At 60.0% G+C, this 278,667-nt stretch overlaps 5 protein-coding genes and 1 pseudogene across 23 annotated transcripts; 4 read left to right on the top strand and 2 right to left on the bottom strand.

Annotated features, from left to right (window-relative positions):
* Positions 1-22,634: 22,634 nt before the first annotated feature.
* C1QTNF8 (C1q and TNF related 8) lies at positions 22,635-26,180 on the top strand. The gene is made up of 4 exons (XM_016928945.3): positions 22,635-23,546; positions 23,893-24,066; positions 24,748-24,966; positions 25,630-26,180. Exons 3-4 carry the CDS (start codon positions 24,759-24,761, stop codon positions 26,178-26,180), a joined length of 759 nt encoding a protein of 252 aa, XP_016784434.2. The 5' UTR covers positions 22,635-23,546; positions 23,893-24,066; positions 24,748-24,758.
* An 11,497-nt stretch (positions 26,181-37,677) lies between these two features.
* SSTR5 (somatostatin receptor 5) lies at positions 37,678-40,347 on the bottom strand. The gene has a single exon (XM_003314898.5). The coding sequence runs from the start codon at positions 40,302-40,304 to the stop codon at positions 39,210-39,212; it is 1,095 nt and encodes a 364-aa protein (XP_003314946.3). The 5' UTR covers positions 40,305-40,347; the 3' UTR covers positions 37,678-39,209.
* A 12,913-nt stretch (positions 40,348-53,260) lies between these two features.
* On the top strand, positions 53,261-54,803 carry LOC100613068 (nascent polypeptide-associated complex subunit alpha, muscle-specific form-like; annotated as a pseudogene).
* A 78,980-nt stretch (positions 54,804-133,783) lies between these two features.
* On the bottom strand, positions 133,784-139,080 carry SOX8 (SRY-box transcription factor 8). Its single transcript, XM_009430044.5, has 3 exons — positions 138,415-139,080; positions 136,799-137,031; positions 133,784-136,058 (listed from the first exon to the last, which is right to left on the bottom strand). The coding sequence occupies exons 1-3, from the start codon at positions 139,056-139,058 to the stop codon at positions 135,373-135,375; spliced, it is 1,563 nt and encodes a 520-aa protein (XP_009428319.2). The 5' UTR covers positions 139,059-139,080; the 3' UTR covers positions 133,784-135,372.
* A 366-nt stretch (positions 139,081-139,446) lies between these two features.
* LMF1 (lipase maturation factor 1) lies at positions 139,447-271,960 on the top strand. 12 transcript variants are annotated; one of them, XR_010152526.1, is made up of 12 exons: positions 149,662-149,896; positions 166,509-166,818; positions 193,271-193,281; positions 217,385-217,533; positions 234,260-234,325; positions 247,749-247,916; positions 256,517-256,697; positions 256,984-257,137; positions 257,799-257,982; positions 258,818-258,930; positions 269,549-270,474; positions 270,876-271,960. XR_010152526.1 is itself a non-coding variant. In XM_024349687.3 (11 exons), the coding sequence occupies exons 2-11, from the start codon at positions 166,643-166,645 to the stop codon at positions 271,048-271,050; spliced, it is 1,377 nt and encodes a 458-aa protein (XP_024205455.2). In that variant the 5' UTR covers positions 139,447-139,566; positions 166,509-166,642; the 3' UTR covers positions 271,051-271,960. The 12 variants fall into 12 exon arrangements, 9 of the variants coding, with proteins under 9 accessions (XP_024205455.2, XP_024205450.3, XP_024205452.3 ...); XM_024349687.3 differs by lacking the exons at positions 149,662-149,896; positions 269,549-270,474 and adding an exon at positions 139,447-139,566; XR_010152527.1 differs by lacking the exon at positions 269,549-270,474 and having other exon boundaries at positions 258,316-258,930.
* Positions 139,573-144,943, top strand: LOC100612831 (collagen alpha-1(VII) chain-like). Of its 8 annotated transcripts, XM_054668617.1 has the most exons (4): positions 139,573-141,109; positions 141,600-141,685; positions 143,582-143,897; positions 144,709-144,943. In XM_054668617.1, the coding sequence occupies exon 1, from the start codon at positions 139,751-139,753 to the stop codon at positions 140,843-140,845; it is 1,095 nt and encodes a 364-aa protein (XP_054524592.1). In that variant the 5' UTR covers positions 139,573-139,750; the 3' UTR covers positions 140,846-141,109; positions 141,600-141,685; positions 143,582-143,897; positions 144,709-144,943. The 8 variants fall into 8 exon arrangements, with proteins under 8 accessions (XP_054524592.1, XP_016784604.1, XP_054524588.1 ...); XM_016929115.3 differs by lacking the exon at positions 141,600-141,685 and having other exon boundaries at positions 143,582-144,943; XM_054668613.1 differs by having other exon boundaries at positions 141,600-144,943.
* Positions 271,961-278,667: the final 6,707 nt, after the last annotated feature.

Raw genomic sequence — 278,667 nt, 5'->3', positions numbered from 1 at the left:
GAGGGTCAACGCCAGCCAGGCATCGGGTCAGCAGCACCCAGAGACACTCTCGAGGGCCCAGCGGTTTCAGAGAATTGGCTGCAATCACTGTCGTTGGTGTCTGTGACGGGTGGGGGTCCCCACCTCAACTCCGTCTTCACACCTGCTCGGGGCTCACAGGCCAAGAGGCTGGGCAGCTGCTCACAGGGCTGGTGCTGGAGCCTGTCCATAGGCCTTGGCCCTGCCCACTGTCTGCCAGCGCCCACTCGCTCTCCTTCCTGGCCTCCTGGGCCCCAGGCCACGATGGAGCAGAGGCCGCACCTCCAGGACCCGGGTAGAGCTTACCTTCCGCGGAGGCTGCTCCACGCTCAGCAGGCAGGGCTGGCGAAGGTGCCAGGCTGGGCAGAGGGGCCTGGGGACCCTGGGGCCAGGGCTGAGAGCGCCCCTCTCGCCTCCTCACTGCCCTTTTGGCCTCCAGAGGGCTCAGGACCCAAGACTGGGCCTCCCTGTGCTTCTCTGGAGGCTCTGCTCCGGGCCCCAGTGTCTGGAAGCCTTCTCGGTCCTTTTCCGAGCCAGGCTGGGTCCACCACCCAGCCTGGGGGAGGTGGAGGCTCACCAGGACTCGTGCCGGGAGAGGCATCCACGCACAGGGGCTGCGTTCACACCTGAGCCCACGTCAGAGGATCTGACGCAGGGGCCGGCACAGCAGCTGGAGATAGCTGACTCTTACGGATGGGAAACAAGGCCAGGCTGGGATAGGAGTGGAGCCTTCATCTTTCCTCCTCCTCCTCCGGTTAGGCTCCAGGCCCCCCAGCCAGCCACGCCTTCCCAGGCCTCCCCTGGGACCCCAGGAGGTGGGGGCACCGCAGTGACCTGAACTCCTGGCCCCCCCACAGGTGGGCAGGAGCCCGTCTGACCCCTCCTGGTCCCTTCCTGATGGACCCACATGGGCCTGTGGAGCCGGGCACGTGGCCTGGCCAGCTCTGGAGGTCTGGGCACAGGTGGGGGAGCCTGGGGGGGTGCAGGCGGTGGGGGTGGCTGAAGGTGGGCGCAGCCGGGTCTACAGCCCTGGCCGGAGGCCCTCCTGACCCTGTAGCCCCAGCCCCCGGGGTCTCGGGGACACCCTTCCGTGCCTTTGCACCTGGCCCCTCTCCCAGCTGGAAGACCCCGCCCAGCCCCTGCTTCCCTGTGTGGCCGCGGTGTCCAGCCGTGTCCGGGGCTCCTCCTGCCAGGTCGTCTGAGCGGCCCCGGGCTCCCTTCCTCCCTTGCTCTTGGCCTTGGGAACAATCTGACCTGATTCTCAAAAGGAGTCGTCAGACTGTGTTCCGCTTGTGTTTTTATTACCAAGGAATGTATGAGCGAGGGAAATATTGTCGCCGACACCCCCAGCTCCGTCCTGAGCCTCGTGCAGCTGGGACCCCAGGACGCGTCGTCCTCAGGATGTCTGCGGCTGCCGTGCGGATCTGCAGGGGCTGGAGGCTGAGCTTCCTGTGAGACCTTGGCCTCGGTGGTCCAGGGCCAGGTGGCACCGCCTCCCTGTCCTGCGGTGGGGAGTGGGGGTCCGCCCGGGCCCCCAGAAGCCACACTCGGAGGCACAGGGGCTCCTCCCTGGCGTCCCTCCCTGCTTTCCCCTCTGTCCCTCTCCCGTCCGACCAACTCCCTGGCTCAGGCTGGTGAAGACGAGGCCTCGGGAAGTCCGCAGCCTCCAGCAGATCCCGTGACAGGGACGTCCCCAGCATTCAGGGAGGGGAGGGGCTCCCTCCTGGCCCTGGCTCAGAGTCAGGAACACCAGGCACAGGGGGCAGCTGTCCTCCTTGAGGGAACCTTCCAGAAGCATCTGTCCAGGGAAGCAGGGATTGGACACTGACTCCGTCTGCAGGGTCAGACAGGGCCTTGGGGGAAGGCGGGGGCGCAGGATGGCTGGGCTCGGCCTGGGATCTCGTCCCCGCCCCTCCCTCCTGGCAGCTCCTGCAGGTGGAGGCTCCGCAGCTGGGGGGGCCCTTCCCCGTACTCCAGCTTCAATTTCGTCTGTGGGGTCGATGGTGACCACATGGAGCTGTGGGAGGCTGGGGGGACCCACCTCGGCAGGGGTAGGGGCAGGGCCTCAGCCGTCCTGGGCCTGTGGGGGCAGGGTGAGGGGTGATCCAGCACCCAGGCAGGGGAGAGGGGAGGGTGGGGGCTCCAGGGCAAGGCCGCCCCTGTGGAAAGGAAGGTGGGGGCGGGGAGGGCCCCCTGGACCACAGATCATGGGCTGGAGGTTGTCGGGGGGCGTCCTGGGGGTTGAGGACCCTGAGTTGGGAAGGGTAGGCGGGGGGAGCGAACGGGGGAGGCCGGGGGAGCAGAGGGGGGCGGGGAAGGGGCCAGGCGCGGTGACCTTGCTACCCCCCACACCCCAGACTGTTTGCTTCCTCGGTAGAGAGGTGGAGACCACAGCACAGCTCTGAATGCCCCATTCCATCAGCTAAGTGGCTCCAGGCCACGTCCTGCTCCCGGGAGGACCTCTGGGGCCTGGGAGCCGCGGCCGATTTTCTCTGCGTCTATTTTCAGGGCTCTTTGGTCTAAGTGCCGGGTGGAGCCCGGCCCCTCCAGGTCCATTTCCAGGCTGGTGCTGGCGGTGGGCACGTGAGGGCCTGGCCAGGCTCTCCGCCTGCCGCCCGCAGACCTGGCGTCCCTCCGATGCACTGGAGTTGCCCTCGGGCCTGCTGAGCCCAGGGAGTGCTCCAGTTCTAGGGAGCACACGCCCCTTTCCCACCGTTTCCTCACAACCTCCAGCAGGAAAGGGGGCTGTCCCCGGAGCGGCCTCCCCACCTGGGCACTGCCGGGATTCCGGCTGCTCACCCCCGTGGTGGGGCCGTCCTAGGCCCTGTGGCAGGCAGCTAAGCCGCATCCCTGACTTCTACCCACCAGGTACCAGGAGTGCCTCTTCCCCCGCCCCCCCGTCATGACAGCTGAGATCCTCTGCAGACACCTCCACATGTCCCTTGTGGGGGCAGAGTCACCCCAGTTGGCAGTCACTGCTCTAGGGAGTAGGACATGGTGTGGGGGGCTCCCTGGGGCTTGGGAAGCCACCGGAAGGTGATTGAGGGGACCCCGTGTGGGGGTGTGTTTGGGGCGTAGGGACCCCCTGCCTGGTCACACTGCACATGGACGACAGTTCTTCCATTTTTTTTTTTTTTTGAGACAGAGTCTCGCTCTGTGGCCCAGGCTGGAGTGCAGTGGTGCCATCTCGGCTCACTGCCAGCTCCGCCTCCCGGGCTCAAGCCATCCTCCTGCCTCAGCCTCCCGAGTAGCTGGGACCCTGGGCGTGCACCACCAGGTCAGGCTAAAGTTTTTAATTTTAGAAATTTTCTGTAGAGACGGGGTCTCCCTATGTTGCCCAGGCAGGTCTCAAAGTCCTGGGCTCAAACCGTCCTCTGGCCTTGGGCTCTCACCCTCTTGCCCAGCCATATGCCTTGGTATAGCCCAGCTCTGGTGGGCGTCAGGCCCCCCAACACCCCAAGAAAAGGACTCCTCATCCCAGGTCCCCCAGGGGCCCCGACCCCACCACCAGCCTGTGGGGGAGTGTGGGTCTCCTCCATGGTTCTGCTGAGCAAGCCTCAGGCGGCCCTAGAACGAGAGACCGGCGGCAGGAGGACAGAAGCCACAGAGGCTCGGCGCTGCCCACAGCCTGAGATGAGGCATGGGGCTCCAAGCTTGAGGTCCAGGCACAGAGGGCAGCATCTGTTAGCAGTCACACACCGTGTGCAGGGGGCAGGGCTCACCCAGGTACGGGCTCCAGGGCAGCTCTGTGCCCTTGACCGGTGGCCTCCCGGGGGGCAGGGCTCACCCAGGTACGGGCCCCAGGGCAGCTCTGTACCCTTGACCGGTGGCCTCCCGGGGGGCAGGGCCAGGGGGTGCGGGGTGGGTGGGGGTGTGGCGGTCGGGTGGGGAGGACACGCACTCTCTTGGTCCTCGGCACCTGCTCTGCAAACCCCTCCCCGGGCCTTATGTGATGGCAGCAGCTGACGGGCTCCGCCTGCCCGGAGCATCTTCAGAAGCCAGACTGGAGCCTCTTAACCCTAGATGCACTAGAGCTCCAAGGTGGCCCCTCCCTGACGCCTTCACCGACAGGGCCCACAGGTGCCCCGGCCACCCACACACCAGGCAGTGCCAGAGAACAGAGATCAGGGAATGTGGCCACACCCAGAGGCCAGCCAGGAGGGGCCGGGGAAGGAGGCCGCCCAGCCTCACCCTCCAGCACTCCAGGGCCTGGTGCCCCCTCAGCAGACCCCAGGACTCTGGCCTTCAGGGTGCACCTGAGGCCCCCCGAGGTCATGCTGCTTGGAGCAAGTGAGACGGAGACGGAGGCCGACAGAAACCCACCCTGTACCCGGGGCCTCTGTGGGGCTCCACGGGGGGGGGGGCATCCCTGCTTCTCCCCGATTGCGCCCGCGGCTCTGCCAGCAAGAGACAGGGCGATGGGCACCCCATCCTGGGATCCTGGAGGCTGCGCCACTGGCTCTGCCCGATGACAGGGTGTGGGGTGGGCAAGACAGTGGTGCTGGGACCTGCCTGTCTCTGTTCCCACCAGAAACCACATCCCATGCGTGGTGGGTGGCTGGCCTGAGGCCCCGGGTGTGGAGTGGAGGTGGACCAGAGGTGGACACAGATCCACGGGCCGCCACTGCCCACCCAGGATCCCCTGGGGGCCATCCACATCTGGTAAAGCCGAGGTGTGGGCGGACCCCAGGAAGCAGCCCCCACCCCTGCCCCCAGTGGCTCAGGCCTGGGCAGAGAAAACAGGCCCAGCAGGGCGGCAGGGTGGGGTCCCCACGATTCACCGAGGATGCGTCTTCCACAGGGAGAGTTTGGGGGAGCTGTGTGTGAAAATGTGAGTAACATACATAAATCAGTATCACAGGAATCCAGGCGGGCGGAGGATGCAGGACTGAACTTGGAGGAGGCTCATCAGGGAGGTCAGTGCTCCCCTCCGGGGACAGGATCCTGCCTTCGCCTGGCCTGCGGGACAGGGCTCCCCTTGCCGGCCAGGGGCTACTGGCCACTGATGCTCACTTTGGGCTTCTGCCCCCCAGGGGAAGGGGTGCTGAGAGCCCCGTGTCTGGAGGGCTGGTGAGTGGGGGTGAGGCTGGTGAGTGGGGGTGAGGCTGGTGAGTAGGGGTGAGGCTGGTGAGTGGGGGTGAAGGTGGTGAGTGGGGGTGAGGGTGGTGAATGGGGTGAGGGTGGTGAGTGGGGGTGAGGCTGGTGAGTAGGGGTGAGGCTGATGGAGTGGGGTGAGGGTGGTGAGTGTGGGTGAGGGTGGTGAATGGGGTGAGGGTGGTGAGTGGGGTAAGGGTGGTGAGTGGGGGTGAGGCTGGTGAGTGGGGGTGAGGCTGATGGAGTGGGGTGAGGGTGGTGAGTGTGGGTGAGTGGTGAGTGGAGTGAGGGTGGTGAGTGGGGGTGAGGGTGGTGAGTGGGGGTGAGGGTGGTGAGTGGGGGTGAGGCTGGTGAGTGGGGTGAGGGTGGTGAATGGGGTGAGGGTGGTGAGTGGGGGTGAGGCTGGTGAGTGGGGTGAGGGTAGTGGGTGGGGCTGAGGTTATTCCAGCCTCGGGCACTGGATCTTCTCGGGTGGGGGGTTTGTGAGCGTTGACCCCCTGGGCTGCCTCCACCTTGTCCTGGGGCTGGGTCCCCGGACGATGCGGCCACAGCTCCTGGGAGAGTGGCCAGCCCTCGGACAGCTGTGAGCCCCCACGGGGGTGTCTGGGTTCGAGGCCACGTTGCAGACCCGCTGGCTGCTGGGGCTCAGGGAGGAAATGACTTGGCCTCCTGGAGCTTCAGCTTCCTCATCTGTGTGCTGAGGGAAGGGGCACATCTCGGAGCCTGGGGACTCCCGGCGTGTGGGCTGCTTGCCTGGCACCCGCTCACCTAGGAGTTGTCCTTGCTGTGGGCTCTGAGCCTCCGGGATGGAGTGGGGCTGAGAGCGTGTCCACCACCTCCACCACATCAGCCTGTCCCTGGTCCTGCTCCGGCAGATGACAAATCTCTGCGAAATCTTCTTTAATTTTGTTCTCTGGGAAGTGGTAGGTTTTGGAGATAAAGCTGAGTTGATACATTGGGGATTTGACCATTCTCCCAGAAACTCCTCAACCAGGAGGGAGGTGGTGGGCCCTGGACACTTCAAGTCGGCCAGGCCGGGCTTCAGAGCCCCCAAAACAGTGCACTGCCTCCTCACCTGCCATGAGGGCCGGTGTCCCCTAGCCGGCCTGGAGAGCATCTGCCACTATGGCTGGGACATATGGTCTCCTGGCCACCAGCAGCACCACGGAAGGGAAAGTGAGATGCTCCCACGGGGACTGGGACCCCACGGGCGCCCCGGGCCCCATCAGAAGGCAGGTCCAAGGCACAGCATGTGCTTGCAGGGCTGGACGGCATGGGGTGATGGCTGAGGCTCAGCCACCCTGGACCCCCTTCCTGAGGCCTCTCCAGGCCGCTCCCCAAGGATGGTGCGTCCCTGCCCTTCTAGGAGGCTCCGCCCTGGTGCGACCCACTCATCAACACGCACCTCTGCGGCATCCTCCTCCTGTACCCCGGGGTCTCTGGGCACAGGCCGGTGGAGTGGAGCCGTACGTCTCAGCCAGCTCGGGGAGACGTAACAAGAATCACACCCAGGGCAGCTCCAGCGTTCTCCGCAGGTTCTCGAGGCTGCGGGTCTCAGATCAAGGTCCGGCCAATTCCGTTTGCGTCTCCTCCCTCCTGACCCCGTCTAACCCTCACCACCCCTGAGGCCCCACCTCCACGTCCCCTCACACCGGGGTTAGGGCTGCAACAGACGCATCTGAGGGATGCAGCTCAGTCCACAGCGTGGGACCGGCCTCCACCCGGAGGCAGAGACCCTCTTTCACACCCGGGACAGCCTCGTCTGTGGTTCAGGACCTGCTGGCTGACGCCACGGTCCGAGGACGGCCCGTGGGAGGGAGTTCTCTCCTGACCTGCTCGTGGCGCCGCGTTTGTCTCCTCAGCAGTGGTTCGCATTCAGCCCGGCCTCCCTGACCCGAGCTGCTCCCACTGTGGCCCGGTGGGCGGTGGGCACCTGGGGCCTGCCGGGGGTGACACTGTCCCAGGAATCCCCCACCAGCTCGGGGTGTCTCTGATGAAGACCCAGGCGGGGCCTCTGCTGGTGCTGCTCCCTCCCCAGGACGACCGAGCCTTTCCCGACTGCCAGGCCTCTGGCCAGCTTCTGGGGGTCCATTCCAGGCCCGGCCTCTCTGCTGCTGGATGCCGGCAGCCTCTGGCTCTCTCAGGCATCGGCTGCAATGGTGCCCCTCCTGTCCCTGCATCCTGACAAGCAGCTACTTGAACTCCTCCAGGGTCGGAGGGCTCACTCCCTGCGGGATGCACAGCCTTCAGCCCATCGCTGTGTAACTAGAGTGCCTGGTGGCCGCGTACCCCACCTCCTGGCACAAGCCGTGTCTCCCGTAGGCCTCTCTGCTCTTGGGGTCTAGACCTCCCTGGGACTGCGCCTGACCCGTGGGGGGACACCCGGCCTCTTTCCACTGTTTTCCAATGATAATTTCACTGCGATGTAGCTTGGTACAAATGCCTTTTTCCTTGTATTTAAAAAGCTTCCCCCTCGTTTGCAGTCATTTCCTAGGGCTGTGTTCAAAGGCTAGAGTTGCCCACTCAGGTGTGGGAACGGGTTAGGTCTCTGGAGCGCGCACTACAGTTTTTTCTAGAAAGCAGGACCGGCCGGGCGCGGTGGCTCACGCCTGTCATCCCAGCACTTTGTGAGGCCAAGGTGGGTGGATCATGAGGTCTGGAGTCCAAGATCAACCTGGCCAAGATGGTGAAACCCCGTCTCTACTAAAAATACAAAAGAATTAGCCAGGTGTGGTGGTGGGTGCCTGTAATCTCAGCTACTCAGGAGACTGAAACAGAGAATTGCTTGAACCTGGGAGGTGGAGGCTGAAGTGAGCCGAGATCATGTCACTGCACTCTAGCCTGGGTGACAGAGCAAGACTCCGTCTCAAAAAAAAAAAAAAGACACCAGGAAGGCGGAGCTTGCCCTCTCACGTTGCCAGGGGTCCGTTTCCATGTTTTGAAAGTCACGGTCTTTAAGGCTTTTCAGGTGGGTTTTAGCAGGATTTTAAAAATAATTGGCCCAGTGTAGTGGCTCATGACTGTAATCCCAGAACTTCGGGAGGCCAAGGTGGGTGGATCTCTTGAGCTCAGAAGTCTGAGACCAGCCTGGGCAACCCTGTCTCTGCAAAATATATAAAAATTAGCTGAGTGCGGTGGCAGGCGCCTGTAGTTCCAGCTACTTGGGAGGCTGAGATGGGAGACTCGCCTGAGACTATGAGTTTGAGGCTGCAGTGAGCCGCCATTGCACCAGTGTGCTCCAGTCTGGGCCACAGAGTGAGACCCTGTCTCAAAAAAATAATAATGATATACCCAAATGGGTTGAAAACGGGTCTTCAGACAAAAACGTGCATAGACATGATTACCAGAGCGCAGCTCACAGTCTCCACAGTGCAAACACAACTCAGCCAGGAGAGGGGACCGGCCTCAAGTCACCACATCAGGGCGGAGCGGGACACAGAGGACCACATGCTTGAGACTGCGCTTCCACACTGTGCTCAGAGCAGTGAGTTGCGGTTCCCAGCATCTGGGGAGATGGGAGTAACCACGCATGGGCTGAGGGCTTCCTTTTGGGGATGACAATGAAAGATTCTGGAACCAGATGGCAGCGATGGCTGCACAGTGCTACGAATGTGCCAGACGCCACCACACTGCACGCTTTACGGCAGTTAAAACGGTGAGGTTTCTGTTACGTGATTTACACCAGAATAAAAACATAGCAGTGGCCGCGAGCGGGGGCTCACACCTGGAATCCCAGCATTCTGGGAGGCTGAACGGGTGGATCATGAGATCCAGAGATCAAGACTAGCCTGGCCAACATGGTGAAACCCTGTCTCTACTAAAAATACAAAAATTAGCCAGGCGTGATGGTGGGCGCCTATAGTCCCAGCTACTCAGGAGGCTGAGGCAGGAGAATTGTTTGAACCCAGGAAGCGGAGATTGAAGTGAGCTGAGATCACACCACTACACTCCAGCCTGGGCGACAGCACAAGACTCCATCTCAGAAAAAAACAAAACCAAAAAACAAAAAAACAGTGATGATAGTGACGATGATAACAAATGCTTCTCAGGCACCTGCCGCCTGTCGGGCACTGTTCTGTGTCTACCTTCACTCCCAGGCCATGCCCTCACTGTCACTCACTTATGGATGGAAGGCCCAGGCACTGCAGGCAGCTGGCACAGCTGAGGTAGGAAAGTCGAGCTTCCCTGCGTGCTGGCGGGTGGGCGTGGGCTGCAGCCGAACCTGCCTGGGCCTCAGCCCCCTGCCCCTGTTCCCCTGCCCTTTCCTCTCTGTCCCACTCCGTTCCACCAGGCAGAAGTTTCTTCGTGAAGTCACTTTCATATCTATGAGACCATCCATCTTGCTTCCAACGATTCCTCCAACATTTATCTTCCCACTGCAGTCGGGATCTGCAGTCAGGATCAGCGTGTGATCTCATCTCATCCTGGAGTTTTATGGCTCCCTCTGAACGTGGTTTAACTCGGCCGTATCTGGAAGGCCGGTTCCGGGTGGGTGGTGAAGGTGAATGGGACGGCGTCGGGCTTGTCCCCGCGGCCTGGGACTTCCCCAGGTAGGGAGCCAGCATGGCCCGGGGGGACCTCCGATGGGGAGCCTGTGGGACCGTCACCCTACCTGGCCCTGCGTGCCCAGCCTCCTCTCCCTCCACCAAGCACGCCCAGGACTTTCCCTGGAGGAAACTGCACACCTTCCTGCTTCACCCGCAAACACCCAGGAGGGAGGAACTGTCCTGGTCTCCATTCTGCAGCGGGCAGCTCAGGGCACAGTCTGTGACAGCTCTGGGCCCTGCATGCAGCCTCAGAGGCTGGGGTCTGGACCCCGCCCATACCATGGACCTCAGAGACTCCACTTAGCATCTCCAGACCATGGTGGGTGGGGGCATCTTGGGTGCTGGGCCAGGATGCCAACTGCTGTTGAAGGCCAGCAAAGGGCCCTGAGTCCTGGAGAGGCACACAGCTGCCTGCACCGCCCCCCAGCCCCCGGCCTTCAGGCAGGTAAACTGAGTCACACGTGCAGTGTCAGAGCCTTGCCTCCCTAGGCCAAGGGTAGACGGAAAAGCGTCCGTGGTCGTGGGTCCCTAGCTCTGCCCACTGCCTGGGAGGACAGGATGAGAGCTGAGCAGGAGTGAGCCGTCAGCCTCTGTCGGCCGCCCCGCCCTCCGCCCAGTTTGCCAAGCGCAGAGAACTGGGCTCGGTGCCCACCTCGACAGCAGGCCAGGACTTCGAGCTGCAGCCTCACTGCCTGCCCGCCTGACCACACTCACGTCCTCACCTCCTCGTCCATGCCCCTGTGTCCCTGTCTCTGTGGGGCCCCACACTTCCCAAGGGAAGGTGAGTTTCAGCTGTCTGGGGCCGCCAGGGAGATGCCGCCTCTACGGTCCCTCACCCCCTCCCACAGCCTCGGGGGGCCGTGTTCATGGAGGCTCAGCCTGGCCGACTCTTCCTCCAAGAAGTCCTCCGGAGCCTCCTCCCAGAGCCTGCCCTCTCAGCCTCTTGTCCATGTGCTGGGCTGTTGGTGTCCCTCATCTTCCCCCTAGCCCTCCCGCCCAGGGCACTGCCACCCTGTGCACCCAGTCCTCTTGCTCCGCCGTGACCAGCCCCTACTCACCCCCGGGGGAAGCCTCAGGGCTGTCTGAGGTGCCTCAAATCCCCGTCATTAAAATGTTCCGTTGGCCCCGGGAGAAAGCGCAGGACCAGGCCACCTGTTGAGCCGGCAAGGGCACCTGCTCTGAGGCCGGGAGGGCTCCTCGAGCTGTCATTCCAGGCGGGAGCGAGCGAGGGGGTGTGGCCGGGGGTCGGAGGAAGCCAGATGGTCTGAGTCTCTGCTCTCCCTTCCCCCATGGCGTCCCGGTGACCTTGGCCCATCTAGGCTGCTTTGGGTGTGCTTGGCGGTGGCTGGAGGGGTGAGGCTGCACAGAAGTGATGGGTGCCCACCTCCCCACTGGCCACTCTGAGGAAGGGGCCTCAGGCCACTGAGGTGGGCGAGGCTGGACCCAGCAGGAGGGGCTTCTCACCGGGCCCGCCCTATTCATGCTGCCTGGCGTGGGTCCTGGGGGAGGCGATGCGGTGTGGGTCACAGCCATTCCAGGGTGACCACTGCACCAGCCCTGCGTGGGAAGGCCCAGGGTGGCCACACCATTTCCAGGGAGGAGCCTGAGGCCCCAGGCTGGGCCAGGCTCACTGCCCCGCAAATCAGGATGGGGTTCAGGGGACTCCCAGGGGCCACCCCATGTCCAAGGTGTCTTCTGTGGCCTCCAGCTCGTCCGCCAGCCCAGCCCCAACCGTCCCTGTCACAGGGATGCTAGTCACACAGCTGTCCCGCCTCCTGGGCTGGCGACTGCCCGGGTGGCCTCGGCCCTGCCCTCCCCACCTCTAGTACCCAACCAAGGTGCTCTAATGGACACCGTGACGCTGGGGTCTGTGAGGTGGAGGGTCCCACTCTCTGGCTGGTGGACCAGAGAGGTGAGTGCTGGGGGCTGCCCTGAGGTGGGGGCACCCGTTCCTGGGGCTGTCCTGGCCCCGGCCCTGTGTCTGCCCAAGGGGATGTGTGCAGAGGCCCACGAGGTAGGGCGGGGGACTGTGGGGGGCTTCGGCCACTCTCTGTCCTTCCCTCAGGCTGTGCCCCCGAGGCCGGTGCTGCCCCACTCCCAGGTAGAGAAACGGTCTGGGAGGGGCCGCCTGCCTGGCCACACAGTGGACACGGCGGGCGGCTCTGACCCAGGAGCTCTTCCTGGGGTGTCTTCACCCCCTGAGCCGGCTGACGGCTGCGGGGCTCTGTGGCTGCAGGGGTCAAGGGCCCAGTCCCCTGTCTCAGACAGGCACTCAGTCAAGTCCTGTCTGTCAGCCTGCAGGGCCGACTGTGGTCACGGGTGAGTCTGTGTCCCGTCAGCCTGGGAGCTCGACGCGGCAGTGCCCCCGCCGCACCCCAGGGCACCTGGAGGCAGAGGCTGAGAGGTCGCAGAGCATAGAATCCACCTCCTCGGCCCGGGTGGTCCTGCTGGTTCCCCGGGTCTGCAGGTCAGGGGACAAACAGGGGCAGTGCCGCTTGGCTCAGCCCACAGGGAGATGCCAAGTGAAAGCAGGTTCAAGACAAAATGTGGAGCTGGGCGCCCCCCCCCCCAACACCGTGTGGCTCGAGCCTGCAGCCATCTGGGGAAACCGAGTCACAGCGAGACTCTAGGACGGTCCTCAGGCCACATCAGTCCCGGAAGGTTCCCTGACATCCCACCTTTGAAGGGCGGTGAGAAGAGGCCCAGGCCACTGCCGCCGGTTCTGGGTCAGCCTGCAGTCCTGGCGCTGCTGTCCCCAAAGCCCACATTTCATGAGGAGCCTCCTGTGTGCCCGGGAGTGTGGCGCACGCCTCCACGTCCGCCATCGGGAGGCTGTCAGGCCGGGCTCACTGTGGTCATAGCAGTGTGTGTGTGGGGGTCCGGCCACCCATCAGTCAGGGCCAGGGGTCAGAGGTCAGTCAGGGCCGGGAGAAGGCATGGCAGGGACGCAGTGGGGGCATGGGCAGGGGGAGGGCATGGTGGGGGCACCGTGGGGGCATGGGCCAGGGAGGGCATGGTGGGGGCACCGTGGGGGCATGGGCAGGGAAGGGCATGGGGCCGGGGAGGGCATGGCGGGGGCACCGTGGGGGCATGGGCAGGGAGGGCATGGCGGGGGCACCGTGGGGGCATGGGCAGGGAAGGGCATGGGGCCGGGGAGGGCATGGCGGGGGCACCGTGGGGGCATGGGCAGGGAGGGCATGGCGGGGGCACAGTGGGGGCATGGGCGGGGAGGGCATGGCGGGGACACAGTGGGGGCATGGGTGGGGATGCCAGAGGAAGATGGCCAGGGAGGGAGGTGGCCCAGGAAAAGCCTGGGCTCCTGTGGCCGGAGCAAGGATTGGAGGTGGAGGTGGAGGGGGTGGGGGTGGGGACCCAGGGGCCTGTGCTGGGGAGGACCTGGGCCTGGGGTGGGGGGGTCCCCAGAACAGGATGGGCCAGGCTGGCTGAGCGGAGCCTGGGAGCCGCTGGCATCTCACGGCCAACACCGCACTCTGCTGGCCACAGGCGGCATCGCGCCTGGGCTGGGACTCCCCTGGCCCAGGACGGGGTCACGTGGTGCGCGGGGCACTCCTTGCCCATCCAGACTCTGCCAGGCAGCTTGGCCCAGGGGTTGGGGGACCATGGGGGCGGCCTCCACAGCACAGGACCATGGGGGACCCTGGCTGGGACACGGAATGGGGGCAGCCTCCACAGCACAGGACTGGGGGGGACCCTGGCTGGGACACGGAAGGAGGAGGGAAGCGGGGGCCCAGCTCTCAGGTAGCGGTCCCAGGAGCCGAGTGCGCAGAGTCTCCACAGGAACTGCCTCAGGCTTGGGTCCCCTGGGACTGTGCGTGGGGCTCAGGCTGCCCCTCAGGGCCTGGCCTGGGGGTCCTGGTGTGGTATCGGGCTGGTGTTGGGGCCCCGGGGGACAGGGAGGGAAGCCACTCGCAGGGTGGCAGATACTGGGAATCACCATCACTGTCAGGGGTCCCAACACCCACCCGAGGCCCCCCACGGCCCCAGCCTTCTGCCCCGTGGGGACTGCAGGTGGGCAGAGCCTTCCGTTCACACTGTCTGGAGCTCAGCATGGAAAGGGATCAGAGAACAAAACAGGAACAACAGGGGGTAAACCAAGGAAGGGGCACAGGTGTCAGGGCAGCAGGCCACCTCCCACCCACGGCCTGTCCCCCAAGCATGGAACACAGAAGCCGGGCACCGGCCAGCCCCAGGATCCTCTAGGTGACAGGAATCTTTGGCCACTGCTGCTTGGGCCATGGCGGTGACAGGGGTCATAGGGCTGGGCCTGCCTGGTCCTTTAAGAGGGACCCCCACCCCCAGCAGCCCATACCCCCTGCCTCTGGGGGGCAGCTCTGCCCACCCTGAATGCCGCCTCCCTCAGCCACTTCGGGGGGATCCCTGGTGCCCAGTAATGGAGGCCCTGGGTGTGTACCAGGCAACTGGGAGCCGCATCCTGCTCTGGGACTGAGTAGCTGGAGCTTCCCCACTGACCTGGCTGGGCTGACCCCACCCCTCACTCCTCCGGCCCTGGTGGACACCCTGGCACAGATGGACACGCTCCTGACCAAGCAGCCGGCCCCACAGACCATTCCAGTTGTCCCCCAAAGCTGTGCGACGTGGCCTGAAACACAGGTGCCTGCACGTCCTCCAGCCTGGCCACCGCTGGCTCCCAGTGGCCTAGCACCTGCCGGACAAGTGGCTCCAGAACCATGACGCCGGCCACCATCACCTTCGAACCGTTGGCATAGCAGCAGCATGAGAGCCAGCAGCGGGCAGCGGAGACCGAGGCTGCGGCACAGTGCACACAAAGGGACTCCACACACACAGGGTGGGCGGCAGCCGTAGGACACACGCGGCTGGAAGTTGGAGCCTGAGTGGGAGGTGGTAGCACCGCCGCTGAGACCCGCCTGCTGCTGGCCCCGGAGCCGCAGCTGTGTCATGCCTCGGACACCATGACCGCGCCCTTCTCCATCGCCACCAACAACCTGCAGTACCACGAGCAATGCTAGCACCCTTACCTCGTGGGCGACCACATGGAGACGGAGCTGCTGAAAGTGCTGCGGCCTCGGGGTGGCCAGGACGTGCAGCCACAGAGAGGAGCAGCCTGGCCGTTCATGTGGACAAGCTACGTGGCTGCTACAGGCACACAAGACCCTTGAGTCCCGAAATCTGGCCCCTTAACCACAGAAGCTGGTTTTGCCCCAAGGGGCACCTGGCTTGCAAGCAGCTGTGTCTCCTCTGGGCCCCTCCCCTCCTCCTGCCCCCTTGAGTCCAGGCACATTCAGCCCTGAGCTCCCGGGGCTGAGCCACAGGGCACCTCCCCAAAGGCATCTCTTGCTGGGACAACTGCTCCCGAGCTGGGAACCCAGGTCAGTGCTGCAGGTGTGGATGGGAAGAGTGCACTGGGGGCCACTGGTACCCGTTCATCCTGTATGGAGCCCTGACCTCACAGATTTGCACCCCCAGTGCCCTCTCCTCCGAACGCTCTGTCCCTTCCGAATCCAGCACGACCTGTCCGTGAAGCAGCCCCGTAGGGTGAGGGGGTTACCAATCCTGGCCCCAGTGCTCGCTCTGGAGAATTCTGCCACCTCTCAGAGCCTGAGGCCTCCCTGTGAACGCACTGTTAGGTCTATGAGCAAAATATGTGGGTGGGGGCAGCTGGTGCAGGGGCCTCAGGGTTCCCTTGCTGCACCCCTGAGCTCAGGACCTCGTATCCCTCCTTCCTCCCCAGGCCTTCCCTTCCCCTCCCCAGGCCCCTCCTCTGCACCCCCTCAGTGGTTCAAGAACTCCTGTGGCTCCCGTGCTAACCCCTCCGCCCTGAGCCCAGAGACCCCGGGCCCAGCCCTCGCTCGCCCTGCCTGCCCAGTGCAGGAACAGGGAGGTGAACCACGGGGAACTGCAGGGATGACCCCCAAAGCCTGGGGCGTGGGAACTACCATGAGGGGACCCTCCCAGCAGCCCGGAGAGGCCCCTGGAGGAAAGCACCCCACTTCCAACCCACCAAGAACATCCAAAAGCCTGGAATAAACCGAGGAGGGAGCTGGGCTTGTGTGCCACTTTCCAGGGGAAAGGCCTGAGGGCGAGCAAGTGGGGCCTGGCCCGGACACCCAGCCAGGACTCAGGCCCCACACTCTGTTCCTCCTGAGTAAGCTAGTGCTGACCAAGGCCTGCAGCCTCCGGGCCTCCTGGGACCCTTGGCAGGTACCAGGCTCTGGTGCTCAGGGGCGCCTCCTCATCCGGGAAGCTGAGCTCATCGGGAGCATTCCGGAGCTGCTGGAAAGGCCCACCGTGCAAGCCGGAAACAGATCCAGAGGGTCCTGCAATCTGAGGGCTGCCCATGCAAGCCGGAAACAGATCCAGAGGGTCCTGCAACCTGAGGGCTGCCCAGGGGATGGCCCCTGACCCTCACCCCCGGCTGGCCCTGAGGCAGGACATGGACAACAGCTGGGGCTGCCCCAGGTCACAGCAGAGCGCAGGGCTGGGTGGCGCAGGTTCTGAAGGCCCAGCCTGGGGGCCTGAGGGGCTAGAGCCCAGCCCCGCCCCTGTCCTGCAGCCTCCCAGCCTGGCCGTGGTCCTGGGCTCTGCTAACAGGGGCATCCCGGGACAGGCTCGGAGCTGCCTCCTGAAGCAGGACTCGGGTCCAGCCCGCGGTGGGGAGGGGACCCCACCACTGCCCCCCAACGCCAGGCTGAGCCTGCAGAAGAAGACCTGAAGTCGGGGCTGGTCGGACAAGGTGGCGCCCACAGCATGGAGGAGCTCTGCGCGCTCCCAGCCAGAGCACGAGGCGCAGGGCCCCCGTCCACCGCCTGCCAGGAGAGGTGGCCCCCGCCTGCCTGCCCCGCCCCGGCCCTGGCTGTGGTCTCACCTTACCCGCCGGGCGTGCTCCGCGAAGCGGCTTTCCCCGGCCCAGCCGGAGGCCATGGACCACGAGGCCACCCGTGCAGCTGTCTGCCCGGGGATGGGAGAGCGAGCCAGACCCCAAGCACCCAGCGCGCACCCAGCTCACCCGCGGGGCTGCCCGGAGCAGGACGGGGCGGGGCGGGGTCAGCCCCAGGCAACGGCGAGACCGCATTTCCGCGCGCGGCCGGCAGAGGGCGAGCGCCCACCGCCCACGGCAGCGTCGCCAACTCGCGGCCGGGGAGGGAGCCGGGAGGGGGGCCGGGGCGGGGGGTGCGGAGACTAGGAGGGTCTGTAGGGGGGCGGCAGGGGCTGGGGGAGGGCGTCTGGGGGGCGGTGAGTGCTGCGGGGGGTCTGTGGAGGGAGGTGGGGGGCTGTGGGAGGTGAGGGGGGCTGGGGGAAGGCGGGGAGCTGGGGGCGGCTGGAGCGTGGGGACCGTGGGGGGTTTGGATACCACAGGGAGGCAGGGCATGAGGGCGCGAGGGTGGGCAGTGGGGGGCTATGGGAGGCAAAGGACCACCGGGGCCACGGAGTCAAGGAAGGCACAAGGGGTGCGTGGGTCTGCGAGGGGCGCAGGGCGGGGTCGTGGGCGGGGCGTGGGGTTTCGAGGCCTGGGGGTGCCGGGGGCCAGGAGCCAGCTTCTGGCAGGAGGACCTGGGCGCTGCCGTGACTGCGTCCTGTGCGACAGTGTCTGGGCCTGCGGCTTCACCTAGAGGTCGTGTGGCACCAGGTGCAGCATTGCCTGCTCCAGGTGGGGCGCCCTAAACTCCCAGACCCCTGAGGCCGGCCGCCACTCTGCCCCCTCACAACCTGGCCTGGGCCCCCAGCACCTCCCGTCCCCTGGCTGCCCACCCGGAGGGACTCCAGAAGCAGAGGCCCCACCTCTCTGGGCTCCCCTTCCAAGGATGTGAAACCAGGTGACATTGGGCATGGCTGGCTGGTGTTCCACCCTCGACTGAGCAGCCGGGCATGGGGTGTGGAGGAGGATGGAGCAGGAGGAGGTTTAGGGAGCATGGGCCACCCACCGTGGTTGTCCCCAGCCATCCTGGCCCAGCCACAGGGCTCTGACTCGGGTCTCAGCGTGGCCTTGGCTACCTGAGTCCCCTGAGTCTTTGAGCAGGGCTGGGGTCTTGGGGGCTGGGGGCTCTGGGGCTGGAGCTTGGGGGGCAACAGGCTGTGCTGACTCTCCAGACCCCTCTGGGTGCCCCGGGAAGGCTGGGTGGCCATGAACGACGGTCCTTCATCTGCACCTCCCCTGGGCCCTGGACAGAGCCGCCCTCGACACAGCCCCAGGGGCTGGGTGCCTCTGGCTGGGGTTCCGGTGACCGAGCTGGTGAAGGAGAACAGCGCTGGCCTGGCCCGGCCCACACGCCGGGGCACGGGGACGCCGGCACCCTGCTTGCCCCAGGTGTAGGCCCACAGGCGCTGTGCTGCCTGCAGACGCTGCGGAAAATCACAGACCAGGGGCTTTTTTTGGTGGACTTCCCTTAGGGACCCTTCACGGGGTCTTGCCAGGACCTCCTGCTGCCCCGGTCCCAGCCTGTGAGCCTTGGGTCCTGTCCCTCCCAGACTGGAAGGTGCCTGCTGCTCCCCTCTGCAGCCCCACTCATGCCCCGCACCCTCAGGCTGGGGAACGAGGTGGAGGGGCTGCATGCGTCCCTGGTGGCGCTGCGGGAGAAGCTTCTAGAAGTGGAGCAGTCGCTGGGCAACCTGGAGTACGTGCAGGAGCCTGGAGAAAGACATCGCCGTCAAGACCAACAGCCTCTATGTCGACCGCCAGGCGTGCACGGCCACGACGCCGCTACCCCACCGTCCTGCAGCTGCCTGGCTGCCAGTGAGCGTCTGGCACCGTGCAGGCGCCGTCCTGCGTTTTCTGTCCCGTCTCCCAAATAAAGAGCACGTTAGCTTTCCACACGGGGCGTGTGCGCCAGGGCGGGGCTTCCCCTCACTGTCCGTCTGGGCTGGAGTCTCGGTCCCCCGTGTGGCAGCTCTACCCACGGACTCATCCGTGGGATGACAGGGTTGGTGTCAGAGCCCAGGAGCAGGAGCCCCCGGGCCTCAGAGGGCAGGACAAGAGCAGGTGAGGGCTGGGGCTCCACAGCACGGCCCAGCCACAGCCACGGACGGCGTGTCCAGCCCAGAGCCCGGCCATCCGGCTCCCCTCCCTGCTCGCCTCCCCGCTCCCCCACCAGTGCTGGCTCCTCTGTCCTTTCACCAGAGCCTTGGGGCATCTTTTGGGACCCCTGCACCTCCCCGCCCCCTCCCCCCGCACCTCCCCGCCCCCTCCCCCCGCGCCTCCCCACCTCCTCCCCCTGCACCTCTAGGCCCCCAGCCTCAACTTCATATCCTTTGAGACTGGGCACTCGCTCTGCCCGGAGCTCCTCCCACTGCTGGTGCACCGGCTGGGAGGATCCTCCAGGTGGGTCCCACCCAGACTGCCCCCTTCCACAGCCCCACTGTCCCCAGGACTCCCAGACTTAGACAGGCAGATCTGCAGGGGGTCCCTCCCGCACCCCCCAGGATGGGGCCCACCCGGAGAGCATGTAGGTGGGGGTGCCGTCTCCAAGACCCAGGCCCATAGGGCTCCTATACCAGCCTGGAGGGGACGGGGAGGTAACAGGTACAAGCCCCTCTGCCCCAACCACCCACTGGGACACCTGTGAGCTGGGTGGGATCAGCAGGTGGAAGATGCTGCGGAGGGCGCTGGGAGGAGAGTGGGGCGCCTTTCACGTGGGGCTACCGGACCTCTCTCCCCCACCTGCTGACACCCCCTGCAGAGGCCACTGCTGGAGAGGAAAAATGCCACCCCAAGTCTCCTGCTGTTTGCTGTGGGGAGGGGATGGTGCTGACTGCCAGCACGGTCACCTGGCGGGCGGAGCCTGCATGGGGAGAAGTCTGGGCGAGGCTGTGTGTGTGCAGGTGGGGCAGGGAGGGCTTCCTGGAGGAGGGGGCCTGACTTCCACAGCACAGGCCAAGGTACAAGGGCTGGGACCAGGGACGGAGATGTCTGGGCTGGGCCTCTCGCCTCATCTGGAGCTCACTGAGGCCAAGCCCTTCAGGTCTCTGGGCTCTCTCACCAGGGTGCCTGCCCAGGCAGCCCCTCTCCCTCAGCCCTGGGCCCTGTGGGAGGAAGAGGTGGGTGTGGCGGGGGCGTGCCAGGGCACCCCCAGCAGGTGGGATGGACTCAGGCGGTCCCCCCTGCTGTCTGGTGGTGGGGGGAGCTGCATGTAGGCAGTGGCCAGGCCCCAGCCCGTGCTGGTGACCCCGGAGAGAGGGTACTTATCCCCGTTTTGCAGACAGGACGCCGAGGCCCGGGAAAGCCCAGGCCCTGCCACGTGATTCAGCTCCAAGCCTTAGCACGGATGGGTCCTCCTGCCCTTTCTCCTGCAGCCCCGGGACCGCCCAGGGAGCAGGGCAGCTGCTGTGATTTGGGAGAGGCCGTGCTGCGATAGGCTCACTGCTGACCGGACCGGGCCCCCCACCAGCTCGGAGCCCCACTGCCGGGCAGCAACGATTCCTCTGCCCACCTGGCCCCTCCCAGAGGGGCAGACCCTGACCCTGAAAGGTGGGCCCGAGAGCTTCCAGAACCTTCTCTCCAGCACAGGATGTTCCAGAGAAAACGTCACCTCCTGTCACCACGGAAGCCATGTCGTTCGTTAGGAGCCTCCGGTCACCACGGCGACAACCAGGGCCCGACTCTCATTCTTTGGGGCCATTAAAATTCACCCTGGGTGCTGTTGCCACTGGGTCTGGGCAGCCAGGAACAGAGAAGAGGACCCAGCGTGGAGCCTCACCCGGGGGCTGCAGGCAGCTCACGTCCTGTGCACGCAGCCCCTCAAAGCTGCTCAAGAGCACCAGACGGTCTGGGGCAGTGACCTGCCGGGGGAACGAGGAACCGCCTCTCTGCAGTCCCCCTGGCATGGGGGGGCCTGGAGCCAGGCAGAAGCTGGTGAACTCAAAGGCCCCTGAGCCACGGGAGGCTCCTGGGTGGGGGCTTCACTCCCTGCCACCTGGGACACCACGGCCAGGGAGGGGTAGGGTGTGGGTGGGTGGCGGCTGCAGGAGGGGTGGCCCGGCACTGCCCCATCCCGCATCCAGGGCTCTGGGTGGAACTCAGACCCTGTGCCAGCCTCCGTGGGTGTGGGTGGGGGTGAGGTCCCCGTGCCGTGCCTGCCCCAGCCCCACAGGGAGCTGCCGGCTGCTGTCACCTCCTGCGGCGGCTCATCACATGTACTCTCGGCCAGTGGCCATTAAGAGGCTTGGGAGATAATGGTCCCTCCGCGCCGACCGCGCACTCAGGCCTCATTATTGCCCGGGCCCAGGCATCGCTCTGGCATGTCCCCTCGGTGAGGGGGTGGCTGATGAGGAGCCGAGGGTTGGGGCACGGGGGAGGGGGCCTGGAAGGAGTCTCTGAGGCTGGCTGGTGGCACCAGCCTGGGAACACGGAGCCAGGCGCTGTTTCGAGCACAAGGCAGGTTCCAACGTCAGGCTTCACGTGCACTTTACAGCTGGGGACACTAAGCCCAGGGGTCCCTGCACCCACTGTGCTCCCACGTCAGGGCCAGGCTGATGGCTGCAGCAATGGGGGCGACTCCCCGGCTGGAGAGGGGCCAACCCCCCCACCCCCAATTTCCTGACCTCCCCACTCCCCCACGTGCAGGCAGACCACTGGACTAGGGCACGCGGGGGCCGCCCGCCTTGTGCTGAAAAAGGAGGCCCAGACTTTCGCAGTCTAGTAGTAAAATCCTGAAACCCAGGGATGGAGCCCTCCCCACTTTCTGGGTGGACCCCAAATGCCTTCCTTTAGAAAGATCATCCACTCCTCTCGGGGGGCCGAGTGAGCCCAGGCATCCAGGAGTCCCCAGTCTGTACAGCAGGGAGCTGAAGGCTGGGAGAGAGGGGTGGAGTCGGGGGTCTTGCTGAGGCCCCCTCCCCCAGTGCCTGGCACCTCCACCTGCTCCTCACTGGCACAAGCGCCCCGCAGCACGGAGAGGGGGCGGCCCTCCCGGGGCCCGCCTGGGACGCTGCTGGGTGTCTGTGGGGGGCGGGCCCCAGGGCACCCGGCAGCAGCCGCTCCCCCGTCGCCACGGCAATGCCGCGGTCGTGCCTGGCCAGGGCTATTTCTGTCCAGGAGACATGCTGTCCTGCCCCACTGAGTCACCCCCCGCGCTCCCTGCCCACCCCACTCAGGCCCGGCCTGCAGCTTCTGTGCCACATAGTTCAGGCATCGGCCCCGCCAGCCGCCTGCCCAGACGGACTCTCCCCAGGACGGGTCATCCCGGGCCACCCGAACCCGAGGGACCCAAAGGCACCCTTCCCGGGCTGTTCACCCACCCCTCAGCCTCCCTCCACCCTGCCGCGTGCATGAGGAGGCTCTGGGACCAGCCCTCAAGGGGGACTGTCAGGAACACGCCTCTCTTTTTAGGGGGCAGTTCTGCTGGCGTCGGCGGGCACTGAGGGGCACAGGGTTCCCTGTGTCTGGGCCTCAGGGACGCTCTGGACACTTCTGAGCTCCACGGGTGCCCATTTCACGGGCATGAGAGGCTGAGGCTCAGACCCAGGGCACAGCAGAGTGTGGGTGTCTGCTCGTCTTTCTCTGCAAGTCCCAGGAGCCCCCGCTCTGTCCCACTGGGACGCATCTGCAGAGCTGTGTTCTCGCCGCCCAGGGCACAGCCACGCTGAGCCGGCTCGGTCGGGTGCAGGTGCCATAGTCACGGGCGCTCAGGTCTTCACACCCCATCTGTGCCGCCACAGCCAACAGGGTGAAGATGGCTGTCCCCAGAGGGGGCCGCTGGGCCTAGTGGGTGCCGCTGCCAAGGGTGAGCTGTCACCGCCCAGGGCCAGCTGGAGGGGGGAGCCTGGAACCGGCTACAGCTGGTGCGGTCCCCACCACAGCCCTCCCCAGCCCCTGTTGCCCGCAGCCTGACACACCAAGCTCCCACGGGGGGACCCCTTGGTCTCCCCTCGCCTCCTGTCCTCCTTTCCTCCTCGGTCTTTAGCATGGGGGTGCTGAGGGCCAGGCCAAGCTGAGGGGCTGCGGGGAGAGCGGGACCCCAGGCCGCACACGAATCTGCCGAGGGGACTGAGCCAGCTCGGGGCCCCTCCCCGCCCACAGCCTGCTTTCAGGCAAGGCCGCCACAATTCTCCTGCCACGTCCAGCACCTCCCACAACAGGGGCCGGCTTGTAGAGGAAGGACCTGTGGGGAATGGCCGCGTGTCCGTGTCCAGAGGCCCAGGGTCGGAGCGGGACAAGGCCACGGTGCTGTGTGGGCTTGGCCTGGGGCCCACAGAGAATGGAGCCCCCGCCCGCTGAGGCCTGGGAGGCCTAGAAGTCATTCCCGCAAGCCGTCCGGCGCAGTCCTTATCCGCTGAGAGGCAGGGCTGGTGCGGGGCCTCCCCCAGGGCTGTCATGAGGGAATGAAGAGTCCCCACGGAGCCTGGGGAGGCTGCGCTCCTGGGCTCCATCCAGCCTGGCTTCCCCGCCAGCAGCATGAGGGCTGTGCATCACCCGGTGGCTTGGTGGCCAAGGGGGCCCCATGCAGCATGGAGGCCCTGGTCTGGGCCCCGAACACGGGCCCTGGCCTACAGCCCCCTCGCCGGGCCCGCCCAGCCACCGCTTCCATCTCCCTGCTTCTCCTCAGGGCGCCGCACCCCAGGCGGGCAGCAGGCTTGGTTTCCCGATGGAGGAGAGCTGCGTGCCCACGGCACCATCCCCCAACCCAGCCGGCCAAGACGCCGGGCCCCAGCCCCACTCATGGGCATGGGGCTGGCAGGAGGACCCTGGGGCCGCGAGGCAGGCTTCGCAGTGGACACAGGGGCCCTGCCAGGATCCTATCCAGAGCTCGGCGGAGCTGGCCTCTCGGCCTGTTGGTCTTGGACAGCCCAGAGGAAGCCACAGGCGCCCAGGCGGGCATGAAAGGGCTCTTTGACGGCTGGGTTGCTGGGACATTAACACAGACGGCCGGCCAGGCAGGGAGCATCCCTGAGACGGTAACAGGGAGCACAGGGCCTGGGGGTGGTTGTGGGGGTCTTCACAGCCACCCTGGGCAGGTCGGGCTCCCCCTGAACCCCAGCGGAGCATGATCCAGCCCTGATTGTCTGCCAGGCAGGGCCAGGGGCTGGGATGGCCGGGAACTCCGTGGGGGCTCCTGCAGGCCTCCGTGCATGCACACACCCACTCCTGCCAGGCTCCCTCTGCCGGAGGAGTCCAGGGGGGGTCTTGTGGTGTCCAGTGGGGCCAGGGGGTGAGTCAGGGTCTGCTGAGCTCATGGGGAGGCAGGCAGAGGGTGTCTCAACTGCCAGAGACATTCCACCCACCTGGAATGACCCACTGCAGGAGGAAGGACCTTGCCCTGTGCTACAATCCCAGAGGGCTTCCTGAAGAAGGCAGCCTAGATCTTTGTCCAGCAGAGCCCATCTTCAGGGAATATTGAGGATCCCGACCCGTGCACCTGCCCTAGCAGAAGACACTCCAGGCCAAGCCTCCAGATGTGGCTGTGAGGGGAGTGGGGTAGGCAAGGCCCACCTGGCAGGGGGGCCAGGCTTGTTGGGGCAGCTGCTGTTGGGAGGGGGCCTACCTTGCTCAGGGGGACCCAGGTTGGCTCTGGCTTCCCCTCGGCACCAAGGTGGGACCATCCTTCCCTAGTCTGGGGGAGGCAGAGGAGTGGCCTCCCAAGGCCCCTGCAGGCCCTGCCCTGGGGGCTCCGGACGAGAGGCTCTCTGGGCCTGGCTGAGACTGTGCCTCTGTGCACTGTGCAGGGCCCCCCACCCCAGGCCAGCCTTGGGGGGCCTTTCCCTGGAGCAGGCCAGCCACCACGCCCCAGGGCTCTGCCCAGCCACAGCGGGTGGGGCCTTGGGCGGCCACCTGCTCCTGAGTTTAGAGGGCTGTCTCAGAGACCTCTGTGTCCCACAACGGCTTCCCCCCCATCTGCTGGGTGTGGGGGCCCCAGCTTTGGGGACCAGGACTCCCCGACTCCAGGTGTGCAGGGTGCCTGGTGCGGCCCAGAGTGTAGCAGCCCCTGAGCCTCGGCCTTGGCCTCACCCACTGGGCCAGGAGCGTCCGTGCCCAGGCAGAAGCTACCACCTCCACCGGCTGTATTCCCAACGGGGGCAGGGCCGGGCTGCTGTAGGGTCTGGGGGCTCCAGCTGGGGCACCTCCTTCTCAGTCCCTCCCCTCTTTCCTCTCCCCCAGCCCTGGCCAAGATGGCAGCCCCCGCCCTGCTGCTCCTGGCACTGCTGCTGCCCGCGGGGGCCTGGCCCGGGCTGCCCAGGAGGCCCTGTGTGCACTGCTGCCGCCCGGCGTGGCCCCCTGGACCCTATGCCCGGGTGAGTGACAGGGACCTGTGGAGGGGGCACCTGTGGAGGGGGCTGCCTCGAGTACGGCCCACTATAGACATCGAAATCCTCAAAGGTGAGGCCCGTGGGTGCTGCCTGCATGCTCCCCCACCAGGACCCAACAGCCCACAGGGAGTGGGGGGCACCTGGGGCTTGGGAGGAGGGGCGGGAGGGGCACATTGAGCACCAGTGTCTGCCCTGGCAGCGCTCCCTGCACAGGGACCCCTGGGCTCCCCCCGCAAGCAGGAAGAAGCCTGGCTTGGGGAGGGACCCATGAACCAAAGTGGGGTGCTGAGGACCCTGGGGAAGGGGGCCAGGGTTCCTGAGATCCCCAAAGTAGCAGCCCCTTGGGAAGGGAGGCTGGGCAGCCCGCTTGCTGTGAGACCCCTTGACACGGCTGCGCTGTCCCGAAGGCTGTACTAAGGTTAGGCTTGGGTAGGACCTTCCCAGCCTTCTCATTCTTTAACACCCAACGCAGACCGTAGCTGGCCCTGACCGCCCATGTCCCCACCCTCTCAGTGGGGACGGCCTTGCCACAGGCCTTGGTCTAGCCACACCTTTGGAGAACGGCCTCTCCCCATCTTACAGACGTGGACGTGGAGGCTGGGAGAGGGGCCGTCACTTGCAAAGACTGTGTCCTTACAGTGACCCTTGAGCCCCAGCCCCTGGCCTGGGTGCTGGAATGGGGGAGGCCTGCCCAGCCCGGCCCCGACCCGTGGCTTTCGTTTGTCCCCTGCAGGTGAGAAGGGTGAGGCCGGCGTCCGAGGTCGGGCCGGCAGGAGCGGGAAAGAGGGGCTGCCAGGCGCCCGGGGCCTGCAGGGCCGCAAAGGCCAGAAGGGGCAGGTGGGGCCGCCAGGCGCCGCGTGCCAACGTGCCTATGCCGCCTTCTCCGTGGGCCGGCGCGAGGGCCTGCACAGCTCCGACCACTTCCAGGCAGTGCCCTTCGACACGGAGCTGGTGAACCTGGACGGCGCCTTCGACCTGGCCGGGGGCCGCTTCCTCTGCACGGTGCCCGGCGTCTACTTCCTCAGCCTCAACGTGCACACCTGGAACTACAAGGAGACCTACCTGCACGTCATGCTGAACCGGCGGCCCGCGGCCGTGCTCTACGCGCAGCCCAGCGAGCGCAGCGTCATGCAGGCCCAGAGCCTGATGCTGCTGCTGGCCGCGGGCGACGCCGTCTGGGTGCGCATGTTCCAGCGAGATCGGGACAACGCCATCTACGGCGAGCACGGAGACCTCTACATCACCTTCAGCGGCCACCTGGTCAAGCCGGCCGCCGAGCTGTAGCCGGGTGAGGGGCCCCGCGGCTGAGCACAAAGCGCGCGCGCGCGTGTGTGTGTGTGTGTGTGTGTGTGTGTGTGGTGGGGTGGGCGGGCAGCGGAGCTTCAGCGCCGACTGTGTGCAGTGATTTGTTGAGCGCCGACTGTGTGCAGGGATTGGTTGAGCGCCGACTGTGTGCAGGGATTGATTGAGCGCCGACTGTGTGCTGTGATTGGTTGAGCGCCGACTGTGTGCAGGAATTGATTGAGGGCCGACTGTGTGCTGTGATTGAGCGCCGACTGTGTGCTGTGATTGGTTGAGCGCCGACTGTGTGCTGTGATTGGTTGAGCGCCGACTGTGTGCAGGAATTGGTTGAGCGCCGACTGTGTGCATGGATTGGTTGAGCGCCGACTGTGTGCTGTGATTGGTTGAGCGCCCACTGTGTGCAGTGATTGGTTGAGCGCCGACTGTGTGCAGGGATTGGTTGAGCGCCGACTGTGTGCTGTGATTGGTTGAGCGCCGACTGTGTGCTGTGATTGGTTGAGCGCCGACTGTGTGCAGGGATTGGTTGAGCGCCGACTGTGTGCAGTGATTGAGTGCCGACTGTGTGCAGGGATTGATTGAGCGCCGACTGTGTGCAGGGATTGATTGAGCGCCGACTGTGTGCAGGGACTGATTGAGTGCCGACTGTGTGCAGGGATTGATTGAGCGCCGACTGTGTGCAGGGACTGGGCCATGTGGAGTGCTGGGTGTGTTGGGAGCAAGTCTGACCCGCACCTGCCCTCACAGGGGCTGGCGCACAGGAAAGGACCACACGAAGCCACATGGATGGAGGCCTGTGGTGCTGGGTGTGCGGTGGGCGTGGCCAGGTGGTGGAGTGAGCCGGGTGCCTCCTCATGGGGTGGTCGGAGCCCGGTTGCTCACCCAGGTACTCGCCCTCACGGCCGAGGAGCCATTCTGCTTATAAAAGCTGTGCCAGGCACCCTTGCTGAGGAGACATTCATTCGACATTGCGTATTTGCCAAGCACCTGCCCGGTGTGTATGGACCCGGGGGAGGCCCAAAGGGTCGAAGGAAGACGGTAACTTCCAGGCGGTGTTAGGGGCACCCAGCACTCACAGTGGCCCGGAGGGTGGGGCTGGCCTAGTGGAGGCTTGTCCTTGGCAGGAAACACGCGGCTGAGCGCAGGGGGCCAGTTTTGGGGGCTCACGGGTCCTCAGTCTGTCTGAATGGGTGGGGGCTGGAGGAAGATTGGACCCTGATGGGCACCAGAGCCGGGGGGAGCCTCAGACCCCCACGGAGTCGCCTCATGCTTAGACAGGGATGAAAGTCAGGTCCACATGGCCTGGCTGCAGTTGTGGGGGCAGAGAGGGCCCCATTTGGGAGTGTGGGTGGGTCGGTCCCTCTAGGCAAGAGGCTGGCCCAGCTCTGGTCACTGGAAGCCTCTGTTACCCTCCCCGGCTGGAGCAGCTGTGGCCCCTCCCGGAAGCTCTCCCAGCCACGTGCTCACTTGTCTCTGGAACCACCTCCACCTGACCTGGGCCTCCCTCCCCATCTTCCAGCCCCTCCGGCCCAGCCTCCCACGCACCGCCTCCTCCTCCTTGGTGTGCTATCTGTGGCAGCACGGCCACTGGGCCCGGGCAGGAGCAGCATCAGGAGCAGCTCAGCCATGCTGCCTGGAACCCTCACAAGGCCCTCCATAAAGCATCCCTGGGTGGGGGCAGGAGAGCCCCCACAGGTGCACCCAGCGTGGGCTCATGGGGGCCCGTGGGGGCCAAACAGATGCAGGGATGCGGGGTCCCAGGTGCTCTCACGGCCCCTAGATCCTTGTCCACCCTGGGACGTCCCGGCCCATGGAGTGCCCGGCTCGCCCATCCCCCTCTTCAGGGCCTGCCCTGCCCCCACTCCCTCCCCACAGGGGCCCCCACCAGTACTGACCAATCTCTGAGCAGCTGGGCCCACAGCCTGCCCCAGGAGGGTCTGTGAGGGGACAGCCCCCAACATCAGGGTGCACCCTGCAGGGTGGGGCCAGCCGAGGAAGGAGGTAGGAGGGCAGGGGCTGCAGCCCCCAGGGCAGGGGAACCTTGTCTGTCCATCTGGCAGCACACACTGGCTGGGAGGAAGCAGCTGGGAACAGTGACCCTCCCTGTTGCTGCGGGGCCCCAGCCTGAGGGGCTGCTCAGTCATCCCCACCACCCACCACTGGGCCAGGCCTGGGGGCAACCGGCAGTGGGCGTCGGGCAAAGGAACCGGGGCAGGAGGGGGCAGGGTGGCAGGAGATGAGGGTCAGGGGCCATCTCCCAACACAGCCGCCGTTTTTGTGTGAAGACTCCGGACCTCCCAGCCCCACCCTCAGGAAGTGCCGTCCCCTCCTTACAGACAGACGTCCGCCTGTGGGGACTCTGGGAGCCCCGGCTGGCTCGCCCGCCTCTCCACTTCGCCTCACTCCTGTCCTGGGACAGAGGGTGCCCTGCCCTTGGGAGGTGGTGCTCCGAGGCCCGGCCAGAGTCTGCAGAACCCGCGTGTGTGTGCTGGGAGCCACTCCCCAGGCAGGCGGGGGAACAAGCGTGGCCCCCAACAGCGCAGGACAGGAGGAGGGGCGGCTATGGGGGCCCGCCATTTGCTGTGCACACATGGCCCCTCTGCAGGGAGAGGGGCTCTGTCCCGGCCGTGCCACCCCCACCCACTGCCCAAGCCTGCTGCCTCCCAAGTCCCCCAGCATCCACCTCTTTCCCTGAGGCTGTCCCTGGGTCCAGGCTGCCCCTCAGCACCCCCAAGTGGCCCCGTACTCAAGTCCCACCTTGTGTGTCTGTGGGGGGGCGGTAGCAGGGCTTCTGGGAGTGTGGTGACAACCAAGGACAGGAGGGGCTGGGAACGGTGGCCGGGGCTGGTGAACCCTGGCCCTGCTAGAGACGGGAGGGGCACTGGCGCTGGGGCTGGACCGGGAACCTTCCCTCTCCTTGGCCCCACACTGAGGTGGGCGGGGCCTCAGGCTGCACTTTGGCCCAGGGCCTGAGTCTCCTCCTGGCTGGGATAACGGGACACACCCAGGGCGCCCGGCAACCGGCAGGGGTCGGAGCCATCTCCGGGCACTCACGGGGCCTTGGCACAGAGGCTTCCGCCTTAGAGATAAAGGCGCCCGAACAGGAAGGGGTGGGCCGAGGGGAGATTGGCAGACCCCAGGCTTCCCACCCCGACCGGGACACCCCCAGCCCTACCCCGTGTGCTGACGGCCGGTGGCGCTAAGAGGTGCCAGGAGAGAAGCCCACAGCCTGGTCCTGGCTGCAGCAGCAGGGCGCCTGGTCAGCGCTCTGGGGAGCCTTGTGCTCACTCAGCCCATTCCCAAGTGAGGACACCCAGTGCCACGCAGGCAGAGCCAGGCTGCAGCCACGTCCCGCCCACCCCACACAGAGCCCGTGTCCCTGCCAGCTCTGCCTGTCGCCTCAGCTTCCCGTGCAGCAGGGGGTGCGCAAAGGCCTCTGTCGGGGACCCCAGAGCAGCTGTGAGGGGCCCTGGGCTTGCAGGTCCAAAGTGGGCACTGCCCAGAGCCGAGCCCTTGGTGTCTGGGCCCCGGAGGACAGCTGCACGGCTCCAGGGGTTCCTGCTTGGGGGGATCCCCAGGAGGAGCCTGTTGGGGTCAAGTGTGGCAGGTGCTTGAAGAACCAGAGGTGGGGGGTATGGGCTGCTGGGGGTGGGGGTCCCGGCTGGCCATGCAGAGGTTCTTGGCGCCGGTGAGAGAGCAGGGCTGGATGGGAGATGGGAGCCAGGGGTCCGGACCACCCCAGGGCCAGGGAGGACATCTACTCTCGCAGGCTGCCTGTTCTGTGCCGGGGAAGCACCCCAGAATCCCAGACAACCGTTCCTTTCCCTGGCCCTGGCCCGGCTGCCCTGGGGTCTCCAGCCTCTGTGATTCCAGTGAGCCTGTGCTGCCAGGGTGGCAGGTGGTCCTGAGGAAGAGAGTCCCGGGAAGACGCCAGCCCCTGCACCAGGGGGCTCAGAAAGTGCCCATCACCAGGCCCAGCCAAGGACCCAGACGTGACCACAGCAGCCCCGAGGCCAGGCGCTCATTCCGAGGGACAGGCTGGACCTCCCCGCACAGACGTTGCCGTGGCCTATAGGTAGTTGCAGCTGCTGATACTAAGAAGCAGCAGGGGTCAGGCGGGCAGGGGTCAGCCTGCAGCAGGGGTCAGGCGGGCAGGGGTCAGGCTGCAGCAGGGGTCAGGCGGGCAGGGGTCAGCCTGCAGCAGGGGTCAGGCGGGCAGGGGTGCAAGGTCTCTTGGAAGCTGGCGGGGGTGTCTAATGAATGCCAGTGGCGACCCTGGTTCTCAGAGAACCGGGGTGGGGAGATGCCCGTGAGAGCCTCAGACAGCAGGACCTGCATCCCGCCAACCTTCCAGGTTTATTTGTTTAAAAAACAATGACTGAGAACTGAAAGTGAGATAAGATACCGTCACGATTCTCTGCCAAGTGATAAACGCCTGAGGGACGCTGCCAGCGCCAGGTGGGAGCGGAAAGAGGGATGCTTGGTAGAGGCCAGAGACACGAAAAGCAGCGACAGCCTCGTGCTGCCCTGGCTACTTAGGAGACAAGGGGGAGCCACCCCATCAGAACCGCGCCGGGCACCCCCGTGGTCGGCCCGTGCTGGCTTTAATCATGAGTCAACCACACAGGAAGGGACTGGGGAACGCGGCTTCCCGCGGGGACATCCCTGTGACATTCCAGGCGAGCATCGGGCTGGGGAGGCAGCTTATCCCATGTGACTTTATCCGTTTAGTGGAATTCCAGTAAAAATCCAATTTTAAATGTTTAGGTGAAATTCATATTACCTAGAATTGAGCATTCGAGAGTGAACAGTTGCGTGGCACTGCACACTCAGCCGTCACCTCTGTCTAGTTCCCAAATGGTTCCGTCCCCTCGAAAGAAACGGACACCCCTCAGCAGTCACTCCCCGCTCCCCATCCACCCCTGGCAGCCACTGTTCCTCTCTGTGTCTGTGAACGGCCCGTTCTGGGCATTTCATGGAAATGGAGTCACACAAGTAATATTCTGTCCTGTGGATGGACCACATTTGTTTGTCCATTGTTTATTGATGGACACCTGGGTTGTTTCTACCTTTTGGCTATTATGGGTTATAGATAATGCTACTATGAACATTTCTGTAAACACTCCATTTTTTTTTTTTTTGACAAGGTCTTGTTCTGTCACCCAGGCTGATGTGCGGTGACACAGTCACTCACTGCAGCTTTGAACTCCCGGGCTCAAGCCGTCCTCCCTCCTCAGCCTCTCACGTCACTGGGACTGCAGGCACATGCCACCATGCTCAACTAATTTAAAATTTTTTTCTTGTAGAGATGGGGTTTCACCATGTTGCCCAAGCTGGTCTTGAACTCCTGGGCTCAACTGATCCTCCAGCCTCGGCCTCCCAAAGTGCTGGGATTGTAGGCATGAGCCACCACGCTGGCCCAAATTCCATTTTTTAAATTTTTGTAAAAGCAGTGTTGAAGAGAACCTGAAAGAATGGATAGGATTCTAAACAATTTTAGCTCAGCTCAGTGTTGGGTGGAGACTTTCCCTATTAGATATCATAACACAGTGGCCACCAAGCAGACACCAGACTGCCAGAGCTCCTCGCCCCCAAAGAACAAGAGGGCGCCCCATATACCAGGAAGGCAGAGGCAGCCACAAGGAGGGGTATTTTTCATTTGAAATTCATGTCGCCTGTAATCCCAGCACTTTGGGAAACCGAGGCGGGCGGATCACCTGAGGTTGGGAGTTCAAGACCAGCCTGACCAACATGGAGAAACCCCATCTCTACTAAAATTACAAAATTAGCCGGGTGTGGTGGCACATGCCTGTAATCCCAGCTACTCGGGAGGCTGAGGCAGGTAAATTGCTTGAACCTGCGAGGCAGAGGTTGCGGCAAGCCGAGATCGCACCATTGCACTCCAGCCTAGGCAAGAAGAGCAAAACTCTCTCTCAAAAAAAAAGAAAAAAAATTCATGTCATGTGATAATACAAATTTCAGTTGAATGAAATAATTTTCAGCCATATAATCTTTAGAAACATGTGGGACCAGCTGGGCATAGTGGCTCACACCTGTAATCCCAGCACTTTGGGAAACTGAGGCAGGTGCATCATCTGAGATCAGGAGATTGAGACCAGCCTGGCCAACATAGTGAAACCCCGTCTCTACCAAAAACACACAAATTAGCTGGGTGTGGTGGGGGGCGCCTGTAATCCCAGCTACTGGGGAGGCTGAGGCAGGAGAATTGCCTGAACACGGGAGGCAGAGGTTGCAGTGAGCTGAGATTGCGCCACTGCATTCCAGCCTGGGTGACAGAGCGAGACTCTGCCCCTCACCCCTCCACACACACAAAACCGCCACCAAAAGCCATGTGGGATTGTGGGATGTACGCCCATGTTCACAGCAGCATTACTCACTGTAGCCAGAAGGTAGCTGCTGTGGTCACAATGTGTCCCCAGAATTCCTATGCTGAAGCTGATGGTCACTGTGATGGTATTAAGAGGTGGGGTAGGCCGGGTGCAGTGACTCACGCCTGTAGTCCCTGCATTTTCGGAGGCCGAGGTGGGCAGATCACCTGAGGTCAGGAGTTCGAGACCAGCCTGGCCAACATGGCGAAACCCTGTCTCTACCAAAAATACAAAAATTAGCCTAGGGTGAGGCGGTGGGTGCCTATAATCCCAGCTACTCAGGAGGCTGAGGCAGAAGAATCACTTGAACCCAGGAGGCACAGGTTGCAGTGAGCCAAGATTGCACCATTGCACTTCAGCCTGGGCAACAAGCAAGATCCTGCCACACACACACACACACAACCACCACCACCAAAACCCATGTGGGATTGTGAGATGTACACCCATGTTCACAGCAGCGTTACTCACTGTAGCCATAAGGTAGGTGCTGTGGTCGGAATGTGCCCCCAGAATTCCTATGCTGAAGCTGATGGTCACTGTGATGGTATTAAGAGGTGGGGTATTCTATGACAGCAGCAGGAGTGGACTCAGACTGTGGACACCGCCCAGGTGTCTGCTGATGATGAATGGAAAAACCAAATGTGGTCCACGCATGCACGGGGACAGTGGTCAACCTCAGACAGGGAGGAAATTCTGGCATGTGCTCTGTGGATGAGCCTCAAAGGCAGTGCGCTGAGTGAAATAATCAGTCACAAAAGGACAAATGCTGTCTGATTCGAATTGCACGAGGCACCTAGAGGACTCAAATTCATAGAGACAGGAAGTAGAAGGGCAGGTGCCGGGGCTGGGGGTGGGAATAGGGAGTCGTTTAATGGGGACAGAGTTTCAGTTTGTGGTTTTGAGAAGAGTTCTGGAGATAAATGGGGGTGATGGTTGCACCACAGTGTAAGTGTCCTTAATGCCACAGGACCATCCACAAAAATGGTTATGGTGGTAAAATTCTGTCATACGTATTTTACCAAAATTTTAAAAAATACGTGGGGACATTTGGCTAATCTGTGAATGGGGAAAAACCTCCCACTGATAAAAAGCAGAATAATTTTCCAAGTAGATACATGATAGGTTGGACTTCATGAAAGTAAAACATTCTACTTTGTGTCAATCCTGAAACTAAAACATGGGACCCTAGGAAGGGCTGTCCCATAGACAGCAAAGGACGGCCTTCCTGCCCTGCAAGGGTCTTGCACAGATGGAGGAGGAAAACTTGAGAGGAAATAGAGAATTTGGAAGATACAGGAAGGAATGAAAAATCATCATGGATTCACACCATCATGAGTGCCAGTGTCTAGATATTCTCGTGTGGCTTACAGGCAACTCCAAGCTGCCTGGTCACTACCATCGTCTGTGTCCCTCAGGAAACACATGGGCAGGGCCTGGCAGGGGATCAGAGTAGGCAGACCCAGTGTACAGAGAGCTGGGCAAAGCCATAGCCAGGTGGACAGGAACAGCAGCCAGACCTCCCTCTCCTGTGAACCTCTCCCCACTGCACTGGCAGCCATGGAATCCTTGCCTTGCTCTAGGGAACTGCCCCCACCATGATTCCTGGAGGCAGAGTTAGGAGTGAGAGGACATGTCTGAGGGCACAGGCATGGCCAGCACTGCCTTCCTGAAGCTCCAAGCCCCCATGGAGGGAGGCACCCATGGGCAGGACCTGGGCACCAGAGTGTGGTGAGAGGCAGGAGCTCCGACTGGGACAAAGGCAGCTCCTGGGCATCCCCTCACTCTCCGGCCACCCTCTCTGGGGCGATGAACATCAGAACAGGGACTCCGGTGGAGGGGCCAGTGTCTTCTGTTCCACAGCCCCATCTCACCCATCCCACTGCTCTACATGAGTTGCCGACCACTATAGACAAAACCAAGAGCTTCCAGCTGCGTTCGGCCACTGGAGAGCCCAGCAGGCCCCAGGAGGGAGAACTGGGGAGTCCAGCAGGCCCTGGGAGGGAGAAGTGGGGAGTCCAGCAGGCCCTGGCTGTCTCTGCTCCACAGGTAGCCTCTCCTCTCCCAGCCGTCTCATCTCCGGGTTCTGAGGACCCTGCCCCAAACCTTGAACCTCCAGGCTTATAAAGCCAAGGTGTCAGCCAGGGCACTGTACTCCTCACTTCACAAAGGGCCATTTTTTCCTTTGAGACGGGGTCTTGCTGCAGTGCAGTGGCATGATCAGAGCTCACTGAAGCCTCCGCCTCCCAGGCTCAAGCAGTCCTCCTGTCTCAGCCTCCCCAGTATGTGAGACGACAGGCATGCACCAGCACCACTGGATAATTTTTGTAGATTGTGTAGAGACAGGGTCTTACTATGTTGCCCAGGCTGGCCTCAAACCCCCGAGCTCAAGCTCTCTGCCCGCCTCAGCCTCAGCAGTTGCTGGGATTATAGGTATGAACCATTGCACCTGGCACCTGGCCCTGACGGTATCCTTGTGAGCCCTCCTCAAACCACACTACGTGATCACACCCGTTTCCCAGGATGGGGACAGAGCCCTGGGAAGCATGGGTTGAGGAGTGGGAACCACAGAAGGCTGGTGAGCAGCAGAGGGACATGAACAGATTTGTGTTTGGGATAAAATGGGGCTGGAAGTGGAGGTGGGGTTGGGAGTATGGAGGGAGACGTAGCCAGAGGCGGGGGCTGCTGTGGCCGAGCCAGGGTGGGGACAGAAGAGAATGAACCCAGGAGGTTGACTCCACCTAACAGCCTGCCAGGGGCCCTGGGTGGCTCCTGCCACCCACAGGAGTGCAGAGCCCGAGGTGGCTCCAGGCCTCCACGGGGCAGCGTGGCCAGCGCCCGCCTCTGCTGCACCCACAGGGGTTGCTCGTGCTGCCAAGACCCAGCCTTGGGAGGGCAGAGGGGCCCGTCCTAGGGGCAGTGTTCCCCCAGACTGCCTCCCTGAGACCCCACAGCTGGTCCCACTCCCCGTCCCCACCCCACCCACTCTCTTGGGGTCTCGTCTGGTGGGAAGAAACGGCTTCCCCGGGGCCCTGGGCCAGTGGCTGCTTCTGGGGGCCCCATGGCTGCCGGTCGCCTCTGCCCCCTTCCCTCCCCAGGAGGCCTTCCGGGTCCCTCCACAGACCCCCACATCCCGTCCCAGGGCACCCCTGCTGATGGGGCTGGGCTGGGATGAGGGTCGGCCTGCCGGGGTCTGTCAGCATCCACGACGGCCCGGCCGCAGTTTCCCTCACTGTGGAGCTAACGACACCTCCTCCTGCCTGTGGGGGCCGCTTCTCCTTGGCCCCGTCTTCCCCACACCCGCTCTGCCAGGCAAACAGATCCCTCCCGCCCTCCTCATCCTGCCCGGGCCTGTTTCCTGAGCAAGGTCACTGGAGTTGCTGGAGCCCAGAGCCAATAAAACCCAGTGATGCGCGCGGGCCGGGAAGCCACCCCGCCCAGGATGTTTGCTCCGCGCCGCACCCCCCACCCCCACCGGGTTCTCCGGTGGCCTGCAAGGGGTCTCGGCATTGCGGCCCCTGCCACCCACAGGCCCCCACTGCCCCAGGAGGTGAGGATGTAGGGGTCCAGGGCCCATGCTCCTTCCAGACACTCACCTGACCCCACCCGGCCTTTCATGCTGGTGCCCTGGGGGCATCCAGGCCTTGTCCTCTTCCCCCTGGCTCTGCCCAGCCTGGTCCATGGGCTGCCTGGGACCTCCCCAGACATCTTCAGCCCTCTCAGCCCACTGAGGCCATCAGACCCCGGGGCCTTGTCCTCCCACATGCTCCAAGCAGGAACCAGCCAGGTGCCACTGCCCCCTTCTCCAGGCCTGGACAGGGGCTGCCTCTGCCTCGTGAGCACCCCTGGGGCCCCGGCCCCGGGCCAGGCCGCTGCGTGTTCTCCTGAATGACTCACAGCCTCCGCACACTCCCTGTGTATGCCTCTTCCCGCCTCTCATCCAGTCTCCTCTCTCAAGCTGGAGTGAGCGCAGCTTCGTCCTTCCCTGGGGCAGCATGGGGGCAGAACTTGAGGGGCCGGGATCTGCTCCTCTCTCTGAATTGACCCCCACAGCTAACCCCCCTGTGCCCCTTTGCCTCTGAGCCCTCCCATAGGCTGTTCCCTCTGCCTGGAATGCTCTTCCAGTTCAACCTTGATCCCACGACCCAGCCCCATGCTGGTGCCCTGCAGGTGTGTTTGTCCGATGGAGATACATGTTCAGGGCTCAGCCAGCCCACGGGGTCAAGGGCAGTAAGTCGCAGGCCCAGCTGTGGGGCTGCCGTCATAAGCCCACCGTCCCCAGAAGGTCAGCATGACAGGGTCCTGGGGGGGTCAGGGGAAGAGGAGGCCGTGCGTGGCAGGTCTGGTTTGTGGGGAGGGTGTGCACCTGATGGGGACGAGGCTATGACCAAAGGCACAGATGTGGGCTGTGGGTGGCCGGGACCAGACTGGGGAGCTCGGCAGGGCCATGAGGCTGGGGCCTGGGATGGACAGGGACCGGAGTCCTGGGGGCTTCAGGCTGGACGAGGCGGGGAGCAGGGTGGCCCGAGGCTTGTGGCCGGGTTGAATGGGCTGGGGGTCAAGGGCGTCTTCACCCGAGAGTGAGGGCGCTGGCGCCTCTGTCTGCCCCTCATGGCTGCCGGCCCTGCAGGGAAAGCGCCTGGTGTCAAATCAATTGGAGAAATTGATCTTGGCAGGGATTTCCGAGCCATCCGCTCGGTCCCCAAAGCCTTCTGGGAGGATGAACATGGCACCCAAATCCCTGGGGAGGCAGGTCGAGGGGGGTGCTGCGGTGTGAACGGGCCTCGGTTTCCCCCAGTGCACCCTGGATGCACCCCTCTTTGGTGACTCAAGAGGCAGAGATTTGTGGACCCCCTGCAGAAGCCCACCCTGCCCCACCCAGAGCTGTCAAGAAGCCGTGAGGGGCAGCTCCAGCCTAAGACCCCAGGCAGCTTCCATCATTTTTCACCCTGTTCACGAATTCCACGCCTCCCGCTTCCTGCTGGGCGTTTGGCCGCCTCCGTCCCGGCCTTGTCTGGCTCAGCGGGGCTGGGGCCGGGGGCGGGCCCTGTGTCGGGCCTCGGGGGAGCCCAGGCTCCGCTCACTCTGCGCTGGCTGCACTCGGCTCCAGGGACAATATTTGCTCGGGGAAAGAATCAAACATTTATCCTCGCATTTATTCAGGGGAGCAGTTGTCAAACACGCGTGCCCTCACTGCTCGGATGTGTCCCAGGCCTGGCCTCAGCCTGGGCCTTTCTCCTGCCAGGATCTGTGCCCACTCAGCCGCTCCCTGTGCCCTCCGGGAGGTTGAGGTCCTGCTCTGGGCAGACGGCGGGAGCACGGGTCGGGGCCAGTGCTGGGCAGGGCAGAGGGGTCCCTGGGGCCGAGTGATGCCACACCCTGGTCCTTCTCCTTCCAGCCTCAGAGCAAGGCCAAGGTGCCCCAGAGACCCCAGCAAGGCTCTCTGGGCCCACGTTCTGGGCCTGGGGTGCCAGGAAAAGCTGGTGTTTGGGGTGGGGGAGGTGGGACAATTCTAGGTGGGGGGCGGCGGGATTCCCAGGGCCTGCCATTTGCGTCACCCGCGCGGCCGCCGCCTCTCAGCAGTGCTGTCTGCTGTGGCCTGGGGAGCAGCTCCCCGCTGCGCCTGGATGACCGTCCTCTGCTCCTGTCCCCGTTCCCTGTCCCGGGCCAGAGCCCCTGCCCCAAAGCAGAAGAGACGGCCGCAGGTTCCCTGTCCTCTCCAAGCCCCGACCCTCAGGTCCTCCTGCAGCAGGAGCACCTCTCCCTAGTGCCCTCAGGCACCCCACACTGGACCCCTCCCGACAGAGCCAATCTCAGCACGGCACAGCCATCTGCACCCCCAGCAGCCTGGAGGGCTGCAGCCTCCACCCCAACCTCAGACCCCGGCTCTCCTCTGCACCAGCCGCCTCCCCACCTCACCCCTGGCTAGGCCAGCGCCCAAGCCCCCACACTCCCCTCTCTGAGACAGCAACTGTCGCCCGCAGCCTCCCATGGGGGGTGTCGGACAGCAGCATGGGGCCCCCAGGACAGGCGTGACCCTGGCTGACCAGGGGCTGCCCAGCCACACTCCCCTTACACCTGCATCCCCAGAGTCCACACAGTGCAGGGCAAGCGAGGGGCTGAGGCCCTGGCCAGGGACTCCGGGGACCTGAGTCAAGTGCTTTCGGGTGTCTGTAACTTAGCGGAGCAGCCTTGGACGGGGACCCGGTGGCTCGGAGCTGACATGCAGCTGGTGGGCCGGGCAGGTCAGCTCCGCAGTCAGGAAGACCCTCTTGCCTGGCCGGCCTTCTGGAAAAGTCGCTCCCCAGAGGGAAGGCCGGCATGGGCTGGGGCCGGATGGAGGGTGAGGCGGCCCTGAGCACTTGCACGGCACGGCGGAGCCCCCCACCGGTCTGGCCACCTCCCCTACCTCCCGGGATCCCCCGCCGTGTGGCAGACGGCTAGAAGGGGCGGTCGGTCACAGTGGGGAACCTACTGCCCTGTGTCCACCCCAGCCTGGCTTCAGCCAGCTCTGTCCTCACACCACCGCCGGGGAGCATCCTGACTGGCAGGTCATGGGTGGGGGTCACCGCAGTGCAACCTCCGCTCCTGAGGGTGACACGGGGCCGCCCACCCACCGCCTGCAGTCTCACAGCTTGCTGGTCTGCATAAGCCCGTTGGCTTCGGCGCGGTGCGCGGGCGGCGTGGCCTCCTGCTGCTGCCGGCTCCTGTCTGGTCGCGGCTCCGTGGCATCAGCGTCCTTGGCACCAGAGCCCTTGCGGAGGCACAGAACCTTCTGGAAGCTCTGGCGGAAGTTGTCAGAGAGGAAGCCGTAGAGGACGGGGTTGGCGCAGCTGTTGGCGTAGGAGAGGATGACCACGAAGAAGTAGAGGCCGGCGGAGGCGGGCTCCTGGGGCAGCGCCACGGCCAGGTTGACGATGTTGACGGTGAAGAAGGGCAGCCAACATCCCGCAAACACCAGCACCACCACCAACACCATGCGCGTCACCTTCCGCTCCGAGCGCCGCCGCACGCAGCCCACGCGCACGCCCGCCGCCCTCACCTTCACCACAATGAGCAGGTAGCACAGGCAGATGACCAGCAGCGGTGCGAAGAAGCCCAGCACGGCCGTGTAGATGATGAAGACGGCGCCCCACAGCCCCACGGGCTCCGGCCAGCTGGCGTTGCAGGTACCGCCCTCCTGCACGTCCGCGAACACCAGGAGCGGCAGCGACATGCACAGAGACAGGACCCAGGCTGCGGCGCTCGCCAGCTTGGCCACACGCGGGCGGCGCCAGCGGGCGGAGCTCAGCGGGTGCACCACCGCCAGGTAGCGGTCCACGCTCATGACTGTCAGGCAGAAGACACTGGTGAACTGGTTGACGCCGTCCAGCGTCATGACCAGGCGGCACAGGACGGGGCCGAAGGGCCAGAAGGACGCGGCGTTCTGCGTGGCCAGGAAAGGCAGCCCCAGCATGTACAGGACGTCGGCCACTGCCAGGTTGAGAATGTAGATGTTGGTGACGGTCTTCATCTTGGCGAAGCGCAGCACCACGTAGATGACCAGCGTGTTCCCGCCCAGCCCGGCCGCACACACCAGCAGGTACAGCACGGGCACCAGCACCGCCCAGGCCCCCGCCGAGGGCGCCGGCCCCACCAGCGTCCTGTTGTCACCGCCTCCAGAGGCAGCCCCCGGGGAGGAGGCGTTCCAGCTGGGCGTGGAGGCTGGGAACAGGGGCTCCATGGCGGCAGCCCCGGGGTGCGTCGGGCTCTGCAAGAGAAGAAGGGAGGACGCCAGGGTGGTGAGTCCCTGAACCGGCACATGCAGGCATTCCTTCCTCCTGGGCCCCAGCCCCGCCTGCCAGGAGGCGCGGGATCACCGGGTAAACACGATTAGTCATGTTTAGCTTGGCCGGGAATCACATTAAGCAAATTGTTTGGAAAATAAGCCAGGAGAGGAAGGAGCGGCGGGCAGGTGGCCCCGGGAGCCCAGACGGACGGCTGCTGTCGATATGGCGACAGCTGCCCTGTGGCCGCCCCTGCACCCAGATGGCGCCTGGCCTGGCTGCAGCATCCTGGAGTCTGAGGCCAGCACCTGCGTCTCCCTGAAGCCCCTCAGAGCCTGCACTGCAGTGCTGCTGCCCTCGTCTACCAGGTAAGGGGCTGAGGCCCAGCGGGCGGCCCCTCCCGGGACACACAGGGAGAGGTGGCAGTGGAGAGAAATGGGGCCGGTGGTCGGCCCCCTGTCCGCCTGGGATGAATGGCACCTGGCTAGGACGACCAGAGAAGTGGCTGGACGTGGTGTCACCACCGCAGCCTCGAGGGACTTTCACCGGGGTGCCCGCTGCCCGTCGGCCCCGAACCTCTCTCCAGGCCAGCGCAGGGACCGTCACCCCCACAGCAATGACAGACATCTGTAAACCCAGGCGGGGGCACAGCACAGGGCCAGAGAGACACCACCCACCCCACGGGGCGGCTGCAGAGAAGCAAACACACAAACCACACAGAGTGGTCACACGGAGCCCCAGGAGTCACACAGGGCGAAGGAGGGGGGACTGCGGGTGGGGGCTGCACACCCTGCAGCCCGGAGGAGAAGCCGCGGTGGGGGGTGTGGGCAGGTCAGAGGCATAGCGTGTGGGGGCTGCAGCCACCTGACACTGCCCAGTCCCATCGGAGCTTTGAGCCCCCTCCCAGGCCCTGGAACCCCCCACTGTGGCCCAGAGAGAGAACAGGGGAGACTTGGGGGAGGGGAGGGAGGGGTGTCCATGGAGAAGGGTGGGCTGGGAATGGTGACGTCTGTGGGTTCAAGGCCATGGGCACGTGTGTACCTCGTATATTGTTTTTGTATTTTTCTGCGTGTTTGAAATCATTCATAAAAATGATACTCCGGCTGGGTGCAGTGGCTCAAGCCCGTCATCCCAGCACTGTGGGAGGCCGAGGCGGGTGGATCACCTGAGGACAGGAGTTCAAGACCAGCCTGGGCAACATGGTGAGACCCCGTCTCTACAAAAAATACAAAAATTAGCCAAGTGTGGTGGCGGGCGCCTGTAGTCCCAGCCACTGAGGAGGCTCAGTCAGGAGGATCATTTGAGCCCAGGAGGTTGAGGCTGCAGTGAGCTGTGATTGCACCACTGCACGCCAGCCTGGGTGACTGAGCAAGACCCTGTCTCAAAAAGAAGATCAATGCCTCCCCTGACGAGTGGGGCGGAGGAAGTCCGGATGTTTGGGTTGACCCTGGAGCTGTGTGACTCTGGGGGTGGCCAGCAGAGAATCAAAGTGCCCCCTAGGATCCAGACCAGGGACAAGCCCCTCCCTGGGGGACCTCGGCCTGAGCAGGGGTGGAGCCGGCTGTGGTGACCTCAGCATGTGCCGTCTGGAGCCCTGGGGCTGCTCAGCTGACCGGCCCTGACCCCGGAGGCACCTCAGAGCACAGGACCACCCCAGCAGCTGCCAGGAAAGGCCACAGTCCTGGCTGGGGGCTGTGGGGCTGGGCCAAGGCCACTGAAATCTGGTAGACAAGGAAAGGAGAGCTGGGGACGGGGGAGCCCAGAACACAAGGCTGACAGCACAAAGAGAAAGCCCTCTGTCCCCAACAAACCTAGAAATCAACATCCCCAAGCTCGCGTGGCCCAAACACACTAAGAAATACGACTCAGAAAATCAACAGGGCCAGTGGACCCGTGGATCCATCTCAGGGAGATAAAAATAACGAGCAAACAGGTACGCTTAGGCTATGTTTAAATATGTGCAAGATCCACAGAGACAGCATGGATAAAATGTTAGGAAATACATTTGGCTTCTGTCTAAGGAGTAAAATGAACAGGCATCTATTTTTAAAAATTACAAATCCTGGATGTAAAAAATACAATCATTTAAGTGGAAAAAAAACACTACAAAAGTGGTCAGAACCAACTCCAGTGTGGACAGCACTGAAGAGAGAATTGGTGAATGGGAAGAGGGTTGAAAGAGTCACTGGAGCAGGGTGCTGGCACAAGGTCCAGAGAGGGCTCTGTGGGGTGGGCAGGGGGAGAGCATGGCTGGGCTCCCCCAGAACTGGCGACAGGATCCCGTCTAGGAGCGCACCTGTCCCAAGCAGCATAAAGGAATGAAAGAGCATCCCCATCAAGCTGCGGCATCTGGGCAGGGACGCCAGCCAGAGAGACACCAGCCAGAGAGACAGGATGGATTCCCACAGGCAGGAGCCAGAGTGCAGCAGAATCCTCAGCAGGGACGGAGCAGTGGCCTCCACGCAGACCCCGGGGGTGGGAGAAGAGGGGAGGTGGGGAGGGAGAGAGAAAGACAGGGTGTGGGGAGAGAGGGAGGGAGAGGGAGAGGGAGGGGGTGGCAGGGAGGGAGAGAGAAAGATAGAGTATGGGGGAGAGGGAGGGGGAGGCGGGGAGGGAGAGAGAAAGACAGGGTAGGGGGAGAGAGAGAGAAGGGAGAAGGAGAGGGATGGGGAGGCGGGGAGGAGAGAGGGAGGGAGAGGGAGGGGGAGGGGAGGAGAGAGGGAGAGAGGGAGGGAAAGGGAGGGGGAGGTGAGGGGGGAGGGAGAGGGAGGGGGAGGTGGGGAGGGAGAGAGAAAGGGTGGGGGGAGAGGGAGGGGGAGGCAGGGAGGGAGAGAGAAAGGGTATGGGGGAGAGGGAGGGGGAGGCGGGGAGGGAGAGAGAAAGACAGGGTATGGGGGAGAGGGAGGGGGAGGCGGGGAGGGAGAGAGAAAGACAGGGTATGGGGGGAGAGGGAGGGGGAGGCAGGGAGGGAGAGAGAAAGACAGGGTATGGGGGAGAGGGAGGGGGAGGCGGGGAGGGAGAGAGAAAGGGTGTGGGGAGAGAGAGAGGGAGAGGGAGGGGGAGGCGGGGAGGGAGAGAGAAAGGGTGTGGGGAGAGAGAGAGGGAGAGGGAGGGGGAGGCGGGGAGGGAGAGAGAAAGACAGGGTAGGGGGAGAGAGAGAGGAGGGAGAGGGAGAGGGATGGGGAGGCAGGGAGGAGAGACGAGGGAAAGGGAGGGGGAGGGGAGGGGGGAGGGAGGGGGAGGGGAGGGGGGAGAAAGGGAGGGGGAGGTGGGGAGGGAGAGAGAAAGACAGGGTGGGGGGAGAGAGGGAGGGAGGGAGAGGGAGAGGGAGGGGAAGAGGCCTGTGGCTCTCCGCTCCCCAGGGACCAGCACGGAAATCCAACACGCCATGTTTGCGGCTCCCTCTGGCTGCCTGTGGAGCATGCATTCTGGAAGGACAGTGGTCTGGAGACAGCCCGCGGGCTGTGTGGGAGTCCAGGTGGATGGGATGGCGGCCCAGGTGCAGAGGCCTCTGAGCGGCAGCCCTCCCTGGGGAGGCACTTTCGGCCCATTCCTCCATACCATTGGTAGCAAGGAGGCCAGGTGGAGGGGACAGAGGAGCCACCGATGGTGGGACAGGGAGAGGGCGGCTGTCGGGCTCCGGTCCATCTCCAACACAGGCCCTGGGTCCCCAGCACATGTGGTTCCCAAATGCCTGTTTGATTTTTTGTTTTCGAGATGGGGTCTTGCTCTGTTGCCCGAGCTGGATTGCAGTGGTGCTGTGATCACAGCTCACTGCAGCCTCGACCTGTGCTCAAGCGATCCTCCTGCCTCAGCCTCCCTGTCTTTGTAGATTCTTAGCTTCAGAGGAGCCTCAGGGTTCCTCCAAGGCCACTCCCATGCCCAGAGCCCAGCAAGGGGCTCCACAGGCTGCCAGGTCCCCGGCTCTGCGGCCCCCAGTGCTCCACCTCCGGAGTTAGACTTCAGAGCAGCAAAGGACACAAATAGACCATTATTGCTGTACCTGACTCTTGGAACATAATTCTGCAAGAGCCGTTATTTGGAAGCAGTCATTCTCTGAATCATAAAATTACACACTCACGGGGAATTGTCCCGGTGGCCCTGTCCCTTGTGGGTGGGGGATTCACTGGAGGGGGGAGCCAGCAGTAGGAGCTTTCTGATCCCGAGCCCTCGGCCACGAAGGGATCTGCTCAGCCTGACATGGCACTGGGAGCGACCCCGGCCCCTGCCCACTCCCCACACGGGCTGCGTGGTCTGGGGTAAGTCACAGGCTTCTCTGAGCCCAGCTTCTGGGATAGGCAACTCCTGCAAACTGTAGGGTTGCTGAGCAGATGAAACTGAGTGAGCTTCTGTGTGCAGGGTGCTGTGTGCATCCACTCCCAGCAGCATCCATCCCTCCCATCTCCTGCCCCCACCCCACAACTCACCATCTGCAGGTGCCCGGTGTGCCAGGGTCAGCCCAGAAGCCACAGGGGACCCAGATGGCCCCAGTCTGCCCACTGCACCGCTCCCGGCCTCACCTCCCCACGACGGGGACCACAGCGGGGCTGGCATACACTGGGTGCTCAACGATTGCTCCCACAAGCTGCCCTAAGCAGCCCAGCATTTCCCCAGCATCCAGGAGGCCGCTGGGCTCCTCGGAGAAGGGGGCAGTCTTCACAGGGGCCTGGGACCAGAGGCGGGGCCTCAGCACCAAGTCCTGCATGACTGGGTGGAGGTCTAGCCTGCACCCTGCCAACCCCTTCCAGGCTAGCCCAGCACGAGGTCGGGGAGCCGGCTCCTTCACGGGGGGCAGCGATGCGGCTGCAGCTTGGAGGGGCCGCGGAACCTGCTGCTCGGGGAGGCAGCGGCTCACACGGCCGGGGCCCACGCCGCACCCTGGAGAGGCTGCAGACCCACCCGGGCTCCTCCAGTGTGTGCTGGGCAGGGGCAAACGTGGGGGGACACCCTAGCTAAGACTACAGGCCCCAGCCCCTCCAAAGGCCCTGGAGCCAGGCCTGTGCTCCCAGGACAAGCGTTCTGACCTGTTTCCTCTGTCGTAAGGGTGGGCTGGTGGCAGGCCACTGCCCCCTTGGGGTCCAGCTCTGTGAGTGCAGCCAATGGCACCCCTGCCTGTCCCCCACATACACGCCACCTGTCCCTGTGGCAGCCTGTGGCCAGGGGCACATACCCTCCCCAGGAGAGGGAAACTGAGGCAGGTGTGGGCCAGCCTGGAGCAGCAGCAGCAGGGGTCCCGCGTGCTCCGCGAACGCTTCTCGGGGCACCCTCCACACCAGGCACCTCCTGACAGCCCCGCTGGGTCTCGCTCTGGAAATCAATGCCAGGCGCCTGTCCTTGGTGCTATCGACCAGTTTCTGCCCAGGAGGCTCTGGCAGTCCCCACCTACATAGGCCAGAATCACTCCCTTCAGAAAGGGCTCAGCCTCGCTGGAACCATCCCCAACTTCTGTCACCATGCACTCCGCTCTCTCGCCCTTGAGGGGGCCCCAGGCAGGCTGGCAGGCTGGGGACAGCGGGTTGGGCACGTGGGTGGGTCTGGGGTGGGGGAGGAGGGCCAAAGGCACACACCCCAGTGGCGTGTTCTCTATTCTGGGGAGGGCGAAGACGCCAGGAGGATTCCAGGTACACGCGGTGCCTTGGACAGGAGGGGGCTCTGTTCGCAGCGGGCGGGGTGGCACCCCAGCCTCCCCAGTCTTGGGTTTCAGGGAACCCATCTGTGAGTGCCAGGTCACAGGGCCCGTGGGTGCTGGCCTCTGCCTGCTGCCTTCCAGGAGCTCACCGACCCAGCTGGGCGCAGGCACCAGTTGCCTCCCCCCCGTACCCAAATTGCAGATCCTCCCCTTGCTGGGTGCCACGGGCACCCTGGGACCCTCCTTCCGTGGTCCAGTGGTTTCCTGTGGCCTGAGTGCCACTTCCAGCCCCCAGCCCCAGGCTCCGAGCCCTCCCCAGCCCTACCCACCCTCCTCCAGCTCCAGGAGCCAGCCGCCCTGTGGCCCCCGTCGTGGGGAGGAGAGGCCGGGAGCGGCGCGGTGGGCAGAGTGGGGCCATCTGGGTCCCCTGTGGCTGCTGGGCTGACCCTGGCACACGGGGTGCCTGCAGATGGTGAGTTGTGGGGTGGGGGCAGGAGATGGGAGGGATGGAGCTGCTGGGAGTGGATGGAACGGGATGGGAGGGACCCCCGGCGGCGGCAGGAGAGCCCCGCGGGTGTGCGGAGGGCGCGTGGGGGACAGTGCGTGCAGCGGGCTGGGGGCGCACGGCGGGACCCCGGGCCGGGGCTGCGCACACAGGGTGAAACCCCCAGTGGGGATAACAGCCGAGGGCAGGGGGTGCCCGCGCGGGAGGGGGACAGGGGCGGGCGGCACTCACCTGGGCGGCGGCGCCCTCTGAACGGGGGAGCCCCGATGTCCGCGCGGCACTGGCTCCGGGCTCTCGGGCGCCGGCTGGGAGGGGGCGGGGCGGGGCGGGGGCGGGGCCAGTGTCTGGTAGGGGCGGGGCAGGGCCGCTTCACCTGCTCGACTCCCGGGTCCCACGTCTGGCCTCCGGGAACCCTGGCGCACTCGCCCACAGCCCTGGTCCCACTGGCAGTGACCCCATCATCGCCTGCGCCCCCACCCTATTTTCTTGCTGTCCGCTCTGTGGTAGACCCCAGCTGGGGGTGGGGGTCCTGCCGCCAGCAGGAGTCCAGGGGGTCCCTCGTCGAGAGTCTGAAGAGGGTGGAGGGTCCTTGTTCAAGGGGAGAGGGTCAGGGGCTCTGCAGACGTCTCTGAGGGGTGGGCTGGGGTTGTGGAGAGAAGTGGGTGTGTGGAGGCTGGCGGGGGCGGCAGGCAGCCCCAGCGAGAGGGGGTCCGTGGTCGTGGGATTTCCAGGACACTCCACTCGGGTTTTATCCATGCCTTATTTGTGGATCCTACACATATTTAAGCATAGACTACCTGCTAAGTTGTTCTTTTTATTTCCCCTGAAATGAATCCATGGGTACACCTTAGTCCCTCACCTAAGGTGGCGTTCTCAGGCAGGCAGCAGAGTCACCTGGGTCCTCAAAGCAGATTCCTGGGCCTCGAGCTGGGCCCCCGACTCCCCAGGCAGTGAGGGCCTGGGAATCTGCATTCCTGAGAAGCTCCCGGGATGCTGATCCCCGGGCCCGCCGTGAGCGCCGCTGGTTGTAAGAAGCGGGATTGAATGCCTCCTCCCGCTGAGCACGGAGGCTGGGGATCACCGGACATTTTCCCACCAGGAGGTCCCCCAGCCCCCTCCCCTGCCCCTGTGCCGACCCAGGGAGCCCCGCCACTGGCCGAAGTGAGGCGCCCCCAGGTGACAGCAGAACTCGGAGGGCCCCTCTCTGAGGGGACATGGGAGCAGCCGCCTGCCGTCTGTTCACAGGTGGGGTCGGCTCCTGTTGAACAGGCGCCAGCAGCTCCCTTGAAGGCCGGGTACCGGGACCATGTTCTCTCCTTTAACTGTTTCCGTGTTTCCACATGTTCTACAAGCAGCACGTATTATGTTTATCATCGAGCAAGAGTGCTTAAAGGACCATGGCACCCGGCCCCAAGGTCCCCTCCCCTCCTGCCCAGCCTGCGGCCATGGCCAGGCCCTCAGGGAAGGCTGCAGGCTGGTCCCAGGGCCCCTGCCCAGAATCCGCCCCATAAGCTTTTCCATCCTCTCTGGAGGTACCTGGGCTGTATCCCTCCCACCCTCCCACAGCAGTGGCTTCCCAAGGTAGATCCTCTGAGAACCCCTTTGTGACCATTAACTCCTCCCCCATCTCCATCTGCTGCCCCTCCCCTCAGCCTCTGCCCGCCATCCTCGTGGTTCTCGCCTCAGCCCCTGGCTGTGTTCCTCCAGCTCCCACTGCCTCGCACCTGGGCCCCCATCTGTCATGTTCTGGGGCTCCCTGAGAAGCCTCTGGGGTCCCACTGTTCTGGAATCGCTGGGTGCCCCAGGGGTGCAGGGTCCGGTGTGAGAGTCAGGGCCCAGCGCCCAGTGGGAGCTCAGCCCTGCAGGTGGGTGGGCGCTGGATATACTCACATCCCCAACATCAAGCTGGGACACCCCCCACCTCCAAGCACCTGGGCCCTCCTGGGGACCTGATGGCCAGAGAGGGGACCTGTCGGCCCCACACTGCCCCTCCCCACATTGGCCACCCTGAGTTCTGGGCAGGAGTCCCCTGGCCTCAGTCCCACCCACCCCAGGAGGATCATATGAGGTCATGCCCGCCTGGGACGCTGCAGAGGTCAAACCCAGCACCGTGAGGATTAGGGGCTGCCAGGAGCCATGGCAACCAATGGTGGCTGGATGGACTCCGCAGGGACGGTCCTCAGACCCCTCTCCAGGGACCCCACCCTAACTGTGACCTGTCCCACGGCCCGTGACACCCCCTCTCCTGAGGCTGAGGACAGCATCTCCCCGACACAAAGCCCGTGCCCCTCCCCCACCAGGCAGAGGCTTGGTCACTGGGCTGACTCCCCTGTAATTATTCAAAAGCAACAGAGGCTGACTCCAGCTCACCTGGAACACCCCAGAGGCCTCTCGTCTTAGTCCCCGGACTGGGCTGGGCCCTGGGGGTGGCGGCCAGGAGGAGTGTGGGGCACTCTGCCCTGCAGCCAACAGGGCTCTCCCTCCGCTCCTCCAAAGGGCCCCGCTGCCCACTGTCACCCTCTGAGCATCAGGCCTTTGCCCTGGCTGCCCCCCTGCCTGGTGCACCCCACCTCCCTTTCTGCAGGTAACTCCCCTGGCAGCTCAAGCAACACTTCCTCCGGGAAGCCCGGGCCACCCCACACTTGTTCGGTCGACCGCTGCCCCCAACAGCCTGCAGATGTTCACAGGAGGCCACGGGGCCTGGTGGGTCTCGACGTCGCCCCCGGGTCTGATCACAGCAGGATTCCAATAAACACGGGTCCACGTGCACCTCCCGGCCCTGGCTGGTGTAGCACAGCCCGCCAGACAGGAGGTCAGAGATCAGCCCCCCACCGGGGCAGCACAGCGGGTCACCAGCCTCCTGACAGGAGAAGAAACACTGGCGCAGGCGCTGCCGGCATGTGTCGCTGGGACTGGGCTGGGAGGGTGTCCTGGTGTCTGAGATCCTCAGGGAGCTAACGCAGAGCGTCCCCAAGAGGACAGGGTGCCCTGACATCCTGCGGATTCCAGCCTGGGGACCCGGCAGCAGGGGCTTCCCACCAAGGCGTCTGGAGTGAGATGCAGGCTGCAGCTGCCAAGGGCAGAGCGTGGCCCGGGGTCCAGAGAGAAACAGGGAGACCCTCAAAGGGTTTCAAGGATGGGGCCTTCTGCAGGGGCCTGAGTCCCGCCCCTGGGGCCCTGGCTGACCCTCCTGGCCGTGGTCTCGAGCTTCAGTGGGCACTCATTAAAATGCAACTTCCCAGGCTACTCCAGCCTTCAGGATGGGAGGCGGGGGCAGTGCTGAGGCCCTCACCCACACAACCCGCTGGGGTGCCCGCTCTGTCCCCTGGCACCTGGACCAGTGCCCAGTGTGGAGTGACGTCCCGTGAGCACCAAAGACCTGCCCCCTCCCAGCCCCACGTAGAAGCCACTGCCGGGCCTGCACTTGGGGGAAGGTGAGGATGAGGAATTTGAGTGAATATGCCCTGGAAACCGCGTCTGGAGCTGGTGAGAGACTCCCACACAAGACCCCCACCCTCCTGGGGGATCATGGGGACCCCCCAGTCCCACCTGGGCTAGGGCAGCTCTTTCCTCCGCCAGCGGGTTGTACCACCCAGGTGAGGCCTCAGGCCTGCAGCAGCAATCTGATAGGCCCAGCTGGGGGGCGGGGCCTGCTCGCCTAGGCACCTCTGTGCACTCTGATAGGCCCAGCTGGGGGGGGGCGGGGCCTGCTCGCCTGGGCACCTCTGTGCACTCTGATAGGCCCAGCTGGGGGGCGGGGCCTGCTCTCCTTGGGCATCTTCATTTGAAGATGGGGAAACTGAGGCTCAGAGAGGGTAAAGGGCTTGGTTTGGAGCTGAGTCTCTGGATGCTGAGGCCGGGGCCCACCCAGGACACCCTGCTTTTCAGTGAGTGGAGGGGCTCTGCAGGTGTGAGGAGGGAGATCAGGGCAGATGCAGGTACCTCCTGGCCCCTGCCGCAGCCCAGCTGGGACCCGCCTCATCCCAGAAAATGAGGCCCCAGGAGTCCCGGCCCAGCCTCAGCTTTGGCAGGGCCCTGGTTCATCCCGGGAGGTGCTTCACGCGGTCACCAGGCAGCCCCACTCCTGCCAAAGGCTCCCCATACGGCAAGATTCACCCTCTTCCCGGGATGTGCCAGGCAGCTCTCGGGGCCAAAGCCTCCCCATATGGCGAGATTCACCCTCTTCCCGGGGTGTGCCAGGCAGCTCTCGGGGCCAAAGCCTCCCCATATGGCGAGATTCACCCTCTTCCTGGGGTGTGCCAGGCAGCTCTCGGGGCCAAAGCCTCCCCATATGGCGAGATTCACCCTCTTCCTGGGGTGTGCCAGGCAGCTCTCGGGGCCAAAGCCTCCCCATACGGCAAGATTCATCCTCTTCCCGGGGTGTGCCAGGCAGCTCTCAGGGCACTGCTGTCTGGGCTGTGGACTCAGCCTGTGCTGGGCAGGGCAGGGGGAAGTAGCAAGGCCGTTCATGCAGATGGTATAGCCCCATTACCAGGCCCCCTGCCTGCGTGCGTGACAACAGCCCCTCAGCTGGGGCCAAACCTAGCATCTGGTGCAGCCGTGGGCACTGACTCAGGCAGCGGGGTGTGAAGGCAGGACCATAGCGGGGGGAGGAGGAAGGGGGCGAGCTTCCAAAATTAACAGCCACATGACGCGGAGACTATTAACATCCCACCGCACAGACAGCGGCGGCGTCCACAGAGGGGCCTGGTGAGCCCAGCACTGCTTTAGGGCTGGGGCTTGGGAATGGACGTGCAAAGGGCAGCCCTCATAGCCACATGGACAGCAAGGAGGGTGTCACGGTACAGGTGCCGTGGGACAGGTCACAGCTAGGGTGGGGTCCCTGGAGAGGGGACCGAGGACCATCCCTGCGGAGTTGCCATGGCTCCCGGCAGCCACTGAGCCTCACAGTGGTGGGCTTGACCTCTGCGGTGTCCCAGGTGGAGACAGGACTCACTGGATCCTCCTGGGGTGGGTGGGACCAAGGCCAGGGGACTCCTGCCCAGAACTCAGTGTGGCTGATGGTGGGAGGGGCACTGCAGGGCGGACAGGCCCCCTCTCTGGCCATCAGTCCCGCAGGAAGTCACTGGGGGAGGGGTCACAGCCAGGATCCTGACCCTGTGTGATGCCAAAGGCCGTCGGCATTCCTGCATAGGAGCGGCCACCAACTCATCCAGAGACAGAGGGAGCTGGGGGTGGCTGTGCCGAACGCCTATTGGCTCCAGTGGAGATGGCGCCAGTCTCACGAGGCCAGAGAAGAGACCCAGAGCCAGGATCCAGACATGGGGTCCTAGCGGGGGCTACACACAGGGGAGAGGGTCCAGCGGCAGCAGGTGGGGTGGGAGAACTACATCCAATGCAAAATCCACAACCACTGCAAAACCACAACCATCTCAAAAACCACAACCACCGCAAAACCCACAGTCACAACCACCGCAAAAATCGCAACCACAACAAAAACCACAACCACCACAAAAACACAACCACTGCAAAAACCACAATCACAACCACCACAAAACCACAACCACAACCACCGCAAGAAGCACGCCCTTCCTACAGCATTTTCACTTAGCACCCTCCCCCAACAACCTCCACCTGCAGCCTCCGTTGAACCCAAAACAGAGGGTCTGAATCCCCAGCATGGCCCGGGTTCCACAGGACGGGCCAGGGCTCAGATGTTTCTCATAGAGAGGACTTGGGTCTCCGGTTGGCTCCTCCCAGATTCCCTCGCTGGGAACCCCAACCACCTTCAAGTGTGTCTGCCACGGGGCACCCCCAGGTGTGCCTCATTACTGCCGTCAGGGGCGTTCACCAGGTGCGGTGGTCTGTCCTCTGCCACAGGGGCACCCCCAGGTGTGCCTCATTACTGCCGTCAGGAGTGTTCACCAGGTGCGGTGGTCTGTCCTTGCACTGCTAGAAAATACCCACGACCGGGCGTGGTGGCTAACGCCTGTAATCCCAGCACTGTGGGAGGCCAAGGCGGGGGGTTGGGGGTAGGGGGATCATGAGGTTAAGAGTTCGAGACCAACCTGGCCAACATGGTGAAACCCCCGTCTCTACTAAAAATATAAAAATTAGCCAGGCATGGTGGCACATAACTGTAATCCCAGCTACTCAGGAGGCTGAGGCAGGAGAATCACTTCAACCCGGGAGCAGAGGGTGCATTGAGCTGAGATCGCCCCACTGCACTCCCTCCTGGGCGACAGAGAGAGACGCTGTCCACCCCCGCCTCCACCAAAACAAACAAACAAACAAACAAACAAACAAAACCTGAGACTGGGTAATTTATAGAGAAAAGAGTTGGATTGGCTCAGGCTTTGTAGGCTATATGGAAAGCACAGGTGTTTCTGCTTCTGGAGAGGCCCCAGGAAGCTTCCAACCGTGGTGGAAGGCGAAGCGGGAGCAGGTGTCTCACATGGCGTGAGCGGGAACGAGAAAGACAGAGCAGGTGCGGGACACAGTTAAATGGCCACTCACAATCTCGAGGACAGCACCAGGAGGGACGGGGCCAAGCCATTCACGAGAAATCCGCCCCTGCTACCCAGCCACTCCCCACCAGGCCCCACCGCCACACTGCAGACTCCATTTCCATGTGAGGTTTGGGTGGGGACGCAGAGCCGCACCACACCCAGGAGGATGCCCAGGAGCAGGCGCAGGCGTGTGGGGCGCTCAGGGATGACACGCCTCACGGGGGGACACTGCCTCCAGGGGCTAGGGTGTCTGGGAAGAGGCTGGGAGCCGGCGTGGCTGTGGCCCCTCCATCCAGGCATCACAGACCAGGGCTGGTGGGTTTCAGGGGGTGTCCACATCCACCACCCTGAACCCCATGTCCTTTTCCAGAGAAACGTGCAGAGGAAATGGTTGGAGAGCGAAGTCCAGGCACAGGGGCCATGAGAGCCGGACCCCACGCAGCTGCAGACCCCGACCCAAACTGCATGCGGCTGAGGACCCCCAAGCCAGGCAGACCCGGACCCAGACCCCACGCGGCCGCGGACCCCAACCCAGACAGACCCCGACCCACCCGTGCAGCCCCCAGCCCCAGAAGTCAAACCCCAGCGTCCCCCCAGGGCGGCCCGGGCTCCCTCAGATACAGCAGCTTTCTGAGGTGGCCCCACCTGCAACTCCAGACCAATCAGACAAGGCCAAATAGGCTCCCCAAGCCCAGCAGGTGGGACCCCCGATCTAGAGAGCCCCTTCCCCGCCCCAGGCCAACAGCCACCCTCGGGCTCCGCATCAGGTCTGCCAAATGCAGGGGCGAGGGACCGACCCCGCCACGGGAACCAAACTCAGGAAACAGCCCATCCCGCGTCCATCTCCATCCGGACCCGCCGCCGCGGCCGCAGGTTCACGCGCCGTTCCGCGGAGATCTCTCAGGCGCCTCCGGCCCATCAGAAACCCGCGGTTCCGATGGCAGAGGTCCTGGTGGGAATCGCGCCGCCTGCCGTTCCTGCCTCCGCGGTGGATTCGCTGCCCTAAACTGCCCCCGGCTCTTCATCCCCCAACCCCCCCGGCAGCCTCCGACCCTCCCCCGGCCGGAGCAGCTCAGCCTTTCGCAGACGCGGTGGAGCTGGAATCCGACCACGAGCAGCCTTCTCACCGTGGTGCGCGCTTCGGGCGCCCCACGCCTTTCCCAGGCTCCATCACCCATTTCTCTCCAGCGCTGAAGGAAACCCCCCAGATGCTTCTCCACTCACCCACCGAAGCAGGTCTCGGTTGCCCCCAGCCCCGGGCCCTCCCGAGAACACTGCAAGCCCCCACTGGTCCCCTCCCGGCAACCCCACGGCCCATCCCCGACCTGCACTCACCCTGTGGGGCCTCCACCCTTTGGAGGAAGGACGTGTCAAAGCTTGGAGGTGCGCGGCCCGTCTAACCTCCGCCCAAGGCGCGCGGCAGGCGACAGGGTCTCAGCCCGGATCAGCGTGGTCCAAAAGGACTTATCGTTAAAAGTACTGGTCCCAGAACCCAAGGGGAAGACATGCTGGTTCTCTGATGAGCTGGGCCGCCTCCTCCGGGAAGCCTCCTCCTTGGAGCTCTGTAGCCATCGTGGGCTTGCAAGAGTCAAAGGGCCTGGCCCACAGCGGCGCCTGGCACTGGGCTGGACAGTGTCCTGCCCCCAAAATTCATACCCACCCAGAACCTCAGAATGCAACCTTCCTTGGTAGTAGGGCTTTGCAGATGTAATTAAGGATCTTGGAACAAGGTCACCCTGGATTGAGGCTGAGTCCCAAGTCAATCACTGGTGTTCCTCCCTGAAGAGCAGAGCAGAATAGAGACAGATGCACAGAGCAGGCCCTGTGAGGACAGAGGCAGGGACTGGAGCGTCGGCCGCAGCAGGGGCGTGGAGCCCCCAGAGCTGGAAGAGGGAGGGATCCTCCCCAGGGCCTCCGGAAGGAGTGTGCTGCGTGCTGCCCACACCGTGATTTTGGACTTGTGGCGTCCAGAACTGGGAGAGAATAAATTTCTGATGTTGTAAGCCTGCATTACAGCAGCCCCAGGACGCTGAAATAGTTCAGCCCGTGCAGCCTCCTCCCTCCCTCTCTCTCTCTTGTTGTGAGATATTTTTTAGACAGGGTCTCACCTGTCGCTGGAGTGCAGTGGTGTGATCATAGCTCACTGGAGCCTCTAACGCCTGGGCTCAAGCGATCCTCCCACCTCAGCCTCCCGAGTAGCTGGGACTACAGGTGCCATCAGACCTGGCTAATTTTTAAAAATCTTTTTAGAGATGGGGGAGGTCTCCCTATGTGGCCCAGGCTGGCCTTTGAACTCTTGGGCTCAAGTGATCTTCTCGCCTTGGCCTCCCAAAGTGTTAGGATGGCAGGCTTGAGCCACCGCACCTGGCAGCTCCATCTGTGTTGACTCCTGAAGCCCCTCATCTTGGCTAATCTGGACAGGCTTGCTGGGGACCCCATCTCCCCTTGGAGACTTTGGGATGTGGCTGGATGTCCACGTGGCCGGGGTCCTCCACAGCCCCCAGCTTCCCAGGGCAGGAGGCAGGCTGTGTCCTCGGCGGGCACTGAGAGTGAGGCTGAAATGTTTGCACTTCACATTTCCACATTTAGGGGCATTTTGTTGTTGACTCATTCAAAGCTCTTTTAAGTCGCTTAATTTGCTGCTCAGAGGGAAATGAAAAGGGAGCCATTTTCCCTGATTTGTTTGCCTCATCAACTTTTCAATCAATAAAAAAGTGCATTTTGCTCATCGGATGCAAATAGGTCCATCTTTCCTAATATGTTGAAATATAGTGATTCATCAGCCATTTCATTTCATCTGGAAGCTGAAAGCCTAATGGCGTTTGGAGAGAATTCCTCACTCGAGAAGAGTCGGTAATAAGTCAGCATGAACGCACAGGTGGGGCGTGGCTCTGCGTGGGTGGAGAAGCGTGGCGCTGGGTGACGTACGGAAACGGGGACCTGCAGCAGCTGGGAATGAAGGCTGTGGCCCCGACGCCGGCTCACCTGTGACCAGTGCCCACCGGGGTTTGCCCTCCCCCAGAGGCCACACCCCCACAGACACAAACTCAGGGTCCCTGCCAGGCTGGACCACAGATGCCCCGCCAGGGATGCAGGTAGGGGACTTGAATGAGGCGCAAACTCCTCGTCAAAGGACAAGCACGTCCCCGTCCAGGCAGCCGCTGCCTGCCCCTCACAGTTGTAGCCGCTGCCGCCCGGTATGGGGGGTCACGTTTGGCACCGTGAGCTTAGGGGGTCTGGAGCCTGCCAGCCCCAAAGACAGTAAGATGCCCCCCTAGGGGTCCAGGCCAGCGACGGGCACCCCCTGCCCACCCCGTCCACCTCCCTGGGCTCCTTTCCCCTCAGACACAGCCAGTGTGTGTACTTTGGTGGGATGGGGTCTCTGCTCCTGGTCACCCCATGAGCCTGACTGCACCCCCTTCCCCTGCTGATCCCCCTCAAACACTCAGCACTTCCCTTCTCTGGCATCAGGCGGGGAGGAACCAGCTGGGCCCCGGGGTCAGCCCTGCCCACAGCACCTCCCACGGCCACAGCAGCGTTGGGGGATCCGAGGCCCCCACAGCACCTCCCACGGACACGGCAGCGTTGGGGGATCTGAGGCCCCGGAGCACCTCCCATGGACACGGCAGCGTTGGGGGATCTGAGGCCCCGGAGCCCAGGGCTGCTCATGGAATTGGGTGCCAATTTCCCGGGACCCACATGGCAGAGGCTGGCAGGGGCAGGGAAGCCACGTGCAGGCCCTCGAAGCAGATGCCACCTGCCCCTGACCATGCCTGCGGCCACTTCCTGCAACCCCTGTGACTCTGGCTGTCTCTGACCACAGGAGGCCTGGCCTGGGGGTGGGAACGGCCGGGAGTGTGGTGAGTCCATGCCCCGGGGTGCAGCCACTACAGCCTCGCCACTTCCCTATGGTGGGGACAGCTCCGGGGTGTTGCCTCCTGGGGTCTGCCCACAGCGGTGACCTGCTCACTACTGCCCATTGGCACCCACCCCTTCCCTTCACAGCACCCCCTCAATGATGGGTGTTTCCTGGGGCCACCCCCAAACTCTCTGCCTGAAGATCCTTGCCTCTGAGCCTTCCAGGGGCACCCAACAGAGACCCGGTCACCTCGCTGCCCCCGAGGACACACTGGCTGCAGGCAGGTGACAGAGGTGCCCAGGTGCCACACCGCTGGGTGCTGACCTCCAGACTCAGACCACAGAGGCCACAGACACGTCCCCTCGGCTCCCACGGCCAGGCCCTGGGAGGGACGCGGTGGATGCTGACACCATCACTGCTGCTGTTCCTGGCCTGGGATCAGCTCTGGGCCTGGCCGGCCTTGAGTCACCCCTTAGCTGCACACAACGTTTGTCCCGATTCAATCAGCACCCACGGGGTGACCAGAGGCCCCGAGAGCCCAGCCAGTGGGTGCCAGGAAGGGTGCGAGGCTTCAAGGAGCCAGGGCCGGAGCTGCAGCCGGGACGACCCCGTCAGCCACAGCAAGGACGGCAGGCAGCTGGGGCAGCTCCCCGGCCCAAGAACCACCCCAGACCTATTTACCCCGTGGCAGGGGCCGGTGGGGAAACTGCAGCCCGGAGGTCAGGGGGCCTGTCCACAGTCACCGCCTGTATGAGTCTCCCGGGGCTGCCATAACAAAGAGCCACGAACTGGGAGCTAAAGCCACAGAAACGCAACCCCTCCAGCCCTGGGGCCGCAAGCCTGAGATCGAGGTGTCCGCAGGGCCACACTCCCTCCGAAGCCTCCAGGGGAGGGCCCTCCCGCTCCGCACTGCCAGCCACCCGTGGTGTTCCTGGGCTGCCTCTCTCCAGTCTCTGCCTCTGACGTCACGCGCCCGACTTCTCCCTGCTGTCAGCAGCCTCCTTACAAGGTGCCGGTCGTTGCATTTGGGACCCTCCCTGTCCGACCTCATCTTAACTCGATCATTCACAAAGACCCCATTTCCAGTGCTCGCAGGTACCCGGGGTCAGGGCTTCAACATACGTTTTTGGAGGGGCTCAATTCAACCCACTCCACCAGCCTCTGAGTGCTGGGGCCTGGGATTCAACCTCCCCCGCTGGCCGCAGTGACCCCTGGGATACATGGCTCACCAGCCAGCTCCTCCCCGGGGCTCAGGCCTCAGTCCCACCCACCCCTCCATGAGGACCACCTGGGGCCCCAGAGGAGGGAGAGGCAGCTGATTGCCGGGGAGATGGAGTCCCGGGGGAGGGGCGGTGCCCACCCCCACCTGCCAGGTTGCTGGGCTCCATGGAGGGGGCACCTGAGACCCCCTCCCAAGAGCCAGGCTTCCTCCTCTCAGCAGAGCCAGGCCCTGAGGGGCAGCCGGAGGGCCCAGGCCTGTGCTTGGTCCCAGCAGAATTGTGTGGTCCGAGCCTGAGAAGCAATTCATTTGCACGTCAGCTCTGGGAGCCTCTCTGCCATTTCTGGAGACGTTTAAGAGCTGCCATCTATAACTTCATTAGGGACGGTGGGGCCAGGGGCAGCTGCTGACCGCTGTCCCTGTAGGGCGGGGCTGTGGCATCACCACATTTGCCCAGGGCCTGCGAACCCGCCCGCGCTGTCTGAGGAGTGGCCACCGACGGCACCAGATGGAGGCTCCCCAGCCCTCCCTCCCGAGCCCTGGTAGTGAGAGTGGGTGCTGAAACCTCATCCTGGGCCCCAAAGGACACTGGCCGATTCTCGCGCAGAAAGCCACAGGCCCTGTCGCACTCCCTCCCTCTGGACGGGTGTGGATGTGTCATCATCTGACTGCTCCCTGGGAGGGCCGGGAGTTTCACCCGCTCCTGCCTTGCCAAGGCACTGACCGGCTGGAGGCGCGGAATCGGGCCTGGTTGTTGGCAGTCCGATCTGGGGACCGGCTCTTCGAGGTCTCTCCTGTTCAGCCCCGCCTGGGGCATAGGGTCTTCTAGGCCTCGGGTTGTGGTGCAGGGCTGCTAGATAAATGCAGTAATGGCAGCAAGGAGAACCGGCATTTCCACTGGGCCTTTTACGTCTACCACGCCTGTTTTCCCACGTGACCCTCCGACTCCTGTGAGGGAGGTGAGGCCACGCTACAGGTGAGGATGTGGGGGATCAAGGCAGGGGCATCCCCCACCCACCCTCAGCCATGCGGCTGACTGGGGCCAGGCTGGGGTTCAGACTCAAAGCTGACGCCGGTGCCTGTACCCCCGGGGCACTGCCTCTGTCACCAGGACACGGATGGGGCACCGCTGGCAGCCAGTGGGCGGGGTGGGGGATATGGAGTCTGGTTCCAGGACCTAGAGGCCACCCAGGCTCCAGCAAAGGCAAACATGCACCCTCCGTGGGGATATGTCTCCCTGGGGCTTGGGCTCCATAGAAGAAATGGCCCACAATGGTGAGCTCACACCCTGAGGGACTGGCAGACACGGCACCATCTTTTAATTTTTAATGTTTCATTTTTTTTTTTAAAGAGATGAAGTCTTGCTCTGTCACCCAGGCTGGAATACAGTGGCACAACCATAGCTCACTGCAGCCTTGGACCCCTAGGCTCAAGTTATCCTCCTGCCTCAGCCTCCCAAGTAGCTGGGACTATAGGCAGTGCCACCAAGTCCAATAAACGTTTTCTGTTTTTTTGTAGAAAGAGTCTTACCAGGTTGCCTAGGCTGGTCTCCAGCTCCTGGGCTCAAGCAGTCCACCTGCCTTGGTCTCCCAGAGTTCTAAGATTATGGGTGTGAGCCACTGCACCCAGTCAATAGTATCTTAAGAACCAGAAATAATAATAGAACAATTAAGAGATTATAGGCCAGGCGTGGTGGCGCACACCTGTAACCTAGCACTTTGGGAGGCTGAGGAGGGCAGATCACTTGAGGTCAGGAGTTCGAGACCAGCCTGGCCAACAAGGTGAAACCCCCATGTCTACTAAAAATACAAAAAATTAGCGGGACATGTTGGTGGGTGCCTGTAATCCCAGCTACTTGGGAAGCTGAAGCAGGAGAATGGCTTGAACCTGGGAGATGGAGGTTGCAGTGAGCCAAGATCACACCACTGCACTACAGCCTGGGCCACAGAGTGAGAATCTGTCAAAAAAAAAAAAAAAAAAAGATTATACATTAGTTTAAAATGACTAAAGAGATAAAAGTAGAAATGAAAAACAATATAATAGCATGAAAAGGACCCAGCAGATTAGAAAAACAACCACACAGGACCTTTAACACGAGGAATGTGGCTGTTGGTATAAAAACCTCAGCTGATGGCTTCAATAGCAGATTAGATGTGGCCAAAAGAGAATATGGGAGTTGGAAGACAGCCCTGAGGAAGTCACCCAGATGATGCCTCCCCATATAGTAGCAGGCAAGAGACTGAAACTAAGCTGCAGAAAGACCAGTGTTTTCACATTGAAGACACTCTCCAATCCCTGCTCAGAACATCGGAAAAATGAATTGAGACCCAGACCCAACAAAGAGGGTGGGAGACATCAGGAAACACCTACACATTAAAAAAAAAAAAAAAAAAAAAAAAACTCTAACCCTAGGCTGAGCGCAGTGGCTCACGCCTGTAATCCCAGCACTTTCTGTGAGGCCAAGGTGGGAGGATCACTTGAGGTCAGGAGTTCAAGAGACCAGCCTGGACAACATAGCGAGACCCCAATCTCTACAAAAAATTAAAAAATTTGTGGGGCATGGTGGCACACACCTGCAGTCCCAGCTACTGGGGAGGCTGAGGTGGGAGGATCACTTGAGCCCAGGAGTTTGAGGTTGCCTTGAGGCATGATGGCGCCACTGCACTCCAGTGTGGGGGACAGAGCGAGGCCTTGTCTCAAAAACATGCCTGGTGTGGTGGCTCACGCCTGTAATCCCAGCACTCTGGGAGGCTGAGATAGGCAGATTGCTTGGGTCAGGAGTTCAAGACCAGCCTGACCAACATGGTGAAACCCCGTCTCTACTGAAAACAGAAAAATTAGCCAGGCGTGGTGGCACGTGCCTGTAGTCCCAGCTACTTGGGAGGCTGAGGCAGGAGAGTCCCTTGAACCCGGGAGGCGGAGCTTGCAGTGAGCCGAGATCACACCACTGCACTCCAGCCCCGGGCAACAGAGCGAGACTCCGTCTGAAACACAAAACCCCTCCAGCCCTGTGAAGTGTGCAAAGAGGCTCCGGAAGCTCGCAGATGAGATGCAGGCATAAAGCCTCCTGCCCCCACTTCCCGCCCCCAGAATGTCCTGGGGACCCTGGTGGGCACTGGTCAGGGTCCGTGGGGGTTTCCTGGGGCAGGACGCAGCTTGGGTGACTGGGCTGAGGCCCCCAGCCGACTCTGGGGGATCCCAGGCAGGTTGGGGCAGACAGGAGGGCGGGGGTTGGGGAGGCAGCAGCCCCTTCTCTTGTGGCGTGGCTGTGACTCCCTTCCCTTCACACGAAGCAGTCAGGATGCGGCAGCCAGGGGCTCGGGGCCTTCACGGGGCAAGTTCAAGCCCAGCGCCGGCCTCCCTGGGACCCCCCACAGCTCCTGTCATGATCATGTCACGTGGACATGGGATCTTTGGCTGAAGAGACAAATGGCAGCATTGACCGGGGCAGGCAGAGGCCGGACACTGAGCAGGAAGTGTCCAGGGGGCTGATGGGAGCCGGGAGTCCGGGTGGGGGAAGGGAGGGTCTGCTGGCAAGGCCTCCCCCACCAGGCCTCTCTCCATGGGCTCTGAGCGCCCCCCGACCAGCCCCCCAGGGGTCCTCACCCTGGGACCCCCATGTCCCCCATGAACTGAATCTGCCTGGACCCCATGCTTGGTGACACCCCCACCCCCCTCCTCCCAGCTCCAGGGTGGGGGGACCCTGCTTCGTCCCTGCCCGGACCCTGTTGGGGGAATTAAACAGGGGGATGGGGCGTGGGGCAGAAGGGACAGCAGCAGGGGCTTAGGGCCACCTCAGAAAGTGGGGGCTCCTGGAGGGGACCAGCCTCCCTGCCACCTGGCGGGGTGACACCGGGGTCCCCAGGCACAGGCCGCCCACTGCCCAGCGCCGGACTCCCCAGCTCCACCACACCTGGTTCTCTCCCCGGCCAGGCCCCGACCCTGGGGACCCTCGAGGAGGGGCCTGGACACGCCAGGGAGGGGTTGCAGCAGCCCCCACTGGACGGTCCCTGCGTTTGAACCGCGGTGTCAGGACCGCCGGCTTCTGGCGCCCTCTGGTGGGCACAGTGGGCCCTGCGTGAGGTCGGGCTTGGTGGGCGGCTCTGAGACTGGAGCTCAGTGGCAGCCACAGTGGGTCGTGAACTGGGGCTGGGGCAGAGGCAGCGAGAGCCGGGATCCCTGTGTCCCATGGCCTGGCAGGGACTGGCTCCCAGCAGCTCTGTTGTGTGGCCTTGGCTGGTCAGTCAGCTCCTCTGAGCCTGGTGTCCCCGGCAATACGGGGTCACAATGACGTCCCCTGCCCACTCTGCCAGGCATTTCCAGGAAAGCCCTGCCGTGCGCCCGTTCCCAGGCCTCAATCTGTTCCTTGGGGACCTCTGGATTGGCAGGCCCTGCCCTGGTGCTCCTGACAGCCCTGCCCAGGCCAATCCTTCTTTGGGGATGGGTACTGTCAGCCTCACGGGCCCTCAGTGATAGGGACAGGAGACAGAAATTCTAGGTAGAAAAAGATGGGGTTCCTGAGGAACCCCACCCTCAAGCCTGGAAGCATAGCCCTGAGTGAGAACACGCATTCCGGTTTTCCTGCTCCAATGCTGCCTTTTCCAAAACCACCACTGCCTCGCCCCACCCCCATCCTGTACCCATAAAAACTCCTGACCTTATTGGCAGAGAACACAGCAGGCAAGGAGAGGAGAAGCAGCTGGACGTCAGAGATGGCAGTTTGACATCAGAGAGGAGCAGCGTGACCTCAGAGGGACAGCTGGACAGCAGGACTTTGGAGAAGAGTCTGGTAGAGACGGCAGGACTTCAGGGGACTATCACCTTCCCCCTCCACCCCCTCTCCAGCTCCCCCTCCCACTGAGAGCCTCTTCCACCACCTTCCCCCTCCACCCCCTCTCCAGCTCTCCCTCCCTCTGAGAGCCTCTTCCATCACCTTCCCCCTCCACCCCCCTTTCCAGGTCCCCCTCCCTCCATCGGCCATAAAATCCCTTGCATTTACTATCCTTCAATTTCTTCATGCAACCTGATATTTCCTGGATGCTGGACAAGAGCTTGGGATACAGAAAGCTGTCACACTGACCCTCTGCCCTCGAGAAAAGGCAGAGGGTCCACTGAGCTGTTAAACACTCCAGACATCCTTGGACAGCAAAGCTAAAAGCACTGTAACACACACCCTCTGAGGCTTCACGGGTCACAGGCACTGCCCTAGACACTGCCACAGGACTGCACGGAGTTCTGCTCCTGCTGTGCCCAGAAGTGTTCACTCCAGCTCCTGCACCCGCCCACCTGCGTGCTCCTGCTGCCTCGAGGAGTTGAGAGCTCTGGGCTAAGCGAGATACCCCTGTCACCAGGCCCACAAAGGGGTCAGGGAAAATTTCTTGTTTCATTGGGGTGTGCGTGGCATGGACGGGAGAGGAGGGGCAACACAGGGCTGCCTTTACCAGGTCACTCCCCTGTCTGCCCTTGGGGACCTGCCCCAGTGCCGCCCCCCAGGTAGATGGGTTCGGGGCCAGGGACCCCCCCAAAGCAGGCAACCCTCAGCTCGGCCACCCTCTGACCTTGGGTCCCATGGCCAGGCTCTCAGTTAGGGCCTGGCCACCCAACAGCAGCCCCAGCACCCCGACAAACCCTCACCCCACAAGGCCACAGTCCCTACAGCAGCCCCAGCACGTCCCGGCCCGCTGTCCCCTGAGCACCCCTGACCAACCCTCGTCCTGCAAGGCCACAGTCCCTACGGCAGCCCTGCCCATTCCTTCCCAGCCTGGAGCTTAGGGTTCCTGCAACAGGCTGGGGCCCATGGAGAGTGGCTTGCACCTGGTGTGCTGGGGTGTGGCTGTTAACACCTGGGGCGCAGCCTCACCAAAGCAGGGTGTTCGCAGTGGCTCTTATACCACCACGGGGCGGGCCTCCCTGAGGCCCCTCGGCTCCATCTCCCCCTGTCCCCAGAAGGGCTGAGCCCGAGCGCCCTGGGGTCCTGCTCTGAACACACTGTGTGCCCTTCCCTCCCCAGCTGGCCCTCAGAGACCCTTGGCAGGGCCTGATTTTCAGGACCACAGCCGCAAGCAACCTCCTGGCCCCCTTCTCCCCTTCAGCTCTGCAAACCAGCTCCCTGACCAAGGAGACTTTCAGAACTGCCCTCTGATCCTGCATTCTGAGAGAACCACACCACCGTGCAGCCCCCACCCCGGGCCTCGGCTCCCTAAGCCCCAGGACCCCGCATCAGGCCCTGAAGAATCAGGCGGAGCACGGCCGGCGCTGGCCACTGGGGGGCACACGTGCAGTTCTCAAGGCTACCAGCAGCGCCGGTGTCCAGCATCCAGTCCTGCCAGGCTCAGGCCCGAGGACAGGGGAGGGGGGTCCGGCGTCCAGTCCTGCCAGGCTCAGGCCCGAGGACAGGGGTTGGGGGTTCTATGTGGGGCTCCTCCTGCCCTGTGGCGAGGGCTTTCTCATGCCAAGATTGAAACCCCTGGTTTCCAGGCTAAGACCTAGGGCCCAGAACCAGCCCAGCTGACCTTCCTGGCCTGGCTGCAGGGCCCAGGGAAGCTGGACCCTGGGGGTGGGACTGGGACCCTCCCGCCTCCCCCAGCCCCACCCACTCTCTGCTGGCTTTGCTGCCGGCGAGTGGCCAGCCCGGCCGCCCCACACCCTCCAGCAGCTGGTGGGCGACCCTCCCGGCAGCAGGACTTGCCTGGCTGGGCCGGCCACACCTGCTGCAGCAGCTGGCTCAAAATCCCCAAATCCTGGCAAGCTGCCCGCCTGGCCCCGCACCGGCCAGGCCAGCGCGTCCTTGGCCTGTAGGGTCTGCCTGTCCTTTGCTGAACCGGCTGTTGGGGACCGTGGCCAGGTGGGCAGGCGGACAGCACCCCAGCCTGGAGACACCAGGGCTGCTCACACACCAGGCTGCACTGTCTCAGCCCTTTGTGTGTGTGGGTGGGGGTGGCACCCCGCCTGGGCTCTGCTGGAGCGATTCAGATGAGGGTCTGCAGGCTTTTCAGGAGAAAGAAAAACAGAGACATGGGTGCTGGGGTCTGACCCTCACCCCACCTCCTCGGGCAGGGGAGAAAGCAGGGTGTCATTCTTCCGAGGGCAGGCGGCCACTGGACAGGCCCAGCCCCCCTGCCCAAGCCAGCCTGCCCCAGGCCCGTCAACCCCCTCAGTGTCCATATCCGGCTCATCCTCACTGGGACCCTCGGGCCAGTGGCAGCCTGGGTAGGCCAGGAGGGTGTGCAGGCCAGGAGGGTGGGCAGCACCAGGAGGGTGGGCAGGACCAGGAGGGTGGGCAGGATCAGGAGGGTGGGCAGGACCTGGAGGGTGTGCAGGACCAGGAGGGTGGGCAGCACCAGGAGGGTGGGCAGGACCAGGAGGGTGGGCAGGACCTGGAGGGTGTGCAGGACCAGGAGGAGCGGGGCTCAGCTGCCACAGGGGCCCTCCAAGCCGGCACCCAACCCTGGCCTGAGTTTGCCACTTGATACCTGGCCACTTGGCTGCTCCCAGGCCTTGGGGGAGGCCGGGTCCCCGGCTGCCAGATGCTGGGAATCAGAGCCCCAGGAGCAGAGAGGCGGTGGTCACCGCCCATCCAGGGCCTAGGTGGGGGTGCTGCCAAGGCAGGCGGCGAAACCGCAGCCAGTGCTTCCCCCCGTGGGTGCTCGCTTATCCCCGCCCCCCGGCATTTGCTGAGCACCTACTGTGTGCTGCCGGTCCCTCCGTGCTGAGGCAGACCCAGCAAGGGGCCTGCAGAAACTGCCTTGTGCCCAGCACGTGGCTCCTCCCTGGCCCCCCACTGTCTGCGTGCAGGGGCTCCCCAAGCATGCACCCTCCTGGGACCCTGCCCTGCCCAGTCTGCACCTGCTGGGTGCAGGTGGGGCCCCTTGCTCTGCCTGGGGTCAGTGGGAGGGGCTGGGGTGGCTGTGGTCACTAAGCAGGGATTCTGAGGGAAGAGCCTGGGCAGCATCAGATGGTGACATCCTGGGGTCAGCGTCCTGCACTCAGCAAGACAGCAGCCCCTGCAGAGTGCTGAGTGGACAGAGGTGGGGGCTGGCTCATCCTGTGCCCAAGCCTGGGTGGGAGAGCACTGCAGCCCCGGCCCACCCCAGCTGCCCACCCCAGCCTGGTGCCCACCCCCTGAAAGTCCCCCCTGCTGGCATCTGTAGCCGAGGTAACTGATCCCTGGTGGGGGCCAGGCTGGCCTGGGCTCTGGTCTCTCTTGGCTCCCGAGCCTCCGGCCCAGCTGTTGCTGAGGAGGCTGCGTCTGTCCTCAGGGCCAACAGCTGCAGGCCCGGAAGCGCCCCCCTCCCACATCCCCCAGAGCAGGTGTGTCCCCCACAGCCCATCCCAGCCTGCCAAGGATGGGTCCCAGGGATACGGGGGTCTCCTGCCCTCCTCTGCTCAACTTTTCGGGGCCTGGGCTGGGACTGCTGTTGGAGTCCTCAGTCCTGTGGGTAGCAGACACTAAGTCCCTGGTGGCCAGCCTGTGGCCAGGTGGGCCGAGCACTCACTGCAGCCCCGACCAAGAGCAGCTGTGCCCCTCGGCCACACTCACCAGACCCAAAGTGCACGGCCGGGCACACACCCTTCCACCTGCCCCACCGTCCAGGCTCCGCGGGGGCCTCCCCGATGCCACTCCCCTCCCTCCAGGCTCCGACACCCACACTGTCCTCACTGACCTGAGAGCCTGTGTCACAGTGTCCCCAGTGTGGCAGGAGAGGGATGCCTGAGCCATGGCAGCCATTGGTGATCCCGTGTCAGCTGGGTGACAGCTGAACCCCAGGCCAGCCCCTGGTAGCCCACCTGCAGTGCCCCTGGCGGGCGTCCAGCCCTGCCTGGCCCAACTCCACGCCATGCTATGAGGCTGACCAATTCCCCAGCAGTCGGTGGCCACAGCGGAGGGTACCTGGGACTCCAAACTGGGGACCCACCTTGTGGACCCCCTCCCTCCTCCACCACAGCTGTGGGTACCACGTCCTCCCTCCTGCCTCCTCTCGCTTATGGGCCTTGACACCCCTCCCCTGCCCTGCCCTACCTGCTGCCTGCTGGACCCATCACTGCCTTCAGCCCCTGAGTCCTCCTCTGGCCCTGGAACCCTCCCCAGCTTGCTATCAGGGCCCAGCATACCTGCTCCAGGGATGGGGTGCAGCCCCCACCCTGACTAGACCCCGGCACAGGAGACCTCAGGTTAGGGACTCCCCCAGGGAAGTAATTGGAGCCCCCGCCCCATGGTGGAGGGGCCAGGCTCTGGGGGACCTGCCAGGGGTAAGTGCCAGTCAGACTGGGTGCCCGGGACAGCTGCCCTGCTACAGTTGGTGCCTGTCCTGGGCTGAACAGTGTCCCCCAGATTCATATCCACCCAGAACCTCAGCGTGTGACCTTACACGGAGATGGCATCTTTGCAAATTTATTTATTTATTTATTGAGATGGAGTCTCACTCTGTTGCCCTGGCTGGAGTGCAATGGCATTATCTCAGCTCATTGCAACCTCCGCCTCCCAGGTTCAAGTGATTCTCCTGCCTCAGCCTCCTGAGTAGCTGGGATTATAGGCGCCCGCCACCACGCCCGGCTATTTTTTGTATTTTTAGTAGAGACAGGGTTTCGCCATGTTGGCTGGGCTGGTCTTGAACTCCTGACCTCAGGTGATCTGCCTGCCTCAGCCTCCCAAAGTGCTGGGATTACAGGCATGAGCCACCGAGCCTGGCCATTTTTGCCAATTTAATCAGCTAAGGTGAGGTCATGCAGGATTAGGGTGAAAGGGTCCTTGTGAGCAAAGGAAAACAGGAGAATGGGTAGGGCCTCCGGGGAGGTGCTGGGCCCGGGGATGTCAGGGCCCAGGGGGCCAACAGGCCCTGGTCATGCTCTCATGGCAGAGTCAGAGAAGATGACGAGGCCATGGCCTCTGCACCCCCAACATCCAAATCCCCGCCCCCACGCCCAGACCCCGGGGGGCCGATCTCCGGTGCAGAGAGGTGTCTCCCCAGGAAAGCGCAGAGGGGGTCGGCGTGGCTCCCAGGTGTGGGGAGGGCGGCACATCCGAGAGGTGGATGCAGGACCCAGAGCGGGAGCTCTGGGGAAGCAAGAAGACCCCTGTTCCTCCTGGGGCGGGGCCGCCCATCGGCCAGGTGGTCTGGGCACAGAAGTGGGTGGGTCTGCACATCTCTCAGGCCAGAGCCACCAGATCACCCGTGGTTACCTGGAGGGCCCTGATGCAAAGGGTTGGGGGGAGTGCAGGGCTCGATTAGCGATGCCTGCCCTGGGCATACGGAGGAGTGGGGTCCTATGTGCCATGGCCAGCTGAGAGGGAGAAGGCCTTGCCAGGAAACCCTCAAAGGTCCTCCGCAGCCAGCCCGAGCTGAGGTTGCACAGGGGCCTCAGAGCCAGCACCAGGCCAGTCTCAGACGTCAGGATCAGAAGGGGTTGCAGGGCCTGGTCCCCAAGACCTGTGTCTCCCACTGATGGCCTGGCAGCTGGGAAAGAGAAGGGAGAAACCCCCTCCCCAACTTCCCCAGCCTGGTCCCCTCCTGACCCCAGGGACAGAGCCCCGGGCCAGACGTGAATCAGTGGCCCCACCAAGCCTCCTACATCTGAGTCTGCGACTCCTCCCGCCCACCCCGCACCAGATCCATCAGCCACCCCTGCTCCAGTGACAGACACCTTGCCGACACCGGGGCTTCGGGGCCCCTGCGAAGTGCTAAGTGGCTTTGCGCAGGTGATTCATCTGGGCCCATTTCTCCCAGGGTCTTCAAGCATCTGATGATTTTATTTGGATGGAGCACTCTGCAGGCCGTCTGCATTTCCCATCTCAGGAACCTTTCACTTCTGAGAGCGACGGGAGAGGTGGATGTTTACTTTATCGCTTTTCCCTGTGCAGGAGTTTAATAACTTAGCAGCCGGGCCGAGGTGGCGACGCGCAGGGCCGTTTGTGTCTCCGGAATTCTCTTCTTTTCCAGGCCCCATGTGTACGCGCCGGCTGGCTGCGGATCGTGTTTTCCCTCGAAAGAAGTGGTTTTGCTATTAAGATCAGTGTTTCGTCTAGATCGTTCTACCAGCCCTCGCCACTGGGCTCAGCTGCCCGGGGATAGCGGCTGCTCTTGCCGGGTCGGCCCCGAAACGCCTGTCTGAGGCTCAGCTCAGGTGTCCAGGCCAGTGCTCGGGGCAGGGCACTCCCAGACAAAGCCTGAGCCTACACCGGCCCCACAGGCATCCCACCTGCCCCAGGGGCCAACCCCCAGCCGGCTGCCACAGCTCCCTGGTCAGCGAGGCTCACTCTGGCCAGCTGGCACCCTAAGGCTCTGAAGAAGAGCGAGCACTTGTTAAGCACCGACTGTCTGCTGCTCGTGGACTCGCCTTCTCTCTAAGCGGGACGTTCCTGGCCTTCCCCTTGCAGAGGGCGAGGTGTTGAGAGCTGGTGTTTATTTATCAAGTCCTGGTGCGCTCCCAGGCCCCAGACGGCATTGAAGGCACTGCTCGGAGGCACCGTCCTGTTCTCTGCACCACCCCAGGGGCATAGGTGTGCGTGTCCCATTCCTTAGGTGAGGAAACTGAGGCCCGGGGAGCTGAGCGCCTGCCCGCAGGCCCAGAGATGGCAGTTCGGCCCATGGCAGCCTGGCTGTCACCGGGAATCCTGGCCCTGCCCTGCCCTGCCCTGTCCTGCACTCCCTCTGAGAGTCCCGGGCCTCCCCCGGCGCTGGGCAGGCCTGTCACTCTTCAGCAGCAGCTTCAGCAGAAGAGCAGAGTCTCCACCAGGCCTCCCCAGGGCTGCCTCCAGGGGTAGGATCTGAGCTCCCAGGGGCCCTCGGGGGGCCACTCCCCCAGCTGTGCTTCCTCCCTGCAGGATGGGGACAGGGGCCCAGCACAGCACCCAGTGGGAGGCTGCTCTGACAGCTCAGGGCGCGGCAGGGTCCCCACACACATGGGCTGCAGGGTGGCCGCTCCCAGAGCTGCTGGGCCAGGCAGAGATGAAGGGGCAGCAAGGCCAGCCCTTGAGGGTGGGGGCGGCCACTGGTCATGTCCTCACTGGCCCCCCTTCCTGTCACTTGAGGTGGCCGGAGATCTGGGGACAAGCGCCCGAGCCCCCCCCCAATGACCACAGTGCCTCCCAGCGGCCCCTGGGGCTGGACTTGGCCCAGGTCCACAGGGCAGGTCTGTGGGAGTCGCAAGCCGTGCAGGGCAGGAGGGGCGGGCCGGAGTGTTGCATTCATGGGTCTGAGGGGCCCAGGATGGGACCGTCCCTGTCTCAGGGTCCCCCACCTGCCAGCCCAGCTCCATGCTGCCCAAGCACCATCCAAGTGGGTCCTGAAACCAGCAGCCAGGGCCACCCCCCAGTGCTGGCTCTGTGACCTCCAGGGCAGGGGTCCTTAACTTCGTGTAGCCTGGCGGTGACCCTGTGAGTCACACTCAGGACACTGGGCGCTGCGCTGATCCTGGGGGCACTTGGTGTCCCTCTCTCCCCTGCTGAGCAGCCCCGGATCGGCCCGGCCTTGCCCCTGCCCAGGTCGCTAGGGCCGAGCAGAGGCTCTGTGAGGCCGGCAGAGTGGATGGCGGGGCTTCTGGGACCTGGTACATTCGGAGGACCCAGGCTGGCAGCCGTGCAGCAGGCGGCCGAGGAGGGCGGGGCGGCCCGGGCATCTCTGGCTCTGTTGACTCTCCCAGGGGTGAGGGTTCATCGGGGAACACAATGGAGCTGCCCACTTTGTCTCGTAAGACAGCAGCAGCTGCAGCCTGCCCTGAGAACTCTGAGGGCACCGAGCCCCAGGCGGTGTGGACCAAGGGTAACTGCCTGGGGCTGCTGAGCCCCGGGGGTGGGGATGGGCTCCCGGCTCCTCAGGCCCCACCTTCTGACCTGGCCCTGCAGTCCAGGGCCGGACACACGCGTTCAGGAAGTGTCCACGTGCAGGCCCCGTCCACCCTCGGCACTGCCCGCGCCCACGGCCCACCTGGGGCACCAGCCCTGTGTCCCGCAGTACCGCCCCACTCCTCAGCCCCAGATGCATGTTCCCAGGCAGAGGGGCAGGAGGACCCTGTGGCCCCAGCCCGCCTCCCCGGCCCAGCCCCGCCCAGCCCACCCCTGTGAGTGCAGGACTCCTCCTCCTCTGCTGCCCGGCCCCTCCCCCGACGTGTGCTTGCAGCTGTGCCGGCTCCGGCTCCGAGGAAATCCTTGGCTTTGCACAGGCCCTGGGGACTCGGAGTGCGCCTGGAACAGCCGGGAGGGAGCGCAGCTGGGGAGGCAGGGCGGGGCTGCTCTCCCACCCTGGATGGGACCTGGCTGGGGGCATGGTTTTTAAGGGGGGCAGGGCAGGAGCTGCTCCCCAGGGACCCCCACTAGGAGAACTGCACCCCTGAGCTCAGGGATCTGCCCTCCACCCACCAAAGGGACCTGGTCATGGGGCCTGTGTCACCATCCACAGGTGACTTCTCACCCTGCACAGGGCCCCAGGCCCCCCATCCTAGGGGTGAGTGTTCCCACCTTCCCCTTGAAGGAAACGCTCCGTCTGGAATTGCCACTGAGCCACCTTTGCTACTCAGGGTTCAGGGCACAGCCAGAGAAAGAGGGAGGAGGTGGGGTGGGAGAAGTCAGTGTGGCCCCTCCCCCGGCTGCCCTGGAGCCATCCTTAGGGCCTGTGAGGCTGTGGTCAGCTGGGGCCTCGAGGTCAAGAACCGTGTGCCGGAGAGCTGGACAAGGGGCAAACCCCTGCCCAGACACCCCAGCGGGTCCCGCTGCTCAAAGGCGTCTTCCAGGAGCCCCCAGCCACGGCACAGGCCGGACACGCTGCCCTGATGGAAGAGGGCCCTGTCTTTGGTCCCCGTGGGGGAGCCGCTGCCTGAGTGGCCCCACAGTGGGCAGAGACTCTGCCAGGCCAGAGAGCCCCGAGGCTTGACCTGTGCCACACAAGCCTGGGCGCCCAGGAGCAGGGGCGGGAAGGAGGTCGCCTCTGAGCTCTCCCTGAGTGCCTCCCACCCAGGGTCCACACAAAACCTCAAGGGCCTCTGAGGTGAACCACAGAAACACCAGTGTCCCCATTCAACTAAAACCCACGGGTCAGGGCGGTGGCTTATGCCTGTCATCCCAGCACTTTGGGAGGCTGACGTGGGAGGATCACTTGAGCCTAGGAGTTCAAGATCAGCCTGGGCAACATAGGGAAATCCCATCTATACCAAAAAAAGCCAGGATCAGTGGTGTGTGCCTGTTTTCCCAGCCCCTTGGCAGGCTGAGGCAGGAAGATGGCTTGAGCCTGGAAGTCTGAGGCTGCAGTGAGCTATGATCATACCACTGCACTGTAGCCTGGGCGACAGAGCGAGACCCCATCTCAAAAAAATAAAATAAAATACATTTTAAAAATCAGTCATGAATTTGAGAGATGGTTTCAGGCATGGCTGGATCCAGGCACTTGGCTCTCCCGCCTGTCCCACTGCTCAGCTTGGCTTCTCTATGCCTTCGCTGTCCCAGGGACAGGGCCTCCCTGATGCACTGAGCTCCCCCAGGAAAGAGGCCCCATCTCTCCTGCCCAGCTCTGGGGCAGCTCAGTTCTCCCTGGAGCAGGACAGTGCCTGGGACGGCTTGGGCATTTGCAACGCACTTCCTGCCACACCCTGGCCACGTGGAGGCCTGGAGGGGACAGTGGCTCCCGGACCCCCAGACCAGCCACCGCTCAGCCTCAGGCTGCCCGAGACACCCTAGGGAGGTGGCCTCTGGCACGGAACTCCTGCTCTGGAAAACCCCCACCCTCAGGCAGGCAGACCACCCTCTCCCAAGGGGAGGCTGGGGCAGGAACCACAGAGGGTGGGGGCAGCAGCCACCGTCCCTGTGGCTGAGGGTGGGTGGGGCCAGCCTGGCCGGCTCCATGATCCTCAGCCAGGGCAGCCGCCTCACACAGTGGGGCTCTGAGCCCGGGGTGGGCCGAGAGGCGCTGCCCGCCACCCGCTGCCCGCCGGCTCACAAGGGCCCATTGTGCGGCTGTGGCTGTGGGCAGCAGGTGGCTGCCCGGTCCCACACGGGGAGGCCCTGCCACCAGCCGCGCGGGCGGAGGAGGGCACCGCGGGCACGGTGGGGGGAGCACGGGGGCCAGGGTGGGGCCCAGGCACAGCCCAGAGCCAGGGGCTGTGGCATGAAGGCGTCTATTCTCCGGTCCCAGCCCCGCCTGCTCCGCCGTGGCTGGGGGCTGCAGCCTGGACAGCTGTGGTGAGGCGGCCCCTGCCCACCACGGGCCCCAGGCCAGGGTCTGGCTGCACTCGGATGTGGCATCGCCGTGGCTGAGCAGTGGCTGGGCTGGGCACGGAGGGCTGGTTCAGAGCACAGCAATCCTGGTGGCTTCCTGGAGGTGGAGGAAGCAGGAAGAGCCAGACCACGGGCCCAGGAGCAGGGCGGGAGCAGGGCGGGAGCAGGAGAGCTCACACTGGGGTGGCCCGAAACTACCACCCCGCCGTGCTGGGTGACTCCTGGGTAACCTCCACACCACTGGCTGCCTGCAGCCTCGCGCTGCTGACGGCCCTGCTGTGTGCCTCAGTCTCCCCATCTGTGGCCAGGAGTGGGTGGCAGAACCTGTTAGCAGCTGAGAGGATAACATGGGCCACCCCTCCATGGTCACTCCTCTCAGAGCCCAGTCACAAGCCGGAACTACGCCCAGCACACGCCTGCCCTCCCGGCTCCCCTGGGCCACCCAGCCCTCCCCCAGCCGCCCTCCTCAGCTAGCTGGGTCCCAGCAGCCCCTCTTCCGGTCCCTGCCTGAGACCCACCCCACCCCACCCCGAGTGGTGCAGAGTGGCCGCCCGGGGCCCTGGGCAGCCCGCTCTGGCGAAGGCGGGGGACCCCGCTTGCCGGCTGGGAACACACGTAGAGGCAGATGCCAAGTCCCCAGGACCCCTCCCTGCAGCAGTGTTAGGTACGAACAGCTGGCTGGACAGCCTGGCAACAAGATGCTGGACCCCTTTCATTCACGATGGGGCCCAGGGCCAGGACACTCCTCCCAGTCCCCAGCAGACCAGGAGCGCCTGGAGGGCAGGCTGTGCCCCTCCCTCCTGACCCGGCCTGGGCTTCGGTGCTGGTGCAGCTGCTCCCCTGAGCAAGAGGCTGTCCCAGTTAGTGCTGTGTCCCTCGCTGTCATCAGGAGGTGACAAAAACTCGGCCCCCACCACAGGGTCTGTGTCAGAATGAAGCTCGGCAGGGCCTGGCGGTCCCTGGGCCCCCAGAGCAGGGTGGATGTGAAATCGTCATGGCGGCAGCGGCCCAGCCTTCGGCAGCTCGGTGCCTACAGGGGCACAGGGCCAGGGTGGAGCACGGACTGTGTCTGTGGAGGGCCGGCCAGCAGCACTCTGGACCCAGCGCCGGCCGTGGCGGCTCCTCTCTGGCCCTGTGTGAGCTTCCAGCCACTCCCCAGGCCTCAGCGCTGCCACATCTGGGTGGGACCAGGCCTGGACCTGAAGCCCACAGTCGGCGGGGCCCCTCAGCACAGCTGTGAAGCTGCAGCCCCAGCCACGGCCACGGCCAAGCGGGCAGGGCTGAGCAGGGAGCACAGGCGCCTTCAGGCTGCAGCCCCTGGCTCTGGCCCTCACTTTCCATTCTGAGCAGAGCAATCCAGGCGGCTTCCCGGAGGTGGTGAGGAGCCTTGGGAGGCTGACCAGAGCCCAGGGGGCCCCACTTAGCAGACGAGGAAGCTGAGGCCCAGCCCTCGCCTGCAGTGCGGACGCCCTGGCCCGCCCAGGCCCCTCTGTCCCTCCCTGCAGAGGCTTCTGTGCGTCCCAGCTGCCTGGCAGGGCAGGGTCTACGCAGAGCACCCACAGCCCGGCAGCCGGGAGAGGCCGGAAGCCTTGGCTCTGAAAGCGAACCCCGCCCCTCCAGGCCCCTCCTGGCCCCACCCACCCCTGGGCCTGGGAGGCCAAAGAGGCCACCTGGGGCTGGCGGCTGCGCTCGGGGCTGTGAGCACCATGCCAGCGGCGGGGCTGCCCGCGGGCTCGGGGAAGCCGGTGTTAGGGGGTGCGGCTCTAGGTGACTGAGAACACTCAGCCCGACGACGCGCGGACGCCCCTCGCGGAGCCACAGGCAGTGCCGGACGCCACTGGGCGCCGGAAAGGGACGTGTAATTTACCGATGCCGGAACCAGGCTCCGGGCCGCGTGAGGGCTTCCTCCAGCACCAGCTCAGGGCCACCTCCTCCGGGAAGCCCTCCTGAGGCCTCTCCCTCTCCTCCCTGGGCTCCCAGAGGAGCCTTGGAGCAAGGAGGCCAAGGGACAGGAAGAGGCCCGGAGCTGTCCTGGCCCCACCTCGGCCCCCCAGGCGGCCCCGGGCGGGTGTCCCTGTGCTGGGGACACTCTCGTTTCTGGGCCGCATGGGGCAGGATGAGCTTCTGGGCAGTGCCGCCCGGGAGACCCCGCTGAGCTTCTGGGCAGTGCCGCGTGACTCCCGGCAAGCGGCAACCCCCTCTCCCCCTTCCCAGGCGCCAGCAGGCCGGCCAGGGGCGTGGGGGCGGGAAGGGGGTGGGGCAGGAGAGCGAGGAGCCCAGGGGCCCCAGGAGGAGGGCGGGGCCGGGCGGGGGGCTCCCTGCCCGTGGTTGCCTGGCGTCTGTCATGATGAGGCCGTGCTGCTAGAACGTGGCACAAATCGATTCTCCCCCAATTTCTTCCAGGGCCAATCTGGAGACGGATCAGACCAGGAATTCCACAGCCGGCAGAGCGGAGCCAGGCTTAATGCCGAGAAAACCGGCGCCGCCGCCGGCCCAGGGCCCCACTCACAGCCGGCGCCGCCTCCCGAACACCCTGATGCCCCGCTGGGGCCCTGAGGGTCCCCGCCTGCCTGGACCACAGCAAAGCGGCTGAAGTGGCCAACTGCCCACTGCCCCCAGGCCTGGGAGAGGCGGGAGCTGGGCCTGGCGGGGACCCCGCTGTCCACTTAGGACAGGGCTCCCCCAGGTCTGTGGACAGCTGCCCAGAGCTCCCTGCCGGCCGGCTTCAGGCTACGGAGGGTACCAAGCCATCGTTTGTCCCTGACCGCCTTCCTGCACGGCCCCTAAGACCCACCCGAGGCATCCCTGACCACCCCCCAGAACGGCCCCTAAGGCTGACCTGAGGCATCCCTGACCACCCCCTGGAACGGCCCCAAGGCTGACCCGAGGGGTCCCTGACCGCCCCCCGCACAGCCCCTGTCCTCCTGCTGCTCTCAGCCGCCCGTGCTCATGCGCAGTTTTGCGAACTCTGCATCAGGCACATCCTGTTTTGTGCTGAGCCAGCTCCAGGCGTCCCCTCAGGCTGTGAGCTGCAGACCCTCCAGGCAGCTCAGCCCGGTGTCCTCCAGTTCCGTGAAAGGCTCTGCTGGCCGAGGGGCGGGCAGAGGGTTGGGCTTTCCAGGGAGGCAAGGACCGGGCATCCTGGGGCCGTGGGGGCAAACGTGGCCTGGGCCAGGGTCTGACCCCCAAGTGCTGACTGGGGAGCTGCAGGCTCTGGAGCTGGAGTGGCACCGGGAAGGCGCGGGATGGGGATGGGCCGGCCTGGACCTCGGTGGATAAACCTTCCTCCCACTGTGGCACTGGCAATGCAGAAGGGAGGGTCCACCCCACAGTGCTCTGGCTCGAGGCAGCCACGTGGGGAGGTCCTAGTGTCCACGCCACCCGCCCCACCCCTTGAAGGCTTTCTCCTTGGTGGGCCGGCCCTGCCTGCTTCTCTGCAGCCCCCACCTCCCTCCCAGCTCCAGCACCACCGGTAGTGTCCACGCAATGCCCATTCCTGCTGCGGGACCATTTTAGTTGCTCTTCCTGGAATTTCTCCACCCTAGATCTTCGCTCGTGAACTCCATCTCGTCCATCAGACCCAGACAAAAAGATCACTTCCTCCAAGAAGCCCTCCCTGACAGCCACCTGTGCCTACATCGTGTGGTTTTCTCAGTAGTGGCTGTCCCTCACAAAAATGACCTGGCGTGTGTTTTTGCCACATTGTCAATCCCTCCCTGCCTTCCAGTGTGTACTGCTCTTAAGCTCCACCCACCATGGCCCATCCTGGTGCCTGACACCCTGGAGGCATGCAGTGAGTGTCTGCCTGCAAAGCAGCAAATGAGTGATTATTAGAACTCCCACCCCGGCCAAAACTGAAAGTAGAGAAGCAGCCCTCAGGTTACATGATCCCCCACATCTGGCGCTCAATTCTTTTCAGGGAATTAACCAGCTGTTTTGGGGTCACGCATACCCAGGCTGATTACAGCCATTTTTGTAGGTTGATTTGAGTTGATGGAACAGAACAGAGAGTTCAGTAATGGACCAAGCAGATGGGACAGTTGGCGCACTGGGGCTCAGTGGAGGAGGGGACAGACCCCACAGTGACCACACCATGGGGATGACTTTCTGTCTATCACATACACATAGAGCTAGATCCCTACCTCACACCAAGCACAGATGGAGTTTTGCTCTTGTTCACCAGGCTGGAGTGCAATGGTGCCATCTTGGCTCACTGCAACCTCAGCCTCCTGGATTCAAGGGATTCTCCTGCCCCAGCCCACTGAGTAACTGGGACTAGTCACGCCTGGCTAATTTGTTGTTGTTGTTGTTGGTAGAGATGGGGTCTGCCTATGTTGCCAGGCTGGCCTCAAAATCCTAGGCCCAAGTGATCCCAGGGTGGTCCATGAAGCAAGTGTGCCCCAGGCCTGGCACCCAGGGCAGAGGTATCCCAGGCCCTGCCCTTCCGTGCTGGAGCTCCCAGGCTGCCAGGGGATGGGGAACCAGGACAGAGCCCAGGAAAGAAGGCCTCAGAGGATGAGGATCCAGTGATAATGAGAGGGGGACCCTTGGGGAAAAGTGGGAGCTTGGGAGGTGTCAGGGGAAGGTAGGAGCTGGGGGTCTGGGGAGGAGGTGGGAGCTGAGAGTCTCGAGGGAAGAAGGTGTGAGGTGGGAGCTGAGAGTCTCGAGGGAAGAAGGTGTGAGCTGCGGGTCTGGGAGGAGGTGGGAGCTGGGGGTTGGTGGGAGGAGGTGTGAGCTGGGGTTTGGTGGGAGGAAGTGTGAGCTGGGGGTCTCAGGGAGGAGGTGTGAGCTGGGGGTCTGGGAGGAGGTGGGAGCTGGGGGTCTGGGCAGAGGAGGGTCACAGAAGCAGGACATGACTTGGGACAGGGCAGAGGCTTGTGCAGGCACAGGGCTGGGAGCCGGGCCACATTCCCTCCTTGGTGTGGGGTGAGGGGCACCCCAGCTTGGGGACAGGGGCGCTGGCACTCAGGCAGCCCCGACGTTGTCCTGGGTTCACTGCGCTGGGGCGGGGGCTCCTACTGGGGCTCTGTGGTCCCACAGCCAAAGCCCCGCTTTCCTAATCACACGTTGGGGCTTCGGCAGGAACCTTGGGGGGACCTTGGCTGGAACCTCGGTGGGGACCTTGGCAGGGACCTCGGGGGGAACCTCGGGGGGGGACCTCGGGGGGAACCTCGGGGGGAACCTCGGGGGGAACCTCAGCGGGGACCTCGGGGGGAACCTTGAGGGGGACCTTGGCAGGGACCTCGGGGGGAACCTCGGGGGGGGACCTCGGCGGGAACCTCGGGGGGAACCTCGATGGGGACTTTGGCAGGGACCTCGGGGGGAACTTCGGGGAGAACCTCGGCGGGAACCTTGGCGGGAACCTCAGAGCCGAACCTTGGGGGGGCCTCAGGGGGGAACTTCGGTGGGGGACCTCGGCGGGAACCTCAGCGGGGCCATGCTGGTGGCAACTTGGGCCTGGCTGTCCTCTTGGAAGGACGTTTCCAGCCTCTGGGTCCCAGAAGACCCCGGCACGTCCACTGCCCTCACTGGAATGGGACCACCTCCACCTCTCGGGGCCCCAAGGCCCGGGTCCCGGGCACAGGTCGCCTCTTCCCTCCTCAACGTTTTTTTTTTTGTTTGTTTTGTTTTTTGTTTGTTTTTTTGTTTTTTTTTTTTTTTTGCCCTTAAGACCCAAAGACAGAGGCTTCACCACGTTCAGTTAATGAAACTGGCTTTTGTGAGACTTGCGTCAGACCAGCTGTGTGACTTTGGCTGAGCTACGTAACCTTTCTGAACCTTATCTCTGGGCTCCCGTGAGAATTGAGAGTGAGGAAGGCCCGGGGCCTCACAGGTGAGTGTCTCACCAGGTGTGAGAGCTGCTTCCCGCAGGGTCCAGCCTGCGAGGGTGTGGGCTGCCCAGAGCTCCATGGGGCTTAAGACCCCAGACTCGAAGGCAGCCTGGTTTGAGTCCCGGCTCTGCTGTGCTCTGGTCCTGACATGGGGGGACACCACTCGGCCCCTGCCTCAGTTTCCCCATCTGGAAAGGGAGGTGCCAGCCGTAGGTGCTTCAGCAGCCCGTGGTGGGGAAACCTGGACATGGCCCCACCTTGGAGTTTTAGGGGCAGGGAGCAGGATGTCTGGAGAGTTCCATGAAGTTCTGGGACTCAGCAGATCCCCGAGCATGGGCAGGGCTGGAAAGACTGGGACAGGCCCTGGGCAGTTTCAGGGTCCCTGGATGGACGGAGCCTGGAGCCAGGGCAGTCAGCGTGTGCATGTGTGTGCGTGTCCACCTGCGTGTCTCTGCACGTGTGTGCGTATGACTGCCTGGGGGCGGGGACTGAGGGGACGCTAGCTGGGGTTAGCACCCCTTTCCTGCCAGTGATGACAGAGGGGCAGGGCCAGGGGTCCTAGAGAAGGTCCCAGCCCCTGGTTCAGAGGGAACAGTGAGACCTAGGTGGGACCAGGCCGGCCCCAGGGATGCAGCCGGGGTGGGCCGGTTCCTTCTCTCCATGCAGGGCTGGGCTGGAGGCACAAGCTTCCAGAAGCGACAAGGAAGTAGTCTGGGGCACCTGCCTGCCTCTCGTTCCGCAGCAGGGATGGTGCCACCCCCTCAACCCGGCCTGATACACGCAGAGGACAGACATTCCCAAGCAGCCCATGGCTCTGCCTCCCTCTGAATCCGCCTGGTACCCATTCGAACACTCAAGGCTCTGATAAGGCCTGCACTGACAGGTCCAGCTAGCGCTGCATAACCTGTATTTCCCCGGGTCATTTGGCTAGAAGCCCTTTATCTGGAAAATCCTGAGGGACCTTCAGAGGACCAGGTTGTAATTCACACCAAGAAGCAAGCTCTGTGCGGCAGAGCCCAGGGGACTCAGGGCCGTGCCTGGTGCAGTGTAGCCCCCCGGGGGACTCCGTGAATGAGCGCCTGTGTGAATGGGTGAGTGAGTGGAATTCACAAGTGGAGCATGAGGGTCGAGTGGCTCTTCCGGCCCCGGACGCGGTGCGAACTGCCTGTGTTACGGGGCCGGAAGCGGCAGGGTAGATTCTGACCGAGGCTGCTTCAATGCCTGGTGCCCCCGAGGACGGGGTCCTAGGAGAACCCCCGGCGTGGGCTGCAGAGCAACTCCCCCGAGAAGCCGCCCGGGAGCTCACAGGCGACCAGGACATCGTCACGCAGGGACAATGCCAGGGTCCGAGCGGGGCAGCTATTGAGGGAACTGCCCTCACCCTTGGTTGAGTAAATGAAAGAACGCTGGTGCGTGTGATGGGCAACGGGGTCAAGCAGACGTGGGGCACCCCTGAAAGAGCAGCCGGCGACGTGAGGCTTCATGGAAAGAAGCCCCCAGGAGCCAGGGCTGGAGCAGTAGGCAGGGTGGTGGGAGCGTTAGCCTCCGCTGCTGCCGTGGGCTGAGTGTGTCTCCCCAGAGGTCCCAGCCCTTGGCACCTCCGCATGTGACTGTACTTGAGGACAGGCCGTTAAAGACACAATTCTTTTAAAACGAGGCCTTCCGGGGGCCTAATGCAGCCTCACAGTTCCCTTCCAGGGAGCAGAGGGCTGGAGACGCGCACACAGAGGAGAGGCCTGTGGGGACCTGGGAAGGCGCCATATGTGAACCAGGAGGAGATGGCGGGAGAAGCCCACCCTGGTTCACAGGCTCCAGTGCGGTGAGGGGAGTGATGTCTGCTGTGTGAGCTGCCCCGTCTGTGGCATTTTGTTTTGGGTGCTCCCAAATGCAGCTGCTTTAAACAATTGAAGACCTCGCTGTCTCACACGGCTTCTGAGGTCTGAGAATCGAGAAGGGCTTGACTGGGTGGTGTGGCTTAGGGAGACGTTACCATCAAGCTGTCAGCCAGGGCCGAGGTCACCTGAAGGCTGGACTGGGGCTGGGGGAGACCTACCTGGGGTCCACCTTGCCCTCTTCCATCAGTGCTGGGAGTCAGGAGGTCTCGGCCCCTACACGTGGCCCCACACGTGGCCCCTCCACGGCGCTGTCTGGGCCCTCCCGACATGGCTGCTGGCTTCCCCAGATCAGGAGGCAGAGGCTGAGCCCCCTCACAGCAGTTACCCACTTCATGGGCCCAGGCCTGACCGGGACCGGGACCTTCCTGGCACTACCAGCTCAGGATCTGTCCCTACCTCTGATTTCGGCTTCTTTCAGCCACAGGCCGCAACTGGCAATTACCAAAGACAAACCACAAACAACTGTACTTAATCTCCTGAATCCCCAAAGCGGCACGGGAGGGCTGGCAGTCTCCAGGCGGATCCCGTCCCAGCCGCAGGCTCCTCCTGCCCCCGATGAGCAGCCTGGGGCACCCCCCTCCACCCCGCCCCCCACGAGCGGCCCCGGGCACCCCCCTCCACCCCACAACGTCGGGATTCCTGGCTCCCTCCTGATTTGGGCAACTCTAGGATTCCGGGATCATCCTGGCTGGGAGGCGGCGGGTGCTTCCTTGGAGCGGGCGAGGAGGGAGTGGGGCCTCCTAATCACCAGCGTGCTGAAGACCTGGCTCAGGACACGGAGGTGGGGGGCAGGGGTTACAGGTTACAGGCTCAGGAGCTGCCGAGCACCGTCAGCTGAGCGCTGAGATGAGTCATGGCCGCAGGGCCACTTCCCTGCATGTCTCTGCCCGCTGCTGCCTCGGCCGGCTGCCCACACACGGGGCTCCTGGCCCCTGGGGAGTGACAGCCCCGTCCCAGCTACAGTGTCTCCCCTAAGCTTTGAGGTTCCTAGGTGGGGGCAGGGACTCCCTGACAGAACCCCAGGTAGGATACCCTGGGCAAGAGACCACACTGACCCCCGCGCTGCCCACAGCACACACAAGGAGAGTCCCTTGAGGAGTGGGGGACAGATCAGGGTGGAGCCAGGGTGGGCAGGACCCTACTGGGGGGATGGCAGGTGGGGCCCCACGGGAGCGCTGGACCGCAGGGACATGGGACAACGTGGGCCGCTCTTGGGTGCAGTTCGGGTGCAGTTCATTGCTCTGGAAGGGTGCGGTGGGAGAATCACCATCCGGGGGTCTCTGGCTCTGAAGATGGAGCCTCCACCAAGGCCCCTCGGGGGCAGAAACTGCAGAAACCCAGATCCAGGACAGGGCACAGTGCCAAGCTCCCCCGGGCGGTGGCCCCTCACGCCCCTCCCCGGGGAACCCCTCCTTCACAGCACCAAGCTCCCAGGGCTGTGGTCCCTCACGCCCCTCCCCGGGGAACCCCTCCTTCAGGGATTCCTCAGGCTGGAGGGGGAGGAAGAAGGATTCCTGGGTCCCCCCCGCTCCCAGACCCCCAGAGGAGCAGCCACACACAGGGACAGTGTCGGGCAGAGCTCATGTCTTGTTCAGCCCTGTGGGGCCCCAATCAGGGTCAGACTCCAGGCAAGGTCTCAGTGCCAGGAGCTCATTTGCAGGGGAGGAGGGAGCGGCGAGGAAGCTGGCCGGGCTCTGTGCACCCGCTCCCAGGCCCTTCTAGCGACTCAAGGGCACCTCAGGCTGACGGAGCTCCTGGGGAGTCCCACTGTGTTCCCCGGGGCCTCTTCCCGTCAGGCCTTGGTGCCCTGGTGCAGGGGCAGTGACCGAGGCCCCAGTCGCAGGACTGCAGAGCAATCCCATAGGTGGAGGCCCTGCCAGGCAGCCAGGCACAGGCACACAGGAGGCACCTAATAAATGCAGACGCTCTTGGGGTGGGGGCAGTGAAGAAATTTAAGGTCCCCACCCCAGCAGCGGCCAGTGTGCCCTCCCTGCCTCCACGACTGGCCTTGGGGGGTTAATGATGGTGGTGGTGGGGTCCTCAACCCATCAGGCTCTCCCCCTCCCCTCCTGTCCACTCACTCAGCTCCTGACAGGGCCCCATTGTCCACTGAGGCCCATGCCAGGAAGATGGGACGTAGGCCATGGCCCTGCTCAGTGGCACCCTGGGCTGGCGGCTGTGGGGGCCTCAGGACAGGGTTCTGGCCAGGCCCATCACCTCCGCCTCCTCACTGGCTTCTGTCCACAGCAGTGGCATAGGCCAGCCGAGAACGTGGGCCCCACCACTTCCGACCTGCATGGCGCCAAGCCTCAGTTTCCCCATCTGCACCTCCAGGGAGGTTGAGAGTGTGAGAGACGCTATGTGGTTGATGCTGAACTGGCCCAGGACTAACCATGCATCCCCTCACTCCCCGTGGCCCTCCAGAACCCAGGAGCCCCTCCTGAGCCACGGTTTCAAGGCCTGGCAGTAGCCTTTGGCTCCCCACTCCTCACAGTCCCCAGACTGGCTCCTCCAGACAGCTGAAGGTCAATTCTGTGGTCGACAGCCTCGGACCCCCAGCCCTGCCAGCCCCATGAGTCTTGGAAAAGAGGCCAAGACAGGGTCAGAGGGTGTCGGTCACTGCACCCCAGGCAGCGTCCGCTTGGGACCAGGCAGCCCCAGGATTCTGCCTGTCCATCCCCTCCCCAGAGATTCTGCCCCTCCTCTGCCCAGCCCCACACTGGCTTCCAGGGCTCGAGCAGCTGGGCCGTGTGGGCCAGCATCTCAGCCAAGCCCACCCCCTCGCCACCCAGCCTGGCATTGTGCCCTCATGCCCCAGCAGAGCCCCAGCCTAAGACGTTGCAGGCAAGGGGGAGCCACCCCACCTCGAACCCCCCAACCCTGGCCCAACCACCTCCACACACCCCGGTACTTCCATCCAAAAGCCTGTCCTCTAGAGTCTGAATCTGCTTGGACCAGCAGCCATGTCTTCCCTCCCCGAGCTTTCCCCATCCAAAGGAGGGGTGAATAATTAGGTTGCTGTAAACTGGAAATGCTTTTCAGCTGCAGTGGCGGGAGCCAGTGGGTCCAGCCTCCCACCCGGAGCTCACAGCTGCAGGCTGGGCTGACTGCCTGGTGTCGGCAGAGAGGCCAAGGCCCTGGGAGGAGGGTGGGCTGTGAGGGGCTGGGGCATGACTGAGACTCCCCTCCCCTCCCATTCATTGCTCACCAAAGTCAAACATGTGGAGGGATGGACAGATGGACAAATGGACAGATGGATGGATGGATGGATGGATGGATGGATGGATGGATGGTTGAATAGATAGATAGATGGACCAATAGATAGATGGAAGGACGGATGGATGGACTGGTGGGTGGATAGATGGATGCATGGATGGATGGATGGATGGGTGGATGGATGGATGGATGGATGGTCAAATAGATAGAAAGATGAACCAACAGATGGATGGATGGATGGATGGATGGATGGATGGATGGATAGATGGATGGGCTGGTGGGTGGATGAATGGATGGATGGTTGGATGAGTGGCTGGCTGGCTGGCTGGATGGATGGATAGATGGATGGACAGGTGGATGGATGAGTACATGGATGGATGGATGAATGAATGGATGGATGAGTGGATGGATGGATGGATGGATGGATGGATGAATGGACTGGTGGATGGATGAATAGATGGATCGATGGGTGGATGGATGGATAGACTGCTGGGTGGAGGGATGGACTGGTGGATGGATGGATGGATGGATGGTCAAATAGATAGAAAGATGAACCGAAAGATGGATGGATGGATGGATGGATGGATGGATGGATGGATGGATGGACTGGTGGATGGATGAATAGATGGATCGATAGGTGGATGGATGGATAGATTGCTGGGTGGAGGGTTGGACTGGTGGATGGATGGATCGACTGGTGGATGGATGGATGGATGGATGGATGGACTGGTGGATAGATGAATGGATGGATAGGTGGATGACTGGGTGGATGGATGGATAGATGGATGGATGGGTGGATGGACGGATGGATAGATGGATGGACTCGTGGATGGACGGATGGAGAGATGGATGGACTCGTGGATGGATTAATGGATGGATAGGTGGATGGATGGATGGATGGATGAGTGGATGTACTGGTGGATGGATGAATGGATGGATAGGTGGATGGATGGATGGTTGGGTGGATGTATGGATAGCTGGGTGGGTGGATGGATGGATAGATGGATGGACTGGTGGATGGATTAATGGATGGATAGATGGATAGATGGATGGATGGATGCATGGATGGATGGATAGATGGATGATGGATAGGTGGATGGATGGATGGATGGATAGATGGGTGGACTGGTGGATGGATGGATGGTGGATGGATGGATAGGTGGGTGGATGGATAGGTGGATGGATATGCATGGATGGACTGGTGGATGGATGGATGGATGGATGGATGGATGCATGGATGCATGGACTGTTGGATGGATGGATGCATGGATGCATGGACTGTTGGATGGATGGGTGGATGGATGGATGGATGGATTGATGGACTGGTGGATGGATGGATGGATGGATTGATGGACTGGTGGATGGATGGATGGATGATGGATGGATGGTGGATGGATGGATGGATGGATGGATGGATAGGTGGGTGGATGGATTGGTGAATGGATGGATGGATGGACTGGTGGATGGATGGGTGGGTGGATGGAAGGATGGATGGATGGATGGGTGGATGGATGGTTGGATGGATGGGTGGATGGATGGATAGATGGATGGACTGGTGGATGGACTGATGGATGGATGATGGATGGATGGATTGATGGAGGGATGGATTGATGGACTGGTGGATGGATGAGTGGATGGATGGATGGATTGATGGACTGGTGGATGGATGAGTGGATGGATGGATAGATGGATGGACTAGTGGATGGATGGATGGATGGATGATGGATGGATGGATGGGTTGATGGATGGATGGATGGATGGATGGTTGGATGGATGGGTGGGTGGATGGATGGATAGATGCATGGACTGGTGGATGGATTGATGGATGGATGATGGATGGATGGATTGATGGATGGATGGATTGATGGACTGGTGGATGGATGGATAGATGGATGGACTAGTGGATGGATGGATGGATGATGGATGGATGGATGGGTTGATGGATGGATGGATGGATGGTTGGATGGATGGGTGGGTGGATGGATGGATAGATGCATGGACTTGTGGATGGATTGATGGATGGATAATGGATGGATGGATTGATGGATGGATGGATGGATGGACTGGTGGAAGGATGAGTGGGTGGATGGACAGATGGATGGACTGGTGGATGGATGGATGATGGATCGATGGTGGATGGATGGATGATGGATTGATGACGGATGGATGGATGGATGGATGGTTGGATGGATGGATGGATTGATGGATTGATGGATGGATGGATTGATGGACTGGTGGATGGATGAGTGGATGGATGGATGGATGGACTGGTGGATGGATGGATGGATGGTGGATGGATTGATGGATGGTGGATGGATGATGGATGGATGGACTGGTGGATGGATGAGTGGATAGATGGATGGACTAGTGGATGGATGGATGGTGGATGGATGATGGATGGACGGACTGGTGGATGAGTGGAGGATGGATGGATGGATGATGGATGGATGTTGGATGGATAGATGGACAGGTGGATGGATGGATAGGTGGATGGGTGGATAGGTGGATGAATGGATGGACTGGTGGATGGATGAGTAGATGGATTGATGGATGGATGAGTGGATGGATGGATAGATGGATGGACTACTGGATGGATGGATGATGGATGGATGATGAATGGATGGATGGATTGATGGATGGATGGATGGGAGGATGGAAGGATGGATGGACTAGTGGACGGATGGATGGATGGATTGATGGGTGGATGGATGCATAGGTGGATGGGTGGATAGGTGGATGGATGGATAAATTGATGGACTGGTGGATGGATTGATGGATGGATGATGGATGGATGGATGGATGGATGGATGGATGGATTGATGGACTGGTGGATAGATGAGTGGATGGAAGGGTGGGTGGATAAACAGTTAACAGGACATGGGACATGGTGTCTGGGAGGGCAAGACTTCAGCTCCTTTCCCTGGGATGTGGGGTTGTCTGGGGTGGAATCTCCACCCTGGGAGTGAGCCAGTCCTTGGCCGTCACTGGACTGGTCCCGGGGGAATCACCCTGGCTCTGCCCTTGGACCTGGGGGGTGGTTCTATAGGGCACATCCCATGTAAGCGAAATGCTGACTCTGGCCTCTTCCTGGCAAGGATTTGGAGTTTGGGGCAGCCACCTCCATCCCCTGATGCTGAGGATGATGGGCAGCAGTCCAGTCCATCTGGAAAGTCAGGGTGGACTCCAGTTTCCGTCAGCTAGAGGTCATCCCTGGGCCCTACCTGTGTGCCCGGTGGCCCTGGGCTGAAGGGTGGCCCCCAAAAGGCACGTCATCCAGAAACTGTGAAGGTAGCGTTGTTTGGGGAAAGGGTCTTTGCCGATGTGAGTACATTAAAGATAACTAGATGAAACCACACTGGATTGGGGGACCCCAAATCCTCATAGGGTGACCTTGTAAGAGACAGCGGTGGGAAAGATGCAGACACAGAGAAGGCCGCATGAAGACAGGCAGGGCTGGGGCGACACGTCCACAAGCCCAGAAACGCCGGGATGGGCGGCAGCCACCCCAGGGAGCCACTCCCTCAACCTGGGGGGTGTAGGCCCCAACCTGGGCATGTTTGCCACCCTAAAGCCCACCAGAGCCTGTGCAGCCCCGGCAGCCGGTGTGGGGGCCGCTGTGCCCGCAATCCAGGGCGGGTGGTCAGCCCCACACTGCCCACCGAGCACTGCATTGGGTAGCTGAGGCTGGGCACCTGACCTCCCTGAGCTTCAGTTTCCCCATCTGTATGGTAGAGGCAGTAACTGGCAGAGGCAGAGCCTGGAAGCTCCACCTGAGTCCAGCACCTGGCCAGTGCCCAAGACGGCAACTCTCCTCCCTGCCCTGCTGAGCCCCGGGCAGTCTCCAGGGAGGTGGGCTCTTCGGGAGACTGGGGTGGGGGAGACAGGGATCCCCTAAAGTTGTCTCAGCAGCATCAGGGCTCCAGCCCTGGCTCCCACCTGACAAGGAACAGTGTCCCAGACTCTGCCAGGTGACCAGTCTCACCCTCCGATGGCCATGGTGGATGGAGGCCTCACCCCTCCTCTGAGCCCCCATCAGGGGCCCCCCAGCTTCCCCTGGTCTATACGCCTTGGGGAGGAGCAGTTGCCTGGCGGGTCCCTGACTCAGAGGCCACTGTTACCAATATTGTTATCCTGTTAACGGGAAGCCACTGTCTCCCACCCTGCAGTGGGATCGCAGCCTCTGAGCCCACTGTCCATCTGGCTTAAGGGACCACAGACACCCTCGCTGAGCCCCGGTGGGTAAAGCCAAGCCCCCACACCCAGGTCCTGGCTGAGTCCTGCCAGTGTGGCCTGCATGGTGGGCAGCCCCAGGCCCCCTCCGGCCAGCTCTCGGGTCCAGGTTGGGGGAACAGAACCCACTGCCAGCCCCGGCTCATGCCCTCCAGACAGGTCCACAACACACACCGGGCAGCAGGGCCAGGCGCAAGCAGCATCGGGCAGTGGCGACGCTGGGGCCTTGTGATGCGCCAGGCCCTTGGGTGCCCCCACAACATGGATCCCTGAGGGTGTCAGGCACAGAGCTCAGAGAGCAAGCCCATGGTGTGGGAACCCACGCCCCGGAGCCCCCTGAGCTCCCCAGGCCCGTTAGCCACCCCACCCTCTGAGGTCATTTTCCAGCCGGCCCACACCCACTGGAAAGAGAGCCCAGAACCAGGAGGGCGCCCGCCTTGCCAAGCCAGAGGGGAGCCACGGGGGGCGGAGGAGGCAGTGGGAACCCAACCAGGTGGCAATTTAAACAGGAGGCGCAGCGGCCGCCAGGGAGCGGGCTGTCAGGGGGCCTCATGGCCGGGTGCTCAGGCCGGGAGCTGGCTCCGCTCAAGGACAGGCCTCCAGGGAGGCCACACTGACACGGCGGGGGCGGGGTCTGCGGCGAGAGACGCCCGCCAGAGCCAGCAGCAGCCCTGAGCCCTCCCGTGGCCCCAGTCTGGCCCCTCCCCCACCCCCACTTTACAGATGCGGGAACTCATGCGCGTGGAGGATCCCAGCCGTGGCGTGACGCGCATTCAAGCCCAGTGGGCTGTGCCGGGCTGTGTCTGTGAGCAGGGCCAGCCTTGGGGACAGACCTGGAGCCGAGTGGCCGGGCCACGCATCTCTCCCGGGGCTGCAGAGACCACGCCCCATGACAGGATGCCTTGAGATGCCAGAAATGCGTTCTCTCTCAGCGCTGGGGGCCAGACACCCCAAATCAAGTGCTGCTCCGAAGCTCTGGGGAGGACACCTCCTACGGCTTCCAGCTTTGGGCACCGCCTGTGTCCAGGGCTCACGCTCATCGCTCGGGGGTCCTCGGCCGGCATCTGCCTTTCTCTCTCTCCTCCTTTTTTTTTTTTTTTTTTTTGAGACGGAGTCTCACTCTGTCGCCCAGGATGGAGTGCAGTGGCATGATCTTGGCTCACTGCAAGCTCTGCCTCCCGGGTTCAAACACTTCTTCTGCCTCAGCCTCCCAAGTAGCTGGGATTACAGGCAGGTGCCACCACGCCCGGCTAATTTTTTTGTATTTTAGTAGAGACGGGGTTTCACCATGTTTGTCGGGCTGGTCTTGATCTCCTGACCTCGTGATCCGCCCGCCTCGGCCTCCCAAAGTGCTGGGATTACAGGTGTGAGCCACTGCTCACACCCGGCAGAGCCTGGCCTCTCTCCACTTCTTATAGAGACAAGTCCTTGGAGTCGGGGCCATCCTGAACCCTGCGTGCGCACCCCTGCCTTGATTACATCTGCGAATACCCCACCTCTGCACTAGGCTGTGTTCTAAGGTTCTGTGTGGATGTGGATGTTGGGGGCTCAGCACAGCACCCCGGGAGAGTTGGCGTGCTGAGGCCTCAAGCCAGCCTACCGTGGGCAACGTCTGGAGAACAGGCAGCATCTACTGGGCCTGGGTGCACAGGCTGGAGGGAGGTGGTGGCCCCGGGGTCCCAAGGCTGGACTGGAGTTGATGCACGTGGCAGGTAGTGGGCTGCTAAGCTCGGGGTAGGGGGAGAGTGGGCAGGACCCCCACAGCCCCGCAGCCTCACTCCCCGTGCAGCCCGGCAGCAGGGAGCCCCCAGTCGGGGCTTGAGGATTGAGCGGTGCCCGGGGAAGGGAGCAGGCGGAGTGGGGTGGGCCCTGGGGCCCCAGCAGCCGTGCTCAGCGCCGGGAGGTTGGGGAAGCAGCTGCAGGCCCCAGAGGGGACGGCCAGGAGAGTCTTCGGACAGTGAACCAGAGTCCGGAGTCAGCCTCCCTGGTGACCGGAAACAGCCATGTCCACCCTCCCAGTGGTGAGCAAGAGGATGGGTGGGGCCGGGGGCTCCACTCTGGGGAAGGGGGCCAAGGCCTCCAGAGGCCCGTCCGGATGGGCTGGGGCAGGGGCTGGGGCAGGGGCAGGGGCAGTGTCTGCAGACGTCCTCCCGGGGCTGCACAGCGCTGGGCTGAGGGGAAACAGCGGTGCATGTTGGAACGTGGCCCCGGCCCCCTGCACCCGCACAGAGCATCCCAGGACCCCGGTCCCAGGCTCTGCAGGAAGAGGGGCCATCTGTTTTCCGTCGGGCAGACAGTCGAGGGGCCGCCCCTCCCAGGTGGGAGGCTCTGCAAACCAGCCGCCCGCCCCGACAGGAACGTGAGGAAATGGTGAGAGCAGGGCGGGCAGCACTGAGGTCAGGGCGGGTTCCCCTCCGTCCTCCTCAGCCGCCCCATGGGCACAGTCCACGTCCCCGCCCTGCGGTCAGGAAGCTGAGCCTTCCGGCAGGTCCCAGGTGCCATGCAGGAGCAGGATGGCAGCAAGGTGTCCCCAGGTCCCCGAGACTCAGTCCCAGCGCCCGCTCCCATCAGCCACACCGGCTTCTCAGCCTCGCCTCAGATGAACTGGTCCCAGGGCAGGGTCTTGGACATGGTGTCCAGCAGTCTCTCAGGGGCCCCCAGACCCTCCTGCTCTTGCTCCATGGTTGCTGGGAGAAGGGAGCTCAGTGAGGTATCCTGGAGGGGCCAGAGCTTCCATCCAAGCAGGAGAGTGTGGGACGTGGGGGTGGAGGTCTCCAGCCAGTGTTGGGGTACACGGCTCCAGGGAAATGGTGCACCCGCTGTGGGACCCATGTAGGGCTCCTCAGACAGCCGCGCTGAGTCACCACGCGTGTGGGCGTGTGCCCTGAGGAGCTGACGGCCGAGCACAGACCCCGATCACAGCAGCTCCGCTCACAGGAGCCGGGCTGGGGATGGGACTTCACGAAAAGGGAAATATCAGCACAGAGAAACCAAACTCCCAACAGGACTCAAGCAGCCACAGAAGGATTTTGTCCTTTTTCTCCTTTCAACCATGGGAATCCTCCATCGTTTCCACCGTGGGAGGGAGGCACCTGCTGCTCCTGGGGGAGGTGGGGCCCACAGGACCCCCTGGGACCCTCGGCTGCAACACGCCTGCCTCTGCCGCTCCGTGTCCAGTGGCCGGGCCTGCTCTGGCCAGCGGGGCCCCAGACCAACCGGCCCCACCTCCCTCCTCCCCCGAGGGCATGCCGGGGTCTCTGGCCTTCAGGAAGGGCCTGGCCCAAGGTCCTCACCTTGCCCATCCGTAAAAGAATATAATATAATATGACATTCTTATATTTAATAATTATTGTAACGATTATATCTAATAGCCAATAGAACGCCAGCCGCCATGAGAAAGAAGTCATTCACTACGGTGATGTGGTCAGCAGCGCCCGGCCCGCGTGTGCTTAGGGACGGAAGGACGCCACTCTCCCTGCCCCCACCATCGTCACCGTTGTCACTGTCATTTGGAACCTTCCAGAACTCGCAGCCCACGGGGGGAAAAAATAGCACGGGAACAACTGTTCCCTGAGGCAGGCGCTGATCTCAGAAATAAATTTGCATCCCTGTTCACTGTAACGCGTTCCCAGAATGTGAACAAAGGGAGACTTTCTGAGATCTCCCTGCCGAGGATTCTCAGTGTGTGTGAGGGTTCATCCAGCTCAGCCCCCAGCCCCGTCTCCCCCACGGGGGCCTTTGGGCAGGTGTCTGGGCCTCCCAGAACCTCCACGGTCAGGTAGGAGACAAGACTGTGGCAGGTCCCCGGGCCGGTGAGTTATTCAGGGTATGCGGGTGCAGAGAGCCGTGCCACATGGTTCGGGATTAGTGAGCTCCAGCGGTCGGGACGGAGGGCGGCACGTGGCCTGAGAGGTTGTTCCAGCCCTGCCCAGGCAGCATCTCCAGGCAGAGGCGCATTCCTTTCTTAGGGCTGCTGTGGCGGATGACCACACGCTGGGCGGCCTCAAACCACACAAATCCCTGCTCTCGCAGCTCCAGAGACTGGAAGTCAAAGCCACAGTGTCGGCCGCTCTGTGCATCCTGCGGGGATCCTTGGGGGTCCTCCTGCCTCTCCTGGTTTCTGGCGGCTGCCGCTGTCCTGGGTGGTCCTGGTGGTGGCCACCTCGCTCCAGTCTCTGCCTCCATCTGTGCTCGGCCTCCCTGGGCCTGTGTCACCTCCTTTTCTCCTAAGGACCCAGTCACTGGATCCATGCCCACTCTCAGCCAATATAACCTTAATGCTGCCAATTACACCTGCCAAGGCCCCGCATCCGAACACGCTCACGTCCCACAGGCACACTGGGGTGAGGACCCTGGCACAGAGCAGCACCCAGCCATGCCCACCTGGCAAGCAGAACAGAAGACGCCCCCACTGCTGCATGAGGGCTGAACCGGCCCCGTTAGCTGCCACGGTGCGGGGGACCTGGCGTGGGGACCGGCTGTGTCCTTGGCCCGCCGGGCAGGACCCCCTTACCACTGCCTTGCAGACAGACTCCAGCCTACTGGTTGCTGGCAGCCTGCGGGGCGGGGGCCTGTCACCACGGCAACAAGGGAGCTCCCCACACCGCCTGAGCGCTGTCAGGGCCTGGAGCAGCTCCAGAAACAGAACTCCAGCCACGAATCCGAGCTACATGTGCAACTGCGAACGTTCTGGTGTCCACAGCGAAGAACGTGAAATAGAAGACGTGAAATTCAAATTCATGCTAATATTTCACTTCACCCAGTTTATCCACAATATTATCATGGCAGCGTGCAATCAATATAAAAATAATGAATGAGATGCTTACATTCTTTACCTAACAGCTCTACTGAGATGTGATTCACACAGCACGCCGCCCAGCCACGGAAGCACGCAGCTCGAGGGGCCTTTGCCGTATTCGCAGGGCTGTGCGAACTTCTTCACTGTCACTTTCAGAACATTTTTATCACCACGAAGGGAGTCCCCCCCAACCACCAGGCACTCCCACCCCTCCCCAGCCCCCGCCAACCAATGGGCTCCATTCTGTCTCCGGACTTTCCTTCTCTGCACCTGTTGTGTAAATGGAGTCACAATGTGCATCCTTTTGTGTCTGGCTCGTGTCATCGTGTGCCATGTTTCCGGGACTCATCTGTGGGGTGTCTGTACGTCTTTCCCTTTTATGGCCGCATGATATAGCCAGCCGGCCGCGTCCATGGACTCCACTTTTGGGGATTCAACCAACCTCAGATGGAAAATATATCTTTTAGTGGAGGGCTGCGTCTGTGCTGAACACGGACAGACATTTTTATTGTTGCTCTTCCCCAAGCCACAGGGTGTGAGAACGGCTTCTGCGTGTGTGCCTGGCATTGGGGTCAGCAGGGACTGCAGATGATGTAAAGTTACACCCTGTTGCATGTGTGGACACCGTACCCTCCACACCAGGGACCTCAGCACCCTTCACACCAGGGACCTCAGCACCCTCCACACCAGGGACCTCAGCACCCTCCAAGCCGGGGGACCTCAGCACCCTCCAAGCTGGGGACCTCAGCACCCTCCACACCTGGGACCTCAGCACCCTCCAAGCCGGGGGACCTCAGCACCCTCCAAGCTGGGGACCTCAGCACCCTCCACACCTGGGACCTCAGCACCCTCCAAGCCAGGTACCTCAGCACCCTCCACGTCGGGGACCTCAGCACCCTCCAAGCCGGGGACCTCAGCATCCTCCAAGCCAGGGATCTCAGCAACCTCCACACCGGGGACCTCAGCACCCTCCACACCAGGGACCTCAGCACCCTCCAAGCCGGGGACCTCAGCATCCTCCAAGCCGGGGACCTCAGCACCCTCCACACCTGGGACCTCAGCACCCTCCACACCAGGGACCTCAGCACCCTCCAAGCCGGGGACCTCAGCATCCTCCAAGCCAGGGATCTCAGCACTCTCCACATCGGGGACCTCAGCACCCTCCAAGCCAGGGACCTCAGCATCCTCCACACCTGGGACCTCAGCACCCTCCACACCTGGGACCTCAGCACCCTCCACACCTGGGACCTCAGCACCCTCCAAGCCAGGGACCTCAGCACCCTCCAAGCCAGGGACCTCAGCAGCCTCCACACCAGGGACCTCAGCAGCCTCCAAGCCAGGGACCTCAGCACCCTCCACACCTGGGACCTCAGCACCCTCCAAGCCAGGGACCTCAGCATCCTCCAAGCCAGGGACCTCAGCACCCTCCACACCTGGGACCTCAGCATCCTCCAAGCCAGGGACCTCAGCACCCTCCACACCTGGGACCTCAGCACCCTCCAAGCCAGGGACCTCAGCATCCTCCAAGCCAGGGACCTCAGCACCCTCCACACCGGGGACCTCAGCATCCTCCAAGCCAGGGACCTCAGCACCCTCCACACCTGGGACCTCAGCACCCTCCAAGCCAGGGACCTCAGCACCCTCCACACCAGGGACCTCAGCACTCTCCACACCTGGGACCTCAGCACCCTCCAAGCCGGGGACCTCAGCACCCTCCACACCTGGGACCTCAGCACCCTCCAAGCCGGGGGACCTCAGCATCCTCCAAGCCAGGGACCTCAGCACCCTCCACACCGGGGACCTCAGCATCCTCCAAGCCAGGGACCTCAGCACCCTCCACACCTGGGACCTCAGCACCCTCCAAGCCAGGGACCTCAGCATCCTCCAAGCCGGGGACCTCAGCATCCTCCAAGCTGGGGACCTCAGCACTCTCCACACCTGGGACCTCAGCACCCTCCAAGCCAGGGACCTCAGCATCCTCCAAGCCAGGGACCTCAGCACCCTCCACACCGGGGACCTCAGCATCCTCCAAGCCAGGGACCTCAGCACCCTCCACACCTGGGACCTCAGCACCCTCCAAGCCAGGGACCTCAGCATCCTCCAAGCCGGGGACCTCAGCATCCTCCAAGCTGGGGACCTCAGCACCCTCCACACCGGGGACCTCAGCACCCTCCAAGCCGGGGACCTCAGCACCCTCCACACCGGGGACCTCAGCACCCTCCAAGCCGGGGACCTCAGCACCCTCCACACCGGGGACCTCAGCACCCTCCAAGCCGGGGACCTCAGCACCCGTGGACCCTGGTGTCCTCTGGAGTTTGGAACGACCCCTCACGGATACTGAGGGACGATGGCTGCCGCCGTATGTCCTTTTGCGTTTTGACACTTCATGGAGATGCCGGCCGGCCACGTTCCCGGGTCTCAGCATCACAGTGGAGCTGGAGCCGTGTGAACACCCAGGCAGGATGGGGCTCCAGCCCAAGCCTCAGCAGGCGATGGCTGACCCCGGCAGTACCTTGAAGAGATTGTGTTGCAGCCAGGAAGAGTCAAAGGCTCTGGCTTCCAAGAAGAAAGAAAGGGTGCTCCCTCCAGAGATGTTTTCTAACCGGCTACTCAAGTATAGTTTTTTTTTTTGTTTTTTTTTTTATATGGAGTCTCGCTCTGTTGCCCACGCTGGAGTGCACTGGCGCGATCTCGGCTCACTGCACGCTCTGCCTCCCAGGTTCAAGCAATTCTCCTGCCTCAGCCTCCCAAGTAGCTGGGATTACAGCCACCTGCCACCACACCCGGCTAATTTTTGTATTTTCAGTAGAGACAGGGAGGTTTCACCGTGTTGACCAGGCTGGTCTCAAACTCCTGACCTCAGGCAATACGCCCACCTCGGCCTCCCAAAGTGCTGGGATTACAGGTATGAGCCACCGTGCCTGGCCTTGTGTGTGGTTTTCTAAACAGAATGAGCTGTAAGTTTTTGGGGAAGCATGGGAGGAAACATTCCGGATCTTCTGGGGTGGCATAAGCACCGGCCGCGCTAGCTGCCGTGGTACAGGGCCCGGCGTGGGGACTGGCTGCGTCCTTGGCCCGCCCCATCTGCCCCCGCTGTCCCCTCCCCGAGTGCCTTCTGTGCTGAGCAGTGGCCATCTCCATGGTGACGACAGGGCAAAGGCAACGTTCTCAGGGATATCAGGCGTCCAGGCCTGGGAGCCACTGTCAGCTGAGCCCCACCTGTGACGGGACAATGTCACCTATCGGGTGGTGCCCGCTCCTCTCCTGGGGCCCTGCCAGGGAGCAAAGAAGGGGCAGCGGTGGGAGTCAGGCCAGAGCCACGTCTCCACCGACAATGGCTGGCAGCCATGCATTGCCTCCTCTGAGCCCGCAGCCGGACCCCCAGAACATGAAGGCCTTGAGGAATTACCACGTCCCCGACCCCCAACAACATGTGCGGCTGCCAGTGGGGGCCAGCCCAGGGCAGGAGCTGACTGTGCTGACATTCCCACAGTCCTTTTAGATTGTAGATGCTGCCTCCTTTACAGACAAGGAAACTGAGGCACGGAGGAGCAGACCATTATTCAGGGTCACCCTGCCTGAAAGGGCAGGGAGGGGGCTTCCCCACTCTGACTTCACAAGTGTGACGGTTTGTCATGCATGGGGTGCCTGGAGGGCCTGAACCCCGAGGGCCCTCCTCCTGCTCCCATGGCCAGAGTGGACTGGCCGGACAGCCAGGCTTGGGAAAGTCAGGTCCTCTTTTCAGCCTCTGCTCATGGTTAGAGGAACCTACGCTTTGGAGCCGGGAGGACTTAGATCCTGAGACTAGGATTAGCTCCAGGGACTTGGAGATTTCTGACCACCCCAGCTGGGTCCCAGACGCACCTTCCTCTGAGGCTGCCTCCCTCAAGGGCCACCCAACCAAGGGGACGCCACCCGGAAGAGGAGAAGGAGCCAGGACCCTGGGACGCGGGGAGATTGTGCTCTGGAGATAGACGTGGGCGGAGAACGTGCCTGGCAGCGCCAGCCTAAACATGCATCCGACCGCCTCCTAAACCTGTCCCACAGACCTCAGAGCAAAAGCCCACACCAGCCACACGGGTGCCAGGAGCCCCAACCCCGACTTCTCTGGAGGGGCCGTAACTCCAACCAGCAAAGGCCTTTCTTACTGGAAGCTGCGGCGTCTTGCTGTGACCTGAGGGACTGGGGGAGCCGATTTGGTGTGGAAGATCCTTTCTCCTGCCCTGGCCCTGACACTTCCCCTGCCTTTCACAGATGGGAAACTGAGGCACAGAGGCCTGGACGCTGCCCCAGGGTCTCCCCAGCCCGGTATCGTGGGGCTGGGACTTGGATCCAGGGTTTTCCCAGCCAGGTCTTCTTTGCCTGCTAATTAATATTCGTAACATCAGTGGTGCGGCGCCCTGACCCCTCCCTAGGCCCGGCCCGCCCCGTGCCCCCCGCCCCACCCAGTGCCCCCACTCCTCTCCGCGAGGCCCGAGTAGTGGTTTCTACTCTGCCCACTTCACGGACGTAGGTGCTGGGACTCGGAGGAGCGGGAAGGGGTCTGCCGAGGACACCAGCTTGGAGGCGGGTTCCAACCACCCCCGCTCCTGGCCCCTGTGCCGGGAATGGACTCAGTTCAGGGGGACTTCCCTGCATTGCGACGGGAAGGACTCCGTGGGGACCAGGAAACTGAGGCACGGGGGGGAGGGCGTGGCCTGCTCTTCCTCACTCCCCACCAAGCCTCAGCTGGTGCCGCTCAGCCTGCAGCCCCACCGCACCCAGCCCTCTGCCCGTGCTTGGACCGGGACCCAAGACTCTCCATGCGGCTCACCCACCAGGCCCAGGCGGCGACCCGAACCTGAGCCTCCGTGCCTACGTGAGACTTGGCAGCCGGTGCGCCCCGTCAAAGGCCTCCACCCCCTGCTGCAGGGCCTGGGCTGAGTGCAGACAAGGGGACCCCTGAGGCACCCGTCAGACCCTGACTCCCTCAGGTGGGGCTCCCCCAGTCACGCTGTCTTTCCCCAGGAAGCAGGAACCAGCGTGTCCTGGCCTCGGGCACCCGGGTCGTCAGCCCGTCCCAGCTCTGTCTGGACACCCCGACAGGGAGACGCAGCTTCTCAGGGGCGCCAGGCGTTGCCCCAGGGATTCCGCCTGTATGCCTGGGTGGACTGGGTGGGCCCATCACGCTGGAAGCGGAAGGAAGCTCTTGCAGAGGTAGCTCGGCTGCTGGCCAAGCAGATTCCAAGGGTGTTTTCCAGGCAAATCAGGAAGTGGGATCGGCTCCTTCATCCAGCCCCCAGGAGGGGCCCCACCTGGCTGCCTCCCCGGTGAGAGGACCAGACGGCCCCCAGCTGCAGGTCCCACACAGCAGCACTCGGGCCTTCCTCCCCTGGTCAGTCAGCCCTGGCCAGCTCCTCAGAAAAGAAAAACCAGCTTTTGCTTCGCCGGGGTCCCTGACAGCTGGACTCCGAGCCTGCAGCCCTCACGGTCCGGCCACATGTGCCCAGGGGCTCTGTACAAGTACAGGTCCCCACCTCAGCTGGGGAGGGGACAGGAATAGGCGCCAGGGGGTGCAGGAGCAGCTGGGCCCGCGCTGGGGTGTGGGAGGGGCCGATCGCAGGGGGTGCTTATACTTGAGGTGCCAGACCCCCAGGGGACGTGTGAAGACCCCCGCTCCCTAGGGAAGGACGGAGACCTGGGGTGAACAAGCTGCTGACGGGGTCCAGGACCCAGCCAAGGGGTGGAAGCCACTATGAGCCCAATACCAGGACCTGGGCCAGGAAGGGCCGGGCCGCTGGCCAGAGTGGGGACGGCTCAAAGGCAGGTGGACCGCAGAGTCCTCCTGTGGCCCGTCCTCGGCTCTCCTCGTCCTCCCTCTGTGTGCAAGCACTGCCGCCAGCCCAAGGCAGGCCCTACTCCACCCGGACCGCGGCCCTGCACCCCTGCCGCACCCTCCACGGCAGCCCCACTACGCAAGCAGGGCCACCTCCGCAGCCGAGCGCATCATTCCAGCTAGGAAACCCCCACGTCCCTCCTTTGCCGGGGAATTTGCAGAAGCAGAAGTTTGCTCAGATACCTCGAAACCCCCGGCAAGGGTCACGGCGGGGTGAGGGCTGCAGGCCTTTGCTCCCGAGTTCCCCGTGGGCCTTGGGAACAGACGCCTTGGAAGCAAATTCCGGGAACTCCCAGCTCCCGGGCTCAGGGGTGAGAGGGGCGTCTCCAGGGGGTCTCGACAGCATAGCCCGGGTTTTCTTCCTGGGTGTGGGGACACAGGCCATGGGGGCAAGGCCAGGGGAGGCGGGTGCAGGCGCAGCCCCTGTCCGCTGTGTGACTCGGGCGAATCACTTCTCCTCCCTGAGGCTGGCTCCCGCCTCCACCTGGGTCCCCCTCCCGACTTGGGGGCAGCATCCGCAGGGGTGGACGCCATGCTTCCCTGCGCCCCGCCTGCCTGCTGGGAGTGGGCTGCGGCCTTGCTAATCTATCAGCCCCTGGCGTGAGCTGGGACGGGGTTGCCCCCTGCCCCTACCCAGCTGGGCCGTGTCTGGCTTCAAACAGCCAAGGAATAATGGACGTTCGCACGGAGCCGATAAAAAACCCCTCCTAGGGTGACCCCTCATCAGGCTGGAGCCAGGGCCAGAGGTCAAACTCATTAGCTCAGGTAGCATCTGCCACCCCCACTCCTGTCCCCAGAACGTCCGCAGGCCCTGGTGCCCACTGGCTTTGTGGGGTGACTGGAGGTGACAGAAGGGAGGTGAGAAGTCTGGTCTCCCCCTGAGGCTTTCCGCCTGCCATGGGTGGGGTGAGCCTCCCCACCTCCTGCCCTCCCTCTACCCTCGTGCTACAAAAGGCTCCCCCAGGGCTGCTGCCCTCAGGCCCCTGAGGCTGCCTGGTCCTCCCCTCCCACCCGCCCTGAGAGCAACATGCACTCACACCCCTCCCTGTGCACCAGGACCGCACAGAGCTGCCAGGGAGCTGCAGATGCCTCCAGAGAATCGTCCTTGTGCCCGGTAGCGCCCAAAGGGTTTGTTATTCTGGGGCCCGAGGGCACAGCCAGAACGGGTCCTGCAGGTGGAGAGGGGCTGCGGGAATGCGTCTTTCTGGGAGGGGTCTGCTGGCTCCTGGGACACTGGGAAGCCGGCCACTGCCCCAGAGGTGGCCTGGAGGGACCTGGAGGGACCTTCTGCAGACAGCTGCCCTGCCTCCCCTCTGGCTGTGCCCTGCAGAACCCAGAAGGGGTAGCTTACAAGGCGTGGAGTCAGCTCCACTGCAGCCAGTGGTCCTCACATATCTGGCCAACAGGCGAACCCACAGGGCTGTCACCTCTGCTACCTGAGGGCCCGACGGGAAGTTCTCGGCCGTGTCCCGGCCAAACCCAGCGCCTCCAGACACCAGCAAAACAGCCACACGCACCCCCCGCTATCAGCCACATGCCACATGCATCTGACCCCAACAGACCACGCCTGTAGAGCTCGGGGAGAGGCTTCAGTGATCATTGCAGCAGGAAGCCGGCCAGAGAGGCGGCCCGATAGAAAGTCACGGCTGCCAGACACTCAAAGGCACCTCGAAAGAGAAAGTCAACAGGGCAGGGCCCAGGCATATTTAGGGGCTGCAAAGCCCAGCTGCGAAGTGGGGTCCCCGTGCGCGAGGCCTGCAGGGGCCTCCGCCCTCCGCCGCCTTCCCTCAGGGCTCTGATGGGTTTGCCATTTCCTAGCACGTGGACGGGAAAGGGCCCGTGGGCTGGGGGTGACCGGACGGCGGGGGGTCAGGACAGCGCCTGTGGGGGTGGCCTTCCGGCTCGACTCAGCCGAGACGCCCGCGCAGGGCCAGGGCCAGGGCTGCTGCCGTCCGGACACCCGTGCTGTACGGCGCTCCTCGCCCCGGGCCTTCATCTGCCCTTGCCGGAGCCTTCCCGGCTCGCTGGTTTGTGGCCGGCTTAATCCCACACTAATTAGATTTCTGCGCTGGTGATGAAAGGGCTCCGTGCGTGCCAGCCTGCTGGCCGGCCCAGCCCACTGCTTGTTTTGCACAGAATTTTAATTGTTTCCAAATTAATCCTCGGAATCGAGTGAGCTCAGCGCAGATAAGCCAGCTGCAGGGAGGGCAGAGTGCCGCGTTCCCATCTTCCCAGCCAGCGCGGCCGCCGCTCCCGTGGGGTGGCACGGGGAGGCCGCCTTCGGACATGACGCGATCGCCCAGCAATGTCCTGTGCCTCTTCCCGCTCAGCGGCTCCGAGAGCCCCGCCAGGCGCCCGGCTCTCGGGGAGTTTTCCTTCTGTTTGCTCTTGGCTCAGCTTCCCTCTTAATCCTATTTTCGCCAGTTTCTATCCAATTTAAGACAGCTCCTGTAAGTCAAAATTAATTACCCCGTGTGCTTCCAGCCCTGTGGTCTCGCTGCTCACTGTTCCTGCAACCTGGGGCTGGGCTCCAAAAGGAGGAGGGGAACACACCCCCAATGTGAGGGGGGCTGGGGGCCCCACCCCCGAACCAGACTGAATGTGGGGCGAGGTCCCCACCCCACATTTCAAAGGACCAGGCTCCTCCATCAGGAAGTCCTCCCTGACTGCCTCAATCTTCCTGAGCTCCCCTGACACCTAACGCTGGGCACACTTCCCACCACACCTGTGCCTGCCCATGCCCACATCCACGCATGTGTGTCTGCACCCACCCAGCTCACCAAGGGCCTGGGCTCCATCCACGCATGTGTGTCTGCACCCACCCAGCTCACCAAGGGCCTGGGATCCTTACCAAATGTGTTCAGCCACATAGAAATGAATAAAGGCCAGGCACAGTGGCTCACACCGGTAATCCCAGCACATTGGGAGGCCAAGGCAGGGTTGTTTGAGCCCAGGAGTTTGAGACCAACCTGGGCAACATAGCGAGACCCCATCACTATAAGAAATACAAACATTAGCCGGGTGTGGTGGCGTGCACCTGGAGCCCTGACTACCCAGGTGGCTGGGGCAGGAGGATGGCTGAGCCCAGGGATGTTGGGGCTGCAGAGAGCGGTGATGACGCCACCGCACTCTAGCTGGGGGAGTGACAAAGGGAGACCCTGTCTCAAAAAAAGAAAATAAATAAGGACACCAAAAGCAACAAAAGGCACACAAAATGTAGAGAGATATTTGAAGTTAAAGACTTTTTGTGCCTCACAGGCCACCATCGAGAAAGTAAAAAGACAACCCACCAAATGGGGGGAATATTTGCAAGTCATTTATCTGATAAGGGGATATATAATATCCATAATACATAAAGAGCCCTTACAAGTCAACAATAAAGGCCGGTTGCGGTGGCTCACACCTGTCATCCCAGCACTTTGGGAGGCCGAGGCTGGTGGATCACCTGAGGTCAAGAGTTCGAGACCAGCCCGGCCAACGTGGCGAAACCCCATCTGTACTAAAAATATAAAAATTAGCCGGGCGTGGCGGCGGGCATCTGTAATCCCAGCTACTCGAGAGGCTGGGGCAGGAGAATTGCTTGAACCAGGTAGGTGGAGGTTGCAGTGAGCTGAGATGGTGCCATTGCACTCCAGCCTGGGCAACAAGAGCGAAACTCTGTCTCAAAAAAAGAAAAAAGGAAAAAAGAAATAAAATAAAATAAAAAGACAAATCACCTAATTTAAAATAGCAAAGGATCGAAACAGACATCTCTCAAAGAAGATACACCTGTGGCCAACAAGCACGTGAAAAGATGCTCCGTGTCACCAGCCACCCGGGAAACCCAAATCAAAGCCACGATGAGAGGCCACCTCACACCCATGAGGATGCTTATGTCAGGAAAACCAGGCTGTAGGTGTTGGTGAGGATGCGGAGAAACAAGTCCTCGCGCACTGCTGGCAGGAATGGAGAATGAGGCAGCCAGTTTGGAAAACAATTTAATGGTTCGTCAAAAGTCGGAACCTAGAATTAGCACATGACCTGGCAATTCCGTTCCTAGCCATCTACCCAAGATAACTGAAAATATATGTCCACACACACATTTGTATATGGATGTTCATAGTACTGTTCACAATAGTCAAAAAAAAAAAAAATGAAAGCCACCCAAACATCCACCAACAATTGAATGGATGGGGGACGGTTCACCCACGCAGTGGAACACTAGCCTCACAGAGGAACGAGATTCTGACCCTTGCTACCGGATGGATGAACCTTAAAAACATGAGTTCAGTGGGAGAAGCCAGACACAAAAGGCCCCGCATCGTGTGATCCCATTTATGTGAAATGTCTCGAATAGGCAAACCTGCAGCGACAGAAAACAGATTGGTGTTTGTCTAGGGCTGGGGGAATCAGGAGTGGGAGGATCCGGAAATACTGATGTCTAAAGGTTAAGTGATTTCTTTCTTTGTTTTTATTTTTTATGATTTTTTTTAAATTTTGAGACGGAGTCTCGCTCTGTCACCCAGGCTGGAGTGCAGTAGCGCAATCTCGGCTCACTGCAAGCTCTGCCTCCCGGGTTCACTCCATTCTCCTGCCTCAGCCTCCCGAGTAGCTGGGACTACAGGCGCCCGCCACCACGCCCGGCTAATTTTTTGTGTGTTTTTAGTAGAGACAGGGTTTCACTGCGTTAGCCAGGATGGTCTCGTGATCCGCCCGCCTCGGCCTCCCAAAGTGCTGGGATTACAGGCGTGAGCCACCATGCCTGGCCAAGGTTAGGTGATTTCTTTTGGGAGGTGATAAAATGTTCTAAAACGGATCATGCTTAGTTCGCACCGCATGCTGGCATCCAAACATCTCATGTGCCCCATAAATACATATACCTACTGTGTATCCACAAAAATTAAAAATGAAATAAAATCAATTGTGATAATGGTTACACAATTCCAGCACATTTAGTGGGTGTGCTAAAATCATTGAGCTGTACATTTTAAAATGGTGACTCTTATGTGAATTATGTCTGAGAAATAAAATTATGAAAAAATTAATAAAGAGCAAACAAGGAAAGAAAAAAATGCCAAAGAAACTACAAAGTTCAGAGAGTGCCCAGAACCCTAAAGAGGCAGCCAGTGCCAGGGTGGGTCACACTCCACACAGAGCTTCCCGGCGGGCAAAGCAAAGATGGAAACACCCACAGTATGGGGGGCTGTGGGGTACCATTTGTGGACGATTCACTCCGCTGAGTGTGCCCAGGTGTTTGTCAGGTGTCAACTTGGCTAATCCCAACAAGGTCCGGGCAGGAGGAGGGCTATGTAGATGGGGAAACTGAGGCAGGCCCAAGGTCACCAGTTGATACACGGCAGAAGCCAGACTAGCACCTCAGTGGTTGGGATTGGAGCCTTTGCTCCCAGCCCTGTGAGGCCTCCCCACCTCGCCCACCTGCCTGCTTCAGGGTCTTATTCCCTAGAAGGCAGATGTCACCCCCGCAGGATGTCACCCCCTGCAGGGGCCACCACATGCCCCCTCTTTCCAACCCAGGGCCCTCTGCAGCCGGTTCTTTTTTTTTTTTTTTTTTGGAGACAGATTCTCGCTCTGTTGCCCAGACTGGAGTGCAGTGGTGTGATCTTGGCTCACTGCCACCTCCACCTCCTGGTTTCAATATTCTCCTGCTTCAGCCTCCCGAGTAGCTGAGATTACAGGCACCTACCACCCCGCCTGGCTAATTTTTGTATTTTTAGTAGAGACAGAGTTTCACCATGTTAGCCAGGCTGGTCTCGGACTCCCGACCTCAGGTGATCCACCCGCCTCGGCCTCCCAAAGTGCTGGGATTACAGGCGTGAGCCACCGCGCCTGGCCTGCAGCCTGCTCTTAAGTTCAAGGGGACGCCACTGTGGGTGACCTATCAGACCAGGCCTGCAGAGCTTGGGGAGAGGATTCAGGGATCATTGCAGCAGGAAGCTGGCCCTTTCCAACAACCACCACGACTAAAGTCTGAAAAATATTTCAAGCCACAAGGATTTTATGAACGCGAGGGCCAGGGATGGGTCTGGGCGCTTGTTGGTGCCCTGGCTGGGGAGACCCCAGTCTCCCATGAAGGCTGTATAGAGCAGAAGCACGCAACCTATGGGTCTGGGCACACGGCTGTCTCTCTGAGGCCAGCTGCTGGAGGAGGCCTGTCCCTGGGTGGACATCAGCAGGAGGAGTGGGCTTCAAGTGACCACAGTTCCCAGGGCCAGCCCCACACGGAGGCCCCTCAGACCCACAGCTCAAAGCAGAAGGGCCCGGGGTCCTCAGCCAAGACCCCTGCTCCCAGGACGGCTGCGCCCACCCCCGCGAGTGCAGCTCCGCCCTGTCCACCGCCCTGTCCGCCTCTTGTCGGCTCTTCTGGAAACCTCTGCAGTGGACTCGACACAATCCTCAAACACCAGCATCCCTGGGGCCTGCAGGAATGTGCTCCCGCCGGGTGAGCTGGCTTAGACTGGGCGACAAGAGTTCTGTGTGTGTGTGCGTGTGTGCGTGTGTGTGTCTGGGGGTGGGATTGAGGCCTGGGGACTATCTCAGCAGTGCTGGGGCTCTAGGGATCCATGGGAAACAGTGGGCTGAGTGTGCTCTATGTTCTGCTGCAGGCCCTGAGGGCTACAGGCCTTGCCGACCCTGGCATGAGTTGCTGGCCTGCCCTCTGCTCTGAGCAGACGTGGGGGTGGGTGGCATCTGGCCACGGAGAGTGGGCCAGGCCCAACACACGCAGCCCAGACCTCTGTCCCGGGGCAGCCTCCCAGGAGGAGCCACCTCCAGCCCTCGCCACGTCACCTCCGGCGTCAGGACTGGCCAGGCCACATCCTCTCCAGACCTGGCCGTCCTTCGCTGCAACCTCAGAGAAGCCACCCTCCTCCTCACCGGCAGCACCTGCCCTGGGGACCCCTTCGTCCCACTCACCTCCAGCCTGGCTGGGACAAGGAGACGACTCTGGGCCAGGGGAACTGCCCCTCCCGGCACAGGCCCTGCTCAGGGCTGGGAGGGAGGCATGGCTCTGTTCTCCCTTTGGTGAACAAGGAAGCCGGCCTCGGGCACTGAGAGTCCTCCAGCAGGGCAGGCTGGCCAGACAGATGGGCAGGTGGACCCATGGAGGCCACAGCCCCCGCTGTAGGAGGCCCCCTCGGCCAGCATCAGAGAACAAGTCCACCCCACTCCACGGACTGGAAGACCGAGACTCACAGGGGCCCAAGGCCACCCCTCAGAAGCCCACACACAGAGCCCAGCCCCACAGACACAGCTCACCCACTCAGCTCACAGGTCTGAGCCTAGGATGGGCAGAGGGGACCTGGAAACCACCCCAGCCCCGGCCCCGCCAACACCTCCTACCTGGAGGCTGCAACAAGAACTGTCAGGGCAGGAGGGGGGCTGCAGGCACTGGGGCCGTAAATCAGGGCTCCCAGCAACCCCCAGGCCTGGAGGAATTCCAGGCCCCTCCACCGTTTCCTCCCAGCCAGAAGGGGTGTCCTGGGCCCACATCTCGGCTCCCTACCCGTAGTGGGTCCAGAGTGGATCATAAGATTTCCTGGGCAAGGTCCCCTAAACCAATCCTCTCTCCCCTCTCCTCTCAGCCATCCCAGCTACAGGGAAGACACCGAGGCCAGGAAGGGGGGCGCATCCATTGCCCCCCACCTCCATGACGCAGAGTTGGACCCATGCCCAGGGCACGCCTCCGGGTGCAGCTGCTCTAAGCCCAGAGCACTGTGGCCTCTGGAGCACCACCAGTCTCCACAGCCCGCTGGCCTGCCCCTGGGTCACCCCAGGCCCCGCCCAGGCCTCCTGGCAGCCTCTGCCTGCCCAAGATCCGCCACCACCCTCCACAGCACCGTGGCCTCCGGAGCACGGTCCGATGCAGGTGGAGGAGGCGCTCCCAGCCCTGGCAGCTACAGCCCCTCCCCAGCCACCAGCCTGGGCCAGGAGCTCCTGTCAAGAGCTGGACACCTGTCCTGGGTTGGTCCTGCCTCACCCAGCGCCCAGCCAGCTCCTCCTCGATGCCACCAGCCCAGCCCAGGACAGAGCTGAGCAAGCAGATGCTCAGGACCAGCCGGAGGGGCCACTTAGGCGGGCAGAATGCAGGGGCCAAAGAGCACCACAGGAAGATCCCAGCCCCACTGGCGATGGGCACCTGCGTGCAGGCAGAGGGCAGCACATGGAACAGCAAGACAGGCCTGCAACAGGACGCAGTGGGGGGGGCGCAGGGCTGCACAGTGGTACACGCGTGTGTCCTGTGTGTGCACGTGTGTGTCCTGTGTGTGCACGTGTGTGTCCTCCATGTGCACGGGTGTGTCCTGGGTGTGCACTCGTGTGTACCGGGTGTGCACATGTGTGTCCTATGTGTGCACTCGTGTGTCCTGGGTGCACACACGTGTGTCCTGGGTGTGGACATGTGTGTCCTATGTGTGCACTCGTGTGTCCTGGGTGCACACACGTGTGTCCAGTGTGTGCACGTGTTCTGGGTGTGCGTGCATGTGTCCTGGGTGTGCACACGTGTGTCCTGTGTGTGCATGTGTGTCCTGGGTGTGCATCTGACTGGGGGCACCTGTGGGTTTCATCCCCCGCCCCAGCCTGCCCCCAGGTCACCCCAGGCTCTCCAGGCCCCCAACAGCCTCTGCCCACCTGAGGCCCAGCAACCCCGCAGGTGTCCTGCCCTGCTTACTCCCAGGCCAGCCCCACCTCTGCAACCACCCCCCCGGGGTCTCAGCCAACAGGAGGTTCCGGTCCCACAAGTTTCAGGAACCACCTGGGGCCGGGATGGGGCTGAGGGTTGGACCCTCGGCCTCACACTGTCAGGCGCCCCCGCCTGCTCTTTGACATGGGGAGGGCACACAGGTGGGGGCACAGCCCGGTGAGTCCTCAGGACCCTGGGCAGAGGGGCAGGATGCAGGGGCAGAATGCTGACCCCCATCAGCAGCCACCAGGATGGTGTCCTGAGCCTGAGGGTCCCAGGCTCGCATGGCCCTTCCCCGTGCTCCACAGCGCTCCAGCCGCCTGCCTAGTCCATGTGGGTCCCAGAGGAGCTGCTGGGCTCTGGAATCATCTTGGGAAAGGCAGGCAGAGGCCGGCCGAGGGTGGGGTAATCCCTGCCTTCCTGGGAATGGGGACAGCCTCAGGGGAGCCCTGGAGATGGATTTTCCCCGATTTACCCAGCTCCCCAGCTCCCAGCAAGATGCTGGGGTGTGGGCTGCTCTGAGACTCCCCATCCCCCAGACCCTGCCTGCCTACAGGGTCCCCTGAGTGTTACTAAACAGAGGGGCAAAGCGTGGCCCCCAACGCCCCGAAAGGGAGCCCGTGCTGCGGCCCCAGTGCGGAATCAGGTGCTCAGATCGTTCTGCTGGAGGCTCCACGTCTCTTCCAATGCGCACACGAAGGGACCCCACCAGCGTCTCAAACCTGCCATGGGGAGTCTCCTTTCTAAGTAGACTCGAAGCTGAGGGTGACTTGGAAGAATATCGGGCGGGCAGGACCACGGTGGCCCGAGGTCCTGAGGGCAGGCTGAGTGTTGGCCGGAGGTAATTCGGGCCTGAAGGTCTCTGTCCCTCCTGCCCTGAGCTGTGTGCTGCCCTCTGGGTGGGGCAGCAAGGAAGAGGCGCCCCTGTCGCCCGGGTGCTCCTGCTCACACCAGGGAAAGGGGCAGAGACAGAGAGGGCCCCTCTGTGGTCTGACCCCACCGGAGGAGATGGTCTCCTGGACGCCAAGGCAGGCCACACACGATGTCTGCTTCCTGGGGGGTCTGTGGCCTTCCACCTGACCGCCAGGCACATTCCCGGTCACTCTGCTTCCTGCTCCCCCGTTTGTCTCTCTGCCCTGGGAGAGTCGGGGCAGCTCCAGCCCTTGTGGGACGAGAGCAGGGCCGAGGCACGGTGCGGAGACAGGCGGGGGACGCCTGCCATAGTGGAGTGAGGGTCGCCGGGGCCGGCTCCTGCAGGAAGGGAATGCCGGCTCTGAGTACCACCAATGGCACAGCTGAAAACTGCAGCAATGTCCTCTCCCGCAGCCTGGAGACAGGCCTAAAATCGAGGTGTGAGCAGAGCTGTGCTCCCTCCGGAAGCCTCAGGGGAGGGTCCTTCCCGCCTCTTCCAGCTTCTGGGCCCCTGGCCGCTCTGCCCTGCGTCTCTGCCCTGCTGCTTTGCCCTGCGTCTCTGCCCTATGTCTCTGCCCTACGTCTCTGCCCTGGCCGCTCTGTGCTGTGTCTCTGCCCTGCGTCTCTGCGCTGTGTCTCTGCCCTGAGTCTCTGCCCTATGTCTCTGCCCTGCGTCTCTGCGCTGCGTCTCTGCCCTGAGTCTCTGCCCTATGTCTCTGCCCTGCATCTCTGCGCTGCATCTCTGCCCTGCGTCTCTGCCCTATGTCTCTGCCCTGAGTCTCTGCCCTATGTCCCTGCCCTGCGTCCCTGCCCTGCGTCTCTGCCCTGCGTCTCTGCCCTGCGTCTCTGCCCTATGTCTCTGCCCTGCGTCTCTGCCCTATGTCTCTGCCCTGCGTCTCTGCCCTGCATCTCTGCCCTGTGTCCCTGCCCTGAGTCTCTGCCCTGCGTCTCTGCCCTGCGTCTCTGCCCTATGTCTCTGCCCTGCGTCTCTGCCCTATGTCTCTGCCCTGCGTCTCTGCGCTGTGTCTTTGCCCTGCGTCTCTGCCCTATGTCTCTGCCCTGAGTCTCTGCCCTATGTCTCTGCCCTGCATCTCTGCCCTGTGTCTCCTCTGTCTCCCTCCAGGGAGGCTCACCCGGGCGGGCTGCTCCTGCCTGCTGGACCAAGCCCCGCACCCACAGCCCTGAACTGCTCACTGCCGGCGCTCCTGGGACCACCCTGGAACCCAGCCTAGGACGCACTTGGCCAGCGTCTGTCTCTCCATGTGCCTGGAGACCAGCAAAGCCAAAAGCCTGTGGCAAGGCACACACAGGACTGAGGCCGCCTGCCCCGCCTGCCGCACGTCTCTCAGAGGCGGGGGTCTCATTTTGCCACAGACACCGAAGCCACAACAGTGCAGGGCAACCTGATCAGCCCTGTCCCGGGACGGGGCCACGGCCATGTGGACACACAGTGGGCGGCCCCCGAGTGGGAACAGCCTCAGCTCGGCCCGTTTGGCTGGAGCCACCCGGGGGCCACACGCCGCAGCCCCTCCTGCCCAGCGGCTGCCGCTGGGTTCCGTGTCGCAGCCACACACGTTTCCACACATTCTTCCGCTTGGGAATGGGCAGTGCTTTGCACGATGGGGTCACCACCGTGTGGCCGCCTGGGCCCTCCACTTTCACGGGGCATGTCCTTCAGGGCCCCTCCGAGCCCGCCGCTGCCTCTGCCCGGCCTCCCACCAGCCACTTTTATGGGCTCACAATCACAGACGGGTCGCTGCGACGCCTGGCCCCTCCCCCAGCCGTGGGGAGGACTTGCTGAACAGGGGGCCGGAAAGGGGCCCTGTCTCTCCCGGAGACGCCGTGAACGCAGCCTGGCTTCCCTGCGGCTGTGCCTGGGCAGCTGCCGGGTAAGGAAGCAGAAGAGGGCTGGGACCAGACACCAGGCTCCCCACCTGTGCAGCTGTGTCCCCCTCCCTGCCGCCTTTGCCACAGAGCAGCGCTTCCTGGTGGCCTTTTCCCCCCACCACGCCCCCCACACTCCCCTCAGGCCGGACCCCTCCATCCACAGTGAACACAGTCGCCTGGGAGCGTTGGATCCCCCACTCAGCTGAGAGGCACAGAGGCAGCCCAGGACCCTGCAGAGGTCCCCGCACAGCCTCTGCACTGCCCGGGGCGCCCTGCTCGGCCCCAGAGGCCCACTTGCAAGCATCATCAATGTGCAAGGCCGGCCCGGCCCCCACCCCACACACGGGGTACCTCCTCTTCTCCTAGGTCCCTGTGGGCCTTCGTCGCTGGCTGGGCTAGAAGGGCTCCCATGCCCAGCCCCTCCCGGTGTCCCTGGCTCCTCCAGACCTGTCTCCCCTCTCCCTCACACACTGAGTTTCAGGATCCGTGTGCCCCATGCCCCTTCCTGGGGACTCCGAGTGCCCCATCGCACCCCAGAGCCCCCACACTTGCTCCTCCGCCAGCACTGGGGCCGGGCTCCCCTCTACTTGCAGGCTGTGTGGTCGCCCGGCCTCCTGGAGGCACTTGGCCTCCCTTGGGAACAACCTGCTCCTCTCTTTTTCCACCCCAGAGCCTGGGGCTGCCTGGGATTGACAGGTGGGCGCAGATGGGACCTCTCGGGCTCCTGCCCACCCAAATTCCTGGCACCGGGGCAGCTCCTGGGCCAACCAGCCCTGCCTCGCTGGCGTCTCCCTCTGCCAGCCCCACGCTGACACTTCGCCCTCCTCTCAGCAACGTGCTTCCTGCTAGCATCCTCTGAGCACCTGCTGCGTGCAGGGCCTGCCCTGGCTGCCTCTCCACTGCCCGCAGACCCCGGTGTGCTGACCCCTGCCCCATCCTCCAGGCCTGGAGTCTCCCTGACTCATTCCCCCGAATGCTCCCTTCCTTTATTTATTTATTTATTTGTACTGATTCTCCTGCCTCAGCCTCCCGAGTAGCTGGGATTACAGGCGCCCACCACCACGCCTGGCTAATTTTTGTATTTTTAGTAGAGATGAGGTTTCACCATATTGGCCAAGCAGGTCTCGAACTCCTGACCTCAGGAGATCCACTCGCTTTGGCCTCCCAAAGTGCTGGGATTACAGGCGCCCACCACTACACCCGGCTAATTTTTGTACTTTTAGTAGACACAGGGTTTCGCCACGTTGGCCAGGCTTGTCTCAAACTCTTGACCTAATATGATCCACCCGCCTCGGCCTCCCAGAGTGCTGGGATGACAGGCATGAGCCACTGCACCTGGCCCCTTCCTTTATTTAAATCACAGCCCAAAGCCACCTCTCAAAGCCCGATTCTGGCTTGCCATCCGGCCTGGTTCATGGACCCTCAGCCTCTCACCACCCCTGAGATCTCCACAGTCTCCTTGGCAGACGCCCACCTGAGGCAGCAGCCCTGACCACTTCTTTCCAGCTCCCTGTGTTCTCCAGCTCCCTGGGTGACCCCCTAAAACCAGGTCACTCCCTCCAGTGTCTGGGGTCCCCATCTGTGACAGGTCCCCGGTGTGGATGAGTCTGGGGGCTCCCCCATCTCTCTGGACCTTAACTTCCAGAACTACAACTGGGCACTGTAGTGGGTTGAACAGTGTCCCCCACGACTCACGTCCACAGAGCCTCAGGACGTGCTTTTATTTGGAAACAGCGTCATGGCAGGTGTAACTGGTTCCAGGATGGGGTCAGTGGGTCTTAGCCCGAGTGCCCTTATAAGGAGGAGAGGAGAGGCTCAGAGGACCCGCGAACACGCAGGCAGAGCGATGCGGCCGCCAGCCAGGGAGCACAGGCAGCAGCAGGTGCTGGCAGAGGCCAGGAGGATCCTCCCTGTCTCAGGAGAAACCAGCCCTGCTGGCCGCTGGACTTTGGCCCTCTGGCCCCCAGAGCTGTGAGGGGTCCTCTGGCCTCCAGAGCTGTGAGGGGCTCTCTGTTGTCCTGAGCCTCCTAGTTGGTGGTGCTTCGTATGGCAGCTCCAGACACAAACGCAGGTGCCCTCATCATGGCCACCGCCCCGTGGGTCCTCGCTGGAGACTCTCAGAGGCCATCCCCTCCCACGGGCCCCAGGTCCCTGCCCTCTGTGCCTGTGTCTGTGAAGCGGAAGGTTGGAAGACGAGGTCATTTCCAAAACTCGGCCCAGCTTGGAGACTGCCTGGTTGGCACCAACATCCACCCCCGTCCATCACCCTGCGAGGTCCTGGGGCCTCGGCCATCATGGTCCCCCTTGAAGGGACTTCCTGGGTCCTCCAAGGATGTCCTGGCTTTCCACTGCCCAACCGGGAAGCCTGGGCCCGGGGACTTGGTGATGAGGAGAGGGGAATGAAGGGCTGGAGCTCCACCAGGGACAGAGATGGGGTGTACCAGGAAACGGGGCCAGGGGCCGTGGGGTCAGCCATGGGGGTTCAGACAGCAGGGATCCCTGCTAGAGTCTGGAGGCCCAGGTGGGAGCATCCCAGGAACCCCCACCCCTCCTGGGCCATGGGAAGGACGCTGCCTGCTGGGAGTGACAGCACTTGGCACCAAGCTGGCCAGGTTCCCCTCGAGGGCACGGCAGAGCCGAGCAGGAGTGGGAGAAGGATGCGGGGCTGTAATGGGGAGGGATGGGGCACGGTCGGCTCCTGGCTTCTGGGCCAGAGAGTGTGACCCTCGGCTGGGTCCCAGTTACCTGGCAGGGCTGCTGCAGCTCCAGCCACGTCCGTCCTGCAGGGCGCCCACACCCCTTTCCCTGAGCTGGATGCCCCAGAGAGCTATTTCAGGCGCCTGGTGGAGACATGACCCGTCTGACCAGACCGAGGCACAGCCGCCACCCATGGTCTCCCCTGTGTGCCCCGGTGACTCACACCCACCGGAGCAGAGAGGCACCAGGATCCCCCTTGGCCATGCTTGGTGTTCGGGGAGGAGAGAACAGGAGCTGCCACCTGGGAAATGCCTCCTCCAGCCTCCCTTGGCCGCACCCCAGAGCCCTAAATAAATGCCTTTGCAGGTCTGCTCCCAAGAGGCACGAGGACTCCTGCCATGTTCCCTGAGGCCTGGGAGGGATGACTTAGCGGGCTGGCCACCAGGGCCTGTCCTGCCATGATCCCAGGACCCAGCCCTCTGCCCCCCAGCACCAAAGCCTGTCTCCATCTAGAAGAAGGCACTGGACTCGCTGTCCGCCACCCCTCCCGCCTTGCTCCCCTCCATCCTGCTCCGGGAAGGCTCCAGGCCCTCACATCCCACGGCCATGGAGCCTTGGGGAAACCGCTGCCCCGGTCTGGAACGTGGAGCAAGCTCAGGCGACAGTTTCCGTGGACAGGACAGACAGGGTGGCCGGATCCCCTGCACAGCTCCAAGCTTGGGTGACGGTTTCCGTGGACAGGGCGGACGGGGTGGCTGGATCCCCTGCACAGCTCCAAGCTTGGGTGACGGTTTCCGTGGACAGGACGGACGGGGTGGCTGGATCCCCTGCACAGCTCCAAGCTTGGGTGACGGTTTCTGTGGACAGGACGGACGGGATGGCCGGGTCCCCTGCACAGCTCCAAGCTTGGGTGACGGTTTCTGTGGACAGGACAGACGGGGTGGCCGGGTCCCCTGTGCAGCTCCAAGCTTGGGTGATGGTTTCCATGGACAGGGCGGATGGGGTGGCCGGGTCCCCTGCCCAGCTCCAAGCTTGGGTGATGGTTTCTGTGGACAGGGCCGGTGGGGTGGCCAGGTCCCCTGCGCAGCTCCAAGCTTGGGTGATGGTTTCCGTGGACAGGGCGGGTGGGGTGGCCAGGTCCCCTGCGCAGCTCCAGGGCTCCATCTGGGAGGTGGCCGCAGAGGGAGCAGGGATGTGAGGCTGAACCGGCTGACATGCTGCAGGGACAGGACAGGTCCCAGGACCCATCCAAGGCCCAGCGTCCCTTCAGTCCCAAGAGCCCACATCAGCTGTCCCAGCACAGAGCCCTCCCCTGGTGCCGGGGGCTGGGGGCTGAGTGGTGGACGCAGGGGAGGGGTCCACCTCTCATAACCCAAATCCTACCCCACGTGCCCAGTCCCTGAAGCTCCGCCCCAGCTCTCTCTAAAGTCCCATCGGCCTTGTGATGCCCTTGGGCCAACGCCTGCACCGCATTCCTGATAGGGAGGGAGGCAGGGGCCGAGCTCCTGGTGGACGGTGGAGCATGACACAGACCCCCAGTGCCACCACCTCCCCTCCCCACACCATTTCCAAAAAACAAAATCAGCACACAATCAAGAAATAAAATCATCACTGCCCACTTCAGATGGAAATTCCCTTTTACCCGCTAATTTACTCGTGGCTGGAAAGTAAGTTTTACAAATGTCTTTCTGTAGAGGACTTGGTTTGTGTGAGTTTTTTGTCTTTTTTTTTTTTTTTCGATGGAATCTTGCTCTGTTGCCCAGGCTGGAGTGCCGTGGCCCAATCTCAGCTCACTGCAAGCTCCACCTCCCGGGTTCACACCATTCTCCTTCCTCAGCCTCCCGAGTAGCTGGGACTACAGGCGCCCGCCACCGCGCCCGGCTAATTTTTTGTATTTTTAATAGAGAGGGGGTTTCACCGTGTCAGCCAGGACGGTCCCTTTGTTCATATAAAAATCTAGAGCCGCCTTCTGCAAGCAGGCGTCCTGCCCCCCAGGGCGCTCAGGGGAGATATTTCTGCATGAAATACATCCCGTGGCAGGGCCTTGCTCTGAAGCAAAAATGAAGGCAGTAAATTCTGAGGAGGGATTTGTTTAACCTGTCACCTTGCGGCAAAGTGTGGCCCTGCCTGTTCTGACGTACTCTCCTGTGTTTTTATAACACTTGGCTCGGCCACCGTGGAGGCTGGAAGAAAACCTGCCAATCGGGTGCTGCGGGGCGGGTTCACTCCTCTCCAGACAGAAGCAGCGCCGAGTCCTCCTGGGTCTACACCACACATCCATCTGCCCATTTTCCATTCACTCACTTGTTCACACCCACCTCCCTCGCTAGGCTTGCGGGGGTTGCTGGACAGGACCACAAAAGCTGGTGCCCAGCTCCGTCCCCAGCACGCCTGCCCCGACACGGTGAGGGGCTTTGTAACACGCCCAGCTCTGTCGCTCCAGACCCTGGGGGCACAGCTGAAGGAAGAAGAAGGAATCAGACACTTTGCCACACTCCAAGCTACCCAACCCCAGCACTGGAGGCCTGCACAGGGAGTGAGCTCTCCGTCTTAGGAGGTAAGCAAGAAGCTGAAAAGTCCTTGGGTTCAGGATGCTGTGGAGAGAGCCAGCTGGGCCAGGTGAACCTGGGGCCTCTATAGGAACACCCCCGTCTCTTGTCCCTCTGTCCCCTCCCCCCATCTCTACCCCCTCCCCCATCTCTTGTCCCTCTGTCCCCTCCCCCATCTCTACCCCCTCCCCCTTCTCTTCTCCCTCTTTCCCCTCCCTCATCTCTACACCCTCCCCCATCTCTGCTCCCTCTGTCCCCTCCCCCATCTCTACCCCCTCCCCCATCTCTGCTCCCTCCCCATCTGTTTTTTTTTTTTCTTGAGATAGGGTCTCTGTCGCCCAGGCTGGAGTGCAGTGGTGTGATCTTGGCTCACTGCAGCCTCTGCCTCCTGGGCTCCAGTGATCCTCCTACCTCAGCCTCCTGATTGGCTGGGACTGCAAGTACACACCACCATGCCCAGCTAATTTTTGTATTTTTTGTAGAGATGGGGTCTTGCCATGTTGCCAGGCTGGTCTTGAACTCCTGAGATCAAGCAATTCACCCATCTCAGTTTCCCAAAGTGCTGGGATTACAGGCATGAGCCACGGCGCCCAGCCCCCATCTCTTCTCACTCCCCCATCTCTGCCCCCTCCCCGCCTGCGTGTCTGTGTGGATACCCGGCTCCAGGGGTCTCTCTGGACAGCCTCCTGGGGCACCCCACACGCTCCCCCCACCATGGGCAAGGCTGGAGCCACCTTCCCTGAATCAATACTGACCCAGGCCCAGGAGTGGGGCTGGGGCTAGGGCCGGGCTTGCTGGTCACTCCTGTGCCTGCCGTGCTCCGGGCTTGGAGACGCATGTGAAGGGTGGGAAGTCGCCTGGGCCTCCTCGCAGGGCACTCACGTTCACCTTGGGAAAAATAACAGGTTTTGGTTTTGTTTTCTTTTTTTTTCTTAACCACAAAACACTCATCAATGGTTCTGAGGGGCCAGGAAACCTCAGGACTGAGTGTTGTCAGGAAATTGAGCTCCCGGGGCCACACACGGGGCCGGCACGAGCCAGGGCGGCACATTCCAGAAGGCTGCTCCGTCAGTGCCACCCACTGCCCTATGTGCTTCATGCCCAGGGGGTCCACACAGGGCAGCAGAGGGTCCTCGGGCCAGGACAGTGGACGACCTCGGGGGGTAGAGCCCTCCAGACCCCTGAGGGGCCCTCGGGCTGGTCCCTCTGTGCCTGCCGTGGACCTTGCCTCCTCCTCTAAGCACAGCAGCCTGTGGGGTCGCAGCCCCCCGTGTCCCTCCTTTAAGGCTTCAACCAGTGCACCTTGGGGGCCCGAGATCAGCCCAGGTCAGATTCCGCCTCTGATGGGCCCTGGCTCGTGAGGCCTGATGCCGCCCCGACCGCGTGCCGAGGGCTTTCCAGGGCGTCCCCTTGTGCCGTGTCCAGGCTTCCATCAGAGGAGTGCAGGGCATGAGGGGCTCTGGGCTTTTCCCAGGAAAGCAGCTGGCAGCCATCCACCCCTTCCCGGGACCACCACCGGGCTCCTGGCCAGCAGGACCTGCGCAGGCCTCTTCCGTCAGAGCAGCACTTTCCACAAAGCCTGGACACTGTCTGGCGTAGGGCTGTGGGGCTTCGTGGGGCTGTGGGGCTGCATGCTATGTGCAGGAGTGGGTGTGAGCGAGGCCCATGAGGGGGCTGTGGCAGCAGGTGGGGCCCAGCCGTGTGAGTGCAGGGTCTCTGGACCCCGCACAGTTCCTCATTTGAAGCTCAGTCCCTGGACACGGCCACTCCATGGGGCTGCCAGGATGCCCCCCAGACCACGGCCATGGTGCTGGAGGCTGGGGACCCCTCCTGTGGCCTCTATAGCTCCCTCTCCACCCAGCACCCCCCTCCCCATCACTCCATGCCAGCTGCAGGGAAGGCCCCCGGGTCTCTCAACCCACACCTTGGCCCAGCCTTGGCTCCAGGATCCCACCCCAGGGGCCCACTCTGCCACGGGACTTTCGTTTTTCCAAACTTAGAGCCGCCCTTGGCCAGCGGGGGCCGAGCCTGCGTCCACTGCTTGGCAGAGGAAATGTCTGCACTTCAGGCCTGTCCTGTGCCCTGGATGAACACCAGCCCCTGGGCACTGCCCTCCGCCATGGGAGGCCACTGTGGTCTTGAGGCTTCTGGGGAAAGGTCAGGCTTGTCTTTAAGCGACACGATGCCGGTGGCCTGGATGAGTCACCCCCGAACGTGAGTCATCTCAGCTGCTGGGAATCTTCCAATTGTTTGATTGAGGTGAGATCCACATAGTGTAGAATTAGCCTTTCACAGCATGGGGTGCTGTGGCATCCAGCGGGGCCGTAGTATCTTGCAGCCACCTCCCCACGCCCTGCATGTCGTTCTGGGGCAATTTCATCCGGAAGGAAACCCCTCGCCCCTCGGCCGTCCCCCTAGTCCAGCTCTTGCGTCTGCGGACCTCCCTTTCCGGCATTTCCGCAGATGGAATCGCAGGTGGCCTCTCAGGCCTGGCCTCTTCCGCTCGGCGTCTGTTGAGTCCTTCCCTGCGGTGGCTGAGCCGAGGCTACCCCTTTTCATGGCTCACGTTCCGCGGTATGGATGAGCCACGTCCGTGGGTCCCTTCACCCGGGGAGGGACATCGGGGCTGCGGCAGGTGCACAGGTGCGGGTCCCTTCACCGGGGAGGGACATCGGGGCTGCGGCAGGTGCACAGGTGCGGGGTGCCACAGACCCACGGTCTTGCTTGGTTTACCTGTGTGAGCCCTCAGGTCACCACCAGGAATCCAGCGTCTCTCCCCTCCAAAGATTCAGTGGAGCCTCAGGGAGCCCAGAAGGGGGCTGGGCCTCCCTCCTGCCACATCTCCAGTTCCAAGGGACCCTGAACTGTGCCCAGGTGACAGGGCCCTCAGAGCAAGGGACTGTCCACCACGTGGCTCACTGCCAAGAGCTCCCGGAGGTGCCAGCATTCCGCTGGGCCAGGACGGCAGCAGCGGCGGATCTGAGCTACAGTTTGGACGGACCCCTCAGGCAGCAGAAGCCCCTCGGAGGCCCAGGGGAGAACTCCACGCCCCCACCCCTGGGGCTCCCTGGAAAGGCACCGAAGGAAAAAATGTTCCTGAAAAACTAAACAAGTGAATTCAGAAGCTCAGGTGTCAGAGCTGGGGCCCCATGACGGGCCAGGGACAGCCATCGGCCCCTCCGTGGACACCCAGGGTTCCCTGGAGGAGAAATCATACAGGGCAGGTGGTGAGAACTTGAACTTCACCTCCACGGTGGCTTCCTCACGGGGCGATGCGAGGCTTGGGTGAGGTGACGCGGCATGTTTCAGGCTGAACGGTGGCCACAGCTGACCCTGGGAATCTGTGACTCTGGCTTGGTTGGGAAATGGAGTCTTTGCAGATGTAATTGATCAAAAGATCTTGCAGTGGGGTCATCCTGGGTTATCTGGGTGGGACCTAAATCCGGCGATGAGTGTCCTCATAGAAGCAGAGGAGGAGACAGACATGCAGAGGAGACGGCCGCGTGTAGCCGGGACAGAGGTTGGAGTGACGTGGCCACAAGCCAAGGGACACCTGGAGCCACCAGGAGCTGGAATAGGCAGGAAGGATCTTCCCCTGGAGCCTCATTGGGGAGCGTGGCCCTGCCCAAGCCTTGATCTCAGACTTTTGGCCTCCAGAACTGTGAGAGGACAGGTTTGTTTTCTAAACCACTCGGCTCATGGCACTTTACTTGGGCAGCCATGTGGCACTGCCACACCCCCGCAGCCAGGCCCTCAGCTCCAGGCATCTGGAGCTGCCTATCCCATGGTAAATGCTGAGCTGAGGAGGCATCTCCAAGCCACCTGGGCCCCAGGTCTGGGAGGCCCTCAGCACTCCAGCCAGGTGCTCATAGCTGCCGTGTCCCGGGGGCACTGAGGCAGGGCCCTACCCCGCTGAATGGGAGGGGCAGCACCTCCAGACCCGAAAGGCCAGCGCCTGGGGAGCTGAACAGGGGAGACCCACCGTCCACATGTCTGCCTGGGACTCTCCTGGCTTTAGCCCTGAACATCCCTCAGCTTGGGGACCCCTGGGCCTAACCCCGACAGGCTGATCCTCCAGTGGATACTCCGCAACCTCCAGGCTTCACTTCGCAGCCCCCATATCTGCCCCTCACACCCAGCAGTTTTTCCTAGAGGCGCCACTGGGCAGCCTGCGCATCGGGGCCCAGGATGCCGTGGCCAGCGGTGGTTGGGATTTCACGGACTTTAGACAGCTGCTGGTGTCAGGGTCCCGGGGGCTTTTCCCGGCCGCCCCCCCGCCAAATGGAGCCATCAGCTCCCTCTCCCCAGTCATGGAGACCGCACTGCTGTCCTTCCTTCCAGGCCAGGAGCAGCCCCCGCCATGTGATGAGCTGGGACGTGTGTCCACCCCGTGAAACCTGCTCTGCACGGCCTGTTCTTCAGGAGAGGAGCAGCCCAGATGGGCCGAGTGAGGAGCCCAGGACCCACAGCCACTGCACAGAGCCGGGGGCACCTGTTCCCTGCACCCCCGCTCTGCTTGCCCTCCCACACCCCCAACCCGGCTTCCCACCGACTTTCCTGCTGGCATTCCAGGGAAAATCAAATCTCCTGGGGAGAAACGGCATCTGTGTCCAAATGAGCTTCCCGAGTCCAGGTGCAAATGGTTTGGGGAGCTCCAGGAGCAAAAATACGGTTTCAATTTTCCAAAGCAGGCCGAGATCCCCGAGTTTAACCCACATGGCCGAGAAGCGAGGTTCCCATCCAGACCCAGGTCATCACCCATCCGAGGCCACGGGGAGTGCGCTGTGCACATGGCATCGCCAGGGCCTGGGGCTCCTGGCTGGAGGTCAGGGAACTGGGGTCCCTGTCCCCGGTCCCATGGCCGACAGCACTTCTTCCTCTGGCCGCGGCTGGAGAACCAGCTGTCCGGGCCACTTGTCAAGGTCACTAAGAAACTTGGGTGGGAGAAGGAATTCATCCCAAACTCAGGAACCTTCCTGGGGTCGGGAGACACTGCGCTCAGTGACCTCCCAACCGGTACTTCCCAGGGCCGGGACGCAGCCCTCACAGGGGGCGGCAGGTGCAGCCTCAGCTCTGCAGCTACCGGCCCCACCTCAGTGTTGTCTGAGGTTAAATGGAGTCCCAGCCTCATGCATCTTGATTTGAGGGCCCTGAGCCTGCGGGCATCAGGGAGGGCCAGGGAAGCACCAGCAGGTGTGCCAAAGTGTGGGCACCCCCAGGGGGCAAAGGCCCTGCCACCCTCCCAGGCCAGGCTCTCAGAAGCCCCAGGGAGCCCACAGTGCCCGGACCTGCCTGGCCCCTGCTGGCTGAGCTGCCCCGGAAGAGCCTCCCTGCTCTTGGGAATCCCTGCAGGTCCACAGAGCCCTACCCGACATCGGCCTCTGACTGCTGGCTCATGACTGCTGGCTCATGACTGCTGGCTCCAGCAGCTCGAGGGGACCTGTCCTGAGCTCAGCCCAGGGGCCAGGACATGACTAGTGCGTCTCCAGACTCTGGCCCAAAGCCCAGCCTCCATCCACCCCTCAGTGGCTTGAAGCAGCTCAGCTGATCATGGGGGCTGGTGAGCAGCTCCGTGTGCCTGGCATGAGGCACCAGGGTCAGTTGTGACCTCACGGAGGAACAGCCTGGGGATGGGGAAACTGGGACCCACGCAGTCCCACCCCTCACAGTGATTACTGACAGTGACCATGGCCTTGAAGGAGACCATCAGAGGGTTCTGTCTGGGCCAGTTTAGGAGGGCTTCCAGGAGGAGGCAGCATGTGAGCTGAGAGAGGCATGGGCAGGAGAGGCAGGTTCAGGGCCAAGGACACTCCAGGGCCCAGGGTAGTGGACACCACTCTCCCTCCTCCCAGGAAGAGAAATGTCCCCTTCAGGCAGCAGTTTCTAGAAAGATCTGGGTGGAGCCAGCAGGGACCACCAGAAGCTGCTCCACCGGGAGCTGCCCCACCTGGGGTCCCTCCACCTGTCCTCCACCACATGCCAGGGGCAGGCACGTGATCCGACTCGGTTCCCATCCGGCCCCTTGGGAACCAGCGAATGCCAGTGCCGGCTTGCTCTGTGGAACCAGCTGGCCTCTTTCCCCCTTCCTCTTTCTTTCTGAAATCTGGGTGCAGTTTGCTGCGTGGCCTCCCTCCTCAGTCCTGGCCAGGTGGTTCACCCGGGCTCCTATGCCACCTGTCAGTTTCCTCCCTGCCTGCTTCCCCACCGGCACCAGCTGCCCAGGCCTCCGGGCCTTCCCGCCGTCCTCCTTAGAGAGAAGAACCTCCTTGGGCCTTGGAGAACCCCCACACTGGGTGTGCTTGGCCATCTGCACAAACGGGCTGGGCCGGGGCCCTCACGCTGCTGCTCGCTGGATTCCTTCTGCCCTGCACCTACCCAGGAGGCAGTCCCCAAATCTAGTTCACTGCTTCCAACTGCTCCCACTGTGTGGCACCTGGTGTGCACCTCCTGCCTGCTCCAGAGCTCCCAGGGCCTCCTGTGGGCACCAAGGGCACCTATGCCCTTCCCCCTTTCCCCCCATGGGTCCTGCGAGGCTGGCATCACTGCAGGTGAGGACCTGCCAGGGTCATGGCCTGGAACCCTGATCTGGAGTCTGAGCCCTGTCCAGGGGTTCTTGACTTGGGCCCAGCACTGCCCTGGCACCCAGCAGCCTTCATGCCTCCCGTGGGCCTCTCCAGCTGGCTCTGGGCGCCACCTGCCTGGTTCCAGCCACTGGCTCCTCTCCTGCTGTCTGTCCCGCTGCCCTCTGACACGCCATGCAGGGGGCCCAGGGCGCCCGTTTCCCAGACACAGTAACGGTGTCTCAGCCAGCTCCTGGCAGGCCTGGCCCGAGCCAGCCAGCAGGGACCACCAGGAGCTGCCCCAGCCAGGGTCCCTCCACCCATCCGACTCGAAGCAGAGCCCCTTCTCCCACAGCATTTTCAGAGCTTAGGCTGGGGGATCGGGGGTGGGTTTTGCAGACATGAGCTTCACAGATTTAAAATAAAGGAGGATTCGGGTGGGGACTCTCTGGGGGCTTCCTGCAAACCAGCCCCCGCGCAGGCTGTTTGGTAACCGAGGGCACCGCGGCAGCGAGGCAGGAGCAGTCCGCGCCCACACGCCGGATCTACCGCACCCGCTGCCACCCACAGTCCTCTGGCGAGCTCTCAGATGGGAGGAACAGGTGACAGGGAGCCCTCCCCAGGGGAGCCGCGCCCCGAACCTCACAGGCGGGCATGTGGAGCGGGAGGCGGGGGTGGGGTGAGGCCTCCAGACCCCATGGAAGATTGAAATGTCATCTGTCTCGTTTTCAAAGGAAGCTCAGCGGGCTCCATCCCCGCCTTGCAAGAAGATGACTTTTCTGCCAGATGGGAGGGGACGCCCACCTCCGCCACGCCAGCTTCTGTCTTCCTCCCGGTGACGGCACCACAGCTCCCCCGACACCGCGTACATTCCTGAAGTGGTGAGGCCCGGGGACGGCCTGTGACCTGCCTCCTTCCCGGGAGGGGAGCTGGGCGGGTATTTAATGAAAGGAAATGCTCCAGCCGGCTGCTTCCTGCTCAGGTTGCCCAGCCTCCCTGCCGCTCCTGCCGCCGGCAACCTCCCGCGCTGGACACCGTGGAGGAGGCGGGCAGGCTCAGCACCCAGGGCCCCTGCAGGCACCGGCAGCTCTCAGAGATGCCTGGTCACTGGATGTGCTTATAGGACCCGGCCTGGGCGGCCATCTGTTCCTGCAGACCCTCCCTCGGGGGCCCAGGGAGAAGCAGGGGCTGCTCTGAGCCACAGACCTTCCTCTTCCCTAAAACGCCTGAGGATGCTTCCCTGAAGGGGCCGGTGTGGGACTGGGGGCTGACAGGGCACAGGAGATGCTGCCCGGGCGTGTCCAGTGGGGAGATAGAGCTCTGGGGGTCTGCACCCAAGAGCCTCCTCCCGTTCAGAGACACAGCACGCTCCCTTCTCCTCCCTGAGAGGGAGGAAGCCCCGTGCAGGGGTAGAGGTTTTGGTGTGGCCCCGGGCGTGCTGCGGCCTTGGCAGGGCAGCAGACCCTGGCCTGGTCCCCACCACTCCTCTTCCTGGGCTTGGGCCCCGGCTGTGAGGGGCGGACTGTGGGTAAATCACCAAGAAGTGGAGTCAGGGTCCCTCTTCTGTTAAATGGGGTGAAAACTCGCACCAGCCCCATGAGCCTTCCATGTCTTTGTTGAGATCAAGCTGGAGGAGGACCAAGCACCCAGACGCCCTCCCACGTATCATCACTGTCACCGTCACAGCCACCACTCCCTTCCTTTTCCCTTTGCCCCCACCCCAGCCCTGACCCTGGGGTGCTCAGGGCCCCATTTCAGAACAGGTGAGCACCAAAGCCCTGACAGAGGCTAAGTCTCTTCTTTCTAACAGAATCTTCTTCCCCGGCCAAGACATCCCCTGGTACTTAGAGAGATGAGAAACTCACTGTGCAGGGGAATCGGGTGTCTGCGAGCCGCCTCGCCTGCTCCCTTCCTCTTCACTCCTGCAGGTGCCCCCACGATGCCTCGGAAAGTAACCATGGCTGCCCTCATGGCAGCTCACCTGTTTTGGGGTATTTTATTCGCATCTGCAGAGTAGAGAGGAACATTCCAGAATGTGAAGACTTCAGAACGTGGACCCTGGGTTCTGGAGAGAAGGTGGCCTGACTTTTAGCTGGGAGCTGGGGGGATACACCCACAACTCAGTGGGAGGACCCCCAGCCGCTCTGGAGACCTGGCTTTCCAGTAGGTCTGCATAGCTCTGAATTGATTTTGGAAGAAACTGCCCTGAACTGTTTTTCTCACTGCCCTGTCTGGAAAAAAAAACATCACCTTGTACCTTTATGTAAATGAGCCACATAGCATGCTCGTTTGCAGGAGGGGCTCAGCATGCTTGCCTGTTTCCTCCTCGTTACTGAGCTGGATCTCAGAGTGGGAAAAGACCATAGTTTATCTACCTGCTCTTGAGGGGTGTGTGGAAAGTTCCCTGTTTGAGATCTACAAAGAACCTTCTCTCCTGGTGAACACAAGCGTGCATTTCACATGGGTGGACTTCCGGCAGCAGAATTGCTGGGTCATAGGTCACTGGCATGCTAGCTCTAGGTGGGACCACAAACCATCTTTGGAGTGGTTGTGCAATAGCAATACAAGCTTCTATCAGGAGGATGAGGCCCCACTTGCCCATGTCCTCACCAGGACTGGATGTCTTCCCTCTGAACTTCAGCCATCCTAGTGGGTGCTGCATCTTTTAGAGAAATGAGCTTGACACATACTTCTACCATGTCTTGATAACTCAAGGTCACAGTCATTAGCATTAACCACAGTCCTAATGATGTACTCAAGCTGAGCAGGCAGGTGTCCCATGTCATGCACTCAGGGCCCCCCAGTTAGCAATGACTCCACCTGCACAGAACCCACAATAGCTGCCAGATGACAGATCTGCCTAGGGCTCCTGAGGTCTCTGCCATGCTTACCTCCCTGTTAGCTACCCCTTTGCCCTTCCTGCCAGTGGGTCTCCTGTAGAAATTGTTCTCACCACTGGAGCAATTTAAAGACAGCGATGATGACCCTGAGCTTCCTGCTGCTGCCCAGCCTGTTTCCGTTACCACTGAGCCTTCATTTGGTTCAATGCTCTGTTCAATGCTCTGAAATATCTCAGAGACTTGACTCTGTTCTGCCTGGAGCAAACATGTCCTGCTTCACCTTCATTCATTCATTCACTCATTCACTGATTTGTTCATTCAGCAAATACTCATTGAGTATCTGGTCTGTGTCCAGGATAATTTAGGTTGTGGGTGAAGGCCAAGGACAGTTATGGCCCCAAGCTTGTTGAGCTCGTAAGGCCACCCAGGGACACATGGCTCATGTTGTGAGCCATGGCTCATGTTCTACCCCCACTCCACCATCCACACCACAAAGCATGTTCTTCTCCACAGATGGGCACGGGCAGTGTCGAACCTTCCATACCTGCCCACTAGATGATCACCCATCCTGGTTCTCCCAGGACTGAGGGGCTTCCCAGGACATGGGACTTTCACTGCAGAAACTGGAAATGTCCAGGCAAACCAGGATGAGTTTGGCACCCTACTGCTCACTGAGTCCTGGGACCCACAGCTGTGAGAGGGCTGCATATGGAATCGGTGGTTGTGCCTGCCTCAGGCATGTCTCAGACCTGTCCCAGGTGTCTCCTAAGCACTACCACTCACTCAGGTTCAGAGAGAAAAGAGCAAGCTGGAGCCATCCAGGTAGGATACTTCAGACTGAGTGAAGAAATGAAGGATGATGCTATCTAACTGAATGAGAGATGAGCTGCTCAGAGACAAGACTCATTGGAAACATCTATCCTTGTGAACACAAGACTCACCAGAACCCTGCTCAAGACTCAGTGGAAACATCTGAAGGGCCCCACTTCCTCAGAAAGCCTCCACTGACCACAAGGCAGGTTGGGTCCCTGTACTGGTTCTTATGGTCCCCTGTATGTGTCCTGTTTTGCCCTTTCCTGATATATTGAGGGAGCTCAGGGCGAGTCTATCTCCTTCTCCTTTAAAGCTCAGCACCTACTACATAACAGTCACTGAATGAATTAATGAATGAATGAAGGAGTGGATGGATGGGTGGATGGGTATGTGGGTGGGTGGATGAACGGATGGATGAATGAGGGGGTGGGTGAGTGGATGGATGTGTGGTTGCAGTGGATAATAAATGGATGAATGGGTGGGTGGGTGGGTGGATAAATGGATGGATGGATGGGTGAGTGGCTGGTGGTTGGATGGATGGATGGATGGGCAGGTGGGCGGTGGGTGGATGAATGGGTGGATGAGTGGATTGATGGGTGGGTGGATGGATGGGTGGGTGGGTGGGTGAGTGGATGGATGGGTGGGTGGGTGTGTGAGTGCGTAGTTGGGTAGGTGAATGGATGGATGAGTAGGTGAAAGGATGGATGGGTGGATGGATGGATGGATAAATGGGTGGGTGGATGGGTGAGTGGGTGGATGGATGGATAGGTGGGTGGGTGGGTAGGTGGGTGGATGAATGGGTGGGTGAGTGGATGGATGGGTGGGTGGATGGATGGGGGTGTGGATGGGTGAGTGGGTGGTGGATGGGTGCATGGATGGTTGGATGGGTGAGTGGATGGATGCGTGGGTGGATGGGTGAGTGAGTGGGTGGACGGATGGGTGGGTGGATGGGTGAGTGGGTAAATGGGTGGGTGCATGGATGGATGGATGGGTGAGTAAATGGGTGGGTGAGTGGATGGATGGGAGGGTGGATGGGTGAGTGGGTGGATGGATGGGTGCATGGATGGTTGGATGGGTGAGTGGATGGATAGGTGCATGGATGGGTGAGTGGGTGGGTGGGTGGGTGAGTGGGTAAATGGGTGGGTGCATGGATGGATGGATGGGTGAGTGGATGGATGGGTGGGTGGATGGGTGAGTGGGTGGATGGAGGATGGGAGGTAGGTGAATGGGCAGTTGGGTGGATGGGCAGGTGTATGGAGTATATGTCACCATTGTCCAGCAGGCAGACTTTTTGCTGATCATATGCAGGTGCGGGTCCTGTCCCTGTAGCTCAATGACAACTTCAGGTGATGTGTGTTGAGTAGCTGTTTCTAACCAAACCCTGTGTAAGCACCTGACCCACCAGCATCTCCTGTGTTCCTGAGCGCCATTGCCGGGGAGGTGGGCACCATTCTCACCATTTTGCAGGTGGGCTACTGAGGCCAGAGAGGCCAGCAGCTTTTCTAAAGCCATACACACCAGGGGGTTTTGGGGGAGCCAAGTGTCTCACTCCTTTCTCTGTCTGAACCCCTAGACGCACGATGCCACACCTTAGGGTGAACTTTGACCCTTCCTTGACACCCTTTTTCCTCTCAGGGGAAAAGGTACAAGGCATGGGTTTCTAGAGCCAGTCCCCCAGGCCCTCTGACCACCTCTGTCCACCCCCTCCTTTTTTTTCCCTGAGATGGAGTCTCACTCTATCGCCCAGGCTGGAGTGCAGTGCAGTAGCACGGTCTTGGTTCACTGCAACCTCCACCTCCTGGGTTCAAGCAATTCTCCTGCCTCAGCCCCCCAAGTAGCTGGGACTATAGGCATGCCCCACCACGCCCAGATCATTTTTGTATTTTTAGTAGAGACAGGGTTTCACCATATTGGCCAGGCTGGTCTCGAACTCCTGACCTCAAGATCTGCCCACCTTGGCCTCCCAAAGTGCTGGGATTACAGGCGTGAGCTACTATGCCCAGCCTGTCCACCCCTTCCTTTAGCAAACAAAATCCCTGGGCAACCAGAGTGACCCCAGAAATTGGAGGAGGGCAGAGACCCCGTCTTTGGAGGTGATGTGGAGGGTGTCCAGGCCTGCCCTTGTCTCACAGGCGCACACCCTGCTGGAGGCCAAGTGTCGGACATGAAGGTGACACTGCCCCGTGCTGTCCAGACGCCCAGCAATGCTCAGCACCCGGAAACAGGACCGGCCTCTGCTCTGCGTGGAGCCCACCCGGACAGTCCATCTCAGCCCCCTCTACCCAGGGACCCCCAGGCCCCTGCCCACATGCAGGAACTGTCCTCTGGGCAGAGCAGCCCCCTCCCCATGAGGGTCTCGCAGGCCCAGGACTCGCGTCCAGCAGCTCCTGGACATGGCCTTGCTGCCCGGCCAGGGCTCGTGTCCGTGAACAGAGAATAGTGTGTGTGAGTGGCTCTGTCATCTGTCACTTGGGGCTGCCTGTGTCCCTCTCCAGGACCTCAGTGCCGATCGCAGGAAAGGATGTTGGCACGGCCCCCGGTGGGACAGGCCAGCCACGTTAGGGGCTGCTGCGCGGCAAAGCCCACGGCGGTGGTGTCACATGAATGTCACCTGCTCTTCACACCCAGCCTAGGAAGGGCTGTTGACTGGAGGCCGACATACCCAGCGAGGCCTCTGATGTCCCTGTCACCCCCTGGGGTGGGAGAGGCCCCTCTTCCAACCTGTCTGGGGCCTTGCCCCTCCCTACAGCCCAGCTCGGGAAACAAATGCTCCTTCCAGCAGCAGCAGAGAGCTGTAGAGCCGGGCCTCCGGGCAGCTTCTGAATCCAGCTCCCGGGCCACAGATCACAGGGACAGGACGGGAGCCTCCCACACAGACGCCAGGCAGCAGGACCCCGGGTATGTTCCTTCACCAGCCTCTCCCTCCACCCCTCTAGCTGGGTGGCTCTGATCTGGATGCTTCCTGATCACGGGGAAATCTGCAGACCCACGAGGAGCTTGAAGCCTCTGAGTGGGAGAACTGGGTCTGCGGGGGGGGTTGGGGGGGACCCTTTTTCCCGGTGACGTCTAAGTAACCATGGTGGCAGCAGCTGACGCTGGCCCAGCCTGGCTCCGGGGAGGGCTTCTCCAGGTCCTTTGAGACTCCCCTCCCCTCTCCTCGCCTCTTCTCCCTCTCTTCCCCACACCCCTGCTGCCTGCAGTGTGCAGAGCCCCCCCACCACACCCCACCGCCATGTCTGTTCCCAAGCTGGGAAGTCACATCCAAAGGACAGAACCACCTGCCCAAGTCCCCTCCACTTCTGAGAACCACCTGCCCAAGTCCCCTCCACGTCTGAGAACCACCTGCCCAAGTCCCCTCCACATCTGAACACTCATTGCCGTGTCCGGATGCAGAAATTCACACTCGGATTTTGTCCGGCATTCCCACTCCCTGCCCTGCTCGGAGAGGCAGGACCGCAGGTCTGCCGGCCACAACGGCAGCACCACAGTGCCCGGCACAGAGGCCTGCTGGTCGCGCATACAAAGCACCCGCCGGCCATTATCATTCCGGAGCCGGCCAGAGCCTCCCGGCTGCATCTCATCGGTCATTCAGCAGCCCGTAATGACTTGTCAGTTCCTTGCCCTGCCATTTTCTGTCTAATTAATTCTTTTATTGTGCACCGGATAAAGAAAGACAAAGGCCTTGCCGGCAATAACGATTCATTAAAATGCAGCGCCTTCGCCCGTGCTCCTGGCCCAGCACCAGCCCGGCTGCTCCGCCCCACTGTGGGCACAGCCGCCTGCGCCCCTTAACCCTTTGTGGAGTCTCCTGGGCTGGGTGCCCGGCCTTTGCCAGGGCCCTGGGGGAGCAGGGCTTATGCAGCCGCCAGCTGCCCTGGGGGAGAAGCCGGGCCTGGGCCCGTCTGGGCACTGCCAAGGAAGGGGGTCCTGGGCATCTTATGCTTGTCCATGGTAGACCTCAGTGGGCCTGGGCCTGGGAATCCCGGACGGTCCCCGGGCCAGAGGGCCAACCTAGGCTGGGGCAAGTCCTCCAGTCCTGGCCGTAGGCCCATGGGGAAGGCGGGGGCCGGGGCAGGCAGGGAGGAGCATCTGCCACACACAGGGTCCTGGGACAAGTCTGCTTGAGATTTGACCAACAAGAGGGGCAGGACCAGCGTACTGGCCGCAGCCGCACCAAGCCCAGCTCAGTTAATCCCTGGGGCAGCTCGGCGGAGCTCTCACCGCCTCACGGTCATGGGGGAAACTGAGGCATGGGAGGTCACCTGGCAAGCAGCCCTCGCGGTCATGGGGGAAACTGAGGCACGGGAGGTCACCTGGCAAGCAGCTCGTCCTGCCTTCCCGCGGGGTGGCGGTGTGGATGCCCCGGACACAGCAGGAGGCAGCAGGAGGTGCGCTCACTGGGTCTGAGTCCCCGGGGTCTCGTGAGGCTGGCCCTTTCTTCGCCAGTTTCACTTTGATTTTCTTGCTGCCAAACCCGCTTTATTTTGCAGATAAGCAAAAGGGTCATCGCCTGGCCCGAGGTGGTAATAATACCACCAACAGCACAACAGCACGTCAGGCACCTGGGGGGCACTGCTGGGGGAAGGTCCTGATCTCACCAAGTTCCCCAGAACTCCAGGGTCATTCCCATCGTGCAGGTGAGGAAGCCACCTGCCCCAGAGCCAGTGAGAAGCAGCAGAAGACACAGGGCTTGGCCCTACACTGCTCTGCTCCAGGACGGCCTTCCTGCGCACCCACGTGCCCCACCCCTCTCCCCTGAGGGCTCCTGCCCCCCTGGGAGCCCCACAGCTCCCACAGCCCATCCTGGAGACACAGTCCATGCTTCCTCTAGAACACAGGGGACACCAGAATGAGAGAGGACGCCGGGGACGTTGGACGATGCCTCGGAACGGCAGATGGGAGGTGGAGGGACAGCCAGCTCCCCCTTCCCTTCCCTTCCCCCAGCTCTTGGGAATACTGGGCTTCGCAGGTGGTAGGGAGCCCGGGTGGGTCCCTGCAGCTCCCAGGCAGCCGAGGGCCAGTGAGTAATCAGGAGGCCACAGCCCCCTTGTTTGCAGTGGCCTCAGGACTGGGCCGGCAGAGCCAGACTGTGGGGAGCAGGGGTGGGGCCTCTGGTCCCAGGAGAGAGAAGCAGATGTCGTCACTGGCAGGGCCTGGGCAGTGGGCGATCTGAGCCTCTGGCTTCCATCACCTGCCTGATGCCCCTGCAGTTCTGCAGGAAGGGTCTGGTTAAGGCTTGAGTGCAGCGCTGGGTCCTGCAGGAAGGGCCCGGCTGAGGCTTGAGTGCAGCGCTGGGCTGCATCTCCTTCCCTCAGGGGTGCTTCTTTGCCTGAGTCGCTGGGGGGCCACCCATCTCCTTCATCTGGGGTCTACACTGCCCCGGAGGGATTCAAACCAAGTGATGGCTTCGCTGCCCGAGACTGGGTCCTGACTGGCGCAGGTCTGCCGTGAACCCGCTGGAATGTGCCCCTGCGGCCGTCCACACAGGTGTCCAGGGCTTGTCTGGAGTCTGGTGGTTATGGCGTCACTGCCCGGAAGCACGACCCCCAAGCCTCCAGCCGCAGCCCCAGCAGGTGTGGAGTAGCTAGAGATGGTGTCAAGAAAGGTCCTCCGTCCTGGGCTGGGGAGGCAAGACTGGGGACCAGACAGCAGGCCAGGAACCCGGGTCCATGACACCCCGGACTTGATGGTCCTCTGACTGTGGCCCAACACCACAGCAGACCGAGCGGGTCCCTGAATCTCACTGCCCAGGAGAGGCAGGCGAGTGGACCTCGGGCCCCTCCCAGGCAGCTGCTGGGAGGACACAGGCCCTCTTGGGAAGGAACAGCCTCACAGCTGTGAACTCACGCCCACACCGATAACCTGCTCCTAAGGCCGCTTCTGTCCCAGGAAGACCAGAGGGGCTTTTCCCGCCTATCAGAATCCGGGGTGGATCACCAATGCCATTTCCCCTTTTGGGGCTGAACAGGGCATTCTGTTCGGCTGAGATCAGAGGCAATGCTCTCTGTGGAGGATGAGGACGTGGAAAATGAGGAACTCTCCCGGCCGGCCTGGCCTGGGACACAACGCTCTCAGGAGGACCGGGCGCAGGGAAGCTTGGGCTTGGGGCAAGGCCAGCTTGGAAACAACGTCATCAGCCTGGTGTTCTTGGAGGACTTGTCTCCAGCAAAACCCCCACCAGCCGGAAACAGGGGCAAAGCGGCCTGACCCCCAAGGCACCGACTCTGGCTCCCTCCTCCGTGCAGCACCGGGGGAGGGGGACTGGCACCTGGAGACTCCCAGGGCCAGCATCCAGTGCCGAAGGGGGAAGCCACAAGCCCTGCCAGAGGGGGACCCCCAGAGAGGAGGGATGGGAGGGGCAGGGAGGGACAAAGAGCGGGGCTGTGCAAGGGGAGGAGGTGTCCATGCACCCCTCACCCTGGCAGGGTGTGGACGCGCCAGGACAGTGTGGCACTCCCTGACCTTCACGATACTCAGATACTGGAAAACCCACAGGAACGCACCCGGGACCCAGGCACACCCGGGACGGGGACATGAGGTTTTCCTCCCCTAGGGCACACACCAGTGAGACGCAGGGCCCGGGACCCCAGGAGTTAACTCGCAGCAGCCCTGCCAAGTCCACACAAAACTGGCAGGGCCTCCCAGCCCCTGGGAACCTGGCAAGCCCCAAAGCGTGTCCCGGGGCAGCCCAGGGGCAGAGCTGGCTTTGCCGGCTAGCGGGACGCTGGGTTCTCCCCAGCTGGGGTGTCAATGTGTGAGCTTTGAGGGACGTGTGGGCCTGGACAGCCCTTGGCTGGACGCAGGACGGGACAGGCCTGTTCCACAGAGGCGACGGGCGTCTGTGAACCTGGCTTTCGGCAGCCCCCTCCCAGCCTCCTCCTTGCCCGTGGGGCTTGGTACACCCCACCCCCAAGGAACCGTCATAAATCCGCACAGCCCCTCCCCCTGCTGCTCTTGGCAGGCCCTGGAACGGGATCCCCACTGTGGGGTGAGGGGCAGGGCGGCCAGGCGGGAAAGGAGACGGGGTGGATGGCCCCCTACCCAGGCCACCGTGTTAAAATTGTAGATGCGGCTGTCTTTCGAATTTGGGTTCCTGTGAGCAGTGCATCCTCTGCCACCCCCGACCAAGATGCCTTGAGAAGCCGGGTGTCTGCACTCCAGGGGCGGCCCCCAGCCCCGAGACGCCCCCGCACCAGCCTCAGGTGCCCGGGAGACCTGGCAAAGGGACCAGCTGCCCCTCACTGGCTGTCACTCCCACAGCCATTTTCTCCCCAGAAACTTTCCTCCAACCAGACAGCTCTGCCGGCTCCCGCGGGGCGCTTTCATCCGCTCCCAGCCTGGCTCCATGCCAAGGCCCGAAAGATGCCGTCGGCTTCCTGGCGTTGCACAGCCACCCAGAAACCAGCTCTGGGATTCGCCTGGGAGGAAAAACACAGCCCCGAATCGGGCCCATCCAGACCCATTTTGCCTACCAAGGAGGCCCTCCAGGAAGGAAGAGGAGGAGCTCGGTCCCCAGAGGCCGCGACGGGATTCGCGAAGGGCATGGCTGTTTCCATTCTGACTGAAGCCTGCTGACGCCTCGTGGCACGACGGGCTGCCCCTGCCGTTCGGGGGTCCGGGTGGGCTCGCGGCCGCCCTCCTTGCCACCCAGCGTGGAGGGCACTGGGGTGAGGCCGGCGGCCGCGTGGCACGGCCTGATCCTGCCTTTGCCGGACACCTTTACCCCGGGAGCCCCAGGCTCACACAAAGCAACACACAAAATGCAGCCCACGTCCATAAAAAGCACTTTGTTTAATTTTATCAAATCGATCTGTACAAAAGTTAGCGTTGCTTGGTCAGAAAGGAGTGAAGGCAGCAGGCGAGTGAGGGTGCGTCCTCCGAACGCGGTGCCGAGGGAGACGCTGCATGAAACGGGTCTGCGGCGGCTCCCGGCCCCCACCCCCACCCCCAGAGAAATAGAAGCAGAGGCATTATCTTTTTTTTCTACAAAAAAGTAGGAAAAGTAGAAAAAGTACAAAGAAGCAACTTCTCGGCTGTGTTTAAATTTACAAAGTTTAAAGGCACAAGTTTCCGTGAAGTAGGCGCTAACGTATGCTCTATGCTCAGCACACAGGGGGAAGCAGTGCAGGTGAATCAGGTATGACTCGTCTAGAACTGAGGCCCTAACGACGTTTAGTGGAGAAGGTTTAGTTTCACAGCTTGGTAGGTGGCACTGGTGCCTGCGAGCCAAGATCACTTCTGAAGCCACCACTTCCCAGGAATTCCTGTGTCCTGTGTCCTACCACATGGCACAGTCATGGGCAAGGACCCAGGAATTCCTGTGTCCTATGTGTCCTACCACGTGGCACAGTCGGGGACAGGGACGGAGTCCTGCTTCCCAAACCCCAAACTGGTACTGGGTGCTGGGGCACCCCAACCTGATCAGAGATGTCACAAGGCAGGTCCCTTCTCCTCCCTCGGGTTTTCGGTTGCCAAGCTCAAGGCATGAGGGGCCCAGTCCTCCCAGGGACCTTGGGACCTCCGGGCCCTCCAGGGCGGCCTCCCATAAGCCGAGCAACGTGATGCCGGCCAACAGCTGCAACCCCACCTCCTGCCTGCCTTCAAGGGAAGCTTCCCAGCTTCCGTTTTGTCTTAAATTCTACTCTTTGCCCGAATTACCTCATTAATTAAAGATAAAATAACAGAACATAAATACATCTTTAACAGCTTTCAGAAGAAACACATTTAAGCTTCAAAAATAAAAATTATCCAAAACATAAAAATAAAAGAGAGATGCGTTCATCACAGCCAGCCCTCGCGTGAGCGCACTCTGCCAGCAAGGAGACACCTCAGATCTGACAAGCAGGTCCTGGAGATGCTCAAGCAGACTCATCCCAGAGGGTCTGCGGACAGACACCCCGGATCCCGGACAGCCCGTGCAGCCGTTGTCGAGGGAATGTGGCCGTGAGTGCAGGGGCTCTCAGCGCCAAGGCCGGCCTGGACCTCACAGCGCCCTGCAAGGCCCCTGCCACCCCCTCCTTTGGTCCTTGGACTGTGCTGCCGTTTCTCCTCTACCGAGATGCAAAGCGAAGGTGCTGGTGCCGCCAGTCCTCACAGAAGAGGGACCAAACGGCAGCCCTTCTTTGTGGAATAATCCCACCACCTCAAAAAGAAAGATAGAAGGGAGAGGGAGCTGGTCCATCGGCGGCAGAGGTGTGGCCATCTGGAGGCCGAGGGCCACGGGCAGCAAGCATGTTTCCCTGCAGACTTCAGCAGGCACTTGGAGCTCAGCCACTGGGGCCCCTCCCGCCCTGGCCACGCACACTGGGCCGGGACAAGGCTGCCCCCTGACGCCTGCGAGTCCCTCCCCGCGGCTGGGCCCTCAGGGCCTGGTCAGGGTGGTGTACACTGGCTGGTCCCAGTGACTGGTGGGGCTGTGGGCGGGCGGCAGGGCCAGGCCGTTGAGCAGGGGCGAGGCGTAGGGCCGGCGCGGCGAGTGGAAGCAGGGGTACTGGTAGAGGCCGGGTGCGTAGCCGGGGTAGGCGCCATAGTAGCTGGAGGCCTGCAGGTCGCCGTAGTCGCCCTGTGCACCGGCGAAGGGGCCGGCGGGGGCGGCCGGGGTGGCGCTGGACTGGCCGCTGCAGGAACCGTAGTCGGGCGAGCCTCGGGGCTGGTCGCCGTAGTGGCCAGGGCTTGGCTGCTCCGTCTTGATGTGCGGCCGTGGGGGACCCGTCTCGGTGGGCGACGCGGAGGCCGACGGGGCACTCTTGTGGGCCCACACGGGGGACGCCCCGGCGTGGAAGTAGGCGCCCCCGTAGGCCTGGCCAGGCTCGGGTGGGGCGGGGCCGCCCAGGGGCAGGTACTGGTCGAACTCGTGGACGTCGAAGGCGTCCATGGTGCCCATGACCTCGCTGCTGAGCTCCGAGATGTCCACGTTGCTGAAGTCGATGTTCTGGCGCCCGCTGTCCGCCGGCCGGCGTCCCTCCAGCTTCAGCTCCGGCTTGGCGCCCGCCTGCTGCAGCTCCGTCTTGGGGGTGGTGGGCGGGGTGGGCGGCCCGTGGGTCTGCCCTGGGGACAGGAGAGCAGGCTTCAGGGATGAATGCCCCTTCTGTGGGGCGGGTGGGGCCGGCCAGGCTGGAAGGGGAGGGACGCCCGCGCTAACTGCCAGGGGGATCAACGGCTTTTTGTTTCTTTACATTTCCCAGAAATTCCAGCAAAGTCAGACCTAGACCTCACTCCTCGGCCGAGAAAATTCCGTGAAGCGCTGTGCTATGGGAAGACCCGAGGCCCCTCCCAGAGACCAAGGTGGGGGGAAGAAGCCGACAGGCCCAGCCTGGCCAGAGCTGGCGTTTACAGGGCGCTGGGGGACCACACAGACCCTGTTCCTCCCCGGGCCAGCCAAGCACTCTGAGGCTGGCGGGCGTCAGCCAGCCTGACCGAGGCCCCGGCAGGACTCCACCCTGTCAGTCTGGCCCTGAAGCTGGGGCTGCTGAGTGCCGTGTGGGCAGCAGCTCGGCGTGGGAAGAGGAGCCCGCATTGGACTGAGTCTTGCTGAAAACACCACCTCTCGGGGTCCCTGCCAAGCAAAGCTGTCAGCCCCTCAGCACTCAAGGCGGCTAAGCAGGTCCCTCGTGCACCAAAAACAGGGGCGGCCGGGGCCTTGGGAGCTTTTTCAGGGAACCCGGGGAAGGCCCGGTTCTCTCGAGGGCTCCTGCCCCCCTCCACCATCATGCACCCTTCTCAGCCAGAAACCCCACAGCTGCCTCCCGTACAGGGACCCTCAGATATGCCGGGGGCCTGGAGCCCACCTGTGTGGTCGCCATGGTGGTGCCCATCTCCAAGCCCTGCTTCAGCCTTGTACACGGCACCGCCGCCAGGGTGGGGTCCCAGCTCCGCGCCCGAGTCGGAGTCGCTGTGGCCGGCTTTGGCGCTCTTCCTGCGCCGTGGCTGGTACTTGTAGTCGGGGTGGTCCTTCTTGTGCTGCACGCGAAGGCGCTCTGCCTCCTCCACGAAGGGCCGCTTCTCGCTCTCGCTCAGCAAGCTGCAGCACAGGGCAGAGGCAGGGATGGCCAGGGCGCCCACTGTGACCTCGGCGCAGGCACACACCACAGGGGGAACCGGCAGCAGAGGCCGGGGCCGGGAGGCTCTGACCAGGGAAACCCGCCTGCCGTGCGCTCCGGAGCCTCCCGTGGCACCAGGCAGTACACTCCTCTGGGAGAACCGGCCGGCGCCTGTTTGGGAAGGTTGGTATGCTTACGACAGCCAAAGAAGAACAAGCCCCACGCCTCCCATCTTCCTCCTTCTATTTCCCCCCATTCCGGGCCTGCTGTTCCCTCCCTCTGGGGCTTTCTAAGGGAGGCGGGGGAGGCGGGCAGGACCCAGCCGGCGGTGGACAAAAGCGAGGCTTCCCGGGAACGGTGCCGGCCTTCGGCGGGCAGCTGGGCTGCTGTCCCTCCATTCCCAGACACCCAGAAGCCCTGGCAGGGCCCAGGCGCCCGTCCTCACTGAGCCACAGGACACACTCCCTGGGACTCTTCCCGAGGCTCACCTCCAACCGCCTGTGCGGCAGGACTTGGGGGAGCAGAGGCCTGCCTTCCACAGCGCCCCGTGGCTGCGCCCTAGATCCAGACAGAAGGCAGGAGGTGCAAATACGCAAGCTCCAAGCTCCCTTCTTCCAGGTGAGGAGCAGGATACGGGAACCAGAGCCCCAAACCAAGAGAACCATTTTAAACCCAAGCAGAGGACACTCGGTGGGGGCAGCCTGTCCTGAGCAACAAGTTCTTCACTCTGCAGTCCTAATTTCTGGAAAACTGACCGGCCCCACCACGCCAAGGCGTGCACACGGCGCACCCCGTCATCTCCACTCCTGCCCTCCCTGCTTCGGACCGAGGGTGTCCAGGAGAGGGAGAAACTGCGGGGAGGGTACTCGCAGGCAAACCTGCTGCCCACCCATCCGCCTGCCGCACTCCCTCCCCATGGGTGGTCCAGGAGCCGGAGGAGCTGAGCCCTTTCTAAGGAGGGGGCACCTCCAGAGAGCCGCATGCAACTTGCTGTCGTGCCGGGCATGCCTCCCGGGGCTGGGGCCACTCGCAGCGGCTGGAGGGCACGTCGGGGTGCCAGCCATGGCCCTCCGCAGGGTGTTCCCCGCCAGGAGAACTGGCTCCAGAGTACACCCGCCACGATGGTGCACACCCCAGGCGCTGCCCTCCGCGGATCCCGACTCCCATAGCTGGCGCCGGACCCCGGCTGGCCAGAGGATGTTTTTCCACTGGGACCCGCCCTGACACCCGCCCGGGGTGCAGAGCCCGGAGCCTGCGTGTGGCCACCACCTCCGCGAGCTCTGCGCCCTCCAGGCCCCCGCTCGCAGTCCGAGACCAGGGGCGGCCAAGGTCCCGAACCCCGCCCCCGGGGCGCCGGCACTCACCGCCACAGCTTGCCCAGCGTCTTGCTGAGCTCGGCGTTGTGCAGGTGCGGGTACTGGTCGGCCAGCTTGCGGCGCGCCGCCTGCGCCCACACCATGAATGCGTTCATGGGCCGCTTCACGTGCGGCTTGGCTTTGAGAGCGCCGCCGCCGCCGCCGCGCACCGGCATGGGCACCAGACTCCAGTCGTAGCCCTTGAGCACCTGCGACACGGCGTCCCGGATGCAGGCCGGGAAGCGCTCGTCCGCCGCCTCCGCCGGGTCGCCCCGGGCGCCCCCCACCGCGCCCCCCGCGCGGCCCAGGCCCTCGGAGCCGGCGGGAGACGGCGGCGCGTCCGAGTCCGAGTCCTCCACGTGCGACATGGAGCTGGCGGTGCCGGACGGGCTGCAGGGCGGCTGGGAGCGGGCCTCGCTCATGTCCAGCATCGGGGCCGCGCGCGGAGGGGCGCGCACAGGAGACGCGCACCGGGGCCGGCGCCCCGGGCTGCCCTGCGGTCGCTCCGGGACCCGAGGTCGCCGCGCGGTGGCCCCGACCCTCGCCCCTGCCGCCGCCGCCGCCGCCGCCGAGGCTCGGTTCCCGCTCCGGGACCCGCAACAAGTTTCTTTAAGCGGCGGCCCCGCGGCCCCGCCCCGCGCCCGGCTACCCATTGGCGGAGCGCGCCCCGATCCCCCGGAGGCGGAGCCCGGCCGCCCCCGCCCCCCCACCCATAAAGAAAGCTCCGCGGCTCTCGCCGCGCCCCCGCCTGCCCCGCCCGGCGCCGCACCACGTGGGCCAGGCGCCCCACGCCTGGAGCTCCCCTCTCTGGAGCCCCGGGAAGGGAAGCGGGGCAGGGAGGCCGGGTGGGAGCAGGGGGGTCTCCGGCGCTTCCTCTCCTCTGCGGGCGCCGCGCGGCTCCTGGGAGTCCGCCCCCCGTCCTGACGCTCAGCTAGGAAGCGGGTCCTCGGGCCCCTCCCCCGACACACACACACACTCTCTCTCTCTCTCTCTCTCACACACACACACACACACACACACACAGCCCGTCTCGCGCCTGAGGTCTCGCCCGCAGGCCGGTGGCGCGGGGTCAGCTGCTGCGTGCGGTCCAGGACAGGGTCGGTTCCGCCGCGCAGCGCCCAGGCCCAGCTCGTCCAGAGTCTGCGGACAGCGCACGTCCAGGTAACGCGCGCCAAGGGGCCGCGGCTCGGAGCTGGGGGACCCCGGGCCGCCCTCCCCATACGAGTGCGAGCGTGGAGAGCGCGGGCGGGGGCGCGGTCCCGGGGGCCGGGCAGCTGGAGGGGGCGGGAGCGCTGGGCGGGGCCTGCGCTGACCCCGGCGCTGAGTCCCTGGGGCCGCCGGGCGGATGGCGTGGCCGGACGCGGGGGCCCCGGGCCTTCCGGGCGTGACCCAGGGCTCGGGGGCGGGGAGGCCCCTCCGGCGGGGCGGCCCTGGGTGGTCCGGCGGAGGCGGAGGCCGCTCCGAGCCTGTGAGCCCTGGGCGCCTGCGGAGGCGGGGAGAGGGCGGGGTGTGCCGCCCTGGTGGGGACCGCGGGGTCGGAGAGGGGACATTGCCCCCCCGAGGCGAACGTCCAACCGCGGGTCCGGGTCCCCGCCCAAGGCCGCCCCCGCGAGGTGGCCTCGGCCCGGCCGTCCCCGAGGGTGGCTCGGATCCTTTCAACCAGCGCGCTGGAGGCGAAGGGGCTGCGCCATTCCGGGTCAGGCAGCCAACGCGGGACACGCGCGTCTCCGAGCTTGCGGCCCGCGAAACCCGGGTGACCTACCGCGCCGGTGCCCTCAAAGCCCCCACGCCCGGGCCGGTGGCCGCTGCAGCCACTGAGCCACGCCGTCTCCCCGGCCCGATCGGCAGAAGGAGCTGGTCCGTTACTAGAAAAGTCCAGATGCAAAGTCGGGGGTCGTGCTGCCGCTTCCTGCCAGCGCACCGCACCCACCTGGGGCCGCCACCGACCGCACAGGACGCGCCTCCTACCCCCTGTTCTGGCCCGGCCGAGAGCTGGTGCCCCCAGCGGCCGCCCGCCCCCGTCCGCAGACCCCGGGGCCCTTGCTGCTTTGCATTGGGAACAACCGGAGCCAGGCCCGGAGCTGAGGGGGCCAGGGCCCTTGGAGGAAGCATTGGTCTCCAGGCTGAAGAGCAAGGGCCGTGTCACCTGCCGGGAGGGCGGTCTCATCTCTGCAGCCAGGTCAGAGGAAGCAGCGGTGGGGAGACGGAGTGCGCGTTGGGAGGCTCCACGCATCGTAGGTGGAGAGCTGGCTGCCGGCCTGGCCTGCCCTCTCTTCCCCGTCCCACCGTCTCGCTTGGCTCTGGCACCTGCCTGGGAAGACCCAGACCTCCGTCTGCAGTGCCCCTTCCCCCTGGAGGCCCTGCCCTCCGCTCGGGGTCCCCGCATCCTTCCGTGGCCCTCAGAGCATCGCCTGGGGCGCCCGCGGAACTCATCTGTTAGGCCTGGGATGCAGGCAGGCAGAAGTGGGGGTTTAAGTGGAAGCAGTGAGGGTGGGGGCCCGGCCCAAACTGTGCCACCTTCCACCCCCTGCCCCTGGGAGAATAGACATCGCCCACTCGGGCTCACAGTGCCATCCGGGTGAGGACCTCCATGGAGAGCTTCTCTTTGCCAAAGAAAAGGAGTTGCATTAGGTCTGCGAGCAGGCAGGGTGGCCTCTTCCTGGCTCCCCATCCACCAAGGAAGCTTCAAGTTCCTGGGACACAGGTGGGGAACTCCAGCACCCCTGGAGGAAGGAAGACTGAGGTTGGGGGGTGGCATCCAGGCCCTGACTCTGGGGCACGGTGGTCTGTGCAACCGAGACCCTGCCTCAGGCTCCAACAGCGCCTGCTCCTTTCCTCAGGTTGCAGTGACCACCAGGGGAGGTGCCGGGCGTGCAGGCTGCCACAGGAGGGGTGGGGAGGTGGGGAGTCTCTGCGGCAGGGTGGTGGGGGCCTAGGCCAGTCAGCTGAGGACGTGTCGGTGCACTCCCGGGAGGGCGGTATGTGGGTGAGGATCCCCATGCAGAGTGGTGCCCACAAACCCCCCTTCCAGAGTCATCTCTGGTCCACCTTGAAGTCCCCAGGAAAATGACCTCGTCCTCCGCGGGTGTGAGCCACTAGGCCTGAGAGGATGCTGGGACGGAGCTTTCAGAGAGGGAGGTGTCAGGATGGTTTGAGTGTCACCAGGTATTAATTAAGCACTTGCTGTGTGCCAGGCACTTTCCCACACAGGATGGAGCTGGGCCATCCTCACAGCTCCTGCCCTGGAGACGCTGGCCTTGTGGAGGGAGGCGGGCAGCAGGTAACTCCAAAAGCACCTCTCAGAGGCGGGGACTGCAGGAAGGATGGTCTGGGAAAGCATCTTTGGTGTCATTTAAGCTGAGCCCTGAAGCTTCTGATCTCCTGCAGGGAGAGGCCAGCGTGTTCCCTGGGGAAGCTAGAGCAGAGTGTCTGATGACAAGAGATGGACCCGGGGGTGGAGAGTGGAGGGGCAGCCATCAGAGCCACCTCTGAGTCCACCAGATGGGCCCATGTCCTCATCCAGGGGGGACCTGCACACACACCCTCCTCCACTGTCTCCCATCCCTAGCCCTTCACCTGGGGCCGGCTCCGCCGTGTCTGCATGGCCCCACCCACCCTGACCTCACCACCTGCTAGTGGGCCTTGCAGTTTCAGGGGGAGTGTACATTTCAAGTATACCCTGATGGGGGAATCTGGACCAGGGCTGTCCCCTGGGCGGTGAGTGCCAGGCGTGGAGAGCTGGTGTAGATGACATTTGTGGCTCCACATGCCCTGGCCTGGGCGCCAAGGACAGCCGCAGAGAAGAATGTGGGTGGACAGGCTCTGCTGCCCATGAGATGGTGCAGGGATGGCCTGGGGGATGCTTCCAGATGAGAGACCACCCCACCCTACCCGTGGCTCCTAGGGATGGCAACCCGGGAGGCGCGTGTGTTCGTGTGTGTGTGTGTGGTGTATGTGTGAAGATATAGGTGTGTGGTATGTGTTTGTATGGCATGTAATGTGTGGTATGTGTATGGGATGTATGTGTGGGGTGTGTTTATGTTGTGTGTGGTGCATGTATAGTGTGTATGGTGCATGTATAGTGTGTATGGTGTGTGTATGGTGTGTGGTGTGTATGTGTATGATGTGTGTGATGTATGTGTGTGGGGTGTGTGTATGGTGTGTGGTGTGTGTGTGCGTGTGTATGTATGTGTGTGGTGTGTGTGTATGGTGTGTGGTGTGTGTGTGGTGTGTGGTGTGTATGCGTACGATGTGTGTGATGTATGTGTGTGGGGTGTGTGTATGGTGTGTGGTGTGTGTGCGCGTGTGTATGATGTATGTGTGTGGTGTGTGTGTATGGTGTGTGGTGTGTGTGCGTGTGTGTTTGGTGTGTGGTGTATGTGTGCAGGGTGTGGGTGTGTTTGTGTGTGATGTGTGGTGTGCATGTGTATGATGTGTGTGCGTGGGGGGTGTGTGTTGGGCCCAGGGCACGAGGAGGAAGCAGGGCTGCCCAGGGAAATGCCACCCTGGAGAGGCCCCTGTCCCTCCCTGTCCGTCCTTCCCTGTGCCCCTCCGTCCCTCCCTGCCCGTCCTCCCCGTCCCCCTCCATCCACCCCCAACCCGGCCCTCCTCCTGCGGCAGGCAGCCCATCTTTTGTGCGGCCTCTGAGAAGCACAGGGAGGGCCCGGCGGGCGTGAACCCGCTGGCAGCCGGTGTGTGCACAGCCTTGGCCCGGGCCTCCCAGCCCCTGCATCCCGAGCACCCGTGGGGCAGTTGGCAGTGTCCTGGCACGGCCTGGGAGATTAATTGGTGCTTTTAATGACGGCTGGTCTGGCAGAGACAGAGTGACTGCAGGCTGGGCCGGCGCAGGCTGTGAGCAGAGGCTGGGAAAGGCCCCGCCCCCGGACGGGTCTCCAGGGGAGAGGAGGGGTTCGCAGGACCCCTCTCAAGACCCCCTTCGGGAGTCAGCTTCTTGGCCACGCACACTTGGAGCTCTGGGCTGGGTTGCAGCTCCCTGTACTTCACTGTCTCGGGTGCTGACAGTGCCAGCTGGGGCACGAGTTCCGGTTTGGGTCAAGGCTGGCCTGTTGGCTGGGGTGGCGTCTGCCTGAGAACTGGCCTTGTCTGTGCCTTAAGCTTCCTGGCGCTCACAGGGCAGTGGAAAACCACTCAGTGAGTCTTTCTTGGCACCCTGCAGGAGCAGTGCTTTCTGGGCCTCTGTGGCCAGAGCTGGCCCTGCTGCAGCTCACTTCTGCCTGCAGCCCAGACGTCCTCCTGGTCCTCCTGATGCCCCCGACCTCCATGGAGGACGAGCATTTCCAGCCCAGCCCTCCCCGTCTTCACCTCGCACTGCCCTGACACACTGGGAGCCTCCTGATCCGTGAACCCGCGCTGGCGGGAGTAGCTACTGACCGCTGGGGACCCCTGCCCAGGCTGTTCGCATGTGGAAAGGATTCAGGGAGCAGGCGATGCCCAAAGCGTGGAGACCAGCACTGCTCTCTCCCCAGCGACAGGTGCACGCCCAGATCACGGATGTGTCGGGAACAGCTGTGCTCCTGCTGCTCAGCGTCCGTCACTCCAGGCTGGGAGCGGGTCCCCAAGCTTCCGGCTGGGCCTATCCGTCTCCACTCTCAGTGTGGGGGTGGGGGGCGCCAACAGCACGCATTTGCTCTCTGCACTTCTCGTCTGATAATGGGCAGAGGGTCCTTCTGCAGCCCCAAAACATCCCTAGGCAGGAGCCCTGGGGCCCCAAGCAGCCAGGGAGGTGAGCACCAAGGACCTCCCAGAGAGCGTCACCTTCCGCCGAGGGAGGCCCAGCCTGGGGGTGGTGTCTGAGACTTGGAATCAACGCTTCCGTTGGTGGCAGTAAATCCTGTCCCTAACCCTGCAGTATAGCTGTGCCGTGTACAGGAGGGTGCTGTCTGACGCCAGACACCTGGACTACAGATCGCAGCCCGATTCCTGGTCATTGCTCCACTGAACCCCAGACCCCAGCCTCATTCTGGGCCCTCATCCCCTAGATCCAGGGACCCCAGCCCCATTTCAGCCCTTGGGCCCTTGTAGGATGCGAGGCCCTGGGCCCCAGCCCCCAGCCCATCCGTGGCCCAGGCACTGGGGGGCTGAGGTCCTCTGAGAAGGGACACAGGGCCTGGGGGGCTGTCTCAGCCCATCAGCAGGAGAGGACTGACTCCAGAAAAATCAGCGTTTGTACCCACTCAGGCTGCCAAGACCTGTGTCCGTCCTTCCAAGCTCAACCTTCAGAGTTCATGAGGCCCCTTGCCCAGAATGTCCACAGAGTTCATGAGGCCCCTTGAATGTCCACAGAGTTCATGAGGCTCCTTGCCTGGAATATCCACGTTTGAAACCTCCCAACACCGAGCCCCATTTCAAGTATAACCAGGAGGGAAAATGGTGCTTGAAATAAGCATGCCGCAAAGGAAAACCTGCTTTCTCGAAATGGGCCCTGGCCGCCCAGGCCCTGACCTCCCCGGCCAGGATGGAACGTTCCAGAGACCCATTAGTGCCAAAGGCAAATGAAAACACACCCTGTGAAAATGTCTCTGCTGTCTCCCAAGTATTTATTTTTCTGAGCGTGGGGAAGGAAGGCTTAATTAAGATGCCCTCAGGCGGGTACGGGGGCAAAGTGGGAGCAGGGAGCGTGCTTCCTCTGTGGCCTTGGTTCAGACAACAGCCTTCAGCAAAGCTTTGCTCTAGAGGCTCATAGGAAGGGACAGAGGGCACAGGCCCAGCTCAGCCTTTCCCCTGCCTTTCTTGGGGCCTGGGCATGGACAGCACCGCCCGGCGACACACAACGGTGGGCTCTGAGGCTGTTTGTTACGCAGCATTAATGTGGCCGTCGGTGACCGCTACACTGACTGATAACTGCACTGTGGGTAGAGCTCACCCCGCAGGGCTCTGGTTTGTGGCCTCTGGGCCAGGCAACTCTCAAGGCTTCTTCCAGTGCAGAATATGATTCCTAGAGAAAAAAAAAAATTACACATTCGTTTCCTAACATAGGGCCCTGCAACCAGAGAACACCACCACATTGGGAGCTGTGCTTTCCACTCTGTCTAGAAACCATGGCTTGCCAGCTTGCAGGGTCACATGGAGCCGCATCTCCTTCTGGGGTGCAGGGGTGGGAACACTCGTGACCTGTAGCCGAGGGTGCAGGGAGAGGACAGGGTGAGCCAAGCAGAACAGCCGTCTGTGAGTCATCGTCCCAGGACAACCAGCAAATGGCACAACACCTGCTCTCTCAGCCCCCACCCGCACCTGCCAGCCTCACGTGGGGGGTGGGGGGGTTGGCCGCTGGACAGTCACAGCAGGATCTGCCCAAACTGACCACCCTTCCAGGAGGAGGCAACAGATGTTAGCATCGATGGGTCCTGGGCCCCCCTTCCATACGCAGACTTCAGGACGTGAAAAATTGGGGTAAATGAAGGGTGCACGATTAGCTTCGGGCCCACACTGGCTTCCTGCGGGTGCCAGAGACAGCTGCCACCGCATGCCAGGGACAATGGCCCCGAGGAGGCGGGAGCTGCCAGGCCGGGGTGCTGGGGGACAGCTGGACGAGGTGCCGACAGGGGCTCATTCCTCCCTGAAGCCGGCCCGCAGCTGCTGGGAGCGTGGCCAGCCACGGGCTTGTGTGTGCCTGGGTCCTGGGGGCTGTGCTGGCACAGGCCGGGACGGCGGGGACAGGGTCCCACCTAGGGCAGGCTGGTCGGTCTCCGGGGAGGCAGCCCAGTCTTCAGCCTGCGCGCTCTTGGGGAGTCCCTCCCTTCCTCCCCATTCTCCTCGTCTTCTCAGCGTCTTCTCCCCCAGCACCGGGCAGCCCTGGGGTGGCCGAGCCTCATCTCCACTCCCTCAGGCCTCTCCTGGGTCAGCCTGGCTTTTTCTCTTAGAGTTCTTGCTTGACAGGGCACTCTCAGGACGCCCTCCTCCTCCTCCCGCCTCGGGTTGGTGTGAGGCGCTCAGGGCAGGGCCCACGTGCCTGTGGTGACAGGACACTGAGCTGCAGGGTGAAAGGACCACACCTGGCCGATCTCCTGGCCGCTGCAGCTCACTCTGGGTTTGCAGAGAAGCCTGTTTTTAAGTGAAGTGCCTTCTTAGAGAATAAGACACACCTGTATCTAAATGTTATTTTTAAACTGCTAGATGCGCCTTAATATAGACAAAGAAGTAAGGTGAGTGTAAATGACATGATGTATTCCGACAGGTGACAGCGCCTTCCGGGCGATTCTGAAACACCAGTGCAGGGCTGTCTGTTGTTCTTTTGTTTTCATTTTACTTTTTTTTTTTTTTTGAGACAGAGTCTCGCTCTGTCGCCCAGGCTGGAGTGCAGTGGCGCGATCTCGGCTCACTGCAAGCTCTAGCCCCCGGGTTCACGTCATTCTCCTGCCTCAGCCTCCCGAGTAGCTGGGACTACAGGCGCCCGCCACCACGCCCGGCTAATTTTGTTGTTGTTGTTTTTGTATTTTTAGTAGAGACGGGGTTTCACCGTGTTAGCCAGGATGGTCTCGATCTCCTGACCTCGTGATCCACCCGCCTCGGCCTCCCAAAGTGCTGGGATTACAGGCGTAAGCCCCAGTGCCCGGCCTCATTTTACTTTTCTAAAATTCGAGGCGAAATTCACATAGCATGAAATAAGCCACTTTCCAGTGAACGACTCGGTGTTTAGCACCTCACAGTGCTGGGCAGCCATCGCCTAGTTCCAGAAGATTCTCATCAGCCCAAAAGGAAACGTCCTACCCCCGGACCACTGGCTCCCCACTCCCCGTCCCCAGACCTGGACCACAGAGCTCCCTCCTTTCCCCGTGGCTTTGCCCGCCCCAGACATTTCATGTAAATGGGCTCACGCAACTCATGACCTCCGCGTCTGTCCTGTCCCACTGAGCTTGATGTTCTGAGGTTCATCTGTGTTGTAGCACGTGTCAGAACTGGATTCCTTTTTATTTTATGTTTTATTTTAGTGAGACAGAGTCTCGCTCTGTGGCCCAGGCTGGAGTGCAGTGGCGCGATCTAGGCTCACTGCAACCTCCACCTCCCGGGTTCAAGCGATTCTCCTGTCACAGTCTCCCGAGTAGCTGGGATTACAGGTGCCCGCCACCACGCCTGGCTAATTTTTTTGTATTTTTAGTAGAGGCGGGGTTTCACCATGTTGGCCAGGCTGGTCTTGAACTCCTGACCTCAGGTGATCCACCTGCCTCGGCCTCCCAAAGTGCTGGGATGACAGGCGCCCGGCTCCTGGATTCTTTTTGATGGCTGAATCATAACCCAGTGCACTTTTGATTAAATTCCGGCTGAAATGGGCACGAACAGAGCTGCTGGTTCACCTCTCCCCGGCTCAAGCCCTGCCCCCGGTGACCTGCTCTGGAGCCATTCTGGGCAGTGGATGGGACCCCTGCGGTCAGCATCTCAAGAGAGCAGACCCTGAGGGAAACTTGAGCTCAGAGAGAACAGGAGCTCCCAGCAGACCCTTCCGCTGACTGCTCCCACCCTGGGCAAACGCAGAGCCGGAGCCCGGAGCGCTGGAAGCTGGAACAAGAGGCCCTTTTCTGCTCTGCACAATGCCCCATTGTGCCCTTCGCGGGGAGAACAGCTCGGCCCAGCGAGGGGAAGCTGTGCACAAAGCCTCCTTGTGAGGGCAGCCCCACCTGAGGACAGTGCAGGGCCACACCTGACGCAGGGCAGTCCCTCTCGCCGTCCGTCCCCTAGCAGGCCTGGCACCCAGACAGGGCCCGCTCTGCAGGCGTGGTCCCAGGGTGTGGGGCTCCCTGTTCCCCACAGAGGAGGGGAACAGTGTGGGCTGTGCCGGCCCTTCCTAAGCTGGCCCCCAGGTCACGAGGAGAGGTACGGGTCGTGGGCTCTGTGGAGGGACTTGGGTGCCGGGCGCCAGCCAGGGCCGATGCCTCCTGCGATCCCCAAGGCTCTGAGCCCTCAGGCACACACCACGCTCCTGGAGGCTGGACCAGCATGCGGAGGATGTTTGCGTGTTCGTACCCGTTGCAACATCTTTAACAGGGTCCCATTTCACAGCTGGGCTCCTAAGTGGGGTTTCATAGAAAAGAAATGGAAACTAAAAATGAATTAAACCATAAGATGTACACCTATGCTACGACCCCAGCAACACAGGGAAGGTGGAGGCTGAGAGGAAGCTCGGGCCACTGCTGGTCAGGCCTGGATTTGGGGGCCCGATGTCCACAGTCAGTCCCTGCCCACACAAGGCTCACACTGCAGGTGGTGAAGATATAATGAAACAGGTAATTAAACAAGCAATAAAGATGGGTCATTTGACCAACCCAGTGGCGATAATTGATACGCCAAAACACTAGGAACGCTAGAGAGGCAAAAGAGAAGAATACATGAAAACAAAAACAAAAAACCAGGACAAATATTTCCAATATACACAAAAGAACAGGATTTTTCATACGTAAAGAGCTCTGACAAATGAATAAGGAGAAATCTGCACTTCCACCTAAGTGCCCCATAGTTTATTCAATAACCCCTAGATCTCCAATGCCTACTCTAGCCTCACGCCCTTTCTTTCCTCTAAGGAATGCCTGTGACCCCAGCCCTTCCTAGCACCCACTTCGGATCAGCCCCCAGAACCCCGCTGCAGTCATCAGAGTGTAGAGTGCTGGCGTCCTCCTTCACGTTCTGTTTGGGGCATTGGGCAGTTAGCCCTTCCCTCCTGAGTCCTGAGTCCCCCTCTTCCCCCACAGCTTGAAGTCCAGTCCCAAGGGCTGGCAGGAGCTGGGTTGTGCAAAGGCGGAAGGGTGCTCAGGCTGGGAGAAAGGGGAGGGTCCCCCGAGCATTCCAGGCACAGCCCTGCCTACTCTGTCCCTTGCTGGCTGCGACGATCGCCCTAGCACCCTCCTCCGCAGAGAGTGAGTGTCAGCTGTGAGGCAGGGGCACGCAGTGGTAGCACCGCCAGGGTCTCTGCAGCCCACCTTCCCCAGGACCAGAGCTGGGAAGGCGCCTGGCTGGGGGAGGGCACCTGGCCTCTGCAACTCGGACTGACGGAAGGCACGCGTGCATGCCTGCCCCAGTGAGTTCGGGTCGGGCGACACGCACCATCTCCCAGGTACCCGGCCCCGCGCCCTACCCGCAGCAGCGCCTAGCGAGAACTGCGAAGGAGGCAGGCTCCGGGCACCCGCTCCCGCGCGTGGGCGGGGCCGGCTGGAGGGGGCGGGGCCTCCGGGACTGTGAGCGGGGCCTCCCGGGGTGTGGGTGGGGCCTTCGGCTGTGGGCAGGGCCGGCCAGGGAGAGGCGGGGCCTCCGAGAATGGGCGGAGCCTCCGGGAGTGCGCCCTCCCCGCACATGCGCCCTGACAGCCCAACAATGGCGGCGCCCGCGGAGTCGCTGAGGAGGCGGAAGACTGGGTACTCGGACCCGGAGCCTGAGTCGCCGCCCGCGCCGGGGCGTGACCCCGCAGGCTCTCCGGCCCATCTCCACACGGGCACCTTCTGGCTGACCCGGATCGTGCTCCTGAAGGCCCTAGCCTTCGTGTACTGTGAGTGCCGGGCGGGCCCGGGACATCCGCCAGTGTCACCTCCGCGCACCACGACCCCCGCGCTCCCTCGAGACTCCTCCGCGCGGTCTCGCGGCCGCGGCGCCCCCACGCAGCCCTCCTTCCTGCTGGGGCCCGGGCGAGGCGGGGCGGGCAGGGCAGGACAAGGCTTGCTGGCGACAGCGCACCCGGCCCTACCCCTGTCGCCGCCTCGAGCCTCCGGCCTGGGCTCCTGGGCTCCCGGCTCCACCCGCAGCCCCGAAGTTGCACGGCCGCGCCCGCCAGGACCGGCTCAGGGCTATGCGAGGCGGGGCCGGCCCGGGCCCTGGCCCAGGAGTTCCCAGGAGAGCTGGGCAGGTGGAGGGTCACCCGTCCGTGGGCAGGTCGGGGGTCTGCGTCCTGGCTGCGGGGCGGGGGGCGGCCTGGAGAGGCGAGGCGCTCCTGCTGCCCGCGGCACAGCGCTGTGCTGACGGTGAAGGTTCCCACTGTAACTGGACGCCCGCACGCCACATCCCTGCCGCGTGCGGCCCCTGCCAAAATCCGAGGAGCCGGCCCGGGAGCCTCCTTCGCGTCTCCCAGGGGCTGAGGGAAGGTGACTGGCTGGTGGCCAGACTGGCGTTTCTCCTTTAGTGTTCTCGACTAGCTCAGTCTGCGTTCGGGAAGATTCCCAGGGGAGGTCTGGGGGCAGCTCCGGAACCTCATCTGCAAGTGAAGCCTGCGCCTCACTGTGGGATGTGGTTGGCCGGGTCCACTGGCGGAGACCCTTCACCCCACAGCTGTGCGGGGCCCGCGTGCGCAGCCTACAGAGCAGAGCTCTGAGAAAAGTCAGTTCACGCTCAAAACCTCTGGATCCCCTGGCCAGGGGCAGCTGGCGATTCCAACTCCCTCTCTCCCCAGTCCCTACAACCCAGAACTGGTTTGGAAGAGAACGGTCATGTGATCACACGGATACATGTTTCATAAGCCCAACGTGTCAGTAGCAACCAAGCCCAAACTGAGGCTCTCAAATGAGTATGGAAGTGAGGGGAGCCTGCCAGGCCGAGATGCAGCCAGCGGGGCGCGTGGGCAGTCACCCTCCCAGAGGGCTCCGGAGCTGCTGGCCCCGGGCGTTGCCCACGCGTTGGTTGTAGGCCGTGGGCATTGGACGTCTCCCTCTCCTTCCATCGTCTTCTTCCCTCACGCGTGGAAGGAAAGGGTCAGGTTGCAGAAGTTCTTCTTTGCACAGTTTTTGTCCCACACACGTCGCGGGAAGTTTGGTAGCCTGGCTGTGCTGGAGTGATGCTCAGTTCGACGTTTTGTGTGACATTTGTGTGATACTTTCCACCTCCTGGTGCAAAGTGATGAGACGTGCTCATCACTACAAGGTTTCCTGTGGGATTGCAGCATCGGCTTCAACTGGGTCTGTGTGTCTCTCTCTCTTTCTTTAAAGCAGCTATTTTATTTTATTTATTTATTTTTTTCGAGATGGAGTCTCACTCTGTTGCCCAGGCTGGAGCGCAATGGCACCATGTCGGCCCACTGCAACCTCCGTCTCCTGGGTTCAAGCGATTCTCCTGCCTCAGCCTTCCAAGTAGCTGGGATTACAGGTACGCACCACCACGCCTGGCTAATTTTTAAAAATATTTTTAGTAGAGACGGGGTTTCACCATGTTGGCCAGGCTGGTCTCGAACTTCTGACCTCAGGGCCTCCCAAAGTGCTGGGATTACAAGCGTGAGCCACCATGCCCGGCCTGCAATTATTTTAAAAAGTAGTTCTTCCCAGGTTGCTTTTCCCTCCACAGTATTAAACAGTCATTTTAAATGTTGGTGCTGTCACTTAGCAAACGATGAAGTAGAGATAAAGTGAAGCTGTGAGGTTCTAATAGGCCTTCCACAGGGGAGCCCGAGATACAGCAGGAAGTCCCAGCGGCCTTGCCTCCGGAGCACAGCTTCATAAAACCAGCTCAGACTCTTTCAAACGAGCTGAGGCTCCTTTGATCTCCGCAGGGATTCTCTGTTCAATTCAGAAGGAACTGCTTTTAAGCCACTGGGTCAAGCGGATATTTTAAGCCTGGTGCCCAGCATTGAACATTTCTCCTTGACATATGCACGTTCTTCTGTCTTGTGAGTACATTTGGGGTAGAATCAGTGTTTTTCTGCTGTATCAAGGAACCAGTTTCCCATCTTTCAGGGACATGGTTTTCTGGCTGAGCTGGCCCAGGGCAAGCAAGCAGTCATCCTGCATTTATCTCCTTCTAGAAAGTTCTGGATTTTACTGGGACTGTGCGCTACTCCCTGTTCCTCAGAATCCCAGGGTTTTTCCAAGTTGCCATAGGGGCTCTCCAAATATTTCACTTGATACTGAATTTTACAATGTTTATAGCTATTGAAACACTTGTAATTAAACACATAACCAAATGTATTCTGTGGAAACTCCCCTTGTTAAAAGGCATTGAACTGAGGGAGGCTTACCCTTAGGCAGATTGTCTCAGCAGACATGTAGTAAAGATGTACAGATCAGGAGAACACAGAAACGCCTGCCCTGTCGGGGAAGCTTCGAAGCCAGACCTGGAGAGGCCGGCTGCCACCGACAGGCCTCTGCATTCAACCTGACTTTGCATCCGTCCTGGGGCTGGCTCCTTCCCACCGCGGGCCTGGGAGTTTCCATGTGCTGCCACCGAGGTGTGTAGGTGCTAGGGGTGTGCTCACTGCACACAGACGTGCATACCGCGGGCGTCCTGGGGTGTCAGGCATGCCCTGCTGTGCTGTGGGAGCCGGAGTGTGTTAGCGGAAAGCGGCATTTTCACAGGGCTCGGAGTTGAAGACCCACCTGTCGTCCTGACGTGTGGACTCGGGTCCCTAGTGTGATTACTGCGTTGAGCAGATGCTGAAGTAGCACCCTGCCTGGTGCTGACCTCCTGGTGACAATGCCACTACCCCCAGTGGACAGCGAGGAAGCAGGGTCAGCCACTGGCCCGGCTGTGCAGCGATTGTCCGTAGGCCCTGGAGTTCAGCCCTGCCCTTCATTCACGCCACTGTGCAGGCTGCGTATCCTGGACACCCGGTTCACATCTGGGCAGTGGCGTTCTCGGGCCGTGACGGCCCCTGGGAGGACCGAGGCTGCCCGAGGTGGTCGGGGATGCCTGACACTGAGCTTCCCCTCAGCACAGATGTCCCTCCCAGGAATGGCTGAAATCTGGACGAGTAAAAGCTTATGTGACAGGAGTTTCCAGCCTAAGCAGCGGGACCTGGGTGCCATGTTCTTGGTGTGTAGGGGCAGTGCCGGCCGCCCATGGGTGCCGGTGCCTCCTGCAGTCAGGCCTGCTGCCGTCTGTGTGCGCAATAAGGAAACCGAACCCAAGAGTGGGCACCATGCCCAGGCTCACCGGAACAGAGGGCAGAGCAGCCTGGCCAGAATCCCTCACTGTTTCATGGCAGGAACCCCCAGGGTCGTGCGTCGACGTTGTGGCCCAGCGTTCCCTGCGGAAGATTGAGGCCCTCACTGGTCAACCCTGCAGTACGGGGGCGTGTGTGGCAAACAGCTGGTCTGGAGCCTCGTCAGCCAGGCCGGCTCCTTGATGCTTTGAAATCCCCCTCCCAGGGGGCCTGGCCAGGTCGGTCCATGGGCGGCCACAGGCAGCTGGGGCTGGACTCCTGGAATTTCCAGCAGCCCTGCGTCTGTTACAGCGCCAGTGGTAGAGCTGGATTCCCTGACAAGACGGGGGAAGGACAGCCTTGCAGGTGCTACTGAAGACGCCCTAGGCTAGAGCTGCCCACCCCGGGTGGGTTCTCCTGGACTGAACTGACGTTGGTTTGCTATTGATGAGAGTCACATAGTATATGTACACAATGCATTTTAACTGCCTCAGAATTAAGGTGTTATCTGGAAACAGTGTAATTACAGTTGGTCAGAATTGGGTTGATAGCAGTTCACTGCAGAGAACTTTCTGGAAGCTGTGACAGGTGGAAGTAGTGGGGCTCAGGGTTGGTGGGCCACACCTTAGCTGTGTGGCCTTGGCCAAGTTGCTCATCAAGACCTTCCTGTCACTGATGAGGTGAGAGTGACCGCTGGGCCGTCCTGAGGCTGACATGGGATTCCTTGCCTGTGCACACTTCCCAGAAGGCGGACCAAGGACACACCGGCCCGGGAGACGGCTCGCAGGCAGCCACGGAGTATATCTGAACGTCGGAAAGGACCTTTCCTTTGAAGCTCAAACATTTATGAGATATTGTTACAATTCGGAAGGGATCTGTAGGTGAAATGTGACATGAAGACTGGGTAACGTTGGCATTTGCAGACTGACTTTATGTCTGGCACTTTTCATGGGTGCCATGGCGTCGGCGCAGAGACACTCCTGAGGGATTTCGTCTGTCGGTCCATGTGTTTGTGGGGGCCGAGTCCTGGACAGGCCTAAGAGGGAACCGCCCCAGCCAGGGCCGGCTGCTCGGCGCCTGCACAGGGCATGAGTGCTGGGGGCTTTGGGACACACGCTCCCTGCTGCCTCTGGGGCAGATGTCCACCTGCACTGCTTGCAGTGAGAGGCTGGGGCCCCAGTGGACGAGCCGTGGTGCCTGAACTGCTCCCGCTGTGTCCCCGCCACGTGAGGCATCTCTTCCTGACCGTGGTCCTGAGACCACCTGGCCTCTGCCTTCCCAGGGTTAACTGTATTTGTTCTCTCCGTGGCTGCCGACGCCCTTCTGGCCTTCAGACTTAGCCCTCATCACTCGTGGACTCCTGACCCCACCCAGGGCTGACCACCGGAGCCCTGCTCTCTGCTTCCTTTGCGGCTGATATTGTCCCCATTCCAGTGTTGTTCTTGTGCCTGTCTCCCCTCTAGCTCCTTGCAGTCAGGGAGAGGACTTTCTTTATACCTCTATCCCTTGTCTTCTAGGGGCATCTCCTGCTCAGTGAAATGTGCTGACCCATAGCAGGTGGTCTCTACCAGGGCTTAGTGTCAGCATGGGACACTTTTCCAGCCATTACCCCTTCTTCCCCCTCCACCCACCTCCAGCCCCGAGGTGCGGCCCAGCAGGACAGATACTGCCACAGCCCTCCCTTGGTTGTGTTCGTACTTCCTGGGCTGCTCATGCCTTCCTGTTTGCTGGTGGATTCTCTTTTTGCTGGAGTGTATCCCCAAGCAGCTTTTCCAGAAAGGACCAACTTGCCCGGATCTCTCATTCTCCATCAAAGCCACTTTCCCTCAGAGCTTTGCAGCATTGAGGAGGCATCTTCAAGCATCTGACTCTTCTTCTCCCTGGAAGCTTCTAAAGTCTCAGTGCCTTGCCCTCCTGCTCTCCACCTTTGCTCTCTGTTCTGGTTATTTATCGAGGAGTCTCTGAGGCTCTTTTTTTTGCTCTCTTGTAGTGGCCTCGGTGAGCTCTTCAGCCTCAAGGCTTGTCCTTGGCTCTGGATGAGGCTCTTCTGGCCTCTCCCCAGTCTGCCCATGTGTTCCAAACACCGCATGCCCCAGCTGGGTTCCAAACAGGGCGGGTGGGGGCCACTCTCCTGTCTAGCTTCCTAGCGTGGGCTGGAACCTGGGAAAGTCTCTCCATGAAGCTGAATGGAGAAGAACATGGCTTCCCCAAGGCCCTAGGAGCCAAGCACCACACAGAACCCACCGCTTGGCTGTGATCCCGAGTGACGGGGACAGCCTGGACTGCAGAAGGAACGCCCAACGCTGGCGGGAACTGAGGGGCTTTTCTTGCTCGTCTTTCCAGTTCCACATTGTCACATTGGAGTCTTGGGCTCACTGAGATTATGTTGAAAATCCGACCTCTAGGGGATCTCCATGCTAGTTTTGTCCTTTAGGCGTGGAGGCATGCGTGCCGCACTGTAGCGTCTGTTCTGTGCGCCTGCTCACTGCCCTTCCTTCTTTTCCGCGTGGGGCAGTTTTATCGCGTCCCCCCGGCAGCTGCTTCGGCGAGGTGGGGCCGCGGTGCCATTGGTAGCGTCTCTGAGTCTCACCGCAGCCCTTGTAGCTTGGCATCCTCGTCAGATGACACCCGAGGCAGGGTTGACGTGGCAGGCAGGATCGTTTGCACCCGTATTTGCTAAACTCTCAGCTGTTCTTCAGAAAATTTGAGTAGAAAATGAAACCAAAAAGAATACTTGAAACCCTGCTCAGTTGGTTTTGTTCTGAGCTTTCAGTGGCTCTAAGAGCTCATGGGAAATGAGTTCTTTTTCTTTTCTCCAGGCCACTTGAGTTCTAATGAAATGCACCACTTGGTTTTACAAGTTCTTCTATAAAATACTTGCTTGTTTAAAAAGCAAACAGCACTGCCCTACCTCGGAGCTCTGCAGCACATACCTTTAAAGAAAAAATACTTGAGGTCACTGTGCTGAGGCCCAGAATTTAACCACGGCCAGTAAGAACCATCAACAGAGAACGGCATTTCTGGGATGACTCTTTTAATTTTACAACAATTTATCTGAAAGGAGAAAAGAGAAAGCTGATTTTTTTTTTCTGATTCTTATTTTTTTTTTTTTTTGAGACGGAGTTTCACTTTTTCGCCCAGGCTGGAGTGCGGTGGTGCAATCTCCTCTCACTACAACCTCCGCCTTCCGGTTTCAAGAGATTCTCCTGCCTCAGCCTCCCGAGTAGCTGGGGCTACAGGCACAGGCTGCCACGTCCAGCTATTTCTTTCTGATTCTGAAACAAAGTATTTATCGGCCATGCCTGCTGTTGGCTGCTTGGGCGACACGGTATTTCCTCGGTATTTCCTCGTTGCAGCTCCCAGGTCAGGCTCTGGGTCCCTGTGAGAGGCAGGTGGTCGCCATGGCTCTGCTGCCTCCCGTGTGGGGTAGTGACGGGGCCTTCCGAAGCTTGACTGCTTTGTTAGTTTTGCTTTGAGAGCCTGTGATGTTTCAAGATTTTTACTGCATCTTTTTATGTAGCTATTTTTATAACATGAGTGGAGGTTGAAATAGTTTTTTTCTCTGAAATCTCAATTCAGTCTGTCTTCCTTTTTCCTGATAAGCAGGAAGCATCCTATGCTTCTTGCCTTAGAATTACTGATTTAGGCTATTGCTTTGGTGAGGCCACATCTTGTTTTCCTCTGTGGTCCTGGAGTTTGCGTTGTGGTGACCTAACGCCAGGTCATACACACACGCATCCCTGCACACGCACACATACATGTGTACATGTGCACACGTGTACAGAGACATGCATACACCCCTGCACACATGGACACAGGGCATCCATGCACAGGTGCACATGTATACATGTGCACATGTGTACAGACACATGCACACACACAGGGACACATGGGCATGTCATACCCATATGCACACACACTGACCTGAGCTCCTGTGGAAGCTGCTGGTGCGGTCCCTGCACGTGTGGCCGCCGGGGCTGAGGGTCCCTGCGCGTGTGGCCGCTGGGGCTGAGGGCCTACTGCGAGGTGTCCTCTATGTTGCTAGGAGGTCAGCGCTCACAACTCAGGTCCCTTCCACCCAGTGGTGGAGGCAGTAGGGGTGTGGGGAGCCTTCTGCTGCAGCCCTGTTTCCCGCCCTGTGACCCACCCCGTGTCCCCTCTTTGTCCCACCCCATGTCCACCCTGTGTCCAGCCTTGTGTCCAGTCTGTGTCCCGCCCTGTGTCTGCCCTTTGTTTACCCTGTGTCCATCCCGTGTCCGCCTGTGTCCACCCTCTGCCTCCTCACTTGGAGCCGCCCCCACCCACCTGCTGTCGCAGCCCCTTTAGAGGTCACCAGCCCTGGCCCTTTCGTCGCCCAGGGCCCTGCGGTGCTCTGCCTGTGGCCCTGCTCCCACTGCCTTGGAGGGAGGCTGCTCACAGCGCTTCATGCCGGGCACTGAGTGGTGCAGAGTCTTCGAGAAACCTTTACTTTTAAAAATTTTTTTATTAAAAGTAAAACTATTAACTGAAACTGCAGACTCTATGGCTTTTCCACCCGTGCCTGTTCCGTTCTGGGACCCGGTTTTGTCCTGGCGTCTCCTCCCTCCCTCCCTGGTCTGTGAGTCTCCCAGTCTTTCCTGTGCTTTCCGACCTTGATGGTGTCGAGCAGGCCTGTCATGGTGTCTGTAGAGCGTCCCTCACGTTGGGTCCGTCTGGTGTTTTCTCGCAATTAGACTGGGTGATGGGTTTTGGGAAGACGCCCACAGAGGTGCGGGGCCCTTCCCGTCACACCGTATCAGGGTCCTGACGTCCGCACGGCTTTCTGATCACCTGGCCAAGGTCTGCCTGCCAGGTGTGCCCTCTGACAGGTCCCTGCTTTCCCGCCCGCTCTGTCCTCTGGAAGCCGCTCAATGGGTCCAGCCCCCGCCTCCCGGAGGGAGTGTCTGCGGACATTATGTGGAATTCCTCTGTGAGGAAGATCTTGTTACTTACTTGTTTGTGGTCACTGATTTTGTCACTATGGACCCACGCCCACTTATTTTCCCTCTGGGTTGTGATCCCGTGCTGTCACCGTGAGTCTGTGTCTGGGTCGTGATCCCGTGCTGTCACCGTGAGTCTGTGTCTGGGTCGTGATCCCGTGCTGTCACCGTGAGTCTGTGTCTGGGTCGTGATCCCGTGCTGTCACCGTGAGTCTGTGTCTGGGTCGTGATCCCGTGCTGTCACCGTGAGTCTGTGTCTGGGTCGTGATCCCGTGCTGTCACCGTGAGTCTGTGTCTGGGTCGTGATCCCGTGCTGTCACCGTGAGTCTGTGTCTGGGTCGTGATCCCGTGCTGTCACCGTGAGTCTGTGTCTGGGTCGTGATCCCGTGCTGTCACCGTGAGTCTGTGTCTGGGTCGTGATCCCGTGCTGTCACCGTGAGTCTGTGTCTGGGTCGTGATCCCGTGCTGTCACCGTGAGTCTGTGTCTGGGTCGTGATCCCGTGCTGTCACCGTGAGTCTGTGTCTGGGTCGTGATCCCGTGCTGTCACCGTGAGTCTGTGTCTGGGTCGTGATCCCGTGCTGTCACCGTGAGTCTGTGTCTGGGTCGTGATCCCGTGCTGTCACCGTGAGTCTGTGTCTGGGTCGTGATCCCGTGCTGTCACCGTGAGTCTGTGTCTCGGTCGTGATCCCGTGTTGTCACCGTGAGTCTGTGTCTGGGTCGTGATCCCGTGTTGTCACCGTGAGATGGTGTCTGGGTCGTGATCCAGTGTTGTCACCGTGAGTCTGTGTCTGGGTCGTGATTCAGTGTTGTCACTGTGAGTCTGTGTCTGGGTTATGATCCAGTGCTGTCACTGTGAGTTTGCTGCTCAGCTCCTCCAGCTTTGACCACTGGTGGGTTTCCCCTCCTTCCCCGCGGGGATGCTTCCTGCCCAGCTTCTGTTTCTTTGCCCCAGCCCTAGAATGAGTTGTCTCCAAGGAGCCCTGGTTCTTTTTAGGGGAGCATAGAAACTTCAGTCTGGGCACTGGGAGGGCCGTTGCTCCCGGGGTGTCACAGCTGCTGGCCCTCTTCCTGGGCAGAGCTAGGCTCTGTGTGTCACTATCTCATTTCACACATTTGATTGCTTCTCTGTCGTATCCACCTATCCATCTGTAAGTATACGAAGGTCAATCTGGTCCATGCCGATGACTCTGACTCTCACCTGGCACACGGTGTATTCCAGCCTTCCGTCCTCGAACATGGTGTATTCCAGCCTCCCGTCCTGGAACACGGTGTATTCCAGTCTTCACTGCTAGCCCATCTGAATCCTCCCTCTCTGCTAGTGGGAACCTGGCTCCCCTGACTCCTCTAGCATCTGCTCAGCCCTGGTGCACGTGCGAGAATTGTCCACCCAGGCCCGGGGGGAAAAGCCCTGGAGTGCAGCGTCTGTGTACAGCTCCTTCTGGCTTTGCGGTCTCCACTCAGAACATTTTCCGGAGTTGCTTAGGCGGCTCCTGCCCTCTGGCCAGTGTGTTTCTGTTTCACATCCGTGCGTGTGGAGCCTGTATTCTATCTGCATCCCCCAACCTCCTGGTCGGGTCTTCCCCCAATAGTTTGTGCACATTGAAGTTCATCTCGTGTAACGCTCAGTGCTGTGGGCTTTGCCTCCATCACCCCAGCTCCAGCCCCAAGTCCCCCGTGCATGGGAGTGACCACTTCTCCTGCACCAGCCCCTGGCACGCCCGGGTCTGTCTCCCGTCCCTCTGGTTTTGCCTTTTCCAGTGTGACATACGAATGAAATCACGCAGTATATAGCCTGTTGGGTCTAGATTCTTTTGCTTAGCAAAATGCACTTAAGATTCATCCATGTTATTGCCTGAACCAACAGCTGCATTCTTATCTCTGATTATTTTTCTGTTGCACAAATGCACCTCTGGTTATTAATCCACTTCCACCGTGAAGGATGTCTTCCTTGTTTCTAGTTTTTAGTGGCTATGAACAGAGCTGCTATGAGCATCTGCACGAGGCTTCTGTGTGAGCACGCTTTCAGGTTGAAGGCCTGAGAGGCGCAGTAGCTGATTTGTAAGGTAACCCTTCATTACCTGGGTCAGACGCCACCGTCTGCCATCCACAGTGGTACGCCACAGCATCCTCGGCACAGCGAGGGCACTCCTGCTGTCCCGAACCTTCTGCAGCATTGGGCACTGTCCATTTTCGTGGTTTTTTTTTTTTTTTTTGAGACAGTCTTACTCTGTCGCCAAGGCTGGAGTGCAGTGGCGCTGTGTCGGCTCACTCCAACCTCCGCCTCCTGGGTTCAAGCAATTCTCCTGCCTCAGCCTTGCGAGTAGCTGGGATTCCAGGTGTGCACCACCATGCCCAGCTAATTTTTGTATTTTTAGTAGAGACGGGGTTTCACCACATTGGCCAGGCTGGTCTTGAACTCCTGACCTCAGGTGATCTGCCCACCTCGGCCTCCCAAAGCGCTGGGATTACAGGCATGAGCCACCGCGCCCGGCCTGGGCACTGTCCATTTTCAAGCACTTCGGCCATGTGACGTGTGTGTGGTGACAGCACGCTGTGGTTTTCATGGGCATTTCCGCAGTGATGAAGGATGTTGAGCATCTTTTCACGTGTTATTTGCCATCCGTACATCTTCCTATGTCTGTTCAGACCTTGTGGCCTGGTTTTTTCTTCCCACCTTTAACATTGGGTTGTTTGTTTTCTAATTATTGAATTTTAAAAGTTCTTTAAATATTCTAGATACAAATCCTTTATCAGATGTGTGATTTGCCAGTATTTTCTTCCAATCTGCAGCTTGTGTTTTCATTCTGTTAAAAGTAGCTTTTGCAGATCAAAAGTTTTTCAGTTTGATAAAGTTCAATTTAAAGTTTTTAATTTCATAGATTATGCTTTTGGTGTTGTATCTAAAAACTTGTTGCCAAACCCAAGTCACATAGATTTTCTTCTATATTTCCATCTGGAAGTCTTATGCTTTTATGTTTTACATTTAGGTCTATGATCCTTTTTGGTTAATTTTTGTGTAAGGTGTGAAGTGTGTTCAGGTCCATCTTTTTGCATGTGGACATCCATCTGTTCCAACATGATTGTTACAGAGACTCTTCTTTGTTTTTTTATTTATTTTGTAGAGACTGAGTCTCACTATGTTGCCCAGGCTGCTCTGGAATTCCTGGGCTCAAGCGATCCTCCTGCCTCAGCCTCCCAAAGTGCTGGGATGACAGGTGTGAGCCACCGCGCCCAGCCCAAGGCTGCTCTTTGTCTGTGTAGTTGCCATTGAACCTTTGTCGGAATTTGTTCACTCTGTGTGTCGGGTCGGGGGCAGGGGGGCTGTGTCTGGGCCGTCTCTTCCATTCCATTGAGTTCTGCGGCTCTTCCTTAATCAATACTGCGCTGTCTTGATGTGGTCTTGATTAGCTTTTTAGTAAGTCTTGAAATTGGGTAACATGAGTCCTCCACCTCTGTTCTTTTCCAGATGATTTTGGCTTTTTAATCCCTTTGTTCTCCCATGTATATTCTAGAATCAGCTTGTCAGCCTCAGCAGAAGCACTGACTGGGTGTTTGGTTCAGATTGTGCCGAATTTATGGATCAAATTGACACCTTAATGATTTTGATTTTTCCAATCCATGAACATGGTCTATCTCTTCATATAGTTAGATCTTGTTTCATTTTTTTAATCAGTGTTTTGTAGTTTTCCATGTGCAGATTCCGTTTATATTTTTTTAGATTTATAAATGCACGGGGAAAAGTACATGTACTAGCTTCCTACATGTCTACACAGACACTCACTCCAAACCAGCACGCACAGTTACACAGACATGGACCCCAAGCCAGCTTCCTACATGCAGTAGGAAGCCGCATGTACTTGTGGGGTTGCTCTTGTGATATTGTTATCATTATGCAATATCTTCTTTCATCCCTGTGTCATTCCTTGTTCGTAAATTGATTTTTTTCCTTTTGAGATGGAGTCTCTGTTGCCCAGGCTGGAGTGCAATGGTGCCATCTCGGCTCACTGCAGCCTCCCGGGTTCAAGTGATTCTCCTGCCTCAGCCTCCCAAGTAGGTGGGACTACCGGGGTGCACCACCACATCCGACTAATTTTTGTATTTTTTAAGTAGAGACAGGGTTTTGCCATATTGGCCAGGCTGGTCCCAAACTCCTGACCTCAGGTGATCCACCTGCCTCAGCCTCCCAAAGTGCTGGAATTACAGGCGTGAGCCACTGTGCCCAACCCTTAAATCTACTTTTTTTTTTTTTTTTGAGATGGAGTTTTGCTCTTGTCGTCCAGGCTGGAGTGCAGTGGCGCAGTCTCGGCTCACTGCACCCTCCACCTCCCAGGTTCAAGCCATTCTCCTGCCTCAGCCTCCTGAGTAGCTTGGATTACAGGTGCCTGCCACAACGCCCAGCTAATTTTTGTATTTTTAGTAGAGACGGGGTTTTTCCATGTTGCCCAGGCTGGTCTCAAACTCCTGATCTCAGGTGATCCGCCTGCCTTGGCCTCCCAAAGTGCTGGGATTACAGGCGTGAGCCACCCTGCCCAGCCCTTAAATCTACTTTTTATGATGTTAATAGAGCCACTTCCACTTTCTTTTGTTTGTATTTTTTATTTTTATTTTTAATTTTTTTCAACCATGATGAATTAGATCCAGCTTTCTTTTGATTCACATTTAAATGGTGTATCTTTTTTACTTTCAACTGCTTTTTCATTCTTCACGTTTACACACGGAAATGTGGTCCTCTCACCTGTCAGCATCTCTGGGTAAGCATTCAGTGTTCTACAAATACTGACGTCCAGAGGATGTGAGAGAGCCGTTGTGGGTGGGCGCCATGGGACATGAACTTGGAGACCTGTGGATGTGAGAGAGCCGTCGTGGGGTGGGCGCCGTGAGACGTGAGCTCGGAGACCTGTGGATGTGAGAGAGCCGTCGTGGGGTGGGCACCGTGAGACGTGAACTCGGAGACCTGTGGATGTGAGAGAGCCGTCGTGGGGTGGGCGCCGTGGGACGTGAGCTCGGAGACCTGTGGATGTGAGAGAGCCGTCGTGGGGTGGGCGCCGTGGGACGTGAACTGGGAGACCTGTGGATGTGAGAGAGCCGTCGTGGGGTGGGCGCCGTGGGACGTGAACTCGGAGACCTGTGGATGTGAGAGAGCCGTCGTGGGGTGGGCGCCGTGGGACGTGAACTCGGAGACCTGTGGATGTGAGAGAGCCGTCGTGGGGTGGGCGCCGTGGGACGTGAACTCGGAGACCTGTGGATGTGAGAGAGCCGTCGTGGGGTGGGCGCCGTGGGACGTGAGCTCGGAGACCTGTGGATGTGAGAGAGCCGTCGTGGGGTGGGCGCCGTGGGACGTGAGCTCGGAGACCTGTGGATGTGAGAGAGCCGTCGTGGGGTGGGCGCCGTGGGACGTGAGCTCGGAGACCTGTGGATGTGAGAGAGCCGTCGTGGGGTGGGCGCCGTGGGACGTGAGCTCGGAGACCTGTGGATGTGAGAGAGCCGTCGTGGGGTGGGCGCCGTGGGACGTGAGCTCGGAGACCTGTGGATGTGAGAGAGCCGTCGTGGGGTGGGCGCCGTGGGACGTGAGCTCGGAGACCTGTGGATGTGAGAGAGCCGTCGTGGGGTGGGCGCCGTGGGACGTGAGCTCGGAGACCTGTGGATGTGAGAGAGCCGTCGTGGGGTGGGCGCTGTGGGACGTGAGCTCGGAGACCTGTGGATGTGAGAGAGCCGTCGTGGGGTGGGCGCCGTGAGACGTGAACTCGGAGACCTGTGGTCTGTGTAGAGGGCAAGTGTGGCTCACCTATAGGCAGTAAGCGTCAAGCCCTGCAGCGTGTGCTGGGAGTGACGCCGTTGACCAGAGCCAGGGTCCTCAGGGTGTGTTTCATAATGGTGAATGCTGAGTGCAGTCCGGTTGGTCAGCTGGCTGTCTGTGTGTAGCCAGGCACGCAATTTATATACACGTCTACTTTACTTCTATGTGTGTGCGTGTATACACACTGCATCTGCTGCAGACACGCAATTTATATACAAGCATCTAGTTTGCTTCTATGCGTATGCGTGGATGCACACACTGCGTCTGCTGCAGGCACGCATTTTATGTAATGTGTCTGGTTCACTTAGATGTGTGTGCGTGTATGCACACACCGCGTCTGCTGTGGGCACGCATTTTATGTAACGTGTCTGGTTTACTTAGATGTGTGTGTGTGTACACACACCGCGTCTGCAGCGGGCACACATTTTATGTAACGTGTCTGGTTTACTTAGATGTGTGTGTGTGTATGCACACACCGCGTCTGCTGCAGGCACGCATTTTATGTAACGTGTCTGGTTCACTTAGATGTGTGTGTGTGTATGCACACACCGCGTCTGCTGCAGGCACGCATTTTATGTAACGTGTCTGGTTCACTTAGATGTGTGTGTGTGTATGCCCACACTGCATCTGCTCCAGGCATGCATTTTATGTAACGTGTCTGGTTCACTTAGATGTGTGTGCATGTATGCACACACCCCGTCTGCTGCAGGCATGCATTTTATGTAATGTGTCTGGTTTACTTAGATGTGTGTGCGTGTATGCACACACCACGTCTGCTGCAGGCACGCATTTTATGTAACGTGTCTAGTGTACTTAGATGTGTGTGTGTGTGGATGCACACACCCCGTCTGCTGCAGGCACGCATTTTATGTAACGTGTCTGGTTCACTTAGATGTGTGTGTGTGTATGCACACACCACGTCTGCAGCAGGCACGCATTTTATGTAACGTGTCTGGTTCACTTAGATGTGTGTGTGTATGCACACACCGCATCTGCTGCAGGCACGCATTTTATGTAACGTGTCTAGTGTACTTAGATGTGTGTGTGTGTGTATGCACACACCCCGTCTGCTGCAGGCATGCATTTTATGTAACGTGTCTGGTTCACTTAGATGTGTGTGTGTGTATGCACACACCATGTCTGCAGCAGGCACGCATTTTATGTAACGTGTCTGGTTCACTTAGATGTGTGTGTGTATGCACACACTGCATCTGCTGCAGGCACGCATTTTATGTAACGTGTCTAGTGTACTTAGATGTATGTGTGTGTATGCACACACCCCGTCTGCTGCAGGCACGCATTTTATGTAACGGGTCTAGTGTACTTAGATGTGTGTGCGTGTATGCACACACCGCATCTGCTGCGGGCACGCATTTTATGTAACATGTCTAGTGTACTTAGATGTGTGTGCGTGTATGCACACACCCCGTCTGCTGCAGGCACGCATTTTATGTAACATGTCTGGTTCACTTAGATGTGTGTGTGTGTATGCACACACCGCGTCTGCTGCAGGCATGCATTTTATGTAACGTGTCTGGTTCACTTAGATGTGTGTGCGTGTATGCACACACCGCGTCTGCTGCGGGCACGCATTTTATGTAACGTGTCTGGTTTACTTAGATGTGTGTGTATATGTACACACCGCGTCTGCTGCGGGTACGCATTTTATGTAACGTGTCTAGTTCACTTAGATGTGTGTGTGTGTATGCACACACCACGTCTGCTGCGGGCACGCATTTTATGTAACGTGTCTGGTTCACTTAGATGTGTGTGCGTGTATGCACACACCGCATCTGCTGCGGGCACACATGTTATGTAACGTGTCTGGTTCACTTAGATGTGTGTGTGTGTATGCACACACCGCGTCTGCTGCAGGCATGCATTTTATGTAACGTGTCTGGTTCACTTAGATGTGTGTGCGTGTATGCACACACCGCGTCTGCTGCGGGCACGCATTTTATGTAACGTGTCTGGTTTACTTAGATGTGTGTGTATATGTACACACCGCGTCTGCTGCGGGTACGCATTTTATGTAACGTGTCTAGTTCACTTAGATGTGTGTGTGTGTATGCACACACCACGTCTGCTGCGGGCACGCATTTTATGTAACGTGTCTGGTTCACTTAGATGTGTGTGCGTGTATGCACACACCGCATCTGCTGCGGGCACACATGTTATGTAACGTGTCTGGTTCACTTAGATGTGTGTGTGTGTATGCACACACCCCGTCTGCTGCAGGCACGCATTTTATGTAACGTGTCTAGTTCACTTAGATGTGTATGCGTGTATGCACACACCGTGTCTGCTGCAGGTTGGCTTTTCCAGTGTTTCCCCCAAGATCTTGAGAAAGTACTCAGACTCCTGAGTCTAGGGTTTGGCCCCAAACCGTCAGCCAGACTCTGCCTCCCCTTCCCGCCCACCTCGCCCCGCATTCTGAGCTGCGCCCATGGTGTCCACATGTGGTTTGTTCCTAGTCACGCTTGTTTTGTCTTCTTTTTCTTCCAGTCGTGGCATTCCTGGTGGCTTTCCATCAGAACAAGCAGCTCATCGGTGACAGGGGGCTGCTTCCCTGCAGAGTGTTCCTGAAGAACTTCCAGCAGTACTTCCAGGACAGGACGAGCTGGGAAGTCTTCAGCTACATGCCCACCATCCTCTGGCTGATGGACTGGTCAGACATGAACTCCAACCTGGACTTGCTGGCTCTTCTCGGACTGGGCATCTCGTCTTTCGTACTGATCACGGGCTGCGCCAACATGCTTCTCATGGCTGCCCTGTGGGGCCTCTACATGTCCCTGGTCAATGTGGGCCATGTCTGGTGAGTAGCAGGAATGGGGCGGTCGGAGCTCAGGGCTTGCTGTCACTCAGCACAGACACCGCAGGTCTCCTGGCACTTGGAAAGACTGGACGAGCGTTTATCTTAAATTCCTTCAGGAGGGTATCGTCATTTTACTTAGGCCATGGCAGAGCGGCCAGTGCACCAGCCACAGCAGCCACCCATCTTCAGGATTAAAACTCCACCTCTTTGCAGTAGCTCTTCCTTACTTAAAGGACTGCGTTGCCAGCTTACTGGAGCCAGAGGGATGGGGAAAGGGAGGCAGAAGCAGTGGGTCTGTGTCTGTGTGGACATGTAGGAAGCTGGTGTGGGGTGGGTGTCTGTGTGGACGTGTAGGAAGCTGGTTTCGGGTCTGTGTCTGTGTGGACGTGCAGGAGGCTGGTTTGGGGTGGGTGTCTGTGTGGACGTGCAGGAGGCTGGTTTGGGGTGGGTGTCTGTGTGGACATGCAGAAGGCTGGTTTGGGGTGGGTGTCTGTGTGGACGTGTAGGAGGCTGGTTTGGGGTGTCTGTGTGGACGTGTAGGAGGCTGGTTTGGGGTGGGTGTCTGTGTGGACATGCAGAAGGCTGGTTTGGGGTGGGTATCTGTGTGGACGTGTAGGAGGCTGGTTTGGGGTGTCTGTGTGGACGTGTAGGAGGCTGGTTTGGAGTGGGTGTCTGTCTGGATGTGTAGGAGGCTGGTTTGGGGTGGGTGTCTGTGTGGTCGTGTAGGAGGCTGGTTTGGGGTGGGTGTCTGTGTGGACGTGTAGGAGGCTGGTTTGGGGTCCGTGTCTGTGTGGACGTGTAGGAGGCTGGTTTGGAGTGGGTGTCTGTGTGGACGTGTAGGAGGCTGGTTTGGGGTGGGTGTCTGTGTGGTCGTGTAGGAGGCTGGTTTGGGGTGGGTGTCTATGTGGATGTGTAGGAGGCTGGTTTGGGGTGGGTGTCTGTCTGGATGTGTAGGAAGCTGGGGATGCGCTGGCTCTTGTGTGCCCAGCTTGGTTCCGCCCTCAATGGGACAGCTGGGCTTTGCATGGAGACTGAGGACGGCTCTTGTGTCTTTTGTGGATGGGAGACAGGAGGCAGCTGGCTTAGGGCTGAGTGGTCGGAACCAGGACCCTGTCCCAGGATGGAAGGCTGCAGTGGTGAGTTGGTGCGGGCAGGGCGCAGCCTTGGGCTGTGGAGCCTGTGTTTTCCATCCTGGTCAGGGCGGCTGAGTTGAGGTTGGAGTGTCTGGGGCCACGTGCGCTTCCGGGAGCCTGAATGCTCTGCCTCCAGCACAGCGCCTATGGCTCCGGTGTCCCCTGGTCGGAGGCTCAGATTGCTGTGATCTGGGCTTGGTGGCACAGCCCAGGCCCGGCAGGCTCATGCAGGGAGGGCTGCAGCTGGCATCGGGGCACCTGTGGGGGGGTTCCCCACTTTGTAGCTGTGCTGGAGTGGGCACTTGTAAGGGGGGTCCCCACTGTGTGGCTGTTGCTGGGGTGGGCATCGCTGCCAGGTCCAGTTGCTGGTGTTTCCTCAGGTCTCACCTACACTTGAGTGCGTCACCTCATTCAACAAGCAGGCCGGACAGTGTCACCAGGGCAGGGCAGGAGGCCTGGGGATGCCTTGGGCACCCACAACGTGGCTCCGCCCCAGGACCCCTCCACGCACACAGGCCTGACTTTGCTGAGGCGCCCATGAGCTGTCAGCACAGGCTGAAGTGGTGTGCTGGGGTCAGGCGCTCTCACGGGAGTCTGCAGGCCTGGGGCCACGTGCAATGCTTGTGGCTGTTTGTGGTTTGCCCCCGAAGCCCCAGGCCCTGTGACGCACCTCCCCCGCACATCACGTTCACATGAGCTGTCTCTGCTGACGGTGGCCTGGTGGGGGCTGTGCTTGTTGGGTGTCTGGACAGTGAAGCAGCTTTTTCTCCCTTCACCGCATGCTCTTGGTGAGGACGTCGCTCTGCAGTCTTCACTGGAGGTGTGAGGTTCCGCCCGCCTCTGGGGGTCTGCAGGAGTCATGAGCCCACCTGCGTGGGAGGCTTCTCTCTGCTCCCCATTTATCGTTCACCTGAGCGTGGTTTGTGGCAGCGTGGACTTGCACGTTTTTGTTTTGGTACCTTGGGGGTCTGTCTTCTTGGTCTAGAAATTTAAACATCTGGGGGTTTGGCAACATTTATGACAGAGAGAGCCACAGCTTAATAATTGTTGCATAAAACTCTAAGTGATTTTAGAGAGGACTCTGACTCTGCTCAGAGCTGGCCTTCCTGTTACATAAAGCCACGCAGCCTTGCAGGACACTGGAGCCCTGAGCACAGCATCTGCTATAGTATCTGAAGTCGCTTCAGCTTTTCCAGAACGTTGGCTCTGACTCCATCGTTGGCTCTGACTCTGTCGTTGTCTCTGACTTTGTCGTTGGCTCTGACTCTGTCGTTGGCTCTGACTCTGTCCTTGGCTGACTCTGTCGTTGGCTCTGACTCTGTCGTTGGCTGACTCTGTCGTTGGCTGACTCTGTCAGCTGACTCTGTCATGGGCTGACTCTGTCGTTGGCTGACTGTTGTTGGCTGACTCTGTCGTTGGCTCTGACTCTGTTGTTGTCTGACTCTGTCGTTGGCTGACTCTGTCGGCTGACTCTGTCGTTGGCTGACTGTTGTTGGCTGACTCTCTCATTGGCTCTGACTCTGTCGTTGGCTGACTCTGTCATTGGCTGACTCTGTCATTGGCTGACTGTTGTTGGCTGACTCTGTCGTTGGCTCTGACTCTGTCGTTGGCTGACTCTGTCGTTGGCTGACTCTGTCGTTGGCTCTGACTCTGTCATTGGCTCTGACTCTGTCCTTGGCTGACTCTGTCATTGGCTCTGACTCTGTCGTTGGCTGACTCTGTCGTTGGCTGACTCTGTCGGCTGACTCTGTCGTTGGCTGACTCTGTCGTTGGCTGACTGTTGTTGGCTGACTCTGTCGTTGTCTCTGACTCTGTCGTTGGCTGACTCTGTCGTTGGCTCTGACTCTGTCGTTGGCTTACTCTGTCGTTGGCTCTGACTCTGTCGTTGGCTCTGACTCTGTCGTTGGCTCTGACTCTGTCGTTGGCTGACTCTGTCGTTGGCTGACTCTGTCGTTGTCTCTGGCTCTGTCGTTGGCTGACTCTGTCGTTGGCTCTGACTCTGTCGTTGGCTTACTCTGTCGTTGGCTCTGACTCTGTCGTTGGCTCTGACTCTGTTGTTGGCTGACTCTGTCGTTGGCTGACTCTGTCGTTGTCTCTAACTCTGTCGCTGTCTCTGACTCTGTCATTGGCTGACTCTGTCATTGGCTGACTCTGTCGTTGGCTCTGACTCTGTCGTCTCTGACTCTGTCGTTGGCTCTGACTCTGTCATTGGCTCTGACTCTGTCGTCTCTGACTCTGTCGTTGGCTCTGACTCTGTCATTGGCTCTGACTCTGTCGTTGGCTGACTCTGTCGTTGGCTGACTCTGTCGTTGGCTCTGACTCTGTCGTTGGCTGACTCTGTCGTTGGCTCTGACTGTCATTGGCTGACTCTGTCATTGGCTCTAACTCTGTCGTTGGCTGACTCTGTCGTTGGCTCTGACTCTGTCGTCTCTGACTCTGTCGTTGGCTCTGACTCTCATTGGCTCTGACTCTGTCGTTGGCTGACTCTGTCGTTGTCTCTGATTCTGTCGTTGGCTGACTCTGTCGCTGGCTGACTGTTGTTGGCTGACTCTGTCATTGGCTCTGACTCTGTCGTTGGCTGACTCTGTCATTGGCTGACTCTGTCATTGGCTGACTGTTGTTGGCTGACTCTGTCGTTGGCTCTGACTCTGTCGTTGGCTGACTCTGTCGTTGGCTGACTCTGTCGTTGGCTCTGACTCTGTCGTTGGCTCTGACTCTGTCCTTGGCTGACTCTGTCATTGGCTCTGACTCTGTCATTGGCTGACTCTGTCGTTGGCTGACTCTGTCGGCTGACTCTGTCGTTGGCTGACTCTGTCGTTGGCTGACTGTTGTTGGCTGACTCTGTCGTTGTCTCTGACTCTGTCGTTGGCTGACTCTGTCGTTGGCTCTGACTCTGTCGTTGGCTTACTCTGTCGTTGGCTCTGACTCTGTCGTTGGCTCTGACTCTGTCGTTGGCTGACTCTGTCATTGTCTCTGATTCTGTCGTTGGCTGACTCTGTCGTTGGCTGACTCTGTCGTTGTCTCTAACTCTGTCGCTGTCTCTGACTCTGTCGTTGGCTGACTCTGTCGTTGACTGACTCTGTCATTGTCTCTGACTCTGTCGTTGGCTGACTCTGTCGTTGGCTCTGACTCTGTCGTTGGCTGACTCTGTCGTTGGCTCTGACTCTGTCGTTGGCTGACTCTGTCGTTGGCTCTGACTCTGTCGTCTCTGACTCTGTCGTTGGCTCTGACTCTCATTGGCTCTGACTCTGTCATTGGCTGACTCTGTCGTTGTCTCTGATTCTGTCGTTGGCTGACTCTGTCGCTGGCTGACTCTGTCGTCTCTAACTCTGTCGTTGTCTCTGACTCTGTCATTGGCTGACTCTGTCGTTGGCTCTGACTCTGTCATTGGCTGACTCTGTCATTGGCTCTGACTCTGTTGTCTCTGACTCTGTCATCTCTGACTCTGTCGTTGTCTCTGACTCTGTCGTTGTCTCTGACTCTGTCGTTGGCTGACTCTGTCGTTGGCTGACTCTGTCGTTGTCTCTAACTCTGTCGTTGTCTCTGACTCTGTCGTTGGCTCTGACTCTGTCATTGGCTGACTCTGTCGTTGGCCTGACTCTGTCGTTGGCTGACTGTCGTTGGCTGACTCTGTCGTTGTCTCTGACTCTGTCATTGGCTGACTCTGTCATTGTCTCTGACTCTGTCGTTGGCTGACTCTGTCGTTGGCTGACTCTGTCGTTGTCTCTGACTCAGTCATTGGCTGACTCTGTCGTTGTCTCTGACTCCGTCGTTGGCTGACTCTGTTGTTGGCTCTGACTCTGTCATTGGCTGACTCTGTCGTTGGCTGACTCTGTCGTTGGCTGACTGTCGTTGGCTGACTCTGTCGTTGGCTGACTCTGTCATTGTCTCTAACTCTGTCGTTGGCTGACTCTGTCATTGGCTGACTCTGTCGTTGTCTCTGACTCTGTCGTTGGCTGACTCTGTCCTTGGCTCTGACTCTGTCATTGGCTGACTCTGTCGTTGGCTCTGACTCAGTCATTGGCTGACTCTGTCATTGTCTCTGACTCCGTCGTTGGCTGACTCTGTTGTTGGCTCTGACTCTGTCGTTGGCTGACTCTGTCGTTGGCTGACTGTCGTTGGCTGACTCTGTCGTTGGCTGACTCTGTCGTTGGCTGACTCTGTCATTGTCTCTAACTCTGTCGTTGGCTGACTCTGTCGTTGACTGACTCTGTCATTGGCTCTGACTCTGTCGTTGGCTGACTCTGTCGTTGACTGACTCTGTCATTGGCTCTGACTGTCATTGGCTCTGACTCTGTCGTTGGCTGACTCTGTCATTGGCTCTGACTCTGTCGTTGGCGGACTCTGTCGTTGGCTGACTCTGTCGTTGGCTCTGACTCTGTCGTTGGCTGACTCTGTCGTTGGCTCTGACTCTGTCATCTCTGACTCTGTCGTTGGCTCTGACTCTGTCGTTGGCTCTGACTCTGTCGTTGGCTCTGACTCTGTCATTGGCTGACTCTGTCGTTGTCTCTGATTCTGTCGTTGGCTGACTCTGTCGTTGTCTCTGATTCTGTCGTTGGCTGACTCTGTCCTTGTCTCTGATTCTGTCGTTGGCTGACTCTGTCATTGTCTCTGATTCTGTCGTTGGCTGACTCTGTCGTTGTCTCTAACTCTGTCGCTCTCTCTGACTCTGTCATTGGCTGACTCTGTCGTTGGCTCTGACTCTGTCGTTGGCTGACTCTGTCATTGGCTCTGACTCTGTCGTTGTCTCTAACTCTGTCGTTGTCTCTGACTCTGTCGTTGGCTCTGACTCTGTCATTGGCTGACTCTGTCGTTGTCTCTGACTCTGTCATTGGCTGACTCTGTCATTGGCTTTGACTCTGTCGTTGGCTGACTCTGTCATTGGCTGACTCTGTCGTTGGCTCTGACTCTGTCGTCTCTGACTCTGTCGTTGGCTCTGACTCTGTCGTGGGCTGACTCTGTCGTTGTCTCTGATTCTGTCGTTGGCTGACTCTGTCGTTGTCTCTGATTCTGTCGTTGGCTGACTCTGTCGTTGTCTCTGATTCTGTCGTTGGCTGACTCTGTCGTTGTCTCTGATTCTGTCGTTGGCTGACTCTGTCGTTGTCTCTGACTCTGTCGTTGGCTGACTCTGTCGTTGTCTCTGACTCTGTCGTTGGCTGACTCTGTCGTTGTCTCTGACTCTGTCGTTGTCTCTGACTCTGTCGTTGTCTCTGACTCTGTCGTTGGCTGACTCTGTCGTTGTCTCTGACTCTGTCGTTGGCTGACTCTGTCGTTGGCTCTGACTCTGTCGTTGGCTGACTCTGTCGTTGGCTCTGACTCTGTCGTTGGCTGACTCTGTCGTTGGCTCTGACTCTGTCGTCTCTGACTCTGTCGTTGGCTCTGACTCTGTCGTCTCTGACTCTGTCGTTGGCTCTGACTCTGTCATTGGCTGACTCTGTCGTTGTCTCTGATTCTGTCGTTGGCTGACTCTGTCATTGTCTCTGATTCTGTCGTTGGCTGACTCTGTGGTTGTCTCTGATTCTGTCGTTGGCTGACTCTGTCGTTGTCTCTGATTCTGTCGTTGGCTGACTCTGTCGTTGTCTCTGATTCTGTCGTTGGCTGACTCTGTCGTTGTCTCTGATTCTGTCGTTGGCTGACTCTGTCGTTGTCTCTGATTCTGTCGTTGGCTGACTCTGTCGTTGTCTCTGATTCTGTCGTTGGCTGACTCTGTCGTTGGCTCTGACTCTGTCGTTGGCTCTGACTCTGTCGTTGGCTCTGACTCTGTCGTTGTCTCTGACTCTGTCGTTGGCTGACTCTGTCGTTGGCTCTGACTCTGTCATTGGCTGACTCTGTCGTTGGCTCTGACTCTGTCATTGGCTGACTCTGTCGTTGGCTGACTCTGTCGTTGGCTGACTCTGTCATTGTCTCTAACTCTGTCGTTGGCTGACTCTGTCGTTGACTCTGACTCTGTCGTTGTCTCTGACTCTGTCGTTGTCTCTGACTCTGTCGTTGGCTGACTCTGTCGTTAGCTCTGACTCTGTCATTGGCTGACTCTGTCGTTGGCTCTGACTCTGTCATTGGCTGACTCTGTTGTTGGCTGACTCTGTCGTTGGCTGACTCTGTCATTGTCTCTAACTCTGTCGTTGGCTGACTCTGTCATTGGCTGACTCTGTCGTTGTCTCTGACTCTGTCATTGGCTGACTCTGTCGTTGGCTGTGACTCTCTCGTTGGCTCTGACTGTCGTCCGCGCTTGGCTTTGGCAGTGGCCCTGCAGGCTGCTTTGCTGCTCTTCAGCACGGCAGCACCGCCATCCCTTCCCCACTGTCTCGACCCCAGAAGGAAGGAAAGATCCTCTCCAGAAACTTGGACCAAAGTCAGGACACCTCAGGGGTCCTCCTTCCTGTGGAGGGAGCTGCCCTTGGAGCTTCCTTCCTGGGCAGGACGGATGGTGGCTCCACTTCAAAGAGTGCTGAGAGCAGCGCCAGGGCTGGAGGGGACGCTGGGAGGCCGCCAGCACCCAGGGACACTGCCCTCGGTGCTTCATTTCTCACTGACGATGAACAGCATGTTTGGGCTCCAGGACTTCAATGTAAGGAGGTTCCACAAGTACCTGCAACACCTTTTCCACCACCTGCCCCTGCGTAGCCCCAACTGGGTGGGTGGGGCCCTCCCTGGCTGGGCTGCAGCCTCTGTCTCTGTGTTAATGCATGGGAAGGGATTTGACAAGGCGTAGACATATTTGATGGTAAAAGTGACGTCCTTTTCATTTCACAAGGTTCAGGGACCCCGTGGTGGGAGGGGTGGCGGTTGCCACACAAGGCCAGGCACTCAGAGAGCCCACCCTGGGCATCTCTTCTGTCAGCCGGGTCATGGTCGTGTCCTCCTTTCAAATGGCGTGGGAAAAGCCTGACCCTGTTGCTGTGTGCTGGGTGTCTTTGTCTGTGATATCTGACTCCTGCCTAGCACTCAGTCCTGCCTGTGAGCTGACCTCTGAACAACAGAGTTACCTTCCTGGCTAGACGGGGATTAGTCTCCAGAGCCTGGCAGGTGGGTGAGCGTCTCTCATGTGGGAGCCTGTGTGTGTCTGCTGGTGCAACTGTCATCACTCGGGTCATTTACACAGCTGGCAGATACTTGCTGAGCCCCTGCTTGGCACCGTGGACACTGAGGAGGGGGCGCCCTGACTTCAGCTTGGTCAGGCCCACCAGGGCACGTGAGGTCCCTTGAGAGGCAGAGGAATCCATGGCAGGGCATGGGCCATGTAGGTGACTGAGCCCATGTTGTTTGGCTTGAGGTTGGACCTGTGAACGTTCTCTGTTAAGCCCACCTTCCGAACAGCATACCTGTAGATGGGAACTCCCACGGGAGGGGCCTGTGAGCACTCACCTTTCCAGTCTGCTCTAAAAGTCTGCCATAGCCTCAGCAGGAAGACCAGGACTGTCCGGGCCTCACGCTGTGAAAGGCCTCTTCTGGCCTTGGATCAGTTGCCTTAGCGGACACCCTGCCCTGGATAGGAGGCCGCAGGACAGCGTGGCCGTGGGTGCCTTCTGCAGAGGCTTGTCCCCCTCCTCTCTAGGACTTGCTGGGAGAAGCGCTTCCTTCTGGCTTCCACTCCTGCTTGGAGCTGTAATGGCAGAGTTGGGATCTGAGGTTTCTGGGATTTGCAACAATACAGTGAATTCGGAAAGCACACGAGTGGCTTCATCCACTGCCACCCAGCTGTCCCCTCCCCTTCGTGGCTGCTGCAGCACATGGGGCTGGCAGCCGCCGCACCTTGCCCTCCCTGGCTGGCCTGTGGTCGCAGGTCCACTTCAAAGGCGAAAGAACTCCCATGTCCCATGAGTCATTTGCAGATAACCACAGCTGAAGCCAGCTCCGAGACTCTGCATTGACTTCTTGGTGAACTCTGTGTCCACCATTAGCTTGTTCTGGGGTGAACTCTGTGTCCACCATTAGCTTGTTTTGGGGTGTCCATGTCAGCTGTTTCCAGAGGGTTTCCTATCATTGCTGCATAACAAGAGAAACATTTCAGGCAGCTGGACGCCGGGGGGAGAACAGTCTGTCTTTGCACCTTGTACTGAGGCTTTTCTGGTCCTGCGGGGACTTGGTAACCCAGTCTCCTGCGTCCAGAGCTTTCTTCCACAGTAGCTGTGGTGTGTGAACCGTGACGTACTTCATTTCCTAGAGGTGAGTGGATTCCTTGAAGCCACATAACATGTGTTTCCCAACCCTTTCTGCGAAGACCTTCTACTTCTCCATATAGATTCCTGACCCTTTCTGCCAATGCCTTCTACTTCTCCAAATAGATTCCCGACCCTTTCTGCCAAGGCCTTCTAGTTATCCAAATAGATTGTGACCCTTTCCGTTCTTAACCTAAATCTCTTTCACATTTTAAACAGATATTTTTTCTTTTTTAAATTTTTTAACTCTGACCCAGTGCCGGCTGAACTTTTTTCTTTTTTTTTTGAGACAGCCTCTTGCTCTGTCACCCAGACTGGAATGCAGTCACACAGTCACAGCCCACTGCAGCCTCAATCTCCTGGGCTCAAGCAATCCTCCCTTCTCAGCTTCCCAAATAGCTGGGACTACAGGCACCCAGCACCACACCTGGCTAATATTTTTATTTTTTGTAGAGATGGATGTCTCACTATGTTGCCCAGGCTGGTCTTGAACTCCTGGGCTCAAAGTTCAATACTCCTATCTCAGCCTCCCAAAGTGCTAGGATTACAGGCATGAGCCACCGTGCCCAGCCAAATATTTTCCTTTTTTTTTTTTTTTTTTTTTTTTTGAGATGGAGTCTCGCTCTTGTCGCCCAGGCTGGAGTGCAGTGGTGCGAACTCGGGTCATTGCAGCCTCCACTTCCTGGGTTGAAGCGATTCTCCCACCTTAGCCTCCCAAGTAGCTGGGATTATAGGCACCTGCCACCACGCCTGGCCAATTTTTATACTTTTAGTAGAGATGGGGTTTCACCATGTTGGTCAGGCTGGTCTTGAACTCCTGACCTCCAGTGATCCACCCGCCTTGGCCTCCCAAAGTGCTGGGATTACAGGCATGAGCCACGGTGCCCAGCCCCCTATTTTTTTTTTAACCTAACAAGAGATATGTATTTCTTTGACTCTGAAGAGTACATCCCATAATCATCAAGGTGCACCAAAGGGGCAGGGATGACACTTGAGACGAGATGGGGTGTTTAGGGCACTGGGGCCGTAGACAGGGCGAGACTTCAGCAGGCAGCAAGGAGGGGCCATAGACAGGGCAAGCCTGGCAGGGGCAGTTTGAGGGAGAGGATGTCTCACATTGAAACAATACTTTAAAATAAGAGATTTGTCTTCATGGCCTCCATGCCCGTCCATGGCAGAGTGGCAGGTGCAGGACGAGCCTCCCCACTATGAAACCGTCAGCAAGTGAAATACCAGAGGGCACAGGTGCCCAGGACTGCTGTCCCCGGAAAGGAGATACATACAGGGTGGCCTTGGTGGCCCCGGCCTTCTGCCTGAGCACCTTGTACACCACAGCTAGGGCACCCAGCAGAACACAAGGCGTCTCCAAGCTCAGGAGGCAGGGATCAGAGTTGAGGGCAGCTTGCATTTGTGCGGCAAGGCACCAGAGTAAAGGAGCTAACACAGACATCACCACAGAAAGCTACATGGATTCCACTAAGTCTTTGGGTTTGTTCTAAGCTGTGAACGTGGAGAGTGAGAGTCTTTGAGGGTTGGTGGAAAGTGGCAGGTAGAGTCTTTGAGGTTGGTGGAAAGTGGCAGGTAGGGAGTGGTGACCTTAGTGGTAAGTCTGAGGGTCCCACAGTGCTGGCTGGGAGACAAGCCTCCCCATCAGCCGGTCCGGAGGTGACTTGCATAAGACCCTAGGCACTCAGCCCATGCCCCCAGAAAGGCCACATCTTAGGAGGAGGGTTCCTCTCGCCCTAGAAAAGGGCTGTTCTAGACCGACCCTAATTGAGCTTTTGGAAAGACCAAGTTCATCCTCCAGTAGCTCAACTGCTTACCAGACAGACTCATTCACTCTCCAAAGGAAGCAGACAAAATTAACCTCTCAATGATGATGTTATGATCTTTCATAATGTCAACTAGAATCAGAAACTACTACACAAGTAAAGAAACAGGAAAATAGGATCCCTATACAGGAAACAAAAAAGGGTCACAAGAAACTGACCATGATAGCCAAGATACCACAAGTAGAAAAGAGGATTTGAGGTAGCCATTACAGATACACACCAGGACTCAAGGGAAGTATTCCTCTTTTTTTTTTTTTTTTTTTTTTTTTTTTTTTTTTTTGAGACAGAGTCTCATTCTGTCCCCCAGGCTGGAGTGCAGTGGTGAGATCTTGGCTCACTGCAACCTCCACCTCGCAGGTTCAAACAATTTTCCTGCTTCAGCCTCCCAAGTAGCTGGGATTATAGGTGTGCACCACCACACCCAGCTAATTTTTGTATTTTTAATAGAAATGGTGTTTCACCATTGTTGGCCAGGCTGGTCTCAAACTCCTGACCTCAGGTGATCCGCCCACCTCGGCCTCCCAAAGTGCTGGGATTACAGGCATGAACTACCACACCCAGCCTAGTAGTGGTCTTAATGAATGAACACATGGGAAATTTAGCAGAGACTCTGAATCTTTTTTTTTTTTTTTTTTTGAGATGGAGTCTCGCTCTGTCGCCCAGGCTGGAGCGCAGTGGCGCGATCTTGGCTCACTGCAAGCTCCACCTCCTGGGTTCATGCCATTCTCCTGCCTCAACCTCCTGAGTAGCTGGGACTACAGGCGCCCACCACCACACCTGGCTAATTTTTTGTATTTTTAGTAGAGATAGGGTTTCACCGTGTTAGCCAGGATGGTCTCAATCTCCTGACCTTGTGATCCACCCGCCTCGGCCTCCCAAAGTGCTGGGATTACAGGCGTGAGCCACCGTGCCTGGCCGAGACTCTGAATCTTTAAAGAAGAGTCAATTGGACATTTTAGAACTGAAAAGTACAGTATCTGTACTGAAAAATCTGTTGCCTGGGCTTAATAACAGGTTGGAGGTGGGTAGAAGATAGCCTCAATGAATTTTAAGAGAAATCTGTAGAAATTATCCAAGCTAAAGAACAAACAGAAAAAAGATTGAAATGAGCAGAGCTTCAGTGACATGTGGGATAGCACCAGGTGGTCTAACATACCTGTGATTGGAGCCCCACAGAGAGAGGACACAGAGAATGGGGCATATAGCACCAGGTGGTCTAACATACATGTGATTGGAGCCCCACAGAGAGAGGACACAGAGAATGGGGCAAATAGCACCAGGTGGTCTAACATACATGTGATTGGAGCCCCACAGAGAGAGGACGCAGAGAATGGGGCACGTAGCACCAGGTGGTCTAACATATGTGTGATTGGAGCCCCACAGAGAGAGGACACAGAGAATGAGGCATATAGCACCAGGTGGTCTAACATACTTGTGATTGGAGCCCCACAGAGAGAGGACACAGAAAATGGGGCATAAAAAGTATTTAAAGAAATAATAGCTGAATGATATAAATGTGTAAATCCAAGAAGCTCAGCACACTGTAAGCAGTAAAAGTAACAGAAAATGTTATCTGGGCACATTGTAGTCAAACTACCGAATACCAAAGACAAAGATAGCACCTGGAAGGAAAAAGACATTACACTCAAAGAATAAAGATTCAAATATGTCTGGCTTCTTATAACCACTGGAGATGGACTGGCATCTTTAGAGTTCTAAAGAAAAACGATTGTCAACCCAGAGTTCTATCCAGTGACAATATCCTTCAAAAACAAAAGCAAAATAAAGACATTTTCAGATAACAGAAAACTGAGAGAAGGCTTTGCCAGCAGACACACTATAGAAATGTTAAAGGAATATCTTCAGGCTGAAGGAATTATTGCTTGGCAGAAAGAATTATTGCTAGGCAGAAAGTCATCTATAGAAAGGAGTAAAATCCACTGGAAATGGTAAAGGTAGGGAAATATGAAATGTTCTCTATTTCTTTTTTTCTTAATTTAATACAGACACAACTAAGGCAAAAACTGTAATACTGTAATATACACAACATTAGCACAAAGGAGGGAGGGGGTCCTTCCTGAATCTGTAACATCACTGGCTCTCTAAATTCTACATGAAGCGAGAAAATATTAACCCCAGGTCCGTTGTGAGTAGGTGAGATACCTGCTGTTAGCCCTAGGGCAATCACTAAAAGTAGTGCAAAGATATGTAGCTGAGGAGCCCATGGAGTGATTGAAATGGAGTGTTAAACATGTTTGCTTCCAGTAAGAAGGCAGGAACTGAGGAACAGGACGAAAAACCAGGTGAGACTCTGAAAACAAAAAATAACCAATCAGCCATATCAATGATTACATTAAATGTAAGTGACTAAATCTTCCAATTAAAAGACAGAGATTTAGAATCAGGCCAAGCATGGTGGCTCATACCTGTAATGCCAGCACTTTGGGAGGCCAAGGCAGGCAGATCACCTGAGGTCATCAGGAGTTCAAGACCAGCCTGGCCAACATGGTGAAACCTCATCTCTACTAAAAATACAAAAATTACCCGGGCATAGTTGCGCGTGCCTGTAGTCCCAGCCACTCAGGAGGCTGAGGCAGGGAGAGTCACTTGAACCCAGGAGGCAGAGGTTGCAGTGAGCCACTGCACTCCAGCCTGGGCAACAGAGTGAGACTCCGTCTCAAAAAAAAAAATCAATTTTAAAAAATCAAGTATCAAGTATATGCAGTTTTCAAGAGCTATGCTTTAAATATAAAGGTACAAATTAGTTGAAAGAGGAAGGATAAAGATAAAGAAGGATAGACTACATAAATATACTGGAAAGCTAGAGTGGCTGTATTAACTTTAGACAAAGTAGAGTTCAGGACACGGAGTATTATCAGAGGTGTACAGAGACATTTTGTGGTAATAAAAGACTTAATTGATCACAAAGACATAAAGGCACCACATACTGAACCTCACAATGTATGAAGCAAAAATTGCAGAACTCCGGGAAGAAATACACAAATTCACAATTCTGTTTGGAGATTTTAACATCAATCACTCTTTCAATAATTGAAAGAACAACTAAACAAACAAAAGAGGACATAGAAGATCAGAACGGCACTATCAGCCACTTTGATGTAATTGATGAACCCCTTTACCCTGCAATACTTCCGGGTGTATTTCCTAAGAAGAGTGTTCTTTTCATTCCCGCAGGGATCAGCTGCAGTAGGTTTAACACAGTTGCCATTCTGGGACTGCGTCTCCCGCTCATTTTCCAGTTTGTCATCTGACCTAAGGATAATCCTTATAGCATTTACTTTCCAGAATAGGGTTTGGCGTTGGGTTTAGTTGTCTGGTCTCTTCTGGGACATCCATCCTTTATGACACTGATATTTTAAAGTTATGCATTCCTTTAAATAAACGGTGTTCCTCTTTGGGGTTTCCCAGCTGTTTCCTGTGGTCGTCGTCCCAGGCAGGATGCTGCCTGCGGGGAGGACCCTCCCACACCACCTGCCTTGTCCTCCATGATATGCTGGTCCCCAGTGGGTGAGCCTGTGTTTCGAGGTGGTCAACAGGCAACGGAGATATGTCCAAACCACTTCCCACGGCCCCGTGAGAGACGCACAGCGGCATTCTGCAGCCATGACCGTGACCACGTGGGGAGGCTTCAAACAAGAAACACTTACTCTCCCACAGTTCTTGAGGCCAGAAGTCCGAAATCAGGGTGTCGGCAGGGCCAGTTCCCCCCACGTCTCTATGGGAGGAGGGACCTTCCCTTCCCTCTGAGTCTCTGCGGGAGGGTCCTTCCTCGTCTCTTCCAGCCCCTGGAGGCTCCGGGCACCCCCGACTTGTGGACGTATCACTCGGGTACCTGCCGCTTTGCCTCCTCCCCTTTGGTCTGTCTCAGGGTTCCTGGTACCTCTCTCTGATGAGGACGCCTGTGATCACATAGTCCAGGACGCCCTCACCTCGAGATCCTTAATTACCTCCACAGAGACCCCTTTTCCAAATAAGACAGGGTGCAGGCATTAAGATGTGGACAGGTCTTTCTGGGGGCCTCCTTTTAGCCCACTGCCCTGGGCTTCTCTCTAACAAAGGTGGGCTCAGACTGCGCACCCTGTTTTATTCCCTGTCCGGTCACTTAATTCTGAAACAATTTTCATTACCTGGTCCTTATGACAATATTGGAAATAACCAAAGTTTTTTTACTTGCCATCAAATCACAAGTATCTTCCCATCTCGCCGACGTTGTCTTACAGCAGCTTTGGTCAGCATGTACTGCTCCTGACAGAGGCAGAGGCCGCGTGGAGAGTGGGCCGGGTCGCCGCAGACACAGCAGGGTCGAGGCCTGGCGCCGGCAGTCTCAGCCACGTACCGGTCAGTGCCCCAGATGCCACGCGCCCGTCTGGACCTCCGCTGCTCGGCGGCACGTGTGGTGGCCACAGGGTGGTCTGTTACGTGTGTTTGCTCATTGCGCCAAGCCCACCGGCCAGCACGTTGGTTGTTGCTGGTTTTTATTGCTGGAAGTGGCACCTCGGTGGCCAGCTTTGTGGCACAGGGATATTTTGCAGGGCTGTGACTTACTGTGTGAACTGGCTCCTGAGGTGGGCTGCTGGGTCAGCGTGTGCGTGGTGGACGGGTGCCGCCAGCCTGCACCCAGGGTTCGTGCTCACGGCGGGGGCAGCGTGCTGTTGTCCTGTTCCCTACTCAGAGCATCCCATTTCCGAAAAACCACTGAGAGTTTATAAGTGAAAATAATGTTATTTAAATACGCATTTCTCTGCCAAGTTATTTTTCTTGGTTTTGCTCTTGTTGTTTCTCTGGGGATTTGTGTTTTGCCTTTGCTGTTCCCCTTTGGTGTGAATGTTCTTTGTTTATCCATCTGTAAGAGGCCCTGCTGTCCGGGAAGGTGAACGCACGTGGAAGGCGTAACCCCTCGGCCGCATCCCATTCTGTATGCACGGACTTTGCTTTCCACACAGGCTTCCTCTTGTGTCCAGTCTGCCCGTCTTTCCCCATTTTCATTGCTGCCTTTGGTGCTTCGTCGAAATGGCCTCCAGCACTTTTTCCTTACACTTTTAAGGGCTATTTACATCCTGTTTTAAATTGCTCACCTGTAGTGAATGGACTATGTACTCTGAGGTCGGTTTTCACACAGTATTGGGAGCACTGTCCATCCATCCCTTCGTCTGTCCATCCGTCCATCTGTCCGTGGGAGCCACGCATGCACTTGGTGCTCCCTGCGCTGCCTGGCTTCAAAGCCCGGGTCCTCCCAACAGCCCTGGGACCTGGACTTCCTCTTGGCAGCTCCAGTAAGTGGCAACAGGCGACAGATGTTTGCAAAGGCACCTCTTGTTATTACCATTTTATTTTCTCTGTTGTATGAACTTAAACATTAGGGTGGCAGCAGTCGTGTCTTCAGTGAACCAGTTGCCTCACTGGCGCCGCTGACCTGGTATGTGTGGTCCAGCCCCATCCCTGCCATCCCTGCGAGCTGCCATCCAGCCCCATCCCTGCTGTCCCTGCGAGCCACCGTCCAGCCCCATCCCTGCCTTCCCCGTGAGCCACTGTCCAGCCCCGTCCCTGCCGTCCCCGTGAGCCGCCGTCCAGCCCCGTCCCTGCTGTCCCCGCGAGCCGCCGTCCAGCCCCGTCCCTGCTGTCCCCGCGAGCCGCCGACCAGCCCCGTCCCTGCTGTCCCCGTGAGCCACCGTCCAGCCCCATCCCTGCCTTCCCCGTGAGCCACTGTCCAGCCCCGTCCCTGCCGTCCCCGTGAGCCGCCGTCCAGCCCCGTCCCTGCTGTCCCCATGAGCCACCATCCAGCCCTGTCCCTGCAAGCCGCTGTCCAGCCCCATCCCTGCCATCCCCACAAGCCACTGTTCAGTCTAGCGCTTCCCTGTACCAGGCAGGCCATGGCCCTGCACAGCGGGACCCAGCGTCCCGGCCTTGCCAGTGCTAGCTGGCACCCCATCCTGTGATTGAGTGGGAGGCACAGTGGTCTGGTGGGTGCTCCACCCCCTCTCCTGCGAGGCGGGTAGACACGGAAGCCCCCCAGCTGCTCTCACCCAAAGGCGCCCCTCTTTTTTTGTGATTTTTTTTTTGGTAACTTCTGTAAATAACTCCACGTTTGGCCTTCACCACATGACAAAGACTTCAGTCTTGATGATGTGATCAGCTGCAGACACAAGTCAGGAACCCGGGCGTGGTTCAGGAGGACACGGTTGATGATTAAGTCGGGAACCCAGGCGTGGTTCAGGAGGACACGGTTGATGATGGGATCAGCTGCAGACACAAGTCAGGAACCCGGGCGTGGTTCAGGATCAGCAGCAGACACAAGTCAGGAACCCAGGCGTGGTTCAGGAGGACACGGTTGATGATGGGATCAGCTGCAGACACAAGTCAGGAACCCGGGCGTGGTTCAGGAGGACACGGTTGATGATTAAGTCGGGAACCCAGGCGTGGTTCAGGAGGACACGGTTGATGATGGGATCAGCTGCAGACACAAGTCAGGAACCCAGGCGTGGTTCAGGATCAGCTGCAGACACAAGTCAGGAACCCAGGCGTGGTTCAGGAGGACACGGTTGATGATTAAGTCGGGAACCCAGGCGTGGTTCAGGAGGACACGGTTGATGATGGGATCAGCTGCAGACACAAGTCAGGAACCCGGGCGTGGTTCAGGATCAGCTGCAGACACAAGTCAGGAACCCAGGCGTGGTTCAGGAGGACACGGTTGATGATTAAGTCGGGAACCCAGGCGTGGTTCAGGAGGACACGGTTGATGATGGGATCAGCTGCAGACACAAGTCAGGAACCCGGGCGTGGTTCAGGATCAGCTGCAGACACAAGTCAGGAACCCAGGCGTGGTTCAGGAGGACACGGTTGATGATGGGATCAGCTGCAGACACAAGTCAGGAACCCGGGCGTGGTTCAGGATCAGCTGCAGACACAAGTCAGGAACCCAGGCGTGGTTCAGGAGGACACGGTTGATGATTAAGTCAGGAACCCGGGCGTGGTTCAGGATCAGCTGCAGACACAAGTCAGGAACCCAGGCGTGGTTCAGGAGGACACGGTTGATGATAGGATCAGCTGCAGACACAAGTCAGGAACCCGGGCGTGGTTCAGGATCAGCTGCAGACACAAGTCAGGAACCCAGGCGTGGTTCAGGAGGACACGGTTGATGATGGGATCAGCTGCAGACACAAGTCAGGAACCCGGGCGTGGTTCAGGATCAGCTGCAGACACAAGTCAGGAACCCAGGCGTGGTTCAGGAGGACACGGTTGATGATTAAGTCAGGAACCCGGGCGTGGTTCAGGAGAACATGGTTCATGATTAAGTCCCTACTACACACTCTAGATAGGCCTCCAGCAAAGTTCTTTGCACTAGGCCAGAAACTGGAAGGTTTCTTACAAATTTACAACTAGCCTGCCCCAAAATGGGGAGCATAAAATTTAACAAATATTTATACATGAAGTCTTTTTACAGATGATAAGTAGCTGGAGCCAAATGTGTTTTTAAATCAAAAGCTTCCTATAGAAATGGGAGCCCCCATCCAGTGCAAGGGGCAGGGCCTGTGCTGGGGCCGTGTGCAGCATCTGCAGGGCATCGGGGGTCCTGCTGCCTCCCTAGCACAGAGACCCCAACGACCTGTCAGTCAACAGAGACCCCAGCAGCCTGTCAGTCAACAGAGACCCCAGCGGCCTGTCAGTCAACAGAGACCCCAGCGGCCTGTCAGTCAGGTGTGGGGGCTCACAGGGGAGCAGGTTCCTGACCTCACTAGGCAGTCAGAGGGAGCGTGTTAACCCTGACCATCCAAAAGCAAAATCTACGTCCCGCTGTCCGGGGAAGGACTTGAGTTTCTTTAAAGAACAAAACAGCAGAACAAACCCAGAAGAACTCCATGGAGTCAGTATCTTCTAACGTGAGTTCTAACTGTTGAAAATATAATAAAAGCTATGAAAGTAATAAGACGTTTTAGTTTTTCATGTCATTACCTTAGCTAAAACCTGCTATTTAAAGATTCTTTTATCAGGCAGCCTTGAAATGCAAAATTCAAAGCAGGTGAAGTGACAGAAGAATGCGTTTTCAAACACCCTCAGCCGATGCGAAGGCAGCTGCGTCTGGACTCACCCCTTCTCTGCACAACGCTTGTATTTTGGTGGCCCTGAGTCACTGAAACTCTTCCAGGCCTTGGTCTCTTCTGATAAAAGCGTGAGGCTGCGTCTTTTTAGCTAGGATCTCCCGCCCTGTCGCCCAGGCTGGAGTGCAGTAGTAGCGCAATCTTGGCTCACTGCAGCCTGGAACTCCTGGGCTTAAGCCATCTTCCAGCCTCGGCCCCAAAGTCACTGGGACTACAGGTGTGCGCCACCACACCTGGCTAATAAAAGAGCAAAGCTTTTATTCTCTATGGATTTTAAAAATCAGCTCCTTTTCCTTTCTCCGTTCAACTAAGGTTATATATTGGGAACATTTTGTGGGTAAATTTATTTCTAGCATTAGCCAATGTGTACAGCGGCTGCTTGGAAGATTTTGGTCACGGAAATGGGGGCAGGGAGTGTATCCTGCAGCCCACAGGGTGCCCTCTCTCCCTCCCAGCCTGCTTCCTTAGCCCACGGGGTGCCCTCTCTCCCTCCCAGCCTGCTTCCTCAGCCCACAGGGTGCCCCCTCTCTCTCCCAGCCACCTTCCTCAGCCCACGGGGTGCCCTCTCTCCGTCCCAGCCTCCTTCCTCAGCCCATGGGGTGCCCTCTCTCCCTCCCAGCCTCCTTCCTCAGCCCACGGGGTGCCCTCTCTCCCTCCCAGCCTGCTTCCTCAGCCCACGGGGTACCCCCTCTCTCCTAGCCTCCTTCCTCAGCCCACACGGTGCCCCCTCTCTCTCCCAGCCACCTTCCTCAGCCCACGGGGTGCCCTCTCTCCCTCCCAGCCTCCTTCCTCAGCCCACGGGGTACCCCCTCTCTCCCAGCCTCCTTCCTCAGCCCACAGGGTGCCCCCTCTCTCTCCCAGCCTCCTTCCTCAGCCCACAGGGTACCCCCTCTCTCCCAGCCTCCTTCCTCAGCCCACAGGGTGCCCTCTCTCCCTCCCAGCCTCCTTCCTCTGGAGTGAAAAGCAAATCTAGACTTCGTACTCTTTTACCTGTAAATAGTGTGGACCTCTACCGGGTAAGGGATGATTTAAAAAGATATCAGAGCCACTGGGGCAGCCACACACCTGATGCGGTTGAAGAATGAGCCCTCCAGTGCCCTGTCCCCGCCCACCTCCCCCACGGCTCAGAGGTCGTTTGTCATGGCCTTTGCTGTGCTTTTATTGTAATGTCAAGGTGGAAAATCACAGACATATTCAAAGGTCAGATGGTGTAGGGAGCCCTGGGATGGGCAGTGGGCCCTGAGGGCCGTCCCACACCCTGTAGCTTTTCATTCCTGTGGATTTCATTAGGCAACGTTGCTTCTTAATGTCTTTAGTGAGATAGAATTCACGTACCATAAAACTGCATTTAAAGCAAGCTTGTCCACACGCGGCTCAGGATGGCTTTGAATGAGACCCAACATAAATTCATAAACTTTCTTAAAACATTATGAGTTTTTTTTTTTTTAGCTCATCAGCTGTCACTAGTGTTAGTATATTTTATGTGTGGCCCAAGACAATTTTTCTTCTTCCATTGTGGCCCACGGAAGCCACAAGATTGGACAACCGACAACCCTGACATAAAGTGTACAAGTCAGCGTACATATTCATGGACTCTGAAGCCATCAGCACCACGTTGAAAACATTCTGGCTGGGGCAGTTCACACCTGTCATCCCAGCACTTAGGGAGGCGGAGGCAGGAGGATCGCCTGAGTCTAGGAGTTTGAGACCAGCCAGGGCAACATGGCAAAACCTCTATAGAAAATACAAAAATTAGTGGGGCATCGTGGTGTACACCTGTGGTCCCAGCAACTCGGGAGGCTGAGGCGGGAGGATTGCTTCAGCCCAGGAGGCTGAGGTTGCAGTGAGCTTATGCACCGCTGCACTCCAACCTGGGTGATAGAATGAGACCGTGTCTCAAAAAAAAAAAAAATTCTGATCAACCCCAGGATAAACCTGGCAATCTACCTCCTGTGTCTGTGGACCGGCCTGTTCCATACATTTCGTGTCCACAAACCACATGCTGTGCCTTCTACGTCAGGTGTGGCACTGAGCACCTGAGGCAGGGCTCCTCACGCAGGCATTGGTGCGACCTGCCCGCCTCTTGTGGGACCACAGGTGGCAGAGGGGGTTTCTTCTAGAGCCCAAGGGTAGGTCTTGCTGTGAGGTGGGGTGGGGTTAGAGAGGTCAGAGGCTGAGGCAGGTGTGGGATGCATTGGTGCTGCTTGCCCGCGGCTCTGCCTCCTCTAGACACGGGTGCTGCTTGCTCACGGCTCTGCCGCCTCCTCTAGACACGCGTGCTGCTTGCCCATGGCTCTGCTGCCTCCTAGACACGCGTGCTGCTTGGTCACGTCTCTGCCGTCTCCTCTAGACACGCGTGCTGCTTGCCCACGGCTCTGCCGTCTCCTCTAGACACGCGTGCTGCTTGCTCACGGCTCTGCCGCCTCCTAGACACGCGTGCTGCTTGCCTGCAGCTCTGCTGTCTCCTCTAGACACGCGTGCTGCTTGCTCACGGCTCTGCCGCCTCCTAGACACGCGTGCTGCTTGCCCACGGCTCTGCCGTCTCCTCTAGACACGCGTGCTGCTTGCTCACGGCTCTGCCACCTCCTAGACACGCGTGCTGCTTGCCTGCAGCTCTGCTGTCTCCTCTAGACACGCGTGCTGCTTGCTCACGGCTCTGCCGCCTCCTAGACACGCGTGCTGCTTGCCCACGGCTCTGCCGTCTCCTCTAGACACGCGTGCTGCTTGCTCACGGCTCTGCCGCCTCCTAGACACGCGTGCTGCTTGCCTGCAGCTCTGCTGTCTCCTCTAGACACGCGTGCTGCTTGCTCACGGCTCTGCCGCCTCCTAGACACGCGTGCTGCTTGCCCACGGCTCTGCCGTCTCCTCTAGACACGCGTGCTGCTTGCTCACGGCTCTGCCACCTCCTAGACACGCGTGCTGCTTGCCTGCAGCTCTGCTGTCTCCTCTAGACACGCGTGCTGCTTGCTCACGGCTCTGCCGCCTCCTAGACACGCGTGCTGCTTGCCCACGGCTCTGCCGCCTCCTCTAGACACGCGTGCTGCTTGCTCACGGCTCTGCCGCCTCCTAGACACGCGTGCTGCTTGCCTGCAGCTCTGCTGTCTCCTCTAGACACGCGTGCTGCTTGCTCACGGCTCTGCCGCCTCCTAGACACGCGTGCTGCTTGCCCACGGCTCTGCCGCCTCCTCTAGACACGCGTGCTGCTTGCTCACGGCTCTGCCGCCTCCTAGACACGCGTGCTGCTTGCCTGCAGCTCTGCTGTCTCCTCTAGACACGCGTGCTGCTTGCCCACGGCTCTGCCGCCTCCTCTAGACACGCGTGCTGCTTGCTCACGGCTCTGCCGCCTCCTAGACACGCGTGCTGCTTGCCCGCAGCTCTGCTGTCTCCTCTAGACACGCGTGCTGCTTGCTCACGGCTCTGCCGCCTCCTAGACACGCGTGCTGCTTGCCCGCGGCTCTGCCGTCTCCTCTAGACACGCGTGCTGCTTGCTCACGGCTCTGCCGCCTCCTAGACACGCGTGCTGCTTGCCCACGGCTCTGCCGTCTCCTCTAGACACGCGTGCTGCTTGCTCACGGCTCTGCCGCCTCCTAGACACGCGTGCTGCTTCCCTGCAGCTCTGCTGTCTCCTCTAGACACGCGTGCTGTTTGCTCACGGCTCTGCCGCCTCCTAGACACGCGTGCTGCTTGCCCACGGCTCTGCCGCCTCCTCTAGACACGCGTGCTGCTTGCTCACGGCTCTGCCGCCTCCTCTAGACACGCGTGCTGCTTGCTCACGGCTCTGCCGCCTCCTCTAGACACACGTGCTGCTTGCCCACGGCTCTGCCGTCTCCTCTAGACACACGTGCTGCTTGCTCACGGCTCTGCCGCCTCCTAGACACGTGTGCTGCTTGCCTGCAGCTCTGCTGTCTCCTCTAGACACGCGTGCCGCTTGCCCGCGGCTCTGCTGCCTCCTAGACACGCGTGCTGCTTGCCTACGGCTCTGCCGTCTCCTCTAGACACACGTGCTGCTTGCCCACGGCTCTGCCGCCTCCTCTAGACACGCGTGCTGCTTGCTCACGGCTCTGCCGCCTCCTCTAGACACGCGTGCTGCTTGCCCACGGCTCTGCCGCCTCCTCTAGACACGCGTGCTGCTTGCCCACGGCTCTGCCGTCTCCTCTAGACACGCGTGCTGCTTGCTCACGGCTCTGCCGCCTCCTAGACACGCGTGCTGCTTGCCCACGGCTCTGCCGTCTCCTCTAGACACACGTGCTGCTTGCTCACGGCTCTGCCGCCTCCTAGACACGCGTGCTGCTTGCCCACGGCTCTGCCGTCTCCTAGACACGCGTGCTGCTTGCCCACGGCTCTGCCGTCTCCTCTAGACACGCGTGCTGCTTCCTCACGGCTCTGCCGCCTCCTAGACACGCGTGCTGCTTGCCCACGGCTCTGCCGCCTCCTAGACACGCGTGCTGGTTGCCCACGGCTCTGCCGTCTCCTAGACACGCGTGCTGCTTGCCCACGGCTCTGCCGTCTCCTCTAGACACGCGTGCTGCTTGCTCACGGCTCTGCCGCCTCCTAGACACGCGTGCTGCTTGCCTGCAGCTCTGCTGTCTCCTCTAGACACGCGTGCTGCTTGCTCACGGCTCTGCCGCCTCCTAGACACGTGTGCTGCTTGCCTGCAGCTCTGCTGTCTCCTCTAGACACGCGTGCCGCTTGCCCGCGGCTCTGCTGCCTCCTAGACACGCGTGCTGCTTGCCTACGGCTCTGCCGTCTCCTCTAGACACACGTGCTGCTTGCCCACGGCTCTGCCGTCTCCTAGACACGCGTGCTGCTTGCCCACGGCTCTGCCGTCTCCTCTAGACACGCGTGCTGCTTGCTCACGGCTCTGCCGCCTCCTAGACACACGTGCTGCTTGCCCACGGCTCTGCCGTCTCCTCCAGACACACGTGCTGCTTGCTCACGGCTCTGCCGCCTCCTAGACACGTGTGCTGCTTGCCTGCAGCTCTGCTGTCTCCTCTAGACACGCGTGCCGCTTGCCCGCGGCTCTGCCGCCTCCTAGACACGCGTGCTGCTTGCTCACGGCTCTGCCGCCTCCTCTAGACACGCATGCTGCTTGCCCACGGCTCTGCCGTCTCCTCTAGACACACGTGCTGCTTGCTCACGGCTCTGCCGCCTCCTAGACACGCGTGCTGCTTGCCTGCAGCTCTGCTGTCTCCTCTAGACACGCGTGCTGCTTGCTCACGGCTCTGCCGCCTCCTAGACACACGTGCTGCTTGCCCACGGCTCTGCCGCCTCCTAGACACGCGTGCTGCTTGCTCACGGCTCTGCCGCCTCCTCTAGACACACGTGCTGCTTGCCCACGGCTCTGCCGTCTTCTCTAGACACACGTGCTGCTTGCTCACGGCTCTGCCGCCTCCTAGACACGTGTGCTGCTTGCCCGCAGCTCTGCCGTCTCCTCTAGACACGCGTGCCGCTTGCCCGCGGCTCTGCCGCCTCCTAGACACGCGTGCTGCTTGCCCGCGGCTCTGCCGTCTCCTCCAGACACACGTGCTGCTTGCTCACGGCTCTGCCGCCTCCTAGACACGTGTGCTGCTTGCCTGCAGCTCTGCTGTCTCCTCTAGACACGCGTGCCGCTTGCCCGCGGCTCTGCCGCCTCCTAGACACGCGTGCTGCTTGCTCACGGCTCTGCCGCCTCCTCTAGACACACGTGCTGCTTGCCCACGGCTCTGCCGTCTCCTCTAGACACACGTGCTGCTTGCTCACGGCTCTGCCGCCTCCTAGACACGCGTGCTGCTTGCCTGCAGCTCTGCTGTCTCCTCTAGACACGCGTGCTGCTTGCTCACGGCTCTGCCGCCTCCTAGACACACGTGCTGCTTGCCCACGGCTCTGCCGCCTCCTAGACACGCGTGCTGCTTGCTCACGGCTCTGCCGCCTCCTCTAGACACGCGTGCTGCTTGCCCGCAGCTCTGCCGTCTCCTCTAGACACACGTGCTGCTTGCTCACGGCTCTGCCGCCTCCTAGACACGCGTGCTGCTTGCCCACGGCTCTGCCGTCTCCTCCAGACACACGTGCTGCTTGCTCACGGCTCTGCCGCCTCCTAGACACGTGTGCTGCTTGCCTGCAGCTCTGCTGTCTCCTCTAGACACGCGTGCCGCTTGCCCGCGGCTCTGCCGCCTCCTAGACACGCGTGCTGCTTGCTCACGGCTCTGCCGCCTCCTCTAGACACACGTGCTGCTTGCCCACGGCTCTGCCGTCTCCTCTAGACACACGTGCTGCTTGCTCACGGCTCTGCCGCCTCCTAGACACGTGTGCTGCTTGCCTGCAGCTCTGCCGTCTCCTCTAGACACACGTGCTGCTTGCTCACGGCTCTGCCGCCTCCTAGACACGCGTGCTGCTTGCCTGCAGCTCTGCTGTCTCCTCTAGACACGCGTGCTGCTTGCTCACGGCTCTGCCGCCTCCTAGACACACGTGCTGCTTGCCCACGGCTCTGCCGCCTCCTAGACACGCGTGCTGCTTGCTCACGGCTCTGCCGCCTCCTCTAGACACACGTGCTGCTTGCTCACGGCTCTGCCGCCTCCTAGACACGCGTGCTGCTTGCCCGCAGCTCTGCCGTCTCCTCTAGACACACGTGCTGCTTGCTCACGGCTCTGCCGCCTCCTAGACACGCGTGCTGCTTGCCCGCAGCTCTGCTGTCTCCTCTAGACACGCGTGCCGCTTGCCCGCGGCTCTGCTGTCTGAGGGTAAGAAGCGGGTCACAGCATCACTGAAGCCCCTTTTGGTTGCGATTCAATAGTAAAGACACAGGCCTTGCCCAGCCTTTCCCACCAATTCCTTTCATTTAAGATCCCTTTTCTAATGAGCTGCGCTCGAGGTCATGTGATGTCCTTAAATTTTCAGATTCCAGAGTATGACATTTGCCGTGGCATTTAATTGATGCTGCAAAAAAATAAGTATTAATTCACTCATTCGCAAAATACATTTTTTTTATTGCTATGGGTACTTAGTAGGTGTATCTTGGAATATGTTTTGGGTGCCTGTTCTGGGCCTGCCTGTGTGTGAGCCGTGGGGAGGGGGTCCTGTTCCCCTAATGCCCAGCGGGCAGGTCCTCCTCGCAGGGCTTCCCTGACCCCACACCGTGCTGGGCGCCAGGGTGGGCTTCACTCAGTGGGGAAACAGTGGGTTTTTGGTTGAAACAAGCCAAAGTGTTAATACTCGTTTCTTCTTTTGTTTTTCAGGTACTCTTTCGGTAAGTGAGATGCATTTAGAGAAAGCTCTGCGAGAGTTGAGCGTTGTGTGTTTGGTATGTATCTTCACGCACTTTTCCCGGCCTCTCCCGTTCCTTAGCCTCTGCCATCAGCCCTCCCAGTATGCACAGATGGCAGTGGTGGGCGCTTGTGATCTGATCCGTGCCTCCTCCCTGGATGTGGGAGCTCCTGGGCTTCCAGGCCCCGGGCACCTAGAGACGGATGGCTGCACGCGTGATTGTGGGCATCTCACAGGTGTGATTACCACCGCTTCCCTGGGGCAGAGGGAAAGCACCCACAGGCCCATCCCCCGTGGACGCTCAAGGCTGTGTGCCCCTCGGCATAGAGAAGGTTCACGGTGCTCACGGCACTCACGCTGGCGGGCACTTTGTCTTGTGCTTTGTTTGGTGGAGGGGACCGGAGGTCTTCCCCATCCCACACAACGCAGTCAATACTGGAGGGTGGGAAGAGGGTAGCCACCCAGTGGACAGGACAGGGCCGGGAGGACAGTGGATGTGACCTGCATTGGGCCTGGAGGCCTCCAGAATGTCATGGGACACATGGTAGCTTGGTAAGCAGACCTGACTCCAGGACCTTGGGAAGGATGACCATACCCCACCCCTGCCTTTCTCCGTGACCTCAGGGCGCAGGCAGAAGGGCCGGTCTTTGCTGGTAAAGGCCCTGGCCTGGTCCTCGCACTTAGGGTCTCTCTGCCCCGACCTCTCTGGCTCTCGGCCCCTTTCCCAGGAGAGCAGGGGTGGCCTGTCTGGGCGTGGATCTTTGCCTGCCCCCTTCACAGTCTCAGCTCTCAGGGCCTGTGTCCTTGCGGTAGAGGTCACTTTCTTCATTATTTTATTCCTCACGTATTTTCATTCCTTCAATATTGAGTACCAGTGATGCTGGAAATCTGGATTGAATCAAAGAAAGGAAGAACATCAGAATCTGTTAAAACGTAAATACAAAGGAACCTTATTCCTGATTTTAATCACTTTGAAAGGCAGGTTCCTGTAATTGCAGACGACCAGGCCACCTTGGCCACTGTCACTCATGGGTTTCCTGGCTGCTGGGTGCCACCTGGCTCGGGGTGCACCGTCAGGGTGTACGGCTCTGCGTGCTTGCGTCTGTTCATGGTTTCCATGTTTTTCTTAAAGCAAGAAGCAAGGAATCATTTCAGGAATTCCTTTTCCGTTTGCAAATCTGACACAACCTGGTTGGAACCAGCTGGTTTTTTGCCTGCCAGTCCTGTGGCTGCATCAAGGGAGCAGAGTGCTCACGCGTGTGGGAGCGAGTAGATGTGAGGAAGCGTGTGCGGTGACCTGAGTCCCCGGGCCTCCCCCGGAGTGCTCACGCGTGTGGGAGCGAGTACACGTGAGGAAGCGTGTGTGGCGGCCTGAGTCCCCGGGCCTCCCCCGGAGTGCGCCAGGATACATTCAGTATCAAAATGCCCACAGAGAAAGCTACATTCTTCAACATTTAGATAAACAAATCTTTTCTTAGTAAATTTTATTTATTTAAAATTACAACAGGGTGGATGCAGTGGCTCATGCCTATAATCTTAGCAGTTTGGGGGCTGAAGCAGGACCTCTTGAGCCCAGGAATTCCAGACCAGCCTGGGCAACATAGCAAGACCCTATCACCACAAAAAAAATTTTTTTAATTAAAATCATACAATTACAACAGTATTATTTTTTCTCAGTTCTTATGAGGAGGGAAAGCTTTAGGTCCCGACACCTGTGTCTAGCGGGAGAAGTCCCTGCTGTCTGATGTTGTGGACTCTGAGCAGTGATCGCAAAATCGAGTCCGTGAGGCAAGAGCCCAGTGCGCGGGTCAGAGGGTCAGCACCGCGGGGGCTGTGAGCGGGCGGGCCGGGGCAGGCTCGGGGGGCAGCGGCTGAAGCTTGTGTGTTCCCTGTGAGAGATGGGCCTGCGAGGCCACGGTGCTGCCCTGTCTCAGCACCAGGGCCACAGGACCAATTGCTGGGGATGAGAGGGCCTGGAGCCCACCCTCCCCGTGCCCTCGCCTGTGAGGCCTCCTGGGGAACACAGGCTCTACTCTAAGTAGGGTGCGGGGGAAGCGCCTGGGGCAGTGGACTCCCAGAGGCAGTGCTGGAGCGGCAGAGGCAGCCGAGGAGCCGGGTGACTCTGGAGCCAGCCTCCCGCGTCCCCAACCACTTGCTGAAGGAAAAGCAACAGGGTCTGCATGGGGGGTGGGACGTGAGCCTGTGTGGCCGCCGTCGGGGGCTGCGCTTGCGCTCCCAGCCCAGGGAAGTCCGTCTTCTGCGTTTGCGTCTCCCTGGGTGTTTTCAGGTGAGCGTCACACATTCTGATTCTTCGGTAGCAGGTGGTAATTGTAGGGACTCAGAAGCGAATCGTTGACTCATTAATGTTAATGTTTTCCGCCTGAGAGCCCTCGTGAGCCTGAGTTTCGTGTTGTGTCTGACCCTGCAGCGGCTCAGCACGTCACTTTGGACTGCGGCGCAGAAATTCAGAAGACTCGTAGTAGCTTCGGCAGTGCTCTCCCTGCCTTCCGAGCAGCCATGCGTCTTTGAACTGTCTTCCGTTCCCTGATCTTGGAGAACATAGAGCTGCCAGTTACTGAGGTATGACGCCGGGTGCTGGGCCTCAGAACAGCTAGACCAAAGGCACTAGAAGGTCAGGCCTCCTGATCTGAGACCTCTGGGAAGGCTCCTTTCCTGTGGCCTCGTTCAGGATGGCCTGGGAGAACGCAGTTTGTGCGTGCGTTCCTCAGCTCATCCGAGCCGCGTGTGCGTCTGTGTCCATCTCAGTGACATTCCTTGTCTTCATTTTGCACAATGGGCTTTAGTGGAGATCAGGTGGCTCAGGGCAGGGCGCAGGGTCAGTCACTGGGACCCTGTGGCCCACAAAGCAGCATCCTCAGGCAGTGCGTGTCCCCAGGCAGCAGCCAGCCGGCTCTAGGTGGGCCAGGCTTCCAGGGCCCCCACCCAGCCCGGCCACTGGGCACATGTGTTTCTAAAATTAATTAAAACTAAATGAAATAAAAAGCTCCAGGCCTTGGTTGCGTTGGCTGCACCTCACGTGCTCCGTGGCCGCATGTAGCTGTGGCTTCCCCACTGGGCGGTCCCAGACCTTTTTTTTTTTTTGAGATGGAGTCTCGCTCTGTCGCCCAGGCTGGAGAGCAGTGGCGGGATCTTGGCTCACTGCAAGCTTCACCTCCTGGGTTCAGGTGATTCTCCTGCCTCAGCCTCCCGAGGAGCTGGGATTACAGGCACCCACCATCACGCCCGGCTAATTTTTGTATTTTTAGTAGAGATGGGGTTTCACAGTGTTCGCTAGCCTGGTCTCCAACTCCTGACCTCAGGTAACCCGCCCGCCTCAGCCTCCCAAAGTGCTGGGATTACAGGCATGAGCCATTGCGCCCGGCCCCAGACCATTCTCAGCCCAGCAGTCTGCGGAGGCTGCCAGTCAAAGATCCTAACATTTCACCAGCAGCAAACCCTGCCTTCTGAGGGCTCGTGGCTCGGCGTGGGCTCCCTGGGACATGCTCTCACAATGCTGTGGGTGTGAGCGGGACCCGCCTGAAAATACACACGGCTGCTCTTAGTGAAACGGCCGCTGGCCGGGAAGTCCGCACAGCCCCCGTCGCTAGGGTCTTCCTTTTTCTCAGGATGACCACAGCATCCACAGAATGTTTACATTTCTTTTCTTTTCAAGGCAGAGTCTTGCTCTGTCACCCAGGCTGGAGTGCAGTGGTGCAGTCTCAGCTCCTTGACCTCCCGGGCTCAGGCGATCCTCCCGCCTCAGCCTCCCGATTAGCTGGGACTACAGGCGCACTGTCATGGCCAGCTAATTTTTAACTTTTTGTGGAGATGGGGTCCCACTGTGCTGCCCAGGCTGGTCTTTGGGTCTCTGTTCACATCTCTCTACTGTTGTAAGAGCCCCTCCAGTGAGCTCGCCCGCTGCTGTCCTGGGCTCTGTGTCCCGGGGTCCTGTGCCCCCGTTCAGACGGACGCGACCACTGCTGTCCTGGGCTCTGTGTCGCAGGGTCCTGCGCCCCTGTTCAGACGGACGCGACCACTGCTGTCCTGGGCTCTGTCCCAGGGCCCTGTGCCCCCTTTCACACGGACGCGACCACTGCTGTCCTGGGCTCTGTGTCCCAGGGTCCTGCGCCCCCGTTCAGACGGACGCGACCGCTGCTGTCCTGGGCTCTGTGTCCCGGGGTCCTGCGCCCCTGTTCACACGTACACGACCACTGCTGTCCTGGGCTCTGTGTCCCAGGGTCCTGCGCCCCCGTTCAGACGGACGTGACCGCTGCTGTCCTGGGCTCTGGGTCCCAGGGCCGTGCGCCCCCGTTCACAGACGGACGTGACTGCTGAGCAGGATGAAGCTGCGTTCGTCAGGGCCGCGCTTTCCAGGACGCAGGAAAACCACAATATTTGTTAAACCCCATTCTGCCGTCTGTGTTTCTGCTGGAGTTTAGATAGAGCTGAGCTTTGAGGGCTGCTGAGTTTGGTAACATTCACTTCAAAGAAGGAGCCTGACGGTAATGAATTCCGCAGCCCCGAATGTGGCTGCTTCCTGCCGCCCTGCAGCGAGTGCACCTTTTGATATTCAGTGAGCCTGGATCTGGGAGTCTCTCGAGCCTCCAGCCGCCCTTGCGCATTGGAAAGGATGCGGGAACCCGAGAGGACCTGCAGCAGCGGGTGGCAGGGCTCCGTGGGGCTGCCTGCTTTCCCTCCAGGACCAGACCGCCTTTGCCGGCACCCTCCCGACAATGCACCGTCCCCCAAGTGTGGGCCTCACCCCCAGCTTGGCCCCATCCCCTGAGTGTGGACCCTGTCCTCCAGCGTGGTCCCCGTCCCCCATGGGGCGCCATGCCTAGCACCTGGTTCTGTATGGAGAGCGGGCTCTGGGAAGGGGCTCCCGTCTGCAGAGTTCGGTGAGGTTGAAACAGCAAAGGCCACAGCCGTTGTTCTGGGACTGAGACCAGGGCCGGTCCCCAGTGCTTCTGGAGACGCGTTCTGGCCCCTCCCAGGCCTGGGGCAGTTGGGAGGGATGGCTGGGCTTTCAGGCGCGGGATGGGACAGCATTGTGACCCCACTGGCCGCTGAGATGTGACCAGGGGAAGGAGACACTCGTGGTGAGGGGTTCTGGAACCAGGGGCAGCCTTGTGTGAGTAGGGGGCAGAGTCCACAGGCGCCAGGGCAGGGCTTCCTCTGGCTCAGCTCCTGGGCCACTTTGCCGGGTCTTTGTGCCCAGATAGGGTCCCAGAGGAAGACCAACAGGTTCCCAAGGCCTTTGGAGTGTTTTAGGCCCCCAAAATCGTTTTGTAATTTCTTTGTGATTTTAGCCTGATGGACTTGGGTGTGTACGGGTGTCTACCTCCAGGCGATCCTACCCCCATCTTGCACCACTGGGCCCCCATGGGGGTGTAGGGATGGGCCCGTGGGGATGTGGGGAGGGGCTCGTGGGGGCGTGGGGTGGGCCTGCGAGGGTGTGCCCGTGGGGGTGTGGGGTGGGCCCGTGGGGGTGTGGGGTGGGCCCGTGGGGGTGTGGGATGGGCCGGTGGGGATGTGGGGAGGGGCTTGTGGGGGCGTGGGTTAGGCTCGTGGGGCATGGGGATGGGCTCGTGCAGGGGACCAGGCTGTTGATGGTGACTGCCCGTGGGGAGGGGCTGGAGGCCTTTGCCCCCCTGCTCCCTCAGGGCAGTGAAGTGAGGGTGTCAGCTGGGGGCATACAGAGGAGTGAGGGTCCCAGGACCGAGGGAAGGGTTCTGGAAGTCTCCACCTTCCCAGGATATTCCTTTGTAGGAAGTGGGTTCTGTTTCTTACTACAGTCCCATCCAGGGGAGAGTTGGACAGGCCAGGGCCTGAGGGAATTTGGGGTCCTTGGAGTAAGAAACTTCGTTGATGAATGGTTGGTTTATCCTCATCTTCCACTGATGAATGATTGGTTTATCCTCATCTTCTGGAAGGCCAATGCCAGCTGGTCTGGGGCCTTCCTCCATGCTGGGCCAGGTGTGAGCGCCAACACACAGGTGGCCTGGGTCTCACTGGGATTGGACTGTGGTTATGCTGAAAACACGTGGAGGCTGTGGGGGCCCATCCACGTAGCGGGTGCGAGGAATGAATCTCAGCAGCAACGGGCGCTCCTGTGTGAGCCACGGAGGCAGGACGGCCAGGCTGTCCCAGCGTCGGGTGCCTGTGTGGGGGCTGCGGCCCAGGTTTCGTTGCAGCTTGTGCTGGAATTCGGTTGTTTGTCGCTACATTCGGAGGCTTTCCAAGCGTACCAGGCCCCTCCTGGGTTTTGCTGCTGTGCTCTTGCCAAGCGGGAAACTTCCCCACCTCTCAGGTCTGCTTTCTAGGCTGTCCCCGCACAGGCCAAGTGTCGCCGTGAGTGTGCGGGGCCCCAGACACTGGGCTAGGGTGTTTTCCATTGCGGCAGCACCTCCCGCCAGCCATTGTGAATTAAATGCTCCCTGTGACCCTTCACCCTTGCCGCTCTTAAATTCGTGCTTTAAAAACAGCTTAATGAGGGGTTCACTGGCCCAACTGGAAGTTTTTATTAAGCCCTATTAGTGCTGGAGCAGAGCCTGCCTGCAGGAAGCGATTGCCGGGTGAGCTCCGCCTGGGCTGCACCAGGCTCCACCAGGCAGCCCCAGTCCCCGCCCTCCTGTCCCTGCTTTAGCTGATGGCCCTCCCCTCCCCTTCCCAGCTCCCAGGGTCAGGAATGCAGTTTCTTTTAATTAAATTATTCCCTAATCAGAGGCAGCCTCCATGGCCTCTGCCGTGAGCTCGCTCAGCTGCCAGGCTGCAACCGGTAGGCCGAGCCAGCTCCTCTCTGGGTCCTTTCTCTTGCATTCCTGTGTTGATTTAATTGCACGGCCCCTCCCTGGGGGAGAAGCATCCTGTAGAGTGTGGTTCCAGAGGGTTCCCTCAAACCGGGAGGCAGAGCCCTTCCCTGTCACCTGGGGTGTGAATGACTGTGGTCCTGCGTGTCTCTGGTCTCGGTGTCTGGTCGTGTTCTTCATAGGAAGGACAGGGAAGCCCACTTGGGTGACTTTTAGAGCCCCCCACATGACATGGGCTAGCTGTGAGCCATCTCCACGGGCCATTTCCAAGGTGAGAAAGGGCTCTTGAGCGGCTTCTGCCACTTCCTCACCATGAGCGGCCCTTGATTGGCCATGAGAGAAGGAGAGGCTGCCCTCAGACTCGGCTCCATCTCTGGAGGCCTCTGGGCCTGAGTCTCCGCCTGGGTGCAGTGGCCCTTCTGGACCCTCCAGTGCTCTCCACTGGGGTCTCGGGGTGTTTCTTGGCTCCAGGAGTGGTGTTCTCGCCTGGTGGCTTCTCTGTCACTACTTGCCAGGCTGTCTTCTTGGGCCACAGGGACCCCAGCATAGGCCCGGGGTGCTGCCCAGGGAGGACTCCTGTGGCTAGAAGGGGAGGACTCACAGAGAGGAGAGGTGGCAAATGGGGACCTGGGGAGCAGCTGACATCCTGGCTGTGACCTGCGGGGTCCCTGGGGTCCTGCATGCAGCCAGCACAGTGAAGGAGGAGAGGAAGCCTCTGGGTGGACGCCGGGACCCCTTAGGGTGTGTGCCGTGGTGCCGGGTTCCACCTTCTTCACACGTGTGCGTGCGCAACTTTGGTGGGCACTTGTTTTTAGGGTAGTCTTTTTTCATCTAATTTTCATCCACCCTGTGTTAACCTCCTGGTTCTGTCCATTCTTATCTTCATGCCAACTCAGATTTGTACCCAAACGCAGACATATGCAAACACAGGTGCACACTTGCACACACACAGACACACGTATGCAGATCCTATGCAAACACACGAGCACACATGGACATACACAGACACATATGCAGATCATATGCAAACTACACACGGGGACACAATGCAGATCATATGCAAACGTGCACACATGCAGAGATGTATGCAGACCATATGCAAACACACGTGCACACATGCACACATGTATGCAGATCATGCGAACACGTGCATGTGTGCACACAGATATGTATGTAGAGCACATGTAAACACGTGCACACGTGCACACACTTATGCAGATCATATGCAACCGTGTGCACACATGCATGCAGACATGTATGTAGATCGTATGCAAACACATGCACACATGCACACATGCAGAGCATATGCAAACACGTGCACACATGCACACAGACATGCAGATCTTATGCAAACACACACATACATGCACACAGACACGTATGCAGATCATATGCAAACAGGTGCATGCATGCACACACAGACATACGTATGCAGATCATATGCAAACGTGCACTCGCGCACACAGACCCATGTATGCAGATCATATGCAAATGTGTGCACACGCATATGCACATATGCAGACCATATGCAAACACAGGTGCACACATGCACACACAGACATATTCAGATCATATGCAAACGTGCACACATGGGCATACAGACCCACCTATGCAGATCATATGCAAACGTGTGCACACATGCGCACACGTATGCAGACCATATGCAAGCACACGTGCACGCATGCATACAGACACATATGCAGATCATATGCAAACACGTGCACATGCACACACATAGACACACATGCAGATGCACATACAGGATTTAGGGGTAAATGTTTGCTTTACTCAAACAGGGCCATATTAGATACATTTCTTTCATTCCCTTTTTTTCACTTACTAATATCTGGTGAAAATTACTAAGTTGAACCTAGAAGAAAAGCATATATATATAGTTTTTCTTCAGAGACAGGGCCTTGCTCTGTTGTCCAGGCTGGACTGCACTGGCACAATCACAGCTCATTGCAGCCTCGACCTCCGCAGACTCAAGTGATCCTCCCACCTCAGCCTCCCAAGTAGCTAGGACCACAGGCATGAACCACCACACCCGATTAATTTTTTTATTTTCTTTTTTATAGTGACAGGGTCTTGCTGTGTTGTCCAGGCTGGTCTTGAGCTCCTAGCTAGGCTCAAACTGTCCTCCTCTCTTGACCTCCCAAAGTGCTTTAGGGGATTACAGGCATGAGCCACCAGGCCCTCCCAGAAAATAGATTTTAAAGGCCATTTTGTCTCATTCACACGATCATTAACATTTTGTTGGTTTTGAATTTCTCCCATCACGTTGTTACCCATTTCTGTTTTCAAAACATGGTTATCTCTTTACTATGCAGAATTCTAAACCACTGAAGAAGTGTTTTGTTGCTGTGATTCATACTTCCAGTGCTGAATCCACTTGAGTGGCTTTAATCTAGAATCTTCCACATGGCTTTTTAATTGTTTTTAACTGTATGGATGCAGGATGTTTGGTGGCATCTGCTCTTCATTCCTAGTGGATTAGTGACAGTGACAGTGAGCAAGGGGCTTCCTGTGTGGCTGAAGAGGGCGGTTTCGTCACCACCCATTCCGCAGGGGGCAGCTCAGCCCGGCAGGCATTTGGGGAGTCGCTCCCAGCACTCTGCGGACGGGGGTCTGACTGCACGCGCTCCTCCCCTCCACCCCCCGCTGCCGGCTGGAGGGCACAGTCTGTGCGGTGGCCTTGCCACCCCCTAGCAGGTCTGCATCCGTTCTCCCGCCTGGGCCTTAATACTTGTTTCCTCCTTTTCCTCACTTTCCCTTGCCTAAACCGCCATAGATCATCCCCTTTATGGGTCTTTTCAAAGAGCTGGTTTTATCTATCAGAATTTTAAAATATACTCTAGCTCATTCATTTTTGCCTCTTGTAGTTGCTTGCTTTTTCTGGGAGAAAGCGGTTTATCATTTCCAGTGCCTGGAGTTGGTTCAGCTATTTTCTGTCTCTTCTTCTCTGCTAATGAAAGCCAACTGGAGGGCGGCTACCCACTTCTGGCTATGTCCCTGCCCTACCCTGTCATCTGAGACCCCCGGCTGCCCCTGACAGTGGCCGATGGTGTGGTTTTATAACCTTCAGCGCTAATGCCTCTAGACCAAGGACCACCTGGAGAAATGCTTCGAAAATGCCACATGCTCAGGGTTTTACAGGTGGCCTTTTGTTTCTCAACTTTGATTTTATTACACTGTGGCCAATGTGGCCTGAAGATTGTTCTTTTAATTATTAAAAAAATTAGGCATGTGCATGAATAGTCAAATTGTATTACACGACTTATAATAAAAACAGAAGCCCTTGCCGTACCACTTCTCAACCACATGCTGTTCTCCAGACAACCCTTTTATCACTTCCTGCACTTAACTCTGGTATTTGTCTGTCTTACTGATAGGTTTATATGGGTTATTCTTCACATACCACGGTTAGACACTGTGTATACATGTCCTCTTGTGAACGACAGGGATTGCCCTCACACACCCTAATGTTCTTCTCATCATCATCAGTATAGCTGTGTCACAAGTATAATTTTTATTAGTTTAATTGTCTTTACATTATTTTGACTCTGTAAATATTGTGACTGCTGAGCCAAATAGTGAACTATAGTAACTTTTTTTCTAATAACTCTTCATTTTTCCTGGAGTTCATAGTTGCCTTTTCTATTTTGATTGGCTTCGTTTTTCATCTCTGATCATATCTCACTCATTTGTTCCAACTTTACCAGCACAACTGGTCAACCGTTTCCAATACTGTTGTTTTTACAGAATCAAACACATTGGACAATCTATCAGTTTTTTTCTCTCCACTTTGTGAAGATTTCCGCTCAGGACCTCATTGTTACTGCTTGGAGCAGATGCTTTGTAGGCCTCTGGATTTGGAGATTGTGGGGCAGGTTAACTCTGCCAGATTGGGTGCCACTGATGAGTTTGTCCCTCTGCCCATTCCAGGGATCCTAAGATGGTTCCCAGGAGCAGGTGACCTCATTGTATTGAGGGTAAGGCTCAGAGTCCACAGCCCCTCCTCCACGTCCTTGTAAAGCAGTGCTCTTAAGGAGGATTTCTCTTTTTTTAGAGCTGGGATCTTGCTCTGTTGCTCAGGCTAGTCTCAACCTACTGGGCTCAAGCTGTGCTGCCACCTCAGCCTCCTGAGTAGCCGGGACTATTGGCTTCCCTGAGAAGCCTGATGCTTTAGTGGGGAAGGTGTTTAGAGACCAAGACATGGGTGCTGGGGTGCCTGTTGCTACTGGGGTGCTGCAGCTTCTCAGCCCCTCAGCTGGCAGAGTTAGGAAATACATGGCTGTTCAGGAAGCCACGCAATGGGGAGGAATGAACTGTGGACAGCTGGGGACCCTCGTAGGCCACAGTGCAGCGTGCCAGTGTTAGCAGCTGCCACATCCGCCCCACACTCCTTGCCCCTGCTCTGTTTTGCCATGACGCAGATCCCAGGCATCACATTCCTGCATTTGGAAATGCCTCCTCGTACACCTGAAGACAGGCCTTCGCAACAACACGACACCAACACCACATCACACCCGAAAACCAAGGCGACTTTCACACAGGGCCTTCGCAACAACACGACAGCAACAGCACGTCACACCCGAAAACCGAGGCGACCTTCACACAGGGCCTTCGCAACAACACGACACCAACACCATATCACACCCGAAAACCGGGGCGACTTTCTTCACGTCCATGTTAGTAATGCCTTTTCTCAGCTGTTTTCCACACAAGGGCTGGCCGCGTTAGGTGGATGACCGTGCGCTGTCTCCCTTCTTCAGGTCCTGCTGGATCACTTCCCCAGTGGCCACTCCGCCTGCCACTCTGCCTACCTGGCTACCAGTTGCTGAGGGCTGGGGGTGAGAGCTCACAGCTGGATCAGAACCCCCTCTGTGGCCCCCCTTGGGAGGTGGCTGCCTTCTCCCACCTTGCCGTGGAGGCGAGATTGTGCAGGGACCAGAGGCTGCCCTGGTCTGCCTGTGAGAAAGCCCCTGGGTGGTTGCTGCCAAGGAGCATGGCTGGGCCTGCGAGACATGGTGCCCCGATCTGCCTGGAAGTTTTCTGTCCAGGCCGCCCTCCCTCATCGCCTCTGTCCCGTGTCGGCTGCTTGGAATGCGTCTCTCTGGACCTCATCTGGGATAAACAGCTGCTTCTCTCCCCTTACTCCTCAGCTGTGGAGGAATGCTGGTTTCCAGGCCCGCTCACAGGATTTTTAATGTTCCGCCCAGACCTTGCTAACACCTCTCAGCGGCTAAGCCTATTTCTGTAGATTCTCTTATGTTTTGTTTTTAAATTTTCTATGTAGTCAATCTTTTTTACATTTCAAACCTTTTAACCTTTGTTTTTCTCCTAAGAATTGTATAGTAAAACCCGCACAGGGACCGCCTGGATGCTGTAGGTTCTGTTCACGGGGTTTGCTGCATGGTTACATAGCGGGTCTCCTTGCCCGTGTCCCCCGTCCCTGCGTCGGTGCTTCAGCACACATCTGGGTGTGGCTGGTGTCAATGCTTCCCACATCATTAGCTGGAACTCACCGCACACTGCGTCTTTCCCTCCATAAAGAACTTGCACGAGCCCCATCAAGGTATAGGGAGTGGCCGTCACCCCAGAAAGTCCCGTCATCCCCACTCGTCACCGCCCGCATTTGTACACAGATACAGCTGTCTTGTTCTAAGGGCGAGTCCCTGTGAGAACGCGTGGAGCGTTTTGTCTCTGCCCCCACACACTCCGCCGGAGGGTTTAGCTTTGTGCCGGTGCCTGGCTCGTGGGTGAACTTTCCATAGGGCCTGCCTTGTCCGCGTCTCTGCAGGGAGCGCAGGTCCGTGTGCCCACCCAGGAGGTCTTGGACCCAGCGGCCCCTCAAGAAGGGCTATGGCGACTGTGTTCACCGCAGGAGGGCTCTGCGCTGTCTGGAAAGGGGAACAGAATGCCCCAGTGGAAGCAGATTTGTAGGTGATATTAGGGAAGCTTCTCCTGCCTTCTACTTACCTGGACTTCTTATCCTCCAAGGCGCTTGACTCACAGTCTTACCTCCTTGAGTTGCCTCCAGAAGAAAATGGTCTTTGTTTTACTGAGTTCCTTCTAAGCGCAGTCTGTGATGGGGCCCGTTCTGTCCTGTCCTCGCCCTGCTGAGCACTGAGACAGAGACCCAGGCGACCTGCTGACCGAGGCCAGCTCCCGCCACACCTGCTCTGGGCCACGTGGTGCCGAGTTGCTTCCTCCTTCAGGCTCTGATGACACTGAAGCTCCCCAGGGAGAACAGCGGTGTCCTTTGCTGCTGGAGATGCCTGCAGATGCTTGCTCTGGGCGTGCAGGGGCCCCTGGGGAAGGATCCGCGCCTGGCTCCCTCTCTCCATCTTTCCCTCGTTTTGGACGGGAAGTCAACTGTCATTCCTGACGTTCCAGTGTAACGTGTTATGTTTCTCTGATGGCTTTGGGGATTTTATCTTCGGTTGCCAGTTTCTTGACTATGATATGCCTACTTTTTACCAAATTTGGATAATTTTTGCCAATATTTGGGGGGGTTGCCCCATGTTCTTTCTCCTCTCCTGTGGCTCCACGGACATGGACATCAGGCCTCTCCCTGCCTTCCACAAGCTCCTGGGCCCTGTGCTTCTGTTTGGTGTTTTCTAAAAGCCTCTCATCTCTAGAATGAGTCACTGTGGCTGCTGTGTCTTCGTGTTCACTGCCTTTTCTTTCGTTCTCCACTCTGCTGCTGAGCTCAGCCAGGGGCATTTGTGCTCTGGAGATTTTAGTTCTTGCTCTGGAGTGGGCCTGGCCTTCCTCCGAGGCTCTGTGTCTCTGCTCAGCTCTCCGGCCCGCCTGCCTGGCAAGCACGTTTTCCTGCGCTTTCCTGCATCCGTGTGGAGCAGCACTTGGGGTGTGGTGTGTAGAGAGGGGAATGTGGACATGCAGTGCGTGCTGTGGGGGCTGACGGGCTGGGGCAGGTGTGGATGTCATGTCGGGGGCCGAGCCAACGGGCCAGGGCGGGCGTGGATGTCATGTTGGGTGCCGACGGACTAGGGCCAGTGTGAATGTCTTGTTGGGGGCCCAGCCGACGGGCCAGGGCTGGTGTGGATGTCCTGTTGGGAGCCGACAGGCTGGGGCCATTGTGGATGTCGTGTTGGGGGCTGAGCCGACGGGCCAGGGCCGGTGCAGATGCTGTGCTGGGGGCCGACAGGCTGGGGCCAGTGTGGATGTCCTGTCCAGCAAGGCCCTGGAGGTGGCGTCCGGGCAGAGTCTTGACCGAGGCTGGAAGGATGGTTCCGGGGGCAGGAGCCTGACTGCCTCGGAGGAAGGGGGTCCCGGGGTGGAGCTGTGGGGTGGGGAGCCCATTGTGGATGCTGGCTGCTTCACCCTCACCCCCACGTTCTGTCTGTGGGTCTCCGTGAGGCTCCTCCCAGGGCAGCCCTGCCACCTGATGTAGGTGAAACCCAGTCCTCTCTGCACACCAGTGTTTCTAGGAAAACACTTCCTGTCTTTCTCCCCAAGACCTCCAGGACGTGGGCCTGAGGTCGTCGCTGCCTCCTTCAGTTGCTGCTGCCCGAGGCCCCCGAGAGTGACCCACATGAGACTGCGGCCCAGACGCCCTCCCTGCCTCTGAGGGCGCACACTGTCCAGAGCGGGTCTGTGGGTGGGACGCCCTCCCTGCCCCCGAGGGCGCACACTGTCCAGGGCGGGTCTGTGGGTGGGACGCCCTCCCTGCCCCCGAGGGCGCACACTGTCCAGAGCGGGTCTGTGGGTGGAATGCCCCCAGCGGCCTCCAGGCCCTTTGTCTGCGGGGCCTGTGCCCTGGTGCTGCCGGCACTGCTGTCCTCACACGAGCGCTGGAGATATGAGCTTTCCCAGGGGGGCTCAGCAGGGATGGAGGTGGGGCGGGAGCTGTGTGTGTCCACCATAGGTCCTGACAGAGATGAGGCAGAGGCCACAGGGCTGCCCTGCCCCCTGTCGTGGGCATGTGGGGTGATTCCCGCCCACTTCCCAGGTGTGCCAACCCCCACATTCCTTCCCTGTGAGTGTGTGAGCTCACATAACCCCTGGACACACCACCCTCCACGTGGGGTGCCTGTTGGCCACACTGAGCACACCTGGAAACGCCGACTGCCGAGTGTCAGGGGAGGGTCTGGAAAAGCCGCGAGTGAAAACAGACTGTCCCCCGAGACTGTGTGGTGAGGGGAACACCTGATTCTGGAGCCTGGGAGTCCACGCCGACACACCGACTGCCCACACAGGTGTCACAGCAGGGACGTGGATGCTGCTGTGCTGTGCGGGCTCCAGCCCAGGAGGCCCCGTGGGAGGAGCAGGCGCTGTGAGCTCCTCCCACGGCTGCTCGGGAGTGAGACCCACATCCCACAGGTGTCTCTGAGCAGGCGCCCACCCCAGGACTGGCTGAGAGTCAGGGTGCACCCCGGGACACCAGCCCCGCGTGAGAGTCGGGGTGCGCCCCGGGACGCCGGCCCCGCGTGAGAGTCGGGGTGCGCCCCGGGACGCCGGCCCCGCGTGAGAGTCGGGGTGCGCCCCGGGACGCCGGCCCCGCGTGAGAGTCGGGGTGCGCCCCGGGACGCCGGCCCCGCGTGAGAGTCGGGGTGCGCCCCGGGACGCCGGCCCCGCGTGAGAGTCGGGGTGCGCCCCGGGACGCCGGCCCCGCGTGAGAGTCGGGGTGCGCCCCGGGACACCCCCCTATGGTCACTTAAATTCACATCCAAGTGAACCAAAGTTAAATGTGGTTTAAAATGTGCTTCTCAGCCACGCGGGCTGCCTTTGAGTGCTTCAAGGCCTAAAGGGCCGGGGCCCTTGAGGCACACCGTGACCCAGGACAGCCCCGTGGGCACAACGTCCCCGCAGCCCACGATGGCCAGCACTTTTCTGGGGTCTCATGAGTCCCTTGGAGGCTCGGCACACTTCAGCCATTTTTCATGCCCGGGACACAAAAGACAAAGAAATGGTAAGGTGTGGTGCCCAGCAGCCTGACTTAGGTGAAATACTTGGAATACATTAATCGTAAACACTCTTTGCCACGAAGTCTAATTTCCGTGGACGGGAAGCATTTTCGTATTTATCCAAAACCAATAAAGATAGCTAAGGTCATTACTGCGGATTTGTTTCCCGAGAGCTGGTGACACCTGCACAGAGCTGAGCCACAGGGACACCTGGGGCTAGGAAGTCTGGTTGTCACGGCAACCAAGTATGAACAAGCCGCGCGGCCGGGCGCAGGGGTCACTGAGGCCACTTCCTGTTTCTCGGCAGCGCCCATGGACAGCCTTAAAATATGTAACAGTCCGCTAAATTCCTCGTAACTGAGAGCGTGCAGTTAACGTAATTTTATCTGAAGCACGAAAGCCCTTAAGCAGCACTTTCAGAGATGTCTGGTTACTAGAAAATGCCCTCCCGTTTGCCATCTGATCTCTGGTTTAACCCAGCCAGCCGCCCCGCGCCACGTCCCGACGCCATGTCCCCAGCTCTGCACCTGTATGTCTCGCGGGCAGCAGAACGGCGGCCCTCCGGTGAAACGTCCTCAGGACGTGAGACATGGCCAGCGGGCAGACGCAGCTGTGAAGCTCAGGCCAGTTCTGGAGGTTCCTGTGCAGAGCTTGGCTCTGGGTGACCACAGGCCAGGGAGCTGCAGTCCACTCCAGACACAGCCTGGTCAATCCCAGAGGAGGGAAGGAGCCCACGGTCAGGAGGAGGCTGGGGGTGCCGGGCGAGCACAGCAGCACTCCTGTCCCCTGGGACACCTCTGGGGTGGGGCTGACATCAGGACCTCCCAGCACCCCTGCAAACAGCCCCGGTACAGGGGTGGGCATGTCTGTTAGGGGAGGGCAGCCCTGCCTGGTCATCTCCAGTGAGCCGGAGGGGTCAGCGGGCCTGGACAAGCCCCCAGAATGGCGCCTGCCCGCAGTGCACATGTGTGGCATTTCTTCATGTGGGCCTGTGCCCGCCCGCAGTGCACACGTGTGGCATTTCTTCACATGGGCCTGCGCCCGCCCGCAGTGCACACGTGTGGCATTTCTTCACGTGGGCCTGCGCAGCATGTGCTCTGTGCGGCCATACTATGGCTGTGTGTTGCCCATGCGCTTGGGGGAGGTGAGATGGTGGTGACCTGTCCCCCATGGTACCGGCATGAGAGTGGCTTTGGGCCTGGTTCCGCACAGGATTGCTTCTGTGTGCTGGGCTGCAGATGGCCCCACACGTGTGACTTTAGCTCTGCCTTCAAGATGAGTTTGCAGCATGGCAGCCCCTGGGTGGCGTCTCCATCCCCGACGCTGAGCAGTACTCATGCTCTCAGAGCTCGCTGCGCAGAGCAATGGCCGTAACAGACCCGGAGCTCAACACTCAGAAGATCTGCGAGGGGACACCCGGGACGTGGCCAGTTGCCAGGAGAGGGGTGTTCCTGACCTACCTTCATTTGCTGCCAGGGAGCCAATGAGGCATCCCAAGGCCGCAGGACTCAGTGGCAGAGCCCTCACTTGCCCCTCTGAAGCTTTTTCAAACATGGTCACAAAAGATGTTTTCCCCGTGGCCAGAGACAGGGAGAAGTGGGGTCTGGGGCTCTGCATGTGGGCGGATCACAGACAAGGCCACCTGGTGGCCCGGGGCCATGTGGGTGTGGCCTACCAGTGCCCAGCCCCGCCACTGGCGCGCAGCGAGAGCCGAACTCCCCAGCCCCCATCATCCAGCCCCAGGGGCATCTGTAGCCCACAGCCCCTGTTCCGTGATAGTGCAAAGTAAGATTTGCAGTGCTATTTCATAACTTTTCAGCCTAAAATATAACCTGTAAAAACGAAGGAAACTTTTAAAAGCTCCCAGCTCTCTCTGGGGCCGCCATTAGAAGCCCCTGGGGTGGCAGAGGGCGGCCCGGCGCAGAGCTGAGTGACAGGCAGTCAAGAGGGAAGCGCTTTGCTCCCTCGTCCCCGATTTTAACAGCGAACTTAATGGATTTCCTGTTTCTAACGTGGATGGTGGCTGTCATTTTTGAAGAATCCATCTGTGCTATATTTAATGACTCTCTCTAAGTAACTAAAATAGTTTCCACAGAGTTAATGAGGCCTCAGCTGGCGTTCTCTCCTACGGTGGCCATTGCAGTGACTTGCACCTCCAAAGCGTTGTGTTAAATCATGTTTCTTCCTTGGTCAGAGGCGGCTCAGCCCACAACCCACTGGCCCCTCATCCCTCCCTGTGCTGGAGGCTACCCCGTGTCCCTCTCTGTGTCCTGAGGGCTGCCCCCACCCTGCACACCTTCTGCACCCTCCGAGCCTCTGCCCCTCACTGGTGGCCAGGCAGCGCCTGGGTGTCACCTGCCCCAGCTGCTGAGTCTCACCTGCCCCAGGCCCCCAAGTCTCACCTGCCCCAGCCCCCGCGTCCCACGTGCCCCGGCCCCCGCGTCTCACCTGCTCCGGCCCCCAGTGATGGTGCTCGTCTCATCCGCCTGCGTGTCTCTCATCCCACACGGCTGCTGGCCTCCAGGACTTTCGTCTGGAAAACCCCATCTCAGGCTCCACCCCAGCACTCTGCCTGGCCAACAGTGCACCCTGTCCCTAGGCTGGCCTGGGACCCTCCATCCTCTGACTGGGGTCGCCAAGGCCGGTGGTGCATGAGTGTGCTGCCGGCCGCCCAGCCCAGCCCAGAGCAGCCACCAGCTGCCCCTCCACATGTTCCCACATGCCCCAGGCCGCCAGGCGCAGAGCTCGCCTCTTGGTGGAGAATCTTCTGGTTCTTCAGTGGCAGAGGGTCCCTCCTCAACCTCTGATTCCCATAAATAGAAAAGAAAGGTGAGCGCGCACCTCTGCCTGGGTTTTATTTGGGGAGCAGGTGCCTAGGAGCTTGGCTGCGGAGTGAGGGACCCTGGCCGTTGTGAGGATGAAGAGGGCTCTCCGCACCACCCTGTAGTCTCTGCCTGCCCTCTGCCCCCATCCTGCTCCTGGCTCCTCTGGTATTTCAGACCCATCCATACCCATGCCTCACACCTATGCACACAGGGCCCGCCCAGCCTGAATGTCCCCAGAGTCACCCCTTGGTCGCCCCTTGGCTCTGCAGAGCCGGATCTAGGGTGAGTTTTTCTTTGGCTGTTTTTAAATCAGTGGTATTAAAACAAGTAGCCCAGGACCCTGCCATCTAGGAAGTGAGCACGAGATGGTGAAAACCCTACAAGCCCTCAGGCCTCGGGGGATGCCCTTCCTGGGCCAGCTGAGCAGGCAGCAGTGAGGCCGGAGTCCTTAGAGATGCTGATTTAGGGCTGAGAGCTGTGTGGCCCTCTGCGTCAGTCACTACAGAACATTACTGATTAGCACTCGGATATTTAGTTCAGATAAACCATGTTTCCATCTGATTCCAAGGCAGTAAAATTTTGTCACCAATGGTCATGGGAGAGAGGGAGGGAGTGTGTCACCAATAGTCATGGGGAGGGAGGGAGGGAGGCAGTGTGTCACCAATGGTCATGAGGAGGGAGGGAGGGAGGGAGTGTGTCACCAATGGTCATGGGGAGGGAGGGAGTGTGTCACCAATGGTCATGAGGAGGGAGGGAGTGTGTCACCAATAGTCATGGGGGGGGAGGGAGGGAGGGAGTGTCACCAATGGTCATGAGGAGGGAGGGAGGGAGGTAGTGTGTCACCAATGGTCATGAGGGAGGGAGGGAGGAAGTGTGTCACCAATAGTCATGGGGGGGGAGGGAGGGAGGGAGTATGTCACCAATGGTCATGAGGAGGGAGGGAGGGAGGTAGTGTGTCACCAATGGTCATGAGGGAGGGAGGGAGGAAGTGTGTCACCAATAGTCATGGGGAGAGAGGGAGGGAGTGTGTCACCAATAGTCATGGGGAGGGAGGGAGTGTGTCACCAATGGTCATGAGGAGGGAGGGAGGGAGTGTGTCACCAATGGTCATGAGGAGGGAGGGAGGGAGTGTCACCAATGGTCATGAGGAGGGAGGGAGGGAGTGTGTCACCAATAGTCATGGGGAGAGAGGGAGGGAGTATGTCACCAATGGTCATGAGGAGGGAGGGAGGGAGTGTGTCACCAATGGTCATGAGGAGGGAGGGAGGGAGTGTCACCAATGGTCATGAGGAGGGAGGGAGGGAGTGTGTCACCAATGGTCATGAGGAGGGAGGGAGGGAGTGTCACCAATGGTCATGAGGGAGGGAGTGTCACCAATGGTCATGAGGGAGGGAGGGAGTGTGTCACCAATAGTCATAGGTAGGGAGGGAGTGTGTCACCAATGGTCATGAGGGAGGGAGTGTGTCACCAATGGTCATGAGGGAGGGAGTGTGTCACCAATGGTCATGAGGAGGGAGGGAGTGTGTCACCAATGGTCATGAGGAGGGAGGGAGGGAGTGTCACCAATGGTCATGAGGGAGGGAGGGAGTGTGTCACCAATAGTCATAGGGAGGGAGGGAGTGTGTCACCAATGGTCATGGGGAGGGAGGGAGGGAGTGTGTCACCAATGGTCATGGGGAGGGAGGGAGGGAGTGTGTCACCAATGGTCATGAGGAGGGAGGGAGGGAGTGTGTCACCAATGGTCATGGGGAGGGAGGGAGGGAGTGTGTCACCAATAGTCATGAGGAGGGAGGGAGGGAGTGTGTCACCAGTGGTCATGGGAAGGAGGGAGGGAGTGTGTCACCAATGGTCATGGAAGGGAGGGAGGGAGCGTGTCTGGTTTTGCACTTGGAGAGCTGGCGCGATCACAGGGCTCAGGGCCCACAGTGGTGTGCGTTCTCTCGTGGACCCTACAAGCGAGCATCCGGTCTGTGTCCTGCAGAGCAGGAAGGTCGGGTGTGGGGAGCCTCCCCAGGTGTTGGCCTGCCCGGCCTTCTCCCCATTTGGGTCAGGGCTGTCTTCACAGGGTGCTGGAAGGGTTTGTACTGAAGCAACCTGCAGTCCCCCTCCAATGTGGAGACTTTTGCTTCCCTCCCAGGAGGGGTCAGGGACGGCCCAGGTTGCAGTGGTGGAGACGTTTGCTCCCCTCCCAGGAGGGGTCGGGTGGCCCAGGTTGCAGTGGTGGAGACGTTTGCTCCCCTCCCAGGAGGGGTCAGGGACGGCCCAGGTTGCATTGGTGGGGATGTCCCTGTCCCCAGGGCTCAGCATCTCGTAGGGCCTCAGAAGACCGTGCATGTAGCTGCAGCCGCCCAGGCCTCGCGGCCCATCAACAATGGTGAGAACTGCTTCCAAAGTCTAGAGCTCTGGGAAGCCACTCCAAGAGGCGCCATGTGGCATTCGCCATTGTCTGCAGATTTTCTCTTCCGAGTATTTCATCTTAAAGTTCCATTATAAACCGAGGCCTCAGAATCCCTGTCGGGGTGTCGGGGGCCTGCAAGTCTGGCCCTGTCCTCGCCACATGCCTCGGGCTGCCCCACGGCGAAGCCTCTCTCTTCTGTGTGCCCCACGCCTCCGGTGGCTGCAGACCTGACATCCAGAGCCTTCAAACCCTAAACTGTCTCCAGCAAGGCAGTTATGAGGCTGCGTCCTTGTTTCTGCCTTTTCTGATGCCCCGAGACGCCTGTGAATGGCACAGTACAGTTACCTGCAGCGCTGGCTGGGCCTGCAGGCCACAGGCTCCTGCCTTGGGCACCAGCCTGGCTGTGGATCTGCGTGAATCCTGAGGGGGAGGGCAGCTGAGAAGCACCAGTGCCCACCTGTGCCTGGGTGCTGGGGCACCTGCATTTCCTCCGCACCAGCATCGGGGCATCCAGCAGGCAATGAGCCGTTAACATGGGTGCACTGGGCGAGGCGCCAGGGCAGGAGTGGGGCGTCGCACCCTGTCCAGCGGGCAGGGCTCAGGAGCGTCTCCCTGGACCCTGCACATGCAGCTTCTCCGGTGATTGGGCCAACGCTGTCTGTGTCGCAGGAAGGAGAGCAGCGGCCATGGAAGTGAATGTTCCCCACGAGAGCTACTGCCCCGTTCCCCAGGCAGAACGCGTCAGGCTCCTCATGGGCTGTGCTCAGTCTCCCGGAAGGCCCAGCACAGCACGAGGTGGAAACGACGCCAAGGCCGTGGAGTGCAGCAGGGGCCCTCCCGGAGCCGTCCCCCTGGCTAAAGGGAAGGGAGGTCCCTGGGGAAGAGCAGGGCGTGCAGATGCTGGCACCCAGCAGGCAGTGCGTGCAGCTGCGCAACGGGAAAGGCACCGAGGCGGGGGCGAGGACGGCTCCTCTCCCTGGCAGCGGCAGCGTGTGCTGTGGCCCTGCATGTTGCCGCCTCGTTCGGGTGCCTGGGGCTCGCTTCAGGCAGCGCTGGTGTTTGCTGGGTGAGAGCTGCCTGGAGAGCCCTGGCCCTGGCCTTGGCGCTGAGGCCGCCCTGGCAGCGTGCTGCTTATTGACTTTCCTGGGGACGCGTTGTCCGCCACGCTGAGGCAGAGAACAATGGCAGCCCTTGTGCATGCCGCGCAGCTGCTGGAATTCCTCAAGACCCAAGCAAAGAAAACAGAAGCAGGTGGGCCCAGGGCAACCCTTTTCTTCCCAGGGTGTCCGCAAGGCCCATCCAGCCAGGCGGCTCTGGCTTCCGTGGGGAAGATGGGCCCAGCGAGCCTGGGGCGTGAGCGAGGTAGAGGGGGTCCTGCTGAGAAACCAGCAAGCGTCAGCTTGGCAGCCTGTGCCCTCCATAAGCCGGGGCAGCATAAGGACTGACCGTCTGTCCATTCAGAGACCAGGGTCATGCTGCCTCCACGCACGCCGATCTGTTTATTTAGTAATTGGCGCACGTCAGTGTGGACTTACAGGCGTTTATTTTGTACTTTGGGTTACAGTCCAGTGCTGCTGTAGCAGCTTCTTCGCGGGCTTTTGACTTTACCGTAGTATCTCAGGTAGAGATGAGTTGCACCAATGGTTGGAGGAAGCTCCCCGCGAGCCTCCCTCTGCTTCCCCTGCGCACTGTCCCGTCCTCTCTGTGGCAGGTAGACACTGCCCCGACAAGCCTCCGTCCGCTTCCCCTCCGCACTCTCCCATCTGCTCTGTGGTGTGTAGATGCTGCCCCTGCGAGAGTCTGTCTGCATCCCCTCCGCACTCTCCCGTCCGCTCTGTGGTGCATAGACACTGTGGTGTTGTGAGTCGTGTGACCGTTGTCATGCTGGGCAGCGGGTGGCCTCTGTCCCATCCAGCATCCTCAGAGTCCAGGAGGGAGCCCGGCCTGTGGGGTCTCTGGGGCCCTGGGATGTGACCTTCCATTGACAGACGCGAGCTGTGGGCAGTTTCCAGCAGCCATATTCACGGTGGCCTCACCTCTGAGAATAGCACTGGGATGGCGACCCGCATCCGCATTCTTATGCTGGGTTTCCAGTGCGAAGAATCCGTTGGGCCCCCACGTGTCCCCCGCATCCAGTGGCAGAGCTGCTGCCTTATCCTGGGCCTGCGAGGGGCTGACCGGTGTTGGTTCCGTGTGGACCCACCATGACCTGCCTCTGCATCCTTGCCTGGCTTCCATGCCCATCTGGGAAGGACAGGGCCAGAGGGAGACGCTGCCTCACATGGAGGCTGGGCTGCCTCCCCAGTGCTGCCTCCCCAGTGCTGCTCCCCCAGTGCTGCCCCCCCCAGTGCTGCCTCCCCAGTGCTGCCCCCCAGTGCTGCCCCCCCAGTGCTGCCCCCCCAGTGCTGCCCCCCCAGTGCTGCCCCCCCAGTGCTGCACCCCCGTGCTGCCTCCCCAGTGCTGCCTCCCCAGTGCTGCCTCCCCAGTGCTGCCCCCCAAGTGCTGCCTCCCCAGTGCTGCTCCCCCAGTGCTGCCCCCCCATTGCTGCCCCCCAGTGCTGCCCCCCCAGTGCTGCCCCCCCAGTGCTGCCCCCCCAGTGCTGCCCCCCCAGTGCTGCCTCCCCAGTGCTGCCCCCCCCAGTGCTGCCCCCCCAGTGCTGCCCCCCTCAGTGCTGCCTCCCCAGTGCTGCCTCCCCATGCTGCTTCTGGGCTGGGAGGAAGGTGAAAGCTGTTTTCATGCAAACCTATGGGAGGGGAAAGGCTTCCCCCAAAGTCTGCCGGCAGCATGTGTGCAGGGCACATTCTCAGATGTCAGGTCTGTGCAGCATCCTGCAGGGTGGCAGATGGCGGACCTCAGAGCGGGGCCTTTCCCTCCAAGGTGAAGGGTGCCGAGGTCACAGGAAGTCCCGACCTAGGCCCTGGGTCCCACGCCAGAGCTCCCACTCCTGCAGACCTGACATTGCGTGTCGATGTTGAGACTAATACGTGGGGGCTGGTGTCTCTCAGTAGCAAGATCAGCCCTGTCTCAAGGACCGTTTCCATTAAACTGAGTTTCTGAAATGGTTTCTTTGTGAAATGTGTGGCTTCCATTAACTCACCTGTGGTATGTCTCGTTGTTTTAGGATGGGAGTCCCAGCTTCTGGAGACGGGGTTCCTGGGGATCTTCCTGTGCCCTCTGTGGACGCTGTCGAGGCTGCCCCAGCACACCCCCACATCCCGGATTGTCCTGTGGGGCTTCCGGTGGCTGATCTTCAGGATCATGCTGGGAGCAGTAAGTGGAGCTCTTCTGCGTGGTGTTGGGGAATAACGGGGGCTCTTCTAACCTGTGCGACTTCTGGGAGAGGCGAGGCTGTTTCCTTCCTCCCCCGCCGCCCTCTGTCCTCCTGTCGGCCTGGCCTGGCCAGCTGCGCACTCTTCTGCCCCTTCAGGGGCCTGTGTTTGAATGCTGGGGACCGGCTGGCTTTTCCCGGGCATGTTCATGATCCCTGTTTCTGGGACAGAACCACACCTCTGAGTCTGTTTCAGGAGGAGACTGAGAGAGGAGCACTGGACGCCCTGCTTCCCCCTCCAGCCCTCCTTTGCTTCCCGGAGTGTCCGAAATATTTCAGAGCTCGTTTTTAAATGACAGAGTCTCAGGCCATGGTGGGCGCGTTGGCAGACACATTCAAGGGTGAGGGAGGTATGAGACCCGCCGTCCTGACGCTCAGGGAAAGCGCGGCCTCCTCATGGTCTCTTGGCTGCGTCCTTCCTCCCGGGTGCTTTGCCTGCTTGGCTTTAACGTCTCTCAGGACGACCAGACTGTCCAGGTTCCCTGCTGAGCCCCGGGGTGGGGGTGGTGGGTTCCCTCCTGGGCCCTGGTGTGGGGGCGGCGGGCTGTGCGTGCTTCCTGCCCAGCCAGGGGCTGCTCATCTGCGTCTGCCCTGCAAACGGTGAATCACATGCCAGCCCGCTGTTCAGCTTCAGTAATGTGACCTCTGAGTTCACAAAAACGTGATGTGGACTTTAAAAGCAGGAGCGACGTGGTCCTTTTGACGTCTGCCACACTGACCAGAGCTACGCAGTTCTCACCTGCTCTTCCGCTTCACGTGGTTTGGTAGTAAGATTTTCATTTTGGGCTGGAATGATAAAATCTTCATGTTTTTGTGTTGGAAACCATGTCATACAGATATGCTCTCTGAGCATCTGTTTGCTTAAGTGTTTCGTGGAGGATTCGCTGAAGACGTACGGAAGAGTTGGGCACTGCCCCAAGGAACTTGTGCCTGCCCCACCCGACAGCACGCTCACGCCAGGGCCACGGCCAGAGTGTGTCGCCGTCTCGGCCACTCCTTCAGTCCGGAATGTTCCTCTTCCTTCCCTGGCTTCGAGGCGTGGCTGCCGTGCCCGTGTTCAGCTTCCGGTCATGCCGTAGGCAGGGGGCCCGAGTGCTGGGCAGCTCCTCTCACCCTGTCCCCCCGGGGCAGCTGCGGACACTTGGGACACCCAGTCCTGAGACAGCACTGGCCACAGACTCAGGAAGCGACGACTCCACGTGGTTTGGGGTATCATGTAGCATGAAGTGTGGCTCGGTGTAGCGTGTAGCGTGGCTCTGTGTAGCGCGGCTCAGTGTAGCACATAGCGTGGTTCTGTGTAGCATGGCTTGCTGTAGCATGTAGTGTGGTTCTGTGTAGTGTGGCTTGGTGTAGTGTTTAGTGTGCTTTGGTGCACTGTGAGGGGCTGTCTGGGCCCATTCCTCACTGTGTGTTCCCTGCATCATAACGTCCATGTCTGGGCATAGCTCTTCTTTCCATCTTGTTCAGCTCGGGGCTCTGTCCCCCTGTGGCTCCCATCTTCCTCAGCGCCCTCCTTTTCCCTCCCCTTCACTCACATCCCTCGCGTCTCACCTTGCGCCAGTGCTGCAGAAACGTCAGCCATGCATGGAGTGAACTGGCCATTTCTTGAGGTGCTCCCTGGTGGTATGCGAGCGCCTAATTCCCTTTATTCCTTTTTTGGGAGGGTTACATGGCCTCTCATGATGAGCACTTGCCGGGGTTGGAAGGGGTCACTGCAGGCTCAGCTGCACTAGCAGGAGACCCACAGAGAGGGACCTCAACACCAGGGCCCCTCTCACCCCCCAGGACTGGGTGTCCAGAGGGTTGTCCCAGTCAGGGAGCCTCCAGCTTTCCTCTCTGCCCTCTGTGGCATGCCAGCTTCAACCCAGGTGTTCCTGCCCCAGCTGCACGGGGGTGGTGGGCACCCGTCCACGATGTCACTGTACACCTGTGGATGGCGGGCACCAGGGCGTCCCTGACAGGTTGGTTTTCTGGGGCTGTGGGGAGTCTTGGGTGCTTACTCTAGGTCCTCACTGTTTTTACTGTGTGAACCCTGCAGGCTGGCTCCGCCTCCCAGGAGCCGCTCTCACATGCTGCAGCCTGGTGACCTCTGGGCTGGTGAGCTCAGCCTCTGCCCACGAGGCCAGGTGTCTGGGGGAGGGCACTGGAAGCAGCTGGAGGCAGCAGGGCCTGATCTGCCCCATCCCCTCGAGGGCACAAGCAGGCCCCCAGGGCTTGTCAAGGGCCAGGGCCTTCCCATCTCTGCTTCCTTGCCCCGTCGGGTGTGCTCGGGGCCATGGCACAGCGGGAGGGAAACATGGGTGGGTGGGGTCTTTGGAGAGCTTTCTGGACGTGGTGTCGGGCAGGGTCCTGGCTGAGGGGTGGGTGAGTGGCTGCAGACAGTTGGCCACGGCTTGTTGGAGGAGGGCATAGCTGCAACCCGGCATCCAGATCCCGCAGGAAAGTGGGATGCTGTCTCCGGGTTTACTTTTCCATTTAATTAGAAATACTAGAGATGTTTCCATGGCTCCTTTTAATGAGACATTGAAATTCTTCATTGTCTCCAGCCAGAATACAGATACTTTCACAGGCTGGGCTTAGTCTTTGCAGGGCTTAGTTTTAGGTTCCACCCTCTGCTGGCTTGAATATGCACAGACGTGTATGCAGCATTTCAAAGGACTCTGTGGACAGCAGCCGTGCAGGGGAAGCGCTGTCAGGCCGAAGCCCTGGGAGAGAAGCAGAGCTCCAGGGAGAGGAGCTGGCCCCGCAGAGGAGCCGCCAGGCGGTTGTATGCAAAGCTTCTGGTGCCAAGAGTTGAACAGCTCCCACAATGCCTAGTGGATGCAGGGACTCATCTGCTCATGGGAAGCACCTTTTATGGCATTTTGATTGATTGCTAGTGCCAGCTGGAGAAGAAATTATCAGGTGCACTAAAAGGTATAATTACTTGATAGACTCCTATGTTGGGTGTGATTAATGTTCCTTTGGTGGAAAGCAGAGGGTGAGTTGATAAGAAAGAGCGACAGCAGCAGAGTGTCCACCTGTTGATGAGGATCTGCCCTGTGGACAGAGCCAGCTAGGAAGGCACCCACACCCCTTCCCCCACTCGTGTACTTGGGTCAGAACCAGCGCCGCACCGTCAGCTTGGCAGATTCACTCAGAAACCAGCACCTGTGGTTCTGTGGCCTGGAGGGTTTCAGATGCCCTAACCACTGCGTTCCTCAGAGCCATCTCAGGGGGAGCCCCATGGCCCTCCCGATGAGGGTGCCAAGCAGAAGGGAAGGAGAAGCCACAGCCTCTGTGCCTGCCAGAGCTGGACGTCAGCTGCAGGCCTCAAGGCCACCACACAAAATCAGTTGTATTTCTTTCTTTTTTTTTTTTTTCTTTTTGAGATGGAGTCTCACCATGTCACCCAGGCTGGAGTGTAGTGGCACGATCTCAGCTCACTGCAAGCTCTGCCTCCTGGGTTCACGCCATTCTCCTGCCTCAACCTCCCGAGTAGCTGGGACTACAGGAACCTGCCATCATGCCCGGCTGATTTTTTGTATTTTTAGTAGAGACTGGGTTTCACCATGTTAGCCAGGATGGTCTCGACCTCCTGACCTTGTGATCCACCTGCCTCAGCCTCCCAAAGTGCTGGGATTACAGGCGTGAGCCACCGCACCCGGCAAATCAGTTATATTTCTATATGCTGGGAGAAAATGTCAAAATGAAAATGTTAAGTATAGCATTTATAATAACATTCAGAACCATAAAATAGGAAATTTTAACAAAAGAAATGCAGCCTGTATGCCTCGAAAGATAGCACACATTGCTGAAAGTAAGGAACACTTCAGTAAATGGAGAGGTATACCATGTTCATGAATCAGTCTTCATATTGTTAAACTGTCCATCGTCACCAGTTTGAGCTATAGATTCCATGATATCCCAAGCAATCCCAGAAGGATTGTTTTTTTTCAGAAATAGATAAACTGACTCTTAGATGTATATGGAAATGCCAAGGACCTACATAGCCAAAACAATTTTGAAGAAGAATAAACATGCAGGAGGAGTCACACTACTTGATTCCAGGATTTACTGAAAAATGATCATAATGAAGACAGTGTGACGCAGGTGTGTGGAGGGTTCCCTCAAGGGACAGAACTAACAGGAGAAATATAAATATAAAGGGGTTTATTGAGTATTAACTCCACAATCACAAGTCCCCACGATAGGCTGCCCGCAAGCTGAGGAGCAAGGAGAGCCGGTCCCGAGTCTCAGAACGGAAGAATCTGGAGTCCCATGTTTGAGGGCAGGAGGCGTCCAGCACAGAAGAAAGATGCGGGCTGGGAGGGTAGGCCCGTCTCCCCTCTTCTCCTTTTTCTGCCTGCTTTATATTCTCTGGCGGCTGATGAGATGGTGCCCACCAGATTAAGCTTGGGTCTGCCTTCCCCAGCCCCCTGACCCAAACAGGGATCTCCTCTGGCAACACCCTCACAGACACACCGAGGATCAGTACTTTGCATCCTTCAACCCAATCAAGCTGACACTCAGTATTAACCATCACAAGGCGTGAGGACAGATAGCTGCATCCGCAAAATAGAGAACCAAGAAATAGTCCCACACCAAAGTCAGGATCAAATGATTCCTGGACAAGCCACCAAGTCAATTCTACTGAGAGAAAGAAGCCTTTGCAACAGTTGGTGCTGGAAGTTCTGGATATGCACCTGGATAAGTGAACCCCCCTCCGTCACCACACACAAACGTTAATTTGAGATGGATTGCAAACATAAAAGCTAAAACTATTAACACTTCTTGAAGGTAACATAGAATATTTTGTAATGTTATGATAGGCAAAAGTCTCTTAGGACACACACAAAAATTAACCATAAAAGAAGAAAATGGCTGGGTGCAGTGGCTCACACCTTTAACCCCAGCATGTTAGGAGGCCGAGGCAGGAGCGTCCCTTGAGCTCAGGAGTTCAAGCCCAGACTGGGCAACATAGTGAGACCCTGAAAGAAAAAGAAACAAACACACACATTGGACTTCCTCAAAATTAAAGTCTTCTGTTCTTCAAAAGACACCACCGAGAAAATGACAAGGCACAGATCAGAAGAAAATATTCACAATGCCGTTATGCCTGACGAGGAACCTGTATCTGGAATACATAAAGAATTCATAAAGTTCAATAATAAAGATAATTTGATTTTTTAAAGAGGGAAAGGATTTTAGCAGGCACTTCACAAAAGGAAACATGCAAATGGCTCTCACAGCACTTGAAAAATCCCTCAGATGCATTGGCTATTAGGGAAATGCCGAGCGTATCTATGTTGAGACAATTCCTCCCCACAAGAACGGTTGAAATTAAACTGAGATACTTCCTCCTCACAAGAACGGCAGTGCAGAGGTCACCACCATGCAGCAGAGACGGGCGTCCTGTGGGCAGTGCAGAGGTCACCACCACGCAGCAGAGACGGGCGTCCCCACGGGCAGTGCAGAGGTCACCAGCACACAGCAGAGACGGGCACGTCCCCACGGGCAGTGCAGAGGTCACCAGCACACAGCAGAGACGGGCGTCCCCACGGGCAGTGCAGAGGTCACCAGCACACAGCAGAGACGGGCGTCCCCACGGGCAGTGCAGAGGTCACCACCATGCAGCAGAGACGGGCGTCCTGTGGGCAGTGCAGAGGTCACCACCACGCAGCAGAGACGGGCGTCCCCACGGGCAGTGCAGAGGTCACCAGCACACAGCAGAGACGGGCGTCCCCACGGGCAGTGCAGAGGTCACCAGCACGCAGCAGAGACGGGCGTCCCCACGGGCAGTGCAGAGGTCACCAGCACGCAGCAGAGACGGGCGTCCCCACGGGCAGTGCAGAGGTCACCAGCACGCAGCAGAGACGGGCGTCCCCACGGGCAGTGCAGAGGTCACCAGCACGCAGCAGAGACGGGCGTCCCCACGGGCAGTGCAGAGGTCACCAGCACGCAGCAGAGACGGGCGTCCCCACGGGCAGTGCAGAGGTCACCAGCACACAGCAGAGACAGGCATCCTGTGGGCGGTGCAGAGGTCACCACCACACAGCAGAGACAGGCGTCCTGTGGGCGGTGCAGAGGTCACCAGCACACAGCAGAGACGGGCGTCCCCACGGGCAGTGCAGAGGTCACCAGCACGCAGCAGAGACGGGCGTCCCCACGGGCAGTGCAGAGGTCACCAGCACGCAGCAGAGACGGGCGTCCCCACGGGCAGTGCAGAGGTCACCAGCACGCAGCAGAGACGGGCGTCCCCACGGGCAGTGCAGAGGTCACCAGCACGCAGCAGAGACGGGCGTCCCCACGGGCAGTGCAGAGGTCACCAGCACGCAGCAGAGACGGGCGTCCCCACGGGCAGTGCAGAGGTCACCAGCACGCAGCAGAGACGGGCGTCCCCACGGGCAGTGCAGAGGTCACCAGCACACAGCAGAGACAGGCATCCTGTGGGCGGTGCAGAGGTCACCACCACACAGCAGAGACAGGCGTCCTGTGGGCGGTGCAGAGGTCACCAGCACACAGCAGAGACGGGCGTCCCCACGGGCAGTGCAGAGGTCACCAGCACACAGCAGAGACGGGCGTCCCCACGGGCAGTGCAGAGGTCACCAGCACGCAGCAGAGACGGGCGTCCCCACGGGCAGTGCAGAGGTCACCACCATGCAGCAGAGACGGGCGTCCCCACGGGCAGTGCAGAGGTCACCAGCACGCAGCAGAGACGGGCGTCCCCACGGGCAGTGCAGAGGTCACCAGCACACAGCAGAGACGGGCGTCCCCACGGGCAGTGCAGAGGTCACCACCATGCAGCAGAGACAGGCGTCCTGTGGGCGGTGCAGAGGTCACCAGCACGCAGCAGAGACCGGCGTCCCCACGGGCAGTGCAGAGGTCACCACCATGCAGCAGAGACGAGCGTCCCCACGGGCAGTGCAGAGGTCACCAGCACGCAGCAGAGACGGGCGTCCCCACGGGCAGTGCAGAGGTCACCAGCACGCAGCAGAGACGGGCGTCCCCACGGGCAGTGCAGAGGTCACCAGCACACAGCAGAGACGGGCGTCCTGTGGGCAGTGCAGAGGTCACCAGCACACAGCAGAGACGGGCATCCCCACGGGCAGTGCAGAGGTCACCAGCACACAGCAGAGACGGGCGTCCCCACGGGCAGTGCAGAGGTCACCAGCACACAGCAGAGACGGGCGTCCCCACGGGCAGTGCAGAGGTCACCAGCACACAGCAGAGACGGGCGTCCCCACGGGCAGTGCAGAGGTCACCAGCACATAGCAGAGACGGGCGTCCCCACGGGCAGTGCAGAGGTCACCAGCACACAGCAGAGACGGGCGTCCCCACGGGCAGTGCAGAGGTCACCAGCACACAGCAGAGACAGGCATCCTGTGGGCGGTGCAGAGGTCACCACCATGCAGCAGAGACGGGTGTCCCCACGGGCAGTGCAGAGGTCACCACCACACAGCAGAGACAGGCGTCCCCACGGGCAGTGCAGAGGTCACCACACTGAGCCAGACTGTCCTCGGCCTTCCCTGGGTTGAGCACCAGAAGAAAACCATGTGCTTTGAGCCCTGGAAAGACAATCAGCCCAGCCAGAGCCAGAGCCTGAAACAGGCAGCCCCCAGGGCACAGCTGCAGGAAGCTGCATCCTCTCGTGGGCTCCAGCAAGGCGGGGGACGCTGTGTTCCCTCAGTGGCTTCTTGGTGCCCCTTGATGTCCAGGAGTGTGAGGTGAGGTGAGGGCTCTGAGCTGGGAAGCTGACAAGTCAGGGAGAATGCCAGGCCAGACGCATCGGCCTGCGGGGGCTGGAGCAGAGCCTGGCACTCACTGTACTTGCTCCGTCTCACTCCGGTTGCTGCGCTGGCCCAGGGCTGTCCACCCCAGGCGTGTGGCAGAGCAAGCCTGGCTCCCAGAGCTCCCCTCAGGCCCTGGAGCGGCAGGCAGTGGGCATCCTCAGCCCAACCCGTGGCCGTGCCATGCACAGGATAGCTGAGCTTGCCGCTGCCACAGGGTGTCGGCGGGTTGGGGCAACAGACAGGGCCCCGGTGCTGGTGGCCAGGCTGGCTGTATGTGTGGGTCGGCTGCCATCTGACTGTGCTGGAACAAGAACCACCCCCACCCCACCCCCCACTGCTCTCCACCCGGTTCGGGGCCGGCCCTGGCTGGGCTTCGTGGATCCTCAGGTTGTGCGGGTCATGGCTTCCTGGGGCTGGGCCAGAGCCATCATGGAGTCACCACGGTTCCTTGCAGACACAGGCAGGGCAGGCGGCGCCTTTCCACCTTCCTTGCCTCAAGCTGCGGGGACAGCACCAAGAAGCCACGTGGACCCAGATGGCCTCGCCGGACTTCCTGACTCAGGGCCGTCTCCAGCCTACATCCCGCCGGGGCTGCACACACAGACGACTTCTCCTGGAGCCCTGGAGCATTTCCCCCGTGTTTCGGCCGGGTTGTCTGCTTTACATGAGTTTCTTTCAGTCGTGTCAAAGTGAAGGTCTCTTTCACTCAGGACGTGATCAATGGCGTGGCCATCAAGTCACAGCGTTGAAGGCAACAGATGGCCTTTAATGACGCTATTTTAAAAAATAATTTCCCCTTTCTTTCCCCATCCTGGTTTTGTGAGGACAGAGCATCGGCATCTCAGGGCGGGGGTGGGTCTGCCTACTCTGTGGCCAGCATGCAGCAGATCCTTGTAGGTGGAGCCCACAGCTCTGTGTCCCGGCACCTCTGTGCCACCTGCACAGGGGCAGAGGGTGGGTTTTCCGTGAGGCCCCCTGGAGCCAAACCACCGTTGATCACTTCCTCCTGATGAACTGGGCTGTGTTGGGGTGCAGAGCTCTCGGTTGCGTATGTTCTGGGAATTGAGCCAGGGTCCTTGTTGCTGGGAATTCTCAGACCTGGACAATATCAGTAGAGGAGACCACTTGATTTTTAGTTTGACCCCTGGAGAATTGAAAAGCTGGAAATCTGTTTTCTGTACCTTCCCCCTCCCAACCCTCCCCCGACTCCCTACCTGGCTTCTGTCTGGAAGGGACGTCTGCATGGCTGTCCTGGGGTGGCTGCAGGTGTGCAGATGCTCACCGCCACTGTCTCCCCATTCCTGCTGGAGCCCACTTTGGCGTGAGTGTTGCCTGGCAGAGGCATCGCAGACCCACGGGATGATAAAGAGAAGCCAGAGAACTCATAATTCCAAAAGCTGGCAAAGTTAAAACGTGATGTCTGGCCGGGTGCGGTGGCTCACACCTGTAATCCCAGCACTTTGGGAGACTGAGATGGGCAGATCACCTGAGGTCAGGAGTTCGAGACCAGCCTGGCCAACATGGTGAAATCCCGTCTGTACTACACACACACACACACACACACACACATAAAAATTAGTGAGTATGCTGGCGGGCGCCTGTAATTCCAGTTATTTGGGAGGCTGAGGCAGGAGAATTGCTTGAACCTGGGAGGCGGAGGTTGCAGTGAGCCAAGATCGTGCCATTGCACTCCAGCCTGGGCAACAGAGTGAGACTCCAGCTCAAAAAAATAAAAGAAAAAAGAAAAGAAAATAATAAAATAAATAAAATAAGATGTCCAAACTCACACCTGTGCAGCTCATGGCTCTGGAGGGCTCACACCTGGCTACAGCACCCAGAGGTAGGGCCTTCTGATGCTCCTTGTGTGCAAACTGTCTTGGTCCTCATTAACACAAGAAGAAAAAGCAACAGCTGAAACGTGGAATACGTAAGCCCACAGTGTGAACCAGTTTTGGGTCAGAATCAAGCAAAGGCCAGGAAGCCATAGCCAGGCTGTGTGATTGCAGGCACCGTGGAAACTCCAGTAACTAAGATGGCACTATGAAGAGCTGCCTGGGATGTTACAGAAGCCTTAGGCCAGTCAGTGTGACAACTTAGATCAGATGGACAAAACCCTTGAAGAAGGGTGCAGGGGGAGTGCCGGGTGCAGTGACTTCTTTCCTCAAGGAAAGCCAGGATTTGGGACGCGTGTCGGAGCTGAGCCCCACGTCTCTCTTTACACCCAGACCTGCTCACCTTTTGTGGGATTCAGGCCCGAGTGTGCGGCATCGTGCAGTGGAGCCTCCGACCCTCACGGGCAGGGCACGTCCCGCGTCCAGGGCGTGTGCCTCCCACGTGTGTGCTGCCACCCCAAGCCTCGTGGGGTCGGAAGGAAGGTGCCAGGGGCTCAACAGGTTTGCGCCTTCGTCATCTGCTCTTTTCCCACAGGCCCAGGACTGTCTGCAAAGCGCTTTACGCCGAGCATGCTTCACCCCCGAGCGTGCCAGGGGGTCCGCAGCCCATGGGATGTGTGGGTCATGGGCGGCGCTGGAAGGCAGACGTGGAGCAGTGCTGCCAACACCAAGACCTGACTTTGAAGTCCACAGGCTGCTGCTTGGCATCAGAGTCACTGGTGAAATCACATTAAACGTAATGGAATTGGTATCGGCATGCAGCCCTGTGAGGCCAGGATCAGGCAGATGTGCTGCCGTTTCCCCGACAGGCCCGCCCTGGTCCTGGGCAGCCACACTCCAGAACGAGAGTAATTATCCTAATTGCTTTATTGCATCAGTGTGGGGGCAGCTCGGGCAGCTTAGAGGAAAAGGGGCTTCTTTCAGGGCCCGTCGGCTTCAGGGCGACATGCACCACCCGGAAGGGGCAGACCTCTGACTCCGGCATGGAGGCGTCGTGGGAATTTTTAGAAAATGATGTCTATGGCATCCTGACCTCTGGCCCCCAGCTGCAGCCCCCTGTGAGGCCGAGGCCCAGACCGGAGTCCCTGAAAGTGCTTTGTGCCTCCGACCTCCGGCGTTTTTGGCAGAGCTGGGACAGGAGCCGGGGTGCTCCTCACGGCTGAAGTGCATCAGCCTCCAGGGTGAGGGTGTCTCAGATCCCCGCACAGCCCCTCACACAGCCCCTGGGACAATCACGCAGGACAGTGCTCTCCTGTGATCTTCAAAGGATCTCCTGGGTTGTGGGGGTGCAAAATAAAACTCTGCTACAAAGAGCATTAGTAATTCCTCTTCCCAACCGCACAGTTCAGCTCAAGCAATCTCCCGGTAACAGAACCAGCCGCTGTGCTTACCGTGAACACGCCTTTCTGGGTTCACGCCGAAGGTTTCTGTTGAAGTGCACGTCGTTTGCCTAAAAATAAAAATACAGTAAGTCCAAAATCTCCTCTGTCTGATTTCTAAGTTAAAACCGTGATCACAGCAAGAGGAATTTACGTGGTATGGTGACTAGGGCAGCAACTTCTGGAAGGCAAACCAATCCCATTAGAGAGATAGGCAGCTGAGAGTCTACAGCAGACCCGTGCTTCGGAGATGAACTGCCCTCCTCTTAATTCCCCTCGCCCGACTAAGCTGCCAAGGCATGGTGATTCTTGGGGTCTTCGTGGTGTCTGGTGACCTGACAGCATGTGCCCCAAATCCTGGCCCCTACACGGCCTGGCTGCCACCCCTTGGCTCTGCCCCCACCTGGGCTGCTCCGGGCCCCAGCAGCCAAGGCCTCAAGGGCACCCAGAGCCGGGGGAAGGAGCAGTTCAGGTGTTTTCAGACAGACAAGCCTCTGAGAACAGGCCTTAGATCCCGGAAGCCCAGGCTCTCCCGGCTGGCACTGGTCAGAAAGTCAGTGCCCCTGCCCGCAGCGTGGGTCCCCTAGGCTCTGCGGCGGCCCGACTGTCAGCTTGGGACAGCCTTTTCCAGGTGCTTGGGGAGGAAACAGCTGCTCTCAAACTCATGGGAATTCACTTCCAGGCAGCAAGCGAGCCCAGGGCGTTTGTCCAGGTCCAGGTCCCTTGGTCTGCAAGTTAGAGCCCAGCCAGTGTCGATGAGCCAGTCAGCTGCATGTCTGAGGGAAGAGCTTTGTCCTCAATGTGAAGCCACGGGAGACCTGGGTCCCCTTCGTCAGGAGCCATGGAGACCCCGGCCCACCGCACTTTGATGCTCAGCCCACTGTTCTGAGGCATGAAGTGGCCCAGAGGCGAGGCCCCTCCTCCAGAGGACGCCCGCCATGCAGAAGGCGCCCGCCATGCAGAGGACACCTGCCATGTACACAGCTCCTGGTGCAGCTGTGCCACAAGGAAGTCTGCGTGAGCTGAAGCACTCGGGGGCAGAGCCCACCTCCCATGCCACTTCTCTCTTGCATGAGGGCAAGAAAGTGTGGACACCATCCCAGGAAGACAGGAGAGCCATGGAGCCAGGCGGGACCCCAGGCACCACCCCTGCTGCGGCTGGGCCACCCTCAGATATGGAGACTAGAGGGTCTTGATAGACCCCATAGTGCCTCTGCCCACGGAGCCCGCCAGTGGTCCCCTCACCCTGAGACACGGTTTCCACCCACCGCCAGCTCTCAGAGCACTTGGGGAGAAGCAGTGGCTGTTGCAACAAGTCTGAGACCCCTGCAGCTGCTCACAGGGGCACTGGGCTGTGACCTGACTCCAGGACAAAGCTCTCCCCTTTGAGTCTCTCCTGCGGAGGCAGGATCTGTCGCGAGTAATTCCCTGTGTTTACAGGTGGGGAGGAAGGGCCACTGATACAGGCGAGGGGACCCTAACGCCAGAAGGGTGGAGGAGGTTGTGGCTCGGAGGGAGGCCTGGCGGCGCCCCCTCCTCAAACACCACATTAGCCGGTGCTTTCAGGGACTGTAGGGGCTGGGGGTCTGTCCTGAGCCACTGTGCAAGGGTACACAGGGGGCTGTCACTGCAGGGTGGATGGCGGCCTCTGGGGGCCAAGTGAGAGAAGCGGGGTCTCCACAGAGTGTCTCCTCCGCATACGACCGTCAGACGCTTCGAGTTTCCAGATGGCAGATTTGGGGAAGTGTGTCCCAGGACACACAGGCATCAGGAGAGGAGCTGCTGCAGCCACACGCTGCGAGGCGGGAACATCGTCGATGGGCCTGGAAAGTTCTGGCATTCCGAGCAGAGCGGGACGGTGGCACGGGCAGTGTGGGTCCCTGGCTCCCTTTGGGTCTGGTGCGTTTATTGGCCTGTCTGTGCCATTTTTTTTTTAGAATTAATTTTGGGCTGAAAAGCCTCAAAGAAGGCTTTGTTCCTTTGACACTTGCTCTGGGAGAAAAAAAAATCCGTGGAAAATCTGACATGTGCAATGTAGAGAGAAATCAATAGATGGGAGGAATATAATTATCTTCCACTCCTGAAAGAATTTTTCAGATTTTTAAGTGTCTCATATCAGCTTAGAATTTGAATGACATTTTAATTATTTTGTTTTTTTCTTCTTTTCCTGGTTTGAATCTCCATAGAGTTCCACTCTCGGATTCTGCAGGGAGCAGAGCTGGTGCTCATGCGGGGGGAGCAGTGGCGGTGGTTGTGCCCCTGCCCGGTGGAGCCGTGCATTTCATCAGAAGCAGCAGCTCCCCTGGGTGTGGGCAGTGCCTTGAGGAGTGGGGCCTGCTCCGCCCGGTCAGCTGGACACCCTCGGCTGTTTTCATGCCTGTTTGCAGAACAGGAGCCCAAGCGGGAAACAGTCTCCGGTGCTTTTGTGATCTGAGCAAACCCAGCTTCCAGAAGACCTGACTCTCGGTTTTTAAAGCAGTTCACCCTTCAGGTCTTTAAACAGTAACACTCCTGGGTGTTCGGCGCCCTCCCTGCCGTTGGGGGCGCAGGGCGTGTGAGGGCAGGGGCGTACAGCAAGACCCTAGAGACGGCGATGCCGGACCCAGACACGGCCCCGCCAGAGGCAGCCTTCACAGTGCGCGGGGTGGCTGAGCCTCACAACCCCTCCGAGGTGTGTGTGTGGACCGTGCAGCCTGCGTGTGGGTGGCTGAGCCTCACAACCCCTCCAAGGCGTGTCTGTGCACCGTGCAGCCTGCGTGTGGGTGGCGTCCCGTCTGGCTCACGTGAGGAACAGGTGCCTGTTGCTTGGTGTTCCTGTAGGGCCGGGCTGGGCTCTTGGTCCCACTCCCCCGCCGTTTCTCATTCGTGTCCCTCTCGGCATCGGTCACTTGAGCCATGTGCCGTCCTTCAGGGCGCGGTGCAGCCTCTCCTGCCTCTCCCACTCCCCCGCCAATCTCGCGGGCCCCATGTTCCAAACACGTTGGAATTGGACACGCCCCTCCCCTGCCCAGGTCGTCCTGCACAGACAGCAGCAGAGCCTGCTGCCTTCTCGGTCACATGTAGCCAGAGAACCCGGCGGCTCCCGTCCTGCCTGGCCCCAGCTAGGGGCCCGCGGCCGCCCCGAAGGCCCTCCCGTGTGTGGTTGGTTTTCTGTTGGCCTGGCTGGCCTGGGGTCCCTGGTCCATCACCAAACACTGGCTTCCGTGCTACTGGGAGGTATTAATGTTTCGCAGACGTGGCTCCAGCCCGTGATGGGCTGACCTGGGGAGGAGGATTCTACTGGGAGCCCGAGGCTGACCCGACCAGGCAGGAGACCGAGGCTGGAGCTGGGGCTCCCCGGAGAGGAGGAAATTTCATCCCAACAGCAGCTCCGGCCCCTGCTCTGGAGGTCCTGATGGCCCTGGCAGGCCTCAGGCTGCAACCCGCGCCGTCTGGAGGCCAGTATCCCGCAATGGGACTGCGACTGGCGCCGTGGCAGATGGGACCCTGCGTTCCAGGGGCTCCTGGGCCTCCCCCTGCGGCCTCATCAGCCCTGCTGTACCCCACGCTTCTGCCTGAGGGGGGCACCCTCACCCTCTCTTCCTCCCTCGTGGCCATCCCAACCCCCCACCCGGGGCTCCCTGCCCAGGACAGCCCTGTCAGCTCTGTCCGGGCCGAGGCTGGCCTCCACAGTGAACAGATCGTGTTCCCCGAATTCCATTTCATGTGGAAACCCTGAGCCCAGTGTCATGGTACCAGGGGCCAGGCCCGACACCCCAGCACGCCCACGGAGGGGAGCACTCGCTGATGGGAGGCGGCCATTACGAAAGTGTCCCCAGAGAGACCCTCACCCTCTTCCCACCGTGTGGGCAACAGTGAGACGGCGCTACCTGCAGCCCAATGCGGCTGCCCCAGAGCCCACCATGCTACACCCACCACAGCCGTCGCCTCCGAACCTGCAGCATGGATTCCTGTCCTTTATGTGCCACTGCGTCTGCCATGCCTGGTGGCCGTCCTGCCTCTCTGCGCCTTGTCGCACCTGCGCCTGCAGCACGCGGCCTCTATGGGGTGGAGCGGGGCCCGGCACCTCAAGGACACTCAGTACTTATGTGCCAGGTGGAAGTCGGGTGGACAGGGGGATGGGTGGGCGGATGGCCAGGTGGACAGGGGATGAGTCGGCGGACGGTCCAGTGGACAGGGGACGGGTGGGCGGACGGCCAGGTGGACAGGGGGACAGGTGGGAAGACGGTCCGGTGGACAGGGGGACAGGTGGGCGGACGGTCCGGTGGACAGAGGGACGGGTGGGTGGACGGTCCGGTGGACAGGAGACAGGTGGGCGGATGGCCAGGTGGACAGGGGGATGGGTGGGCGAATGGTCCGGTGGACAGGGGACAGGGGGACAGGTGGATGGACGGTCTGATGGACATGGGGACGGGTGGGCGGACGGTCTGGTGGACAGGGGATGGGTGGGCAGACAGCCAGGTGGACAGGGGGACGGGTGGGCGGATAGTCCAGTGGACAGGGGGACGGGTGGGCGGACGGTCCGGTGGACGGGATGGGTGGGCGGACGGCCAGGTGGACGGGACGGGTAGGCGGACAGCCAGGTGGACAGGGGCATGGGTGGGCGGACGGCCCGGTGGACAGAGGGACGGGTGGGCGGATGGTCTGGTGGACAGGGGGACGGGTGGGCAGACGGCCCGATGGACAGGGGGACGGGTGGATGGAGCCCAGGGGATTTGGCCGGGAGTGGTTGTGCAGCAGAAACCCCTGTCATGGAGGAGGCGGGACTCACTTCCACGTCTGTGCAGTTTCACCTCCCATGCACCAGTGTGTGAGAGACACTGGATGTGAATCTGTGTCTCAGCGGTGATTTTAGGGTGAGCGGGAAGAGGGGACAGTTTGTTTCTGACTTGTGAAGGAATCATCTGAAGCCGGGAGTGACCCAGGGAAAGCAGACGGGTGTGGGAGCCGACCCTTCCCCGGATGCTTCACTGTGGCCCTGGCACTGCAGAACCAACCCCCAGCCCCGCAGCCTCTCTGCCCAAGTCCCACCTTCCCCAGTGCTGGCGGCTCCCTCTGCAGGCCCCTGGAAGCCTGTCCCGTGCCCCAGGCGTCCTCACAGCAGGCGAGCTGCAGTGTGTGGGAGACACACGGGGCCTGCGCTTCGGCTCCCTTTGTGCCGCAGGGGGCGGGGCTGAGACGCGTGTGCACTGGGTGCTCCCTCCGACTTTGGGCTCATCCTGGAGGCACTGAGAAGCTTCCCTCTGACACTGTCCGTGGGGTCTGTGCAGGGCGTGGTGCATTTGTCCTCTTTAAAGACACGCAACTTCTGTAGCGTGGTGATGCGTGGAGCTCTGAGAATGAGTGTTGGGGAAGGCGCAACAGGCGCTGACTATAAAAAGGAAGCCACTGTTGCTCACGCCCGCGGTGTGCACTTAACTCCTGTCCTCAAAGCAGCCCTGAATCTGCCCTTCTCAAATTCTGCCTTCCTGAGTGTTTCATACGTAAGGTCCCCTCCCTCACGGCGCCTGCAGCCCAGATCCACGGCCTTCGTGGATGGTTCGTCTTCCTGGGAAGCTGTTTCTGTCGGCGCCGCCATATCCGCAGCCCCCGTGACTGACTCTCCCTCTGCTCTCTTCCTTGCAGGGCCTGATCAAGATCCGGGGGGACCGGTGCTGGCGAGACCTCACCTGCATGGATTTCCACTACGAGGTGAGCGTGCCGTGCAGGGTGAGGGCAGGGCACCCGGTCTCATGCCGCCCCGTTCCCACTCTTGGCGGGGCTCAGTCCTGCACACCCTGGTGAGCTGTCGCATCACAGGGTCACCCCCATTGATTCAGGACGTCCTCTCCCTCCTTTCTCCGGGTGGGTGGTCACACGGGGGCTTGCAGGCGCCCCCCCTTGCTGGGGCTGCGGGGACGGGGTCTGTGGCCCTCCATGGTCTCGAGTGCAGCTGGTTTGCTCTGGTTCCTGCACTGGCACCCTCCGCTGCTGTCCTTGGTCCTGCCCAGGCCTCCGGGCCGGCCCCTCCTTCCTGGAGTCCACAGCTCCCCACCGTCCCCTGACAGGTGCCTGTTGGGGGCTTCCTGGCTGCGTGCCCAGCCCCTGCCACACGGAGCTGTGGCTCCATCATTACCTGGACACGGGCAGGTGTGTCCCACAGGGAAGGTGTGAACCACAGCACAGTTCCACTGTGCTTGGCCCCCAGGCCCAGGCTGAGTCCCTTCAGACGCCCCAGTTCCTGCCAACTGCTCACGTGTTCACGTGGGGGCTGGGAGTGGTCTGGGGCCTGGAGCTCACGTGTTCACGTGGGGGTTGGGGGTGGTCTGGGGCCTGGAGCTTGGATAGTCATTTGTTCTCAGTCCATGTGGGAGCCTTCTGGTAGCACCATCCCCACCCTGGGCCCGTGTGGTCATGGCCACGGTGCACCTAGAGCATCTCAGGCCTGGACACCCCTTCCTGCATTCGGCCATCACTCGCACCTGCACGGGGAAGCCATCATCGTCTGCGTGCCGCCGACAGCCAGTGACAGCTGTCTCATTGCCTTTGCGTTTTCTGCCAGGGTTGCTCTGGCACTCACCGCCTCCAAGCGTGGAGCTGGCACCGTCCTCACGTGGCGCCTCTGCTGCGATTCCGGGTCTTGGTCCACGTGCCGGCCTGGCACAGGCATTTGTGCCTGCATTTAGTGGCTGTGTCCTGACTTTATTCTTCAGGCTCTTGAGATGTCTCCATAGCCCATCAAGTGCCCCGCCTTGCTGAGGACCCGCGAGCTCCTCTCTTTGTCCGAGAGCAGGTTCAGCTGACGGTCTGTGAAATACCAGAAAGTAAACACTCTCAGCTCTTTGGCTGGATGGTCCCAACACAGCCATGACAGGGAGCAGCCGCAGGGCACGCGTGTGTGAGAGGCTTTCGCCAACAAAGCTGTGCACACCGCAGCCCACGCCAGCCACCCTGCCCCCGATAAGGTCCAGCGCCCTCAGCCCAGGTCAGGAAAGCTGAGGGGACCAGTGTCTCCAGACGCCCTCAGGACAGGTCAGAAAAGTGGGCAGGGGGGCCTGTGTCTCCCCCATCACCCTCAGGACAGGTCAGGAAAGTGGTGGGGGGTCCTGTGTCTCCAGATGCTCTCAGGACAGGTCAGGAAAGCTGGGTGGACCCCTTGTCTCCAGGCCAGAAGCTCCATAGCACATCTCACTGAGCCCCCTGGCCCAGCACGGGTGGCGACAGCAGTGGTGCAGTGGGCTCAGGTCCACGAAGGCTGCGTGCTGGTGAGGACCGTCCCGCACAGCTTTCCATTGGCAAGAGACACTGAGGCGCCCACCATGTCCCCACAAACAAACACTCTGATGCCTTCTCTACGTAGTGGCTGCATTTCAAAGCCGGCGTCAGGCATCCTGGGCTGCGTCTCTTCAGTGAATGTGGCTGCTCTGGGCCCAGGAGTGTCTCAGGATCCCCAGGACTCGCCTGGCCAGGACCACCAGGGTGTGGTGTTTCTGGGGGACGGGTCATGCCACAGCTGCACTCCGGCGAGGACACAGGTCGCAACTCTTGGGGAGGCGGGCCGGGGGGGCCCACAGCTGCCTGTCAGCACTGCCTTCCCCTGTGTCCATGTGGCCAGCTGGGATGCAGTGGGTCCCTCCCGCCCCCGTGAGCACCCAGTTCTTCCTGTGCCTCAAAGGCCCAGGACTGCCCCTCACCAGAGCTCTCTGCTGTGCTGTGTGTGAGGAGTGCTCTGTGTCAGCCATCAACACCAGTTCAGACATGGCCCGAGACGGTGGACAGGGTGGGCCCGGCCTGGAGCACACAGGCAGGGGCAGCCCGGGCCGGAGGGATGGCCCTGGATGTCTCGAGGCACCCTCGGTGTCACTGCCACCCGGAGGGTTGGCCGCAGCAGTGTCAGGGCCTGCAGGCAGGGCCCAAACCCACTCTCCCTGGAGCTTGGAGCGTGGCTTTATCTGGGGCCTCCTTGTGATTAGTTAAGATGAAGTCAGAGTGGACTGCTGAGCCCCAAATCCAATGACTGTGTCCTTAGAAGAGGCCCAGACACATGGGGGGTCCCGTGCCCACATGGCTGAGCTTCTGGAAGGTGGAGCCTCCTGGGAGGTTGGATTGTGGCTGGGGCCACTCCCATCTCCAGACACTGAGGCTGGAGCGCAGGGTGTGTGAGGTCAGGGCCCTTATCATCCACATCCCAGGACAGGCTGAGCCTTGGCTCACAGAGAGCCATGAGCCTGATGTCCTGATGGTCACATGGGGTCCAGGGCCAAGCCAGGCAGCGTGAGGCTCTGGCAGCAGCTGCTGTCTCGGCGGGCCGGGCCGGCTCCTTCCAGCTGTGGAGGCTGTCCTTGGGGAATCGCATTTCAAAACCCACTGTGACTTGAAGAGGCATGAGGGAGCCCCGCTGAGTTGGGACGGGGCCCAGGAGCCCCTTTTCTTGCTTCCCGGGGGCCCCTTGGGGCTCCAGGAGCAAGTACCTGGAGTAGCGAGTGTTCAGAGCAGTGCGGCGCCGTGCCTGCAGCAGGTGGCCCGCCGCAACACGGCTCTTTGCGGTTCACTGTGTCTCCTGGGGCAGGAATGGCCCATATACCGGCCTCAGGGGCCTGGACTCCACTCAACAGACGGAGCAGTGGCCATGCCCAGTCCAAGGCCAGAAGCACTGGGGGGTCCTAGGTACAGGGGGCAGTGTGTGGGGAGAGCGAGGACACCACATCTGGGGTGGGGTTTTAGGGACAGCTACATGGGGACCCCGGGAGAGGGATGCACAGGTGGGCAGCAGGGCCAGCCAGTGTCAGGCAGCAGCCATGAGGCAGAGGGATCCTCAGCTGGGACAGGAGCTTCATCCCCCCTCTCACCTCAGACTTGTGTCTCAGACGAGGATGCTCCCTCCCGTGTATCTTGATGACGAGGCACTGGTGAAGGTTTCAGGAAGTCAGGGTGTCATCTGCGAGCCCAGGGCCCTGCGTGAATCCTCTCTCCGAGGAGGACCTGATTCTGGAAGGTGGCAGGCCCCTGCCTGCAGCCCCCGAGCCGTGCCCTCTGCCCCACAGCATTGTGGGCGGGGATCTCAGGCCCTTTTGCTGTCTTTCCGATTCTTGCTGGTCAGATAAGGAGTCAGAGGGGGGTGCCCCTCTCTTGGAGAGTTGCCCCTATGCTGTAGGGGACACTGAGCCTCTTCAGGAGCCTGGAAACCTCCGGAAGTTTCAGCAGCACAGAGTAAGAGGCAGCCATGCACCCCGGGGACGCCTCACTCGGGACTCCTCCCTCCGGGCTTGGGAGCTCCGAGTGTGCAGACTTCTCTCCCCAGAAGGAACTACTCCACCATGGCCATCCACAGCCTCACACCCACGGCCATCCGCAGCTTCACACCCACCGCCATCCACAGCCTCACACCCACGGCCATCCGCAGCCTCACACCCACCGCCATCCGCAGCCTCACACCCCACACTCACTGCTTTTTTCATCTGCTGGTAACGAAAGGCAGTTGCCGGCAAATTCAGTCGGTTAAGCCAGAAGCAGCAGGGAAGGCATCCCCAAGTTCCAAGAGAAGGGGCCAGCCCCCTGGAGGGTGAAAGGCGACCGGGTGGCTCTGCCTGAAACTCCTGACAACAAGCCTGTGGCTTTCCTCATGTCATGTTCCCAGATCTCTGTGGACTCCACCAGGGTGCCCTGCAGCTATCTCAGTTCTGACGACCTCTACCCAGGGTGAGTGCAGACCCCGCAGGCCAAGGGCTCACTCCCATGAGACACCGGGGATGCACGGATGGCCGCTTGCTCTCAGCCAGCAGAGGGACCAGAGCCATGTCCTCATCCCCGTTGCGAGGACCCCCAGGATCCCAGGGCCAGCCCAGGACGGGTGACCAGGGACGGGCGCCGTCCAGAATGCAGCAGGCTGTGGGGAGGGTTGCTGCGGTCCCCACATCGGAGTGGTTGCCTGACGACGCGGATGCAACAGCAGGTTGTGAATGTGGGGGTCACGCAGCTGCTTTTAGCAGCAGGGATGGCACTAGCTGCTGAAATGGAAAATCCAGGCCTGTCCTCTCTCTCCACTTGGGTTTTAGGAAGTCAGCTGTCATCAAGAAGGATGGAGTGAGGACTCCCACAGATGGTTTTGATGCAGAGAAAACTCACTGGATCTGGAGTACATGGACCCTGAACGTTGCACACAATTCTCCATTGCTTTTTAGGGGAGTTGAACATAACTCTGTTGCTAGAAAGCTGCGGGAAATCCAACACTCTCATTCAGTCCCACGGCGCTCCTTCCACGCCCCTTCCGGAGCCACCTCCCAGACGCGGCACAGGGCAGCCCCTGCCAGGGCCTGGGCGGGCAGGGACCCACGGCCACTTCCCTTGCTGCCTGCAGGAGTACCCCACTGAGCTCAACCCCATGCACCCCAAGGCTTGGGCCGAGGCCGGGCCTGTCTGTGAGCTTGGGCCGACGTCGTGGAGAACTACAATTCCGTCTGCCGAAGGATGCTGTCAGGGCTACAGACAGGCCCCGTGACGGGCACGGAGCCCCCCAGAGTCGACTCACCGCTGGGGACCAGGCCACGCACCACAGACCCTCAGGGAGCTGCCTGACCAGGGCGGGGGTCCCCTGGATCTGCCTGGGGCCACCTACGCTCCTGGAGCAAGGGTGTCCCAGCCTGTGGCCGGCAGCCTGCAACCTGGGGGTGTGTCTCTGGGCTCCCACACCTGCAGGGGGAGTTTTAGGCCACTGGTTAAGTAGAGTGATCCAGAAGCACTGCCCCTGCCTGAGGTCACGGTCTGCACCCTGACTCCAGGCCCAGGCCACGGCCATGCCTTCCAGGGTACCTGCGACCACCCTGCTCACCCTGAGGTGCTCTCGGAGGCTAGAGGCCATTCATGCTAGGAGCGCGCACTCTGCGTGGGGCGGACCACACAGAGCGGCCCTCTCTGGGCTGGGCTCCCCGAGTTCTGCGGGGCCTCCAGGCGTGGGTGGGAGTGGCTGAGGGGGTGCAGAGCTGCTGTGGACGCCCCCCGGGGACATGGCCCTGCTGCCTAGAGCAGCCTTGCTGACAGAAGCCTCGGCTCACGCCCCCCTGCCCGCCGAGCTCCCCCACGGGTACCGAGACCGCGTGTGCCCCAACACTCCCAGCAGGAGCTGCAGGAATCCGTGTTGAAGTGCTCAGCCTGGCCCGGCCAGCTTCCACGCAGTGTATCTTGTGGCTGGTGCATCCCCGTGTCAGGCAGGCGCCCCTTTCCAGCCTGCCCCCTCAAGGCTCACACAGAGCACAGGGGCTGGGGCTGCTCCTGGCTGACTCCCAACAGGGAAGCTCAACACAACCTTTTATCCTCCTGGTGTCCCAGGACCCACCCAGCAAGGATTTGGGCCAGGAGATCCTGTAATGCCTTTAACTGCGACCAGGGGCCGTGGGCTGCCAGCCCGCTCAGACTGTGGGTCACCAAGCGCCCTCAGATATGGGGGCCCGCTAATGTGGGAATAATATATATCCAGGTTGGCGTCGCCCGTGAAGACTGTAAATGTCACCATTAGGGGAACCACGTCTGAATCCCATCCGGCGGGTGGGAGCCAAGGCTTCTCGCCTTGTCTCCTTGCTGTTTTATTGGTTTTTGTAAGAAGAGAATGTTTTCTCTGTGTGCTGGGGGCTGGGAAGGAAGGGCAGTGCTGGGCCTGGGGAATGTCGGGGTCTCGGGTGGGAGGGGCCTGGGGAACGGCGGGGGCCTAGGGTGGGAGGGGCCTGGGGAACGTTGGGGACTTGGGTGGGAGGGGCCTGGGGAACGGCGGGGAACTAGGGTGGGAGGGGCCTGGGGAACGGGGACTTGGGTGGGAGGGGCCTGGGGAACGTCGGGGGCCTCGGGTGGGAGGGGCCTGGGGAACGTCGGGGGCCTCGGGTGGGAGGGGCCTGGGGAACGCCGGGGGGCCTAGGGTGGGAGGGGCCTGGGGAATGTCGGGGGTCTCGGGTGGGAGGGGCTTGGTCTGGCAGGTGGCCTGCTGCAGGGTGGTTTTGGCCGGCGCGGCTCACGGCCCCAGGCCCGTGCCCTGGCATCACTCAGCAGAGCAGCCCACTGGGCAAGTGCAGGCCTGAGGAGACATCGACCTTCCGTGGGCCTGGATTTCCCACTTGTCCTGGGGTCCTCTTGCCAGGGACAAGCCGTGGCTGGGGAAGACAGGGGTGGCGCCTCAGGGTCAGCAGTGCTCACGGCTGTTCTACCCACGCAGCCGAGGACAGCAGCACCTGCATCTGAGCCCTGTTGTTATGCAGCCCTGTGCTGCCCATCCTCCATGCGCCCCTTACTGGCTTCTGTGATCCTGAGCAAGTTCTGTCTTTCCAGCTTTAAACTGATCACCCACTACCCTACGGCGGTTGTGAGAATCAAATGTCGTAACATGCACTGGAATGAAAGTTCCTTAAAGAGTCGGGGATTTTCCAGATATCTTTCTGTTACTGGTTTGTAATTTAATTCCTTTATTGTCAGAATATACTTGATATGCCTTGAGTCTTTTAAAATTTAGTCAGATTTGTTCTGTAGCCCAGAATATGGTTTGTCTTAGTGAAAGTTCCGTTTGAGCCAAAAATGAACAGACAGTGTTCTGTCAGGATTCATTAGATCAAATTGGCCAATAGTGTTTTTCAACTCTTCTGTACGTCCTCATTTTCTGCCTGTTTTATCAATTATTGAGATAAGGGAGATTGAGATCTCCAACTATAATTATGGATTTGTCTATGTCTGCTTACAGTTCTATCCATTTTTGCTTCATGTCTTTGAAGCTCTATTATCAGGCGCATACGTGTTTGAGAGTCTTCTGACCTCCTGATGAACATTGTGAAATGGCCTCCTGACTGCTGATCATATTCTCTGCTCTGAATTGTGCTTTGTCTGGTGTGACGGTGGCCAGTCCAGCCTTCTCGTCACTCGTGTTTGTATGGTATGTTTTTCCGTCCTTTACCTTTCGGCCTGTGTGTGTCTTTGTGTTTGAAGCGGATCTCTTAGAGCTGGCATATGCCTGGGTCTTATGTTTAAATCCAGTCTGACAAGTCCTGCCCTTTATCTGGGTGTCTGGGCGGTTTGCATCCAGTGCAGTCTTTCCTGGGGAAGGTTTCAGCCTGTTGTCTTGCGATTTGTTTTCTGATCCTCCCATGTGTTCTCTGTTCCTTTTTGTTGCTATTATTTTACACCTTCCTCTGGATTAATTGAATATTTTTGTGACTCCTTTTTATTTTCTTTCTTGGCTGTAACTTTTTTGTCTTATTTGTGTGGTGGTTTTAGGGTTTATAGTATATGCCTTTAATCCATCACAGCTCACCTTCAAGTTATACTATGCCTATCTCATAAATGCTGAAAGAATTTTACAACAATATTCTCCCAACAGTATTTTCCCCTCCTGGCCTTTTGCTATTATTGCCAAACAGTTTGATTAAACAGTCCAGTTATCTTTCAGAGACATTTCATTCAATTGGAAGAACAGCCTCATTGTGTATCCATATATTTACCATTTCCAGAGCTCTTTTTTCCATCCGTGATCATTCTCCCTCCACCTAACATCACCACTTCCAGAGCTCTTCACTCCTGCGTGGAGATCAGGTTTCCATCCGTGATCATTCTCCCTCCACCTAACATCACCATTTTGTTCCAGAGCTCTTCACTCCTGCATGGAGATCCAGGTTTCCATCCGTGATCATTCTCCCTCCACCTAACAGACTTGACATTTCTTCTAGCATAGGTTTGCAGGTGACAAGTTCTTTCAGCTTGTCAATGTCTGACAAAGTCTTTATTTCACCTTCATTTTTGAAAGAGATTGTTGTTGGGTATAAAATTCTAGGTTGACAGGTTTAGTACTTTAAAGATTGTACTCTACTCTCGTCTCATTTGCATTATTCCCTGTGACAACTCCTTATCTACATACTCTGTAACATCTTTATTTGCCTGTAAGATTTTTATCATGAGTTTTAAGCAATATTCGATTATGATGTGTAGTTTGTAGTACTACTTTAAGAGATCTGCTTCAAATACGAAGACACACAGGCTGAAAGGTAAAGGATGGAAAAACATACCAAAAACGTGAATGAGTGACAAGAAGGCTGGACTGGCCACCTTCACACCAGACAAAGCAGAATTCAGAGCAAAGAATATGATCAGGAGTAAAGAGGCCATTTCACAGTGTTTATCAGGAGGTCAGAAGACTCTCAAACACGTATGCGCCTGATAATAGAGCTTCAAAAGACATGAAGCAAAAATGGATAGAACTGTAAGCAGACATAGACAAATCCATAAAGTTGGAGATTTCAATAATAGATAAAGCAGGTAGATAGAAAATAAGGAAGGATGTAGAAGAGCTGAAAAACACTACTAACCAACATGATCTAATTAACATTTGTAGGCAGTTTGTGACAATTTGATTATTTGTCAATCAAACTACAATCAAAGTGATCAATAGTGTCATACTGTCATGCAGTAAAATGTGACCATTTGGTTATTTGGTGTTGTTTTCCTCATATTTTTTGTGCTTGGAGTCTGCTGAGTTGCTTGAATCTATAGGTTTATCATTGTCATTACATTCGGAAAATATTTGGCCAATGTTTCTTCAAATATTGTTTCTGTACCTCTCCAGGATGTGAGGAGGCTTACACGGGTACGAGTGCTGAGCCCTGTCTGGGGTGGAGGGTGTGTGAGTCAGTACTAAGTATCTGTTACCCAAAGACTCAGAAAGACTTTTACTTTGGTTTCTCTAAAATGGGGTTTTCCCACTAACATCAGAGTTCAACACTGTTTGGCTTCTGGATTCAGGCTGTTTCAGAGATCTGCTATTGCCCAACACACCCCAAGCCTCAGTGGCTTAGAGCAGCAGCATCTTTCTCCTGGTCCTGTGATAGGTTCTGCTGGGCAGCTCCTCTTTCTCCTGGTCCTGTGATAGGCTCTGCCGGGCAGCTCTTCTGCTGAGCAGCTCCTCTTTCTCCTGGTCCTGTGATAGGCTCTGCCGGGCAGCTCTTCTGCTGAGCAGCTCCTCTTTCTCCTGGTCCTGTGATGGGCTCCACTGGGCGGCTTCTCTTTCTCCTGGTCCTGTGATGGGCTCTGCTGAGCAGCTCCTCTTTCTCCTGGTCCTGTGATAGGCTCTGCCAGGCAGCTCTTCTGCTGAGCAGCTCCTCTTTCTCCTGGTCCTGTGATGGGCTCCACTGGGCAGCTTCTCTTTCTCCTGGTCCTGTGATAGGCTCTGCCGGGCAGCTCTTCTGCTGAGCAGCTCCTCTTTCTCCTGGTCCTGTGATGGGCTCTGCTGAGCAGCTCCTCTTTCTCCTGGTCCTGTGATGGGCTCTGCTGAGCAGCTCCTCTTTCTCCTGGTCCTGTGATAGGCTCTGCCAGGCAGCTCTTCTGCTGAGCAGCTCCTCTTTCTCCTGGTCCTGTGATGGGCTCCACTGGGCAGCTTCTCTTTCTCCTGGTCCTGTGATAGGCTCTGCCAGGCAGCTCTTCTGCTGAGCAGCTCCTCTTTCTCATGGTCCTGTGATGGGCTCTGCTGAGCAGCTTCTCTTTCTCCTGGTCCTGCGATGGGCTCCGCTGGGTGGCTCCTCTTTCTCCTGGTCCTGCGATGGGCTCCGCTGGGTGGCTCCTCTTTCTCCTGGTCCTGCGATGGGCTCCGCTGCCGGCTCCTCTTTCTCCTGGTCCTGCTATGGGCCCTGCTGGGCAGCTCCTCTTTCTCCTGGTCCTGTGATAGGGTCCGCTGCCGGCTCCTCCTTCTCCTGGTCCTGTGATGGGCCCCGCTGGGCAGCTCCTCTTTCTCCTGGTCCTGTGATGGGCTCCTCTGGGTGGCTCCTCTTTCTCCTGGTCCTGTGACAGGTTCTGCTGGGCAGCTCCTCTTTGTCCTGGTCCTGCGATGGGCTCTGCTGCTGGCTCCTCCTTCTCCTGGTCCTGTGATGGGCCCCGCTGGGCAGCTCCTCTTTCTCCTGGTCCTGTGACAGGTTCTGCTGGGCAGCTCCTCTTTCTCCTGGTCCTGTGATGGGCTCTGCTGCCGTCTCCTCCTTCTCCTGGTCCTGTGATGGGCTCCGCTGGGTGGCTCCTCTTTCTCCTGGTCCTATGATGGGCTCCACTGGGCGGCTCCTCTTTCTCCTGGTCCTTTGACAGGTTCTGCTGGGCAGCTCCTCTTTCTCCTGGTCCTTTGATGGGCTCTGCTGCTGGCTCCTCCTTCTCCTGGTCCTGTGATGGGCTCTGCTGGGCAGCTCCTCTTTCTCCTGGTCCTGTGGTGGGCTCCGCTGGGCAACTCCTCTTTCTCCTAGTCCTGTGGTGGGCTCCGCTGGGTGGCTCCTCTTTTTCCTGGTCCTGTGATGGGCTCCCCTGGGTGGCTCTTCTGCTGCACGTGGTGTCAGGTGGGGTCGTTCACGAGCTGATAGCTAGGCCGGGAGGTCCAGGAAGGCTTCACTTGTACTGGAACCTAGTGCATCTCCCGGTGGCCTTGCCACATGGCTACCATTGGCTTCCTCACAGCTTGGTGGCCTCAGAGTAGAGGGACCTTTAATGGGGTTGGATCTGCCTCTTCAAGGACTGAGCTTGAAAGTTCAGAACATCACTCACGCTGCATTCTCTTGGCCAAAGCTGAGTCCCAAGGTCGGCTGGGATTTCAGGGGAGGCGAGCCATGCTCAGGAGGGGCAGTGGCCACCACAGCTGAGCCTGATGCTCTTCTCTTTTTAACACAGCATTGGGTCACGTCAGCCCCATGTCTGTTACATTTGTCACCGTCTTTATCACTCAGTGTCATTTTTCTCCATCTGCAATTGCCTTGGTGGGAAGTGGGGGTTCCACGTCCACAAAGGCATCGCACTGTGTCCCTGCTGTGGCCCCTTCCCAGGTGAGGTTCTGAGAGCCGGTGGCAATTACCACTTTGGGACACAAACATCCAAGGGCCGCTTCCCACGGGGACGCTTGTGATTGGCTTGTTCCTGGAACACATGGGACCTCCTTCTTCATCCCAAGACCCTCACCTGATAAGCATAAGCAGCCCCCGCTCCCCTCCCCGTCAAAGCTCAGCTGACACACGTCAGCAGCCCCAGCATGCAAGAGGGAAGGAGAGGTTAAAGTCCCCCACCCCAAAAGCCAGACCAAGAGCTGGGACTTCAGGTGTGGGCCTAGCCCTGGAGATGCTTGTTCCCAACACCTGGCCAAGCCTGCTGCCTCCTGCATGGGTCTCGCCGCAACCCCAAACACGCAACAAGCAGCCTAAAAGGGAAGTGGCAGACCAGGCCTTCCGGTTCTTCTCTGGCCTTTCCCTGTGGGCACTAGGGGGTGGGTCCCACATGGGGCACTCAAGCCCTAACAGACGACGCTCATTCTCCCCCAAGATCTGCTGCCTTCTAAGTCCCTAAACAGGTGTCATCCCCTTCACTCTTTCCTCATGTTTTTCTTATTTAAAATTGTCTTTTTAGGAGAAGTTTGCAGGCTGTTTCCTGAGGTCTGGGCCAGCAGCACCACCATGCCCTGACCCACCATTCCCCTGGCCGCGGGCTGAGTGTCCCGGCTGCACGGGAGCTCCTGGCCTTGCCTGCAGCGTGCGACACTGCCACACCCACCTCACGGCTCACAGCCAAGTTTCAGGTCATGATGTTTTCTCCTAGCCTCAGTATAAACAAAAATAACTCTTTGCCCTCTAAGCAAATGAGCAGAGGCCTCAGGACCCTCCCCAGCCCACGGCTCTTGGGGTGCACTGGGGCCCTGTGCCCGGACACCCCCTCGGGTGTGCACATGGCCGCCTCTCCTGCGCTTCCCACACCCCTACCCCGGAGTGAGCGCTGCCCAGCACAGCCCCTATGTGCGCTTTCTGCCACCTGGGGACCCCGACTTCCACGTAGCCTCTCTGGACCCTGGGAGTCCCAGGATCTGGGTGCGGACTCTGAAGCGTCTGGGGGCCGCCTCCCTCCCTGCAGGGCGTGTTCATTGTTGTCCCTAGTGGGGTTTCTGCAGCTGTGCCAGGCCCCATGGCTCCTGTGGGCTGTGCTAGCAAGGCCTTCAGCCCTGAGCAGCACGCGGGCAGGCCCCTCCACAAAGCCAAGCAGAGCGTGCAGCATCGTCCATCTCGGGCACTCTTCCCACCACCACCCTGGGCTCACCGACTCACACAGCCCTGGCAGTGCTACTCTGGGTCCTGTCGTTGGGGGCTTCCAGAAAACAGCGTGTGGGGGCCTGGGCCCCATTTGCCAGTGGGGTGTTCTCACTCCAGACAAGTCTGCACAACCACTCTGACTTGATTGATGGATCGACTGTCTGATACAAGGTCTTGTTCTGTTGCCTAGGTTGAGTGCCGTGGCACAGTCGTGGCTCACTGCAGCCTCCGCCTCCTGGGTTCAGGCGATCCTCCTGACTCAGCCTCCTGGGTAGCTGGGGCTACAGGCACGCGCCACCATGCCCAGCTAATTTTTTATAGAAATGGGGTCTTGATACGTTGTCCAGGCTGGCTTCAAACTCCTGGGCTCAAGTGATCTGCCTGCATTGGCCTCCCAAAGTGCTAGGATCACGGGCATGAGCCACCGTGCCTGGCCTTGATAGTTTTGAATTATGATGCAGGGCAAGTTCCCACCCTTCCTCCTGGCTGGGCTGCTGAGTGGGACCCTAGGTGTGGGGACTCCTCTGTGCCTTGGCCTGGGAGGCTTCCAGGTCTCCACAGCCAGGTCTTGCGCTTAGAGCCTTGAGCTGGGCTCGGGACCCGGGCCCCATTCCTGCTGGTCCCCAATCGGCACGTCCCCACCTACGTGTCCATCCCCAGGGAAAGGGCATCCTGAGCCTGAGGGGCCGCCTGTGGACCCCGGCTCTTGGGGGTTGCAGCTTGGCCGCCTGTGGGCAGCAGGCGGCGCGTTCTCTGACTGCCTGTGTTCTCAAGTTGGGCACGGGGTTTACAGGTGTCGTCTCTTCTTCAGCTGGGGTGTGTATTCTTTGCTTTTAGATGGTAAAGATTTTAAGACAAAAATGAACACTTTGCTTTCGCTTCAAAAGCTCCCTGAATGTCTCTTGGCCCCTCTTAGCGTGGCAGGTGGGCTCCACGTGTGCAGGGCCAGGCGGGCCGGGGGGATCCTGTGTGCCGTAGGGGCCGGGGTCAGGGGGCCAGGGACCCACAAGCCTATCCCTAGCCCCGCCCCCCGAGATCGGCCAGGCACCTCACGGCCCCTCCTGTCCCTGCAGACCCAGCCGGTGCCCAATCCTGTGGCGTACTACCTGCACCACTCACCCTGGTGGTTCCACCGCTTCGAGACGCTCAGCAACCACTTCATCGAGCTCCTGGTGCCCTTCTTCCTCTTCCTCGGCCGGCGGGCGTGCATCATCCACGGGGTGCTGCAGATCCTGTTCCAGGTGAGCCCGGGCCGCCCGCCCTGCCCCCTGTGTCCACAGAGACGCTGGCCCGTCGCCCTATTTCTGGCTGCCCCGCTGTCTGGGAGGACCCTGGGGCATTACAGGCCCCCTTTCTTGGGGACAGCCTGTCCTCCCCAGCCTTCGTTTGTGTCACGGGCCCCACTGCAGCCCTGTCCCGGGCTGCAGGCTGAGGGTCTCCTTCCCAGGCTTCCTCCAAGGACTGGCTCCTCCCAAGAGCGTTTCCTGCAGCTGCGAGAGGCCTGGCCATGTCCTGGGCTCCACAGTGGGACGGGGTCAGCACGCCAAGGCCCTGTGTGGACACCCCCACATTCCTGGGATCCACTCCTAAGATTCTTCCATTCTAGAGGTTTCCTTTCAAGTGTTCGTGTCAGTCCACGGGGAACCAGGGTCTGAGAGAGGCCAGGGTCATTTGCCTCCATGTGGGTGAGGGGCTGCCTCCCCCAGCCCCCGGAACCCCGGGTACCCCCTAATGCCCCGTCCTGCCCACAGTCACCGCCATCCCTGCCCCACAAGCCCCCTGCATTGAGGGTGCCTTGAAGGGCAGAGCCACCCCCACGCTGCCTCCAGGGGGTCTGGGCCAGTCCCGGGCCTTTGCTTTTCCCTGTAAACGCTACATTCTGACTGTCAATTCCCAGGGAACACGTAGTGGGGATTTTAAAGGTGGTTCTCTCTCTCGATTGTTTCCATGGAGGTGTAACATACAGCCAGGGCAATGCACAGGTCCAGGTGGCGTTCTACGTGCTCTGGAAAACAGATGTACCTGGGTGTCCCACGCCCCTTCCCCTGCCCTGCCCGCCCCTGCCCCCGCCCTTCCCCTGCCCTGCCCGCCCTCCCCCTGCCCTGCCCGCCCTCCCCCTGCCCTGCCCGCCCTTCCCCTGCCCTGCCCACGCCTGCCAGAGCACCGCCGCCTAGAGGGGCAAAGCTCCGTCAGCAGGCACGGGTGCCACGCCACGTTGGTGCACGTGGGGGCGCCCATGGTTGTTGGCCGGGTCCTGTTTCATGGTGCGTGCCTGCGGTCGGTTCACCCATCCCGTCTGTGCACGTGTGGTGGTTTCTGGTTTTCACCACAGCCTGCCGTGCAGAGGCGCAATCTCCTCATCCTGTGGATGTATTTTCAAGGGCGCTACTGTATCGTGAGCAGGCCTGTGATTCACCTTACTGGAAGCTGCACATGTCCAGGGTGGCTGTGCCGTTCTTGACCCCTCCCCCCAGCAAGGACCCTCACTCTGGCCGCCAGGGCCCTGAGCAACTTCTGACCCCCTCGGGCTTTTCCACGTTAGCTGCTCGGAGGCTGGCACCGGTGCCCATCAGGTGATTTCCCTGTGGGCATCGATGTCGCCGTGAATCTAAGTGGGAAGAACGGACTTGCTCACAGATCGTCCCCCATCCAGGACCGCACGTTTCTCTCTGCAGCTGCTCAGGGCTCCTGGAATAGCTTCAGTCGGTTCCATGTAGCCGGACCCCACGCGCATCTGGGGGCCCCTGGAATAGCTTCAGTGGATTCCTTGTGGCCGGACCCCACGCGCATCTGGGGGCCCCTGGAATAGCTTCAGTGGATTCCTTGTGGCCGGACCCCACGCGCGTCTGGGGGCCCCTGGAATAGCTTCAGTGGATTCCTTGTGGCCGGACCCCACGCGCGTCTGGGGGCTCCTGGAATAGCTTCAGTCGGTTCCGTGTGGCCGGACCCCACGCGCGTCTGGGGGCCCCTGGAATAGCTTCAGTCGGTTCCGTGTGGCCGGACCCCACGCGCATCTGGGGGCCCCTGGAGTAGCTTCAGTGGGTTCCGTGCGGCCGGACCCCACGCGCGTCTGGGGGCTCCTAGAATAGCTTCAGTCGGTTCCGTGTGGCCGGACCCCACGCGCGTCTGGGGGCTCCTGGAATAGCTTCAGTGGATTCTGTGTAGCCGGACCCCACGCGTGTTTGTAGGCCGCAGCTCTGAGGTGACTTCTTTTTGTGGATGTTGTAAATGGTGCCCTTTTAAGTCACACTTCCTCCTCTTGGTGGCTAAGTGTGGGACTCTGGTGACCTTGACCAGACAACCTCTGCACTGGTACTACCCCGTCTGTCTGCGGGTCCCTCAGAGACGCGTCCTGTGGGTGATCTAGGGATTCTGCCGGTTCTGCGTCCATCCCTTTCTCCCCTGCTGGGCGGGGTCGAGTGCTGTCCTGGGTCTGGGGTCCCACAGCAGGGAGGGCCCCCCACCCCGCGCACTGCCTCTCACGATGCCGGCTGTGGGTTGTTTTCGTGGCTGCTTTTATTCACTTCTCCTTTGTGGGTTTTTAGCCTTGAATGGATGTTGAGTTGTGGCGTTTCTCCATCAGTCACGAGATGACTTGTTCTTTCGTCTGTAACGTGGCAAGTTATATTAATGCTGTGGATGCTGAAGCAAGTTCACATTTCCAGAACATCTGAGCCTCTTCCTCTGCGGGAGTCTGGAAAGCAGAGGTGACCGTCCCTCACACCTGGCAGTGCTCCTGCATGAGGCCACCTGCGCCGCCAGGGTCTCTGTGACTGATCACCCTTGCGGGCCGCAGGACACGCAGAGCTTCCATTCCTTCTTGACTTGAGGCAGTTTTTGTGGTGAACATTTCCCTGGGAATTTGTTCATCTGTTTTCAAATCTGTTGGCAAAAAAAGTCATAGTATTATCTTAGTTTTATAGCCTCTCAAGTAGCCGGGACTACAGGTGCCACCACGCCCAGCTATTTTTAATTTTTTGTAGAGATGGGGGTCTCGCTATGTTGCCCAGTCTGGTTTTGAACTCCAGGGCTCGAGCACTCCTCCTGCCTGACCTCCTAAAGTGCCGTGACTGCAGGTGTGCGCCCGGCCTCAAGGCCTGTGTCCTCATTGACGCGCATCTCCTGAGACAGCGGGGAGCAAGGTCATGCTTAGGGTCAGCGTGGCCGTCTTTCTCTTTTAAGTAACAGGCCCGTATATCTCAACTGACATATGTGGACGTATTTCCACATCTTTGTGTTTTTCTCTTTGTTCTTTGTATCTTTCTCTCTCATTTTTTTCTGTTATTTTCCCTCCTCTAATGGATAAGGAAGACCCTCCGTTTTCTCAGTGGTTATCAGCCATGTTAACTTACTGAAGGTCTCAGTTTGGGCAGCATCTTTGCCACCATGACCCTCCGAGGTCCTCAGCCCGCCCAGCCCGCCTCTGTCCGCCCCAAGCCACCTGCGTCCTTTGCTCCAGTGTTTCAGCTCTGTTTCGTTTTATTAATTGACTTATTTTAGAACAGTTTTAGGTTTTTGGAAAAACTGTGCAGAGACTACAAAGGTTCCTTTATCCCCCCCTCCCAGTTTCTCTGCGCTCAGCACCTTGTATTGGCCAGGACCTTGTATAGTTGATAGTCAGGACTGATAAACTGTTGCCAACTAGAGTCCCCGGCTGACAGGAGAGCCATTGGCAGTGTTGCTCATTCTGTAAGCTCCGACAAACGGACGACGACGCGTGTCCCCATCACAGCTTCATGCAGAGTCGGTTGTGGCCCTGGAAGTTCTCTGTGCCCCGTCGACCCTCCGTCTCCACGGTGCTGCCTCTTCCGGACGTCCTAGAGTGGGAAGCATCGTGCAGCCTTTGCGGACTGGCTTCCTGCCCTCCACGGCCGCGCGTGGGCTCCCGCACCTCCTGCAGGCTCCACCGCTCGTTTCTCTTCGGTGCCGAGACGCCCGTGCCCCGCACGTGCCCCACACGTGCCCCGGTTTGTTTCTCCACTCAGCCTCGGAAGGGCCACAGACGGAGCCCCGGGCACATGTGCTTCCCACAGGGCGCACAAGGAGGGTTGTGCTGAGCAAAGGCGTGGGGCCAGGGCTGGCTGTGCCAGCCCCGGGTCCCACTGCCACCCAGGGAGGGGTGTCCAGCCTGAATGGAGGGGTGTGTCCCAGGATTCCTGACCTGGGTGGGGCCACGCATACGGGTGACTCCTGAGCCGTCTTCAGCCATGCGGTCCTGGGGTCCCAGCTGCTGGAGGAGGGCAGGGCTGGAGACTCCCGGGAGTCACCCTGACACCCCACACCTCCTGCGTGGGCTGTGCTGCCCCAAGGTCCCGCCTGCCCCTGCCAGTGGAGAACACAGAGATGCCCACGCCAGGCTCGGGTGTGGTTCCGAGGCCGGTCCAAGGGCACCCCTGGACACACAGCCCAGGCAGGGGTGTTGGTCTGCTTGGCTCCGTGGCTGCCTGGCAGTGGGGAGTGCTCAGGATCCCACCTCCCGCTTACATGGCCCGTGTACCCTGTAGCGTCCCTCCCTCAGGCTGTGCTGGCCAGTTCCACCACTGCCCCTGTCCAGATAAGCTGATGCTGGCTGGGAGAAGCTCTCATGAAAAGCGAGGTGCTGAATTACTTAAGTAAATGGAGAAAGTGGGAGTCACTTGAGGGCTGAGCTACCGTGACATGGAATGGGGAGGTGACCCTTGAACCAGAGGCTCAAAAACCTCCTTGTGACCCTTGAACCAGAGGCCTCAAAAACGTTCTTGTTTATTCAGAACGCAGGAACCTGGCCAGGGGGTTAGATGAGAATTGGACCAACGGGCCCTGGTGCAGGCAGACAGGGACCCTCCCAAGCATGACAGCCAGGCTGCGGGTTCCCTTAGTGCCGGTGCTGGCCCAGTTTTGGAGTCCGCTGCCTGGTGGGGTGAGTGGCGGTGGACAGAGCTGGGCCTCACTGCACCTGGGACTCTGAGCACCACCCCCAAAGACCTGGCACAGGCAGCGCCTCCCTTCCAGGCCTCGGAGGTCAGGCCGCGTCATCCTCTCCAGCCCCACACTGTGTCCAGGGCGAGTTGGAAGCACCAGGGTCGTGGCCGTGCTCTGCGGCGTGGCCTGGCGTCCCCCTTGGAAGACAAGATGGTCGGCCGGCAGTCCCGGCTGCGATGTATCCTGCCCCCTCACAGGCAGTGTGGGGTCTTGAACTAGGGCTTTTGCCCCCACAGGTGTATAGGGCAGAGGGTGTTTGGGGGATGATATGGTGTGGGGCTGAGAGTGACCCGCGCCCTCCAACATTGTAGTGTCCTGGCCGGGGCCGCGTCCTCCCCTGTGCTGCGCTGTGCCAGCCGAGTGCCCTGACACTTCCGAGCACCGCCTCCCCGGAGCCCGTCCTGGTTCCGTGTGTTCCCATCTGAGCGCCGCCTCCCCGGAGCCCGTCCTGGTTCCGTGTGTTCTCATCTGAGCGCCGCCTCCCCGGAGCCCGTCCTGGTTCCGTGTTCCCATCTGAGCGCCGCCCCCCTGGAGCCTGTCCTGGTTCCCGTGATCCTTCCGTTGGGGAGTTGCGGCATGAGCAGCCTCCCTCCTCCCACGCAGTTTACACAGCTGTTCCGGAGGGTTCTGCGGATCCCTGGGGCCGCTGCCTGCCTGGAGAGGTGCACATGAGCAGTGACCGCAGAGCCCGGCCGCCCAGCCAGCACCCCACGGGAGCCATCGGCTTCCACTAGGGCACTGGGGACAGGGAGACGCAGCCCGGGGCCGCCAGGGCGGGAGGGGCAGGGGGTGAGCTCAGGTCTGGAGCCTCTGAGGTGCCTGCTCACAGGGGGCTGTCCGGCCCCACCTCACCCCGCCCTGCCCAAAGGGCTCCTTGCCCTGTGGTGGCTGCACCCCATGCCCCCTCAAGACAGAGGCCCGGAGGCCCTGCCAGCCCCCCACACACAAGCCGGCTGTCCTGAGGCTCTGTCCCAGAGCTGGGCTCACAGGCCCTTAGCTGTGTTTCGGTTGTGATGAAACAACACAGATAACGCAAAGTTCATGCTTTTGAAGTGAACTCGGGGGCGTCCAGTACGTTCACAGCGTGACGCAACCACTGCCTCCGCGTGGTTCCAGAACTTCCCATACCCCCCCACACCCGGCAAAGGAGACCCTCACACCTGCCGCCGGGCCTCCACCAGCCACTGGGAGCTTCATCTCTGGATTCCCCTGACTCGGACGTTCCATGCAACTGGCATCCTACGATGTGCGGCCTCCGTCCAGCCTCCCTCCCTGAGCACCATGACCCTGGGTCTGTCCCTTTCAGGGCACGTGCTGAACTCCGATTCCTTTGCAAGGCTGGATGCGTTTCCGTGGGTCAGGCACAGGGTTCTGGGTCACTGCTGTCGTGGACACTGATGGACTCGTGTTAGACCTCAGCAGATTCTCTCTACACCTCCCACCATGTTCTCCTGCCCTCATCTCCTCTCTGTGACACCGAAGAGAGACCTGGGTTCAGGCCCACCAGAGTGCCCACCTGGAACACAACGCATTTCCCCGGTGGAGAGTCCCCGTGAGCGCAGTTGTGTCCTCGGCGGAGGGTCCCCGTGAGCGCAGTCGTGTCCTCGGCGGAGGGTCCCCACAAGCCACCTGTTCTCCGTGGCAGCTGACAGGCAGGAAGCTGCATCCAGAGACGCCACTCTTCCTTCTTGGGGTCATGCGCCGTTGGCCTCGGAGCACCTGCTGCTCCGTCTCTTGGGCCCAGGATTCCATCACCTCAAGCTCCTCTTCCTGTGCCGGCCTTGGGGACCCCCTCGGGCCTCGCCTCCGCTCCCAGCCACCGGCGGGGTCATCTGTGAGCCGCACAGCCTTGTGAGGACTCCGCCGGCGGGGGCGAGCACAGATGGGCCGTGAGAAGATTGATTTCCCTCTGAGGAGATGGCTCAGTGACGCTAGAAGAAAAACAAGGAAGACAAGGTCCCCCAGGAGCGCTCAGGCCGTGCACTCTACGCGGAACTGCGTTTTCATAACAAAACAGCCGACCAGATGGAGGGAGAGAGATGCTCCAGAGCAGCTGAACGGGGCGCAGCTAGGGATGCCTCTGCACGGAGCAGGGCCCCGAGCCCCGAAGCTTTCTTAGAAACAGGATCTGATGCCCAGATCTGTGCTCTCTGGAGCCCTAGTTCCCTGAGGCTAGAGTTCCCCACTGAGTCCACATCAGGATGACCCAAGGAGGCTTTGGAAATACGCTCAGGCGGGGCCCACCCTGACCAATGCAGGCAGGCGCTCAGGGCTGGGTGCTGCTCAAAGCTCCTGATGGTTCTGGCGTGGCCGAGCATCCGAACGGGCCCTGGCTCAGGCTGTGCCCCAGGTCGCTTTGGTCCCATCTGCCAGTCAGGCTGACCACAGGGAAGGGCCAGAAAGACCCGAACTTTTCCCACCAGGACATTCCAGTGTCACCTGTGGCGGCTCCTCCAGAGCATCCCCAAGAGTGGGCCCAAAGGTCAGACCTCAGTGCCCAGCCCTGCACCCTCCCTGTTACGGGAGCTCAGGGGCTCCCAGCCGCCCCACCCCAGACCAGCCCTGGTCACACTCAGGACGGAGGGCATGGGGGTCTGGACCGGCAGAGGGGAGCTGGTGGCAGAGGTGGCTAACCCCAGCAAGGGGAGGCGGGGCTGTTTTTGGCACAGGGGTTTAGTAACCTTGTAGACAGTGGAGAATAAGAAATAACTGTTTTGGGGCTCAGAACCAGGAAAGCTATTTTTCCCAATTCACCCAGGGAGAGCCATGAATGCACAGTTCATAAAACACCATCACTGCCCATAAAACTGATTGTGGCTGCCCTCACGAGTCCCTTCATCTTCATTAGACATCGGTGTCCCTGCCCTCAACCTTCCTCCTGAGTTACGGGGATTAAGGCTGGGCTTTGATGCATCAACTCTGGCTGACGGAGCTGTCTGAGGAAGCCACGCCCGGGTCCTGCCGGCCCAGGGTCCACCGGCTCAGCTGCAGACCATCACCCATGCGGGGCGACCGGCCACGCAGGCCGCCCCTGATGCCTCCGCGGCAACGGCAGGGGTGAGGTTTGGCAGCACACCTGTGATATCACCCGATGGAGCTGCAGGGACAGCGGCTCAATCTCCAGTTTCGTCACCTAACGATCGCTGGCCCGCGGGGATGTCCAGAAGCGGGTCCCTCTGAGTCCCTCCTGCCGCGGTTTGCCTTTCCTGCCGCAGGTTTACTCACTGCTGCTGAGTCTTTCCTTGGAGCTCTCCCAGCCGTGCTGCTCAGCCAGCCCTGCATGCAGCCCCTCCCCTCTCCTGCTGTTCATCTCTGTGGCACAGGGTCTGGTGTCTGTGTCTCACTTCCTTGCATTTCGTATTTTGGATTGGGGGCGTTACTGGTGGCCCCCCCATGGCCCCTGTTGTCCGTGTCACCCGTCAGCTGAGGGGCGTCCCCGGTACCCACTCTCCAAGCACAGCCTCCTCTGTTTGGACGCAGCAGCCTTCCCCGGGCATGACCCCGGCAGGCGCCCTCTGAAGGTGAGGAGTTCCAGGAGGGCACAGGGTCTGGTGGTCTGGTCCAGCCCCCGCCTTGCGGATCACTAAAGCAAGGGACAGAACCTGCACAGAAACGTGCAGTCAAGGGAGGAATGTTCTGGAAGCACCTGCTGGAAGGCACTGCTGAGGCATCTGCTGTCCCCTCCATGAAGGCACAGCTGGGTTTCAGTTGTGATGCTGGGCCCGAGGGACAACAAGGGCAGAGCTGGGTGCAGCCCCCCCCCCCCCCCCCCGCTCTGGGAAGAGAGGCGCCAGCCCCCCTGCTCCGGGAAGAGAGGCGCCAGCCGCCCAGGGGCCCCACACGAGCCCCTGCACGAGGCTCAGCTGCGGCGTCTCCACAGGCCGTCCTCATCATCAGCGGGAACCTCAGCTTCCTGAACTGGCTGACTATGGTGCCCAGCCTAGCCTGCTTTGATGACGCCACCCTGGGATTCTTGTTCCCCTCTGGGCCGGGCAGCCTGAAGGACCGAGTTCTGCAGATGCAGAGGGACATCCGAGGGGCCCGGCCCAAGCCCAGATTCGGTAGGTGGCTTAGCTGGGGGGCCCTGCCCCAGTGCCCAAGGGCATGAGAAAGTCGGGTGATGCCAGCCCCACAGCCTGCCTGTGTGGGTTGGGGACGCCAGGGTAGGAGGAGAGTCAGCGCTGTCTGCTGTGCAGCGTGCCAGGAACAAGGTGTGTGAGGTCGGGTGCTGCTCCGTCCCTGGGACCCAGGACAGCTGACCCTTAGGGAGCAGCAGCTGGGGTCTCCCCGGGGACAGGCCACGGGGCAGCTGGGAGCCCCACCTGGAAGATGTCACTCCCCTGCCAGGCTCCGTGGTGCGGCGTGCAGCCAACGTCTCGCTGGGCGTCCTGCTGGCCTGGCTCAGCATGCCCGTGGTCCTCAACTTGCTGAGCTCCAGGCAGGTCATGAACACCCACTTCAACTCTCTTCACATCGTCAACACTTACGGGGCCTTCGGAAGGTATGAGCCTGGGGTCCCCGTCCCCTGGAGCTGGGTATATGGGGAGACTCAGCCCTGACCAGCCACATTCAGGCGGGGTTAGAGTACAGGCCCCCATGACCCCAAGTGTCCCCTGCCCCACCCCAGCCTGACCCAGGCACAGGCCGTGCTGTCCCCATGACCGGGCCTAGACACGCAGGCCTCCTCCATCCTGGTCCCATGAGGCAAAGGGGCAGGGCCCGAGGTCACCAGGCAGGTGGGCTGCAGCCCTGGAATGCCTACTGGGGGCGTAAGGGAGAGGCCACCAGGCCCCAACCCCCTGCGTGGGAATGCCGGGTAGTGCCACCTGAACACAGGCACCCTCCCTGCCCTGGGGCCAGCCCCTTGGCCTCTGTCCCCCTCGTGTCCACCCTGAGCTGCCGAGGGGCATGGGGCACATGCCGGCTGCAGCTGGGTCTTCAGGGGCAGAGAACGTGTTCTCGAATGAGCCCCTGGGGCCACAGTTCCCAAAAGTTCTCCTCAGCCCCACCCAGCCTCTCAGTAGCCCCTGACCGGGAGGCAGGTGGAGGCTGTAGCCCTCCACCTGGGCCAGGATGGACAGTTGGGGAACCCCCCCCCCATGCACCCCACTCAGCCCAGCCGGTGTGTGACGTGGGCCTGGCCTGCCTCGGTCTCCCGGCAGCATCACCAAGGAGCGGGCGGAGGTGATCCTGCAGGGCACAGCCAGCTCCAACGCCAGCGCCCCCGACGCCGTGTGGGAGGACTACGAGTTCAAGTGCAAGCCAGGTGACCCCAGCAGACGGCCCTGCCTCATCTCCCCGTACCACTACCGCCTGGACTGGCTGATGTGGTTCGCGGCCTTCCAGGTGGGGGACGGTCCCTGGCGGGCGCGTGGACCCGCCTGTACCCCACCCTCTTCTGCCTGCAGATGGCAGGTTTCTAGAACGCCCACTGAAGGGGCTGGTGGGGAGGGAGGCTGGGGGAGATGGGACCCTGCCTGAGCTGAGAACTGAGCCCACACGACATCCAGGCCCAGCCTTAGGAGGGGCCTCATGTGGGAGCCCAGCCCCACCATCCCCCAGGGTCTGCCAGGTAGTGTCTCATGCCAGGAATCCCAGCCTGGGTGCCATAGCGAGACACTGTATCTACGAAAAATACAAAAGTTAGCCAGCAGCTGAGAGTGGCGCCTGTGGTTTCAGCTACGCGGGAGGAGGAAGGATCGATTGAGCCCAACCGTTGCAGCCTCAAATGATGGCAGCGTTGCATTCCAGTCTGGGGGACAGAGCCAGACCCTGTCTCAGCGAACAGGAAAGAAGGAATCCCCAGGGCTGGGGTTAGCAGAGGCACCCATGGACAGAGCTGCTGTTTCTGTCCTCCCGGTCCTGTCTCAGCCACCAGAAAACTGAGCCTCAGGGAGGCAAGGCCCAGACAGAGGGTGCTGGGGTGGACAGGCTCCAAGGCACCTGGCCAGGGGAGCAAAGCCAGCGGCCGACATGGGAATGAGTGGTCAGGGCTACAAGGAGCACGCGAAGCAGGCAGCCCCTTAAGGGGACCCCAGCCAAAGAACTGGAGTGCGGCTGCCCAGGGAACACACGTCCAGGAAAGCCTCAGGAGGGAGTGGAGGGCACAGCCGAGCGTCTGGAGGGGCTGTGCCTGGACAGCGAGTGGCACAGCCGTCTCCAGCCCGACCTCTCCTCCCAGACGTACGAGCACAACGACTGGATCATCCACCTAGCTGGCAAGCTCCTGGCCAGCGATGCCGAGGCCTTGTCCCTGCTGGCACACAACCCCTTCGCGGGCAGGCCCCCGCCCAGGTAGGACGCCCTCCCTGCCGCTGCTCAGGGGTCTCCCCCAAATCCAGGTGTCTGCTGGGATCCCACCACCTGTACCCGCACCCCCACCTGCTCACAGGAAGCGCCCCTTCCCTCCCGCAGAGGCAGGAGGTGGGGCCTGCTGGGAGCAAAAAGGGCCCCCCACCCCACATCAGCCTTGGCATCAAGGCTGGTCCCACCCCTGCCTCATAGCCCACCTCAAACCAAACCGGCCGTGGTGAGAGGAGCCCAGGACAGCTGCTCTGGGCAGGGTGACCGGGGCTCACAGCTTTGTTGAGGTGTCCTCCAGGTGCCACCTCTGCTCCTGGCCTGGAGAGGCAAGAAGGACAGGCAGGGCCCTCACTCCAGGAGCCCCAGTGGTCCATGGTGAACTGGGCAGGGGACTGCAGTGAGAGCCCTGTGGGCCCTGCAGCCTGGCCCACTCCGGCCAGTGACGTGGTGACATTCCAAGGAGGGAGCCCCGCAGGGTCAGATTCTGAGGAGCCAGAGGTGGTAGCCATGGGGGAAGTCACCCTCCTCTCCATACCAGGGATGACTTTCCAGACTCCACGCGGGGGAGCTGGGGTGCACAGGGAGACACTAAGGACCCTGAGCATTGTGACCAGAGGACAAGGTTTTGGGGAGAGCTGGGGCCTTCAGAAGAGGAGCAGGAGGCAGGGATGGGGCCCCACTGGGGTACGGGAGGGGATCTGAGGACAGTGTGGGGTGGGGTCCAGGGTGGGGCAGAGCATGGAAGATTGGAGACGTCCACGTGACCAGACCTGGGGTGGCCACTCTGACAAGCGTTTGTATCCCCTGCTCCACATGGTTGGGATTGAGTAGCCCCCTGGAGGTAGCAGGAACAGAGCAGAGTCTGGACTGCCCACCCCTCCCCTGCGCCATCAGCTGCCGATTCTGACCGAAAACACAGCTCTGGATTTTCCCTCCAAGAACACTTGGGAGCTGGGACAGCTGCACCCTCTAGAGTTGCTCACAGCTGCCTGGAGGCCCCAGCCAAGGAGCTGGAGGGCAGGGATGGGAGGGGCGCCGAGGTCCACAGAGGCAGTGGAGCAGCTGGGCCCGAGTCTGGCAGCCCAGGCAGGTGCTCCTGGCCAAGCGATGCTTCCAGGGCTGCTTCCCCAGCACGGGTATCACAGGAAGCTGGGGCAGAGGGGCGATGGGGTCCCTCCTCACGGGCCCGGCCTCAGGCAGTCCAGGGGAGTCTCCATCCCAGAGCCTGCGGTGGGGTGGCCGCCCTCCTAGTTGGCGCCCTCAGGGCCACCTTCTTGTAAATCAGCATCAAGCCCCAGGTGACTTGCCTGCCATGTGGCCACCAGCAGCCCTGGGAGCCTGAGACCTTGGAGCCTGGACAGGCGGCCATTCTGCTGGCTCACTGGGGACCAGGCCCCAGAGCTCGTCCTTCCAGGCTCAATACGGGTCTTCTCTGTTACTGCCCCGTCTCAGCAGCCTTCAGAGCCCCCCAGCCCCCACCCCAGATCGCAGCCTCCTCGGTGCCTGGGGACCCTGGAGCTGGCCCAGAGGAAGGTTTGCCATCATCAGGTCGTGACGGAAGCCTCTTCTGGCCAAGCGCACAGTCGGATCATCTGTTTCTCAGCCAGGAGGTGCTGGAAAAAGTAATCATGTCAGAGCAGCTTCAGGTCCATCCATGAGTCCCAAAGTCTACCTGAAAGGATGGATACTGTGAAAACCAAGTGTGAAAAGCAGTAACTATTTTATATGAACCAGTAATGAGTGAACATTTAGGGAAAACATTATTGAACACTGCCCCACGGCACATCTCTCCCGTCTCCATGATACACGTGTTTGGCAGCTGGAGCAGGTGGTACCATGACAGGCTGTGACTAACCGTGGGCCTGCATTTAGTTCATCATCGACTTTAAAACTGGAAGATGGAGCAGACACTTATCCCTGTTCCTCCCACTAAGTGCAACCAAGATCCCTGGACGTTATACATAAAACAGGAAGACTGAAGGTGAGAGAAGAGAGCCACCAGCAGGGCCCTCGGGACGGAGCCACAGCCCCAAAATGGCGGTGATCGCCTAGGATTGCTTTCGGCCTCATTTTCTAGACTTGGAGGTGAGGAAACTGGAAACCCAGTAATGCCAGCAGATGCAGACAAGAAACACCTCAACAAAAATCTGCTCTCTCTGACTAAAGGGCCAGAAAAGAGCAGCCTAGCAAGACAGGAAATTTACAGAAAATAATCACCACTCCAGGCAACACCACAGAAAAAACCATGGCCCCACCCACACCAGCAAGGTATGGAGTAGGGAGCCTGGACTCTCCTCCAAACGGCTCACTGGGGTGCTACCAGAGGAGGCCAAATAGGAAGCTGAGATTTTCATCCAAGTGGGCAGGAAGGACCCCCCGCTTCTGTGGTATCAGTGGAGACCACAGGAGGAGCCTGGACTCCCCCAACCCCTGGCAGTACTGAAGGGCTCCTCCCCTCCAGAGTGGTATTACGTAATAGCTACCAGAAAGTCAGGACCTTCACCACCAGCCAGCCAGCAGTGACTAGGCCGCCACCCCCGCCATAGTCATGGAGGCCTAGTGCAGAGCCACGACTCCCACCCTACCCAGAAACAACAAGGAATACCCCCAATGCGTCCACTGGAGTTTTACCCCAACCCGGCAGGAGCAAGGCAATACCCCTGTCTCTACCAGCATGAGGTCAGAAGAAGTCATCTAAAGCAGAAGGTTTAAATAAGATCCAAAATCTCCTAATACACAAAATGTTCAGTTTTCAGTGGAAAAATTACTTATCACAGCAGGAAACAGGAAGACATTGAACTGGTGAAAAAGGGCAGTCGACAGATGATAGCACCAAGATGAGAGAGGTATTAGAGTGACTTCACAGAGATGTGAATGCAGCCGTCGAAAACGCATGCAGTAAGCAATTATGAACACAACTGATAAAAAATACAGCCTCAGCAAAGAAATAGGTTTTTTAAAGAACCAAATGAAAAGTTTAGAAGTGAAAAATATAACTGACACAAAACACTCGACATCTGAATGGCAAGGACAGAGGAAAGAATCAATAAACTTAAACATAGAAAGTACCCAGTGGGAACAAGTGAGAGGACATAGACGGGGAAAATCAGCAAGAGCCCCAGGGATCTGTGGGACTGAGACTGTAACAAAAGATCCAGAATTCATGTCATCAGAGTCCTAGGAGGAAGAGAGAGTGAGCTTTAGGGCTGAAAATGTACTTGGAGAAATAAGAACTGAAAACTTCCCAAATTTGGCAAAACGGACAAACCTACCGAGTCAATAAACTGAGCAAACCCTAAACAGGAAAAACCCAAAGAAATTCAAACCTAAACACATCAAAGTCAAATTTCTAAAAACCAGAGATAATAAAACATTGCCAGCCTGGCCAACATGGTGAAGTCTCGTCTCTACAAAAATAAAAAATGAGCGAGTATAGTGCCACACGCCTGTAATCCCAGCTACTCAGGAAGCTGAGCAGAATTGCTTGAACCTGGGAGGCACAGAGGTTGCAGTGAGCCGAGATCACACCATTGCCCTCCAGCCTGGGCAACAGAGCGAGACTCAATCTCAAAAGAAAAGACATGGGTAAATACAATAGACGTTCCTTCTCTTGAGTTCCAATCATGTTGGATGGTTAAGCAAAGGCTATAAAACTGTCTGAAGTAGTTCAAAGTTTATGTAGAGGAAGTAGTTAAGATAACTATAAATGGATGAGGGCAAATGGACATAGAGGTGAGGTTTCTATACTTAACTTGAAGTGGTAAAATGACATCAGTAGACTGTAAGTTATGTGCCGAGAACAGCCCGTAAAAAACAACCTATACTAAGAGATACACTGGAACACACTACTGACAAATCAAAATGGAATTCTAAAACACTTACATAACCCATAGGAAAGCAGGTTGGGAAAAACAAAGAAATCAGAAACAGAACAGATGGGAAGAAGTAAAATGACGGACTTTACATTCAACGTAAATGGTCTAAATAAGCCAATTAAGAGAGAAAGATTGGCCAGGTGCAGTGGCTCACTCCTGTCATGTCAGCACTTTGGGAGCTGAGGCAGGTGTATCACTTGAAGTCAGGAGTTCAAAATCAGCCTGGCCATCATGGCAAAACCCTCTCTTTACTAAAAATACAACAATTAGCCAGGCATGGTGGTGCATGCCTGTAATCCCAGCTACTCGGGAAGCTGAGGCTACAGGGACCCAAGACATGCCACTGCACTCCAGCCTGGGTGACACAACAAGACCCTATCTCAAAAAAAAAAAAAAAAGATAGTAACTTAAATATATGCATAATGAGCTTATGCCCTGATAAATGCAGCATAAGTTGAAAATGTAAGTCAAAAATGCGTTTAGTACACCTACCAGACATCCGTCGTAGCTCAGCCTAGCCTACTACCTTAAACGTGCTCAGAACACGTACAATTGACTACACTGGGCAAAATCACCTAGCACAGGCCTGTTTATATACAGTGTTGAATATGTCATTTACTGAATACTGTATGAAAGTGAAAACAGGATGGTTGTCTGGGCATTCACAGTGTGGTTTCTACCAAGTGCGTATCCCTCTCACCATTGTAAAGCTGAAAAACTGTCAGTGGAACTCTCATAAGTTAGGGACCCTCTGTATAGGCAGGTTGAACGTAAAAGGATAGAAAAAAATAGGTGACTATTAATGAAAATCAAGGATGCATTGTATTAACCTCAAAGTAGGCCTCAGTGCAAAAATTATTGGAGACAAAGACGGACAATGAGAAAAGAATCAACCTGCCAAACAGACGTAGCAATCCTAAGTGTGTGCACTAAGCACAGATCTGCAAAACGTGAAGAAAAAGAACTGAAAGGAGAGCTCGACAAATCAACAATTACGGCTGGATGTTTCAACACCCTTCTCTCAACAGTAGATAGAATAACTAGATGGAAATTCAGCAAGAACATAAAGGGGCACCATCATCGACAGGCAGGGCCTAATGATGTTTATAGAATATGCCACCCATTGCACTGAATGACCTGTCACATTTTCTGGGATGTAGTTAAACTAGTGATGAGAGAGAAAGCACCAAATGCATACATTAGAAAAGAGACGTGAGAGGTTAGAAAAGAGGAAGGCTCTTAAATCAATAATCTGACGTCAGCTGGGTGCCGTGGATGCATCTGTAGTCCCACCTACTCGGGAGGCTGAGGTGGGAGGACTGTGTGAACCCAGGACGTTAACACCAGCCTCTTGCCATCAGGCAGCACAGGAAGACCCCATCGCTTAAAAAATAATAATCTAGCTCAAGATCACATTAATAACTAGGAAAAAATTTAAAGCAAGGAGCAGTAAGAAAATAGTAAAAAGCAGAAAATGAAACTGAAAACAAACAATAGAGAAACTTATTGAAACAAAGAGATGGTTCTTTTAAAAGACCAATAAAATCAGCAACCCTCTAGTAAGAATAACGAAAGGAGAAGATACAATTGCCAATATCAAAAATGAAAAAAGAGGTTGGGTGTGGTGGCTCATGCCTGAAATCACTGCACTTTGGGAGGCCAAGGCGGGTGGATCAACTCAGGAATTCAAGACCAGCATGGCCAACGTTGTGAAACCCGGTCTCTATTAAAAATACAAAAACTTTGCTGGGCATGGTGGCGGGTGCCTGTAGTCCCAGCTACTTGGGAGGCTGAAACACGAGAATTGCTCGAGCCGAGACTGCAGCACTGCACTCCAGCCTGGGCAACACCACAGGATTCTGTCTCGAAACGAAAAAGAGATGTCATTACAGACCCTGCAATCTGAAAAGGATAATAAGTGACTACGACAAACATCTACATACATAAATTTTATAACTTGGACGAAATAGACCAATTTCTCAAAAAACACAAACTACCACAACTCACCTGGTATGAAATAATAATTTAAATAGCCCTATAACTAGAAATTGAATTTGTAATTTTAAACTCCAAAAAGAAATATCCAGGCTCAGATGGTTTCACTGGAGAATTCTAAGATTAATTTCCCAGAAAATTGAAGGAAAAGCATCAATTTATGTTTTATTTATTTATTTTTTGAGACAGGTTCTCACTCTGTCACCCAGGCTGGAGTGCAATGGCACAAACATGGCTCACTGCAGCCTCGACCTCCTGAGCTCAAATTATCCTCCCGCCTCAGCCTCCCAGGTAGCTGGGACCACAGGCCCACACCACCACGCCTCACTAATTTTTTTAGTTTTTGTAGAGACAGGATCTTGCCATGGTGCCCTGGCTGGTCCCAAACTCCTGGGCTCAGGCAGTCCTCCCACCTCAGCCTCCCAAAGTGCTGGGATTACAAGCATGAGCCACTGTACCCAGCCTCAATTTATTTTATGAAGCTAGTGGTTCTCTGATACCAAAACCACACAAAGATAATACAAGAAAATAATATTACAAGCCAATATCCCTCAGTGATATAGACACAAAATTTTTTAACAAAATATTACTAAATAGACTGGGCACAGTGGCTCACACTTGTAATCCCAACACTTTGGGAGGCCGAGGCGAGCAGATCACCTGAGGTCAGGAGTTCAAGACCAGCCTGGCCAACATGGTGAAACCCCGTCTTTGCTAAAAATACAAAAATTAGCCAGGCATGGTGGTGGGTGCCTATAATCCCAGCTACTCAGCAGGTGGAGGTTGCAGTAAGCAGAGATGGTGCCACTGCACTCCAGCCTCGGCAACAGAGTGAGACTCTGCCTCAAAAAAAAAAAATTACTAAATAGAATTTGGCAATATATAACAAAGAATTCTACACCATGACCAAGTAGGGATTATTCCAGGGATGAAGGTTGGTTCCGTATTTGAGAATCAGTTGATGAGATCCACACGTTACCAGCTACCGAAGATAACTCACACGATCACATCTGTCAGTGTGGGGAAGGCCCTTGACAAGTTTAACATCTATTCATGATTTAAACTTGGAAAAACAGAGAAGGAGAGGAACTTTCTCCGCTGGATAAAGAGCATCTGTACAAGCCCTGCAGCCAGCATTCTCCTCGAGGGGAAGGAATCACCCTTCACCATTCAGATCCGGAACAAGAAAGGACGCCTGCTCTAACCATCGGATCCGGCATGGTGCTGGAAGCACTGGGCACTGCAGTACGCAGCACAAGGAAAGAAAAGGCATGTCGATCACAAAGGAAGAAACGAAACTGCCTGTTTACAGATGATGTCGTTGTCTTTGTAGGAAATCCCAAGGCATCCACCAAAAACACTCCTAGAATTATGAAGCGAGGCCGGGCGCAGCGGCTCACACCTGCAATCCCAGCACTGTGGGAGGCCAAGGCAGGCCAATCACCTGAGGTTGGGAGTTCAAGATCAGCCTGACTAACATAGAGAAACCCCGTCTCTACTAAAAAAAAAATTCAAATTAGCCAGCCGTGGTGACGCATGCCTGTAATCCCAGCTACTCAGGAGGCTGAGGTAGGAGAATTGCTTGAACCGGGGAGGCAGAGGTTACAGTGAGCTGAGATTGCATCACTGCACTCCAGCCTGGGCGACAGAGTGAAACTCCATCTCAAAAGAAAAAATAAGTGAGTTCAGCAAAGTCAGAAGACACAAGATCAACCTAAATGATTCAATAGTATTCCTGTACGCTAGCAATGAACACACAGACACCTAAATTACATACGCAGAACCACTTAAAACCACTCCAAAAAGCGAAATACTTAGGTATAAACCTGACAAAACATGCACAGAACTTACATGCTGAAAACTCAGCAGTGCTGCTGAAAGACGTCAGCACACACCTAGAGACACGGCCGCGTTCGTGGGTTACAAGACACAACAACGTGGAGATGACAGGTCCTTCCAGATTGATGGACAGGTTTAATGCAATTCCTATTTTAAAAAACCCAGCAAGATGTGTTAATGGGTAAGGACAAGTCATCCCAAGTTTTCTATGGAAATGTAAAGGAGCGAAAATAGCTAAAACTATTTTGAAAGAGAACAAGGTGGAACGAATCAATCTACCCAGTTTCAAGACATAGAACTACAGCAGTCAACACAGTGTGGTATTGACAGAGGGACAGACATGCAATTCCATGGAACACAACAGAGAACCCACAAATACACCCAAACAAACATGCCCGGATGAGTTTTTTTTTACAAAAGCGCAAAAGCAATTCCATGGACAAAAACAAAATCTTCGACCCACGTCTCACCCCACACAAAAATAACTCAAAACGGATCCTGGACTTCAACGTAAAGCATAAGACAATCAACTTTGAGGGCCAGGCATGGTGGCCCACACCTGTAATCCCAGCACTTTGGGAGGCCAAGGTGGGCAGATTGCTTGAGCTCAGGAGTTTGAGACCAGCCTGAGCAACGTGGCAAAACCCCGTCTCTACTAAAAACACAAAAAATTAGCAGGGCCTGGTGGCACATGCCTGTAGTCCCAGCTACTCGGGAGGCTGAGGTGGGAGGATCACTTAAGCCTGGGAGGCAGAGGTTGCAGTGAGCCGAGATCACACCACCGCACTCCAGCCTGGGCAACAGAGCGAGAGCCCATCTCAAAAAAAAAAAAAAAACTTTCAGGAAAAAATAGAAGAAAATCTTTGGGATCTAGGGCCAGGCAGAGTCATTATACTTAATACTAAAAAGATGATCTGTAAAAGGAAAAATTGATTAATTGAAATTCATTAAAATTAAAAGCATTTGCTCCATAAAAAGACCCTGTTAAGAGAACAAAGATAATTTTTAAGCTACAGACAGAAAATATTTGCAAGCCACGTATCTGACAATAGTCTAAAATCTGGAATATGTAAAGAAGTTTCATAACTTAATACTAAAATAATCTTATTAGAAAATGAGCACAGACAGAAAGAGACATTTCACCAAAGAAGGTGCACAGATGGTAGATAAGCTCAGGAGAAATGCCTGTCATTACAGAAGCAAAAACCACCATGACACCACTGCACACCATCCGGTGCCATCACTGCACACCCATCCCGTGACATCACACACCCAACCCGTGACACCACTCACACCCATCCGGTGACACCACTGCACACCCATCCCGTGACACCAGACACCACTGCACACCCATCCCGTGACACATCACACACCCATCCCGTGACACCAGACACCACTGCACACCCATCCCGTGACACATCACACACCCATCCCGTGACACCACTGCACACCCATCCCGTGACACCACTGCACACCCATCCCGTGACACCACTCACACCCATCCCGAGACACCACTGCACACCCATCCCATGACACCACTGCACACCCATCAAAACGGCTGGAATAAAAGTAGCAACAACCCCACATGCCGGCAAAGATACCGAGAAATCGAGTCACTCGGCCGTTGCTGGGAGGGTAAAATGGCTCCTCAAAAACGACACCCGAAGTTGCAGTGGACTCAGCAGCTGCTTCCATGGACGTTTAAGCCAGAGAGTTGAAACCCAGGTTCACGCAGAAACCCGTGCAGAGGTTTACGGCAGCTGTAATAGACAAAAACTGCAAAGAGCTCAGCTGTCCTTCCACAAGAGAGCGACCGCACAAACTAGGGTGCGCTCACGCCGCAGACGCTGGTCAGCGACGAGGAGGAAGGAAGCCTCCATCACACGACCTGGCGGAACCTGAGAATCGGCATGAGAATCGCCTGCCCCGCTGGTACGTGCCGCAGGGTTCCACTCATTCTTGAAATCACACAAGGAGGCCGAAGGTCGGGGGGTGGTGTGGAAGGACACGGGGGTGCGGGCGTGGATGGGACCCGTGTCTGTGGCCTCAGTGTCAGGCCCTGGCTGGGATCCCTACTATAGCTGTGCAAGATGCCCAGCTGTTGCCTGTAGGGTCTATTTCAAAAGGGCTGGGAGATCCCCTATTTTCAACACTCTCAAGCCCTCCGGGGCGGTGCCATGGCCTTCTCGGGTACTTTGTCTGCAGGAATGAAATGCAACCCTTCAGGCCGCTGGGGCCTGGGGCCCCTTCCCACCAACCTGCCAGTTGGCACAGAGGGTTCTGACCCTTTCCAAAACCCTTTCCAAACTGCAGTTCCAGCTCTTGATGTCAGAGACCAGGCCCTGGGCCCGCTAGGCCTTGACCCTGTCCTGGGAAGAAGCAGAAAGCAAGAGCAGGAATTTGGGAAAGATGGGCAATCCCACTGCAGGAGGCCTTCCCAGGATCCCCACCCTCCCAGCCTCACTAAATGCAGGGTTTGGGAGAGGGTGGGCCTGCCTGGGGACTGCATTGCCCTAGCAAGGCCCAGGAGAGTGTGCAGGGACCATGCTGCCCGCACAGCCCAGCGCCCTCACGGCCGCACCCCAGCCTGTCCCTTCAGTCTGCTGCTGAGCTGCTCAGAGGTCGACCTTGGGGGTCCAGTGTAACTTCTCTGCCTGGCACCACCTGGCCTCAGTCCCCATGCTGGCCGCTGCCGTCCATATAGCCAAGGAAAACCATGGCAGCCTCAGGCCCAAGGGGTCCAGGAAAGACCCCTGGGGCCCAGGGCAGTGGGCAGTGCCCTCCTGGAGTGGACGGGAGCCACCAACTGCCAGCATCACCCTCAGTCTTGGCTGCCCGGGAGGTTTTCCAAAGGCCCGACCCCACTCCTCTTGGAGCTGCTGATCCCTCTCTCCCATCAGGCGCCTCAGGGACCCTCCTCCACCCAGAGGGTCTCCGTCTTCCCGGTTTTCCTGGCGTAATTCAGACTTGGGGAGAGAAGAATCATCATCTATCACACACCCAGACCCAAAGAGACTCAAAGCCAGGAGGAGCCGGGCGGACCCAGAGGCCCTTACCCTGCCAGCCTAAGGGGCATGGCCCAAGGTCTCCACCCCCAGCCCCCAGGGCACAGCTGTGTGCAGGTCACCAGAAGCCCCAAATAATGACAGCAGCCCAGACAGTCGGTACCGGGCCCTGGTGCAGTGTGAAGCCTCTGGCACCTGCCTGGGCTCATTCCAGGGGCCATGAGAGGGTCCTGTTATGGCTGCACCATCACACCCACCGGGCAGCTGGGGCCCAGCTCTGCCATGGATCCCAGCCAGGCAGCAGCCGCCCTGTGGGCTGAGAAGCTTCCGCTCCTGCTGCACAATTGCGAAGGGGCCTGGAGGGCCGGGAGCTTGTGACGGTGACAACTCCGCCTGGCGCCTCCTCCTCCGGGGCAGCCGAGCAACCCTGGACATGAGGGGGCTTCGTCCCACCCCCAGGAGAAAATGCCCAGTCCTCCGGGAGTCCAGTGAGGGCTTGCCAGCCAGGGACCAAGACCCAGTATGGCCTAAACCAGGCCTGGTCACCAGGGGTCAGCAGAGAGACCTGCCCGCTGCCCCGCTCCAGGGGAGATGGGGGTGGGGGCCTTCATGCCACTCGGGCATGACAGAGGAGAGCAGCCAGCCAGCATCTGCACGTCTCAGGCAGGGAAGGGCCTGAAGCTCTGGGAAGCAGAGGCTGCGCCCTCAGGAAACAGGTCCCGGCCTGGCTCCCTCACAGCCTCGGACTGCCCTGTGGACCGAAACCCCCAGGCACCTTGCGCCAGGACTGGCCTGATGGTGGAGACGCCACACCATGAGCAGTAGGTTCCTCTCCCCACCTTCCCAGGCGGGGGACACGTGGGGCTCAAACTGGGGCCTTGTGAACGGTCTCGGGCCTGCTCCGTGCCACCCTTGAAGCTCCTGGCCTTCCCCGGGCTGGTCCCTCTGCCCAGTGGGCCCTGCTGGGTCTCCTCTCCCGGAGCTGCCCCGCGTCCGCCCTTCCCCCTTGCTGCGCTGTTCACTGCTGAAGGTGCCGACTGGAACAGTTGCCCTGCCCGGGGTCTGCTGGGGGTCGGCCTGTGCTCAGGGTGGGGGCTCCTCATGCAGCCCCTCTGTCCGTGGGGGACCCCTGTGAGCAGCTGCAGCTCAGCAGCAGGCTGAGGAGCTGGGTGGGGGGCCGGCAGTCCCAGCAGGCCCTGGGCTGACACGTGCCCCCTTGCAGGTGGGTCCGAGGAGAGCACTACAGGTACAAGTTCAGCCGTCCTGGGGGCAGGCACGCCGCCGAGGGCAAGTGGTGGGTGCGGAAGAGGATCGGAGCCTACTTCCCTCCGCTCAGCCTGGAGGAGCTGAGGCCCTACTTCAGGGACCGTGGGTGGCCTCTGCCCGGGCCCCTCTAGACGTGCACCAGAAATAAAGGCCAAGACCCAGCCCCTCGGCGGCTCAGCAACGTCTGCCCTTCCCTGCGCCCAGCCCAAGCTGGGCATCGCCAAGAGAGACGTGGAGAGGAGAGCGGTGGGACCCAGCCCCCAGCACGGGGGTCCAGGGTGGGGTCTGCTGTCACACACTGTGGCGGCTCCCAGGCCCTGCCCACCTGGGGCCCCACATCCAGGCCAACCCTCGTCCCAGGCGCCAGCCTTCTCAGGGGGCTCTGATCTCCCATCCGTCCCACCCTCCTCCCAGAGGCCCAGCCTGGGGCTGTGCCGCCCACAGGAGTTGAGACAATGGCCATCCTGACACCTTCCACTACAGCCCTGACCATAGACCCAGCCAGGTAGCTCTTGGGGTCTCTAGCGTCCCAGGGACTGGTTTCTGTTCCCTCCTCAATGGTGTGTTCCCAGCCAGGTCCTGACCCTCAGAGCCGAGTCCCTGTCACGTCTGGGGCAGCCGAACCCTCGCCCCACAGGGACCTGGACACGCCCGGCCAGGATGTGGGGTTGGACGGGCCATTTTCTGTCCTATCCCTCATCTCCACCCCCGCCACAGCCTACACGCATCCCACACATGCAGGCACACACAAGGGCACACACAGCCTGTGCACACGTGTGTTCTTGGCCCGGTTTCATCCCCCCGTGACTGGTGTCTGTGAGGTGCAGATGGACACAGCGCACACCCAGACCCTCCACCAGGCTGTGACCTCGCTGCCTCTGAGGCCTTGACAAGGCCCCTCAATCGGAGGACAGCCGGCCGTGCACACTTTCATCATCGTCGGACAAACAGCGTCTACTGCACATTTTTCTTATTCTTAAGCCATAGCTATGGCATATTCTACTTTTCCTATTATACCATTTACCAGCTTACTCGAAAACACACTGTTTAAATGAAGAAGTTCTTGTACCTCCCTCCCCTTGGCGGTGGCCGTGCCCCCAGCCCACACTCTGATGCTGGGGCAGCGGGTGACCGAGCGGGAGCTTGATAGAGAGGTGAATGGGTGGTGCTTTGCCTGGCGACCCTTCCAGTGTCTGCTGCAGCAATACTTGGAGTAAATGGGAATGAGCGGGAGTGCCAGCCCTGCTGGAAGGAGGCAAAGCTCTGGGGCAATGTCCCCCACCCAGGACGCTGTGAGGCTGGGTCCCGGGAGAAGTCAGAAGTGGGCCCCACCATAGGACAGAGGCCCTCCCCTCTCCCCCAGCCTGGGGGGCGGTTCCCCCACCCACCCCTTCCCCCTGCCTCCATCCACGGCACCTGGAGCCATGATGCCCACGGCTGAGCCACTGTGGGGGGCCCCAGCGGGGACAACACGGTGGTTCAGGCCGAGGAGGCCGGCTGCGGTGGGCACAGTGTGGGTCTGTGTGGAGCCCCCCCTCGGCCTGCCCGGGGGGCAGCCAGCCCAGGTGCCAACAGAGGGCCCGTGTTCCAGCTCCCAGGGAAACAGGGCGCCCTGTGTCTGTGGAGGGACAGACAGGGCCTCAGAGGGACGCGCCAGGAGCCAGCAAGTCTGCCGGAGCGACCACGCGGAGCTGTCGGCCACAGGGGCCTGGGCGGCCCTTCCCGGGGGGCTGTCCCAGGGACTCTGCTGTTGGTGGGGCCCAGCCCTGTGGCACAGCTCAGGGGCGGACATCTCAGGCAGCGGCAGTTGTGGGAACCCGAGGGATCCATCGCCTAGGAAAGGCTGGTGCCACGGGGTGCCCCTGCCCAGCCTCTGCAAGGGGGAGACCTGAGGAGCCAACAGCCCTCCATGCCCCCTGCCCGGAACCCTCCCGTGCGGCTGTCCTCCCCATAGTGGGTCCCGCATCCCACAGCCCCTCCTCCCGGGCTCCTTCACCCCGCTCCAGGCTCCTCTTGTCCCAGGGCAGCTGTGTACCACTGGTCTCCCGGGGACCCCGTAGTGGGGCTGCAGGTCCTGGTCGAGGGGGGCAGGGCAGGAGCCCACAGCAGGAGTGACTGGGCACCCCGTTCATGGGACCCACAGCCCAGAGACTCCGCAGCACTGTCCTGGGACCACGGGAAGGGCCTGCAAGAGCCCTGGAGCAGACACCCTCATCCTCCGTTGGGGATGGCAGCTGTGACTTCCCAGGGGACCTGGGGGCGGGGTCACAGGGCATGTGGGGTCAAGTCACACAGCATGAAGTGGACCAGGGCCGTCATTAAGCGAACAGTTTGTGGTGTGGAGTGCACTTCCAAGGCCGTGCATCCACCTCCCCTCCATCCAGCCCATTTCCATCTTCCAGACAGAGCCCCTAGCCCCAGGGAATCCATTTCACGCCTCTGTGGGTCCCTGTTCGGGACGCTTCATATAAACGGAATCACGGCCCTCAGCCCTCCCATCGGGCATGTCAGCTTCTTCCCTCACGTCTGAACTCTCCACAGAGTCTGTGCGAGACGCCCAGCCCCCGGCTGCCTGTGTTCTGTGTGACAGAGGGTCCCACCTGCCGGTGTGGGGCAATGGGGCCAGTGGCCCCCACACGTGTCAGGCCGATGCCTGTGGTCAGGAAGTCCCCTGGGGGCGGAGGCCTGGGCATCTGAAGGGGTGCTCAGGGGGTGGGAGTCATGGTGTGATCTGCCCTCCCCATCTCGGCCAGCCTCGGGGGCCTGTCACTGTGGAAGGCAGGTCTGCTACCACCTCTGGGTACCCCACCAAGGTCACAAAAATAGGGGGGCCCCTGGACCCAGCTGGGGGCCCCGAGGACCCACTCCATGGAGCCCTTGGCTCTGACCCGTGAGTGTCCAGCCCTGCTCAGGGAGACCCCCTCAGCCAGCAGGCAGAGGAGCCCTAATGGTGGGGGTCCAGTCTCTGGATCCAGGTTCCCAGAGACGTCCACTCACCTGGGGCGGACAGGTGACCTGAGGTCGGGTTGTGACAGCCTCGGCTGGAGTGGAGCCTGCACCCTCTGCAGACCCAGAGTCCGTCACACCTGACCCTTCCAAGGCTGGGTTCCCCTCACCTCATCAGTCTTTGGCAGATAGTCCCAAGGCCTCACCACACTGAGCCCATCTCCCCCAAATGTCTGGGGCCCCTGTGTGATCAGGGCCGTGGGGCCTTTACACTAGCAACCAGTGCCAGCACCCACACGGCAACCCCCTGGCTCTCCAGGGCCTGCTCTGCGCCCTGACACCAAGCTGCCCCGGTCCCGCACCAGGCCCTCAGTGTGGGTCTGCTGGGTCAACTGTGGGCCTGGGGGAAGGGAGAGGCACCCTGGAGTCCCCAGAGCAGCCTCCCTGGCTGGGTCAGGCCCTCAGCCATTCTCACTGCAGCTTGGAGGTCTCAGACTGCCCAGGTCCTCATCTGAGCAGGAAGGTTTGGGAGAATGGCGGCTTTGGAGCTTTAGATCAGCAACACACAAGAATACCACAGACGGCGGCAGCTGGCCCACAGTGGCAGAAAAGAAAGCTTCCTCGTCAAAACAGTATCGCAGCAGCATGGAGACCTAGAGATAAACGGGGCATAGTAACCATCCGAGAAATCGTCCCACATGCGGCCAGGTACCGTCCAATGAGAACAACAAGAGAAATCGTCCCACACACACGGCCAGGTACTGTCCAATGAGAACAACCCGAGAAATCATCCCACACGCGGCCAGGTACCGTCCGACGAGAACCCGAGAAATTGTCCTACACACAGCTAGGTACCTTCCGACGACAACGGCCAGAGAAATCGTCTCACATGTGGCCAAGTACCATCCGACGACAACAACCCGATAAATCGTCCCACACACGTGGCCAGGTACCTTCCAATGAGAACAACCTGAGAAATCGTCCCACACACGCGGCCAGGTACCCTCTGACGAGAACAACACGAGAAATCATCCCACATGCAGCCACGTACCCTCTGACAAGAACAGCCCGAGAAATCGTCCCATACGCAGCCACGTACCTTCCAACGAGAACAGCCCGAGAAATCGTCCCACACGTGGCCAGGTACCATCTGATGAGAACAACCCGAGAAATCGTCCCACACGCGGCCAGGTACCATCCGACGAGAACAACCCGAGAAATCGTACCCCACGCGGCCAGGTACCATCCGACAAGAACAGCCCGAGAAATCGTCCCATACGCAGCCACGTACCTTCCAACGAGAACAGCCCGAGAAATCGTCCCACACGTGGCCAGGTACCATCCGATGAGAACAACCTGAGAAATCGTCCCACACGCGGCCAGGTACCTTCCAATGAGAACAACCTGAGAAATCGTCCCACACACGCGGCCAGGTACCTTCCAATGAGAACAACCTGAGAAATCGTCCCACACACGCGGCCAGGTACCCTCTGACTAGAACAACCAGAGAAATCATCCAACATGCAGCCACGTACCCTCTGACGAGAACAGCCCGAGAAATCGTCCCACACGCGGCCAGGTACCATCTGATGAGAACAACCCGAGAAATCGTCCCACACGCAGCCAGGTACCTTCCAACGAGAACAACCCGAGAAATCATCCCCCACGCAGCCAGGTACCATCCGAGGAGAACAACCCGAGAAATCGTCCCCCACGCAGCCAGGTACCATCCGAGGAGAACAACCCGAGAAATCGTCCCCCACGCAGCCAGGTACCATCCGAGGAGAACAACCCGAGAAATCGTCCCCCACGCAGCCAGGTACCATCCGAGGAGAACAACCCAAGAAATCGTCCCCCATGCGGCCAGGTACCATCCGAGGAGAACAACCCGAGAAATCGTCCCACACGCGGCCAGGTACCATCCGAGGAGAACAACCCGAGAAATCGTCCCACACGCGGCCAGGTACCATCCGAGGAGAACAACCCGAGAAATCGTCCCACACACGGCCAGGTACCGTCCAATGAGAACGACCAGGTACCTTCCGACAAGAACAACCAGGTACCTTCCAACGAAAATGACCCGAGAAATCGTCCCACATGCAGCCACGTACCTTCCAATGAGAACAACCCGAGAAATCATCCCACACACGGCCACGTACCTTCCGACGAGAACAACCAGTACCTTCCGACGAGAACAACCCAAGAAATCATTCCACACATGCAACCAGGTACCTTCTGACAACAACGACCCAAGAAATCGTCCCACACGCAGCCAGGTACCTTCCAACGAGGACGACCAGGTGCCTTCCGACAAGAACAACCAGGCACCTTCCAACGAGAACAACCAGGTACCTTCCAACAAGAATGACCCAAGAAATTGTCCTACACGTGGCCTGGTACCTTCCGACAAAGGCTCTGAGACCATTCAATGGGAAGAGGACAGTCTTTTCAGCAAATGGTACTGGGAAAGCTTTATCTCCACATGCAAAATAATAAATGAAGCTGGCCCCTTACCTAACAGCATACACAAAAATTAACCCAAAAAACATAGGATGAAACACCTAAATGTAAGAGCTAAAACTGTAAGACTCAGAATAAAACCTGGGAAAATCTTAAGGACATTGGATTTGGCAGTGATTTCTTGGATATGACACCAACAGCACCAGCAACAACACAGAAAATAAATTGGACTTCATCAAAATTTGACATTTCTGGCCGGGTACAGTGGCTCACACCTGTAATCCCAGCACTCTGGGAGGCCAAGGCAGGCGGATCACCTGAAGTCGGGAGTTTGAGACCAGCCTGGCCAACATGGTGAAACCCCGTCTGTGCCAAAAATACAAAAATTAGCCTGGCATGGCAGGCACCTGTAGTCCCAGCTACTAGGGAGGCTGAGGCAGGAGAATCGCTTGAACCCGGGAGGCAGATGTTGCAGTGAGCTGAGACCGTACCACTGCACTCCAGCCTGGGCAATAGAGTAATATTCTGTCTTTAAAAAAAAAAAAAACAGTGGCTATAAATGAGACTGCAGAGCTGCCCCGGGCTGCTGTCTGTGGAAGCCCTGCCCTGCGGGAGCAGCCACAGCTGTAACCCCACCTCTGAAGTAAAGCTGTTTCCTTCCACCTCTGGCTCGCCCTTGAATTCTTTCCTGGGCAAAGCCAAGAACCCTCTCGGACTAAGCTCCTCTTTCGGGCTCGTCTGCCATGCATCAGAATGATGTGGCCACGTGGAGACTGTCTGGGGGTTCCTCGAAATGTTCAGTGTAGACGGATGACCACATGACCCCGCAACTCCACGTCTGCATGTAGACCCGGGAGAGCGGGAAATGGGGACCTGGGTGTGCTTGCACCGGAACGTTTGCAGCAGCCCAGAGGTGGGGACAGCCCAGATGAACAGACCAGGTGTGCTCACCCATGAGCATTACGCAGCCGCAAAGAGGAGCGAGGCCCCGACACTCAGATGAGCCTTGAGAACCTGATGCCCAGTGAACCCGCCAGACACAGAGGGCACCAGTCCTGCGATGCCGCCTCTGGAACGTCCAGAACAGGGAAACCCACAGAGACGCTGGGCAGGGAGAAGGTGGACGGCTCTCGGGGCTGCTGGCAGGAACAGGGAGAGCGGGCGTGACGGCTCACAGGTCCAGAAGGTTCTCTGGCGGGTGATGAAAGTATCTGGAATTAGGTAGAGATACCGGTTGTGCGTGTGGCCAATGTGTTACGTGCACCACACTGCTGACCTTTAAGTGGTTAATTTTATGTAAATGTCAACTTCACCTCAATGTTTTGAAATACAGCAAAGCAAAGCAGAGTGTCTTAAGCGTCCTGAGACCCTGGGCCTCCCTGCTTCAGGGCCCAGACCCTCACCCTGCCAGAAGGTCCAGTGGGGCTCAGGGTGCCAGGCAGGGAACGCGCTTCGCTCCTTCTCTGTGGCGTGCATGGGGCTGGAGCCGCTTAAGACCAAGGCTCAGTGCGCCTGGATGCTGGTTAACCCGAAAGTGCCGCACGGAGCCACCAGTGGTCCCACAAGCTCTGATGATGGCGGCAGTCGCGGACATGCAAACTTCGATTCACTGAGGACCACGCGAGCAAATGACAGGTGATGCCGGCAGTTCTCAGCCCACTGCTGCCTGGACAGCTTGCCCCTGACGCCGCGAGCCAGGCTGCCCACCCAGCCCGCACCTGGGCCCACCTGGCGCTTAGCAAATGGCCTTCCCACACCAGGCTGGTGTCTTTCCGCACCACCCAGTGTTCACCTGGGCTCCCACACACCAGCAAGAGGCAGCAAGCAGGCACCTCCCTCCCATCTTGCTCCAAGCACTGTGTGCGGGAGGGACGGAAACCTCTGGGCGCTGGGAAGAAGCACCCCATGCACTAGGCAGGGGAAGGCTGGGGGTCCTCCGTGCCCACCCCCAGGTCTGAGCGCATTGGGGAACCCGGGGCACCGGGAGGGTTTGCAGACAGTGCCACCCTCCCTGCAGGGCTGCGGCCACCTTACTCTGCCTGGGCGGCCTGGCCGGGGACCACAGCTGACCCGCTGAGTCTGGGTTGGTGGCTCACCATTCTAGGGTCTACACCTGAGCCAGTGTGGTCTATACCTGCCCAGGTCATACCACACTGTCCAAACTGTTACAGCTTTCAAACCAGCCCTGGACTGGCCGTCATAGCCGCCGTGATTGTCGTTGGCCCATTGCTGGAAGCAAGTTGGTGGAAGCTTCCGTCAGCTCTGATGGTTGGTGTGCAGACAGATGGCGGGCCACAGCATCCTTTCCTCCCCTCCCTGAGCCTCTTTTTCTTCTTGGGTGG

The sequence above is a fragment of the Pan troglodytes genome, chromosome 18, assembly GCF_028858775.2.
Source record: "Pan troglodytes isolate AG18354 chromosome 18, NHGRI_mPanTro3-v2.0_pri, whole genome shotgun sequence".
Taxonomy (NCBI): Eukaryota; Metazoa; Chordata; class Mammalia; order Primates; family Hominidae; genus Pan; species Pan troglodytes.
Note: the sequence above shows the minus strand (reverse complement) of the source record. Positions and strands in the feature narration are given on the sequence as shown.

Excerpts from the sequence above, each read along its gene's own strand:
- C1QTNF8 (XM_016928945.3), top strand. The coding sequence starts at position 24,759 with ATGGCAGCCCCCGCCCTGCTGCTCCTGGCACTGCTGCTGCCCGCGGGG. Across the intron at positions 24,967-25,629 it reads AGACATCGAAATCCTCAAAG|GTGAGAAGGGTGAGGCCGGC; the intron begins GTGAGGCCCGTG and ends TGTCCCCTGCAG.
- SSTR5 (XM_003314898.5), bottom strand. The coding sequence starts at position 40,304 with ATGGAGCCCCTGTTCCCAGCCTCCACGCCCAGCTGGAACGCCTCCTCC.
- SOX8 (XM_009430044.5), bottom strand. The coding sequence starts at position 139,058 with ATGGGTAGCCGGGCGCGGGGCGGGGCCGCGGGGCCGCCGCTTAAAGAA. Across the intron at positions 137,032-138,414 it reads ACGCTGGGCAAGCTGTGGCG|CTTGCTGAGCGAGAGCGAGA; the intron begins GTGAGTGCCGGC and ends CCTGTGCTGCAG. Across the intron at positions 136,059-136,798 it reads CCACCATGGCGACCACACAG|GGCAGACCCACGGGCCGCCC; the intron begins GTGGGCTCCAGG and ends TCCTGTCCCCAG.
- LOC100612831 (XM_016929115.3), top strand. The coding sequence starts at position 139,751 with ATGGCGTGGCCGGACGCGGGGGCCCCGGGCCTTCCGGGCGTGACCCAG.
- LMF1 (XM_024349682.3), top strand. The coding sequence starts at position 149,668 with ATGGGCGGAGCCTCCGGGAGTGCGCCCTCCCCGCACATGCGCCCTGAC. Across the intron at positions 234,326-247,748 it reads GCATGGATTTCCACTACGAG|ACCCAGCCGGTGCCCAATCC; the intron begins GTGAGCGTGCCG and ends CTGTCCCTGCAG. Across the intron at positions 247,917-256,516 it reads TGCTGCAGATCCTGTTCCAG|GCCGTCCTCATCATCAGCGG; the intron begins GTGAGCCCGGGC and ends GCGTCTCCACAG.